The sequence below is a fragment of the Pithys albifrons genome, chromosome 10 (genome assembly GCF_047495875.1).
Source record: "Pithys albifrons albifrons isolate INPA30051 chromosome 10, PitAlb_v1, whole genome shotgun sequence".
Classification (NCBI taxonomy): Eukaryota; Metazoa; Chordata; class Aves; order Passeriformes; family Thamnophilidae; genus Pithys; species Pithys albifrons.
Window position 1 is genome coordinate 29,119,859 of NC_092467.1, and position 244,807 is coordinate 29,364,665.

The window sequence follows — 244,807 nt, forward strand, 5'->3', positions numbered from 1 at the left end:
GGAGCAGTGGGCTGGTCCAAAGCAACAGGAGTCAGCTTTCATTCCAAAGGCCAACCATCTGTCTACACTCCGTTCCTGTGCTGCTGACTGAGTAATTCCAGTTTCAGCTTGAGAGGGCTGGTGTCAGTTGGCCTGACTTTTGCGGGGCAGTGACTGCAGTTTGGTCCCCTCCACCACCAAAATTCTAACTATGGACTTCTAACTAGTAGTAGCCCAAACTATGCTTGGACTTAGTGGTCTTGGAGGTTATTTTTCCAATATAAATGATTCTATGGTTCTGAATGTTGATGGCATAGCATGTATTCCTCTTTATCTTCTGTGTAGGTTGATTAGGAAGCTGCTTATGGTCAATCCCTTTCCCTTCCTCAGATATCTGAAATATATGGTGTTAAAAACCTTATTCACTATGACTTAATATGCTTTTCCCCCTTAGGGCCTCAGGGATTGTTCCACACCAAACTACCTGGCCTTGTTATGATGACAGCAGACAGACATGGCCATTGCTCTTCCTTGCCCAGTGCAGAAATATCTCTTTACCAGAAAGGGTTAAGGATGTTCCATGTGTATTAGGTATACACTGGCAGTGTTAAAATTCACACATCCTCCTGATTCAGTGAGGACAGCTCTGAAGTGATCTCATGGAAACCTCTCAGGAGTTTCTCTATGATTTCACATGGGCATATCTTCATTGTAGACACAGAGGACCAAAAAGCTGCCTTGTAGCCAACCTGCTCGTGCCTTTTATGAGTCCTCAACAGATGAATGAATCTGGTGCTTATGCAAGAGAAGGGATTATTTGTTCTACCCCCACATTTCAGAGATTTGGATCATGCTTCACATAATTTTGATGATGTCTTGTTCCCCATCCAAAGTATTCTGTAAAGCTCAACATTACTCCTCTGGGAGAAGGAAAGAAACCTGACTAAGACTTTTATAGGGCAGGACAGAGTGATGAAAAACTATAATGTGACAATGTTGTATCAGCTCAATTTGAAATGATTCAAAGCTCCTTCTCTCTTTGGGAACTCACAGAGGGCTTGGGCAGGCCACCACCACTACACAGCAGTTCCTAAATCCTAGCTGTGCACCCAGGAGGCCTCTGGATGTTGCCAGCCAATTTATGGGCATGTCTCTGAATCCCAAAGTGGTGACCTGTCCATTCAAAGCAGCAAGAGCAGAAAGCCCCTCTATTTGTCCTGCTCATGGGATTTATCTATAATCCCCTTGAAATCCATGGGCATATGGCCTATACATCAGAGTGATAGTAAAGCCATTTGTGACTGAAACAAAAAATTGTTTTGAAATTTTTATGCTAATTTAAGGCCAAATGTTGCAATACTCTCAACCATTTGCATTGTGCAGACTCACTCAGTGAGAAAAGTGAACAAGTTAGAAGGCAGAAAAAACCTGAATGCATTTTAGGAGCTGAATGTTCTTACCCTGCACCCAGTAAATTAAATAAGAAATCTCTTCCCTCCGTGTATTTCTTTACTAGAAGAGAGTTTCCCAATCACAGTAACTTATCTTCCAAGCTGCAAATATTGCAAGTTTCACTCATCAAGAGTTGAGAAAAATTCAGCTGTGCAGTCTCTTCAGTGGCAAATGTGAACATCACTGCTCATCCTTTTCAGCTGTGGCACCATATGAATGGTACAAATATTGTAAAATTGCCCCTCCACCTCCTTCCTGCTCTCCCTCACCCACCACAGCTTGGCATGTGCAAAGTTTGCTTTGCACACACATAGCCAGGCAGTTGGTAACAACCCTCCAAAATCAAAGATTCTTGGGCATTGTGCAGGCAACTGAAAAGAGCAGTTATCTTCAATCTGCCTGAAAAAGCCCAGGGTGTAGTAGGAGTAGTGTGAATTGGCCTTTATTGTTGACAAAAGTAATGAGTCTTCATTTTGCTTTGGTAGAGAAGGCAGGGAGTGCAGCAGCATTTCTTCTACTTGTGACAAGAAGTGAAAATACAAATGTGATGGGGAAGCAAATTAATTGTGAGGGTCCTAATTAAAATCACTGGGAGAGGTATAGCATTTCAGTGCAGAGAAGCAGATGAATATGACCTTTCTGTGAACTTCTCAACCCTACTAGAAGCATAAATTTGAAGTCTCCTGGCGGAAAAGTGTTCTGGCACTGAACTGGTGTCTACAATCAGGATTTTGTCTGCAGGTATCAATGCACAAAATCTCTGCCTCGTGGAGCTCTGAGTCCCCTGAGGCTTCTTATGTTTTGCCTTCGTTTGTTATAGTCCATGTCAGAGGGTTTCAGTGGCCTGGCCTGGCTCTGGCTGCTCCCCTCTCCTTCCAGCCTCCAGCATTTCCTTGATACACAAGGAAAAACTCTGCAACAAGAAGGTGGTGAGAAAGACCACAGTAACTGGAGCAGAACAGAAAGCTGTGTACTGCAGAAATGTTTGCCAGAGATATATAACTTGTCTGCTACCAATTGTCACAAACACTTAAGGCAAGCAATTTATGGCTGTGTGGCTCACACTTACCCTGCTAGGTTTCCATCTCTGACTCCTAGCTGGCATGTTCCATTGATTCCTCCGGAGTTTTAGGGCAGGGCAAAATGAGCATTGTGAAACAGATATACTCCTTTTCTGTAAAGAAGTGGGGGGAATTTTTGGCTCCCTCATCATTAGGCAAACGTTTTTACTGAGTGACAGCTGTTTCTGCTCAGAAACGGGACACAAAGTTTGGCTTTGTTTTAATCCTGGGATGTTTATCACAGCACTTTGAAGCATACACCCTTCATTTTCCCCTTCTCTATCTCTCCAAAGCTTTGGGGTTGAGAAGGAGCAGGAAGAGGAAGGGTTTTCAAAGGGATGTTTCACTGTTAAAAGTTCAGCATGGCTCTTATATGTGATTTTCCTGGTTGGCAGCTTTATGGCTAAAACCTCTGTTTTAAAATTGGTGCACACTGGTGATATCATGAACATGCCACATGGTGTCTGATGGCCTTCAGTGACAGCAGATTTATAGCATTTTCCCTCATAAAAATCCTCTGCCTTGCCATAATAGGTCCAGCTGGAGTTATGAAATCACCAAATGGACGCTGCTACAGTGAGGAAGTTTGGCCTTTCCAGTCTCCTTAATCTGTTGCTCACAGCGCACATCATAGCCTGGTACACTGGAAATCACAGTGCCCATGTAGTGCCCTTGGAATGGCTCCCTTATTCCCATGGAGCCATGGGGTCTGATAGCATTTGAGGTCCTTATGTGCTGCTTTGCAATTAGTAGGGAGTTCATCTTACTCAATTGTTATCAAGTTTTATTAAAGTCTGTGCATAAAATGTAAATAGAAGAGCCAAAAATCCCCCCCTAACTGTGAATATTGCATCCTTGAAGTTCCAGTGCCTCCAAACAGACATAATCCCTTTTGAGTACTTGGGAAGCAGTAACTGGAGCTTGGGTGTCACCATGGAGAGATCTTAGTTAATAGTTCTTTTATTAGGAAATGTGTTCTGAATCTGTGACACTCTGACCACTAATGGCTTTCATGTTGCTCACTGTGAAATTCATAGGCAATTAGGGGAATGGAGACAGATCTGATAGCTAATTTCTGCAAAAATCATCCTCCAAATGGTTGAAAACCAGAATTCCTCAGCTGAAATCCACAAATGTCTTCATGCAAACTAGAGAGGTCTCTCAGTGGCGCCTGTCTGGTGAGGATTTGGGGATATTAGAGCAGTGTGGCAGGACTAGCAGAGACAACATGGTTTGCCCATTTACTCCAGAGACCCTCAGCCACCTCTCCAAAGGCCCAATTGGCTCTTCTGGCCATGGGGCATTTGCAGAGTTTGTTGGAGGGCTGCCCTCAGCCCTACTGTCTTTGGTGGTCAACTGTGCCATAAACAAAGAGTAAGAGCCACGTTTGCACAGGACTAGAGAATAACTTCAGCTTGAACTCCCCTTCCCATTTGGAAATACCATTCTGTGTACCAGTTTTCCAGCCTAGACTCAGGTGTGAGCCATCTTTCACATGTCTTGGATGGCTTGGAATCAATCCTAGGAGTGTGTCGCTCCCCTGCTTACACCGCACTGGTGATGTGTGACACTGCAGGGCAATGAGGGGATGGCTGAGGCCGTGGCTGCCAGACCTGTGTGGCAAATCCTCACCTGAGACAACTGAGTACAGAGTCTGGACATTCCAGGAACAGCTTGGTCCAAATTCCTGTTGAAAAACATCTTGAAGCTCTGCTGGTCTCCAGTGAAAAAGGAGGCCTGAACTAAGGATGTCTTCAGATTTAGATCTGGATATGATGCCAAGAGATCAGAGAGGAGTTTCATGTGGCCTAGTTCCTCACTTGTTTTAGTTTTTGGGAGTTCTTTTTGAAAGGCATTACATATTGATCTTTATATATTCATGTTATATACATTACATTTAAATTTAAAAAAAACCCAAAATTTGTAGCTGACACCTTGGCTTGGACTCAAAGGAATGAAAAGAATAATGGAAAAGCAAATGAGAAAAGAACAGTGAAGAAATAAATGTCTCTGTGAATATGGGATAAGAAACCCAGAGAAATCACTGTGTGTCTTAGTCTGGAAAAAAAATCAGGGTGGAGAGTCAGCATTTTTCTTTATGATGTTACCAACACTTTGGACTATTGAAACAAGAGGACTGTCATAGTTGGCTTCTCTTCTGCAGAAATGCATCACACCTGGATCTGCAGTATTTGTGCTGACCTCTGTCAGCCATGTAAAGTGAGAATTGAGGGACCAGATCTGAGAAGAAGGGGATAAAAGAGCACATTGGTGTTTTGGCTTTGATTGCAGTGGCCTAACTTGGACCTGAGACGAGGCTTCTGCACTGAGACCCCTCCAGAGGGAGGACACAGAGAGGGCTGTGTTTGGTTCCACACAGCTTAACATTTATATTTATTTATGCATTGCATTTAATTCTTTATTTATTCTTCATGGATTTAATGCTTGGCTCCAAGCAGTCTTGCGTTTATCCACAGGGCTGCAAACGTTCAGACTGACAATAGGTTTTAACCCCAAGTGACAAGTCCACCCCTAATTCTGCTGCCATAGTGCCTGTCTACCTGTTTGGACACTGAGGAGCTGCTGGTGGCTTGACTGACGGGATATTTACTCCCAGAAGCAATGCTGAGGTGACCAAGTCCATGTCCAAGATCATTCTCTGGTCAGTTGTGGCTCCTGGAGAATGAAATGCAGAGACTGAGATGCTGCAGGAGTGGCACTGAACTGCTGTTTGTCAGCAGAAGGGAGTTGGTCATGTGGGAGGGAGTTAATGAGACATGTGCACATCCCTCTCTTCCTTGGTCTCTGTTTAATGCTCCATCTATTCTCAGTGACAAAACAGCCCCTAAGGGGCAGATGCAACCAAGTGTAGCAAGGGAATACCCCTGTGGATGCTCTGGCTTCTGCTCTGTGCTGGACAAAAAAGGCAGGAAACCAAAATACCCTGTCCCAGAGCCTTGTCCATGCCCTTGGCCCCATTCACACACCACATGGAGCACAAAAGCAACGGGGAGCCAGTGTGTCACCATTGTTCATTGTTTGCAGCTTCAGATCTGAAGCAGTGAATGGGGAGCCAACATCCCACTCCAGCTTGCAGGAGCCATCCAGTTCCCTCTTTGTTTGTCGGCAAACAGGGGGATAACAAAGGGCGCTGCTGAAATCCAGCAGTGTTGCAAAATCTGCGCATAATAGTTGTAGAGCCAGTTGAAAAGGAGGAACACAGGGTTTTATGATGAAAAATTGCAGATCTTCAACTTGCTTCTGTTTCCCAGGGTGGTACCACAGCCGAAGGTGGGTCCTGGAGGGGTTCTCACGGCTGCTCTGCATATTGCAGAAGTGGAAGAAATACTGTGAAGATGTCAAAGGAAAAGGAAAAAGACAATCCCACCAGACAAACAGCTTGTCAGTGTGTTCACTGGTGAAAGGAAGGTGGGACAGGGATGAAAGAGGAGCAGCCATCAATTGAAGAAATGGGAAAAAGCTTGTAACACTTCCATTTTCCAATAACCGAAGCTTATGCAGAGTCTGGTTTGTTTTTGCTTTAAAATCCTTTTCTGTGAAAGAAAAGATCTAATGATTGAAAATGATGGTTTTGGACTGAATCATTTGGTTTTGGGAGAACTGCTTTTTCAGTAACAAAATCTTTTACATAAAATATTCCAAAAGGCTGGAGGTGTTTGTGTGCAGAGCTGTAACTAGTGAAGGTGATTCTCACATTAGGCAGATGTTTCTCCATGCTTTCACCTGCTCTGGGGACAGGCTGATGCCTCCTTTCCTTACGAGCTCATTCACAGCTGGCATATTTTGCTGTGTTGGCCACCAAATCCAAGCCCTCTCACACTAAGAAGGTGGTCAGCAGTAGAGGACAGCTGAAATAACTTCTGTTCATACACTACCACATCATTCAGTGTTAGGAGCCAGGAACTCTAGAGGTGACTGGAGGACACACCACACACATGGCAGTGCCCATCCCCTCTCCATAGAGAGCCACAACCAAATGTGAGACCCTGAATGTCACATTTCCATCTGCAGGATTGATTGACAGGACACAAACACTACCTGTGGGGTGAGGACATCCACCAAGACATGCAGAAATATCCAATTGCCTCCATTTCAACCCACTCCTGTCCCCCCTCATCCTTTCAGTCCAGATGCTACTCTTCATGCTGCTGTGAGAGGTTCATATTGCTGACAGGAATCAATAATGTTGGATGTGGAGCTCATTTCTTGGCAAATCAGTGCAAAGAAAGTAAACAGTGCCTGTTTGTTTTGACTTTCTTCCCTCGTTAAATCTGGCTTATTTTAGTAGATGGTCTTTTGATTTCATTAATTAAAATATGGCTGGATAGGGAATGAGAAGGAATACAAGGACTTACAATGGATAAATACAAAAAGGGAGGAACAGCCTTTGGATTCACTAAGGAAGTTGTGAGAGGTAACGTAGATCATCTCTTGGCTCTGTAGCTGAAGGGAGGGGAGGTTGGTAAGTTTAGCTCTCTGTGGTGCTTTGCTAGAATTCAGGGCTGAGATTCAAGGTCTTTGACAAAGCTGGGTTAATTAATGATAAATAAAACATGGTGAAGATAAGATACCGCAGAATAAAGCAAACTAAAGCAAAAATATGTATTCCCAAACAATTACAAAAGCACCCAATGTTTTAGTGTGTCTCCTTTTTCTTTAGCAAAACATTTGGGAATAGGGGGGTTTGTCTGTTTATGTTTCAGCAAATGTTAATAAGCAACTGGACAATCAAAATGTGGACTCTTTTCAAATTGGTTGGACAGATTTTTCTAACTGCTTTCACTAAAATTTCTCCACTGTGCTCTTCAAGACAATTTGCTCAGCTCATGTACCACTTGTTATGCTGAAATGAGAAAGAAGGAGCTGTGACCCTTGCAGTCTGAATAGTAAATATAATAAAAATTATGACTTCAGAAAGTCAAATTCTACTTCAAAATCAAGTTTTGGACCTCAAAAAGATGGATGGTGGCCATTGGAGGGAATGCAAAAGGCAAGATACAATATTTCAGAATTTTGGAAAATGGAACACTGGAAGTGTTGAAGTGTTTATTCAGAATTTTGCATAGGAATTATTTTAACTTTCATTATTTTTTTTAGTCTCACAATTTACATCTATTTTAAAATAGATGCTAAATAACACTATCTTTTTAAGTTTGGTGATTTTTTTACTGAAAAATGTATCTCATTCAATCTAAATCTGTTCCCTTTTGGGCCAAATGCTTTTAGTTGACTCAGAATTATTATTGGGCTGATGATGATGGGCCTGGAAGGCTGCAGATGCTCATGGAAAAAGCAAAGTGGTCTTCATTTTGGTTTGACTTGATCCAATCTTTTTCTTAAGATTATTTCTCGTGTTGCTGATGACAGGAAAACATGATATGATTCACCCTGGGCTGAGGGCAGTGATCAAAGCAGCAGTTCAGCCATTTACAGTCATTGGATTATGAAGGAATTGGGCTGGTGGCTGCCAGGACACTGTGTTTCCCTCCTGAGCCTCAGCACTGGCAGCCCAGGGAGGGGACAGCACTCCCAAATCAGGGATTTCCCCAGGTATTGTTGGTTGAAGACCAAACCCATTGGTTCTGGCTTCAACGTTGGAAACATTCAATTTTCTCCCCATATTCTCTGTTTTGCAAAATCTGTAGGAAAGTTTTACTTTTGGAAAGGACACTGTTTCCTACCCAAAATAGTAATTTGGCTTTTTCCTGGCTTTCCTCAAGCACTGTTGTGAACAGGACTGGTCTTGGGCTTTCCTGAACTTGAGAAGAAACATTGTCAAGGGCTTATGTGCACCATGCAGCTCCCAACAGCCAGCTCACCACGAGCTTCCACGGCAAGAAAGGGGTTTTATGACCTCCACTAACTTGGGAGCCATCTGAATTTGCAAATCTCATTTTTTTCCCCCTACATGAAGAGCCTACTAGGCAATTTGGAGTATTTTTCCAACTCAAGGTTGCCTACTGGGTACCAGTAAGTGGCAGGTGAAATGTGATGATGGTTGGACGATGCATAGCGTGATGTTTTGTTTGCTGCCTCACTGAGATAATTTATGCTTTGCTGGGACGTTCTGTGTAACTGAAGGTCTTAAACATGTGTTATAAATTGCTGGAAAATGAGAGGAAACTTAACTTTCCTTATAAAAAGACTAAAGACTGTAATTTATTACTGTAAACAAGAATGAGAAGACAAAAAATCAATTAAAAAAAGAAAATGTCAAGCTCTTTTTATTCAAAATTTGAAAGGACCTGAAGTTGATTGTTTCCTCCCGTGGAAGGTCTGGTTTCTATCAGCCAGGCAGAAAGGCTTTTGTTTCTAGCAGTCAAATCAACAGGCCAGCAAGAGTAGCTTTGAACTGCAATTTGTCTTTACGTATTTTGAAAATGTTCTTTCGATGTGTTTACATGTTGGCTGGGGCACTTTTGCTGCAGTCAGCTCCTTCTGGGACGATTAATCAAACGATCAAGTCTCTGATTAATCAAAGTCCCTCCTGACAACTCTTTTCTTTCAATCACCTGCTGAGTTTCTACTAAACCCAAACAAGCAAATGATTAAACTCTTTTTTTCTTTTCTTTTCTTTTTTTTTTTTTTTTAATGGGAAGGAATGAAAGAAAGAAATCACACACGCACAAAAAAAAAAAAAAGGCGGCGTGTCTTGCAGATTTGGCACTTTCTGAGGTACATACCTCAAGGAGAGAGAGATCTTGGACTATATTTGTGATGCAAACTGGAACCTTTGGCTACCAAATGCAGGATGTGGTGTATCCTGTTCAAAGAGGCACATATTTTGCATGTTTGTGTTGGCTCCTCTCAATCAAAGCATGCTGTGATTCAGCTACACTAAAAATTAACAATCTATGTTATAGCCATGTATTACATTACGCCCCATTTTTTAAAAAAATCTTTTCCAGAAAGACATCTTCTAAAGAGAGGGGGAGGCAGGTAACAAAACCCTTGCAAATGTTTTCATAATAATTATTCAACGGCAATCAAATCATGCCACTTTAAAAGATCAGCTGAACTATCTGTAAATATTTTCTCATCTCTGCAGAGCAGTACAAACTCCTAATAAAATGCATCTGTCTCCATTTATGCAGTAAATTGGAGGTGGATTTTATGCCAGTGGCTCTTCTATGTCATTGTGAGTAGCACAGAAGGGGGAAGACACTGCATTATATAAGTTGCTTGTGAATAGTGATGTCAAAAATCAAAAACTGAAGTCTCCTGAGTGATGGGCAACATCCTCTGAGTCTGCTGGCAGCCTTATTAAGGCTCTGAATACTGTCTTCTTTCTGTCTTCCAGGGTTTTACACTCTTTGTTAGTAGCCATCCTTCACATCTATTCTTCAGAGGTATTTTATAAACCAATGAGGTGCAACAGACACATAAATACAATTCACTTCCTTTACAGATAAAACCAAACTGAGCTATTAAGGAACTAAATAACTCTACCATGTCCAAGATCCAAGGAAGAAGAGCCTGAGCTCTGCCAAGATGGGTCACACCCCCTCTGACCAGGGAATCGACTTGTTTCCTTCAAGCTGATCCCACCTGCCTCTGAAAATTGGATTAGAGGTCTGCCTGCTGTGAGTACACTTAAAACACCTCTGGGGTTAAATGACAGAGTAGGAACACAACTATTTTTGCAAATTCTGTTTCAAAATAATTGGTAAACCTCCAGATTTCCTCAAAGTTATCTATATTCCTGATGTACAAATCCTTCTGTCAGCCCCACTGTTCTGTTCCCCTGACACACCTACTTCTGACTCACTAATTACTCTTATTACTTGCTGATGAGACAAATACGTCTTTTCCTTTCCCCAGGATGGCAATTAAAATCCATGGTTGCCTTTATTGGCTGAAATGGCCTTAGGAAAAGACCTTGACCAATACATCTAATGACATCCTCTTAACATTTAATTTTCAGGAGGCAGTTCCAAAGAAACCTCACTTTGTTTCATGCAGAACTTTTTATTTCAGATAATGTGGCTTGCAGGCTTCATAAAAAACCAGCATCGTGTTTCTTTCTTTGTAGCCTTTAGAACAAAGTCAGCCAATGTTCATTCTTTCATTTGAAGGACCCCCCTCAAAAACAACCCCAAGCAAACATATTTTTCTCCCTGCTTGTATTTATCTTGTTCTGTTTTCAATAACCTGTGTCTGGCATCTTGGGTATTTATCACCCTAGAGAGGACTGGACATGAAAAAATCAACACAGCAAAAAAAAAAAAAGAATAATTTCTTAGAGAAATTATATTCCAAGGGGTGAAATTGCATAAAGGATTCTCTTGGTTGAACTGATGAAAGAAGCAATTGCCTGTTGAGTTGTGGATGACAAAAGTGTACAATACCTCATGTCTTAAAAATAACAAATCTCTTCTGAACTTGATCATGGAGAGGAGTTCTGATGGTTGAGAGAGTCATGAAAACAGTTCAAATTGTCTTCTACGTGAATGTTTCTGGCTGCACACCTAAACATTGATTTTAGCAGGAGATGAAATCTCAGCTACTCTGAACTCAGAGAGAAAAAATGTGGAGAAAGAGATAGACACATATAAACGAACACCACTAGCAACCAGTCACATTTAAAAATATTGAGCAGCCCTTTCTCATTTGTACAGTTTAAATATTTAAACAAATGGTGAAAATTCATCTTATTCTTGGCACAAGTCTTATCCATTTATTACTCAGTATCTCCAAATATGCTGAGATGCCAAGTAATTTCCAGTTTTTATCAAATTTTAACTTTGGAGCATGACTTTGGGATATTATGTTCAGAAGTGCATGGACCTTTTGAAGCAGAATTTCCTTGAATTTAATATATCCCTTTCAGAACTTTGCCTTTAGATGGAAATTCATTCTGAGCCAGTAATATTATATGTTATTTCTAAAACTCTGAAGTTTATAAAGCACATAGTGAAATTTAAGTCTTCAGCCCAGGTGGAATCATGAATTAGCACTGAGTTCTCTGTGAGCAGCAGGGCTGGTTGCCTTTTTTGTGCCTTTGCATCGTTCTGGATAGACCATGGAGCGTGACATAAAACATCTGTGGAGTCATGATGGTCATGAGGTAGTCACCCTCTTCCTGGGAAATCAGTCCTTCCTTGGCAGGGAGAAGATGCTTGTGCTGGAACTATGGGAGAAAACTGACTGTGACTCAAAGATGTTTTCTCAGAAGGTTCATTGGTCATGTCTATCTGTAAATGAATAAAGGGTTTCCTTCTGATGTGGTTATTATCTGGACCACAGCAACGGCACAACATTAATCACAGCAATAAGTGAAAAAGAGAAAATATAAAAGTACATTGGGGTTTTTAATGAACTATTAAGATCACCATTCTTTATTTAGGAAATTTGCCATCTCAGATCCTAAGGCCAGTTCCACACTCACCCAAACTTATCTGATTCCGAAGAACCAAATAGTTTAAATTAAACTCCACATGTTAAGACTGCATTGCTCCTGTTATTTTCCTGGACTCAGGACACCATGACGTCTCCTATAGTTTCTTTTGCAACATTTATTCTTCAGAGTAACTTTCTTGCCAGCTCTGAGCTTAAAAAAGCTGTTGAACATAAAAAGCTGAATTGAGTTTACTCCATCCTGGGTACTAAGGGCAATGAGAGAAAAAAAGTGGGAAGAATTAAACTGTTAATACTTTCTTGTTGTAGCCATATTTTACTAAAGAAGCAGTGCTGAGGAACAGCATCTGAATGCTCTCAAATTAGAGCAGATGCATGTTCACAGCTTGGGCCAATCTGCCTGTCTGCATGGACTTTTCTAGTTGTTAAAGCAGATGAGGGAGTCATTGGAGTGCAGGCATTGCCTACTGGGCAGCCCTCAGTAGCTCCATCACACTTCTTAAGTGTGTTTGCTCAGTGCTGCTCCTCTGTATTTCAGGTGGGTCTTCCTTGCCAGAAGGAAAATTGTTTATGTAGCATGTTATGGAGGTGACACACTCTTTGCCTCAGTTAGGAAAAGTTTGCTTTTCCCCCTGAATCTAAACCAAAAGTCACACTGGTTGAAAGAGTATAAATGCTCTTTTTATATGGGAAAATACATAACAGGAGTCATTCCTTTACCCGGGCCAGTTGCAGGTAAAACTGAGTTCCAAACTGGCACAGCAGGCAGGCAAGCAGGAATTTCAGCTGAACTGTGACCAATGGATGCTGTGCCTTGGGACGTCTCGGCTGCTGAGCCCTGGAGTGTATTTTGATCAAGGAGATGAATTTCAGCAAAGCAAGGGTTCAGGTGTGACTGCTCAGGAGCAGAGGGCTTTTCAATAGTCAGTGCTTTATATGACTTAGCTGACAGGCAGACATTTGGCCTTGGTGCTTATTGGTACAAGAAAAGTGTGTTTCATACCTATTAGCCACTTTTCCTTCCAGGAATTGACTTGTCCTGGAAGCTCTGCCAAGTGGTTTATATGCAAGCCCATCACTGATGGGCAGCTCACGCCGCCTGTTAAGCCACAGCTGAGTCCAACCTGCTTTATAGTCAGTTTTCACACTCAAGAGAGGGAGCACCAGGATTTTGTGAGCCCAGAGCAAAAAAATTTAAACAATGGAACTGTTCAGTGCTGTTTCCTTTGGAGATGTTCAGCTCTGATTAGAACTCTCTGCACAGCAGGTAACCACCTAGCAGAGTGCTTAGCAAGAGCTGCCTCGTAGCACCAGGGCGTCCGTGCAACGTGAAAGGATTTTTAATTCCATCTGTCACACACAACTTTCTGCAAGGCTTCCAAAAATCACATAACCCCGTGCCCAGTCCCAGCTCTGTGAGTGAAGTCCTTTTGTTTATTGTCTTTGGGCCTGGTGTGCCTGCAGCTGTGCTGGTGGCAGCATCAGCCCCTCCAACAGACCCCCTTGGTGGGGTGAGTGGAGACTGGGATCTTCCCAGTGGTGATGGTCACCCCTTGTTAAATGATCCCCTGGATGTAGGGTGTGATGGGTTTTCCCCACACTGCCATCACCAAAGGGACCACTTGCCCTTCATTCCTGGACTGTCAATTGTGATGACATTTCTCATGGTCAAGGTCTTTCCTGAGTCCCACAGACTGGTGGTTTCTGGGCATCAGAGAAGATTCCATTTCAGTCATGAGAGGTTTAATGTCTCAGACTGGTACCATCTTTTTATTTGCAGCTGCACATCTGCTGCTTCTCATGCCATAACATCTGCATTGCAGCAATGTGAGGGCTTTTGGATGTCGGGGGGAAAAGAGGGAGATAGGAAGGTGTGCATGATACCTGTGGACCTCTGGTCAGCCCCTTATTCAAGTGGCCGGGCAAATTAAACATACATTACAAAAAGTCATAGGATAAATCCATGGGGGATCACATCTTTCCTTCAGTTATGGTGGAAAATCTGGAGCTGAGAGTACCCCTGAAGTCCGTAAGTGCTATTAAATATGTGAAAACAGCCAAGGGGAAAAGATTATCCTTCCTCCTGATGCACCAGGCTCAGTTTGCTGGTCCTGCAGCACACGCACCCACAGCGAGCAGCTGGTGAGCGGCAGTGGTACACACACAGTGGAATGTCTCTGGCACAGGAGCCTTTTTCAGCTTATATTTTCCAAGAAGGCCATGCCAGGAGACATATTTGTGTTTATTGCCGGAGCTGGGAGTTGCCTACAGGTGCTAATTATTGACCGTTCCTCCTCCACAAGGGAGCCAGTGTGTGAGCCACCCTCCACCCTGCCTGGGAGTCACTATCACGTTCTCAGCCCTTCCCTGCAGCTGGGAATGAGCTGTTTGGATTGGACTTGGTGGCACAGATGGTGCCACCTGTGGTGTGCTCTGCCAGCAGGAGCGGATCCCGGGCAGCTGCCGCCTCTCAGGAGGTCATTCATGGCAGGGAGAAACCAAAGCGCATTTACATTTCGCACCAGACTCCCCAGGCCAACAAATACCTTTGGCTGCTCCAACACCCTCAGGTGTCCTCAGGGCTGATAGACTTGTAGACCACCGAGGAGGCCTGCTCGACCCTGAACATGGCCCAGTCTTTCAAATTTGGGAGAAAAAATCATTTAGCATCCTCCCAAAGAACAGGGCAGCCTGATTTTCAAGGTTTCACAGTGCCTGCAAGCAGCTTGCCTTATGTATAACAGTATCTCCTGTCCCATAAGAGGGTCAGCAGAGAGGCTGAGCCCTCCCCAGATGAACATTTGTTTTCTGCAGGGCATTTGTCTGCCAGCCTCAGTGATGGCAGGTTGGTTGTACACAGAAGTGATGAAATCCAGAATATCAACTGGGATTTTTCAGTTCTGATGGCTATCAGGTAAAGAAAAACAACTTCTGGCTTTCTTTTGCCCTCTCTATTCCCAACCATGAAGTATTTATTATACAATTTTAATTAAGATTTAGGCTGATAAAGCAAAATTGCTGCCTCTCCCTCTACGGCCTTTGTTAAAAAGACAGCTGAACACAATTACTAAAGGAAAACCCTTGCCTTGATGATCTGCTCTTCCTTTTTAAACCATGGTTTTTCCTGATGTCCAATAAAATATTAGAATGTAAATCACAGCAGCCTAAAGGCTCAGGGTGAGATTCTCTGAGAGGTTGCCTTGGAGCAGGCAGAGATTTGAGAAGATTCCTGCAGTGTGACTGAAATTGTCACATCCTAACTTTGTCAAATTTATGTGAAAAAAAGTCATGGAGTCTTTGCACCTGAAGCTATAAAGTAGCTTGTGCTCCCTTGAAGCACAGCCAGGACTTGTTTGAAATTTGGTCCACCTCAGGGACCATCATTTGAACTGAATAATAAAAGCCAAATTGAGGCAAATTCACCACGTGTCAGGGGTAGATGGGAGAGATTCGTGTTGAGTCTTTTCATACATATGGTGTGGTTTTTTCTACCCTTTGGAAGGGCTGTATTGGTATGACCCTGACCCCTGCCAGGAGATCCACAGTCGTGTGTTTGTGTTTTAAAAAAGGCAAACCCAAGCATTTTCCAAGAAAATTCTCAAATTTGCAGGATTTTTTTCTGGGTAGGTTCCTTTGGGAAGAGTAGTTGAGTTTAGTAGGAAATCTAAATTTGAAAGTTTGTTTAAAAATATCTAAGTGCTTTTTATTTTTAAACAATAATGTTCCCAAGAAATATTAAAAAGAAATACATATCTTTCTTTTTTGTTTATTGTTCATAATTTTTAGATCAACAGCAGTCATTTTCATTAGTGCTCTATGACCCAGTTCATCACTAACATGCTGAAAATTAAACATACACTGAAGCACTTCACTAAATCAGGGACTGGAGCTCCTTAATGACATGTACATGCATAATCTACCCGCCAGCCATAAGAACTTTTTGCATCTATTTATGTCCTTTTTCCCCCAATGCAGAAAACGATGCCAAGATGCATTTTGCACTGCTCTACCGCACACTGAGACTTCCCCTGCTTGCAGCCTCCTGACAGAGAGCACTTTTACTTTCATTTATTACTTTAATGTAACTTTTTCCTTCGGTCTTTCACAACGTTGAGCAACTTTCCCCTGGCTGTGATTGCCAGGGCCTGTTCGGCATCACGGCGGAGGAATCCCAGGCATGTTCCACCAGCACACAGCCCCCTCCTGACCCATGGGCAGTCTTCAGGCAGCCAGTCTCACCTCTACCCTGAATTTTTTTGGAGCAGAGCTGGGTAAACCCCAGTTTTTCCATCTCACAAGAGCACTTTGTGATTGCAGGGTTGTTTTTCCCTCTTGATCTTGTTGTGAACCAATAGGTCTCATTCGAAATGAATGAGTGAGAGAGAGAAAGGAGGAGAACAAATACCTTACAGTCCCCTGGTGAGGGAAATACTCAGGCTGCCAGCTCTCTAGGCTCAATTCCCAGCTCTAAAGTCTGTGCCTTTCACATCCCAGGCAGCCTCCCCACCCCAGGCTGCAGGATGCTCTGGCCTGGGGTGAGCACATACACCCTTTCTGTACACAACCAAAATTTGCTCTTTGCAAAAGAAGTGGGAGCAAACCCACCATGTTCCTCCAGTTTCCATCACAATTCATTGCTATTTTTCCACCTCCAAAAACATTTCATAAGAACTTTCCAGCCCATTCCCTTCTGTGGCCTTTAAAAGTGTCTCAGTCACCGTAGTTGTTTCAGTAGCTGGTCCCATTGGAGAGGGTTCAACTCTATTGATTCCAATGGCACCTAATTTGTATGAATGAGTGTTTTCATGTGTACAGATATGTGTAATGGTTTGGAAGACATTTATGTGCCTGATATAATTAAATCCAGTGGTCTTGTATTCCCTTAGATTTGGATAGTGGAGATATTATGAGTATACCAGCTCTTTCCTTATGGAAAAGTCTTACAGAATTTAATAAGAAAACAATAGCCATTCTTAGGCTTTGGAGCTTTTTAAATAGGATTTAAAATGAAATGACATCACTGCAATGCTATAGAATGTCTTAAAAAGTCTTTGCAAGAAGGGATCATTCTCTATCAAATTTTAAAGATTACATAGCCATTTCCATAGATTATTTCATTTCTCTCTAATTTTACTGGTTGCACTCCTATTAATTTCTGTGGGGTTTTCCCATATGGCATGTATTATTTTGACCATAAAACTACTCCCTGAGGCAAAACAGGCTATGAAAGACCCACGGCCTCAGTTCAGCCCAATGAAATGGTAGTAGCTTCCATCAAGGCTGTGAGTCAGGTTTACACAACTGTTTGTGTCCCTGTTCCATACATGTACTTGAGAGCTCCTTGCAGACTGTGCAGCGATGGAAGGGTAGTTCCCTGCCCTGTGGGGAACGGTCTTCAGTTCCATATGTGAGATGTTTGAGTTCCTGTGTGTGGTTTATCATGCGTGCTGGAGCCCATCACACCTATTTGCATATTGAAGAGATTAATGGTGTGAGCCATTAAAGCATTTTAAATTTTAATCAGCTTTTTCTTCCAAGCTTCCTCTCCTTTGTATCGTTTCCCTGTCCTGTTCCTCCCTTTGAGCTTCAGCCAGCAACGTTTATGGTGTGTTATAAACCACCACGTGCTCCTCTTCTTTTGCCACCACATCTGGCCAGGGTTGGCCACACTGCCATTTCACCTCCTTGGGCCTTCACCCATGTTCCTATTGCTGTGCTCACCCTTGCTCAGTGACCCTCAGTGGCAGCCTTCCATCCTCTCCAGTGCCCTGTGGAAGCACATGAAGTTAAATAACATCCCTTGACCATTAGCCTGGCCAGGAGCAGCCTGACCTATTCACTTATCAGAAGTTGATCTCCAAAGACCTGTAATCAGCACTAATCAGGACTAAATCTTATAGGCTCATATGTCTTCCCTGTCCTTCAGGATACCAGGAATGCACTTTCTTGCTCGCTGCTGATGACTGTGGTGGGTGGGTGGGATGCCTTTCAGCTTTCACCTTACCATTGACCTTATGATTTATTTTGATTAACCCAAGCCTACTGAATTCCAACGCAGTGCAACCTGCACTGTAACCTCATGCCTAATTCGGCAAGCACACCGTAAGGCTTCACTTACGTTCATTTTGCAGTGATTTATTTTTCTACTCATACCCTTATGAAAGTGGACACCACCCGTGGATGGTGGGGTCAGACTTCACCTTCTCTTGCATGAGCTTAAGTAAGCAAATGTCTTTGAGGGAACTTCAAAGCAGGGGATAGGGAGAGGGGCAGCTTTTTAGGCCTGTAATGAACAGCTTGGCATGTTGAGATCGAACCTCAGCATGATGCTGAATGTGTGGGCTTGTTGGATATACCAATGTGTAATATAAGCTCAGAAGAAAGCGTGATTGGGGTGTAGACTGGTACAGCTGCACTTTTGCCAGTGGACTGATCTTGATTTCCAGAGAGGGAGATCTAGTCTGTAATTTGTCATTTGAGATTACCTTAAGTTATCCAGTGTGGAGAGTAGTATGTCTCACCCTGACTACCCTGCACACAGAGTGACCAGGCCCTTGATTTTGAGCAAACTATACCATTTCTCCCAGAAGAGCATCTGGTCCCTAGTACAGAACTTTTGAAGCCTGGCTAGAAATCACTTAACAGTGGGAACTTAGTTCTATAACAGCACAAATAATTTACAGCAAGGCTATTGCCATTATTATTTTGCTGCATTTCTTCGAGATATCAAATTATTTTATATTGCATATTTTCCCATGCCCTTTCCCTGCTTACACTGTCTGCCTCAGCTCGTTGCTAATGACTCAATGCTTTTGCTAATGCAAAAGCTCAGTGCATTTTGATAAGTCTTCTGCCAAAGTGTCTCTAACAAAAATAAGAAGAATGACAAGTGGAACAGCACAGAAAGGATTCCAACAGCAACAACTGAAGGTTAAAGCAGCATAAAACAGGGGGAAAACATAACAAAACCAGAACACAGTGAACCCAGATTGCCTTTGTTAAAAATATTTAATGGTTAATTTTTTTATAGCCCTGTCTCTCAAGCTATCCATGAGATTTAGATTCTTTTATTTTGCAGTTGTAGAAATCTACCTTCAATTCCTGCTGGAGCAGGGGGAACTCTGTGTATGTATTTTGCACCTTCAGTCTTTGGCCTCATTGGGTTTTGGTCTTCTAAGAGTTGTAGCAAGGACATGTCTTATATCCATGGAAATGTGATAGGAAAAGGCTAATGGTTCACAGTCCATCAGCACAACTTGTTTCTCTGCTGCCAAAGGGCAAAGATGCCACAGTGGTGAGGTGAGACAAATATAATGCAGAGTGTGTAGCCAAGCATTTGGGACATTTCCTGGTTTGGCACATGTAGCCCTGCACCAGCTGGGGGTCTTATGTGGACCTCTGCACAGCTGGGGAGAGGGAGTGAGAAGCTGATCCAACAGTGAAATTCCCAAGCATGGCACCAGCTGCTCCCAGCATGGTGCTGAAGCAGGGAGGGGGAAAACACTCGGACCTTACTCCTCAGTCCATGTACCCCTTCTCTGCCTCCTCCACCATCACTGCTTGTTTTTGGAAGACATTGTGGTTTCTCAGCTCTGTGCCTCTCCCTCTGCCAAATGAAAGAAGAGTCAGTCCTGAGTGAGTGGTTTTGCCTCTGTTTAGGATACACCAAATGATGATGTCACAGCTGTTAAAGGATGAACTCATGAGGCACCTGGGCAGTCAGGATGGCTGTCTGGGGTTTGTGTCTTAGGGCTGCAGTCAAGGGGGAATAGATGTACCACTGAACTGGCAACAGATGTCCCAAAGGATGATTTCAGTGGAACCAGGAAATGCATCTCCTCATGTTAGACCTTGGTGGTGTCAGCTGGGATTAAGTGCAGGGGAAATCAGTGACAGAACCATTTCATACACATAAAACAGCCTGTTTGAAATTCTGGAGCTTTCTGCAGAATTTAATAAATCTTTTCAGCTGTTTTACAGAACGCCTTGACAACCTTTTCAAAGATGCAGGAAGGCCAAAGTATCTAAACAGCTTTAAAGCTCTTGGCCCAAGATCCGGTCTGAGCACAGCTGTGTCTAACCCCACCGTGAGAACCAGAAAGTTGCTGAATTCTTCATTTGTTAGAGCTGTGAAGGTCTTGGTTTGGCACTTCTCCACTGTGAAAAGTCCCTTTTTGAAGCAAGCCCCATTTCATCATTGAGGGCTGAAGTTACAGGTGTCCTGAGAGCAGAGAGCAGGTGGCCCAGATCAGGGGACAGCAGCAGCTGCAGGGAGGGGTGGCCCCACTGTTATGTCCCTGATGTTATCTATGGACCCTCAGTAATGCTGTTATCCAAGAAAATTTTAGAACCTCAAAGGTTCTAAAACCTCAAAGCATTTGGAAACATAAAGTAATGCCTTTTAGTCAGGAGTGAAGAATTTCAGGACAATCATATCTGGATTCCTCTCCTCATGCCACAAAAAGACATTTTTAGTGCCCTTGAAGTCAGTTGAGGTCTTTGCAGGGGGAGGACTCTGCCCTCTCCTGTAGGGTTTTTCCAGCACTACCCATATCAGTGCTGTAAAGAACTCCTGCTTGTACAACAGTGATCCAATGGGACTTTTTGAAGAAAATTCCGTTTTTGAGGGAATTTAGGTACCATTTTCCTTTGAATTAAGCTCTTAAACTCTTTAGCTGTCTGACACCAAGTTACCAGCTCCCATAGGGTCTGTGTATGAAGGTCCCTCAGGTCACAGGGAGTCTTAGCCCAACAATAAGGTACAGGTGAGTGGGTCTGAGGCACGTGGGTGTCATCTTGGAGGATGTTGGGAAAGACCTCCAGAGTGAAATATTGTGGGGATGATGAACCCTTTGCTGTGCTTCCAGCCTTTCTGTGGGAATATGGGAGTATGGATGAGTGCTAAGCTGAGCTCCCAAGGGGCAAGGCCATCAAGGACTCAGACTGTGAGTCCTTCTTGGCTGGGTCCTACGCTCACTAGTTGTTTACAACTAGTCTAGATTAAACACTGAAAACTAAATGCTAAATGTCAATTTTGGGAAGCCTCCTGTTGACACAGACCCATCAGCTCAACAGTCCCAATCTACTGATACCTTGGAGAAAATTATGTCTTTTGGATACCTGTCCCCACAATGGGATAATCCTGTCCTATAGGAAAGATGCAGCACATCCCAAACTCTTTTGAGTAATACCCTTGGAGCCTGGATGGTCTGGAAGGGCTTAATAGTCTAAATATGCCTGGGCCCCCAAAACAAGAGTGCAGGCATCCATCAGCTTGGCACGTAACAAACCTCCATGCTTCAGGAGGTTGATGTAGTCATTGCTTGGCTTCATGGCACCAGCACCTGTCTTGCTGGAATGGGTTTATATCTGCTTTCTTCTCCTGGTCCTTTGGAGGAACCCAGTGATGGATCTCACTCAGGTCTCATCCCCACCCTGCAAATCCTACATTGTTATCACCTGCAGCACTCCATGAATGTTTGCTTTCTTCTGCCTTGGGCCAGTGGCATTGTGTTCCTGCTGACACAGAATCTCCATGGACCTCAGATCCCACATTTGCAGTTGGAAGGTCTCTGTGCCTTGGGGCTGATCCCAGCTCCAAGAAAGATCTGCCCTGGGCTGAGTGTGGCAGTGGGGCTCTGCTGTGGTGTGCTGGGGCTCAGACTCCTCCAGCACCTCGAGTGACGTGATGTTTTCTCCTTTCTTCTCTTCAAGAGAGGTTAATTTGGTTGTTTTGCAAACCTATGTCAACTGCCTTCTTTTTAACCTGTGAAAATAGAATTGCCAAAAAGCCCCAAACAAACCAGCTGAATTTCAACATGTTTGAATCAGAAAGCTTTCTCTTTTTGCATTTTATTTGAAGCAGCTTTTTAAAAAGTCCTCTGAAAAATTCTGCTTTTCAATCCAAAGTTGTTTGAGCTTTTTTCCTGGAATATCCTTCAATTTTCCTGATACAACCAAGCGTATCTCTCCTCCCTCCCCTCTGAAAACAGTCTGTAAAGAAAATAATCTGATTTTGGGCTGAGCAGAGCCATCAATTAATCTCAACAGAATATGCTGCACACTTCTCAGTTCTCAAAAGAAAATCTGCCCCCTCCCCCCCTTTTCTTTTTGTCCCACGGTTTTCTCCTTTGTTTCATGAGGTCGACTTGGGACAATTCCTCCCCTCCCCAGTTTTCAGTATTACACAAGTGGACCAGAATAAACAGCCATTCAGCTGCTCCAACCACAATCTAAATGAGAATGAGAAGATATTTCAGCTGTTTCTCTGGGTTTCCATTTTTCTCAGTTTCTGGCTCAGTGGCTCCCAAACTCTATTACACTAATTGTTCTTTTCCAAAATCCAACTGTCAACAAAAGGCAGGGAACCAGTCTAACATTTTCAACTGGAATTTCCACTGCTTTGGTTCATTTCTGGCTCTGACTTTCCCAAACTTGTTTGCCCTCTGAGAAATTTGACATTTTGAGATATTTCCCAAACTTAAATTTGGTCACATAAACCTTTAATCTGACAAACATGAAATTCATTATCATAAGGACATTTCATGGTGGGCCAGATACAAATGTCTCCCTTGTTATACAGTTTCCAGTCCATGATGAGACAATTAAAGTGTTTCTGTGGAACTATATGGAACCAGTACAAGGTCAAGCCAATGGTGTGAGCTCCTCAGTGCAAACCCAACCCCATGGGTTTCCACAGGAACTTTTCTTTCACAAATATATTTAATTCCTGGCCAAAATGCCCCTTTTTCAGCCAAAATTTATCTTACAAATGCAGTGCACATTGTCAAAGGGAATGCTTGGGCTTTGTTCAAGACAATTGTTTGTCAATATGTTTTTCCAGTGTTCTCCTAATGGGAAAGGCCTATCCCAGCAGCACTTAAACTGCTTGGTTGTGCCCAGGATGCAGAAACATGTGGTAGAAACAATAAAGTAGTACAATGACATCTTTATATTGTGGGCACTGAATTGTTTGAGAGTTACTGAGTAAAGTCAAGTCTGTATTTATCTACATTTTGCATCACCCGCTGCCAGACTCGCTTGTAGTGAATAGAATAAATCAGGTGCTTAAAATTAGGCACTTGCTTAAGGGCTCTGTTAAAATACAGCCTAAATGCTACTGCACATTGAGGAAGGACTTAAATTTTCCCTAGCAGAGAAATGTGAGAGTGGGGTATGGAAACCCCTTCTTGGATTTAACCCAATGAGACCAAACTAAACCCAAGCGAAGCCTTTCTCAACAATTTTATTCCTTTTTCCCTTTAAATTTCTCTTTTCCTCTCTTTTCTCTTCTCCAGCCTAGAGGCTTTGATAAAATGGAACAAATAAGAAGGCAGGGTAATTGTTTGCAGTGCTGGGGAACTTTGTGTGACGTGTCCCAGAGTCTCTGTGCGGGGCGGGGGGAGCAGGCGCTGGCAGCTGCTTTCACTTTGGAGCCATGTTCGGGGCTCGCAGCTAATGCAGTTGTTACACATTTACAAACCTCTATCACTCTGAGGCTCTGTCTTGACACCCACCCGATTTTGCTTCCAGTTTGTTGAGTTCTGCCTTGGTTTTCTTTTTTTTTTCTCTTTTTTTTTTTTCTTTTTCCCTGCTATTTTTTTGTTGTTGTTTGCAGAATGAATAACAATCTTTTCAAAAGCAAGAATAAGACCCTGGCCACTCTTGGCTGCTGCTCTCCCTGTGCTACCACTCCTTCATGTGTATAAATTTAGCAGGGGGTCCAGGAGCTAAAATGGGAAGCACATGGGTTTGTGACTTTGCAATTGAAATAAAAAAATCTAATATGACAGAAGAAACATGTTGTTTACGGAACTACCATTTTCTATGAAGGACATCCCTACCAAATAGTAATTAAAACTACCATGATGACCTCAAAGTTTCATTTGTTGGGCTGGGAGGAAGGAAAATACTGATATTTTCAGTGGGTTCTGCTGAAACAATTTATTGAGACCCACAGCTGGTTTTAATGTGCTGATGAGCTGGGAAAACAGTCAAAATTGTACTCCAGTCAAGTGACTATGTAATATCTGAGGGCAGAACCAGACCAAAATCTCTGTCATTTTATTTATTCTAATGAACAGTGTTTTGTAACTGAAAAACATAATTGCTCTGCATATGTGTTACAGGCACACTTCACTAATAACATCCATAGTGCCACCAGTGGAACAAATGAAAATACTTTGATTTATTTGACTCTTTTGGAATAAACCAAATATTTGGTATGAAAATCTTCAGCAACAGTTATTCAGGCTGTAGGAAGGAAACTTGTGTTCCTTAAAATAAAAATAATGGATTTTTTTGCAAGAAAAGACATTTTTAAAAAAAATTATTTTCTACCTTTTAAAGTATATTTCAGTTTTTTCACTGGAGTTACCTTTGAAGTCAAAGATACAAAAACAATCAGCTTTAAAATTAGCACATAAAATTAATGATTGCTGGAGTTGGCAGGCTGACTGGAAAACCAGGACTCTTCTGGCATTTTCATTTGGAAAAGCTTCAAAGCTACTGCCTGTGTTTGACATTAGAAGTAAGGGCTGAAGAGTGAGGGAGAAAAAAGAAAAATGTCTCCCAAATATCAGGTGCAAAACAAATTTCAGGACACAGAAAACCCCAAACTGTGTTTGCAGTCTCAGAGTTGGGGACATCATTTAAAGCAAATCTTTTTGCAAAACTCTGAGTCTGAGATTTGGTTGGTTGTTCATTTGTTGGGGTTTGTTTAGTTGTTGTTGAAATTGTTGTGGGTTTTTTTCTTTAGCACTTACATGTGAAAGGAAACAAGGGAATGGTTGGGGGGAAGCAGTAGAAGAAGCCATATAACAATTCATAATAAATAGTAGCTGTACCTACCCTAGAAGAACAACATATCTGTAGGAACAACCAACTTGTGTTACGAAGACACTGTGGGATTTGGCTAAACTTTCTTAAAAATCTGAAATCTTCTCATTCCTTGAAGAGTCTCACATATGATTACCCACCTTATGACCAAAACTAGCAGCCCATGCATTTCACTGCATTTTTTTATTGTCTGAGTAAAATAAAGCAAAATTTGCTGGGGACCAAAGGACAAAAAAATTACCTGCTTTATACCTTCATTAGCAGAAAATTAAGTTTTCCCTCTGCTATGAGAAGCCAGCTGGGTGTGGGGCTGGTGATGGAAGACAGCTGCAAACAAATGTGTTGAGTGAATTAATGTTCTGTGTGATGGTGGAAAAAGAGTTCAGCACTGCAGGATGGGTTTGGTGATCACGTGGGTTGAGCGAGGTTGAGAGGGGGACAGGAGAAACTGCCTGAAAATTCAGCAGCAAACTCTGCATTACAATTTAAAAAAGGAAGGAAAGGATGTCACGAGAGGAAAAATGGAAGAAAATATGCATTTGGAGCAGCAAAACTGGCAAAATGTGAGTTGCTGTAAGTTGGATTCTTGTTTTCTCGAGTGGATTTGGCTTCAAAAGTAATTAGCTTCTTGTCACATGCTTTGGCAGTCACGCCAAACAGTTCAACAACACATTATTTTTGTCATTGCACAAAAGGTGATATTGAGCCCAGAATAACTGTTTCCATTTATGACTTTGGCTTTTGGCCTAGGCTCAAAGGAAGTGGGGGGGGAAAAAATATCCTTTTCTGAAGGTCTTGGGGCACTTGAGTCTCAGATGTTGGTGTACAAGAAAGTTTACCAGGGTCCCTGTGTCAATAGTAAAGCCAGATCTCTGACAGCTTTTTTTGGGTAGTTTGTCTGTTTACTGGGGAGAAAACCCAGCAGAGAAGCCATGTGGGACCAGGAACTGAGGCCACAGTGATTCCTTAGTCCTACCAAAGCCATTTCTAAGGTGTCAACAACTTCAGGAGGAAGAGCAAGACTCAGTAGCCAAGATCTGTGCATGCTCCCACCCCTCCAGCTCTAAGCACTATTCCAGTACCCACTGAGGCACACACTCAGGAATGTTCCTTTAACATCCCAGGAAAATATTTGGGTCTGAGAAGGGTGACGGAGTTCCCTCTTGCTAAAGAAATTAGTATTAAACCTGAATATTGATTAAGTCAACAAATCATGCTGACCAGGGCATAATAATCAAAGAGGTACCCACAGGGATAGATTCCAGGCAAAGAAGGTTTTTGCTTTCAGGGGAATGGAGAGCACACTGTGGCTGGATGTATATGTGGAAATGGATTTAATAAGCACCTGCTGAGTCTCCCTCCTACTTCCCTGCCTGTAAATACCCATTGTGGTATTTTAATCTTGATGTTTCTAATAAGACAAGAAAATCTTATTAATAAGTCCATTTTGGAATGTTTCTGCTTAGTCAGTTCCAGGGCAACAGTTAAGCTTGACACAACCGTGTTTGCTTTAAATTGTGTGGACCCTGCCAGTCCATGGGAGTGATTCATTTGCTGGCTAATTAACAAATGTCTAATGTAAATTTAACATTCACTTTGACTTACATTCCTGCAGCCCAAACTTCTTTTTGATTGGGGTAGCTGCAAGTGGAAGCCAAATATTTTCCTTGGTGGAGCCAAGGGGATGGCATATGCTACTCGTTTAGATTTCCATTTCCTTTGCATCTTTTCAGGAGCTTAAAGTCAGGCGTTGACATTTCCAAACACAAAGTCATTTTTGTATGAAAATTTGCAAGTAAACCTCTAAGATTTTGTTGTACTACTAAACCCCAAGTTCTTTCATTTGCTAAAGGGATGTGCCCTGTGAGGTTCCCCCTGTTCCTCCTTTCCAAATTCCTGGTAAATACATAACTACCCAATTTGGCTTTAAGAGGCTGTTGTGTCTTTCCTGTGCTGAGCGTCCCTCAGCTGACTGTGAGCTGGAGAACCAAGGCAAGCCATTAATCAACAGAGAGGGACTTTGCCTCTTAGTCACCCCTCTGCTTCAGCAAATGTCCCCATCCTCCCAGATGGTGCTCCACTATATTTCAGGCATTTATCTTTCTGGAACACGGCAACACTGTGACATAAACAGGATCACAGCTTTCCTGAAGGCCCACGTAAGAAGATAAACAACTTAATCCTGGAAAGCAAGTTCCTGCAGCTGACCAGGAATACACTCACCAATTGCTGGGAAATGTTGGGTAAATGACATTAAATGGAAAGTGAGATACTTTGAAGTGTTTCAAGGACTGAGGCCGAGGTTTGGGGCTCACATGACACAATGCAGAAGTAGTTTGGGTTTGGATGACTCCAGTCACTGGGATGTGCACCATGAACCCTGTCTACTGCTCAGGGAGCAGCTTCTGGCTGTTTGCCTTCACTTTTGGAAGGTTCCCTGTGTGGGCAGAACAGCACAACTCTGTAGGAAAGGAACATGTCCATGTTTACCAGCATTTCCTTGCAAGCCCTGGCACAGGTTTGAATGGCCACAGAAGGTGCCAGAGGTGACAAACCCAGCCACATCCAGAGCCCATGTGAGGAAACATGTGAGAAACATGCACCTCTCCAAGAGTCTTCCATCTTCTAATACCTCCCCCATATCATTAGATTGGATTCCCAGGGCTGAATGAGATGAATTTCTGGCCTGGACACCCACCCCATATGTTGCAGCAGGAGCTTCTTAAGGTTTAATGATGGGAAAGCCCATGGTGAGCATTCATCATTTTATTTTTTAATTTGTTAGGCTTTTTTTTAAGGGAAGAATTGCAATTTTATGGAACATTTTGACATTAATGTCCCATTCCAACTGGCTAGCTTCTTCTGTCTCCCTTGTGGGGAAATACTTTCTTAATGGAGCTTTATTTTGGGAAGCCTATCCCAGGAAGCATGAGACAAGGAACTCAGATCTTTCAATGGTAATTCTGCCATTTCTGCTGTTTCTCATTGCAAGTTTGGAAAGGTGACATTGACTTTTCCTCAGTTTCCAGCTCAGCAAGGCAGACCAAAGGGTGCTGAAGCCCACTGAGGCTGCTGTGAAGTGCAATTAAGTCGTGTTCCTCAACAGAAATCACCTGATGAAAGCCATATGTGGATATTGGGCTCATCTAACACAGGTTTGTTTTCAGGATGATTTGGAAATGACCCAGTGGAGAGAGAGTCTTGTGAGGACTCTTGAGAAATGCCTGCACAGGATCAACCATCATCCTTTTTCTCCAGGAGAGAGATCCAGGCACATCTGAGAGGATTTATTTCAGAAATTGCTCTGTAATGTCTCGATAACATCATTCCAGTGTGATTTCGCACACCTCCTTGTTACAGCTCTGTTTCAATGAAATGCAGAGATCCTCTGAAAATGTTGGAGGTTTTACTGTAGTTTGAAATCTCTTGGTGATGTAAGTGCACTTTTGACTTAGCTTTGTTGAAGGCTTGGACCAGCTCTGTGAGCTGAGCTTGGTAAATCCAGGTTTTGCCCTGAATTTGAAGCTCAATTGTGTTGTTGGAACGCCCTGGAAGAAGGGCACAAAATATTTGCAGGGCTCTCTTGTAGGGGATGCAGAGCCATGAAACAGCACCTTGTTTTGTCAGCCAGCAAGGGAGCTGCGCTCTACCTGTGTGTATTTTTTTTGGGCTGGATGTATACATGAAATATTTCTGCCCCTGTTGCTCGTCCATCCACCTTGGTGAGTCTGGAGCTGAGCAAACACAAGCAATGATTTCATTTTGCAGCTTCCGAAAACAGAGTGCCCTTTTCAGATGAAAAATTCATGCCATCGTTAGTGCTGAATGGTGTCTCCTTGACTCCTGTGCTTCCTTATGGCACAGGAAAATCTATATAAAGAAATTTGGCTGGCTCTTGAAAAGCATAAATGAGAGGAACTGGCTGTGGGGAGAAGTTTCTGAGTCCTGATAGGGTTTGAGAAGGAGTTCAAACACTTCGTTCTTCAGCTGCTGGAGATAAAAGTCCTGGTACATTCAATTCCCACTTTCTGCTGCTGCCAATAAGCAGGGGGGCTTCTTCCTCAGCCTCTTACCACCACAGAAATAACACAGATAAAGCAAGCAAAATAAATAAATGCTTTGTGGCTAGAATAGATAATAATTTCACCAGCTGAATATTAAAATATCAAAGCTCAAGGAAAGGATATATAATTATGGGCCTTTGAAGTTCAATAAAGGCCTGTTTCACCAACACAGTAACTTGTATTTCAAATGCAAAGACAGAATGATAATACTGCACTGGCATTCCTGACCCACTGAGGATACATTCAGAGGACAAGGAAGTCCTGTAAGACAGAATCCATTTAGACTGTGGCTCATTAATTATCCTACCCCAAAATGATCTGTCCCTGATAGAAGTGTTGCTCAGCATAATTTCTTGCCATTTCACTCCTGCCATATTTCTGACTTCTTTTAAAAAGTATTTATTGGCCCAGTAAGAACAGGTGATGTGAAACACTGAAATGAAGGGACTCATGTACTTAGTTATACTGGAAATATCCCCAGATAAAACAAAAGATTTAAATTCTCTGGTGCAATAAACCGTGGCTGAAATTCTTCTGTTTGATGCCAATTTTTAAAACAGGGTTAAAAAGCTCAGCTACATTTCTGGGTGGTGCCAATTTTTGACTCCACCTTATTGCAGGTAGAGAAAAGTTGGTCTTGAGACACCTTACACAGGTCATAAGGTCCAGAAATGGCTTAGGTGCAGACAAATCACCTTTTCCTTAGGCCCACTCTAGAGGCACTCCCTGCTGCCTGCCAGGCTTGTGGGAGCTGCAGGGGTGATGGCTTCAGCTGTTTCACACACTGCATTTCCCAGAATGCAGGACAGTACCTGGCACATCACAGGAGATGAGCTCTGGCTCATACAAAGCCTGGAGGGGAAGATTTTGGGCTCCCAAAGGCACCATGTCAGCTTGTGCAAGGAGAGTTTTTGAGGGAATGTTTTAAGATATACATCAAGGTATGCTTTTTAATTTTTTTTTATTTTTATTTTCTGTAACTGTTAAAGAAAAATGTTTCACTGTGATCACAATGAACTAAAAAAAAGTCCTTTGCTGAGGATGTACTAGGCTGAAAGAAAAGCTGCTAAAACCCACTGAAGGTTTATGAGTGCCCACAGTGTTTACATCATGCGGTTCTTGTACTCAGAAAGAGTTTACTACATTAAGGTTATTTTATTTTTTAATAGACTGTCGTCACATTTGGGTACATTTTCCATTTCAAATTAACGTCCAGGCCAGTTTTGTGGTTGGGAAAGACAAGCAAGAACCCTCAGCTACATGTCAGTGGAAGAGGAGCTTTTATTTGAGGGTAGGGATGTTGAATGACCCCACAGCTTCCTGTTAGTGTTTTAATAGCAGGACTTTCCCACCTGGTCTTGGCTAGAAAGTTAAACTTGTATGTTCGTGTGGAGACCTAGTAAAAGTGTGAGAAGAGTGTCCATATCCGATTTCCTAAGGTAAAGTGTGTTACAGGGCTTTTGGTTCAAAGTGGGAATCGGCCTGTGGGGAAGAAATGGTCTTTTTCAGCATAATTCACACTCGTGGGAGGTCTTGCTTGCACGTGATGTTTCAAACTTCACGGTGTAATATAAAAGAAAGGAAAGTTTCTGAATGAGGCAGTTTATTTTGCTTTTCAGCCTGCACGGTCACTGGTGTGCAGGAGTTCTAAGGGTTATGTGGTGATTGGAAGAGGTCAATTAAGCAGTCGTTTCTTGATTGGCTACATAGAGTAAGAGAGCTTTCCAGCATGTCCCACACCTGCTGGTTTTTCTGAGCTCAGCTTGAACACGAGTACAGGAGGGTGAAGGTGTCCACCTGGACCATGGCCAAGCTTCTCAGCATCGTGGGTCTTGGAGTAGATGGGCACTGAGAGCAGCCTTTTTGCCAAGTGTTTTACAGTGGCAAAACATAATCCTGCAGATTAGTTCCAGTTCTTATTTGGCCTGGTTTTGTATCAGTGCTCTGGGCACAGAGTGAAAGTGTTGTCTCAGCAAAAAGAGAGAGCTTTGGAAAAGGCATAGATAGGTTTTGCACAGAACAGTGTCCATGAGAATATGTCCCCTGTTTGTCTGATGCTGATCCAGGTGTGTTTGTACCTCACAGCGTGGATATCCTTTCTGTCCTGCTCAAATGTTTTGAAACTGGTGTCTCCCATTATGTTGTTCAGTGCAGCTCGTTGATGTGATTGAGCCTCTGGTGCTACACTGAAGTATGTGCAAAATAAGTGTCTGAATTCACTGCAACTGAAAGGACTGCATCAAAAAGGCAGGTTGAATGGGACTGTGAGTGTCCTGGTCTAGTAGAAGGTGTTCCTGGCCATGGCAGGAGGGTTGGAACAAGATGGTCTTTAGGATCCCTTCCGACCCAAACAATTATGGGACTTTTATGACTTTTGCAAAACCCTTGCTGTCCCCCAAATTCACTGATTTTAAAAAAATTATGAATGTCATGTTATATGTCAGACTGAACTTCACAGGGTTCAGAATTAAACTTTAACTAAAATGGGTCTGAGGTTGGGTTTCTTTTGCATGTTGGTTCTTCTGTGTGCAAGAGTGTTGGGAATGTGTGAATGAGCATCATTCTTGCTTGGAGGCTCCTGTTCTGCAAGGCTGGAGGTTTGCTCATTGCTGGACTAGATTTCTCTTGGGACATGTTGCTCTGGTTCTGTTCCTGCTACTAATGCTGCTGAATTTGAGGAGTCCTCTGGAGTGGCCTTTGATGGGGATAACAAATGGGGTCACCTCAATGTTGAGGCTGGCATGGGCTGACCCTGGCAGCCCCCTCTCTGTGCATCCCCCTGCACAAGTCATGTTCATCCAGTAAGGATGCAGCATGCATGGGGATGTGGGTCCCATGGGAGAGCCTCTTTATCCCCACATTCTGGGCTTGTCAGCCCTGACCATCCTCTGGGGGTTTTCACAGAAGAGGAATAATTCATTCAGGAAATACTGGAAATCAAAACACAAATTATTGTAATGAAATCTAAATGAAACCATAGTATAAGAGAAATAGCAAACAAGGATTTCCTCTCTTCTGTGGTACAACTGGCAGTTTAAATTTAAAAATCAAAATCAGTGAGTGATACAGAGTTCAAAAGAGAGTCAGAGTGTTCTGATTCTTCCAGAGAGGCATTCAGCTGCAGATTAAGCCCCATAGGCTTTTCTCTGCACATAGTCCTTTTTTATATTATCTGTCAGCTGCTTCTACTAAACCGCTTTAAATTAAGTCTTGGTCAATGTCAGAGTTGAGATCTGTTTTATAGGGATGTGTTTGTGGAAGAGCATCCAAATACCTGCCTCTGAACTTGTCAGTTATAACTATATTCTCAGCAGACGTTGAAAGCCATAAACCTCATGCTGAGGGCTTTGAATATCACTTAAGAGCTTAAGCCATGTTCTTGGAATGAGTTTATGAGAAAAACCCGGAGGGACTCAGCAGCAGGCAGGGGGAACTGGAGCTTTCCTTCCTTTCTTCTAGCTGGGGGGAAGGAATCCCCATGGATATCAATGGCAAAACCTTTTCCAAACAGGATAGCACTTACCTTGCAGAAAAACTCCAGAAAATACTGGAAAGCCAAATGTTGTCTCATGCTGAGATCAGTGTGATGGAGTGAGAGGTGGGATGGGTTGGTCAGAATGATGGGGGAAGCACTTTCTGCATGTTAAAGCAGCTCATTAAAACCAATCTAATTGCTTGGTCCTTAAATTTTCGATAGCTGGTTGTCCCTCAGCTGGCTCCAATCCCTTTCTGACACCACAGACAAGAGCAAGCATGCAGCTCTGATTTAGAAATGTCAACGTGGTTTAGGTTAGGGAGTGTTTGTAATAATTATGAATTGCCTTCATGGTTTGTTTGCTTTCTATAGCAATTGCAAGAAGACAGCAGCTGACAGCTGTGGAAATTTCTGGTGTTGTTCCCCTCATATAGAACAACATGGATCTAATTAGCATGTGCCAGCAGCACCGTATAATTAAATTAATAATAATTACAAAGCTATTTGCACCTGTGCTAATGTAACACTATTTATCCCAAAGTGTGTTAAAACATTAAGAGTTTCAAGTCTCTAATAACACAAGCTTTACAAATGGGGAAACTGCAGTGAGAAGCAGAGGCTTTCCCGGATGCGCAAAAATACTCAAGATCACTATATTAAATAATTTAAGGGAAAAAAAAAGGATGCATGAGGAGGGAATCAGAGTTATTGAAAATAAAGCAGGAACTGTCTGGGCTATGAAAAAATTCTGCTAATGCTGTGCAAGACAAACACTGGGATTTTTAAAAGATCAGCCAAGAGATTTGCTCTCAAAAAATCCTTTACAGACGTACTAGGATTCCTTTTGCCCCTTAAGCAAAAGTGGAATAGAGATGTTTATTGAATTGCTATGCTATGTTAGGCTTGGCTGTTGTGGACTGATTATGGTTGATATTTTTTGAGGAAGTAGATAGACCAAAAAGAAACACGTTGGAGTCTAAACTATACCGCATCCACACAAAATATTTGCTGTGGTTGAATTTATACAGCTTGAAACGTGACTCTTTAACTTAATTTCTGTTTATTTTTGGCGTTGTTGATGGTAGGAGACAGTAACATCCCTCCTTGAAGATTGTGTACTGTTCCTGGAAACACAAAGGAAATAAACTTTTACCAGGGTGACACCGTTTATTATTATTACTCCTAGTTATTTATTTTTATTTTAGTGGGATGGAGAAGGCCAACTGGGGTCAAACTCTCTGTGTGAGGCACCTTATAGGAAAAGATGGTCCCTACCTCAGAAACAATAGCAGTTCAATGAATGCTTGGATTCAGCAAAGTGTTTAAGCATGGATTTAATTGTAACCACATGCATGAATCCCTTTGATGCTGCATCATATCGGAAGCTGTGATACAGGACAACAATTGGACATATTGAGCAATTATATGGACCATGGATAGAAAGCGGAGCAAGGAGCTGAGAGGTCAGGCCAAATAAATAAAAGATGATGCCCTTTTTCCTTGTTGCTATACACAGATCTCTGCTTTGTCTGTGAGGAAGCAGGAGGTCGTTAGAACGAAAGTAGACCATGTCATCCCATATGACCTCTTGCTCCACCTGTGAGCATCTTAAATACTATCCCACACTATTCCAAAAAGGAACCTGACAAGCAGGTATGGATGGCTATGTGATCAGGGTTGCAGCATAACAGCACTTTGGCCATGTGTAAGTGTTGGTTTAGCTGGTCTTGTCTTTCTTAACTCCAAAGTGAAGGTAATGGTTGAGTGTCTCACACTGAAGTGATATTTAGTTCTCCAGCAGTGGTGCAATTGCTCCACAGCTCAGCATCTCCAGCCAGCCTGAGTCTGTGACAGCGACAGCCTCTGAGAGCATCTGCCCATCACTACTGAATCACATTTTCAATCCCTTTTTCCTTTTCTGCCTTTCCCATTGTAGGAAGGACAGAGGAAATGGTGATTTTTGCAGAAGTTATTTGTCCTTTGGTAACCATCTTTGAAAGAACTAATGTGCTTTACTGTATTGTCAATGAAAGATCAACACAGTTCCATCAAAGGGACAAGTTCTGCCCTCAAATGAGTGAGTGGGCAAGAAAGTATGAGCTCTGCACATGTGTCTGATAGCCTTATGTGTCTCATCTGCACAGCATTGAACTTGGAGGCGTAAATCTACAGGCTCAGTGCTGAGAATCTGTCCTGCAGTATTTATGGCTGTTGTTTAACTTTAATCTCAGCCGTTCATTTGCTTCCTGGTTCTCATATAATTAGAACATATTAAACAGGAGCCAACCACAAGAAATATAAAAGGTTAACGCAGTTAGGAAATGTCAGTGGAATGAATACAGCTCACTAATTCATGGGTTCTTTCCATAAATATTTCCACCAGCCAAAATATTGACTTTAACCTTTTCCATCTCCTGCATGTAAAGCTTTGTATTCCCTTGTCACAGCAACAAATACCTCAGAGTGTGGGGATGGTGCTCGGCAGAGGGCAAGTGGTTACAGTGTGCAGTTATGGTATTAATTAAGTGGCAGAGTCAGATTTCACGATGGTAAGGCACACCCAGGAATGGAAAACCAGGATGTAATGAAAAAGAGCAACATGTTATGGAGGGGATCACAGAAAATTGTTTAGGATGACAGTTTGGAGCTGGTCCAGCAAATATCTAAGCCCAAAATGTTTTGCTGTGAGTAGCACAAATATTTGGATGTTTGGATTGAGAGAAGTCCTGGGTCAGTGTCCTCTGCTGCTGGAGAAGTTCGTATCTTGGATCTTGTTTCATAAATTGGTCAAGACCCGTTTTAAAAGCTATTTATGTTCTCTGAACTCCAATTCCCAGAATGGAAGGTGGTTCCATCATCTCCTGACTCTAGTGACGCAAAATCCTTTTGGATCTGGTGTCTCGGGTTCCTGAGCACTCTGGTTAAGCTGGTTTGAACATGTCATGGAGGGGGTGACAGGCACTGATTTACTACTGACCTCCCATGGTCTGAGCTTCATTCAAAAAATTTGCAGCTCCTACCTGTGTCTGTTTCATGCTGAAATTTCCACTCTGCCCAGACTTGCTCAGGATGCTAAATGAAAGGGGATCCACTACTGTTTTCCTTGAATCCCTACCAAACTCCTGCCTGTTTGAGAATTAGAGATAAATCTTTCTGTGGGTCTATAGTACTAAACCCGAGCAGCTGCACTCAGGGTTAACCCTCCCCTGGGCTTTTCATGTGTGCATGGGGCATGGCTGCCTATGCAAAACATGTTATTCCATTAATCTGCTTCCCTATGTGCTACCTGTGGTTTCAGCTGATAACTGTTCTGGATGTTTTCCTCTGGACCATCTCATAAAACCAGCATGTGCTGTTAAGAAAGCAGTGGGCTGCATCTCAGAAATTAAATCAGTCCTTTAAACCACTAAGGGCTGGAATGCAATTTTCTCCTCACAGTGTTCTTTGATAGATTTTTTTGTGTCTCACAGCCTGCTGGGATGCCTGCACATCCTGGGAGCAAATACAAGGGGTATTTGTGTCAGAAGACACAAACAATAAATGGCACCATCCCAGGTTTGGGTTGGGAAAGTCCTTAAAGATCATCTTGTTCCAACAACTTGCCATGGGCTGGGGCATCTTCCACAACATCATGTTGCTCCAAGGCCCATCCAAACTGGCCTTGAACACTTCCAGGGATGGGGCAGCCACAGCCTCTCTGGGCAACTTGTGCCAGGGCCTCATCACCTTCACAGGGAAGAATTACTTCCTAATATCCCATCTAACCCTGTCCCATGTCAGTTTGAAGATGTTCCCTTTGTCCTGATGCTCCATGCCCTTGTCCAAAGTCCCTCTCCAACTCTCTTGGAGTCTCTTTATGCACAGGAAGGGGCTCTAAGGTCTTCCTGGAGCCTTCTTTTCTTCAGGCTGAACAGCCCCAGCTCTCTCAGCCTGTCTCCACAGCAGAGGCACTCCAGCCCTCTGGACATATTAAATTGACATTACACTACATGTGTTCTCATGAAACTCAAAAGTACCTTCCAGAATTCCCTGTGCTAAGGAGGTGGGTAGTGCCTGTAAGGATGCACACACCCTGCTTGTCCCGGCTGCAACAGGTCATACTGGGGTGGGAGTCTGACATATACTGACAACTTGAAATGTGAGATAGATTTATATTTGTCTCTAGCTCAAATACAATACCAGGCTGTTGTGCCTCTGTGTGTCCTGTTAATCACCTTGGAGCAGGCTGGGGGACCTGTGCAGTGTTCTATGAGGCTGTGCAGGATTTGGAGAAACACTAAGTTGAACAGAATATATAACTGGAGAATGCAAAGTGAAGGAAGCCAGAATGAGCTCTGCACTGGGAATCACCAGGCTGTGGGTGGAACAGCCATCATGAGGGCTTGGAAAAAAGTTTCTACCAAAACTCTGCATCGCCACAATGACAAAGCATTAAGTCCAGATCTGAAGGTGAAATTTGACCCCAACACTGCTGAAAGGCAGGAGTCCTGTAATAATCCCAATTTTAGACACCACTGGGAAAGAGGAAGAAAGGAAAAGGCTGCCTTTAGCCCCAGCAGCAGTGGCTCTGAGCAGAAATACTGCAGTGCAGCCAGCACCTTGCTTTTCAGCTCCCTGCAGTTCATGCTGCTGATGCATTGAATTCAATATTTAGTAAATATAGAGAGTGCTTAGTTTTATGCAGCAATGACTGTGTAAATCTGGGTCCAATATACTTGTGGGTGTGTGTAGACTTACTCTAACAGCAATACAAGACACTGGTGTAATAACAGGCTTATGACAGAAATCAAGATTTGCCTTTAAATGAATCTATCTTTTATAAAAGGAACCACAGTGAAGCAGTCCAACAAGACATAAAATCAGTTTTTTATAAGGTTTTGTACTGCTTTCATCCTCCTGGGATGTGTGTGCTTCCCATTAATGCATTCCCTACCACCCTTGCCATCTGTCACAAGTGATTTGCTCTTTCTCATCTTCTCTCTCCCAGAGGAGAACTGATTCTGAACAGAATTCAGTTCCGTTTGGCTGTTTTGGTTTTTTTGGGTTGTTTTTTTTTCTAGTGGGTTTTTTGTTTTCTGAATTGCCTTGCAAGTACACCCTGCTCACTGCTTGTGCTGGGAAATCAGGGTTAAGATGCATCCCTTGCTCTGACTGTGGGTGCAGGTGGCATCTGTGGTTGGTGGCATGGCTACCTAGGGCTTTTTGCACATTAAAAAAAAGCATTCCCAGGTCTTTCCAGTATCTTTTACATTTTCTGGCCCTGCTGTTCATTACTAGTTTAATGGGTTAGAGGTGATCAAATCATCCAAGTCGAAATGAATCCTTTCCCTGCCCCATACTTCAGGGCATGGCTGGAAAGGATTGGTGCAGAAGGATCTTGGATTTCCAGCTTCAAACCCTTTAAGCAACAGCAGCAGTGAGGTTTTGAGTCTGAGGTGGTTCTGTTTTGGTGTAATCCTTTCCCCAGTATTGCTTGGCAGCAGTCTGGTTGAAACCCTCACCTGTCATCTTGTGGGTGCCAGTGACAAAACTCCAGTCAATCTCTCTGAATTATCCATATGGAAAATGTTATTTCTTTTCCCTTAAAAAGAGCCAGTTCAGCCTGGACATGAGGGTAGGTGCACGGAAAGTCACCTGGGAGCTAAACCTGCATCTGCCTGGAGTTTTACTACCACATTTATTCACTGTCACATTTATTATGATTTTTTTTTCCCCTCAAAATCTTCTTGTAAAGTCAGTTCCACTAAAAGCCACAAGGGCTGAGTCACTGCACAAAGTCTTGTAGCACATAATCACCTGGGGGATTATTTCCTCAGTGAAATAGCTAGAAAATCAAGTGTCTGGCCACTGGAAAGAAGAAGAAATTCCTGCCTGCATCCAAAGCCATGGGGAGGTGAGCCATGGCTGGTGGCCAGATGCAATGATGAGCCAGGAAGGCCAGGTGTTTTGTTTCTTTGAACACCACTGGTGTGGTGCAATGCACCACTCAAGACTTTGTCATCATCTGCTCCTTCGAAGAAGTTTTCTTCTGAGACAGCTTGGGCTTTGGCTTTGAGCTAAATTGTCAGAAAGGTGTTTCTTATTGTGCTAATTATCATCAAGGAGTGGGGATTAGCTTCCTTGCTTGTATTGCATGGGGATAATTTGGCATTGGCATGACTTCTGAGTTGTTCTGATTGAAGTGATTTAAAAGCTGAGGTCATGGCAGGGTTCCTTGCAAATATCCCCTTCAGCAGCACTTGCTATACTGTATTTCCAAGGCATCTCAGAGAGTTTTGACTTCTCTCAGGCAAAAAAAAAAAAAAAAAAAAGAAAGGAAGAGGCCCCAGCTGAGCTTGGAAATGCTCATGCTTCTTGGTTGAGAGCAGGTTATTTCGTGTTGTTCTTGGCATGGGAGCAGTTCCAAGGCCATGAGACTGGGTTTGGCTGCATTCACGTGACTCCTCAGCACCACGGAGACTCCTGCTACACTGGAGGGGACAGAACCCCCAGCCTCACATCCACTGAAGACACCAAGACGTGTTGGAGAGGTGATTTAATCATCTGTGGTAAGTGGGGAATCAAGCAGATAGATGCCCCTGATATGTAAGGAATAAAATCATCCTCTATGTTCTCAGAAAGACTCACATGTCTACTAAAGTCAAGACTAAAGATGCTAAACTGTGTGCCAGCCCTATTTCTAGCTGAGCTACCAGCATGGGAATGGTTGCTTTGATCTGTAAAGTAGGGAATGGCTCCTTATATAGAGATTTTAGACTCTATGTGGGTGGGAAATCTGGGAAATGTCCCAGTGGAAGAATGCTAGTCTTGGTATCTTTCATAATAATATCAAATAACTTAAATATGAAAACTTCTACTTTTGCTACAACTAGCATAATGTTTCCTGAAATTATGATCCTCTGGATCTGTTTTTTACAAGCCTTTTCAACTTCAAATATATTTCCAAATTTTATCTGACTGAATTGCCTTAGAAACATAATAAAATTGAGGGCAAAATATTACCTTTCTTTGTTTCCTCTTAGGTAATAAGTTACTCTTTCATCCTCATTTTGGATGAATGACTCTAGTTCTTCATAAAATTTCTTCTAGCATCCTGGTAAAGAATTCTCTCTGGAATAGTTTATCATGTGCTGCAACATGAATATGAGGATAAGTTTGTCTGCCTTTCAAATTTTAACCTCAAAGTTTTTGTCTGTCTTGGAGCCTTCCCTTGGCAGTCATCTTGAAAGACCCTGTTAGTGCCTCTGTCAAACTGTAGGCAAGGGTTTTGTTACAACAGGAGGGGCCTGGGAGCCGATGCTAATCCTTCAGCTTCCCTTTAAAGCAGGATCTGAATGTGTGCTAGTGTTGTGCAGTCTAACCTGTGTAACAGACTGTGGATCCTGGTCTATTCTCTAGCGAGAATATTGTCTGTTTCCAAGGAATGCAGAGCCTTTGCTTCCCTCCAAGACAGGACAGCTTTTAAAAATACTGCTGGCACTTAGTTGGTTTCCTCATTTATCAGGGCAAAAAGGCAACAAGAGGGACTGCAGCTCCCTTCTGCTCTTTGCTTTACCCAGAGGACTATAGGAACTGTAAGGTACATAATGTAGTAGCTGTAGCACGTCAAGAATGCATCTGGTGTTGGTTCAAGTAGAAGTCACAGGGCTTGATACTGAAATCATCGGCTTAGACTGTTTGGGTTGTGTTTTATAGGAGGCTGGATGGGACTATAATAACAGTCCTCTCTGGTTCTAAAAGTCTATCAAAGGTATAAATATGCAATCTAGGCCAAACAACTCCAGTGTTTCTGGGCAGCTCTTGTGTATGTGTGTAAAGTGTGGCTGCGTAGAAGTCTGATGGATGAACAGAAATGCACTGGAGATGTTTTGCCTGAAGCATCATGCATAAATCCTGGTCTGTATTCTTTTCTTTCACAGCAAGAACTGGCAAAGTATTGATTTGGCTGAGATTGCCATGGAACAAGGAGGCTGTTTTGTACTGGGAGACGTTTCTCCTCTCTGGGAGTTCTTGAACGCTGGCACAATGTGTGGCATGCAGGTGCTCTGTGCTGCAAGTCATGAGCAGAGGAAGGGAATTGTGGGCCAGCACCGCAGGCTGGAATGTGATACAATTTAATTTAACAGTGATGTTTGAGGAGATTGAGTTGCCCAGGATTTTGTACCTGTTGCATCTGCTGTCATTGTAAATAAAATTCTCACACTGCTCTTGGATCAATTGGAAGGCCAAAGTCTGGAGCCATTGGAAACAGGGCTCTCAGCATCTTTTGGAAGATGCAGGATGCAGTCCAGTGTCAACACGGAATGAATGTGAATCTTCTGGTGCAGGAAAAAGGTAATGTGGGCTGAAATGGTGGAGCTGCATGAGTCACCCAGAAGTGAGTCTGGTGTGTTATGTGTGAGGTTTGTGTGGTTGTGCAAATATGAGCCTGTGGGAGGGATGATTCTACACCACTGGACAGCCCAGATGTCCATGGGCAGAGTGTGCACATGTGAACTGTGTGGGTGTTACGTACAACATCACAGTTGAGTGAGCAAATTTGTAACCCAACCTTGTCACTGGCTGGGGCCAAGCTATGAGAAAATGGTTAAAGCCATGGAGAAAGAGGATACACAGTCTGCCTTAGAGGTAAAGTTTTTCCATCTGACTTCAACTGAAGTTTGAACTGTGTCCTAAGCTAATAACGTTTACACCATCGAAGGGAGGAGGCCTTGGGTTCTGTAATGAGTCTGCAGTTTGTTCTGCGATACCTTTTTACTTTCTGCCATGTGAGTTGCTCATGCTCTGGACAACCTTGGATGGGTATTTACAGAGTGAGAATGTGTGAAACCTTCACCTTTCAAACATGTGTTCAGCCTTAGGAACTGTAATGATTCATGTCCTCGTCTAATGACCATTGATTAAATGCGAAAAACTTGGATAAATCTTCTGAGAGGCTTAAAACACGATGTATATCTTGATTCCAAAACAGCCATATGGGTTGTGTGACTCATTTCTTCAGATGCTGTTCATAAAAATCAATTATATGGTCACTTTGGCTACCAGAAGGGATCTTTTCTGTTGCCCATTTGTTTCCTAATACTGTATTTTATGACTCTTAGAAAATCATAAAATGCTTACAAATTAGATAATACTTCTGGCAAGAAACATCTTCCATGAGACAGATTTGTGGTAGTTTAGTTAAAGCAGGCTGGGATCTTAGGACATGCTGAAATTTTTAGCATTGATGTGCTAAAAACACCTGGGAGAGGAAAGGGGGAAATGCAAAGCATCTGGGAAAAGAAGTGAAGCTGTAGAGAGAGAGGTGATTGTTTGGTGGTTGGAATGTGGTGACTTGCTTGACTCTCTTGTTCCTTGCCCAAGTCATGTAGACTGATGTTTTCACATCTGATGGCTAAAATTAGGAAGCTCAAGTCATTGTACTGTGATTACCTCAAACCTTGTACTCTCTGTGCATGATTTGAACACCAGGTAAAGGGATCAGGTGGCTTTGCTACCAGTGTGAAGGTGTAGGTTGCTGTGGCAGAAAAGTTCTGTTGACTTCTGTAGATCAAGCCTTAGCCAAAGAGATTAACAGATGCTGGGACCTTGTTTATGATACACAATGCAATTGAGATGTACAAAGTCTTGATAAATAACATGTAGTGCTTTTTCCAGTTATGTGATGCAGCAGTGTGGTCATCCCTGGGAAATGGGAGGGGATTTATGGAAAGCTAAAAGTTGCTATTCCTTCTCTGGGATAAACCATTTGAGAGACTGGCCCTGTTTGCTTCCTATCTATAAAATATGCAGACTTTTTTCTGCCTTCTCTGGCCATAAATTCTGCTTTTGTGTCTCAGCATCGCAGGTCAGCATTAGCATCGTTTGTCTGCTGAGGGAGGCAGAGTGGTACAGCAGCTCTCTGAACCTCCAGATCAGGATGGTTTTTGGTGGTGTCCACAGAGATGTGACCCTGGGCTATAAGAATTAATGAAAAATATTAATTTAAAAGGAGCAAAGCTGGAATGTATCCTTGTCAGAGAGCATTGCAGCTACTTTAGATAACACACTTTGTCTCCTGAATAAAGAAAGATTGATTATCTTAGATTATCTCATTATCTCATGCTCACTGTGTGTTTGTTCTGAATGAAATACAACTTAGCAACCAGCTGCCTATGCCTGTGTATGTCAATCTGACAGATCCACCACCCTTTCCCAAAAGGCTTTTGATGTCCTGTGGCTGGTGAATGGCTTGATTAGGAGTCCCTCAGGAGTTTCAAGACTAATCTTCAGATAAATCTCTTTTCATGCCCTGCCCTCGTATTTCCACTGCCTGTTCCATGTGTGGGACATCCATTGACAGAAACCCACTCCAGTGCAAATGTTACCCTAACATAAACACATTGCTGCATTTCCTAATTTTATTTTTCTGGAGCAGTACATATAAATTGTTGTTTGCCCTTGCTCAGCTCTTTGAAATATTGCTCGGCCACTCACCGATCTTATCTTACACAAATATTTACACACGTTTGTACTTTGTAAAGCATGATTTAAATTGCCTTTGTTGGACAAAGGAGACAGTGCCTCTGTGATCCAATGCTCTGTTCCTGGGGTTGTGAGGCGGCCAGCCTGTGATACTTGTCCCATGGAGAATTCTTGCTAACTCAGCTAGAAGGCTGCCAGCATCTCCCAGAAATAACCCATATTGCCATCGAAGCTTCTGGCCATCCTCTGCCACCTTCCTGAGTAGCTTGATCTGCCATGGACTGAATGAGCACAGAACTGTAGTGACAAAACAAGAGGGAATGACTTCAAACTGACAGAGAATAAATCATATATTAAGAAGAAATTCTTCCCTGTGAGGGTGGTGAGGGCCCGGCACAGGTTGCCCAGAGCAGCTGTGGCTGCCCCATCCCTGGATATTCAAGGTCAGCTTGGGTGGAGCTCTGAGCAACCTGGTCTAGTGGAAGGTGTCCATGCCAACGGCAGGGGAGTGGAACTGGATAATCTTTGAGTTCCCTTCCAAACCAAACCATTCTATGATTCAGTTTTTACAACATCCCATCCCTCTGACAAATCTTAGGAGAAAGTATTTTAAACATTCCACCGTGATACTTGGATGCCTTCGCTCCAACAGAAGTCGCACAATTCAGGCAGAAGTTTCTGGGTGAGGCTGCAGCCTCCAGAGAGTCAGAGGGAACACTTGTGACGGTTCCTCTGGCCTGAAAACATACGAATTTGTGCATTTCCATATTAATACATTTTTCTGTGCATAAATCACTAGGCACTATTTAAAATGAGTCATCTGAAAGGAAAGATGCATCACTGCTGTGAGCTTGCTGGAGGCTCAGAGCTCACACTTGCTTAAAAATGGTGAGGAGTCACTGGGTTTGACTTTCTGCTGTTTAATTCTCTCTAAGGTGGCCCAACAGTACCATGTCAGTTGTGCTGCTCCAGTAAAGTAATCAGCAATTATCTGGCCTGAGTCATGATTCAGCTTGTGCTGCCTTTTTAGAATCCTGAAATAGAGAAAGAGATAGGTGGAAGCAGAAGGAACAAACTGGATCAAATGATGGTAAAAACAGCTCAAAGTCAATCCAGTGATGGGTGATTCTGTTTTTATAGAGGCCAGCAAAGTTCAGCAAAGCCCATTAAGACTTCTGAGCCAGGTCAATGCTTCATCAGGATGGCTGCGTGGTGAATTGTGCACCTAATGCACTTTTAATGAAAATGTTATCCTCTGGAGCAAGGCCAGGTACGACTAGAGCAGGAGCAAAGACCCTCCGTTCCCTAGAAATCGTGGGAAAAGATAATACAGCTATTTCATAAGCCTGTATGTTTTAAAAGTCTAAGAAATCCAGCCCACATCAACAGCAGAACGAACAGGCTTCTACATGGACACGTCATTTAATCACAATTTAATAAGGCTCCTGTATCAGACTTTCGTAATGAAACCTTTGGGCAGATCCAAACAAAGGGGTCACTGTGGGAGAGAAGAATGCAGCCTTTGATTCACGGTTTCTTTTTAGGGTTCACCATGTTTCATTTTCAGTAAGCTGCTGGTGAAATAAAATGCTTTCCACATGCCAACTGTTACCTCATAAATGGTCCTTATGAAAAGTAATTTGTGATCACAAGATGATTATCAGCCTTCTCAGCCCAGCTCCTGTGAGAAGGGTGAGTTCTTCTTCCCCTAAAGAAGTCCTTGGGTATTGAGGCCTTTCACAAGTGCTCCAGAGAGGTGTTTAGGGCCTGGATGACAAAAGGGTGTTATTTCAATAATGCAGCAAGCATTGTTTTTAACCAGCACATGATATAGAGTGTGTGCTGAACACTGCACTGATACTGAGGAGGTGCAGTCTGGTCTTCAGTATTTGGATATGGAGAAGTTCCTTGTTTTTTCACTAGCAGAACTATCCTGGTGTGTCATGTGTGGCAGAATGTTGTTCCCAAGGATTCCATCAGCCCATCCCTGGGACTGCTCAGTATTAATTTTGTTCTTCATTTGTTTTGTTCATCTAAGTTTTACACAGGCATTGGGCTGGACAGTTGCATTTTGTGTATTGGAAAAAATAACTAAACTCTCCAGTGAGTCTCACCACAAGGAAAATTTTACTGGAGGAAAGAAGAGTTTAAAGTTGTTTTCACTTGTGAGACTCTTTAGAGGCTGAGCTTCATATTGTTGTCTTCTCTGATGTGGTGCTGGGAAGGCAAGAGGAGCCTCTCCTGTGCAAGGGTGTGGATCTCCAGGTTACCTGCCAAGCTGCTTTTGGCAGCTGCCACCCCAAAAACTTGGTCAGTGTGCACAAGTCCTATCTTGCCCCTCTACAAATCCCTCCTTAAAACTCTTTGCTCATGTGATAAAGGCACAAAATTGTCAGAACTGATGTGCGCTGAGCAAGGTTCATCCAGTGCTCCTGTTCATCTTGAGCTCTCTGTCTAGCCATGGGCTGTGTTTCTGGCTGGGCTTGCTGTAGGCACCCATTGAGACAGGACATCCCTTTGCTGCATGCTCTTGTCAGACTTCTGAGTTTGGGACCTGCAGCTGCACATTTTTTGCCTGCAGTGCTTTCCCTTTGGTGGATTGCCTCTGTATATCCTTGTGTGTGCCTATATATTAAAATATATGTGTGAGCACATGGGCTATATCCATAGTGGCACAGAAATCTATTTACAACACAGTATTGTTAATACACAAATTATTACAATATATAAAACCTGTTAAATCCTTCCTGTGTCTCATGGTGACTGGATAGGTGACAGTTGATTTGCAACACCACGGCAAGCCAAACAAATGCTATGTGTTGGTTTTTCCTGCTGTGAGGAGCATGGTGCCCCTGGTGAGGATGGAGTCAGTGTTCCTTCAGCTCAGTCTTTCTCAGCTTCAAATGTGATGTTTTAAAGGGGAGTCATCACCTGCATGCAGCTATGGCTCTTCCAAGGAAGGCTCTTTGCATGCTTGGCAGTCTTAAGCAGTATACACTGAAATTCCATGATGGGACACTTGGCAGGCAGGTGTTCTGGCTTCTAAATGTCTCCATAACTGTTATCTCTTCAGTTTTAAACAAGGACAACTTGGATTTGCTTTGTCATGCTCTAATGCTGCAGAACTAATAGAACTATGAAATCAGCCCCTTTGCTATTTCTTTTTTCTGTTCACCAAACAGTTTTTCATGGTGGTGCAAGGTGAATTAAAATCCTGCTTGAACAGAATGCTGTGAAAAGGTACTGGGTTTTCGTTCTTTACCTTTAAGAAAAAAAGCAACAAGGTAAACCACAACTGGAAAGGCCAATAATTTTTTTTTACATCCTGGGGATTTCATGGCTTTAAACTCTTCTCAACAGTGTGCCTTATCTGCAATAATAACTGCAGGGGTGCTGAATCTAAAGCCATCAGGCTTTCCTTGCCAGTTTTCCTGTGTTACGTGAACAGTCAGAGAAGCTGCTGCTTTCCTGATTACAAAACAGAAATGGCGAACAAGCAAAGAATGCTCTTGGCTTCTACCCAAAGTTTGTTAAAAGAAACAATGCTACATGCAGTCAAATGATATCTGAACATGAGAGTTAGGGATTGCAGGGTGGCAAAAATGCTTGAAGGGAGAGACTGTGGGTGACAGGTGTTGGGACAAGGATTTTATGCCTGCCTGCTGCTAGTTAAATGCAGGATGCTGCATCCTCCCCATGGCTCGCTCATCTTTTCCAGTCATCCTTTCTAGCAAAGCTTTGCATGTTATCTTTGGCCAATCTGAGGTAGAGTAGTATATCCCTGGCTGCATCTGATACTAACAAAATGTGGCTGAAACAAAATATAATAGTTCTCAGACTAATCCTCACTTTCTTATTTTTACATCAGAAGCAGGGCATTTGTCCATCAGTGGCTCCACTACAATCGTGGTAAGTAAAGACAGCCCATTTGCAGCTCTCCATAAATAAGCCTTGCTGCTCCTCATCCTAGTTTTCCTGGCAAATTCCTTTGCTTTCTTTTCAGAATACCTTCCCAAAGCTGCTGCTGAAGTGCCAAATGCCTCTGTAAAGACTTTTGCAGAAGCTGAGGTTACAAGGCCTCTCCTTAAATCAGAGCTGAATTGTTTGGAGCATGTCAGACTTCTACGTGATGATGTTTCCAAACCTGAGACCCTTTCTGCATGCTGCAGATCCTACAACCAGGGCACCAAAGCACCCACATACTGGGTCTTTATGTACCACCTTAGCTCTGGTGTTAGGCTGACTTCCAGCATGGTTGAACACTGCTCTTCCAGCTCCAGTCTGTACCCATGACCCCAACAAAATGGGGCCTGGGTCTTTGTGAGTGAGGAGGCTGAGGGGCACAGGAAGCTGGGAGGTGACACAGCCAGGACAGTTGACTCCAGCTCAGCACAGGGATATCATATTAGCAAAAATTTCTTCACCAAAAGGGTTGTCAAACACTGCTGTCCAGGGCAGTGGTGGAGTCACCATCCCTGGAGGGATTTAAAAGCCATGCAGATGTGGCAGTTGGAGACATGGTTTAGTGGTGGACTCGGCAATGATGGGTTAATGGTTGGACTCAATGATCTCAGAGGGCTTTTCCAATGTAAACGATTCCATGATTCCATGTTATATGAGCTGCCTACAGTGAAGGACATGCCCTTTTTCTTTGCTTACTCATAGTTGGAGTTCTGGGGAGTTCATGTGTTAATGAGTGTCAAAATAAAAAGTTGGAAAAAAGAATAATATGACAGGGCATGGTTAGTGTCCATCAGTGGCTAAAGCTCTCCAGAGGAGGAAGAGACAGCACACATGTTGCACCTTACCTGGATGGCAGCAGTGTGTCTCCCGAGGCAGCATCTCCCTGTCCTTCAGCACTGGCTCTCCAGGAAACATTCCTGCTAGGAAGCCTTGTTGAAGGCTGCTGAAGCAACACAAACATCTCTTGCCTTCAGCTGGCCTTGGCTTGAGCTCTGGGAATTCCTCAGTGGAAGAGGAGGTGATCCAAAGACAGTGACATGTGGCTTGGAGGGAATGCTCCTCACGGAGACCAAAGTGGCTGTAACCGTCCACCTTCTAGCAGGGGTCAGTCCCATTCCTCATGCATCTCCACTGATGTGAGTCTGGAAGGACCCTCATAGCACAGGAGCAACCCCCAGCACCTCATCAGTTCCGCCTGAACGTGATGCTCCTTCCAGTCTTGATTTGGGTGGAAAGTCCTTCCACTACCATTGCCACCTCTGGCAAAGCAGCTGTTCTCTAACCCAGGCACAAAGTGACCTGCGCTCACCACTTAGGGGAGAGGAATAAAAATGCTGAGAGCATGTCAGTACCCGGCACAGGAAAGGTTGTTTTTCATTTATTGTTGAGATATCAAAGATGGGGGAAGCATAGAAGCAGCTCTGGAGGAGCAGAGCGGAAGGACTCATAGCGTAGGAAGCGTTGGTCAAATAAAAGCAGAGGATGTTTATGGTGTGAAATCGGGAAGTGTTTTCCGGAAGCTTGTAGGAAAATTCAGCTGAGATAGGAGAAGGTACAGCAGGAATGCAGAGACAGAGGGGAGGGACACTCTGCCTTTTTTAGCTGTATTTATAGGAAATTGGACCATCCTCAACTTCGATGTTCAGTCATGAGCTGCCCCAGATTTCCCTGCCAGCCCCATTCCTGCAATTCTCACTCAGGAAATGGTGCTGGTGTGTGTGCAGGGCTATTTCGGGGCTGGAGGCTATTTCAAGAAGCATCAGCAAGGCCAAGCTCATCAGTGCTGTCACAGATGGACCTTAAGGGGGTGAACTTGGCTCATTGAATTAACATGTTTGGGCTGTCTAAAAGAAAGAGCAGTGGAGGAAAACAGACTTTTTTTTTTTCCTTTTTTCTTTTTTTTTTTTTTAATTTTCTTTGTTTGGTTGGGTTTTTTTTGTTGTTGTTGTTTGTTTGTCTTCACAACTGCCACTGAAGGTTTCAATGTGTTACAGGAAGCATCTTTGTTTTATATGACTTAAATGAAAGATCTATTTTTCTCTTCTTTTAACTGAGGATAAAACAGACTTGGAAGACCTCCCAAAATGGCAAAAGGTATCATTTAAGCCTGAAGGAAGAGCACTGGACAACACCCTCAGACATATGGTCAGGTTCTTGGGGTTGTCCTGTGCTGGGTCAGGAACTGGACTCCACGACCCTTGTGGGTCCTTTCCAGCTCAGGATATCCAATGATTCACTGACTTGCAAGCTCTCTTGCATAGAGGCACTAAAACTTCTTAGTTTTATTTCTCTAGCTCTGCCCAAACTTATGGTGTGGCACAGATTAGTGAAAATAATCTTGTTAAACAACAACAAATTCTTGGAATGTGATCTCAAGGCCGAGCTTAAAAGCTATGAATGATTAAATACCTGGCACAAATGAAAGGTAATAATCCTTATAATTCTTCACATCCAATCCATCCAATCCTTCCAATCCATCATTAATCATGCGTGCTGTGGTCACTCTAAAATTCACTGCTGTGGGAAATCATCCCAGTTAAATGTCCTGGCTGCTATAACTTTTTTTTCTTTTTGAGGAATGTTTTAATTTTACACTCATCAATGGCATATCTAGGTTATCCAGACAGCTCAAGAAGTGTCTTTATTCACCTTTCAGGGCAATGTGGTGAGGAATTATTTCTTGTTTGTGAGCGATAGTGACTGAACATGGGCATTACTGGAGGGGAAGGAACCACTTTCTCCTACATTCCACTTCACTCACAATGAGGACAAGAGACTTAGCAGGAGAGATGTAAGATCTGGTGGTAAGCAAGGCTGATATTTCCATGTATTTGATTTAAATTTTAATCAAAGTGAATTGTTTTTCAAACACAGATAACACGGCAGTGGCTCCAAAAATAAAACACGAACAAGCAATCTATCAGGCATGTCTGTCAGCAAAACAGACGCCCTCTCATAAACCTGCCAAAGCAGCCCTTTGCTTCAAACAATAAAAACTGGGAGGAATGGAAAACCTCAGCTTTAAAAAGCTTTGGAAGTTAAAAAAATAAAATAAAATAAAAAAATCCTAGCTCTCAATCAGTGTAATTTGGACTAGGCTAATGTAAAAATGAAAGCCATTCAATAAATCTTTTAGTGGAGATCAAAAGCAATGAGTGCAGGAAACCAGAAAATTGATGATACGACATTTTCCGACACTCTATAACATTCATATTATTCAGAGAACTGCCAACCGCAATTGTTCGAATACTCTTTTAACCGATGTTGTTACTTGAACTCACGAGCCAGCCACTGGTCTCCCCAAGGAAAACCATATGGGAAGACAGTAGCTCAATTAAAAGTAATGTGGTGTGTGGCTCTTAATCCTTGGTTGAGCCCTTGTGCCAGCAAGCTCTTAAGTATGTGCTTAAATTTAAGCCTGTGCTCAATTTTTATCTGTTTTATGTGCATTTCCCAAGTGAAATACCCAAAATACTGTTGAATCCCCTCTTGCAAAGGGTCTGCTCTGCACCTGGACGTGCTCAGAAGTGGCATCTATGTTCTCCTGGGTGCACTGGACTCTGTGAGCATTTCTGGGCGGTTTCTGTCATGGATAGGTACTGATTTCTGATTGCAAAACCTGATCTGAATCCTGTCTCCCTCTAGTGTTTTGAAAACACTTTGAGTAAGAGGTAAAGGAAGTGTCAGAGATTTAATGTCCAAGGCACTCTCCTAGTTAAGTGAGCAGAGAACAGATGCCAACAAGCCCTCCTCAGAGCTGCACACCTCGTGGATGGCCAGGGGAGAGGGCTTGGAGGAATTTTGGATGGGGGGCACCGTGCTGTGAGCAGAGCTGCCACTGGCTGATTTGGCTGATAAGTCAGTGTGTTTTGGCTGGGTTGTGCTGTATCTTCTGCTCTGCTGCAGGAATAGTTTCTCTGTTGCGTGCTGGCGTCTGTGCTGACTGTGAGTCTGGCATCCTCTCGCCTGTCCTGAAAATTAGTGACATCTGAAGAGAGTGAATGATGAAAACAAGATTATGAAAAGCCCACTTGTCTGCAAAGAAAAGTACTGGAGCCTTCCTGTGGAACATGCAGGTTGGGTTGTGCCCCTCTCACCAGGCATTGTCTGCCATCCTGTGTCCACAGTGCCTGAGACCTGCCCAGCAGAGAGGTGGTGTCATGACATTGCTCTCCCCTGGTCAGGCTCCTAGAGCTGATCCCAGCAGATGGGAACAGCATGTGGAGTGGAGATGAAAACGTGCTTATTTTACTCGTATTTTCCTTTCCCTCTCCTTTGATGGGGGCAAAGCTGCCTGCACCTTGGCTACAGGCTCACAATGGACAATGTCCCATGGAAGATGTGCCAGCCTCATTTCTTTTCCCATGGCATTTTACCAGTCATTAATCCTTTTGATTTTAGCCTCTTTGAAGTCCAGGGTTTGGATGTTTTTCAGCTCCCACTGAAATCGGACATGAACACACTTCAACCAGTGCAAAAGTTTAAACCTCTTATTCATACACCCTGGAAAGGCTTTCACTTGATATGCTGACAATGACTGACTTTATTATGGTTATCTTTTGGCAATATCTCCTTTTGCAATTGATAGTGTCTTGTATTTTCCTGGTGCCAGGTTTAATTTCCAACCTTAGTGAATGAGCTGGGCTGTCGTGTTCCTCTGCCAGGCTTAGGCATTTGTTGGGCAGCCCATGATTTCAGTGGTAAATACACAGAGGAGTAAAATAAACATGTAACCCAACAGCATACACAGACACACACATATGATAAAAAGTCTGGTCTTTCACCTAATTTAGACCAGAAAATTGGCATAAGATTTTATTGTTCAGACTGACTCCAAGAGCACAAACATTTTTTCCTTCAAAATGAGAACTGCCAAAATATAAAGAATGATATCTGCTGGTTTGAACTAATTGGAATTAACTGTTTCCTGGCTGCTTTTTGTGCAACAAGTGCTATTTGAGTCAGTGGATAACAGCAAGATTTCTAGTGTTGGCTTAGGAAAATGGGTGGTATGGGGTTCCTCACAGCCTGTGGCTGTACCCCAGCAATCAGATCCATGCTGGAGGCACTTCATGTCCTGCATCTTTGAGTGTTTGAAACAGGAAAATACTCTGTTCCCAAAGTCTCAGCCCTACGATGCTGCTTGCCCAGTTCCCTGTGCAGCGTGGAAAGGCTAGTTTGGAACAGCCAAGCCAGACAGGGAAGCATGGCATGGAAAATGCTGAGCTTTTGTCAACTTGGTTCCATTTTAATTAGCATTTTCCACACACTTATGATTTCCGATTTTCAGGTCCAACTGTTGAGAGTATTCATATTTCTGGAAGTGTTTCCAAAAAGCAGGAAAAAAAGCACAATCCTATTGACAACCTAAGTGCTTAATTAAAATAGTTAGAATTAGAATAACATTGCAATTAGAGTTGTGTCTTTTTGCCTTCCGGGGTTTAGGATCTGTGCTTTCAAGCCCTTTGCTGTAAACATGGGCCTGGAAATTTATCTTGGGGTTTCAAAATAGCCAAACGTTGCAAAACCCATCAGAAGGAGTGAGGGAGCTGGGAACACTGGCCTTGAAAGAGAATAGGGAAGGACCCACCCGTTGCCTGAGGCTCTGTTTGGGATGTTGAAATAGGTGCAGGAAAAAACCCAAAACCAACATGTTCTGTAAGGGCTGGTTTGAAGAATCCCACTGAAAAAGCTGTGTGGAAGGCATGGCATGTTCTACGGAACAACCATGCAGTGTATTTTTAGCACCATTTCCTGGCACCTTGTGTATTAACTACTTCCAGACCAAGAGCATTGCACAGGGATGGTCTGAGTCCCTGGAATTCGTGTGCTGATTGTGCACAGCATGTGTGTGACAGGGTGGCTGATACAACTGTGGAGCAGCAGTTGAGAAGGAAGAGGAAGATTTTTTGATGCAGCTCCCAGGGGACCTCTCAAGGCATAGATGCTTGAGCTCTGCGGTTATGCCACTCACCCAGATGTTCATTCCATGGTGTGAACAGAGCAAACCTGGAAACAAGCTGTTCCTGGGAGTAGCCCACATGGACAGGCACGTTAGAGCATCCCCAGGGATGCAATGTGGGGCCACCAGCTCCATCAACCTTCTCTCATCTGTCCCCAGGGACACATGGTGGAAAGGTGCTTTGTGCTCAGGGGATCACAGCAGTGGGTAATATTGTCTGTATGAACAATTAATCTCTTTGGCAAGATGTTCCTGGGATGCCACTCAACCTAAATATAAGTCCTCAGGAAAATAGAATCCCAAAGATCTAAACTGGCTCCCAAGAAAATAAAATCCCAAAGATCTGAGCTGGTCCCCAAGAAAATAGCTAAGACAGATGCCATCAGAAGTGGGGATCTGCTGGCTTTGCTTATTCTACTTAGATTTCAGTAATGCCTTATGGGGCTGATCATCTTGCTCCTTCCCACTGCCTCTGACTGTGTTGCCATCCAGCACAGCCACCCCACAAATGGCAACACGTGCACAAGGGCCTCAGACCATTGTTTCCTCATAAATTGGTTAGGTTTTATTTATTCAATATTATGCTAAGCTGGGTAAAGTGTGTGAGAGGAGATGTAAAGCCCTGGGGGAGGAAGAACTTTCTAGGAATAATGTCTCCTTGAATGACCTGTAGGAGTACATTGAAGGAGATACAGGAGCAGCAGAGAGAAGGATAAAGGAAACCTGTTTCCCCAGGAAAAGGGATGTTTTCCTGGGTCTGTGGGTGTTTATCCTTCCCAACAGAGCCCACTTTGGTGGGTGTAATGGGGAGATCTCCCTACCCCTGCCAGTCTGCTTTTGCTGCTGGGTCATTGAGGAAACCACTAAACCAGCTAAGAGAATATTGATTTTGGGTTGCTGCTTTGTTTATTTAGTGTTGGACTCTGCCATGAAAATCTGAGGCAAATTAAGGAAAAAAGGGCAAAGATTTTTCTTGGGAAGAAAGAATAAGAAAATCAACCTCAGAAAGCCACATTGTGTTTCATAACTCGGTGGAGAAGAACAAAGCACATGGAGAGCCCTCATCACCACCTGCATGAGACTCTAATGCTGAGTCTAGAAAATAAGTGATCCTACAAAAAGACCCCTGGCAAGGCAACAGGAGCTCCCAGGCCATGAAAAAGTTATGCATTTCCCCCCTCTTTTCTATTTTTGCCTCCCACCAGATTCTCCTTTCCTCTCTACTTGTGGAGAAGATGGGAGAGAAGCCTGGACCAGCATCCTCACACCTGGCTCTGATTCCCCACTTGCTCTCTAGAATTGATGATGTGCCAAGTGACAACGGTCTGACTTTAGTTTGGGTGTCAAACGGGGAGAGGTGACTCATGAAAGTCAGTTCTGGGGCAGGGCTCGGTTGCCAGTTTGCAGCAGTTAAAGCCTCTGCAGGTTGGGGAACTGCAGCATGGACTGTGGGCGAGCAGAAAGGTTGGGCTTGCAGGTGATACCCAGGCTGAAGATACTGAGCCAGATTCCTGCAGTGAGGGAGAGACAGGGAAGCCTCACTGCATGGCTGTCATAGCTTTTGTGGCTGTAGCATATTATCTCCAAAAAGAAATATAAAGATTTTTGTATCTTGCATCGATCCTGGGAGCCATGCACGTGCTTCAGGAGCAGCAGCTTTCCATCTCATTTCTATCCCTGCTTCTGATTTACTCTGTCACCTCAGGCAAATCATTTAACCCCGGCTTCAACCTATTTTACGGGGATATTGCAAGGCTTAATTAAGGCTTGTAAAAGGTCTTGAGTTCCTGAAAGGTGCCTGCTGGATTAGGGTGATTAATCACATGTTGATGGGAGAGAGACTGTGGAGGTAAATTCGAGCAGTCAACAATAGGGCAGATGATATTTTTCCCTGGGGGAATAAGACAAGGGGGTTGTGAAAGCATGTACATATCAGATTTATTAATTCTGGATATCAGGCTGTTGAAACTGTAGGGAGGCTCTGTGGCCAAAACCACAGAAATCTGACTGTACAGCTGAGATAAAGATGTTCTAAATATCCATAAAAATCAATTAAAGATACATAAATTAGGGTGTTTCCCCCCAGACTTCAGAGCCATGGAGCCGAACAATTTGCAAAACTTCAAGTTTTGGAAATAAATGTTCGGCACTTGCTCTGAACATCCTCTGGAAATGCACTGGAATTACCTTGTGAGTATTCACTGCTGTAGAGTGAAAGGGAAGATTATGCAGAGGAGAAGGAGGGGAAGGGAACAAAATAACACCCTCATTTTGCTGAACTTTGTGCAGTTTTCCGCATGATTGCCCAGTTGCCCTTCCATATGGGAGAGCAGGGGGGGAAATGCTGAGTTTTGTACAGTTATTTTCACGATGACCCAGTTCTTCTTTGCGGAAGAAACAGAGAAAGAACAGTCGCCTGTTGAACTCTGCGCAGTGGGTTTTGAATTATTTTTTTGGCCCAGTTCTTTTCTGCTACGACTTCATCTCCTTCAATAGACAAGCTCCTAATTTACACCAGCATGATGAAAAGGAGCTGAGGCTTGGGAAGCAAACCAGGCAAAGGCTGAGCAGCCTTTGATGGGCTTTAGAATTCGACAGGCTTTGCCCCAGAAGTTGATGGTGACAAAGGGAGGGACCCTGCGCCGGGCTGGGTGTGCAGTGATTTGCCTTTGAATAGCGAGGAGGGCTCTCCAGGGCCGGGGTGACTGGGAGGAATGCAGCGAGCCCTGGCGCATGCAAACCAGGGTGATTTCATCTGCTTTTCAGAGACAGAGCATAAATCAATATTGTTTTGTAGATCGCTTGGCTTGCCACAGTTTTTATCTTGGGGAACATCCAGTATCCATGTACTATGGGGAAGGAAGCTGCAGGGGAGAGGGGATGGCTGTGCCCTTTCTTGTCACCTCAATATGCAGCTCAGTGAAAACTGGATTTTTATTCTTCCAGTGACCAAACAGAGCCAGCCAAAACCAGAGATTATCATTACTAAGGAATCCTGCCTAGGGAGCTTTGACCAACCAGGAGAGCAGTTAGTTTGGGATTTTTTTAAGCGTTTTTTTATGGCACGGCAGTTTTAGTTGAGCTAAATGGAGCTTATTGCAGTGGGGAATTCAGCGTGCACATGTTTAAAAATCTTTAAAGATTGGATATTTAGCTCCAGCAAATAATCAAGTCCCAGGAACAATTTAGATGAGTAATATATTAAAAACAGGCTTATACAGATCCAAGAAAAACGTTGGGGGATCCATAGGGGTCATTGTTATGCACCGCAGGCTTAAATATATTGACTTTTACAACTGCAAATGGATGGTTGCAGAGTGGTTTCCACTGAAGAGCAGTTTCAGTTGTGATAACTCATACAAAGTGAAATTCAGTCTTGTGCTCGGAGCCGGCATGAGGTCTAGGAATTGAATGAACTTAATCTTTATCTCTCTCCAAACATTACATCTCTTTAATCCTTGAGGCATGCCATTCCTGGGAGGATCCTGAATAAAGGATGCAATAGTGCAGGGCAGGAATTGGAATTGTTATTTGTGGAAAAAATCTGAAATTAGAGAAAACATGTTCTGAAATTACAGGAAAGAAAACATTTTTTCCAAAGGGGAAGTAAATCTCAAACCCAAAAATAAATGGGTTTTTTCACTAATAAAAGTGGGGTTTTTTCTTCTCTAAAATTACGTCATTATATTGCAAAGGGAAGAGAAGGACAAAATGTGCCAGTCAGTGTAATGTCAACCCTTCCATGGCAGGAAAATCAGAATGGTTTTTGTGGAGATTTCTTTTTTATATAAAATTTATGAAGCTTATAGATTTGAATAGAATATTGTTTCATTTCCTACTTGGAAAAAAACCCCAGCAAAACAACAGCCAAACAACTTTCTTCTGGAGAACATGCCAACCACTCTGTTAAACCCAAAATGCCTGTGAAAGTTTGAGATTTAAAAGTGCGTAAATAGGAAATATTCAATGGGTATGGATAGGTAGGATGCAGCCATAAATCCACGGGCTCCTCCATGGCACTGTGATCTCTTCTTCTAGACTATTAGCAGAGATGCAGCATTGAAATGAAATCATCTGCCATGGGCAATGCCTTGGAGTCACTGGGATTTCTCCTGGCTGGGTTTGCTGCCTGTACCAGGAGATGCTGTTTGCATGCACCCCATCTCCAGAGACGTGTTGGTTTGCAATTGTCAGAGTTTTAAAAAAACCTCTTGAATGTTACTGTGGTGATTTGAATTAATTTTTAATCAAATTTATATTGTCATGCCAGAAAAAACTGTCGATGAAACTGGGTTTCCATTGGCACCAAGACCTAAACACTCAGCAAATAAACCAGCATGGGAGCCGTAATCAGCCTGCAAAGAACATTCCCTGGCACAGCCAGATCCCCCAAAGATTGCTGAATAGCTACATTTCTGTAATGCTTCCTCCTATGACGTGGTGTGACAGCACATATTTCCACCCTGAAGATGAATTTCTCATTAACAAAACCAGGAGAGGTGACAGTGGCAGAAGTAGGTCTTGTAGCAAGATATTTTGCAGCTTCAGTAGCCAGATATTTTGCAGGAACCCAAACATCTGAAGAGAAACATTTTGCTTTATTTCAAAACACTCATTTCTGGTCCATTCTAGGAACTCTGTTGTTTTCTAATTAGGGAATTGCAAACTGGGGGTTCACAAGTTGTAATCCTTGGCTGAGTGAAGCAATGTGTTCATTACAGCTGTCACTCATCTCCCTCCTCTCTCATTTTCCTGATCTGTAAATTGAGGTTAATCCCCTCTGTACACCGAGGGTGCAAGGAGGATTAATCAGATGGCATCTGTAGTACTGCAGCCTTCTCTTTGGGTGATGGCTGGAGCTCCTGGAGAAACTGAAATGTCCCACTGGGAAATGTTGTTTTCCATTGAGAACCTGAATATGGATGTTTCAGTTCTGAATTCCTGAGATATTAATGTTTTCATGACTAAATTTCTAACATATGAGGCAAATGCTTCTGACACAAAGGGGATGGGAAGGAAAACTGACCTTTGAAAAGTGTTTAACAGGTTTACCTGTGAAGGGGCGTAGGGGGATTCTTCTTGTTGAAAAAATCCCAAGTCTAACATTCTGAATACTTGGCAACTGCATAATAATGACTTTAATAGAGCCCTCAGTTTTCCTTTTACAATAAATGAGGTCTGCTCTACATTAAAAACAAAGCAAAGGGGAAGCAAACAAACCAAAACCCCAACCCCCATCACAGTCCAGGGAAATGGGTTCACTATTGGGCATATCTCAAAACCTATCCAGGAACTGCGTGTTCTCAAACCGATTACATTTACCCACCAGCCGCTTGTTGGGCTACATTAGCAAACAAAACAAACTGCCTGACAGCTTGTGCTGTACTGAAAGCACCACTCCCAATGGCTTTTCCAATTCCAGGGATGGAGCAGGCAGACTTAACTACTTATTTACTCGGCTCTGCTCACCCAGAAAGGACCCAACCTGATGGATGGCCCCTGGCCTCCCCACTCCTCATGGCCACCAGCCAGACTGTCACTTGGGTGTCTCCAGTGTGGGGAGATGCAAACCTCCCATCTGGCAAGAGTCCAGACTATTTTTGTTCTATACCATGCTAAGAAATACTACACCTCCCTGAATGGATGACCTCGAAGTCACACGTGGGTTAAATAGAAGCATAAGTTATCTGGACTTGCAGCCATGAAACCATTCTCTGAGAGGAAAGGGTAAATAAACAAATCATTTATTAGCAAGTAAAATTGTTTTTCCTTTGAAATGCAAAAATGTGCTCTCTTGTGAATGATGTTTTTAGCTTCATCCTTCGATCTCACCAGGCAAAGTCCAGGCATGTCATGAGAAGAACTCCTTTCAAGTCACCCATCCAGCTGGTCTGCCCTAGGGTGGTGTTTGTCTGGTTAATCACTTAGGGCAGCACTCAAATAGGGGCAATTCAGCCACTGACATTGGATATGACTGAGGATATGGACGAGCAGTGGCTTAGACACTGCAGTGTCCTGCAGCTGAGTCTCTGGGAAGGGAAGATGCATTTGGGTACCACCAAGTTGGGCAGGGAGGGTGTCCTCACTGAGCTAATGGTGGAGCAAGGGAACAGGTCTGTGGCATTTGGTGGACATAAGATATATCTAGAGAACATGCTGTTTTTCCTGTGAAGCCCTGATCTGCTGGGAATGGGAGTCTGTCCCTGGCATCAACAGCCTCTGCTCCCACTCTGTTTTTACAGATGGTGTGGGAGACTCTGGAGAGGGGAAGGTGACAGGGCCATGTTGTGATGCTGTTCCTGCGCAGACCACCTGTGAGGGGGATGTCTCCCAACACCCAGACTTGTTCAGTTGTTGTCTCTATTGGTGCCATTTCATCTTGGCAGATGGAGACCACTAGCCCAGCCTGTGTAACCTGCTGCTTCATGGCCAGCACATCCCCTCCTCTGGGAAGGAGATGGGGCTTCAAAAGTCACCTCCCCTCACACTGGCATGCCAGTGCAGCCACCATCCAAATTTACTTTATATCTTTTCTTTCCCTGGTCTGATCTTTCACCTCCTGAAGCTGTCAAAATTTTTCACCAAAAAACTTCTATTGCAGGATGTTAAATAAGCTCAAAGACTCCCTGCCTGCCCTTCAAGCCTCCATGCTTTAAGCCAGCTCCTTCCACCCAGCTCCCCAGTGACAGTCAGTGTGTTAATTAGTCCATTTATCCTCAGGGAACTTCTGTGTTACATCTCTGCTCTGTGTCACAGGTACATAATGAACAGAGGTTCACATCCAGTAGGTCTTGGATTCACTTTGGATATCTCTTTTCATACCTTGCTGGCATGGGGAGTCTAGAGATGCAGCTGAACCCAGGACTGGAAGGGTTCACAGGAGCAGTAATTGCCTTTACATCTCTTCATCTTGGTGCTGCCAGTTAGAAAGTTCCATGGGGGAAATTGGGCTCAATTCCTGCATTTTCTGTCCTCTGCTGGTTGTCAGTGATGCTGGTGAAGGTGGAACTGTGCTTGCTGCCTCCCCATGGGACTGTGGTGATGAGTCAGTGAGGAAAAGCAGCTATTCTGTGTGCTGAGGAGGAAAATGAAGTGGGGAGATAAAACTATGGAGGAAGGCTGGGGGAGAAATCATTACTGGGTCATGTCAGTGTAGCAGATGAGAGCTGCTAATTCTCTTAGGAGAGCACAGGTCAGGGGCAAACCTCCCACTTTCTCCACCTTCAGAAATGGCTTCAAACCCATAAAGCTTTTCAGAAATGCTGATTCAGAACAGGTTCAAACTGCTGCTGAGGACTATGGCAAGTCACAAGTCACTTGTACCACCACTGGTGTCCTACATCACCATGCATGGTTCGTATGTGCTGGCCATACCCTCAGGGAGGAGAAGTAAACATTCTTCACATTGGTGTAAATAAGGCAGAGTTAGTACCACAAAAATGTTATTTTTGCTCTCATTGCTGACATGCTGGACAAATGAACCCACAGACACAAGAGCTCAGCACAAAAACCTTCCTCCAGCCTGTTGATTGGAAGAGCTGAGATACTCAAAAATCACTTGAGAATTGGAATAAACTGTCCTGCAAGAGACACAGACACAGAGTAATAGATAAGTGCACATCCCGTGCCATGGTTGTGGAGCTCCAAAGTAGCTGTTTGCTCTGCTGAGTCAGCTGTGATTTATATAACTGGTGTCAGGATTTTATCATCAAGTATGTCTTAAAAACTGTCTTTTCCCCAAAGACTAGACTCTAGAAATCAGATTCCTGACATTCCTCATATTGTCCAGATGAGAGCTGTGGTACAAAGAGCATTTTTATAAGGCTGTTTTGAAAAGTGATCTGTGGTTGTTATTGAACTCTCTCTCCATCTTATTTAGACCTTTCTTCTTTCTCTACTGTTGTTATTTATGAGCATGAAACTGGGACTTCTGTTCAGAGAGGGATTGCTTCATGAGTAAAATTGTGGGTTTCAGTGGTCTGCAGCTTCTGAGTGAATACTTTGAGTCAATAAATCTGCTACCACAATTCCATAACTTATCCACATGAGGATTAAAATAAGCTGAGAAAAACAACAAAACAAATCTGTTATTTTCGCTGCAACTACCCAAACCTGCAGGATGAGACAAAAAGCACATCTTGCTTTCTGATTTAAACACCATTAATTTATTTTTAGCCCAGTGGCCAGAGTGGGAGCCTGTGGTTGAAGAAGAGACAGGGATGCCATGGCTGGACAAGGTCTCCTAGGCTGTTAAATCCTCTCTCTGGCAGTTGTAATACCTGTATCAGGCAACAGCTTAGAGCTCCAGCATGGGATAGTGGGGAAAAATGGGAAAAGCGGGATTGGGATCAACAGCCTCATATGTAAACCCTAAACTTGAGAATCATGAAATGGAAGCAGCTGAAAGCTTTTGTAAAAAGTTTTGTGGGAAATTGGAAGGGAATCTTTCACTTAGTGCCATCATCTTCCTGTATTTCCGTGTTGACTCCATTGCTCTTGGACCTGACCCATGTGAGGGCACATTTCACCTGGCAGTGTCTTCCCTTTCCTGTTACCTGACTAGGGCAAAAGAAGCTCCAGCAAACACAGCACTTGCACCTAAGAAAAAATGTGTGTGTTCAGACCCGATACTGAACACGAGGAGTAACTGTCCTGTTTGGGAACCTCAGTGATTCCAGAGTAGACCAAAAGAGCACCAGTTCCACAGAGGTCACCACTTTGGGGAGGGTTTTCTCATGTGTTGCCAAGCTTAAAGACAAGTCCTGCCATGGGTTCTGAGGGCATCTGCCCTTGTCTCTGCATAGGGTCCTGTTTTGGAAAGGCATTGAGGCCCCAAAAGATGCAGAAGCAACTGAGATTTTTAACAGGAACTCATAAATGGGAAGGCTGTTGTAAGCTGCAAATCCAGGGAAAAGAAGGGATTGCTTCAGTTGAACACAGTCATCTAATATTGTTCAAAGCCTCCAGTGGTACCCAAGCCATCCCCATGGGACTGAAAGGTGGGCATAGAAAGGAGGGAAGAACTGCATTGCACACAGCAAGCGGCCCCTTACATGGTGTAGCACACTCGCAAGCCAGGATGGCCTTTTCTCTTTAATACTTGTCTCCAGACTCTGTTGTTTCTTGGAAATTATGCTTTATATCCTCTAGGGAGAAGTGAGGGCAGCTGCCCCACTGAAAACATGGTCCTGAGTCCTGAGCTTGCCTGGGGCTTGGCTGGAGCCTGCAGCGCATGGCAGTGTTACTGCATTCCCAGCTGGAATGATGCAGAAGCCAAAATATCAGCTCTGGTGTTCCAAATGAACTTCTGAGGAAGTTTCTGGATTTCAAGCAGTCTAATCCATGGAGCTCTACTCGAACCTCCCAGCTACCCTTAGCATGGGACTCTGAACCTCTCCAAAAGAGGCAACTCTGCAGCCAGAGCAGTCTGGGCTGCATCTTTATACTCCATTTCTCAATGTCAACTGAAATGAAAAGGCTACAAAGACATTACCTCTGTTTACAAAAAGTTAGAAACAAACACTTGCATTTGGGAAAGCAAATGTCACACCATTGATCTAGAGCTGAGTTGTTTATGGTGAAGAGAGGTTGATATTTAAAGGAAGGTTAACCCTTTTTTTTTCTTTTATTTTTTTAAGGTGCCTAAAATTACCAGACTTTGCAAAAAATATGCTTTTGATTAAGAAACATCTGACTTAACAAAAGCAAAGTCAAAGTTAATATGTGCACAGTTTTGTATTAGCCTGCCTTTAATTTTGAAGTAAAACTCTAATGACTACAGTAAATTTGTTCATTTATGAAACAGAGAGGAAATGCGATACACAGAAGAGATTAGAGGCCAGAAAAACAACCCTTTTACTGAAATTGAGACGAGCTGTGTTGCTGCCCTATCCCCCAAAATGCTTCCTCTAGGCTCTCTCTGAAAGAGAGACGTGGATTTTTCAAGGATATGTAAACTTCCACATCACAGGGGGAAAAAAAGTCAGGATGGAAAGAGAGATTTGGGGGCTTTTCTTGGGCAGAGGAATGTTTCGGTTCAGTCTGAAGGAGTGAAATTGGGCCTTCCTGCTGGTCTGAAGGTATTAAAGGGAGAAGGCAAGGGGAAAAAAGGAAAGGAAATAGAAACTGTGCAGCTTTTTGGAGGCAGTGTGAGCCACATCCAGCCTGCAGCCCAGTGTGGGCAGGACAGGGTCTGTGAGTCCTTTCTTGTACATCCAGGAATGAACCACAGAGCAAGATCTCATTCTACAGCTGCACGAGCAGCAGCCAGAGCACCCCAAATGAAGGGTTAAGGGTGGTGGGTGGGAAAAGCTCTGCTGGAGGAATGATTAGGAAGAGAAAAGGGTGACATGGTCAGCCTGGGTCTCAGTGCCAGGAAACAGAACAGGGTCCTTTCTCCAGTTCCTTCAGCACCATCTTCCCTCACAACCACAACATCTGCTGCCAAACATGTTGCACCCCAGGCTCAATCCAGCCATAATTTAAAATAAGAAAGGCTTTTTCAAGACATAAATTATACAAATATCCTTCTTTTTCTGACAGGACACTGATATTAACCATTCTGTCACTTCAAAATGAGCATCCTGATGGGATTGTCCCACGCTGGGGTGGCCCTGTGGCTCGATAGGACCTGTGCTGGGCACTGCTCAGCACCAGGTGGGAGCAGCAGCATCACCATCTGCCTGCACTTGATGTCCCTCAGGACTCAAGGCAGGGGACCGCCACTTTGTTTTCCAGCCAGGTTTTTGTTTGCAGGCAGGAGGGACTGTTTGATCTCAGTGATGGGAAAAGCTGCTGCCTTGGATGCCTTCGGAAAGTGCTGCTTTGGTGGTGGCCCTGATAAGGCATGCGGTGGCTTTGAAGGCAAAAGGGAGGGTCCAAGGGGACCCCATGGTGTTTGGAGGAGGGGACACCCCTTGGCAGACAACAGCCTGGGCACGGAGCTTGGAACTTGCTCTCCTCAGGTTATCTAAATAGTGTATAAATCACTGTCGGGGCTGCCATTTCCTCCGACAGGGACCCGCGTAAATGATTAATAACACACAAACAGTGGTACTTTGTGGACCTGCAGTAAATTTTATTATAACTTCCTTCCACTTGATAAGCACTTCCATGGAGACAGAGGTGGGCAGAGCCAGACAACCGCTCCCCTCCCATCCGCCGCCCGCAGAAGACCCTGGCAGCCCCGAGGTTAGGGAGGGCTCCAGCACTTCGGCCTTTTCATGGCCAGCTGCAAGCCATGAAAAGGAGTGTTTTTGTTTTGTTTTGTTTCCTTTGACTGGATGGAGCCTCTCATCCCCACTGACTGACCCGAGGTTGCATCTTGCACACCTGCTGTTTAAAAGTCCTATAAAGTGTCAAGCAGAGCTCAACATGTCCTGCACAGAGTGTCAAGCATCCCCACACCACGGTGATGGGATGCACAGGGACAAGAATAAACCCTCCTTACATGAAAGAGATGGAGAAAGACTATGACTGTTAGTGTTTGGGGTTTGGAAAGCAATGAGAACAATTGCTGACGCTCTCACTGCTTTGCCCCATCCTCTTGAGGATTCGCATGTTCTCTAAATATTTACAGAGAAACATGTGTTTGTGTATGTGGAATGCTATTTTTTTCCTAATGTTGTGCTGGTTTTTTCAAGTGGGAGTGGAGGTTGCTGGAAGATGAACGACAGTGTGTAGCAGCTGTAAGTCTAGAGCAGGAATGGGATAAATGGTCATGGGTCTGCAATGCTGTGTTTAATTTTTCTTACAGTGAGGATGTAATTTGGTATTGCTTTATATCAATAATCAAGAAGTTTATGTGTTAACTGAAGGAGGCTGGATATTCCTGTCCTGCTCCTCAGTTTATCCCCAGTGCTGGGCTGCACAGGCAACTTCATATGTGGGAAGATACACAAGAGTGATTTAAGGTCTAAATCAAAGAATTCTAGAGTAGTTTAGATCAGAAGGGACTTAAAGACCATCTAGTTCCAAGTCCCCTCCCTTCATCAGAAACACCTAAAGATGCAAAGTGCTGCCAAAATGATTGGACAAGCCATGGATGGGATGTGTCATCAAGATCTCTGCCTGGGTTGAGTTGTCGGGGTTTTTCCCCACATCATTTATGAAACTGTGGTAGTTCTGTTTTCTAGATTTTCATGCACCACACGAGGGATGGGAGCAAGGTACAAGAGGAGAAGGAAGCTGCTGGGAAAGGCAGAGGCAGGTTTGGTTTCTCTGTGGAGACCCAAGCCCAGAAATTTGGGTTTGCCACTGGAAAAGGCACTTGTGTGCATAGGGGGGGTTGTTTTTGCTTTTGGGACAGGTTAGGGAAACTGGAGCAGCACACAGGAAAGATTTGAGCTAAGTCAGATGATCCAGTTGTTGAGGTTTGGAGGTGACCCTGAGTCAGCATCCAGGACAGATACAGCCCTCATACCTTCACTTAACACCGTGCAGTCCAGGAATGAACTTTTTTCCCCTTTTTTTGGATAAGCACAAGTGAGTTTCTCGCTGTGGTGTGTGCAGATGGCTGATGGTGGCTGGCACAGGGCCATGGGGATGCATTGCAATAACCTGTATTTTATATGAAAGAAAAAGCCTCTGGAGAAACAAAGCTTTGAACCATTCAGTTTGTAATGCTGCAACGCTGGCAGTGAAAGCTGTGAATGAAAACTTGTGGGACACGGGGTGAGCCAGTTAATCTAGATGGGTTTCCTTATTTTTCTTTCCTCGTAGGCATTGAGTGTAGGTTGAATTTTATTCTGACAGCCAAATGCTGAGCTGACTGTGAGCAGCGCCTGCATGCCCACACTCCTGAGCTTTGGGAAATCTGAGCTGTGAATGAATAAAATGCAAAGGCAAGGCATTTTTGTTATTACTAAAGCAAATTCAAGTGGTTTAGATGAGATACCATGGCAAAGCAAACAGTGTCTTTGCTTGGATCCCAGTCTAAGGGAAGCTCCTGGATACAACGGGAATACATCTCCTGCAGGTTGTGCTTGGGCATCCCTGTCTTGAAAGAAGCCAGATCTGTTTGAAGAGCATTGAAATAAGCTCTATCCCTGCTGTCACTGGGGGGCCACACATGGAACAGGAGCTGTGACCAGCTGTGAACTGGTGGTGTTGTTCACTGTCATAGTTATCAGTGAGAAGGAGGATTTCAGGATGTTGTGACTGATGTTTTCCAAACTGAGCTTTCTGAGAGTCCTGCTTTTTTTTTTCTTTTCTTTTTCTCTTTTTATTTTCTTTTCTTCCTGAGGCTGATTAAATGTGGAAGAAATTTGGAATAAAAATCTTTCTATCCAAGCCTCAGAGATTTTATATATCAAAGAAACACAGGTGAAATAGGAATAGAGGGCTTTGGGGAAATGCTGAAATGGTCAGAGAAATGGCTTGTAGGATGTGTGGGATGCACACCTTGGACAAGGTGACTTGAAATAAAAAGTAGGGAAGAGGTAGGACTTATCTGGAGGTTCAAAGGGAAGGTGGAAGCCCAAAGTTTCCAACAGCAATCAGCAATCGTAGGGGATGATCATAGAACTGTAGAATAGTTTGGGTTGGAAGGGAACTAAAAATCATGTAGTTCCAACCCCCTTGCCATGCAATGCCTTCCACTAGACCAGGCTGTGTGGGATTTCTTCCTTTTGTGTCCATATAAACGGGGTTATGGATGCTCAGACTAACAAAATTTTGGCAAGGGAGATTTCTATCACAGTCCAAGCCACAAATACATTTCAGGGAAAAGGTAGAACACTGCTGTTTGGTTTTTTTAAAAATAATAATTTCCCAGAAAATACAGGGAATTTTCAGTAACTTTTCTAAATGCTTTTGTGAAAGTTTCAAAATTTTTGTGGTTTTTGTCCTCCCATCTTAATTTTCACCCAGCTTAAGAGACACAAGCATTTTTGATGGAGCTCTCAAGTATGTCTGCAGGAAGTCAACCCATGAAGAACTATTGCAAAGTAAAATTCTTTGGATAATTTCATGCGTGGTATTAGTCAAAACCCCACCACAAAATATTGAAAAATCTGCTGAAATTTGGGAAAATAGGAGTCTGAACAATCATGAAGAAATGAGTATCCACTGTCCCACAAAAAAAGGCTTTATGTCTGAGAGCCACAAAGGTTTGTATCATAATATATTCTGGTACAGAACAAAGAAAATAAATTATAAGGATCACCAGATCCATCTTCTGCACATCCATATGGAAATTCTGCCCTTCTTTTGGGTTTTGTTTTTGTTCCCCATTTTCTCAGAGATTTTGGTCAACATAACCAGGGGACAACTTCTCCGAGGGCACTGAGATGGGATGTGACACTTCCACTGAAGTTCATACCTGGCTATGGGGATGGAGGGAGGAAAAGTCTGGGGTGTTTTCCAGACAGGGATGGGATTGGAAAGCATCTGTGTGTGAGGAATGTGTGACCCTCCCCTTCTCTTACTTAATATATCCACCCCACTTTGGGGTTAAAATGAAACCTCTTCACATTTTCGCTGTTATCGTGGGCTTTCTATAGATGCTCTTTTATATTGCATTGCATCACTTATATCAAAACCAGATCAGAAAAAATTCTCTTTGGCCTATTTTTTTTTTTATGACTCTTTGTGAATTTCAAAGCACTTCAGGATTATGCAGGGGAGAAAGAAAAAATGTACTTACAGCCTTCATCTCAAACAGATAAATTTCTGTCACCAAAATGCACTAAAATAAAATTAAAAAAAATAAATAAAGCACAATCTAAATCCAGGCAAGACATATGGATGTGATGGTGCTGGCCATGCTGAGCCCTTGTGATGTATTCTGAGCGTATAAAATGCTCATGATGCTGAACAAAATGTAATTTTCACACAAATGCCATGTTCATGTGTTCACATAGAACTCATAAAACATTTAAGGGTATCTTCTAAGACAAAATGCTCAACGTACCAAGTCATGTCTTCATAAAGGCCTGTATTGACTGGACATGCTGTTTATTTGCTCTGCAAAGTTCTCTTGTGAAGGAGAAACAGGGGAAGACAAAAAATGGAAACCATTCCAGGGGCTGAGCCATCTCTATTTCTTTGGATTTGCATTCCTACCTTGAAGAATCAGAGCTTTGTGTGTCTTTAGCTGAACCAGGGGCTTTGGAATCATAGAATATCTCAAATTGGATGGGACCCATAAGGATCATGAAGTCCAACTCCATCAAGCCCCAGCAGGAGAAACCATTGTCCTTAGGCCAGTGGAAAACAACAAGGAAAACTGCTTTTAGTCCTTGTCACAGCCTGTCTGAGTTTCAGCCATCAGTGTTTGCATCAGAAAAGTGTGCAAAGCAATTCCCAATAGAAACTCTACCACTGAAATGCCAAAAAGATGTGGAAAAATCAACAGAAAAAAATGCATTTTTCTTGAATTGAATTTTATTTTACTCAAATCCCTGAAATCTGAGTAGTGTTTCATATCCCCAGCTGGTGTAAATCATCAATTAGCAGTGAGGACAATGTTAATTACCGTGCTAATTAACCATGCTAATCTATGATCTGTGTCTCTGCCAACACAGGTACCTTTTTGGTGCAGCAGTGCCAGAACCACCAGCAACTCCAGCTCATGTGCTTTCCTGGAAGAAAGCCACCAAGGATGGGTCTGCTTGGGACACAGCAGGGAATTCCAGGTAAGGCAGCTGCCCCACCTGTTTTTTTGACCCAGAAGTAGCTCATGTCTCTTTACAATATTCAGTAGAATATTTTGCTGGTTTGTGCCTTTCCAAGTTGTTGGGTGTTATCTGTTGTCCACATGAAAGCTCTGTAGTAATTAAGTTTTTTATGAGCATGGCAGCAGCACATTCTTTGTGACTGTAAAGCATTATGGAGCATTTACTCCTGATTTCTTTTGTCCCTTTGGAGGGGTGTCTGGCGGTGGTACCACAGTAATAAGCAACATGAGGCTCAGGTGCGAGGAGGGAATCTTGGTTTTGAAAAGCCCTGGCATAGGCTGGTCTGTTTGAAGAGACCCGGCGGCTTGGACAGTCCAATGACATCCATATGCAATGATTTTGCTTGATTCACAATGCTGAAACTAAAAACCACTTGGCTTTAAACTTTAAGCCTCGGCATACATTCCCCTGAGAATGAGCGTTTCTGGCAAACTATAAGTTCTTAAATATCACTTCTCCAATTACATTCTCACAGGTTAGTATTTATGCAGGCCTGGCTTTTCCAATCCACGGAGCTGGTACTGGACTGAGGCTTAATGCATTACAGGTGGCTGGTGGTGCTTTGGGCTCTCTGACCAAACTGGTTCCAGATGGCCACACAGTATGAGTAATAACATCAGCTCATTAAGTTGCAAGGTTTCGACTACAATCACAGAATTATCAATGAAATAAAAGCTAACGGCGTATCAGCTGTGCCCTAAGCCATAAATAGGATTTACAGTAAAACAAAAACCTCGTTTTGAACCCAGATCTCTCAACGTTTTAATGTCGGGTGTCCACATAATGGGTTTATTCACCAGCAAAAAAATCAATAGGTCTGCCCCGCTCTCTCCAAAACATACTCCTGAAGGCTACTAAGCTGTCCTGAGAGCTTCTGATTTTGCAAGAGCTTTGGATTAGGGTCACTGTGGATGCAAAGCAGCATTTATCTGTGATGACTTAGAAAACAACTGAAATGAGCCTAGTTCTCAGATCAGAGATAAGCATCAAGAAGCCTCATTGCCTCGAATTTCATCATGGTTGCAAATGTTGTTCTTCATGCAAATTGTTGTCTGTCTGTGGTCTGTACAAAGCACAGCTCCTGCAGTGTGCACAGGTGGCTTCTGCTAATTTATAGCCTGTATCAGCAGTGGTTTGTTGGTCTAGATGTCTTTTCTGTTCAGAATCTCCATGGGGAAACGTTTCCCCAAGCTCCCAGGGTAGCTGGGGTGCTTGTGATCCCTGATCTTGGCTATCAAGGGGTGGATTTTGCATTTTAAAAAAAGCAAAAATAATAGAAAAACATACGTAAATTAAGTAATGCCTCTTTAAAATTTCATAGATCTGGAGTCAAGTAGGAGGTGTTAGTACACAAATACAGCAGCTGAAGTAATCCTTTTCTAAATTCTCCTGGACTCTCTGACTTTTGTTTGACTTGATAAAACTCTTGTCACCAATTCCAGACACTTCAGTGCAGCAAAGAGAGCATGAGGAGCCTGATCAGCCCCACTGGTTTCACTGGGGGTTCTCTCACATGTGAAGTGTGTATGTCTGCAAAAATCAGGCCAGATGCAGTGTGGGCTGTGATGTGGAGCAACACCCCTCTGCCATAGCACAGGCTGGGCGATGCTGCTGCAGTGCTGGAGGAATCACACAGTGGGCTCACAGTCCCTCTTGCCTTCTCTTTCATTCTGCTAAATATGACCCTGCTGCCAGGAAATCAGGACTTCATTAGTAGTAAAAACATAAATATCTTAAAGGAAAAAAAAAGCTCAGAAAAGATACCTTTCTCTAAACCCCGTGACACTGTATCCTGCATGTTGTGGTATAAATTGTGCCAGAAGTCTAAATAGGAAATGTTTGTAATAAAACCCACAAGTTATTCTTCTGTGCTCTTCCATACCAGGCACCCAGAAAAAACAATATGCTGGAGAATGAGGGTATGTTGCTGGGTATAGCAGAAAAGCCATGTCTTGTGAAGTCTGAGGAGGAAAATCAGTTTCACAAGTTTGTGAAAAGTCTGGAGAAGCTTGGCAAGACCCTGGTTTGGTCCAAGAGGTCCTGGTTGTGGTTAAAACCTGGATCTAGTCCCCTGAGTCATGCTGATAATCAGTGCAAAGATCTGCTTTGTTACTACTCCTTGTGTAAAAGAGACTCAAAAATCACTCCCTTGATAATTAGAGATGTTTTCTTTAGATTTATCCTACCTGCTCAGCGTCCCCAGCTGCACTTCTGTTACAAGTGCAAGCAAAATTTTCATCTACTTCTACCCCAAGGGTTGTTTACAGCAGGAGCAGCAGCATCATGTGCGGGTCATGCACGAGTTCAAGCATTATGGTGTTAGGGAAGGTGAGTACATGTAGTGCCCTCCTATTTGGGATTTAATTATCAACATAACTAATCCTATAGGTAGTACTCCCTCCATCCTGTAATTCTGAGGGTCTCACAGATGTGCAGTGTCACTGCTTCCAGATGTTGCCGGCCTTTTCAGAGTACTGGGCACCAGCCCAAGGAGGGATTTGGTACTGGGGAATTCTGGCACTGGCTGTGTTTCCAGCAACGTGTACACTGAGGAAATTATTGTGTGTGAGTGTAATGCAGAGACAACTTTGCAGGCTGGGCTTTAGTCCCTGGGCAGGCACAGTATTGATCAAAAGTCAGGACTGTGGACAAAAGTAACGTGGTGATAGGATGGGGTGGGTTTTTTTCTCTCTCAAACCACTGTTATCCTTTGTGTTTTTTGAGTTATAGGCCTCCAACATAATTTTTCCATGAGGAGCAGGTTTTCTGCAAGGTGCTTGGTGTTCTGAGGGTTGTATTCCTGCATTCTGCTTTAGACACATATTTTGGGTGATTGGTGTGCCAGTCACAGGGTGATCCTGCCTGTGTTAAGACCTGTTTCCTGTGCACACACAGCACTGATGGAAAGAGCAGAGGCAACCCAGGAGCCCCAGACCAGAGCAACCCTCTTGGGTACTTCCATGGGGGTTTGGGTGATCGGTTATGTATGGGATGGGTGTGCTGAGCTGGGAGCTGCCTTGCACCAGTCAGTGAGAAACTGGGCACAAGGCAATACCCAGGCAGGGCTTCATAGCAGGAACCTTCATCCTGGTTTTTGGATGGGCTTTGGGCAGTTTTGAGGGTAGAATATATACCCCAGAAGAGGAAGAAGAACCTCTGAATACAGCTCGCTTCCTGACCCAAGGATCTGCTGGCCCCATCTCTGGGAGAGCATCAAATCCTCCAGCTTTTTGGGGCAGGGATTGCTACTCACCTCTCCTACTGCTGTGCACCACAAGGTCCTGCAAGGAAGCCTTAGATGATGTGACTGCCTCTCCTGCAGGGTCAGCATCCCAGTTTGGGTCTTTGCTCTGCATAACCAAGGGTTTGGGTCCAAATGAGTGGTCTCCAGCACATTCCTCTCATAGTTCCTTTCTATAAGGGGTGGGTACATGAGCTTGGGTCTCAGCACTGGCTGCTGGTGCTGAGACCCAGCTCATGTGCCAAGCAGAGTGATGCTAAAGAAAGCCTGTGTGCAACATGAGGAATGCCAGACCTACCCACTGTCTCCAGATCCGTCTCCCCAGCCAGGCTCTGGATCTTATTTGGATGTGGAGAAATTTATAAGGCATTCTCTTAATTAGGGGCCCCTGTTTTGACTGAGAAAGGATGGGGAATGAGGAGACCTAACAGAGGCAGGGGTAAACAGTGGACTGAAAGGGAAGGCTGGGGAGACCAGTGGCGTGTGCTGTAAAGAAGTAGGGGCAATAAAATACACCAATAAAAATGATGTGTATGTCTGTAGCCTCATCTAAGAAGGGGGAGCAACAGCTTGTCCCTTCTAAGGGCAAACAAAAGAAACCCCTCCATATGTAAGCAATTATTGGAAACACATGGGAGAGGTGGACAGGGCAGACAAATCCAAAAGCCATGTAATATTGCAAAGAAGAGTGAGGCTCATGTAAAGTCTGGGAGTTCATATATTTCACAGCTCACAATGTACAGAGACTTTAGCCTCCTCCAAAAGCTGTGACTGGAAAGGCTCCTCATTTTGGCCATGAGGCCTGCACACAGATTGCTAAAGCTTGCAAGGCAGTGCTGGATTGAAGCAGTTGATGGGCTGCTGTGGAAAGCTGGAGCCTCGCTTGGCTTTTCTCTGCCCTTTCCTTTACAAAACACTTGCAGCTGGTCTGTGCCACTGCAGCACTTAGCTGGGGGTGCTGGGAGCAATACAGCTGTGTGCTGCTGAGCTAACAGTGGGGAATCTGTGCTCTTGGTTCATTTGAAGTGTGGACTTGTCATTATTGCCTTTAAATTTTCTGTCAGTGTAGTGGCAGGATGACATTCACTGCTGGGGTGGGGGTCCCAGAAGCACTGTAACCAGCCTCCTACCCCTGCATGAACAGCAAACAGCATCTAGGTTAATGGTTGGACTTGATCTTCTAGGTCTTTTCTAACCTGCATGATTTTATGATTCTGTCTTGGTGCCTTCCCATCACCTCAAGGACTGTGAGACAGTTGAGATGTCCCTGAGCTGCTTTTATGCTACCTTGCCATGCACTGCTGCTCTGAAGGCCACAGTAGGCTGGAACTCAAGGTGTTATCCAGCTCCTGTGCAGAGCTGGTATGTCTTGAACCACTCAATGCTCTGAAGAAGGGAGAGATCCTCTGCTGAGACTCAGCCCTGTGCTGTACCAGATCATCTCAGCTGAGAACATTTGATATTGGCAACTGATCTGAGACAGTTTTATGAACTGCTTCATGTCCACTTGCAAAGAACATGCTGTGAACTCCATGCATGTCATCAGTTCACGGATTTGGGTGTACTGAACTTGTCTCCAGTGCACTCCAGTAAGTCAGGTCAACCACCTCTTTCTCAAGTGCTGAAGCTCCAGTCTGCCTAACAATGCCCTAAATCAGGCTAATAGGTGGGTTGCTGCTTCCAAATGTCTCATATCAGAAATTCAGGGACATTACCCTCAGGTTATGTGGAGAACTGCCACCTGATTTTCCTATCAGAGACCAGGCTGTGGTGCCTAGAGATCACAGCACTGACTTGGTTTCCCCAGCAGTAACCAGAAGACATTCTGCTCTCTAGCAGGGGCAAATATTTGGAGAAATTGACTTTTAAAATTACAAATACCCTCCCTATGCCTGTTTCCTGTAAAGTGTTGAACATCACTGCTCCGGGCTGCTATAGAGTCTCTTGTTTTGTATCCACTGAAATACAAGTGCTCTGCTTGTCTGTGGCCTTGCTGTCTGAGATGGATGGCAGGGCTGGGAAAGAGAACAGCTTCAAAATGGGGTTTTAAGTCTTGTGTGAAGGCTACCTAGTTCTCTAATGGACAACTTCAGGTTTCTCCTCCTTGAACTGTAAAAGGAGCTGGTGTATGACTGTGAAATGCATCATTCCTTTGTGGACTATCAGCTATAAAAAGTGATGCTGCCTTGCAAGAAACAACAGAGAGGAAAGGACCTTTAACTCCTGAATATGCCACGCTCATGAATGTTAACATGATTGTGGGGTTGTTTTTTCACTGAGCAAGCAGATGTTTTAGTGCTCTGAGGATCACCTTTGCTGCAAAGGGTGGTGCTTACACCTCTGAGGGCAATGGTATGTTCAGGCTCAGTAAACAGGTTCTACTCCATCTCACTGAGCAGAGAAAGCAAGAACTGCTCTTGGGTTTCATCACAGAAGGGGCAGCTTTGCCAGTATAAAGAAGAACTTGTTCAGGGTCTGCTTTCATCTCTGTGCATTATCAGAACTCCTAAAATGAGGAAAGCGCTCGTTAAGCCTCACTGGACAGTGACACTAAAAATACCCCACCAGCTCACTCAATCCCAACCCCCAAACAACTGAAAAACAAAAGCCAGCCCCAAACCCTAAGCCCCGGAAAACTCTGTGGTATCCATCACTGCCATGTATAATCACAGTTAGAAATCCAAATGAAGTCTGCAGCCTGTCAGCTCTGCAGACAGATTTGGTGGTGATATGAGCAAAGCCAACATTTAAAAATGACTGAATTCTCATTATAAAGATACATGATCCTCCTTCTCATTGAGAACACTTGGGCTTTGCTTCCAGTGGAGAGCCAGGCCATTTATTTTATAGCTCCATTGTATGCTGCGCTGGGAATTGTTCCCGCAGATAGAGGTTTCTAGCATGTTTTTCCTATGTACTTTGTTCTACATGCACTGTGCTCTTTGCACATGCTGAGGGCTCTCATATGAATTACTCTTTGCCTGATTTGGTTGGATGGGTTTCCTACATTTGTGTCCTATAAATTGGCATGGCAATGTATTTATTTTGGTAATCAACCAGTTCTTTGTAAATCTGTGAGCTTAATCCTCCAAGAGAGGGAAATAAAAGGCTCAGTCTTTGCTTCTAACAATGAAGATAAATACTTTTATTTTCATAACTTTTGGACATCTTTTTTTTCATGGCATCCAGCCAAATCATGAGGTCCTTGCTCAGGCAAGAACACGCAAATGTCATTAAGTTCTTCACCAGGCTTGTTAGGGCATGGAAAAACTCTTAAAAGGAAGGATGGTCTCATGGTTTTGCCATTGAGTAAGAATGTAGTTCAACTGGGCTAAGCTCTTGCTTTTGCTGTATATTTCCAATGTGACCTTGCATGACCCTCTCTCTACATCTGCTCCCCAAAAATCTCCTGCTGTTGAGCATATAAATCTCTCTGGTGCAGAGGCCCTCTCACTGTGGGTCGGTTCGTGCAGGAATTTTGGCCATGAGGCATCACAGAGGCAATGCAGACACTAGAACAGCAGTGAGCTTTTGGCTCTGCCAACAGATCAGGATTGGTTCCACCTTGGTCCAAGAGGATGGGATGTAAGCCAGAAGTCACCTCAGCATGTTAGTGCACAGCTGTGCCCATTGTTAGTCACATTCTACATTATTATATCACCTTATTAGTGCAGGCACTGTAGCAATCAAATTAGGATGCGTTGGTTGTCCTGCTACTTGTGCTGAAGGTGGCTCAAAGCTGGGTGCATCTGGCTGTGGAGCTTGAGCTGAAGGAACAAGGATGACTTTTGTGGAATTTGCCATCCTCTTCTGGCAGTTCATCCCTTTCCAGGGACTCCAGCATCATCCTTCAACTGCTGATCATTAGTACTGTGGTCACCTCTTGGTGAGATTGGTTGTGCAAGCATCCAGGCTTCACTCCTATCTGGAGATGCTGGGAAGATGTCCCTGACCTCCCTGCAGCATTTTAAACAGTGCTGGGAATAAAAGTATTAAGGCTGAGTGAGCAAGGTAGTGGCAGAGCAGGAAGGAGCAAGGTGGGGGTGTGAGGAGCCGGCCCCTGCATGGAGTGACACTATGGGAGGAGCTGGCAAAGGCTGTCCAGGGAATATTGGCTTGGATTGGTTGGCTCATCTCAGAAGAGTGGTCTGATACTTCAGGCACGAGGCTTGAGGTGGTGCTATTGGTTGCAGCCTGGTAAAGATCTCCACATGCTTCTGCCTGCCCTCTATTTTCCCCTCAGCTGGAGGGAAAACTTCACCTCAGTGTCCAGCAGGAGGGTGGGGGACAGTGCAGCCCCACTCCACTGCCTTCCAAGGCCAGAGCCTGCTGCAAAGAGAAATGTACAGGACTGCTCTTTGGCAGAGCTCCCCTCCATGCACACAACCACGCTTGTTATTCTAACATGCCTGCAACTGAGAAACTTTTACTTGGCGAGAGAGAATCCTCATGCATATAAAGGGTTTGCTTAATGAAGTATTAGGATCTGTGCTGATTAAGCTTTCCAGAACAGGACCAATGCAATCCAGAGTCTGGGTGCACAAGATATTCTCAAGCACTTGGCAGGACTCTTTGGGATGGTCCTGTGTAGGGCTGAGTGAGACTCAATGACCCTTGAGGGTCCCTTCTTACTCAACATATTCTGTGAAGAGTTCTTCCTTGGCATTCAGTGGTTCTGCTAAGAGCATGGTGGGATTAGGCTATGACAAGTAGACTACAGCCTTTTTGATCCTTTCTTCTCCCTGGTCTGGCTGAAGGTGTTCATCAGGCCCAAACGCCTCCCTAACCTCTTCAGGTTTCATCAGATGACTTATGGCCACCATCATCATGGCTGTAGCACATGTGCTCGTTCTTTCTTTGGGAGCAAAGTTCACACATCACTAAACCCCATCCATTTCTCTATACCTCTTTACAATACCTACTTCTCCTAAAACACCCTTTTGTGAGTAAGTTTAAAATTAGAGTAAAATTATGGGGGATATTTACAGAAAAGCAAAAGCTCTCTAAATTACTGTTTCTGTAAGTCAATAAGTAATGTTCCTTTTCCCAGTAAAAAATGATAATACTTCATTTTTTCATACCAGCTTTTACAGTGAAAGCAATATGTTGACCATAAATATTCAAGCTGGTTAATTCCTATAAAATTCTGCCAGCAGAATCAAATTATTTTACTACCTCATGTTAAGTTAATGACTGGGTGTCAACTTGTGTCACTTCCTGCTTGAAAAGTAACTATGACATTAAGAGGATTTTATTTATACTTTCCTGCCCGATGATCAAAAATATTAAAATTGAACAGCAAGGGTGGGGAAAAGTCAGTCTCATAAATAGCATCACCATCACATCTCTTTGGAATAAGCCAATGGTGATGCCCACAGAGTGGGACTTGAATATGTTTCCTGGATGCATGTTTGACTCTGTTTTGCCTTTTATGACTGGTTGCCATGGAAAGGGAATTAGGATATATGGCCTTAAAATCAGCTCTGGTCCTTAGTTGGTAGCCTGATTTGATGAGATGAGGCATACTGTGGGGCATGCCCCAAAACACAGTGCCCCTTCTGTAAAAAGTTGTCTGAAATTCCTCATCCTAACCCATATTTAGATATGGCAAAGGCCAATAGGAAAAGAGGAGCTGGTCTTCTGGCTGCTGCATGGATTAAATTCCCATAAATTGAAGGAATAACTGCTGCAGTCTCATGATACTGGCCTTAGATGTGCTGATGTTGATCTGAGGAAGTGCTTTGTCTTGGTGCCCAGGGAGCACCTTGATGGGATGCCAGTTGTAATCTTTTAGGTTAACTGATTATTAGTTGCTAATAACTTGATAATTGGTGGCTAATTGTTTTATGGTGACACCTGAAACATATAGAGACATACAGGGGTATATGGTCAACTGCAGGCCAGTCTGGAAGCAGTTCACTGTCTTCAGTCCATACTTTTGAATAAAACCCTAATGAAATCTGTGTGATGGTTTGGGTGGAGTAAGCAAACAAGGAAAAAGAAACTGCTCTGTCCTATGACTCTTGGTGCTGTAATGTCCTTGTGAGAAATACTCCATCAATAAATGATGACCTCTTGTGCAAAGGGACAAAGAACCAAGGAAGACTGTCCCACTGAGAGGTTTATTTAGAAGGCAGCCGGAGACAGTGGCCTGGATGAATTTGCCTCTCTGCTTTCCCCCATCCAGCCCATGCAAGCCGATGGAAACAGCAGCTGCCAAGCACACCACACCTCTCAGCCTGCAATAACAATCAGGGACCAGCTCACCTCTGGCCCACAGTGAGTGTCTGGAGAAATCCTTCTGTTGCCAGTTGCCCCACATTCAAGCCTCTTCTCTTTGGCTTGACCTACAGCTGGGGTTTGGCTTTCAGTGCACTAGTGAAACGCAGTACCAAAGGCCAGGCGAGGACGTTGCGATCGGCAGCATGAAAGATAATCCTCTTTCTGAGTCAGCTCTCAACCTCTCCAGCACTGCCAACACTAGGACTGTTTCTCTTGCTGCCCTGGCTGTAGTCATTCTCTCTGAGCCCAAATATTTCCACTGTATATTTTGGGAAGAACTGGAACGTTCCACTCAGTCTTCCAAAATCTGAGTATCGTTCCTTATAGCCCTCCATAAGAGTCAGCCATGGACATGCTGCAGATTATTTTTATCCATCCTAAGCTGTCATAACATGTCCAGTTTCGCAGTGTTGTGTCCACCCTCTGTGAGGTGTCCCAGAGCAGTAATAGGGATGGTCCTTACCCCTGTGATCCTTCCTGTCTCAGGATTGGTAGGGACTGAATCAAAATGGAAACAGCCAATGAACAGCACATCACCCAGAAGTTGGGGCATAATGGACCCTCTCGCAGCTCTTCTTTGATCACCTTCCTGAATCTCTTTCCAAAGGAAAACAAACTCTATGGAGGAATAGCATGGAGTCAGCACATAGATGAGGTTTTATGTGGGAAGCAGAGCTGGGATATGTCCTCTGTCCCCCCAGTCAGACCCGTTTAGTCTCTTCCTTATTTGGGCAGGACAGCACAATCTTTCTGTCCTTTTCTCCACTGCATCCTTTGGTTCCCAGGTCAACATCATGGCCCACATAACCCCTGAGAATTCAAGATTTGATTTCATGACAAGTGTAGACTATGAGTCTTGAGAGGAAAATGTGGTCTGCTTGCATATCTGGTCCACAGAGCCAGAAATAAAGAGAATGACAAATAAATAGGGAGAATGGGGTGTCCTTATGGTGCAGAATGCTCTAATCCATACTCCATGCATTCTCTATGCTCCTTTATTAAAGCCCTGGGCTCATAACTGAAGATATTTTGACGTGCAGGACCTTTGCTGTGGTTTAACCCCAGCTGGTAACTAAGCCCCACCCACCTTCTCACCCACTCCCCATGGTGGGATGGAGGAGAGAATTGGAAAGGTGAGAACTCATGGGCTAAAATAGAGATGATTTAATAGGTAAACCACAGCCATGTGTGCAAACAGAGCAAACCAAGGAATTCATTCCCATGGGCAGGAAGGTGTTCAGCCATCTCCAGGAAAACAGGGCTCCATCATGTGTAGAAGTGACTTGGGAAGACAAACACCATCTCTCTGAACATTCCATCTGCTTTTTCAGCACAAATCCAAAGCACACCCCCATACCTGCTACCATAAAGAAAATTAACTCTACTCCAGCCAAAACCAGCACAACACTTCTTGCAATCTGTAAATCAATCCTTCAACCTAAGAATCTTTTCCATGTCTAGAATTTCCTGTGACTTGTTTTGATTTATTTCATGAACCTCTTCAGCCCAGATGTTCAAACATGCACAAGCCTTTGAGCCAAAGAATAACCAATTTCCAACAAGTGGCCGTGAGGTGCTCATATCCCTTTGCCACAGGACTGGCAGCGTGGACCAAGATTACATGGGAACTACAGCTGCAGGACATTTGAAAACACTGATAGAACATAAGAAAAAGAAAACTGTTCAGGCACATGACCTCAGGGACAATATTTTGTTAAAGATTTTATATATCTATAAATGCTGTTCCCTCTGGAAAAAACTTATTTAGGCTTTGCTTAAACTGAAACTCCTCACCTACTGCTTTGAACTACTTACCTTCCTACACAGGGGTTTATTTTGTTACCAGGTTAAATAAAGTCATGCAGTTGACACCTGCTTGCACGTTTGCATCTGGGAAGAAAATATTTCTGACGACTCTCCTCTCTCTTTCCCTGTATGCAGGGAGTTTGTAGAGCCAAAGCTACCCCTAGGGCTCACTTCTCATACTTGCTCCTGGAGCAATCTATTTCCAAGCCACCAAGTGTCGGACAGTTGGAGAGAGTAGAGGCCAACCAACCATTCCTGGCCATAGTCTGCAAAAATCAAAGCGCGACAAAGTGTTCAGGAGGACTCTTAATTATGTTACAAGGTGTGAGGAACTTGGAACCATAATATTGAGACTGCTATAGAGAAGATTGTTGTGCCTCAAATTTTCCAGTGTGGCGAGCTTATAAAAAGTAAGCTTTTTATTTTATAATGTTTTTATATTATAATTATATTTTAACTCTCACTTTTAAATACATAAAAGGCTGTAATGTTCTCTAACCTTGCTGAACTGGAAAATCTGAGGCATGCACATTTGGGGATGATGACAGTTTGATGCATGGATTTTTTTGGGTTGGTCAAATGCCCTTGTCAAAATTCCATAATTGCATCTTACCCAGATGTAGATTTTTATAGTCAGTCCCATCAAAGTCTTATTCAAGACCTTAAAATAGAGTTTAACTGATTCACAGAGGCTGTGTTGGTCTTACTGAGTTGATTCACCCAAGCTAACAGTAATAATAATAATAGTAATAATAAATGATTCTTAACAACATCATTGTGTTATTTCTGATTGCTCCCCCTGGGATTCCTGCATGTTGCAAAGGAAGCTGGCGTCACTCTGTTTTAAAGATAAAACACACCCAGCTTACCAGCAGGGATGTTAATTAGACTTTGGACATCCATGTTTAATCTTCTTGCTTTTATCATTTTCCTGCATGTGAAATGTTTAAAAAAATGTGGAAGCAAATGAGATAAACATCTGCTCCAAGCTGGACTCATCCATCCAACCCATAATTCAGCATGTGGGAGGGTTTCAGTGGTGAATCTGGCTATGGAAAGGGTAGACAGAAATAGCATCATCTTCTAGAGAGTCAGGCCAGGCTGCTGGTGGGTGTTAATCAACGTGTCTCCTCCCCTGCTCTGCTTGCTTAAGGTGTGGTTCATTTTCTCCACTTGCTTTGAGATGTTCCAAGATGATTTTCCAGATTGTTTACCCCATCCAAGTAGGTTTCATTCTGAGGTTTGCCCTGGATGAGCCAGACAATGAATGAAGTCAGCTTGTTGTCTCTGATCCAAGCTCAGTGATGCATCAAGTGCACGTGGGCATGTGCAAGCCATCAAAATGGTATGCTGAGCTGCAACAAGCTCAGAGTGCAACCCTGAGTGGTGCTAGTGGAGGAGTTAATGTTTCCTTGCTTTGCTTTGCTCCTGGATGGTAAACCCAAGTGTTTTCTGTGCAACCCTTTTCTGTAATTAGCTGAAGAGGTACCACTGAGCACAAGGTTTCCCAGGCATGCTCCAGTGTCCCCAGTTCATAGTACAGAAATGCTGTGCAGGTGACTTGTGAGCAGGAGTGGTTCTGTGGTGATATTTAACTTTGAAATGCAATGGCCTTTCCTGTTCAGGAAGCTCCCAGTGGTCTCCTCTGGATCTGAAATCTGAGAGGTACCTACATTTGGCAAGTGCTTGCAGGGATGGAAAAACAGCCCCCTCTGCCTGGACCAGACTTCTGAAGCTCTAGCACTGGCTGGAGAATCAGTCGAGGTGGGATTTACCCCTGGCTCTTGCCAATGTGTAACCTGGCAGGACTAATCTGCTTGGATACAAATTCCTCCTCCTCTGGTGAAAGCAGGGAGCCAAGAGAGCTGCAGCTCTCCCAGCAGCTCTCAATGGCATGTGTTACCCCAGGGCGACTTGCATTCCCTGCCGTTAAAAGCTATAAATCACACACCAATAACTGCATGGAAATGGCTGGGCAAATATTTTGAAAGACGGAGAAACTTTGTAGAAACCACTGTTTTGTGAATCACTTGTGGATGGAAAAAGGTGAACCCAAAAGATCTTCCTGGAAAATTATTTGCTGGACATTATTCATCCTAACAGAACAGCTCCCTTTCTTCTTTCTTGCCTTTCTTATCTCCTTTCCTTTTTACACTTGCTGTTCAAAGTCTGATGAAACCATAGTTTCCAAATTGGTATTTTTTCCTTTCCAAATTTCTACTGTCAATAAATACTTCAAAGGTAGAGAGAAGTCACATGCCAACTTCTAGCCTAGAGCTTAGTTTTACAGCTCTGTAAAAAAACCCTTTAAAAAAATTGTTTATAATGGCCATGACTGTGGTACTTGACTATTGCAATGCTTTCTGTCACCCCTGTAATGTTACGTGCCAATAAATCACCTGCACTGTTGTGGTGCCCTGTATTTATTTACAAAGCTTTTAGAGGAGTATTTTTTGATTTTGTTGACCAAGAGGAAAAAATCCTGGGGCTTTGCTTTTTGTTCTGTGGATTTCTTGGGTTTTTGGGGTTTTTTTTTGAGTTTTCTTTGCATGGGTGAGTAGATAAATGCCACCTAAACCTCCAGCTGGCCTCTTGTACCTGAGGTATGTAATGCTGCTATTTTTGGAGGTGCTTCACAGGAGCTCAAGCCCAGTTCAGAGCTGAGGCAGTGCAGCAGTTGCTTGGCTGATAGAGCCACGTGCATCTCCTAACCTGTGCTCGGGGCTGAGCCTGCAGCCAAAAATAGGTTAGGGGGGAGACACCAGCCTGTGCTGAGATATGGACCATGAAGCAAAAGGGTCTTTTCTGTTTGTAGGTGCTGCTCTGAAGCCCCCCAGACCCTGTTTATACCAGAAGGGGATTTTTTTGGCTCTGATTTTCTGGCCTATGTTAGGCTGGGCAGGGCACAGTGCTCACTTATTTCTCTTACCACCCAGTTCTGATCCTGCTCAGTGGCTCAAGGTGTTGTACTGGGGCTTAGAGGTTCAACCACCCTGGTTCTACAAAGAGGATTTTTTTGCCCTTTAGTTTATTCAGTATTCCCAAAATTTCACCCACTGATAAGTATTAAAACCATAAAATCATAAAATAAATCTTATTTTTCATCCTTGTTTCCTGCAGTCATCTCTGCACTAGATGTTTCTGCAGACAAGTCCCTTCAAAGGATATGGATGAAGGACAGAATTTGAGCTTGTAGAATGAGCATAGACAGTCTTGGTTTGAAATTAATGCATGAAAACTAAACTGTTTTCTCAAAAAGAGTAAACACAGTAAATTTCCCAACTGTGTCAATAACCCCAGGACAAAATGGATTTTGAGGCAGCAGTGGATCATATAGGAAAACATGGTTTAGCTGTTGGTAATTAAAAGTCAATATTAGAAGTAAAAGGCCAATTGGCCCTGAAAGCCACCTACGTCCTCTTAGAGTGTGTTTTGAAGATCCTTCCCACAAACTGTGTTAGAAGCTGCTGCCTCTGAGTGTATCACCTGGTTGGAATTTTTCACGGAGCTTGAATTTATTAGAAAACAGCCCCAGTCAAGCAGAACTGTGCAAATTAAATTGGATTTACATGACAAGGTGGAGCCCAAGCACAGCAGCTAGGAAATGCCTGAGTAGCAAAAGACAAACCAGAGGGGATCAGGGAGGAAGGCTGCTCTGGGTAAACAGTGTTTAAAGAAAAAGAAAAGTAAAAAAAAAAGTTTGACAAATAGTGCAATAAAATTAAAATTCCCGCTTCGGCTGCCCTGGGGGTTTCAAAAGGAGACACTGAGAGTGTTTTGGATATTAGAGGAAATAAACAGAATTCAGCATATAATAAGTGGGAGGCTGCAATATTATTGTAGGATAAAGTGTTCCAGGATGGAGTGAGCTGACCCAGAACATGTTCCTGTTGTGAGGAGGGTGAAGACTTGATCTTCAACCCCAGCAAAGCCTGGAGGACTCAGACCATTGGCCTCAGTAAGCTCTGGGAGAAGCCTGTCTTCCTAGTAGATGTTTGGAGCTTCTTATTTTCTTCCCTATAAGAAATATCTGTTGGCTTGCCCCACTGCCTATCATCTTATCAAAACATGGTTTCTTCATCAGTAATATGTAGGTTTCATCTGAATCTGTAAATAGTGAATTGTTTCCATATGCTAGATATTCCACTGGAGAAACCCTCCACTTTGGGAATGTCATTACTGCCCAAAATAATCTTCTGCAAGTCATAATGTAAACTCAAAGTTATTGCAATTTATTAGCCATCACAATTTGCCAGGAAAATAGAATCAAGAGCGTACCAGGGAAAGTAACTCAATTGCAAAATGAACATGCCCTCTACTGCAGTCTGAACCCATTAACATCGACTTTCCAAATCCAAAGAGCGATTTCCTCTTGTGTCTGTACAATAACGCTGTGCAGCTTGTTTTCTCCTGAAGGGAGCAACAGGATTTTGTTGAATATATGGAAGGGAATTGGTTTTCTGGTTTGTTACTTAAAGCTTATCCTTACTGTCAACATTTGTGATGAGTAAACCTCATGAAATAACACGGCCAAAGGCTTAATCTGGTGCCACTGTGATTTGTAGGGCTAAGTTGGACAGACAAGGCTGCAGCCACACAGCCAGGGACCATCTTGGTTGCTTTGGCAGGAGTGTACATTGCTGCTCTTCAAAATGAAGGGAAGAGATAGTGTACTGCCATTGACAGAGCTTGGGAGAGGGCATGGAGGAAATGTGATGGAAAGAAAGCCATGAAAGAAGTGCTAAACGTGCCATTTCCTGCTGAAGTCGTTATTAGAACATCCCCCCTCTTGCATCCTACTGTTTGGAGTGTGGATTTGGGAGGGTGAGAAATGGCTCTTTATTAGTAACACTTTGATTCCCCTGATCCCGGTGGGCTCGTGACTGGAATTTCCTCCAGCTAAATGCTGGTGGAAGCAGCTTCCAAGTCTATTTGTATGGAAATATCAATGCGTAGCAGATCCAACAACTGGCTGTGCAGGGACAACATCTCAGAGCGCTGACCCTGATGTGACTCCTCACACAGATGGTAATGCTGTATCCCTTCAGATGGAGGTAGTCTTTGAAGATGCTGAGGTCCTTCAGCATTGGCCAGATGTGTCCCCAGGATTGTCTCCATGTAATGCACAGGGTGGCTTGGCCTTGCTCTGGTGCACAGTAATGCTGAGCAACCCCATGAGCTTTAGATATTAGTCAGTCCCAGATGACACCACGGGAAACTTTACAGGCTCCAGTACATGGGATCATGTCAGATGTCTGCAATTGCTTCTGTAGCTGAGCTGAGAGGTGTCAGCAGAGCTGTTAGGCTGGCTTTGTCTAAAATTCATCTATCCATCAAGGGGCAAAGAACAACCCCTTTGGCTGATGTAAACATATCTCGCTCTGAGGAGAGCCACGAAGCACTTGTCCCATCATGGCACTCATTTACCTGGCAAGGACACACCTTCTCATGTTGTATTGGCATTTCTGAGTCACTTTCTGGGTGCAAAGCTGCAGTTACGCGTGAGAGGATCAGAGAGGGAGGACACACAACAGGTCTCAAATCGGGTTGCTTTTTGAGAAGCACAAGAGTCATCATTCCCTGAGAGCCTGGACTCTCCTCTGGACTGGTGCTAATGGATGCAAACTGGGTGTAGAACAGTGTGTTCCCCAATCACCCTCATGCCAGATGGAAACATAGCACAGCCTCACCCTATAAAGCCCACTCTGAGATGTCAGTGGCTGAACTATTTTGATAGGAGAATAAAAGCCTAAAATCCCTCCACCCCTTTAGAATTTGTTTGGTAGATGTTGTGCCCACCTGCCCTGTATTTGCTTTAGCATTGCAAGTGGTATCCTGGTGTCCAGACCACCTTGGACACAGGAGGAGCAGGTCAGAGGCTTAGCCTAGAGCAGACTGCATCCTTACAGCTCCTACACTGTGGTGGAGCAGCAACTCACTTCTGTAGGACTTACATGTCATCCATAGGGGATAGGAGAGCCATCAAGCTTTGCTTCAGTGAGGACTAAAGTTGGGTTTCGATAGATCTTTTCCTTCCTTTTTTTTTAATTTTGTTTTCTTCCTGGAAAAAAATGAGTGTAAAATTTTGTTCCACTCTCCTTGAATTTAATGGCAGGGTTATTTTCCCCAGTAATTTCTGTGAATTTGCAGGTATTTGTGTGTGTTTCCACCAGCTAGTGCCCAAGGGTAACAGCTGAGCTAGTTTGGAAAAAAAAAGTTTTAAAAAAAAGGTTTCTTGCAGAGAAAAAGAAAAATGGAGTTCTGGTGGAAAAGCTTTTGTTTAGCAGTGGCTGGAAAAGGTTGTTCTGGGACTGATTTAAAGAGCACTGGGTAATCTTATGCATGTACCCTCAGGGCAGCCATAAGTTTAGTGATGAAAACGTCTGCATGTTTTACACGGCTCTGCTCAGGGACTGGGGGAGCGGCAGCAGTGCTGGAACAACACACAGAGTCCCGTGGGGATGGTGCCATTGCCGAGGGGACAGGATACTCTCCAGTGGGAGCAAAGACAAGCTGTGTGGGTGCTTGAGGCAGAGAGGAGGAACCATCAGTGCAAAGTGCAGCGCTAATTCCAACCCAGTGCTCCAGAGATCTTCCTAATGGGACAAGTCGTCCCTCTCCAGCAAGTGCCAAGGAGAACAACTTCCCTTCTGCACGTGCTTCTAATTTACATAATTTGCACACTAATTTATAGCACAGAAGGAATGAGGGCTTGGAGAAATGGTGGCTGCTTTTTGTGATGTTGGTGCTTGATGTGGCTGCCTTCTCGTGCTGGAGTTTTGCGTGTGTGTGTGACATAAGTAGCCTTAAAACTATAAGGGATTGGGTGGGAGGAAAAAAAGAATGGAAACTGTAAGTCTTTTACTAAGCTAGATACCATAATAATCCTGGCAGCTAACTATGGGAGAGCTCCAGAGATGGGGTTTTTTTCTGCTATACATTTGTTTTCAGTATAACTGAGAGAGGAGAGACCTTCCCACTTGCTGTGCAGCAGCCATGCCCAAGGGGACTTGGTTATAACTAATTCCAGAACAGGGTGTCCCTTCTGGGGTCTCTGTGGCTTTGCCCATAAAACTTGCACCCCCTGCTTCCAAGACTGACATTAAAAAACGGAAAACGAACTCCAAAGGCCTGTCTGGTGAATGGGGCTCTTTGTCCTGGAACACTGTCACCCAAGAGTGAGCCCTATGGGGAGATTTATAGCAAGATTCCAAACTGCTAATGAAGGAAGGCTTCTTTGACTAGTCAGGTGGCAAAGCACTACAGCACAGCAGCCCAAGTTCAAGGAAAAGGAAGCTAAGGATGGCTGTACAAGTGAGCCCATGGATACACGCATGAGAATTTGGGTATTGCTGTGTTGTTTGTGCTGCTTAGAGCTGCTGCAGCTGAGGGAAGATGCTTTGCCAAAACTACAGGGTTTGGCCATCAACTCCTGGGGTTCGGCCATTTCTGAAACAACCCCTGATTTTCTGGAGGTGGCTCTAGTTTGCACTGACTTGTTGAGGTCCCTGAAGAGCCCCTGTGTCATTGAGAGCTGTTGGACTGCAACACCATATAGCTCTGCTCTCTTTGCTCTCATGATCACAAGGTACACAATTTCTGCTTCTTTCATTCCTAAACTGTCTGGATGTTTTGCTATGTCCAAAACTGCCTGAATCAAAGCAGGTGCATCCCATGGGGCCAGGTTTGGTGTGAAGAGGGACCATTAATTCTGCAGTCTCTCCTGGATAGAGTCAAAACCTTGAAGATGTGAAAGCAGTAAAGGAGAGTGTTGGAAAGGAGATAGAGACACACCACAGGCAGGTGAGATAAAACCTAAAGATTTGGTCTGGGTTCTCTGTATAGTGCAACCAATCTAGTTATTCTTTGCATGTAGGTCAGGCTGGGGTCTCTGCTTGCTCTTTTGCTCTGCCTGTAAACAGCCACATTGGAGTAAGAATGGTTGTTATCTTTGTTGTAGAAATTGGGAGTTGAGGCAAAGACATACTGGCTGATTTCTCAATGGAGAGAAAGCAGGAAGGCTATAAAGCTGCTGGGATATGAGACTACATTCTTGTTTCAGTCTAGTTCCAAACAGGCTTCACCCTCTGGAAGAGTTTTCTTACATTTTGTTAATTCTCTATCACGCAGGAAGGCAGGTTTATGGCATGTGTTCACCCTACAGTGCTTACAGTGCTAATGAATTTGAGTAGTTAATCAATTTAGTGTGAGTTCTTCTAACTTAAAAAAAAAAACAACAAAAACATCAAACCATCCAATTTCTGCTTACTCCTTGCAGAATGTTTTCTATCCTGTCAGTCTAAACACTGGGAAGTATTTTAAACAGATGTAGGCCATCAGTTTCTATAAACATCGTAATTGCTTGGCACCACTGATGCTTACATTGAACGATGCAGATTTCCAGGATCTGCACAGACACCAGCCACACTTTCTGAAACACAATTTACATCCCGTTAGAGGCCTGTAACATCCCTCCTGTAAAACTTGCTATAGCTTGGAGCCTGGCACCAAACAAGGGCTGTTATCCCTGCAGCTTTATATAGCTTTGTGCTGCAGGCTCAGCTGTTTTAGCATCCTGGCTCGGCAGGGTTTGATAGGAGGATGTGGTTTGGATTCCACCCCAAAAACTCTTTGTTCTCATTTACCCTGCTGCAAACTAGATGCAACATTAATGGCACCTCGAGCTGCTCAGGGGTTTTCAGGAGAAAATAATGCAATGGGCCTCCCTGTGCTTGGTTCAGTCATTTACCTACAACTTGCTATGAACTCATCCTCTTCGATCTGTGGGCGATGGTGGAGATGATGGTCCACAGTGCTGTCCCTGGGAAGCAGAGGAGGTGTGGTCCTCAACTTGCCCTCTCATAAAAGTGATGAATTGAGCTGAAGAGGGGAGAGGAGGGTGAAAGGAAAGGATGGATAATATTCACGCTAATAAATCTAGTGCAGCAATTAGCATTGCCTTTAAAAATGTGTATTATCAGCACAAATGGAAGCGCAGACAAGAGCGGCAGCCAAGTGCTGCACTGTGTTTATAACCAAACAGGATGGACTCGGCATTAGCTGAGGATTGGTGGCCAAGCCCATGGCTCTCCTGGACTGGGGTGAACAGCTCTCCTCAATCCATCTTTCATCTTGAGGTCATCTGCAGCTTAGTTGTTCTTATTCTGTATTTGCCTGCAACATGGTGGTGGGTGACTGCCAATAACTTGGGTCTTCTTGATGTGGTTTTGTTGCTGATGTGTCCTTCTATTAGCCCTACCTTGGAAGCTTAAAATTGGGCACCTTTGCACTGCAGACTAGTGGCAGTGAGTGGCCTGAAGCTGTAAAGCAATTCAGGGCTTTCCCCTGCATCATTCCTGTCTCGAGACAGCCCCATGTGCAGCCTCCTCCTGTTAAGAAATAGTAAGTGGCAACAAAAAAATGAGACTTTGCTGATAGCATATGTTCAACTCACAGGCTCATTTCTTAATATACTTTGGCTCCAGCCTCTAGCTGAGAAGCCAGATTGCTAAAGCACCAGAAGTGTGGATAAATGTACAGTCAGGGCATTGCATAATTTTTGCCTCAGTGTGACAGAGAGAGAAAGCTGTGAATATCACCACAGTCCAGAGAAAGCAACTGCTGCTCTTCTCTCTGACCTCTTGAAGCAAGAATTTCAGGTCCCACTTCTATCCAGTATCAATTCTTGGTCTGTTTGGTGTTGGGAAAGGTGTTGTCCAGATTTTGAAGCATAAATAAAGCATTTCCTACTCAATGGAGGCATGGACAGTAGAGTATCAGATAAGTATTCATCTCCAGAAGGTGATGAAGGTTATAACACATCCAGGTGTCTACTTAAGGTGTCTAAGTTGGCTGCCTGGCTTAAACTGCTCCCCAGATCCTCTATAGAGGGGAGAGAAAGGTTACTCTGTAAGGCTCTTCCTTGCACACGAGGTTAATTCCAGCTCCAAGATGTTCACAGAAAAAAGATCTCTACAGAGATTATAAAGAGATCGAAGGCAGATCAGCCACCTAATTTAGCTGCTTATATGATTAAACTCGTCTGGGACAAATGTTCATTTTCCTTTGCTCCCTGTGATGAATGTTCCTAAGCATCTGGTGAGCACCTCCATGGTACAAGGAACAGGTCTCTCCAACAATAAAAAGGGGCCCCTTTTCCCCTAGAGCACTGAACTTTGCCCAGAAGGCTTCCAAGACAATAAAAGAAGCCTAAAGCTGGAGCTAAAGGTTGGAGTTTATGGAAGTGGTTTGTGGTTGTGGTCAAAAGAGTTTGCTCTTCCATCTGTGTGCAAGGGTCTTATTCTAGGAATTTTTGCTCATGTCACTAGGAATTCAGCCCAAAATAGTCTCCCTGGGTCAGAGAGAAGAAAGAGCATAGCTCAGGAATCAGAAATGCACAAAACTTGGCCTGAGACAGAGTTTTGCACTCTCTGAGTGGGGCATAATCTGATGTCAAACTTTCCCCAAGAGTCATACTCCTAAGTGGGAAGGAGACTAAAATGATCACATGTTGAGTGCCTGTTCAAAGACAACTGGCTCTTACTGCCAAACTAACTGCTTGGGGAGGTCTGCTCTTGAAAAATTCACTGCTGCCCACATGCTGACCTTCCTCCAGAGAACAGGCATTTCTCAATTGTGGTTGGGCCAATAGCTCTTTACAAACTCAGTGTTTGAGGAGTCATCATCTCTACCTTTATCTCCATCTGCACCAGAGTCAGGACCTCAGAAGCTGGTGCTCTGCCACACTCCTGTCCCTTTCCTATCATCCAAGGTGGGTGTCAGTAAACCTTACTGAAGGTGTGGGAATTTCCTCATGGTGCCTTCTGGCAGGAGGTCAACAGAGAAAAAGAAATCTGCCTTGAGTAGGCAGGTCTGCTTTGACTGTGACCTCAGCACATTTCTGGGTTTGGGGTAACAGAACAGACATGAACATGGGAAAAATAGTATGTCCCTCCTGTTCTTTTAGTGCATTTGATGGGTTTTTAAATATATAGAATTTTCTCTCTCCAGATGAAGCATACCAGCAAATTTCTTACTCCAGAAGCTAAACTGAATTCTTGGTCAAACAAGTCCTCTAAAGAAAATGTTGTAGAGTTTCAGGCTTCTGCATGCTTAATATTATTTCAGTTTTTCTTAACTATATCTTGCCTCAGTGATGTTCACATTTCTAAAGATAAGCAGGCTTTGTTCTTTAGGTAGCAGACAAGGGTAAATTGTGGAAGTTGTAATTATTGGGTTCAGACAACCACCTCAACAGGCAGTGACTCCCTCAGAGTAGATCTGAATTTCTTGGATTATCCAGACTTAGCTATGAAACTCTTCAGTGGTCCAGCACAAGTCAGTGATCAGATCTTCTACTGGTGTGAGAACCATCTGACCCAGTATCTCAACAGTTACATAAACATTTTAAAATTAAGAAAACAAGTTAATTCATCCATTTTAGTCTCTTTAGAACGTTGGGTTCATGGCTTCATGAGCATGATTTGCCTATTTATCCCAGTGAGAGTGCCCCACCAACAAGAGCAGCAGAGATCCCTCGTTCTGGCATTGCCAGAATATGAGACAGTCCACATCAAGGTCTGAATACCAAGACTGGTCTTTGCCAAACTGTAGGCTGGGTAGAATTATTTAGGAAAGGCTTATTCCAAGATATGGTTTAGAAATGCTTGCAGTGTTTCCATTCTGGTAGACAAGGACCAGCGCACACTCCCAGCTGCTGCTCTTCAGCACATTCCCAGGTCCTTGGAAACCAACTGCTGTGCTCTTTGCAGCCTGCCTGGTTGGCAGCTTGCTGGGTTGGGTTTGAAGTGTTTCTTGAATCATCTGCAGATCCCACTTGCCACCTTTGTACAGCAAAACAATGCCTTGTCCCTACTGCCAAAATTTTTCCAATGGCGATGCAGAAATCAAGTTCGGGCAACAATCCCCTCTGGACCTCAATATTTCCACCTGCAAAAAGAAAAAGAAAACACAGCAGCAGAAGTCACTATTTATGGGGTTTTCAGGTTGCAAAGTCACTTTCCTGATGCTGCAAGGTCCATGTCCTGGGAAGAATAGCCTCTTTTGAGCCACTGGCATTTTGTTGCAAGTGGATAGAGCAGTGGCAAAGCCCTTCAGGTCGGTGCAGGCTCTTGATCCATGACTCTTTCACCATTCCCAGTAACCCAAGATCCAACAAGGGTTCCTTTGACATCATTTGAGACTGAGCTGGAGCAGGGCTGGGCAAAGTCTCTCTGCTCAAATGGTAGAAGAAAGGTGTTTATGGGAATGCCTGGGTGCTGGTGGGCATCTCCTGTCTGCGGGGAAGTCACTGAGCAGTCAAATCAATTATTTTTAATGAACTGGGCCAAAGATGATTGTGTTATTTTGTAACATATTAGTTTGGAAAGCAGTGAAGCTATTTGGCATCCTTCCCTGGCCATCACAGGGACCCCTTTGTGCTTTCCTCTTCCCCACTTTTCTCTCGTGTGTATAGCTGGCTCCCACATCTCCACTTGCTGACGCTGATTGATTGCATTAATATCACTGTAAATATTACATAATCTCCACTTACAATGCTAAAAGAAACTGATGAGCTTTGTTTTGCCAAAAGTTTTCAGGCTAGAAAATAATAATTAAAAAAATAATTTCAAAAAATAAAATCCCCATATATTTTGCCACATGCATTTGCCATTTGCCCTTTTGACTGCAGACCAAGGCTGTATCCACAATGCTGTATCCACTATTTGTGGCCATTGCTTCAATGAGACAGTGAAAAAGATGTGGGAAAATGTGGTTGCAGCATTGCAGCAAATTGTGCCTGGCCTCAGGAGAGGTGATGGAAAGAGAGGTATTGAAGCATGTTGGATATGGAGATATTGACGGATGTGCTACTCTTCTTATGCAGAAAAGGAGGTTTCAGAAAACAGGGTTCAAGTGAGCTAAGGAGGATGTGGATGTGCAGGGAGGTCTATACCCCATTCTAACACTGTGGGCCAGTGGAAATGTGGTTATTGGGGTGTGGTACCCTCTTCTCTCCACTAAGGGCTGATTTTAAGTCAATGTACCGGCTATTTGAGCTCACCCCATTTAGAATTTAAAGACTGTGGTTTCACTTTACTGCAGAAGTGACAGGTCTCCCAGTGTCTTTCTGAAACATGGGCTGAGGCTGCACTGCTGTGGGGAGGGAAAGAGGGTCCGCTCCCCTGCCCTCTGAGGAGCCCGGTAGGATGGTCCTTCTCACCCTGCTTAGGGAAGGTGGGAGGGGAGATGTGACTCTCCTCTCTCCAGCACCAGTCCAGGGTCATTTGACCTCATACATGTAACACATCCTCCATCCCGACCCTCCTTCAGGCCAGTTCTGTTTCTTTTCTCTGTCTCCCTGCTGGAGACAAATCCATATCAGGTTGCATTTTGAAGCAGGCGCACTCTTCTCAGACTCTGCAGAAAATCCATTTATCATATCAGCCTTACATTAGCCAAAGTATCAGAGATAAAAATTATCTTGGAAATCTAAACATAGATTCTAATCTAAGGTACAGCAGCATCTGTTTCCCATTACGTTTTATTACTTGCAAGACTCGAGCGGCATTACTCCTGCGGTGAGATATTTCTGAGAGCGGAGGGCTGCGCTTCCCAGAAGTGCGAGTCCCAGCGCTGGTCGCTGCTCATCTCCCGGGGCTCATCTGCATGGCAATAGCTGATTACTCAGCGTGCAGCACCGGGAAGCGTGTCCTGCGCACGGGCAGGCTCCCCGGGCAGCGGACTTGACTGAGATCAGGGGAATGCTGACTTCAGCAGTATCAGTGTCGTGCTTGGACTTCTGTCAGAGAGCTGCTCAGGGACAGTTTGCAGAGGTATTTGCAATACCAGTCTGCCAAACTTCACTGGTCTAGGCTGGCTGGGGAGAAGAAGTGATGGGGATACATGGATGCAAATCATGACTTCAGGCTCCTTTTCTAGCAGAGCTCTTTGTAAGCTGTGCTTTGGGGATGATGAACCCCATACATGGCCTTGCCTGAAGTGACTCAAACCCACCACTACTCCTCATCTCATGAGGCCAAATCCTGCAGAGTGTGATGTGTGGTGCAGCTTTTGGCTTAGCCATGGGGCCAGCCACTTGAACAGCATAATGCAGCCAGCCTTGTCTGTACCCCAGGGAATGGCTTCAGGAAAGCCACATCTCAGGAACATCCATGAACAATCTGGGGGCCCTGGGGGCACTAACAGGCTTTGATCTTGCCAATGTCTATCAGTATCTCAAGGGAGGGTGCCAAGACGATGGAGCCAGGCTCTTCTTGGTGGTACCAGGCAATAGGACAAGAGGCAACGGCCAGAACCTGATACACAGGGAGTTCCACCTGAACCTGAGGAAGAACTTCTTTACTGTGCAGGTGACAGAGCACTGGAACAGATTGCCCAGAGATGATGTGGAGTCACTCTCACTGAAGATACTTCAGAACCATCTGGATTGAATTCGATGCATACTCTAGAACGACAATGCTTGAGCAGGAAGGTTGGACCAGATGACCCACTGTGGGTCCAATCTGGTCCATTCTGACCCATTCTGTGATTTTCTTGACCTGCCTCACTCAGGACTTTCAATGAGCTCAAGCTCAGTCCAGCCTGAACTGCATCACAGGATTGCCTAAATTGCATTGCAAGATTGCCTGCCCTTTGCCCTGTTCCTGAGCTGCTGCTTGGTTTTCCTGGATTTTCCTTTAGGGAGCAGCCCTGCTCTTGTGCTTCTCCCTGACACCAGCAATGTTGCCGTTGTGTGCAGTGCCTTGGGCACAGTGGAGGGGGTGTGCTGTGAACTCAGCCTTGCCCCGCTGCTCAGAGACAAGTATGCAGCTCTGCAAACTACTGTTTGCCTCTTGAGACAAATTATGGCATACTGCAATAGTTGAGGAATAGCATGAGAGGAGTATGCAATGAATCATGATGCATATGCACACGAGGGGAAAAGTTCAACCTTCTGTTTGCCATTATCTGACTCTTGAAAGCTGAACTGCTCAATTCTTGCATTTTCTTAGCAGAGTTTATTTCTGTGGCATTTCCCAAGTCTTTCTGTCTGTCTCAAGGCAGGGGAAAAAGAGTGTGTTCCATCCTCAGAATTTTGCATTTGTGCTGGCTTGCAAATAAAAATCAAATCAAAATAAAATAGGATAAGAAACATGTACTGTGTAACTCTAGATCTCCATATTTGCAGAGCTGAACTCCTTTCCTTAGCTTACCCAGCTGGGGCAGCTGTGGTGTGCCCAAAGCCTCACATTCTGGCTGGGGTGGAGGTGGGTACAGGCATGGGGACTTTGGTAACTGTCGTGGCTGTAAGAGGACATGTATCTTGCTGTGCCAGTGCAGTCCTGTTAAGAAAAAAAATCATGGGTTTTGATTAGAGACAGAGATGTCAAATAATATTTTCTCACTGCATCAACTGTAATGGGTTTTCCCTGATAGGGGCAGACAAAGTGAAGAGAGGAGATAATGCCTCCCCACCAACTAACTCAAAGCTGACTTCACCTCTCAAGGCACCTGTTTTTCCCCAATAATCATAATGAGAGCATGTACTGAACAATCCCTTAAAATTAGCTCCCTTGAGGTGTATGACACTGAGCTTTCCAGAGTAGTCTGAAACCCCCAAATACTACTATTGCCACACAGGAAAATTATTCTATAATCCAGTTCATGGTCACTATGCATAAGTAGTCCCAAAGAACTGTGGTACCCAGGGCAAGAGACAAATCAGGGATTTGTTAGTCTCTGCTCAAAGCCTCAGGTTTTGTCAAACTTCCAGACTGTATAGTGGGTGTTTGTCCTTCCTCAGGCAAATGTTTAACATGCAAAGAGCAGGCCAAGAGGTTTCCAATTATCTCTTAATCATCTATGAACGCCCACATGGGAGAGGGGTTTTTTTTGTGGGGGGGAGAAACAAAAGTATCTCCTTAATCTAGCGGAAAAATGAGATCCCAAAATAATGAGGAAACAGAAGCTAAACACATTTAGAGTGGTGACAAGACATGGGTTTTCAAGAATGACACTAATTACACATTGAAACCCATTAACTTGGTGACTGGAGGAGTCTACATTTCTTCCTTCCTCCCCTTTGCTGCCAAAACTAAACTACTCTGGAGAGCCCAGGCTGAGCCATGCGGGAGGTCAGCGCTGGGAGTGCTGTGCCTCCTCCTCTCTCTGAACTGGGAGGAGGAACTGTGGTTATGCCAAACACCACTGCACCAGCTCGTGATTATAAACTCTCTCCAGCTCAACACTTTGGATTGCTAACCCCGAAACCTAAGGATACCCATTTCTAATTGAGAAGTACTTCAGGCCAATTCCTCAGGCAGCAACGTGTCCTTTTGCCGAGATTAGGATCAGTATAAGAAAAGTCACCTCAGTTTATCCCAGATCCCCTTCCTCTGCTCCACGCAGGTTGTGTGAGTTGCTTTTGTCACAGTTCTGTAGAGAAGCACATGTGTGTGGTTCATGTATCTAAAACTACAACTTGGATTACATAGCAATGAAAGTAACTAAATGAACCGTTTCAGTTGAACCTGATCTGCCAAATTAATCTGAACAAAATAAAATGACATTTGCAGTGTTTGGTCCAGTCTGATTTTTCTGGATATTCTCCCAGGAAAAAAAGTTCCCTCCCCCCTTAATTTCACAGTGATATTTGCCTTCTTATTGTGTGCTCGGGCTGACAGTGCAGTTTCCAAACTTACAGAACTGTGCCACATCTTATCTTTTTATTTAAAACAACAACTTTGACTTTCTGAACTGGCTGCATGCAGCAGGGCAAGGTCATTCTGGAGAATGGGGACTGAGGCTGAGCACTGTTTGGATACTGACGGACCACAGGCAGTTTGGGATCAGAGGTGCTGGATGGGATTTTGCCCAGTGTCTGATACAACAGAGCCTAGACCTCAAAATGCTTCCAAAACACAGGGATGAGGATTGTCTGTATGGGTTAATCCTGCCTGTCTGTGCACTGGAGGAAATGCTGTGGAGTTCCCCCTGTGTCCACCCCTCGGGAGCCGGAGGAGAATTTAGGTCAAAGTACAGAGCACTGTATTACCGGTATTAGCACTTATTAACCAGTTTGATTCTATTAAGGGAAACCTGCAGCGAAGAATGAGAATGGAGTTGGCCCTTTCCACAAGTGCTTTAACAGCTGGTGGCCTGAGAGCTGTTTTGATGAAATAAATCACCCGCATGGAAAAATCTCAAAAGCCGCAGACTGTGGAAAGTTGACCAGATCTTTACTGGCAATATTTAGGGATGCTCTAAACAATGAGACAGTTGTTTTCGTATTACTTTCAATATTGTGCCTGGAAAAACATGATATCCCTGAAGCTTGCCTGCCCTGAAAGGTTTGGGATGCGTGGCACTACTAAACCTGACTGCAGGATTCCTGGAGGGGCTTCTGCGCTTTTAGACTTTAGAGTATCCAGTAATTAGCAGGGTTGCCTTGACCTCAGTTGGAGATGGCAAGACAGGAGAGGGTGGAGGGTTTTTTCCCTGGAGTCTGGCTTTTTCCAGCAAGCATCCTCCACAATCCTGCACCTGCTGTGAATTCCTGGGGAAGGGGGAAAAGAAAAAAGGAGTTGTTGAAATGCACAGCCTCTGCCATAAAACCTGTGAAAAGTAAATACAGAGGCAGAGCTGAATGAGCCCCTCAGATCCCAGTGAAGTAGCTGCAAGGCATCAGCTCTCTTTGTGCCTATGGCAGGATCTCCCCTTGGAGCTCTCTGGCCTCTGGATGGTATCACAGGGAGGCAATTCCAGTGTTTCCATCTGCTAAATCTATTTTGGATTATATCTTGAAGGAGATGCACAGGGAAAAAACATCTCTTGAGGCAGACAGAGGCTGTGTCTGCACAGGCTGAGGAGAAGAGCTGGACAGAGGCATCACACACACAGTTCAGCAGCCACCCCCATGACTGCCTTGGATCTCCCTTGACCTCTCTGCTCCACAAATGCAGCAAGTGAGGGTGTTCTTCAAGCCCCTGGGCCATGGAGGCAGGAGGAAGGCATTGGAACTATTACTTCTAGTGAAGCTGAGCTGGCTGAGAGGGCTTGGTTCAGTTTGTTTCTCTTGTTTTGTTTCTCCTGGAGCAAAGTGCTATGGGGACTTTGCTGGGATTTATAGCTGAAAGTAAAAACTGAGGTGACTGGCTTGAGTACAAGCCACTGCAGATAATTTAGCAGATAGCAGGAGTTTCTTCTCACATCTTCACCTTGACCTCCTCCTTTTCGCCTCTAACTTAAACTGATTCCTCTGCAGTCTGTCTTTGGAAAAACAAAACATAGGGAAAAGAAACTAGGAGATAAGTGTAAATCAAAGTTTGTCTTGACAAGAAGACATCTAATTTTCATGTACTGTTCTTGGGAAGGTCTTCAGTCCAGCCTACAGGACTAGTTGTACTTTTGGAGGCTGGGAGTAGGGACAGGCAAAAAAAGTAATCTGGTCTAAACTGCTGAGCTTGGAAATCCTTCTGCAGCTGGGGAAGGAGGTTAAGGGCATACAAGAAAGGAGACCCTTCCTGTCTGATTGGTGGTGGTGGCCACTTCTGAGCTAGGCTTGACCTTTTCACAGAGGAGCTTAATGCTGGCAATAAGTGGTGAGGAAGTAAAATAGAAGTAATCTGCCAAATTCTGCCTAATAAGGTCTTTCTCTTTAATTGGGTGTTTGTGGAGGTGGAAATGGTAGTTTAAATACTGCAGAAGATATCAAAACCAAGGAGAAGGTGCATGGATGGCTGGTTGGGGTCCTCTTTTCCAGGCAGGCTCTCACAGAGCTTTTTGGGTTCTCCTGGATGAAACACCCTCTGTGACACCTTATTGCTGATGTTCCTATCAGTGCTTTTCCTAAAGCTCTGATGAGTGAGAGCCACCAGTCTCCTTGCTCAACTACTTGCTTGTTCTCCTAAGAGGAAAGCCTAATGACCTCACTGTCACCTTTTTATAATCAGCAGAACACCGAATTTTGCATACATTTTTTCCCCTACTCTATTGTTTCTCCTATTTACGCTACTGTCCCATTTTACACCTTTTAATGACACAAAGGATCAATCGATCATGTTTAAACAACAGCTCTTGGCCGTGGCCTCTTTGTTATGGGCAAAGCAAAGAGCCTTTACTGAGGTTCATTCCACCTTATGGAGCAGAAGGATGAAAATAAGTTATGACAGTTAGAAAGTCCTGTTTACAGGGGGGAAAAAATAGATCAAGCCCAGCATGTAATGCAATAACTGTGGGCTGTGAGAGAAAAGATGCAATTGTTGTTTGTGCTAAACACAAATCTAAACAGGATCACAAGTAATTAGCTATTTAATAGGTGACTAAAGTAAATACTGCAATTAAAAGGCCTATTAAAAATAATATTAAAAAAGAAGCCTTCCAAGAAATGCAGCTTTGTCCTGGACTGCCAGTCAACAAAATCAACAAACCATTAAGAAAAAAATGTCGGTGCATGCCCAAATCAGTAAAACACATAGTAATTACTTGGCACATATTATCTTCAAAGTCCTCTGCGTGTGCTGAGTAATTAATCCTCCCAACACCTCGGTGCGGTATGTGCAGCAGGCACTGGTGAAAAACAAGTTTGTATTGCAGCCAGGTACAAATACCTTGTTGTGGGGCTCATTCTTCGTAGAGGAAATGCCACTCTAAAGTCAATAACAGGGAGTGGGGGTGGTTATCTCTTCAATGGCACTCATTGTAACCCATGGCTGCTTTTGTTTGTGGTGTGGGGGGGAGCTGAGTCACGACGGAGTTAGTCGGGGCTGCAGGAATCTGCCCTTGCCTTCCCCACCACATTCTGTGACGACCAGAGTGGCTTCAGAGAAACTCGTGAGCCTCTTGTCTTCATACCTCTGTCTGAACACCAGGTGTAACCCTGGATCAGGTTAATCTGCCAGACCTGAAAACACTTTCCAGTACAAGCTTTGAGTCAACCAAGTTGAAGTTAATGACTTTCAGTTTAATTAGTTGTTTCAGGGCAGAGGGGAAAAGGGAGCTCCCCCTTCCCTTCTGTGGTCTACATGCTCCACTAGCAGCTGGGGTAGAACTGATAGGACAGAGATTATGTGATTTCATGTGCCTGTGATGTTTTGAGCCCACTTTTGTGGTCTCTGCCAAACAGAAGACAGTTTTCTTCTCTGATCCTTCTGTCTGTTGCTCTGTGTGATGACTTTTTGCCATAAAACCAAAAGGTGGGGAAAATAGAAATACAAGTACTAGATCAGAGTGGAGTAACCCATGGGGGAAGGAGAAGTGAGTATGCAATGGTGGAGCACAGAAAACTCACATAAACATCAAGCCGTGTCATAAACACATCCAAGCCTGAGCTCTGGAAGTGCCAGCAGAAATAAAATACCTTACAGAGAAAAATCAAAGATGGTACCATCAGATCCATCCATTTCCTGTTAAGGGCAGCAAAGGGCTGTGTGGAGCTTGGCAGGTGCCATGTGGAGCAAACTTTCCCACCTGGGAATGACTAATCCCACCCTGGCTCCTGTTAAGAGTACCTTTTGCAGCAGTGGCTAATTGGGCTGAGCAAAATAAACTTTCCCACAAAGAAGGCTGAGCTGCAAGTGGAAAACTACCTGTGCTAAGATTAATTGTGGTGTGGAAAGGAAGGTGCTTCTGCCAAATGAAAGGGAGTATTGAATGAAGGACTTGCTTCCCTTTGATCAGAGGGGCACCTGTGCAGCAAGTTGTAAAATGGGAGGTTATGGATGGAGGAAAACAGAGGTTTATGGATGGGCAGCTGGCAAAGAGGAGCATTTTCACCAAAACTGAGCTTTTTGTAGTTCTAGTTGCAGAAGTGCTGGTGTGCATGTGGAAGGTGAATGTTGCTGTACATCAGGTACAGGTCAGCAGGGCTGGAACATCACCAAAATGTAGCTCCCCTCGTTGGGAAGATGTTGAACTTCACGAGCTGGACCCCAGTGCTGCAGCAAGGTGCTGCTGAGTGAGAGGCCCTGGGTCACCCCTCTGCTACCCCGGGGACAGCCTGTGAGTTGCCCCCTTCTACAGCCACAAATGCCCACAAAATAACTGCCTAAAACAGCTTTGGAACTTCCTTGCCTTAGACCCCTTCATAATCCTAATTCCTCAGTGTGAGATTTGGGACCGTGTTGTTTATGTTCATTTTGTTTTGGTTCTCAAGTGACATCTTGTACGGACCATGTTGTTTCTCTCTTTTCACCTCCTCCCTACAGTATTCAAAGAAGGTGCTTTTTTCCTTTTTTCTTTCCTTTTTATTTTCTTTTTTTCCCTTTTCCCTGTTTATCCTTTTTTCCATCTTTTATTCTTTTTATCAGTTTTATCTTCCTTGTCCCCTTTTTCCTTGTCCCCTTTTTTCCTTGTCCCCTTTTTCTTTTTTCTGTTTTTTCTTTTTTCATTTTTTCATTTTCTTTCTTTTTTTCCTTCTTTCCCCCTTCCCCTCCCTCCCCTTTCCCCTTTTTCTATATCCTTTTTCCTTTCCTTTAGATTTCCTGACTTCTCAGCTCATCTGAGCCCCATGCCTGTCCCAGTCCTCCAGCCTGCTTTTGCTCAGGGAAAATGATGTTCTTTAGGATGAATCCCCATGAATAGGAACTCATCAGTGTTATTAGCCTGATCATTTCTCCATGGATTTTCCTTTTTTCCAGGAATTAAAATGAAAACAAAGAGAGCAGAATTTAGAATCTCAAATGGGCTTAATAATATGTGAAACATTCCCCAAACCATCACGTCTTGCAGGCATAAGTCATGGAGTGTTTTTTCATGTGCGCACAAGTCCTGTCCTAAATCCCGAGTAAACTGCCAAGTTATTTCCCCATAGGACACGCTCCATGACGTACATCAGCTGGGTCATCAGGATGGTTCATCCCTGCAAAACTGCCCCTAAACACATGCTGTGGCTTAAACGAGGGACTTAGGCATGTGTTTTGAGCTTATGTGCTATCCTGATTTATAAATAATTCCCACAACTCTGATTAGAAGCGTGGAATGAGGCTGGTCTCCATCCTAAGATATACTGACCTGTCTGTTTGGAGGTTTCCAGGGAATGCCACCTTCCCAATACTCTCCTTTGTGCAATTAGCATTTCAGACTTGGATCCAAGGTGGTATATGCGTTTTTGCCATAGGTGACTCTTCTTTGAAGGTTTATCTAACAGCACAATGTGGACACTTCTATTAACACTGAACAATGCCTAAAATGTTACTCCAGCAAATATTTAATTAACATAAAATACCTGTTTATTTCTGTTCTTCCCAAGTAATTCAGTTTGGAGGGGATTTCATTATGCTATTTTTCAATGTCTCTTTTCCATGACAATATGTGCTTTGCCACACCAGTTACTTCTGAAAGGATACAGAGAACAAAACCTGCAGAAAATAGGGGCATTTGGGATCCATCCTTCCCGGAAGGTGATGGATTGCTCATCATTCATCCAGGAGCTGCTGGATACCTGCTGGCAGCCCAGACTCCAGGATGGCATTGAGAAAAGGGCACCCAAAATCAATCATGGACATCAGCAGCATTTTCCAGAGCAAATGTCCTGAGCACAGGACTTTCTCTTCTGCCTTGAAGGCAGTGGGAAGGAGCATTCCCAGCCTCCACATGTGACTTTCCCCTGTTTATCCCACAGTGTCCCTTGGATTAGACCCTCTGCCATCCATCATCCATTCAGAGATACAGATTTCACTAATGGCCACAGTGTAAATATTTACAGTAAACAGTTTTAACAGCTGACTTTTAGTAGCCACTGTGCATATGGAATTGCATAAACAGGAAAGACAATTATAGAGATGGAAAAACTGGCACAGGAAAGAAGAAAAAGTAAGAAACTAAAATGCTGAATTCCTACAGTATTAATTAACATAATTTATTAGCAATGATCCCTCTCTTCTGAAGAGCCACAATACAGGCAAACACATAGAATTGTTGGGCCCTACAAAATAATATATAGTGCTGAAATTCACATGATTTACCTTTGTGACCCAAATGATTAGTCAGGACGTGGGGTCTCATGGGTTGTTTCCACTAGAAATAGAAATTAATGATGGTCTCAGGTCTTTCTTTAACACAATCCTGTTTATTTCAAAGCCTAGGCAAAATCCTTGTTCCCTGAACTCATTAGGAATTAAATAGCAGGAGGCAGTTTCCTTGGGCAGTGGTCCAAGCCCCCCTTTCCAGCCAGCACTCAACCCAAAAAAGCTCACTTCATCAGTCTCATTTCAAGGTCATGCTTCATGTGCTTCTTCAGTTATCCTTGACTTTTTCAGCTGCCTTCTCTCCTCGCTACTGTGATATTTCTCATGATGTTTTTATTACCTATTTCTCCACTTTTCCTCTACTTCCTTTCCTCTCCAACCTTACTCCCCCACCCTGAAAAAAGCCTGCATGACTTCCTTTGCCCCTCTAAAAGAAATTCAAATCTCTAGTTAGCCCTTTGCACCTGGCTAAGTAATGCTACGTGCTTTGGGCAGTGGATTCTACAGGTTTAGATACTAATTCTCCCACTACCACCCCAAAATAATTATTTCTTCCATTTATTATTATTAATAAGTGACTATTTAACTCCCCCTCCCACCTGACAGTGACTTTGTATCTTCAGCTGTTGTCTCTTGACCCTGCCATATGCCTGTGATTTTATTACTTTTTTTTATTTGTTTTATTTTATTCTTGTATCCTCAAGAATCTTCCCGAGGGAAAGCCAGAATTTGTTCTGGTCTTTTAGCCAGGCTTTGCCCCTGAATGGGGTTTTGTTTTTACTTTCCACTCGAGCTGGTAAATCCCTGTCACCGTGTAACACACAAAACGATGACAAATTCCTGTGTGCTCTTTGTACATACAAAGGCACACACTTTGGACTTTGGCAAGAAGATATATTGGCTCCCATTCCCCTCCTCTGCCAGACTAACTCTTCCTTTCCATGTGTTTGTTTAACTAATCGGCACTAAGGCCACCTGCTCTTCGAAAGGCAGCAGCATAAGGCAATAACAAAATAATTCAATATTTCAGTGGAAAGCTACGTTCTGCAGGGGTTTTTTTGGGCACAGAAGCAGAGTATTTGCAAGGCTAATTTCAGCTATTCAAAGCATTTCAACAGGTTTTTGAAGGGGTGACCTACAAACTAGAACCAAGCGAGGCTTGAGCTTGGGTTTATCCATCCCAAGTGCCAAGAGTGCTCTGATACACACTCTGTGTTCCCTTGCTTGGGTGTGTTTTATCCTGCAGAAGTAGGAAGGTTATTTGCCTTGGAGCTGGACAGATGTCTGACAAAATAATGTGAGCAAATGAAGACAGATGAAAAGTGGGGACACAGGGGGAGAGAAAAGTGAATTTCTTTTCCTCCTGTGGAAAATCCACAGTCCAATACCTGCTGCAGCCCAGGTGGCATTCATTTCCCTCGTTTAACTAATTGGAGAGACTGGGCTTTTTATTTTATTTCATTTATTTTCTTTTTTACGATTTTCTTGAAGCTTTTCTTTTCATCTGTATTTTGGTTTTCTTTGGAACTACATGTCTTCCTGCTATATGGAAAAGAATCAGTAAGCCATCACCTCCACTTCCTAAAACACTTTCACTACTGATTTTTTTTAATATTAAATAGATTTTTGAAAACCTGCTATTGCCTTAAAAATATACAAAACAAAAAAAAAGGAGTAAAAGAATTAGGAATTCTTCTAATAACTCTGTGGGGAAAGACATAGCCTGTGGTGACTGACTGGGGAAAAGTCCTGCTGGATCTCTTCTGGGCTTTCTTGGAGGACCATCACAGGTGAATCATGGCAGCAGAGGGAAATAAGTATGTCCTTCTTCAGGGCCATGTTTTGCTGAGAATGCAGGCAGTCAGTCCCACAGCCCAGTTTGAGGGTTACAGGGCAAACCAACATCATCTGCCTCATGGGCAACCTCAGGTGATGTGACTTTGGGCTATTTTATCAGTTCTCTGCATCAGCCTTGAGTATGTGCACGTAAGGAGAGGGCAGCAGGACCAAATTTCTCTGATTTCCTTGGAAAAATGGTTATACAATAGATGCCAGGTGAAATCTGTACAAAGCAGCACCTCAGTAAGTCCAGCCTGATGGACTCCACTATTTTCTAGTGATTTGACTCTTTATCCTCCTAGGAAAGGATGGATGTCTTCAGTTCTCTTGGGTTCACACTCAATGGAAGACCCAACCACATGCAAACACAGACCTCAATCTTCAATTAATGATCAGATCATTAAATAATTTCAGTCCACTTTGCCAAGGAAAACACCACAGAGATTGATCATAAACTGATTGACAAACTGTCAAAGAGAGATTTTTCCTGACACAGAGGAAAGATGTGAATGTCTGAAGAGTGCAGGAGGGGAAATGGAATTATGAAGGATTTGAAGCCACAACATAAATACAGGAATATACTCTCTGAACCAGCAGTGCTCTTAAATATGTATAATTTTAAACTCACAAAATGCACCCATTAAATCACACATGCTAATTGTATACTTAAAATTAGGCCTATGTGAGAGTGCCTTGCTGAGTTGAAGGCCAGGTGAGGCACAGTTGTAAATGCTGTTGACGTTTTATTCTCAACAAATTAGGTTCCAAATTGTTTGAACAAGTCTAACAAATATTAGGTTTTTCTTGTCATTGTTATTGGTGTTTTTCCTTCTCTGTTATTATTATTCACAATAATAATAATGCAATTCCTGGTCACATCTTGAAGCTTTAAGAAAGACAAAAAGTGCTGGTAAAGACTGGTAGATCTCTCGTGTTGTCATTACCTACATTTGATATTAAAATATACCCTTGATAGAAAGGAATGGCCAAACCCCAAGGTTCACATGAACCTTCACACCTCCCCAAAGAACACATAGTTTTCCAGAGATCCCTGGCACGTGCTTATTCACATGTATGTGAACTTCCTGGTGTGCATCCAAAGAGAGAAATTTAGCAAGGTACTCATTTGCTTTACAGCTGGTTAATGATGGTAGTTGTGTTGCACCTGCTCACTCAGAGGGTTTATTTAAATCAATTGACCAAATCAGTGCAAAGAAGTGGAGGGGCTGGGTCTGCAGCTGAAGTTAGTCCATTGATGCTGGCTGAGTATCTTCTGGAGAGCCTCTGTCCTCCCAGGGAGCAACATCCTGCACTTAAAATCATAGAATGGATTGGGTTGGAAAAGACCTCCGAGATCATCAAGTCCAACCCTTGGTCCAGCTCCAGTCCCTTTACCAGATCATGGCACTCAGTGCCACGGCCAATCTCAGTTTAAAAACCTCCAGGGATGGGGAATCCACCCCCTCTCTGGGCAGCCCATTCCAATGCCTGAGCACTCTCTCTGCAAAGAAGTTTTTTCTGATCTCCAACTTAAATTTCCTCTGGCAGAGCTTGAGCCCGTGCCCCCTTGTCCTATTGTGCCTGGGAGAAGAGACCAAGCCCCACCTGTCCAGAACTTCCTTTCAGGTAGTTCTAGACAGTGCTGAGGCCTCCTCTTCTCCAGGCTAAACACCCCCAGCTCCCTCAGCCTCTCCCTGTAGGACTTGTGCTCCAGTCCCTTCTCCAGCCTCGTTGCTCTTCTCTTCTGCACTGACATTCCATAAATTGAGGATTTGGGGAAAACAACTTGAAGAAAAGGTACTGTTATACCTTATAGGTATTAAAAGCAAAAGTGAGTGCTCTCCCAGCACTCTGTGCTTCTCTGACAGGCAACCCCCATCCATTCTTCACACTCCATTGGCTCTGGAAGCAATGCTGCTACATCCTGGACTGGGACTGGCTGCTCCCAGCAGCTCCCCAGGGCACTGCTGGCTTAAATATCCTCCTCCCCATGGTGCTACTCATCTTGTCCCTGACATTAGCCCTTGAAATGTCTGAAAGGGGGGTCGGGCATTGGAATAAGCTGCCCTGGGAAGTGGTGGAATCACCATCCTTGGAAGTGTTCAAAAAGCATTTAGATGTGGCACCTGGGGACATGGTTAGTGATGAGGTTAATGGTTGGGCTCAATGATCTTAGAAAATATTTCCAACCTTAATGATTCTAAGATTCTTTAGCGTGGGAAAGAATATAAAAAAAAAAGTGGTAAAATGTGTATCATGGAAACAAATTCCTGCCTTGACAACTAATATACAAGGATGATGCTGGAAATATCACAACAGAAGATGGAAGAGCGATACCCTCAGCACAGAATTGAACCAGATAACCTGTTATTGTCTCTGTGAAAGGAAACTTGCTATTCCCAAAAGGCACAGTTTGGTTTGAGACAGTCCTTTTCCTTTCCATGGCAGAGTTCCCGTTATTTCTTCATTTCCTAAAAAAAAAAAGGATATCTTCTACCTTTTCTTAGGAGCATTTCCTGGTGTCCCAGCACTGCTGCTCTGTTGCAATGCTCACCTCAAGTGGCAGCTTCAAGGTCTCTAGGTGGTAACCAGAATGTATCATATCATGGGGTTGGAAAACCACTACCCATTTAATAAATACTTTGCCTTCTTGTGATCTCAATAATTTTGTTCACGAAGACCAATTGGCAATAGAAAAATACTTTTCTGGTTCTGATCCAAAGTTCAGATAAAGTCAATGACAATATTCCTGTTTATTTTAATGGAGATTGGCTCAGACATGGCCCATGTGGATATTTTATCCTGTCTTTTTAAAGTTTGCAGGAAAAGAAAACTGTTCAGTTGGTCTAGTTGCTCTTTAACAAATGGTTTAAGTGTTTTTAAAATTCTGCCTTTGGGATGTTCATGCATAACTGAATACCATTAAAATAGAGTTTGACATTGGTATTCACAGCAATGCTAAGAAAACTGTCATTCTTTATAGGAAGGAAAAAACCTAACCCTAAAAGGAACATTAAAGACATAAATAACATGAAACATGCCTGTTTCCACAATAATTTCAATGACTCATTTATTTTAGTCAAGGACTTTTGAGATAAAGATTCATCATCTGAATTATTTTTTTAGGTAATGCATACTATAAACATTTTATTTTCCCCCTCCCTCAAGATCTGATCCCTTTTTTTTTTGTCTTCCCTGTGGAAAGCAAGATTTTTCCAAATTTTTTGTGAATAAGCGATGACGACAGGAAGTTCTCTAATCTCTTGCCATTTACAAGTGAGTCCACGTGGAGCTTTTGGATGGAAAGTTGCAGCAGAAGGTTCCAAGAGCTGTAGGGCTCTCTAGCTCCGAGCTGGGCTGAGTGTATGGAGATGGATCCCAGGCAGCAAAATCCAGCTTTCCAGAGTAAGCTCATTTTAAAGACGTGTAGATGTGGCACTTGGGGAGATGGTTTAGTGGTGGACTTGGCAGTGCTGAGGTAACAGTTGGACTCAATGATCTCAGAGGTCTTTTCCAAACTAAATGATGCTCTGGTTCTATGATTCTATTTTTTTCACTCTCATCCTCACCCTCTAATGAGCCATGGCAGCCTTTTCTTGCCTGCACATTCCTGACTGCCTACGTAGCCAGATCCCTCTGGGGTAAGTAGAGGAGGATTTGGCTGCTGTAGGACTGCCACAGGATCAGGGTGGCTCATTCTGGTCTGACGTTGGGGACCATGTTCTGATTTTTCCTTTTCCCACATTCAGAGGTGTTTGTTTGGAGGGAGTGTGAAATTTGCATTTCAGCAGCCCGGACTTTAGGCCCTGGATTAACTCCTTTTGCTCCTCCCTTAAAGAGAAGCTGTATCATCTGGACAGGGGCTTAAGGGTGAGGAATGAGTCTATCCGTGGCTTCTGATGATTTAACAGGGCAGTTTATTCCATTAATACATTATATTTTGAGGCATGGCCCTTGGGAGTCAATGGGAATCTTTCCAGTTTGTTTCCATTAATTAAATATAAAATGGAGTTGTATCTTCAGAGGCATTTAACTGTGGGGGAAACCTCAGTGCACAAGACCCTACAGATCATGGCCCTGGGTGGTGGGTGACTATGAGCTGCTTTGACTGTAAATCTCAGCTTCACGTCATGCAGGAGTCCTGGGTGGATTGTGAGCTCCAGGCTCTGGAATGATGTTAGAGAATCCTTGTGTGCCTTCTTGTGGTGCCTTACACATGTCTTAGGTACTAAAACAGGACCACTGCACCAGGGTGTGAAGGTAGATTTGGAAAAAAGCTTGTGTTGCATCCTTATTTCAGACATATTTGTGGCATATTGTGGTTTGCCACTTGTGGAACAGGCAGTCTCCTCTCTCAGGGTTAAGACCAAGCCTTGGAGGGATAAACTCTATCAGTTACTCTGTTTAACAGTAGAGGGACAAAAACAAACCCTTTCCCTCACCAAAACTACCATGAAACATGGCATTTCTTGCAAAGTTAATACGCTGCTCTCTAAATACATACATAAAATGTGAGGTACATCAGGCTGTGCTCATGATGGTCTTCATCTCCCATCTTCATCTTCCATATGCTTCCTGCGAAGGGAAGTTGTTTCAGGTCTCATCTCCAAGTTTCCAGCACTGTTGTGGTCACAGCTCTCCCTCACTGCTTCTCCTGGTTTTGGTTGTTGTTGGGGTTTTTTTGTTTTGTTTTTTATTTTGTAAACTTTTCAAGACTGAAGCTCCTTTATCAATATGGGAAGTGGATGTTTTTATAGTCCATATGCCATTGAAGAGATACAGAAAAGGTCACCTGTATTCAGGTCTCAGATTTGCTGTAATGAAAATGATGCAGAGGCAAAAGTGATTAATGACCATTGAATATCAAATATGGATTCACTTCTAGAACATTTTGAGCATTTTTGCTTTGGTTCAAATGTTCCAAATGTGAAAGGTTTGCAGGATCTTTTTTTTTCCACTGAGAGAGTTGCTGCTGTGTGGAAATACTGTCTATTATGCCACATAGTAAAGCACATTTTTTTCCTCTTTTGCAAAAGAGTGGTCAGAAGCCAGCTTTCTTATTTACCCAAGTTATGTTGTTCCCAAGGGAAAATACTGCAGATTTATATCTTAAAAAAAAGATTGCTAATACAAATGCAATTGTTTCTGGCAAAGGCACATTAAGGAGACAACATTCAGTACTTCCAAAAAGGCAAAAAAAAAGCTGGATGTAAAATAATTTTGAGAGGAATTTGTGGTATGTAACAAGGAATGAGTTTATGCCTGGTGAAAGGACAGATCATTTAAGTTCAATGAGACTTATTTCTCTAAAACTTGGATGTTCTGTGTCACACAGCTCAGGATGCCCCATGGGAGCAGCTGCAGGTGGGGAATGGCCTCTTGGGTGATGTGTTTATGCACAGGCTCAACGGGAATCAAAGCTTTTCCAAATGGAGAGTTGTTTGCGTGCTTAAGACATCATCTAGAGTTGCCCAGCTGGGCTGGTGGGATACTCTCTGTACAGCCAAGAAAACATGGATTGAATACTGGGACACTAACCCGTAAACAAAAGAGGGATCCAGGAGTCCTGTGCATAGGACGTGTTAGCTTCAGCTCTTTGATGATAACAGAAGAGGAGCAACTCAGATCCTAGCTCAGTTACAGATTTAACCACACCTCCACATTCCCAACCCTGCAAAGTTCTGGCTAAATGGTATTAATTTTAGTATAAACAGGACGTGTTTCATACTTATGCATGACTCTGGCTGGGGTTGCTGTCCTGAACCTGAGCCATGACAGATGAACATCTCTGCTTTAGCCTTGTTTTTGTTTTGCTGGTTCTGCTTACAGCAAACAACCGTGTCTGAGAAGCCTGGGGTCCGTGGGATCAACTGTTTAATCAGCTGTAGCAAGAATGTAATTGTCTTTGTTGTTAACCACTCAGCTATGAAAAGCGTGAATAGTATATGTACATTTGGAAGCACTACACGAGTGGTTTTGTCCCTGCTTTGCTCCCTCCTACTGGTCAAATGCTCAAAATAAGTTAAATATTTTGGAAGTCAAGCATTTTGCTGTTTTTTCTCCAAAGTCTGTGTTTTCAGTTCAAACAGATAATTGCATCTGTAATGGAAAAATATTTTCCTCACTTGGCTCTGTTAACATCATAAAACACCTGCTAGGGTTGAGCTGCTTTTACCTCGAAAATGTTTGTTTCTCACCACTCTTTCTGTAATACAAATGTACCACCATAACTACAAAAGTTTTGCTTTCAGTTTTTTGAAAAACTACCCCTCCTTGGCAGTAAAAAGCCGATATTCACTTTTGCTAGGTTTTGTTGGATTTTTTTTTAATCTTTTCCTTAGACTATAAACATTTTTTTCAGGCTTGCAAGAAAAAAAACTCCAACCAAATCTAACATAACTGTAAAGGTGCCAGAAATGCAAATCTCCTGTTGTTGTTTTGGTGTACATGGGATGTAGGATAAGGAGTTGTTTCCTCCTCCTAAGGCAACAGTTTTGCATCCCTGCAAAGAGGACATTTGACTGCCTCTCTCTGTCAAAACAGCCAGAGAGGGCCCTTTCAGCACTTTAGGGATGCCCAGCACACAGCCCACTACCCACACGGAGAACCTGGAGTGAGAAAGGACACTGGTGCCCACCCAGGGCCATGTTACCCTGGGCAACGTTACCCTGTGCATATTCCATAAACCATGGAGGAGCAAACTCTTGTCCTGGATACTCCTGGGCACTGCAGTTTGGCTTAAGTGAGCTGAAAACCAGCTCATGTGAGTGATTGCTTCACTCTGTTGAGTGGCTGGATGTTGCAAGGTTTGGGTTGTTTTCCTGGATGCTGGAATGTGTCTCTGGTCTGGGTGTTGACTCATTTCTCCCAGGAATGAGTGGCTTCTGGCTCTGGATATCCAGAGCAGCTCCTGCACACCCAGGTGCAGGGGCAGCCTGTGGGTACACACCCTCTCTGGCACACAGATATCAGGTGTTGCAATGCTCACATGCCCATTGCCAGGCTTTTAATGGAAAGTTAATGGATGACTGACCTCAAAACGCTGGGAGCTACCTTAAGGGTTACATCACTCTACCACCCACAGGCATTTCTTGTGAACTTTTCCCAACTTCCACTTCACCCAAACCTCTCAGCTGTCATCTCCTCGAGATTTGGACAGGCAGCAGCATTTGGGTTTGGTTTTAATCCCTTAGGAAAGGCATTTTTAAGTTGCTCCTGAATGTGGAGACAGGAGAGAGGTATCTGAGGATGCCAAGTGTGGCAGAGACACACTTGAGCAGCCTGCTCCCAGACTGGGCCCTGGCTATGTTAGTGTTGATGTCAAGGAGCTGTTGATACTGGGGACCTTTTGGGTGGGAAAGGTTCTATCTCCTTTTCCCTTGCCATTATCTCACCTTACTCTTCCTTGAAAGTAGTCAGAGAGGAGTGAACCAGAGGATCCGTTAAAATTGTTTCAAGTATTGTCATCCCTGTTGTCACACTTTTGAAATGTCAACCCAAGAAGAGAAAAGTCCCTCTTTTCTGTCTCATCCCCAGCTTTCCAACTCTTAGATCCAATTTCAGGGGGGGAAAAAGTGAAAAAACCAGAGCTGATAAACATCTGCCATGTTGCATAACTCCTCCCCTCAGCACATTTTCCATGCTCCCAAGCCGGACAGTTTCTTCATTTTGACTTTATAGTTACGTCTCATTCTTTGGAGTGACAGCTCTATCACAAAACTCTCTATCTCCTGTTTTCTAAAGCTGCAGCTGTTTATGTTTCTCTAGATTTCAAGTTGCTCTTGGTCCCTTGCCACGCAGGGGCATCCCAAAGACACCAGCAGGAGAACAAGCGCTGGCTGTGAGGAGGTGGTGGGTGGTGTGCAGGTCTGCTGTGCCTTAGCTCCTCACCTATGCTTGGGCAGCAAACATCCTGAAAACTCCAAAAATGTGTTTTTCTTTTGTATGCAATCTCCAGGTAAAATTTGAGATCACAGATTGGAGGCTTTGCCAAGGCAGGCAGGCTGCTCCTTGCATGCCTGCGCTGGTGTGCCCAGCACAAACACTTGGCTGTTTCCAACAGCCCAGGATTGACAGGGAAAGCTTGGATATTTTGACTTCTTCTCCTTCATTTTAGTGTACAGCAGACCTGAAAAGACCCATTTGCCTGACTTTTCCATGTGGTGGCACAGAGGTAGTGAGGAAGGAACCATCCCTGTGTAGCTCTGAGGCTGCTGCTGTTGTTGCCTCTCCCTACCCGCAAAATGTAACTTGAGCCTTCTCCATGAAACTTGCTCAATTTAAAGTTTACACAAATCATCTCATTACTTCCAGTTTTCCTTGGCTCTCACATGGTTTTATTTGTTTTTTAGCCCTTTTCTCAGAGGTGGTTTCTCAGCACCAAGCTGCCCCCTAATTCCAGAGCGGAGAGAGCCCCCAGGGGTTGGATTTCCCACCTGGAATATGCTCAGCAGCCTACAGAGCCCCAGTGAAAGGAAAGGCCATGTGAGGTGGAGAAACTGGGAGGGGCTGGCTTGGTTATCCAAGCAAAAGGGAGGTGGTGAGGGCATTACAGTTCTGCAGCATCCTCAGAAGGGACAGTGCCGGGACGTCACCAAATGTCCAGGTATAGCTTTACAATAAGGAAACTGAGGAGAAAAAGGGCAGATTTCTGACAACCAGCACTATGTGATTCTGAGCATTTAAGGAGGCATAAAAGTCCTTAGTTTTATAGGGATGTTAGGTGGATTTATGAAACGTGTTGTGTGATGAGGATAAGACTTGAGGACGTACAGGTCTGATCCTAAATGTCCCTCTGCCTGGAGACCACCTTTTCTGAGTTGTCTGCACTTCCAGGACCCCTTTGAGCTCTAAGCCTCCCCCAGGGTGCCTGACTTTATGTAGGTGCTCACTATAAGATAATCCTTGCCCTGCTTTTGTGGAGTTACTTTTCCTGCTACTCCACTCACACTCTATAATTTAAACCAATTTCTATTGACTTAATATGTACTGAAGATGACTTAATTTTATTTCTTTTTTTTTTCCTCAACCCCCTGCTAATTCCTCCCCTCAATTTTCATCTCCCAGGGCTATAGCTAGAGCAGTTTTTGTCATGATTATTACTCATCATAACTGAGTCAGCCTAACACATGATGTCATGATAAGAAATCAACTCTCTTAAGCTATTTTGTAGACAACTCATCTCAATAATTCCCCTGCCCTCAGCCTAACAATAACCTTATATCTTTTTGGCCTGATTTTTTTTTACTAGCATAATTGGTTTTGTCATGATGGTAGCAGTGCCTTGTGTGCCAGAAACATATTCCCAGAGGCAGCTGTGATGAAAAACATAGTAGTGAATTTTGCAAGTCGTTATTAGTCATTTGCCAAAAATGAATGGCAGCTCAGCCTCGAAGTCTGTTACCCAGATGATGCCCAGGAAAGAAACATCCATGGTGTGTGCCAGGGGCTTTCTTCTTTGCACACAGACACCACTGGCTTTCACTGAGGGAGGTCAGAATGACTCATGTCCTGCCAGAAAAAATCTGGGACCTATTTCTTTGAAGAAACAGGAAAGGAGGCAAAGCCTGGTTTACAAAGTCTAATTTTTCTCAAAAAAGTGCTTTTGAAAGCTTTCCTTGTTGTCAATACAGATTCAGCCACCTGCCAGTGCCTAAACTGTTCTTTCTCCTTGCTCCTTTCCCTAAATGCAGTTATTGCACATTTAGGGGTTATAGATGCACACTCCTAATTTGAAGTTCCTCAAGTTCTTTCCACAACCAAGGATGGAGATTTCTCCATCCCTGTAGATTTCCCCATGTGATGCTCTGGCCTATGACTCTCTCAGCTCCATCCTTTCCACATCCTTTTCTCCCTTGCCACCCCCCACTCTTTGCTGAGCACCACTGGAGGGGAGATAGGCTGGTTGGAGCAACAAGCTCTCCTATTACTGCTCCATTTCAAGCATGTCACAACACTTTTTCCCTCTCCATGTTTGTGGCTGGAAAACATCTGAGGCTGTTTTCCTCATCAAAATGTCTAGCTGGTTCGATTTTGACTATTCTCATTTTACCCCTCCTCTCCCCTGCCTCTAAGATCATCCTTTGTTGCTTTTGCTTCCCTTCTTGCACACTTGGTAAGACTCCAACTGTTTTGCCACTTTAAGATATCTGTGTGGGTCAGAGAGGAGACAATTTCTCTTTTAGCAAGGAGATGTATTGGATGGCATTTTTTGGTGTTTCCTAACAGAAATTCCAACCTTCTTCATCATAGCAGTCACTGAGCCCTTCAGCCTCTCTGCCTCCTCCAGCTCTACATCCTTTTTGATACTAAAAGCCATAGTTTTACTTCAAGTGAGTCAGTTGTGATCACTCAGTTTAAGGCTGTTTGCTATGAGTTAAAAGTCACTTGTTCATTCCTTACCAAAAGCAGGTCAGATACAGCCACTCCAGGGGAAGCTCATCCAGGAATAACTGGGCTCCACCAAGATAGTAGAGTGATTTCTCCAATTTCCCCCCAGGAAATCTCCATCACAAGCACAATTCCTGGTATCTTCCTGCTCTCCAGCATCATGCAGAGGTCATTGCAAAGGTCAAGTCTTGGTCAGACAGTCGATGTCACAGTGTCACATCTCAGCACAATTCTGTCCTGGACAGATGCTGAGTGGTTCTGATGGATCTTGTTTCTTTGCATCAGCAACACAGCAGTGGCTTGTTATTTATCAGAGACCTCCACACCACGGCTCCTGCTGCTCTGCAGAAATCCTGCCAGAGTCTGAACCAACTTGTCTGATAATTTTAAGGGCTTTTGGGGTCTTGACTGGGGAATGTGTCTCTTTAAATGTAATAATTCTTCCATTCCTGAAGGCCCTGTGTGAATTTCATGGACCTATTTGGCTCTTTAAATCCTCCCTTGCTGGGAGAATGTTGTGTGAGCTCATGGATGGCTGTACTCTGTCTGGCCTTCCATAAGAGCCTGCCTTCTTGTTCAGACCTCTCCAAAATCCACCTTTTATCCTCTGCCACTTTTGATTTGTTGGTGTTTCTTCTCCCACTAGTACTTTTTTTGAGTCTGGTTTTAAGTAGAAGTGAAGTTTACATAATTACATTGTTTATAGCAGACATTTCTCCTTTAGTTTAGCTGAAAATGCTGCATCAGGGGTGGTCCTTCCTTCACTTCATATCACCTTTTAATCTCCCACTGACCAGGAATCATTGCCATTTTTCCACTGAGTCCTATGTAGGCAGCTTGAGCTTGGTTTTGCTTGATGGCCAAAGGCTCAGGTAACCTGCCCTTCTGCAAGTTCTCCTTCCAAAGAAATAAAACTCTACAACCTGGGGGGAAAAAAAAATCACAGCATCCAAAGTATCCCCCCCAAAAAATCCCCAAAAGCACCAAAAAACCCCGTGATCTCAGCAGGTATGAGGAATTCCTCTGGGACACATATTTGGCACTTTTCTGTCAGCCAAATGAGTGAACAGCCTATTTCAGTGAGCCCCAGGGAGACCTTAGATTTGGGCAATCTCCAGTAGATGACAAGCTGCTCACCAGAGCCCTTTCAAAGCAGCTCAGCTCGAAAAAGTTGTTTCTCTTCCATCAGACATGTCCATACTCCCTCCCTTTCTGTGGGGGATTTCTTCCTGTTAATGTTCTTTTTTACAGTGGACAGGGAACTTAGAAAGGATGGGAAAAATTGTCTTCCTGTGTTGCTGTCATTAAATGTATACTCTGGGAACTGCCTTTTTGGCAGAAGTGTGGGCAAGTCATATATTTCCGTTTGTTTTGTCTTGGAAAGATATTTTAAAAAATTATAGCAATCACAAAGCTGTATTGTTATCAGTGAATGCTGTTTGGGGAAACCTTGTTTTACTGTTTCTTTTCCATACATTTATTTGTGGTTTGCTTTTTTTTTCTCTTGCATAGGCAGTAAAGTTCAAATCCTTGTAGGATTTGGAGCTTCACTTAGACAAGGAGTCAGAACTTGACAAAATGCCCACTAATGGAGGTGGAAAGGCTCTCACTGACTTTGAGAAAACGTTGCTTGTGTCAGAGAACTTCCAAGAAATGTTTTATTTTATGATGCTTTCAGAGTTCAGGAAATGGTGATTCTTTGAATCAGAAGAGTAGATGGACGCTGGCTCACGTTTGTACAATTCTTGTGCTGCTTCAGCATCACTATTTGACTTTGGAATTGACATTGCTGAGGACAAAGAAGTAGTATGGAAATGTGTTTTTTCCCCCCCCGTGTCCTTATAAACTGCCCAATGTTCTTAAATTTTATTTTAAAACAGTATTTGGCCAATCAACTTGAAATCTGGGGAAAGCTGATTTGGGAATGGGATCTCCTTTGCATATCAAAAGGAGATATAACAAGATACGATGTTGTAAGAAACATCCAGACAAATGTGGACTAGAAACGCAGTTGAAAATTTTAATGGTGGAAGTAGATAACCATAAAAGAGCTTATGAAGATTTAATTTATGGATGGGACATGTAGGATTTTCCATCAATAGAAGCCAAAGTTGGGTTGTTTTCTTCGAGCTGCTCAGCATGACTCAGAGGCACCACAAGGTAGGGAAATATTCAGGACAAAGGTCATCCTAAATTGTGCAGGAGGTGACAACAGGACAAGGCTCATGCTTGGGTTAGACAGGAGATGGAAAAGACAGTCATTACAGTCCAGGTACCTCATCCTTATGATCACAAAATTGCATTAAGTAGGTAATTATCAACCATATGCACTTCAAATCTCAGTTCTCATGTAGGTGGCAGAAAGGTTCATCTGCAGAGATATTTCACCCCCCCATAGACTTTTGCAGTTTTGGTCTGTAAAAACTCTTGCAGTTGTTGTAGAAGGAGCCAACCAGGCTCATAAACATCTCTATACACCTGAAAGGAATGTTGTAGTCCAGGGAAATTCTGCTGCAGCCTCTGGACTGCATGGTGTGGCAGGTGGAAAGGGGTTATGGGAAGTGGAAATGTAGATGAGATGTTTGGTGCAGGTTAAAACAGGGAACCTGCTTGTTCAGTGGTGCTGTGGTGGCCATCAAACTGTCAGGATGCAAGAGTTATCCCAGGGGCTGCTTGATGGCTCCAATCCCTGAAGAAAGGGTGCCCCAACATGCTGATGAGGACATTTTTGGTTCTTAGGCTCCAGTAACATCAAATTATTTCAAAGGAAGAAAAACTGTGAAGTTGATACTGAAAAAAAGGAAAAATAATAAAGAAAAGTGGCCTGTGTTTTGTGGTTAACAATCACATCTCTTTCTAGAGCAGAAATCTCTTGATTTTTGCTTCTGTCTCATTCAATTATGCTCAAAGGGTCACACTTGAAAACTTCAGGAAAAGGAGTCAAACCTTTACAATAAAAGACATGAGGCTGTGTTTGCCAGTGCCAGCCTTTGCTTCCTGTGGTTCAGATGTTGGAGAGTAGTTGAAATGTGATGTCAGGGCTGGCAAGTAACCTCTGAGCCACCATGTCCACCTGGGCATGTCCTGGTTTGGTATCTGTGTACCAACCTATGTTCACTTCCAGACTCTTTCAGAGTATCTTAATAAAGCCATTTCTGATGGCAGATTAATCAGTTTGCCCATTTTGTTTGTGCTGGACAAAATTTTGAAGAAATGCTCCAAAACCATGAACCCTTTTCTTAACCAAGACACAAATTTCCAGTGTTTATGTCTTATGCCCTTAAAACTCTGAGGCCAGGCACGGTGGGCTCACATGTCTTGTTCTGGATCAGTGTGAATCTCCCTTCCTGAAGGTTTAAGACCCCCCAAATAACTGATGCACAATTCACACCCTTCCTAGTATTGCATGCGGAATTCTGGACTCTTCTCTCTCAAGTTTATAAGCTGATGTCCGTTAGACTAATTTTTTAATATTTCTGTACTCTGACTTGAGTTTCTTGTTGTTACTCTTGGGTTGGAGCTCTTTGATCTGCTTTTGGGAATCTTTAGGGCACAAGGCACAGGCTCAATGCTGCACAAGGTTTCATACACACTCCTTTGCCTCCTGCATGGCAGGAATGTCTCTAAGTCTACTCCCATTCTCTTATTTTTTACCAGGATGAAAGGAAATCATACAGATGGATCTGTTCCCGCTTTTATTCCAGCAATATAAAATGCTGAGAAGCCTCCTTCAATTTTGTTGATTTTTTCCAAAATTTATTGGAAGCTAAGCAGAGGCAAATGGGATATGACAGGGATGGTGATGAGCCCAGACTGGGATACTGAACTGTAAAAGTTCTTGGATAGGGAGATAGGTAAGGAAATATGTTAGAGCATTAATACAAAATAAATCTTCCTCTATTGTTTTTCTTTTCCAAGTAAAATTCTAACAGATACTCATTTACAGTTTGGATATTTGCCGTGAAACATTTCACATACAGTGAACTTCATGCTCTTAATTACTCGAGGCTTTCTGGAAGTCTCATGTGGTGTTTGGTGTGGAGCTGTGTCACTCAGCAGATCCCATGGAGCAGGGATGGCATCTTTTCCTGCCACATCTTTGTTGTGATGGTTGCTCACAGGCTGTGTCATCTCACCAGCTGGGATGTCAGCACCGACTTGGAAAATTCATTCCCATTCATAATTTAGGCCTGTGCAGTAGGCACAGGATGTGCATATTTTGGAAGAAGGATTGCATCAGGGAGAAGGGTCAGCAGAAGGGGCTGTGCTGCGCAGATCCCCAGGTGGTTTAACTCACAGCCTGTGAGAACTGGCGCAAAGCAGCCGCGATCCTCCTTTCCCATGAGCAGGACGTAGTGAGGAGACCCTCAAGCCTTGGTCCTGACATCCAGGGGGTCCAATGTTGAGTGCCAGCATGGTCCAGTGGTCTGGAGAGCCTTTCTTTCACCAGGCTCAAGTCTGGAGTAAGCCACAGACTGCTTTGTGAATACCCAAGTCCTGGGGCTCGGGCTAAGCAGCCAGGTGAGCACAGCCAGTGGGAGCAACAAAGCTTACAACTTCAAGCTCTGCTTTGTTCCCCTGAAGCCAGCAAATGTTAGATTCTCCTGCTTACTGGGGAGGCAGGAAAGACAGGAATTTCAAAACTTCATTCCTTCAATTCGCCTTTCCCTCAAAAATGCTGCTCTTCCTTCAATTTCTTCTCTGGTCTCCCGTCTAAGCCAAGTTTTCATAACTCCTTTTTCTCCCACCCTCTGGTTTGAATTACTGCAGTGTCTATCTCTTTTAGCTGACGTTGTGAATAAACTCTTATAACTCAGAGAACATCTTGCTTTCTAAATCACTTAAGTGATAATCAAATTCAGCAGGATGATTTAGAGCCCAGGAAGTTTGGAGGGTGTGTTTATTTTAGTAGAATTTTTTGTACACAGAAGTGACCATCCTGCTGACTATCCATATGAAGAACCTCATGTAGGAAATACTGTGAATTTTGCTTCACTACCCCATTTCCACTTTTACTGTAATCCAGTGTTTTGGAGGATGCTAAAAATCACATCTTTTGTTGCCAGAGATGGACTCATGCTGAAAATTCCCCAGAGAGAAATGAGCTTTTATCTAAGTGGAGGGGCCAGATGGCTAATTATTTTTCCTTAATTAGAACAACAACCGCTTGATGCTGCATCATAATTGAAACTAATAATGAGTTAAATAATAACAACAGCTGGTGGAAAGTGAAAGAATAGCAGGAAATAACTCCTCAGGCATCCTATAGTTAGTTTGTGGACTTCATTGGCACAGGAGATCGTGGTGATGACTATTATTGTACTATTTCCATGGCTCTTACTCAAGAAAAACTAATGCTTATCTGCCTAAAAACTCTCTGAAGGAGTTTCCTGGAAAAGTGTGTTGCAGTGCTGAGGTGGGACAAGAATGACTCCATGCTTTGCTGTTCAGGCAAAGTGACTGCTCATCAGGGCTAGGAAGATCTGTCAGGGCTTCCTGGAAAGCCCAGACAGCCTAAAATAGATGACATGGGAATTGCTATTCCTGGAATCATAATGCTTAATCTACCATAGATTTATAGAACCATAGAACAGTTTGGGTTAGAAGGAGCCTTAAAGATCCTCCAACCCCTTGCCATGGGTAGGGACACCTTCCACGAGATAAGGCTGCCCAAAGCCCTGTCTACCCTGGCCCTGGACACTTCCAGGGATAGGGCATCCACAGCCTCTTTGGGCAACCTGTGCCAGGGCCTCACCAGCCTCACAGTAAGGAATTTCTTCCTAACATCTTATTTAAATCTATTCTCTTTAGTTTAAATCCGTGCTTCCTCACTTTGCCTGAGCCCCCATAATTCCATAAAATCAGTGGTCACCTGAACAGGAGAGGGTTTCTGTGTACAGCACTTGTCAGGTTTCCCTTGCAAAGTCACTCATCAGCTCTACCTGTCTCCAATCTGATTCTGCAGCATTCTGTTTTCCAGCCTTATTTTGGATCTTAATTAAGGCCTGTGAATTAAACACCCCAGTGCCATGGGAAAGCAGTGCACAAGCTCCCAGGCAGTGTGAGGATCAGCAGCCTGTCCCCAGTCTGAGATTTCCATCTCTACACTGACAGATTCTGCCTCAGGCAGCTCTAATTAGAAGTAAGATTTTGTGAGGATCTGAGCAAATTTATTCAGTTATTCTGCATATCTTGACACCAGCAAGGTTTTCTCCAGAGTCTGCACATTAATTTTGACAGTAAATTTCCTTTATAAGTTTATAAGTTCATACTTCTAAAAAACTTGGCCTGTACTTCCTCCACTGATGCCCATAGTATGCTTCATTTTAAGACCAACTGATCAATCTGGGATTTTCTAGTTGTTTTATTTCCAGAATACAGGCTGGAAATTACACAAGGATCTAAAACATACACAAACCTCTTATCATCATAATCAGATATATATTATAGTGTTCCATAGGAAGGGCTGTCTGTAAAACTAGGAAAAGGTGTGAGTCATCTCTTCTTACTCCATATCCGTTAGTGGGACATCACACCACAGCTCATAAGATGTGATTACACGTGAAAGAGAAGATTTCAGTGATCAGGGGTTATCGCTGAGATTTTGCAATAGAAATGACCTGAGGTTCACTTCTGATTTCTGAAGGTTTGGCAGCTTTTTATTTTTATTTTTTTGAGCAAACCAAGAGCAGTGAGGATTGCTTCCTGTAAGATCCAGAGCCCTTCGCTGCACAAAGGCATCCACACACCATTTGGACACATAAAGGGCAAAGGACTTGCCAAACAATTGTGTCCTGACACTTCACTATTGGCTGGAAATCGACATCCACACATGACTCGGTATCAGCTCAGCTGTCTCTTGTACTTGTTAGGTTGGCTCAGGAGCTGCTTTTTCTGTAGCCATGAATGCACATGTGATTCTTGTGTGTCATTCAAGCTGTCTTGCTGGTGGAGATCTGCCATCAGCCAGAGAGGTCATATACATCTGATGGCCAGAAGGGCAAACGAGTGTGAGAAAAATCAATAAAATCTCTACAGAGCAGCCCAGAAGTCCTTCGAAATGATGGGAATCTGTGGCAAACCCCACCTTTTCAAGCATCTGGTGCTATTTCACAAAGCTCAGCCTCAGTAAAAACAACTGCTTTACTAAGTAAACAGAAGTATTTTGTAACTCTGCTCACTGGGCTGTTTCCTTCTGACTGGACAAACGTTTGGACTTTTTGGACGGTACTCTTGTGCTGTCTCATTCCAATTAAATTAACAGCCAAACTGTGGCTATTGTGTGTGATGGGAACATGAGCAGGAAGGGATACGTAGAGGCAAGAACAACCCAGGACTACACAATATCTTGATAGTTAACTTGATTAGAGTGATTAATACTAACAACCTAGAAGAAAAATGCAAAGTTTGGGGAGGTTTTGGGTGAAAGCAAACATTGCTGTTTCCCACGAACTGTTTTGCTCCGGCTGAGTTTTGCTCATATGCCAAATGTTCACTTTGTTTACTCTTTTCAAGACCTGGATAGTCACATTGACCAAATATTGGGTTTATAGTTATGGCTAATCTTTTGTTCTTCATGCCAAGGACAAACAAAGAGCAATGACGGAGGAAGAAGTCTGGCTGAATCTTTAGGCACTTTGAATCAAGGACAGATGTTGGTCTAGAGGACTGATGTTTGCCTAGAGGACAGTGACTCAGCCATGCACATCTGTATTACCTTAGGAAATATCGCAGTGAGGTTTTTTGCAGGAGGGTGGCTGGGTAGCTATAACAGTGATTTCTGGCTTTCAGATCCATGACTCTACGCATCCTCTCATTAAAAGGAAGCCTTTTCCTAAGTATTTTAAGAAGCTGAACATCAGCTGCTGATCCCAAGGTGGCATAACTACCTCCAGCCATCATGAGCTATGAAATGCCTCTTTTACAAACATCATTACAGCTCTTATCAAAGTCCACTGAACTCTGCAGCTCTTCGCTGACTCTTTCTGGCCTTGGGCTGATGTATTTATACACAGAAAAAGCTGTCTTGAAATTTTTTGAGGTTGGGTTTTGCTGCCACTTTACATATTGAACATGACTGAGGTTTCAGTAATTGTTCCAATGGTGAAAAGCAGCAGAAATTTAGCTCGCCCGAACAATCGCTCTTGTCTGATGATCTGGGATTGATTATGGGCCTTAGTAGATGTCTGAAAATCAGTTCATATCCTTTGCTTCACAGGCAAACTGTATAAAATGCATTTAGTGTCCCACTGAGTATTGCTCACATCTAATTCCGTGTTTATTTTTGGTCACAAGCTCAGTGGGAAAGTGTGTAAACAAAGCTGCTATAAGCACACACACACACAAAAAGGTTGTCAAGCAAATGGTGCCAATCTGGGTAAGCCTAATGTAAACACTGAGTCTAGACAAAATGATCTAGAGACAGAAGCCAGCTCTGATGTCAAAGGAGATCAAATGTAGATAAAATTGCTAGAACCAGGGAGCCAAAAGGGCTTTGTGTTAAACTTGGATAGTGGCTAATGGTGATGTTTTTATTTAGATTGAGTTAATGGAGTTTTTGACTTAACATATTACTTCAGACTTCCTAACTCTGCATCCAGAATCTGAGTTAACAGGTCTAAAAAGCTTTTGTTTTCCTTAGTCTTTGGATGTCTTTCTGGACTGCAGGGTACAGAGCCCATCTCCCATTTCTGGTGAAGCCTCAGTGTGCTGTACCCTAATGTGTCCTCCCTGTGCCTCTGGGATGCTGCTTGATGTGAACAGGTGTTCCAGGGAGAGATCAACTCACCTGGTCCCCAAATCCCTTTCTCCATGCCTGTAAACATAGTGGATCCTGCAGTGCAGCAGCAATTCACAGACAAATGCCATCACCTTCTGTTCTGCGAATAATCTGGACTGTGTGTGTGGAGCTGGTGTGGGCAATGCAGCTGAGAGCTGCTGCTGCTGCTGCTGCTGCTGCTGCTGCTGCTGCAAAGATGGCTTAGAAACTTCTACACATTTATTTGCATTTCCAAGAAGGGCCTCGAGGTAAGGAATAGCTGAAGCCCAGCAGCTGAGCAACACTTACCATCTGGAAACACACTCCCAGCAGAACTGCAATGATGAAATAAAGCACAAACTCCATCTGATCTGTGCCACACTTAGTTTTGCCATTAAAGCTGTGGTATGGCTTCTTGCAGCTCTGGTAACACAGCTTATCATGTAACTCACAAAGAACCTGCACCCCCTTCCCAGAGCATTCAAGAATGCCCCTTTTTATGCCTTACTGCTCTTCTTATATCTTGCATGCCCTATCTGAGATCTGTATCACATATTCTGCTCATCTGCTGTATTGATTGTGCTGATTGCAAGAGTTGTTGATCAGATTCTGATTTGTCTTGAGGTTGTCCTGCCAACATCTGCACACACTCTGTTCTCAAAGGCAAACTTTTAGCCTGATTTTTGAAACACAGCAACAAAGTTTCCCCAAACCAAAATAATAAACAAACTAACAAAGGAAGTTATTCATGGGAAGTGATTTAAAGTGCAGAACAATATGTCACTCACTAATCAGGTTAGGGTCAGTGGCATAATAAGCACCATGAAAGGGAAAATCTGATGTGTGGTTCCTGTGGTGGGACAGATCTGCCACAGTCTGTGTGCTTGGCTGTCTCTGTTCCCAAAGCAGTGTCCTGCTCCTCTATTTCAGGACTAACTGCAAGCCTCTCTCAGAAGATGAGCTTTGCTTCCAGGTAGGCAGATATTTAACCTTCTGGGCTTCTCCTCTGGCCCCTTGGCCAGTGACATGTTAATGAACATGTGGAACCAAACCATGGCATGGATGCTCTTGGAGAGCTGCTCTGAGGAACCCACAGGAACATCACAGACCTGACCTTACCAGTGCAAGGGCCACCACCAGCTTTGGGCCCTTTGCTGCCATTGCCCCTCCTGGGAATGAGATGCGCAGACCTAAGATGTGCCTGTGGTGGCTGTGGACCCCTCTCCTCACTAGGGAAAGCTCTAGGGAAGATGCTCTTTCATACTTCCTCCAGCTGTCCCTCAAGGCACAGAAAAACCCTGAAGTGAGGGAAGTCATATAATTTGAGTTTTGGATTTGGCTTAAAAGCATGTTAACCCCCCTCCCTTTTTTCTTTCGTGGGATTTCCTTTGTTTTACTGAGCAGCTGCAGGCTACAAGGTCCCAGAATTGTAATTTGGGCCTGCAATAGCACCATATACTGTCACAGTATGTATTACATATCCAATAAAGCCTGACTATTGCCTCCTCTGGGCCCACTTTAAAATAATTGCTTATAAAAGCACATACTCATCTCAGCTGCACTCTTTTGAGGGACCAGTGACACAAAAAGGCTCCCTGACTTCCCAGAACACAAGTTCTCCTTATTGTCCTTATACCTTTTATTGTCCCCAACCTCAAAAATAAGTTTTCCCAAGGGAATCATACAATGTTTGTCTCTACTACTTCAGGCTTGCTCAAGGCTGCATGAAAGTGGCCCAACATGTAGTAAAGTGCCTTAGGGTCAAAGGAGTGGAAGAGGAGAGGGAGTGGGATTGTCCTGTCTGTCCTGTAGAGGAGATGGAGGGATGCCTTTTCCACCTCCTCCTCCACAAATGTCCCCTTCTCTGTGCACAGGGGAGAAGCAGCACTACAGCATGGCAGTGGCTGCTATCACTCTGGCTTTGGGCACAGGGATTTTGTTCAAACATCAGAACTCCTGCATAACACCAAGGAAAAACAATTTCTCCAACCAACATGGCTTATGAACCCTAGAGAATTCTTCATCTCTCAATTCCTCTGTGCATGCAGAGGAGTCCATATCCCTTTCTTGGCTGTTTCACTTTGTCTCAGAGTGACTATTAGAAATTAGTGATGACTGAACATCCAGTGCTTTGCAGTTTGGGATCACTTCATTTTAAATAAGCATCCAAACATTCACAGCTTAACCAGCCAAAGCTCATTTGTCTTGAAATTTTCTCACGGAATTTCAGGCACAATTTCTTCTGACCACAGCTGGGAGTATTAAGAGAATAGTCCTCTTCTCTGAGTTTTGGCATGTTTGGCTCTAGTGCTGGCCAAAACTGGAAGCTTGAAGAAAAAAAATCTATCATTTACCTATCTATCTATCTATCTATCTATCTATCTATCTATCTATCTATCTATCTATCTAATGTACTTCATGTATGTGTCTAAAAACTTTAAACCCTCAGAACCCTAATTAGGCTTCACTCAAAATTGGTCTGAGTTGAACAGAATATTTTGGAAAATGGTTCATCATTTCTAACCTAGCATACACGTTAGCAATTAGCATTCCAGTCTAATTTAAAGAAAAGAAGTCATGACATCTGACTCTGTGTGTGTGTTCTCAACATTATCCATTTATGGAAAATAGCAGGCGAAAGTTTATCTGCTGGCAGCTCATTGTGAGAATTCCAGGTAGGAACTTGCAATATTTACACAAGGTGTTTCATTGTGAACTTTCAGAATGTGAAAGTATTAAAACTCAAGAAATGCACAGAGCGAGTTGCAGAAAATTAATTCTCTTCCTTTCATTTTGGTACTTGCAAGCAATCTTTGCCAGTCCTCTTTCCATTCCAGAGCACAGTAACACCCATAAAAGACCAGAAGAGTGTCTGCTCTGTGCAAGGTTTCTGCTTGTTTATAACAGGAGTGGGAGGGAGGAAAAGGGTTGAATTTATTACATCTGGTGGGGAATCTGGTTTTGTCCCTTTTGCCTGATTGTCACCAAAACCATCTGTACAGTTAAGTGTAAAGGAGCATACCTGTAAAGAATTCCTGCTCTTGAGCTTTCTGCAGGGTTTTCCTGAAGCTTGACCTTCAGCAATCCTGGTTTTGCCTTGTTTTACAGAGATCTAATTGTTCCTAATTTCCTGTCGATAAATGGTACAAGGTGTGGAGTTGCACTTTTAATGTTAAATTTCAATCATTTGTCTGACTTAATAGACATGAATGGCTCTTTCAAACCTAAGTGCTTTTGGTTCATATAGGAGATACTTATACTGAAAATCTATTTTGAGAGGGTAAAGCCATTATCCAGGATGTAGGAAAATATTTCTTACTTCAGCTGCCGAGGTCTGGGGGAGCTGTGGGCACAGGGCTTGGATCTTCTGATCTCAAGAAATCAGCTTTATAGGATGATTTTTTTATTCTTCCCAGTGCAAATCACAGCAGGTCACAATCACATATAGCTCAGCAGCTTGCAGATGTCTTCCCACCTTCTGGGTAATCCTGGTGGCACAAGGACAATGCTTCCTCTTGGAATATTGTTGGTCCTTTGGCATCCTTCTCCTCTTACCTGTGATTTTTAAGAAAGACAGTTGTTTTTAAGGGCTGGGTTTCTGTGTAAATCATAATTGTCTCTTGCAATAATCTGCTTTTTGGAATCAATTTCTCTTGCTGTCACTGATAAGGGCTTCCTTAGGCTGGGATAGGCTGTAAGGAAATCCAGTTTCTGGATTAAATCTTCAAGGATTAGCTCTTCTGCCTTCCCCTCTTGTCCAAAGAGGCAGATGGGGAAACTCTGTCTATCACTGTGCCCGTGGTGTGAAGGAGCTGCAGTGTGGGCTGCCCTGAGCCTCAGAGGGAGCAGCCAAGAACACATTTAGCTCTGGGAGAGAAGTGCTGCTTGCCTGGCTTGAAGCCTCTCTCAGAGCCCCCATCTGAATGTCTTCATCTCAAATACACGACAATATTTCTGCTGAACCTTGATCTTGCAAGGTGTGATGCAGAGAGTTGTGTTTTGACCACTTCATACTTCAAAGAGGCAATAAAACCCCAGGGAAAATTGCATTTGAACTGTGATGATGCTATTAAGGATTTGCCAAACTGTTTTAACAGGATGCAGAACTTAGAAGAGAGCTATTAATGATTTCTGATTAAGCAGCTCAGGCAAAGAAATTTGTGAATACTCGACAGTGAATACTTGACTTTATTGTAGACATGAGTAACATTTCAGTAAATTACAATTTACTGAAATTTTTAAGTCAGCAGTCATTAGTCTTGTAGTGATTAATCCACAGATGAATTTAGGCCTATGTTGCTAAATACTATTTAGGAACAGATTAAAAAAATAAAATATGACTCACCACACAGTTTTCCAAGCCAATACGGATGCAGAGTAATTATCCCATTTATAATGTCCTTGTGTTAGATACTTTTCATTCCATTTTACACATTATTTTGAAAGGCTATTAAATTTTGTCCATTTCTTCCTTTCTAAAGCATTCAATTACAATGAAAAAATCTATTCTCAATATATGGAGCTATTCCTTAATTTGTTGTGTATGATACTGCTTTTTGAGTACTAAATCTATGAGGAGTGACTTCTTTTGCTATAAAATAAAAGATATGTATCAGAACTTTTCCTTAGCATAGAGTGTGCTTTAATATAATTCAGTTCCTAGCTAATCCCCTCCTGCACAGATAACATTTCATGCTCAAATTTTGCTCTTTGAGCTTTTCAGCCTTTCAATTCCAGCACTCGATCCATATCAGATTTCCTCACTTAAATAACTCTCCTGTCTGTTTTCTATAACTCCCAATGGTTTGCAGGGTATCTTTGTTTCAAAATCTGTTTCTCTGCTCTGCTGGGACTACATATGTCTCTGTTGTGTTTAACTATCCCCTGCAACCTGTTAATAAAGCGTAATGGGCTTGCAAACATATAAACCCTACCAACAAAATAATACCTCTTTCTTTACAAAATGGATGCTGAGGGGGAAAAAAAAAGAAAAAAAAAAAGGAGATGCTTGAAATGAAAAATATTTCAAGAGAAGAAATATCTAGGTCACAGCTTTTCTCAATTTTTGTAATTTAATGCAGCCTGGAATAATTGCTGCATGCATTCTCTTGAAATCAAGTCCTATAATGCTCTTATTGCTCAATCTCTGTTTTCAGATGTTGCTGGTAACACACATTGTTCTGTTTTCCAAATCACTGCATTGTAAAGAAAGCTAAAAAAGTAAATTGAATGAGAGTTTATCCAAATATTGGAAAGAAATGTAGCCATCCACATCATCCTGATAGTTGTTGGGTTCTTTGTGGGAACTTCTTTGACTCCACTTCTGAAGATCTCCCTGCCACAAAGCCCCAAACTTTGGACAATCACATACCTTGGTGAAGGAGAAGTAGAAGGGGGGAAGTAAAAGTCTCAGGTAATCTTAGGGAAACCTGAGGAAATTAAGTAGGGCCTAAATGATGCATCAGTTTTCTGTATCAGTTCCCTTTGGAAAACAGTGGGATCATGCACAAATTCTGCTTCAGGATTGTGCCCTTTTCCTCTTATATGCACAAGACATTTTAAGATGATTCTAAAGCAGTTTAAGAGCATCTGGTGGAGGTAAAAAGGTTAAAGGCTTTGTGTACAGTCCCTAGGAATTACCTGGCAGTCCCAGCTTTACATCACAAAAAAATGACTAGAAAACTGGTTTAATGAGATTTATATTGCCCAGGCTTGCAGAGGGGGAGATTCTGGACAGACAATAGCAGAAAAACCACTGCACCTTCAATTGTCAGTCTCAGAAAATAAAAGGTGGGCATATAATACTTTTAGTTTGTCACAAAAGTAGTGTCTAATTTCCCTCTAGTTTCACATTTTTCTGCACACCACTTCATATGCCACCAGGTCAGGGGAAAGATATGAAGGATAAATACTGAAGAAAAGCATCTACTTATCTGCTAAGAGAGAAAATACTGGCAGGTTTTCAGATCAGGCCTAAGTGTTTGAAAAGCCAGCCTATTAAGCTGAAAGATTATTTTCCACTAACAAAAAATGAAGCACTTGAAAAGTCTCAACATGTTTCATGAAAAATGGTTGACTCTAAGAAGTGGAGCTCACAGGGTAGTGTTACACGTTCCTTGGAATCTCTGGACACATGCCCTTGGAAATTAGTAGGCCTAACCTCTCTTCACTTTTGTTATGTCTGAGGAGAGGCAGTTTTCAAATAAGAAAAGGAGAAAAGCTTAAATTGCCCGAGTGAATAGTTCCTTACCCTCCCTCTCAACCACTGCACTTCATCACCAGCTGTGTTGGGCAGGATTTGTAACTTAGATCTGGACCATTTCTGTTGCTGAGCAGCCTGATGAGCTACTCACAGAGGAGTTCAGTGGTATCTGAAAACAAGGCAGGAACATCCATTCCCCTGTTGCTTATTGCCAGATTTTTCACCCTATCACTGGTGATCAAACAGTTTTTCCTATGGATAATTTCCATCTGCCCAGCTAAGTTGCTATGGCATTTTGAACAGCAGAAAGTACTGGCCTTTTTTTGTTTTCTCTTTCCCATTTCCTCTCTTTGATTTAATGCAGAGATCTGATTAGCCCTGCATAAGAAAAGTTAAGTCAGAAAACCTTTAATTGAGGTGTTTCCTATCAAAACAAATAGGTACCTCTCTTTTTACTCTTGCAGTTCTAGGGATTAACCAGTTGTGTTCAATAATTTCTGATACAACAACTATGCAGATTTCAGTGGTGATTTTGCCAATTTTTTATTATAGTGCAGAGATGGGGCAGATTTTAAAATACTTTAGCCCTGTTCAAATTTAATTATAGAGTTTAGATTTTGTTTCAGCTTTGGGTTTGGGTTTTTTTTTGAGAAGTCATCACTGTGTCCATATTAATAAAATTGTCTGGTTTGCCCTTAGGAATATTTCTAAGGTGTTAAGTCTTAGTTTTTATTCTTTATGCTGATGACGATAATTGGGTTATTTTGTTAGTTCAGTGGGATCTTTTTTTCCCTATTCACATGATTTGTTGTAATTACCATAAACAGCCCCATTTCCATCTGAATCCATGGAGACACACTGACTAATGCAGGAGTCCTTACACAGCAGAAGCCAAGCCCTCCTTATGTGTCTGATGCTGAATAACCAGCGTTCAGCAGGGGTTCATCTCCCATCCCTTTGTATTCCCCATCACTACACACTGTTGCCTGAGTTGTCAGTTGTGGTGGGGTCACAGATATGCTCAACACACACTGGTCCTGCCCCAGGAAGTCTCTTCATCACACACAAGTAGCACCAATCAAATAATTCATCCATTGAAATTTATCTTTTTTTTCCTTATCTGGAATAATCACGGAAAAACATAGCTGTTAAGCCATTAATTTTTTCTTATCAATATTCAAATACCATCTTTTTGTTTTGTTTTGTTTTTATTAGCCATTAGATTTACAGGGGAGTGTAATATGCTTTCATTCCATGATCAAAGGAACACGCCACTTAGTGCCAAGTTTCCAATAGAAATACTTGTGTTATAAAATATCTTTCCATTAATTTGTTGCTTCTGTAATTGTTCTTGTCAGTAAATGTGTTTATTACTGGAAAGAGAGACTTAAAAAGAACATAAGACCAGTTACAGTGCATTCAATAAGGCATTAAAATGAGTATTCCTGGGAACCTTTTTTGTAGTATTTTCCCAGCACTGTGTCTTCCAATGGACAGCTCTACAGTAAGCTCAGGGAGAGAAGAAAACTAGGTCATTTTCCATGGAAATCCTTGTTCATTTAGCCCAGAGGTTGCAAGACTGGACACTGTTTGGCAAGACATAATTCAGTAACAACATCTTCCCTGCTTGGGAATATAACTCAGCTGCTCGGTTTATCTGAGAAACCTGGCCTGAGTTTTTAAGCATGGAAATAAAAGTGAAGTGATTTTGTTGAAGTGATTTTGTTTGAAAATGTGGTCCTTTTCAAACAGCAATGCTCAACTATCTGTATTCTTGTCGAAACCTGAGATTATTTGAGAGAGCCTGAATGTAGATCCATTCTTGGTGGTAAGCCTTGTATTTTCATATCCATTCATCCCATGAAAAAGAAACAGGAGACAAATTGTAAAGAAGGGCTCTTTCCCACTCTGTTTGCAGAGGAAAGCCAACAGGACAAGAGAGCTCAGACATTTTCCTAGAGGGATCACAGCTGCTAGACTGTGGTACCCCTTCAAGTTCCTGAGACAGAAAAGTCCCTCCTCCTCTCATCATCACCTGATGCCCTGGTGTCACCTTCAGAAACTTTTCTGATAGGAAATGCAATTTTAGCTTTGTTTCATGCTGAAACAAATTCAAGAAATAATCACCAGTTGGACCTCCAAGAAGCAATTAATAGAACTTTACAATTAGATTGGAAAGCCATGATTCCACCTTAAATTTCCTTGTTGAATACCCTTTTGGATTGATAGGTATTGAAAAACTGCAGGAGTAGAACAAAGGAACTTACTTACAGCAGATAAAATGACATCTGAGACATCTGAGAGGCTTCATCCTACTCTGGGGTCATAAATTTCAACTGTGTTGTTACATATTCATGCATTACATCAGTTTAGCAGTCACAGCCCAATATATCTTCTGTCACCTGTATAATCACACACACAAGTTATAGCTGCACACAAAGAAGAGCAGGACTTATTGCTTCATTATATTTTGTTCCTACTAAGTCTCAGACTTTGTTCTTTTTGCTTTCACTTCAGTCATCACAAAGAGATGCCACTGTGTCCTTGTGTCATTTTCTGTGGTTTAGAAAAGTTGATTCAATTTCTTCCAGCACAATTTGGACTGATGAGGCACAAAGCTTTCTCCAGCACTCAGCCTGCCCCTTGACCCCAAACTGTGTGTTTCACCTCATCCAGCGTTTGCTGGTGTCAAAATCCGAGCTGGCAATCCTTAGCACGAGTAAAGAGAAACAGGAAACTAAAGGACCTCAACTAGACCCTACAGTAGCCATCACACCTTAAATATTCCTATTCCTCTGCATTGATTCATGAGGGACCCCATGAATCTCTCCACCATGTGCAAGTCTCCCTTGTGTATAGTTAAAGAGCAGGGAAGTGAAGCCATTGACAAAGACCTGGCTCATTCATCACATCAGCCAGTTATACCTGTGTTTCCTTTACATATTTATTTTTCTGGCTACTAGTGGGTTAAAGGGAAAGCCACACACTCCTAAAGGTGCAGGTTAGTGCTCTGAGATTTGGAAGGATTTTGGTTTTTCATTGGGTTATTCTGTAGAAATCACATCATTGCTGGGGAAAAAAAAAACCCACAACAAAGCAAAACATCTGTTCTGCTCCTCACGTCAGTAACTACGCTTGTCAAACCCTGCTAAGGCTACTGAAGCAGGAGAGCATCAAAACATGAGAACCACTGTGATGTCTGAGGGGAATTCACAACTTCACTGTACCTGGGAAGGACATGAGTCACAGCATATTTGGCAAGTACAGAGATATTGGGGAATGAGTCTTGCAAAAAGGCAGGAAAGCAATGTCAAAGGGAGCAAAGGGATTGTGTTGAGCTTTGCAGACTGGAAGATGTTCTGTTGCCTCCCAGAGCAAAGCAGTTGCTCTGGAACATGTCTCGTAGCACACTTGCTGTGATGTAGTGGTCATTGTGCAGGAAGCAGCTGAACCCTTTCCAGCTTTTCCAGCAGCCAAGTTTGAGCTTCCTGATTGTGTCATCCTTAGAGACGATGTGTCTGAGGACAGGCAATGACAAGGTGCTTCACAACCCTGTGCCTCCAAGTGCACAAGAAAGTGTTAGATGAACAGTAGCCATGAGGGGGCAATTAGGGGACAGAGATCCTATGGAGGCCTAGAAGCTCCATAAATATTTTTTTTAGTGAGGGATTTATTATTTTTTATTGCAACACTTCTGGGAGAGAGGGAACAGGGGCTGTGCTGGGTGGAATCCTTTGTGAAGTAGATGCCAACTGCTCTGTGAGGAGTAGCAAAGCAGGCTGGATGTGCTTCACTTGAAACTTGGATGCAGCTGAAGGACCTGGTGACTCTTTGCCATTGATGCCAAGGCAGATGGGCTCAGGTCCTCCTCATCATGGTGCTGCTGGGAGCATTAGGTCATCACTCCACTGCACACACAAAGAGGTTTAGATGTTCATGACCTGCCAGAAAAATTTCTCCTCATCCCCTTGCTTAGGAATGAAATGTTGTGCCCCCCAAACCATGTGGAAAGATCACAACCAGATTTTCATGTGGCAACATGTTCTGTTTACAAATTGAGACCAAACTATGCAACCAAATCACAACCCCTTATTAGAGGGGAAAGGCTGAGACGATGAAGTGCTGTGTGCAGTGTGGATGAGCTGGAACCACTCTGCTGTGCCTCAGCTAATTGGCACAGGACTCACTGACATGGGTATTCAACTGGTCATTTCATACATAAAGGCTTGTAATTGTGTGAGTATTTCCACTCACTCTTAATTCGGCTGATGAAAACACACAGATGTGAGGGTAAAAGGTTGTGTGAGACTCAGGATGTTGCCAGCTCCTCTTAAATAGCCTCCCTGGGCTGCTCAAACGTCATTTTAATAATAGTAGTAGCAACATTAATTTATTGTAGATTGAAAAGGAGAGTTAAAGCAAAGGGAAACTGTGCCAGAGTAGCCCAGGAAGACACAAAAAAAAAAAAAATCAAAGGGAGTCTCTTCTCTTTTTTCCAAACTGGAAAGTCACTCTGGGGGAGGTGAGGGCTGTGCATTTCTGCCACCTACCCTGTCCCCTCCATACCAATTTGCACAGCCCATGGCCAAAGCAGGGTGGTCAGCTGGGGGTGCCTGGAGCACCTTGCCCCACCAGCATCATTCATGAGACTCTGCTGCAGCCACTGCTGGCTGGCTGGTCCAGCCAGAAGGCATGGGTGCTGTTTGTCAGGTGCTCCACTGAACCTCCCCAAAAAATGCTGCTGGGAGAAGTGCCAAGCTTGCCCTCAGGGAGACTTTCCTCGAGCAGCTGGGCTTGCTCTTCCCACACACCATCCTCCCTTGGATGCATTGCATGGGCATTTGAACAACTCCCCAACCATAAAATGAGCATAAATGTTTTCTTGGGGAGAAGATGAGGACTCTGTTTTCAATACATTCCAAGACTTCCCTAAAATAAAGACTCTGTGTGCATGAACAATAATTGTATTAGCACAGCAGGAAGTTAAATTAAAAAATGGAACTAAAAAGGGCTGTGTTGGTCACATACTGCTGGATTTGTCCCTTTCCGGACACACTTGATTGGACTTTTTACTGGTTTGTGAGCAACCTAAATCTAACTGAGAAGGACTGAAGTACTGACATATGGTTAAGATAGTAAAACATCCAAAAACATTTCCAAGCTCTAGCTGAATTTAATCCAAAATTCCGTTAAAATACTCACTGAAATAATGTGGAAAAAGAGTTTTATTATTTTAGCCACTTATGTGTTTTTTGGTGTCTTGGTGTCTTCATGATTCCTAGTTCAAATTCCTCGACTTCACTCACCTCACAGAAAGTGCTGCGTTGATTTGGTGCTGCAACTGAGGTGCATTTAGGGGAGTTTAATCTCATGGACCCTAAAATCTAACACTTCCAAATTAACACCAATTGTGGTTCTCTTCTTCATATGGGCTCTCCAGATATTCATTTCTGGCTGTGTGCAACTGCCAACAGGAAGAACGTGTTGGAAAGATTTAACTCCAACCTCACGCAGCGAATGATGTTCCAGAACATTGATACTTTGACAGGGGTTTGGATGCTGGAGTAGAGATAATTTGGAGAAAAGTTTCTGGCATTTTCACTCCTCAAAGGCACTCCCCTGGTGACTGGGGCCGGGTTTCATCAAAAACCTGCCTTGCTTCACCAAATCCTATTCTAGCCTCTTAAAAATGTCAAGAGGACTCATTCTTTCTCCTAAGTACCCTGATGGGAAGGATACAGAACAGCCCACTTTGGGCTGTGATGTGTTGAGGGAAAATTAAGAGGCATCTGGGACATGGCTTGTGTCAGGGATCTCCAAGAAATCCTTTGGCAAGTTGGTGGCAGTTCAGTGCACATCGTTATTTGATTTCAAGAATGTTAGGAGGGTCTATATCAGTTTCCCCTCATTTTTTTTCCAAAGTGCATTGCTTGGACAACAAGCAGGAATAATGTCAAGAGAGACAAATGATTATACTGAGCCTCAAGTGTTGGACTTCTTTGCAGTCAAGGTGGGCTATGAATATCCAAATCAGTCACAGCTCCACACCTGAAAGATGAGGAGATGTTGCTGCATCTGTAACTGATTTGTGTGTGCCCTAAAAAGGAAATTGAATTGCAGAAAGGTTTTGCACTCAGGCCATGTTTTTGTTTCAAGCTGGTGAGATCTTGCTGGAGGTTCACTACCCAGCCCTGAATGTGTGGTTTCAATATTTTGACATCACTAGTTAAGGAAATACTAAAAAGTTGTTTTGTGTTATTTTATTAATTCTAAAGTGGTGCATTTATCTTGAAAACAATGCCACATTCATCTCCTCATTATTGGAAATCTACTGGAGTTTTGTTGGAAAATAATATTTCATAAAATGTTCTTTTGAGATAATAAATTAGTCAGGCAACTTCCATATAGTTTCACCTGCAAACCAGTGAGAAAGTCAAATAACTTTCATATATTTCATTTGTCTTATTTCAACAGATTTTTCCCTCTTCTATTAGAAATTTTTTTCCCCTGAACAAACAACCCCAACTCTTTTCTAAAGGCTAAGAAAATAACAATCCAAATGTGAAAATGAAACAGAATCATTCATTTGCAGTCATAAAAAATAGATTAGTCAATCTGAAATGAACGTTTTTTCCTGATTTGTCTCATTTGGCAGACAAATTAAAAGGAAAAAAAAAACCCGAACAAAACAAAAAACCCCCAGTCCATTCTTTGCACAGCTCTAAATATTGTGTTTCAAAAATAGTCCAAAGGGATACATTCACACAGAAACAGATTCTCTTTCATTTTTCAAGTCATCCAATAGAGAGGAAAAAAAAGAGAGAACAGAAGCTCCTCCAAGTTTCCTTCTGCTGCTCCTCTTAAAACAGGGAAAACACATTTCTGACCACATTACATGTTTTAGTTGGACACCACTAAATTCAAGGATTCTGCTGAAATGCAGAGCACCACCCGACCAAAGTTCAAAGTTGGGCAACCAGCCATGATTATTTGCAAAATAAAATTAATCTGAAAGTTGTTATAGACAAAAATGTAATGGTAAATAGGAGCATCCTCCTGGTTGTAAACACTCTCCCATGGTGGTCCCTGAGTCATTTATCCTAAGGTTTACCCTCCCTTAGTGGCACAGAGAATTTAGGTGCGTGAGGACCTTGGCTTGGGTTGCTGGATTGTCCTGCCTTTCCTTCCTTCATTTTCCCTGCTGTGTTTTGGTTTGGGCAGCACTTGAAGGCAAGCTCATGGTTTTCGTGGAGCACGCTGGGATGTATATGATCCATGTCCACGTAGAAGGAGAACGAATGAAGAACCTGCTATTGGAAAGGAACAGTGCATTCCTCTGAGGGGATTTGGTGCAGCTCCTTCATGTTCCCCTCTTTGGGACGGTTGGTCCATCTCACCTCTGATGGCCCTTCCCAGTGTGGCATGTCATGTCAGCAAACCCACTCTCCTTCCTCTACACATCCTGTTAAAAATAAAGCTGTGGGGCAGAACGTGGCCCTGATGGCTCTTAATGTACAGACCTTCTACTAATTGCTGTTGTGTTTTAATTCTTTAGTTTCTACTTTCTGGCATTGTGTTCCAGTTCATTTAGATGAATTCAGGATTTTACATTTTCCTGACTCTTTTGACTCATGGGGAGGTTTCTGCCCAACCCTCCATAGATTCTGTGTGTTGTGAAGTAGCTAATTGCTTTCACATTCTGGTTAAAGCATGTGGCTGTTGGTTAACTTGTCAAAATCCCATATCTACCAACAACCTGACTAGCAGAAAACCTGGGAGTGCACAAGGAGTGCAGCAGCAGAGATTTTCTGCATCTCCAACCCCAGATCTCCATCTGCTATGAGATCTGTGGAGCACGTCCATGTGTCTGGGCAGGAAAAAAATCCATTAAAAAAATAGGCAGCAAATATTTGTCCTTCTTTCCATGCCTAGAGCTGGTCATCCCTGAACCTTAACCCCTCAAGAATGGTTTTGATAACAGAAAGCTCTTTGGGTCACCCAAAGTCCCTGAGTCATGAGCTTCAGGCAAACCAGCTTCTAAGATTGAGTGGATCTTAGAGAGTGATGCAGCATCACACACAGGTTCCCTACATGTCTCCATGCCAGCTGGTGTGACTAACACTGGACCAGCTCCTGCCAACCCTGATGAGGTGTGTGAACTGCACCACCCCAAATCCCCTCACAATTGGTCTTACAAAAACCTTCCCGGGTTTGAACTCACCCGCAGTTCCAACAGTGGTTTTCACTGCAACCAGAGAGGCTTTCAACCTTTTTTTGGCTGAAGCAGCTCGCCAAAATTCAGGGCTTAGCACTGGTTTTTTTCCCCTCCCCACTCTTTTCTTTCTGTGTTTGGCTGGTGGGAAAAGGAATGCCTGGCTGGAATCAGAGCTGGTGGTGATGTGGGACGTTTCTTCCATGTGAAGCTATGAAGTCCCATTTCCCCCAACACACCAGGAATCAAAGAGCTGGAAAGGCTCCTCTAGCTTGGAGAGCCAAATACTGTTCCCAACCAGCTCTTGGCCTCAAGAACTTCCCTTCGGAGTTTCTCAGTTCCTGTGCTTATTCTGGCCTCGTTCTTTGCTTCTCTTCGCTGCTGCCAAGCTGTGGGCATGCTCCAGGCACTCTTCCCAGTGCCACGTCCACCAGACCCTTATTATCACCTCCACAACAGGATGGAGTTCACGGTCCTGCCAAAGGAGGTCACCTCAGACCAACCCTTCCTCGGTGTTGAGGTAACAATTTTTCACCACGAGGACATTTACCCGTTGGCAATGGATGTCAACAAGGAAAACTGACTTTGCAGCACTGTTTGTGGTCTGCAGGTTTCCAAGATGAGCAGGACCTGCTGTGTCTCCCCTCCTGGTGTCAGCTGCAGAGTGGAGCAGCTCGTGCAGCAGCAGCAAGGATGGAGGATTTAAGGGTCAGCCATGGTATATAATGCAGTGAAGCTGTCACAGCACTGAGCTTTAAGACTCGTTTTGTTGTGATGGGTGAACCATGTGAGTTTCACTTGGAGCTTCCTCTCTGAAGCAAATAGTTCCAACATAATTCCATGTATATATGGCTGCTTTAATAAATATACTTATGTGTGCTGTAAAAATAGCACATTTTCCTGGCCTTAAGGGATTGGATTTGTCTGCAAGCATTGCTGCAACATGCAATTTCAGAATCCTTTTCTGCAGCAGAAAAGGTTCTGAGTAAGCATTTGATTTAAAAAAAAAACAACAACAAACACTGGAGTTGTCTGCAGTAGAAAACTTTGCAACTGTTATTATTCACATCATCCACAAACAGTCTAAAAGAAGTGGTGTGCAGGGGTGTGGGAAAAGAGCTTTGTGGTTTTCAGTTTCAGCTCTGCCTGTGAATCACTTTGCAGTCTTGGGCAAGTGGCTTAACCTCTCAGGGACTCAATCTGTTTAGCTCTGCAGTGGGCTGAACAGTATCCAGTGGACCTCATTTAAGAGGGTGTTTGAAATAGCCACAAGGCATGAGAAGATGCAGATCCTCTGAAGAAAGATGACATGTAAATGTAATATAGTATTATCATGGCTTTATACTTCCAGAAATCCAGATGTCTGAGATGAAAAGGGTGTTATTGCTACACACGTATGGATTTTAGTTCCTTAGAGGCAAACAAAGCAGCATCTTCCAGACAGGGACCAAGATCCTGACATCCTCATCAGGCAGACTCCCACCCAAGCCAATACTGTTTTGCCTGAGCTAGAATGTAGCTCTTTGTGAATTATCCAACACAATCCATTGACTCTTTAACCCATAAATTGTCAAACTCAATTATTTCCAGCCCCGCAGATGGCCAAAAACAAATAACCTGTAAGATAAGGTGCTCTGGCTTTAGTTTTAAGTAAAATTCAGATTTGCTCAACATGAACATTTTAGTTACATAAATAACAAGAGAAAAAGTCACCCCCAAATCAAAAAATCGTTTTTCTGCAAAACATAGAGGATCAATTTCTCTAGTTTTGTATTACCAAACTTGGCAGTATTTCATATTTGAAGTATAATGATGTCATCTGGTTGGCCTTTTCCCATCGCAAACAGTAAATCTTAAAATCTGGAGAGATCTTTTATTTGGTTATTCATATTGTACTGCATCAAGGGGTTACAACACATGTGCCTGGGCTTATTAAAATCATCTGGAAGAGAAGAACTTATTATTTAAAGGCACAGTACTTGAGCCTGTGCTGTTTTTCTTGGAAAATGGTTTTTTTCTGATGTCAGCTGCACGTAGAGTTGTGTGTTCACTGCCACTTGTGTCACGTTGAGAGGTGCCTTTGTTTGGAGTGTCTTTTCATGGTGTCTGGAAATAGGTATTCTAACCCATGGACTTGCATCCATTGTCCAAAGGACTGGGAATGCACAACGCCTTGTTTCTTCAGGAAGGACTTACACCATCATGGTCAATCTCCTCATTTGCTTTTGAATGGAAAATTACTGCTGTCTGGTGATGAAGTCCACATGAAACCTTCCATTTTGGCAAACAGGAACATTGTTGTGCTAGCCAAATATCTTTCTCCTAGGGATAGTTTCATTGCATTTACCATGAACAAACAGCAGACTGGACTTCTTCAAGTCCTGTGGTGCCTTCCGCTGGGCTGCTCCTTTCCCTGCCTTCCCAAATTTCCGAAGGCTTCTTTCTCCTGCTTGTTTTTATTTATGTTTCTGAGGTCTGCGTTGTTTGGGGTTTGGTTTGGGCTGCTGGCTGCTTTTCTTGGAAAAAAATGCGGTGGAGCCAACGCAGGATGTCCTCACAACGCTGTTTTGTGGAAATTTTCCTCGTTGGAGATCACTCTGTGTTTCTCCAAGGCCTGGAGCCAGCCCAGCAGTACCAAGCAACCTGGGTTTTTTTACAGTCAGTGGAGCTCTCATCCCAGATCCACCAGGATCTAACCATGCCTCTGCAGTTTTTTCCCTGTTTACTGAATATCCCTGCATGTGTGTTTGTGCCCTTGTATTCTGCCCTAGCTACTCCTTAAGTACCTCTCTGTTGGCTCCTTCCTCCAACTTGTATGGTGAAAGGTTTCATTGGTTTATTAAATCTCCTCATAGTGTAGGGAAAAGGCCCTTTTTGTAACTTAGCCAGGTAAAAAGTTTTGTGCTGGATTGACTACCTGAGTGAAACTTTGCTGAACTCTTCTGCAAGAGCATGATTGAAATGCCTCCAGCCAATTGTGAACACACTCAACAGCAACTTATTAGATTGCAAAGCAACAATTGCCAGGTACACAAAATCAGCCCATGGCTGGAATTAGAAGTAAGAAACAAAATTAAGATAAATCTGTTTGAGAACACCCTTTTACTTTTTTTTTTCACAAGTATTTGGCAAGATGTGGCAATAGGAAAAACCCAGCTGTGGCTTTGAAATGAGCAGATGATTCCCCGCATTGAATTCCACCACAAAAAACACATTTCTCTGACATGGATGGGTAACTTCAATGCACATAAACAGCTTGGAGTGTCAGGGATGTGATTGTAAGGTCTGCCACCAAAAGTCTTATTCTGGTCATTTCCTCACTTTTGTCATAGCAACCTGATTTTCAGTGCAGCTGTTGCTGCCTGCAGTAATGCTTATTGAGTAATTCTCTGAACCCATTTCCACCATGGAAAAGACTCCTGCATCCTCCACACTCATGTGTGTCTTTTCTATCCATTTATCTATATAAACAGCAGAGCAATAAAAGGCAAAACCCTCTGCCACAAAAAAAAAAAAAAAAAAAAAAAAATCTAGATTCTCAGGACTTTAAAATTTCAAGGGCTGAGTATACTTTTAGCACAGTGCTGTCACTACCCTTATTGTGCCATCTCAAGGGCTGTCCTTGTGTGTCACTTTCTGCCCATAAATTTTAGTTATTTTTCTGCATTGTGACTGTCACCACAGACCTGATATGGATAACATTAAATCCTGTCCCAAGAGATGGAATTATCTCCTCACATGTCTTTATGCTGCACCATCTCAGCCTTTCTTGTGTGACCATGCAGGGTAATGTAATGCAAATGATGATGGTGAGAACAGTGTTGTCAGGCTTTCAGCTGCTCCGGCTTTGGAGCAGCAGCTGCCGGAACCTCCTTCCTTCCCCATTTCTGCATCTTTGAATGGGATACAGTTCTCTCCTTCCATCTCACATGTTTGCCTTTGGGTCCCAGCACGAGTTAATATCTGTAAATGCAACACCAGAGAGCACAGAAAGAACACATGTAAAAACTAGTCTCTTATAAGAGTTATAAGTTTAAAAAAAAAAAGAAAAAAATACCTGCTTTCTGTGAGGGGAAAAAACCTGACATTTCCTGAAGTCACTAGAAGTTTTCATCTGGCAATGAAAAATTTACTAGTCCCAGCTGAAAGCTTTTTAATTTTTTTATTTTATTTTATTTATTTTTTAATGAAAACATAACAGTCCGAGAATAGAAAATCTCCTTGGCTGATCCTGGTTAATTGTTGCTTTACTCTGTATCATACCTGATCACTGCTGCATTGACTTTTCTAGCTTAGAAAAAGTGCTTTGATTAATATCATTGCAGAAGCCTGTTAAATGACAGTGAATATTTCAGAGTTCTTGTACCTGCTTCGTCAAACAGAACGTGCTTCCAATTAGTGTTGGTCTGCGCTGTTTCAAAATAAATGTGTAACTCATTATCAACTGGTATCACAGATTTCGAACCAAAAATACATCCCAAAGGAAATGTAGAACAAATATTTCATATCAGGCGCATCAATCATGAGAAAATATGCTTTATTTTTTTTCCATTTCTCCTTCTTGGGGTGCTGTTGCCCTACCAACACTGACACCCATGTGTGGCTGTTGCTGTATAATGCAAGGCTCAGTCACCTCCACTCCTCTGCCTGACATCCTGGAGAAGGCAGTGGGCAAGTTCATACAATCACACAATTATTAAGGTTGCAGAAGACCTCCAAGATCATCAGATCTAACCTTTGACCAAATACAAGTTACAACTTCATAGTGAATTAGGGTCAGATGGTATCAGCTACAAATAACCCTGAATAATCCCTGTCTGCTCTGGGGGCTGTGGGAGGCTGCAGAGCTGGATGGTGATGGATATTCTATGGGAGGAGAGTGGTGGAGGATGTGAGAGCTATAAAAAATGAGTTTGAGAGGCAGAAGAGGCTTTCAAAAAAAAAAAAGACTGCTTATAAAAGACTGTTTATATATTTGATGTGGCTACACAGGAACTAGTTGGAGCAATGCAACACAGACACGTTGTCCAAATTGGAGGGTGTTAAATGCTTGGACGATGTTCAAACATGCATATTCGCCATGTCACACATTGGCTTCCAGCAGCAGCCCAAATCCCTAAGGATCCCTATTATTAATTTATCCTTGATTGTTAGATAAGCACAGACTATTTTGATAAAGGGAGGAGAGCTATTGTGATTTTCCTTCCTTGATTGCTCCACCCAAGATAAACCAAACAGGATATTTTACGACGTTGTGCAGTCAATATATTGTCTAGCAAAAGGTGATAGACTCAGAGACCAGGCTCCTTTCTCTGCTAGCCTGTGTAGTTCATATATAAAACTGGAGAAGTTTGATTTTTCAGGATTTTCTCTTTCCTTCTAGACTGCTCAGCCCAAACTTTTTTGTTTCAGATCATGTTATAGAAGTCATGAGACACGTGCCTGGTCTTTACTTATTTTTAAACATAACACAAAGGATAAAGCCCCTGTTTGGATGAACATTATGCTTTTTTTTTTTGTCCTCCTGTTTTGCAGGAAGAGGCTCCAGGCCAGACCATTGATTCTGGGGCCATACCAAAGAAACACAGAACAGAAGCCTCCAGTCAAAATTCAGTAAAAATTCAGCCTTGCCCCTTCAAAAGCTGTGTTCCAGAAAGTGTGTGTAAATGTTGTTGTGGAATCATTTTGACCCACACCTTTGGTAACACAGCCTTTGCATCACCCTTTCTTCTGTTTTATCACTGTTGTGTCTCTGCACAGGCCTTTGAGCTGGCTTTGCAAACACCCTGTGAGCTGTGCAGGGCTTTTGCTGCCCACTAAATCTCTCAGTTCCCTGGTTGGAAGGGTTGCACCAGGTAGGAAGAAGAATGGACTTCCACTGAGGAGAATTGCTGTGGGGAAAAATCATGATGACCTCAATAAACCCACTTTATTAAACATTTTCTTTCTACAAGATTACTTCTTGTGCCTTCGTAGGTAGCTACTTTTCCAATAAAGGAAGGAGAAAGGTCTCTGTAGACCTGAATTACCTTTAAACTGCCCTACGTGTGGGAAAGGATTGAACTAGTGGTGAGCCACAGCACAAGTTGCCCAGAGAAGTTGTGGATGCCCCATCCCTGGAAGTGTTCAGGTCAGGTTGGATGGGGCTCTGAGCAACCTGGTCTAGTGGAAGGTGTCCCTGCCCATGTCAGAGGTTGGAATAAGGTGATCTTTAAGGTCCTTTCCAACCCAAGACACTCTAGGATTCTGTTACACTATGATTGACATTATTATTTCTGGTACTGGTCACAAAATATCACTGTTGCACAGATGGGATATGGGCTGGCACCTGTGCCAGGTGCAGCCACCTATTGCACTGTGCAGTGGTCAGGTCCATGCCCGGAACCTGATAACATAAGCCTGTGTTTATCCTTTTGGTGACCTTTCAGTCCCACCAACATCAAAACGTTGAGCTTCGTCTGGGGAAAAAACAATGCAGGGATGTGTGTGGTAAAAGAGCTCCCGGGACAGTCCCTGTGCCGACTCAGAGCTGAGCCCAGTAACACGCCGTGGAAGTGACGTGTTTCACATCTTTTCCAGTAAGAGACTGGTATCAGAGGGATACAGGACTGACACCATGTTTATCCAGCCACTTTGAATAAACCCACTTCAATCCAAACTGCTCAGATGAAATGGGTTGATGTCTCATAAAAGGGGGCATCTACTCTAGTAAACTTTAAAAGAAAAACAGTCTTAAAAACAAATTCGTAAGTCACATTGCTTTAATGAGATGTGGAAATTAGCTATCACTGCCAAAACATAACTTCTCTGATTATAAGAATGGTAATTTGCCAGCTCCTGACTTCCTGTTATTAAGGCAATTGTTAAATTTTCAGAAATCTTTTGAGATAGACATCTAAACCCATGGGGTTGACATTCACCCAGAATGGATGATTGCCACCTCCTCCTCTCCTGGGATAGAGAGCAAAGACCTTTGTGTCTCTGAGCACTGGAGAAAGCCCTCTACAAGGCCCAAGGAGGTGATGTCCACATGCAATGGGGAGCTGCAGGAGACACAAGGCCCCCGGCACTAAAGTCAATCAGAAGAATGAATCAGCCCCAAAATTCCTGAAGGGCTTGCTGCCACAGCATGACTCTTGTTTTTTCCTTAGGAAAAAAAGCAGTCTTTCTCTGAAAGAGCAGTCTTTTACAAGAAAAAAACCTTGTTTTCTTTGCAAAAACAATCTACCTAGCATAATAAGATTACTGCATGTTATGAAAGCTATTTAAAGATAAAATGTCTACAATAAGAAAGGACTTTGCTTGTCTGGATTCTGCTACAGCAGTGTGAAAACTCACCCTTGCAAGGAGAAATGCAGGGGTTTTTAATGGTAATACCATTTGTTCTTTAACACAAGAAGAATGCTAAACTTTGAAGTTCAGGGTAAGTTTGTTGGGCTCACCAAACAACGAGGGGACTCCTCTGCAGCCCTGACCACAGGTAAGGTCAATTTAATTAAAGGAATGCTGGCCTACATGTAAATGCTTATTTTTTTCATATTCAAATGACAGAGTTCCCTATCCTTGGACAGCATTAGATTAAAACAGGTTTCACCTTCACCTGTTTTCCGTTGGTTTCTTTAAACCCCATCAATGTTCTGTCTAAATATTACAGGAGAGGTTTTCAAAGACACAAATAGCAGTTCAGTTTCCAACTCCCACCAGTCCTTCAAGGGAGATGACCATAAAATTCTCCTTTGTACAGTGAAAATCATTCCTGCCCATGCTGTGTTATCAGGTTACTCATATGGGCTTCTTCTGTAGACCTCAAACCCCCATGGAGCTCAGGTTCCCAGCTGCTGGCAGAGCTGGCACTTGCATAAGAGATAATATCACCAGCACCTTTGCACCCTGAGTATTTCACTGTTTCTTTTGTATGACACACATTTTTTCAGTGTTAAATGTCTGTGTTTCTGTAGATATAAAGATATCTATATCTATATAGATATATATTTGTGCAATGTTCTTGCAATAACAAACTGAAAATTTGTGGCAGGCAGGATCTACATTTTAAACTTTCTATTTTGTGACTGGTAGCAAAGCTGAAAACTTTTTTTTTAATTTTTAAATGTATTCCATTAAGTTATCCACATGACTCCTCCTTTGATTTCTCTTCCTTTCCTACCACAGCTTATATTCTGCTTCTTCATTCCAGGGAAACGTGGATTATATGAAATGTATTGTGCAAATGGAGTCTACTGAATATTTTCTTCCAAGTGAGAAAAATTCCCTATTGATTTGTTTCTATGAGCAGGGTACACTCGAATACAGACAGAGGATTCTTGGTACACAGAGTTCCTTTCACAGCTATAAAATGCTGTTTACAGAGGTATACTTTCCCAGATCTCTGCTGTATTAGTGATTGCTCCTGAGCCAGAATGTTTATTCTGAAAAACAACCACCACCAACCTCATCACCCCTCTGGGATGCAATATTAAAGTATGAATGCAATGGAGAGAGCCAGATTGAGGAGGCTCTGCACTCTCCTCATCCTTTTAGTTGCCTTATAAGTCCCACTTTAGGAGCCATCTTGCTCCTTCAGAGTGTCATTGAAGTCCATCGATCACCTCCTTCCCAAAATTTGTGGCTCAGCTATAACCTACGTGGCAAAGCTGTTTGTTTATTCTTCCGACCAGATGTTTGAGCAGTCTCCCTAACCTCCAATAAAATATTGCAGACAACTGTGAAGTTTATTAACCTCTCGTTAAAGCAATCTCCTTGAAGTCTTTAACTCACCAGAAGATAAACTGCACCAACATGGTGTGCTCCCACTCTCAAGTACAGAGAGCCATTTCCACCAGCAAACACAGATTATGCCCGTAAACTTTTGCACTGAAAATCATTGTGTCTCTGGCTTAGATCAATGCCATTAACACAAAGGCAGATGGAATATTTTACTCTTATCTGAGGCTATGGTTAATTGCCTCTCTTTGCTTCCTGCTCTTGGTGCTGGGCTCAGTGCCCCATGGACTGGCTGTCACAGAGTGATGGCAAGAGGTCCTGGAGCACTCATCCTTATGTCCACAGCCTGGGATTAACCCTATGAATGGCTACCCATCAACACTTCAGGAATAGCACTCTTAGCATGACTTGCAGAAGTGGTTTTCCTTCTAAGAGTAGCAAATTGATGCAGGAACAATATTCTCATTCCCACCATGCCACATTTGCCAGCATTTCCAGTTCTTGATCTCCTTGTATTCTATGCCCACTGAAGGATGGTTATGGTCAACCTCAACCCATCCAACAGGAGAGGGCAGCAGCATGACAGACAGGTCTGAGACCCAGGAGCACAGAGCTGGGACATAACAGAGGACAAGAAGCAAAGAAGAGAATGGGTTGACTATGTCAGCAGCATCTGTGGGGATCAGTACATAGGACATTAGCTGAGGATGGATTAATCCAATTGCAGACACTCCTAGTAGTGGCTGACCAGTGCTTCTTTTCACCAAGACACATTGCTTCTCTAAATCTGAATAGTGCAATATACAGCTTACATTTTATTTGTGACACTGTTCCCCCAGGTTTTTATCTCACAGACCTTTCTCACTCCTGCCTCGCCCTTCCAGGAATTCACATTGCACACATTTCTGCAAAGGGAATTAATGGCTTCTCTTTAGAGTTATGGGTGAGGAATGTCCTTTCTATTAATGCTTATCGTTGTGTACTGCTTCAATAAAGATTCCTTGTAAACCAAAAAGAATGTCCTGAGCAGTGCTGGGGGTTGAATTGCATAAGTTGTTCAGTGTCCAGGGCCAGACGCCTGAACATGCACAATTCTAAACACAAAAAGAACACTAAATAACAGCTCAAATATTCAGTTGGCTCAGGGCAGTGTATTTTCCATGCTACCCATTGTGCAGCATTGGATTTGTGATTTCTTTTTGTTTTCTTTGTAGATAAATCCTTATAACGACTTTCCCTTATCTGATTCCAGCAGAACTGACGATGCATAGACGACAGCAATGATTCAGCGTGGTGAGGGTCCTACCCCATGTCTGAAACCTGTCTATGCCAAGGGATCTCAGTAAATGACCTGTGGTCCTCTCCTTTCCAAAGGAAATGGGGAAGATAGACCACACTCCGGTCAGTTCTGAGCAAGGAGCCAGGACAGGACCGAGCTGAGCACTCAGAGACAAGGAGGGAGACCACACATAGCCAGGGCTCTTCTCTTCCGTCACAACCACTTGTCAGAAAACCATCCCTTTCCCAAAGATGTCACCACAATGGCAGGCAGCACCACAACAGTGTATGGCATCAATGGAGCCCATGCAGATGTGGGATCTGTGTGACCAAAAGTTGTAAGCTGTTGTCACCTGAGCTATGGTGGCAGCTCGTTCAGCTGCTGTCAGTTGTAGCTTCCTGTCCTCCACTTGCAAGAGGCACTTGAGACAGATACAAAGCAGATTATGAGCACAGTGCAGATGCTTAATAGTGTCTGGTTTGACTGGTGGAAGGTTTTTCTCAGTTGCAAAGTCAGTCTTCCATGCTTTGGACCCTGTTAATAATATTTGATAATATGTAGTGTAGGAAAGATGGAGCTTCTATATCCCAGACAACAGACTCCATAAATGCATTTCTAAAATAATTCAGTGAGAGATCATCTGTTACACTTGTGCATGATGAGAGGGAAATTGTCCAAAATTTGTATTCTAATGGGGAAAAAATAATCCTTGGAAGCAGAGAGAGGGAATCTGCTGGCCAAGAGACCTCAGAAAGCTTTGAGTGTTTCACAGGCTGGAAGTGATACTTAGACTTTTGGGCAAATGGATAAAGGGATTCCTGAAGGCAGACCTCTCTCAAGCCCTCAGAAGTACATTTTTTTTTATTTTGTGAAGAGAAATATCTAATGTTTTGGTGGAGGAGGTTGCTAGCCTGTCAGGGCTTCAGGAGGTTATTTAACTTCTTCCATTCACAGTCCTGTACTTCATGGTCATCTGTCTTTATTTCTAATGAATTTATGTCTCGGCTCTGAAATGTCTGGTTCCCATTCCAAAGATGTAATTTGACTTCTCCTTTAAGAAGTTTGACTACATACATGATTTTTCTGCAGCCAGAACTTACAGGCACTTCAACTTCTATTCAAAGCAAGCCTGGGGCTAAATATACATATTGGAGCCAAACTCCACCAAAGCCAAATGCCCTCAAGCCTTCACAAGGTCAGGCCCTTCCTAACTTTGATAGTTATAAACCGTAGAAAATAAAGTGTTCTGCCTCATAAAATGAGAGCAAAATGAGAGAAAGCTCTTACTGCTCAGAAGATCCTAAAACTATATATAAACTTAAGTGTGCTTGTGCTCTCATGTTTAGAGATTGAAACCCCTGGGCTGGCTGGGGATAAGGACTGTCAAGGGATGCAGTTCATTGGGATGGACGATAAGGTCCAGGGTTGGTTTGCAACCTCCTCTTCTTAACTGGGTTCTTGTGTGCCTGAGAGCTGCTATAATATAGACATGACACCCAACTCTGCCTGGAGGTAGAAAGAATGGTGAAAATTGGTGGTTCACAAGGAAACACTATTCATATCCCTTTCCTCCCCTTGCTCTCCTAACAGGTGTGAAGAGAACCATTTGCACCAGTTCTTTATCCCAGAAAGCTTCTCCCACAATGCTTTCCTCCTACACCTCCACACCCCGACACTATGACTGTGTCTCACTAGTGAAACATTATGATGAATTCCAGTCTCTAAATCTCCTTAGCTCTTGGAGCCACTCAAGGCTTTCAAACAACTGCATCCTACTGGATGAAGGTCTGAGCACTGCAAATCCTCATTTCTCTTAGTAGTCAGAGTTCATTCTTGTCAGCGGAACTCGTTCCATGCACAAGCCTTATTAGACCAAAACTGTGTGCTTCTCAAGAAAAAAGGAGAGCAAGAAGGGACAGGGCTACATTCATGTACTTAAGCAGCAGAGCTGGGCTGAGAGCTAAATAAACTATTAAATCTCGGTGCTGCGCTGTTGCCAGGATGATGTATCTCTCCTTTGAAAATAGTGTCTGCAAGGAAATGACAAACAATTTTCCATACGCAGACCTTACAGGCACACCGAAGTGAGTAACTTGGAGGGCGTTAGTACTTTCGGTATTCCCGTCCTTCCGGAAAGCCGTGGCCAAATCCCCTCTGAGCACAACCAAAGCCTCTCGCTCCTGGAAACCAAACTGACAACTCAGAGAGCACCGTCTAGTAAATGATGAGTAAAGACCCCGAAATGATGTGCAGGATTCCAGCGGTACGTGGGCTCACGCCTGGACCGCAGCCACGTGGAGGTCACAGAGGGAAATAAATCAGTGGCTAGTGAGCTGTTCTGGTGAGTTTGGCTGTGATTCCTGCCCTGTGCTCATTGTAGTGACTCCAGGACCTGGGACTCCATTCGTCAGCACGACGGCGGAAATGCAAAATCCAGATCATTATAACGGAGACCATTGAAGGAAGGCTCTCAAGAGAAAGTTCTGCTCAGCAAAGGGAGCCATCAAACCTTCACAGCTGCATGTGTGTTGTCTAGGATGAGAAAACACAGGGAAAAATAAATAAATACAACCAAATCCTGCATTTAATGTCTCAGACCAAATGAAGTCACTTCCAGAAAAACATTGTGAAGCACTTTACTCATGTAATGCACAGGTCAGTGTGTGTGTGCTGGGATTACAGACTGCAGTAGACTCTGAGGAGTCAGGAGATCCTGATGCCCTGGATGGGGTGCAATGGGGTGGCAGGCACAGTAGTTCAGATGTCCCCAGGTTGATCAAGGCTTGTGGTGCTCAGTGAGGGCAGGATCCTACTACCTTACCCTATCCAGGAAACCTTCCCAACATAAGCCAAGAGGTCTCTGGCTCTTGAAGGAGCCTCCATGATGCTTCTTACCTGTTGTACCAACTTGATCAATAGTCACATTTTGTTCCCACTTAGCTTTTGGTAACCTCAGCTCTCTCAAATGTATTTAACTCTCCTTTTACACCTTGGCTTTTTAAGGCAAATTTCTTTTCACTCCTGCCATCACCCCAGTGGCTGCTGCCTTTGAAGCACTGCATCTGTAAGAGCTCATTGGTGAAACAGTCCTCAAGGTATGGAAGGTTTGTAGCAGCATCTTGCAAAATAAGTATCACCTTGCAAAATAAGAAGCCTCTCCATGACATGCTTGACATTTCAAAAAACTCCAACAGGAGTGACAGGTTGGGAGGTTTTGTTGTATAATTATTGCTGAATGACAAACCTAAACTGTACTATGGGGTTTTATGCTAATGCCAAACAGTAAAACAGGGCCTGGGCTTGTACCTGAAGACCTAGCTGCAAATTCAGATTTTAAGATGCTATAAATAGAATAACCCAGGCTGCTGTGTTATTTTTTTTTTAAAAGGCAGGAGAGACGAGATCTGGCTTTGGCTCTGTCAGCCCCTTGGTGCCTGTGGGGTTGTTTAACCTGGAGAAAAAAGGAGGTTCAGGGCAGACCTTATCACTCTCTACAACTACCTGAAAGGAGGTTGGAGCAAGGTAGGGGTCTGTCTCTTCTCCCAGGCAACTAGAGACAGGAGGAGAGACAATGGCCTCAAGCTGCACCAGAGGAGGCTCAGGTTGGACATCAGGAAGAATTTCTTCACTGAACTGTTGGGCAGGCATTGGAACAGGCTGCCCAGGAAGGTGGTGGAATCACCACCCCTGGAAGTGTTAAAAAAGACTGGATGTGGCACTCAGTGCCATGGTCTGGTTGACAAGGTGGAGATCAGCCAAAGGTTGGACTTGATGATCTTGGAGGTATTTTCCAACCTAAATGATTCTGTGACCAAGAGAGCTGGCAAGAGCTGTCATTGCTTGCAATCAGCTGCAGTGTGGGAAGGTGCTGTGCTCCCAGCACTGGCCCAGGATGGGGAACAAAAGAACCACTTTTGTCAGGAGTATTTTACAGGAAGGAGAGATGTTGGCTCAAAATCTATTATTTTCTTTTATGAGAACTGTTGTAAATTTCTGCAGAGACTATCGACATTGAGAATCCAATTTCCCTGAGATAAACCCATTTTGGCAGGGATCTTTGTCTCTCTATTTTTAGTAGCATCAACAGTCATTATTCAGATTTTTGAAAGACTCTTTCTGACCATTTTCATCCCAGCTTCAGATCCACTTTTGCAGCTACACTTCCCTCTTCCCACATCAAGTGAAATTCATGGGTGGGCTGAGAAGAACCACGTAGTTTATTGAGTTACATCTTCTTTAAGACCTATTTTCTGAAACTTCAGTGAACCATTAGCAGGTACCCAGCACAGAACTGAACTTGGTCCTTTGCAGAAAGCAAATGAGAGCCAGGCAGGAGGAGGGAGGTTATCCCAGGGAGTCAGTCCTACCAAAGCCTGCTCTGGCTTGGCAAGGAGCACATTCTTATTAATGCTGGTTGCAATAACACCCTTCAGCTGGTTCATGCCTGCAGCAGGTGAAGTCTGCTGAATGAAGGCTCTTTGCCTTGGAAAGCTTCCTCTGTTTTTCTTTTATTTCAATTCCCATTTTCAGGAAGGATTCAAACTCTGCCCAGTGTTGCACACTCTCCTTCGGTGTTTCTGCTTCCTTCCCATAGCTTGCCTTGGGCTCCTGCTAGATAGCAAGATGTTAAGAATCATAATCAATAGAAAAACAGTGTGCTCTTTTATTTTATTTACACAGCTGCCATGAATTTTGTTATGCCTAAATCCTCAGTCTCTTCCTCTCTCAGTGGGCTGGAGAGAGAAGAATGGGCTTTTTAGCATTTGTGTTTACTTTTATTGCTCCTTAAAATATTTTATGGCCTTTTAACAGAGTGGCACAATAATATTAAAATAACTTTTAAAAAAAGAGAAATGTACAGAAAATGCATTAAAGCATCATAGAAATGGATTTAGCACTTCAAATACCCCTGCAAAGGGGCACCATGTCCTTGCTTTGAAGCAAAGCAATAAATTCACTTTGTAATTCTTTATTGGAGGTTTTATTGGAAATTAGAGTGCATGCACTAAACAAAATGTCAGCTTATCTATATATACAAATATTTCCCTCCAAGTTGAATGTAAGACAACATATTGTACATTGCAATGCAATTTAGATTTCAGTAGCCAGCAGATTCAGCTACAGTCCAGCCCTGTGCTTAGGGCTAATGGTGTCAAATGGGAAAATGGTGATTTTCTTCCAATTGCACAGCAAGGCCATGGCTGATGAGCATCCCTTTGGTCCACCCAGCACTGCCCCCATGGTGTGGCAGAGAATTCCTTTCACAAGAGTCCCAGCAGATTATCCTGAGCAAGAGTCGTGATATGCTGATAGCCTTATCTGGCTGGTGGCTGGAATTAAAACAATGCCGTGTGCTAATACAGGCTATTATCAGAGAGCAGACAAAACAGGAGGGGTAGAGGAGCAAGCTGCAGGCCAGGGGCTTGCATGGGGAAGTGTCCATCTCAGGGCGAGAGGGCAAGCAAGCAGCACAGGAAAGCAGAAAGTGGATGCTTTGTTATAAAAATAGCCACATATGCACTTTTTTCACTGGTTCTGTGCTGAATGATGTCCTGAGGAGCACTGGGAGCCACCAGCACCCTAAGGGACTAGGCCAGGCCAGTGTTTCCCAAGCAGCACCCAAGCAGCACACAGAGGCTCTCACTCTTCCTCATTGAGGAGATCTCAGACAAACCCCTGAGCTTGCTCACCTCTGATCCTTTTCCTTCCTGTTCCCTTTGCTTTAGCAAAGCTCATTGAGACACTGGTAAATGAAAAAGTGGGGAAAGATGATGATTATGCCAACATATGTTGTTTATATGACATAAATAGTCACCATCAGGGTTGTCACAAAGGATACTGACACTTCAGAGTCACGGATGGGGCTGACACTTTGGAGTCACGGATGGGGGGAGAACAAATGGTAATTATGGCACTTGACAAGCTCCCAGTAGCCCAGAGAGATAAATCTGCTGCCTGCTCCTACTTGAACTTACGGCATCCTGGATTTCAGGAGCTTCCACTCTTCTGCGTGATCCAACAAACATCCTCTCAGGATCTCCGGTGAATAAATAACTCTTTGAAACGCGTCTTCCCTGTTGTGGCACTCGTCCCAAGGAGCTCTTCCTCGTCTCTTTGGCATTGTGTAAACATGCACAGCACAATCTGGAACTATTTTTTTCTTGACTAGCAGCATAATTACTTCTTCAAAGGGCCAACTCCCCATGCCTGAGTTCATCAAGCTGTCATTCAAGACAGTCAAATCTCTGGATGGGCACTACAGCCCTCTCATGGGCTCTCCAGTTTCCCGCAGTTCCTGGGCTCTGACAGAAGCTGTTTGGCTCAGCTGGCTGCTGGGCTGGAGGAGGGCACCGTTTCATGCCGATAAACAAACCTCTTTGCAAGGTCAGCTCCTTCACAGGCACCCCTTGCCTTCCTTTGAAGCCTGGGGTGTCAGCAAGCTCGGCATCGCTGTCACCATGTGCGAGGGAAAGGGGGTTGTTTTGTTACAGGGCGTTTCTCCTGGCCCTTTTTCTTGTTCACTGCAAACCTGTGATCCCAGATCTTGCCTCTCAGGACAGAATAGGGCTGCTTTTAACTGGAACCAGTGTGTACAGGGGCAGTTTTTGCTTTGAAGGTGCCCTTTCCAGTACAGATTAGAGCCAGGCTCCCCAGTGGTGTAAATCAATTGTGCTTCTACAAAGTCATCTGTTACCAGTCAAACTGTGTCTGATTTACCTCCTTGAGCATCTGTCCCTCTGGCCAGAATCAGAAACAGTCCAAAACCACTGGCTTTGTGCTACCATACCAGCAATATCCAGATTAAGTTATAAATTTGCTCCTAAAAACCCATTGTCATGTTCAAGCTCTGAAGGGTGAGCACAATCTCACACTACAAGGTAGCAGAAGGAGATTAAATATTACAGCCAAATCAGTTACAGATTTATTCCATAAACTTCTCATGATTTCATTGTATTTTTCCCTCTTTTGATGAATGGATTTTCCTAAGTATGACAGATTTATTTTTTGTGGCAGGTACTTTTTTTCTCTTGCCACACTTTATGCCAGTTTTCCATTAAGTCCTAAGGAACCAGATGAGGTGAGAAATAAGTTTGCTTGTAGCTGCAATTTGATTTAGGTGCATGTAGTTCATATTTGAGAACTTCTCTTAAACAACACAAGGACTCTGTTTCAAAAGTCTGTGTATGACTGTTTGGAAACACTGGTGTTTTTAGCAAAGGGAAGAAATTCGAGAGAAATTATAGGATCTGCAAATGGCATTTTTAAAATTACTATTTAAAAAAAGAGCCTGTTTTAAGCATCACCTTTAAACTGGAGATTTTCTGAAAGATTGTGGAATATTTACATATAGTTCAAAGAGTGTTCTTGTAAAGACCTGTGGAGTATTTATTCATTACCAAGAAGACTTTCACTCAATGTACTCAGGCAAGCTTTACATTTCCTCAGATTTCTTTGGAGATTTCTAAACCTATAAATGCTGTAAATATGATCAGACATTGCTCTGTCTGAATTCTGTTAAACTGACACTTTTTTTTCCTTAAAAAAATACAATCCGTGATTTATATTACTTGACCCATATTTGATATTTAAGGAAATTAAATAAATCTCACATTTAGCCTCCCAAAATAATACAGGGTGTCCATTAACACGTGTTAAAATTAATGAAAGCTTGGTGGTGAACATATAAATAGCACAGCTGCCAGGCTGTTTTGTAAAACTGGAGTTGAGCTCTCCCTGCTGTAAAGTGTGCAGAGCAGATTCACAGAGATAACACACGTTGCTGTCTGTAGTCTCTCTTTTGTTGTTTCTGCTTTATGGGCTCTTTGGTTACACACCAGAGTGGTGCTCCATCATTATCCTACAGCTCTGCCAAGATTCTTGTAGTTTGCTCAGTGTTTCCACTTCATACATACCAGGAAACAAGAAGTTGTTGTGTCTGTGCACTTGCACAACAGTATGTTGGGGATTCTTTGACCTGATGATCCTTGTGGGTCCCCTCCAGCTCAGGGTGTTCTATGATTCTATTAATATATATCTTGGTATAATTGCATCATTCACCAAGCTGAACAGGGAAACTTCCAGTGAACAGTCCTCCTGGCAAGTGTAGAAAGTGAATTATGTATTGAGTTAAGGGGAAAAAATATTAATCTAATACCTCTGAATGTCCCCAACCAGGGACTTGGATTCTTGCTCATTAGCCATTTTCCCCCCCTACTATTAGAGTTCCTAATCTCTTTTCCCCTAAGATAGCAGCTCTCTTCCATTCCCACCTCCACCAATTTTTATAGGGCTGGCCATAATTACATGGCACAGCACTGTGGGTCTCCAGAGGCAGGTTTATTACCCAGTGACTTATGCCTGGTTTTAATAGCAAAAACGACATGAGAATCTGGCCCTCTGATTTTGTTTTGATCTGTTCTCAAATAAAAACATGGCAGTGCCAACATGAGCTTAACATGACAATTCTCCCAAAACCATCATAAGGTGTCCTTACCTCAAATTGCCACTCGTGCTCTGACTCCAGACAAAGCCACTTCAAAGCAAAGTTTGATTGACTGCAGTCGTGATGTTGTGGACTCTGAATTCTCTCATCAGCCAATATACATATCCTCTGGGAGGGTCCAAAATGACCCAGGAGTGACTTTGTGTCACTTTGGATTGCTCTCCCCATCCCCCTGAGAAATCTACCATGGAGCCAGGATGCATTTATTGTTCAATACATCACAGCATCATCACCAATCCCAGTGCTTGCAGACAGGCATGTTCATGGGAGACAGGCAGTGGCAGGGCAGGGAAAGCCAAAGTTTTGATTCAATATCCAGATAAACGTATTGGAATAGATCCTTCTTCCTATTAGGAAGTCACTGAGAAGATTAAAATATTAAATGTGCTCTTACATGATCTCAGAAAGTTAATCTGCTCCCCCCAACTAAAAAAATTTACACCCTATAAACAAAGAGGCGACATCAAGAATTGTGGAAATTTTCTGCAGAAAGTACCAACGGAGCTCAAGCAAGCACTTGCATCCTCCACAATGGTGGAGTTCATCTAAAAACATTTTCCTAACCAATTCCCCCCCACCCCCCCCAATTAAGCTTGGAGGGTTTTTTCCATCTACCCTTACCAGAAAGCATCAAAAGCTTATTCCAAAATCCACTGACATCATAGGGAGCCTTTCCAAAGGCTAATGGGCTTTGGGTTCAGGCCCTTGGCTTTTATTCCAAGCGCTCACAACAGTGAGCTTGAATCGGTCCGTGCCTTGTGCGTGCCCAAGAAGATTTTCCAACATTACGTTCGTTTGGGACAAAGTTCCCCCCATGTGGTGGACTTGATGTGAAGCCCATGTAAATCCCATCAGTCACTTCAAAAGGGGCAGGAGGAGGGCCAGGCCAGCTGAGCAGAGGTGGAGTTCACCTTACACAGGCTCTTATCACCATGGCTGAGGGGAGGGGCATCCATGTCCAGCAGCTGCCAAAGAAGGGGTGCCAGTGGCACCACACTGAGGTGACAATAGTGGTGAGGCTGAGAAGTTTGCAGGGGAGAGAGTGGGAAAACCGTAGAGGAAAGCTCACACAGGGTTTCTGCTCTGCACTGCAGCTTTGCCACTGTTCAAGTTGTGCAAGAGCTGTGTATCTGAATATTTCTGTGCCTGCTTTTTGGTGGTATTCATCTAACCAGTGTTACACATCAATCTTCACTTAATTGACCATAAGGCCACAGATCCATAGTACGTGAATGTGATCCTAATTAGCTCACTTCAGGTTACACATTGATTTTCTGCATGTTGCCTTTTGGAGCTGTGGAGCAGCTTGTTTTTTGAGGTGAACATAAAAGAGAGAGGGGCAGGGGGAGTGTTAGTTACAGCTATAAATTTTACAGTTCACTGGAAACCACATTAAATGGCAACATCAGTTTATAGATCAACTCTGCAACTGCTTGGTCGTTAAAGTGGTGGTGGTAGATTATTGTGTTGTAGCCTTGTAAAATATGGACACCGTATTTGCTGGGAGACAACTTAAAAAGAACAATAAAAGTCTCCAGTGTCTTTGATTTCTCATTTCTCTTGCATTGCAGTAAGGAATATGATACAATCTGTGTGTGTGCATTTCAGGGGGGTGAGAATTTGCAAGGCTTTTCTCTTACACTCCAGAGGGCAAAGCCAATGAGTCTTCCTGATTTAGGGTTCTAGTGACTCTGTGTCACTCTTGGACTGGCTCAGACATGGAGGATACGGCCACAGCATTCCCAAGTTGCTTCCAGGGTCAGCAATTTCCATTGCCACTGAAGCAGTGCATGCAGCTGCACAGCCAGCCCATGCATCAGCAGTGCCCACACTTGGCTGACCCTTCTGAGACACAGAGCACCAACTGCCTCTTCCAGTTCACCCAGAGCCGAGGACAAAATTCATGTGCAAAAATAAAACTTGGAAATGATAAAAAATGGAATCTTTTCCCAGACAGTGCCTAATCTCTGCCTGTCTTCTGAAAATGTAGACATTTATTTTGGACTATGAAGAGCTGCTTTGAAATGTTTGGCCACTGCTAAAGACACTGAGCTCGTTGGAAAATTCCAGCCACAATATGCTGCCTGATGACCAATAAATTTTGCATTGATATTTTCCTGCCTTGTCAGAACAGGAGTGCCATTTGCAGGGCTGGTGAGATGACCACTGGAGGAATTAGTGTTCATAATCACAGTTTTATCTGCTCATGGCACAAATTCTCTTCCAACCAAGGAACAATAAGCACTGCCTCACCATGGACCTGGCTGATCAGCAAGCTTTCCCTTAAAAAAGGGATATTTCCAGCTTCAAAATGCAATATTGCCAGGGGAAATTAATTAGCTCTACTGCACAGTAGACAAACAGGTATTCTCTCATATACACACTAAGGAGTTAATTGTGTGAAGTGAAACATTTTACAGAATTTGTCTGGATAAAATCCCACTCGCTTTGTGAAGGGTAATCCAGAGATGAGATGAAGTGCATGGCTGCCATGAGCCTCTGTGGTGGGTCCAGTTGCAGATAGGAAACCAAATACAATCCCCCCCCGTTTGTTGCTGATACATGGTGTGAGCTGGATGGCTGTAAGGCTTCTGGTGGCCTTTTTTCCCCTATAAAGACTGGACCAGTAAAACCACTGTTTAAATTCCCACTGCAGAAGAACAAGTGTTACTCTGAATTGAGTTCAGGTTGGGGATGATGACAGTCACCACCACAAGACTGTCAGCCTTCATTTGTGGAATGAGTCAATGGGATTGACCTTCCCAGACACTCTCCCAGGGACAGAAAACAGCCAATAGTCCAGGCATTTTGGTACTTTCTGCAGAACTCACATGGCTGCATATGAGACCAGGATGAACTTCTGGCTCAAGAGAAGAAGAGCAGCAGAGAGCTTTCAAGGATGTGTGAAAGATCTCCTCTGTCCCTTTCCTGTGCTTTTGTTGCCTTCATTTCAAAAAGTGATACAGCCTTGTGAATGCTAAATCCACTTTAAAAATAACATGAGCGGAATTTGGTAAAAGTGATCCAATACATGACTTGTTTGGTTGCTTCCTAATGGAAAGGATTGTGAAGCCTGTTTGGTAACTCATCCTCTGAGTAACACAGCAAGCTTCACAGCTATGATTTCCATAAGAAAGAAGGGGGAAAGGGAAGCTACTGTTTTATCTAATGCAGAGGGAAAGAGCAATGCATCTCTGTATGAGACTTGTGTATTAACGTTACATGATCTGACTGCTCTGCAGTGAGGGACAAGGAGGTTTTCATGATTTTTTTTTAATTTTTTTTTTTTAATGTGGGGGAGCTTTGCTCGGCCAAGGGGAGCATAAAGACTGAAGACCCCCTCTTCCATCAGGCTACCTCCTGGCACTCTGGCATACAGGACTGCTCTAACCCAGTCACAGATCAACCCTGTTGATGCAGGAGCAAATGCTGGTTTCTTTAAGATGTCACAATCATGTCCCTGGGGAAGCTCATGGTGGGAGAATGAATGTGGCAAGTCATTAGTGCTTTGATATTTCAACAGGAGGATCACCAGGGACCTTCTGTCCATGGGACAAGGATGAAAGCTCTGGCAAGGGCTTATCTCAGCCAGGGTAGTGGCACAGGCCAAGGCATGCTATGCTGTCCCACTGCAGGAAAGTCATGAATTGGCCTTTGGAGACAAGCAGTTCAGTATCTCTTTGATGAAAGTGCTTGAGATCATGTGTATAGTTCAATCTTGTCATCATTTGGGTGTTGTTCTGTTTACTGCCCTGTTTTTAAAAATAAGGACCATGTCAGGAAGAGATTGCAACACGCCCCTAGAAAGACATTATTTTCAGTTTAAAATTTCCTATGTCCCCAGCTAAAAATGTAAATCAGAGATAAAGTCTGACATGTTCTCACCATTTGTCTCTTTGGCAAAAGGAAAAGAGGGGTCATTCAGTTCTGGGTCTGACGTACAGGATGCCACTCAAGTCGTCCTACTCGATAACTTGAACTTGAACTTGTCCACTTGTGCAAATGGGGCTGATTTATAACCTTCCCACACATCATAAGACATCATAAAAAAATTTATTTTAAAAAAATAAAACTTTCTGTGGTGGGTGGCATCCCTGCCCATGGCAGGGGGGCTGGAATTAAATGACATTTAAGGTTCCTTTCAACCCAAACCATTAGAAAAAAAGTATAATAAAATTCAACCACAGTTGCTACTACAATCTAAAGAAATGCTGTCTAAACTCCAGTTTCTTTGGAATCTTCGTGTGGTTCCTCTGACAGATTCAGCTATAGTCCAACTATTTACATCTCTGTGCAGCTTTGTGAGAGCAAAAATTAACATAGAACTCCAGGTAATGGTACCAAATGCCTGTTTTGGAGCCCAGCCTGGATCTGGATTCCAAGAGCAAGGCTATGCCATGTAGAACAGGGCTGTGTCCATGGACAGGTGTACTGTGATAACTCTCTGTGATCTGAGAGAGAAATTTCCTCCAAACCTTCAGCCACGTCTCATGGCATAGGAGATGCTGCCCAAGGTCTGAAACTCATCTGTGTTTTAGAAATACACAGCAGGAGGATTTCAAAGGTTGAGGACATTTACAGATGCTGGTTCTGGGCCTGCTCTGACAATGCCTTTTTTAATCGAGTCAGAGGAGAAATGCATTATTCCCCCAAACTGCTCCAATTTTTGTTTGTTTTTGACTTCATATATTACATATAATTTCATGTTACATGGCTACAAAACAAAGCTCTTCCAAGCTCTATTTACTTAAAACGTGATTGGCTGGATTTGAGAGACTTCAGATGGCACAAGGGAAAACAGATGAGATGATTAGAAAAAGCAGAAATTAGCTCTCATTCTTAGGATGATCCTTCTGTACGATGAATCCAGCAAAAATAACACACCCCTATATGGATTCCTGATATGTTTAAAGACTCAAAGTGAACTCATGTCTTCACTGCCATACAGAGACCATCCCAAAACATTCTTTCTATATGGTTGGGGCAGGGCAAGACTGGCTTTGAGGAACAGCAACATGAGCTGGACAGTGAGGAGAAAGCAGTGAGTAATGCTGTAGGCTGTGCCCTTATGGACTGTAGTGTCCTGTGGCTGGATGTGCCACAGGTCAATTCATTGTGCTACTGAAAAAAAAATAACAGGGCATAGAGAAACATCCACTGAAATAAAGAGCAGCCACCAAACTTGCTGCCTCACTCAAGTTGCTTGACCATCTCACTCTGATATCAGAGTTCTGCTGCAGCTGCTAAAACTAACAAGTATGCATGTGTTTAGAATTGTTTGGGCTTCTTAAAAGCGAAACAGGTGACTGGCTGCACCAGGTTACACACACAGCTGGTTCTGGGCAGCCTGACAGGTCCCACACCTTCTACTGCTGCAGTGCCAAGAGCTTGGCACTTCCTTTTTGGGACCATGCTCACTGGTTTAGAGCAGATGATGTTGTCCAGCATCCCATTTTTACACCCCGTTGTTGCACATGCAGCTGAGATACTGCCGAGATACACTTGGACATCCTCCCTATTTACTTTATAAGGAAAATATGTTCTGAATTGTATGAGTAAGGAGGGAGGAAAAAAAACCCCAACTTAGCTATCCTTTCCTGGCTGGATTCTGTATCTTCTCTCCTCTCCTTATTTTGACTCCATTTCCCCCCCCCCATCTTTCTTTTGCCCCTTTCAACTAAGAACACATGCAGAGGTTATTTGGAATTGTTATGTGTGTCTTATATCAGAATGATTAATTATTCAGAAATGTTCTGTTTAGAATAAAACTCCATTACAATGCTTGGACTGTATCAAGACAGCTTAGAGCTGGCACAAATGAGAGTTATTCCCACTTCTAAAAGCTATTAATAGTGCCAAAGAAATACAAAGGAGACCCGTAGCACCTATGTACTTATTATTCATCACATCCATGCTTATTATATAGGTATGTGCGAGATAAATAGAGAGATTTGCACAGCACAAGGCTTAAGCTGTGCCAAAGAAATAAAATCCTCTCCCTGGAGAGTCTAACTGCGAAGGCAAATAGGGGCTAGCAATGAAATCACAGATTACAATCACAGCTAAATGGCTTCTTTGAGCAAGAAGATGAGTTGGCGTGTTTTCCCTGCAAGGCTGCTCCTGATATGCATGACATTATAAATAAAGAGGAATGAACCAGATGCCAAGGATGTGAGCCAAAGCTGATAAAAGTCAGTGGGAGTTCTTCAGTGTCAATAGGCTTTCAGAGCAGGTCCAGGATGCCACAAGCTGTCTGAAAGGAGCTGCTGCAGCCTGGCACTCCCAATCTCGCCTGGACACTGCTGTGAACTCATCACCAAAGGGTTTGGACACTTCATGTGTTGCCCTTAGTATCCTTCACCATCCCTCTAAGGAATAATGTCATGTCTGCATTATCAACAGGTTTAGCAGGTTGGCTTCTTACAACATCTTGGGTGAAAAAGTATTTGGATTAGCAAAGAACTGTGAGTGCCTGATTTTAGCTTGCTTTGGCCTGAGGACTCCAGAAGGAACTGTTGTGTTAAAATAATCTCTGTGCAGTATGGCTGGAAGAAAGTCATGCAGTGATTTCATTTCATATTTGTGTTGTAACCTTTAATTGTACAACATGAATATCTGAGGATCTGTTCTTCTCCTAAGTGTAACCCAGACCACGCCTGGAGAAGGCAAAAATAGTCTTTAGCATTCACCAGGTGGCAGTTTATATTAACCAGATCCACCCTGAAATTCAATTGCCTCCACCTAATCACTTCCCAGAAAGCTGGTGAGGTATTAGACAAAGAGCTCATTTCAGAGATATATTAATTTTCATCAGGGATTTTCTAATAAATTCCTTCCATAAGAAAGGTATACTTTATTAAAGACTGGAGTTCAAACTGCCTCTTTACTTGTGGTAATAGGTAGCATTTGTTTCCTACTCATCCATGGAGATTTCCAACCAAAAACAGGGACACAACTAGCCAAAGAAAGGAGCCCACCCAAATAAAGTAATGTCATGTCACTGGAAAACAGTGGAAAATGTTCTGCAAATGCTCTAGTTGTGTGTTCTCCAGCAGTGGTGTTTTTTTACAAAGGATGTTCCTACTAACAAAGAGTCTATGAATAAGTCCTCTCTTCTGGTTCCACATTTTCCCTTTCTGCTGTATTCCTCAACCACTCATTTCTGGGGGAAAAAAAGTAATTATGGTCATTGCAAGAAGATTTTGCCACCTTCAGCATGCTGGGATAAAACCATGACCCTAAAACTGGCTGATTGTTCTTTCCTCCAGTCAGTGGAACTCTTTGTATGTTTATGCAATTATGGGCAGAGATTATATTCCATCCCTCTTATGTCACATTTGGTCTTTAAATTAAAGCATTTTTTTTCCCTTTCTGCTGCTCCTGTCCAATCTATTTTTATGTGGGTATTGTGTGCATCTTAGATGTCACTTAGTAGGCCAGAAGTACCACAGGGTTTGAGTTTCATTTTCAAAAAAAAGGTTAGATATTCTCTGGTGTTCCTAGTTGTCCTTTTCCTGCATTTCTTCTGGCTGGGATTTGCCTTACCTGGAAGGTGCCCAGCAAGGCTCAGTGGGTCCCCCAAAGGCTCCAATCAATGCTTCTTGCAAAGCTTCCCTGCTCCCTCATGTCTGCTCTTGTCAGGATCAGATCTGCTTTTCTCAAGAAAAGCTGGTGCTATCAAGACACCCTGTGATTAATTAGCACAGCTGGGTCTTTCCTCCTTTGTAATTTCCTTCTGGTGACCAAACTCTACCAGGCTGCCTGGCTCTCTGCTGTGGAAGGATGTGCAGCACAGCTCCAGCTTGGGCTCAGTTCTTGCCATCCTAGAGCCTCTGGGAAGCTGCAATAAACCTTGGCTGCTGCACAGCCCAGGCAGCAGCAAAATTTGGGTTCACACAGGACTGGTAGTAAAGCAGGGGCTTGTCCTGCATTTTCCCAAAGCTCCCTGAAACAGATGCAGTTCTGGAAAACAGTCGAGTCTGACAGATCTCCAGTCTGAGACAAAAAGCCATTTGGTCAGAGTATGATCATCCAGCTGTATTCAGGACACAGCTTGCTGATTTTATGGATACACATATATCTTTTAGGACTTGAAATCAGCCTTGTTTTTCTCTTCATGTGTAATGTTTGACATATGATGTAAATTTACTTTTACAACATACAGACATAAAAGCTACTGTGGCTTGGACGTAGAATTTATTGATTGTAGAAAACTGACTACCAGGTTTGTTGATTAACATTTTTTTATACAATGGAAAAGACAAAAAGAATCAAAGTGCATGAGGGCAATTTTTGCACTAGGTAAAAATTGTTTAGTCTCTTAAAATTTTGCTGCTGTAGCTAAACAATGAATTTGGTTTAGCACAGATCTCTCCTCTAATTTTTGAGGTGTCCTCAGCCATCATTGCCTATCCATAGCCTCAGTTCAATTAACAAAATTTCTTAAATAGGTTTATATATACTCACATGTTAAGCTATGAATTTGATATTTACAAGCAAGGTTTGTCTCTTCTCTAATAAAAAAGGCCACAATTTTTTTCACAAGAGCCTACACGAGCATGCAACAGCAAACTCTTAAGTCAGTGGGAGAACAGCCTGATCAGGAGCTACACCCTGAGAGTTTAGCTGTGGAAAGATGGGTTTGTGCTCTCATAAACTGTGTGTTTCTTTGCTGTGTGCCATCACTTGTGCAGGTAATAGCACCCATTTTGTTTTCAGTAGAGTCTGGGAGGACACAGAATCCTCTGTGCTTTCTTTGTCCTTTTGTTGGTGCTCATCTTTGGCTCAGACGTATTGATGTTTTCAGGCAAAACTTTATAGCTGTTGTTTATGTGTAAGATGTGTAATGGACACAGCCTGGCCTCTAGTTGTTATCATGGCCTGGTTCATATAAAATTTTCTAGCCTGGCTTTATAATTGAAACCATTTTCATACTGCAAACACACAAATAAGTGAGCTGAAGCTATCGAGCAAGCCATGCACACAGCTGAGAGAGTGTGTTTTGCTCAAAAGTATCATTAAAGCAATTTCCCATAATGTCTGGCAGGGACTAGGTTTCTTTTAATGATTTTATTAAAAAGTGAATTAAAGGCCAAAGGTTGCTTTCCTACAGCCCTTAATTTCCTGTTTCAGTGCCAAATGCTGTGTGCAGAAATTGCTTGGGGCAGAAGACAAGGGAGAGCTCCTGCAGGATCAGCCCCCAGAGAGGCTGTCGGAGCTTCAGCTCTGCGACCGCACGCGTGTGCAAGTCTGTTCTCACACTGCCACTGAACATCAGAAAGCCATGACTTGGTTATCAATTACAGACACAAGCCTGTGGAAGTGAGTCAACAGGCTATGGACCCCAAGCAAGGCTGAAGTGTTCCATTTAATATCTGGAATATGAATTTTCCTTTTCTTGATGTCAATGTGACATCACCATAATTCCTAGGAGGGTAACTCAGAGGAGAAGTGGGTCCTGGAGGCACGTGGGCCCTTTGGCATGACTGGACTAGTGGCATGAGTTTGCATTTTCAATGCATATTTAGGCAGCCTGGATATTACCAATCCTTTTTTTTTACAATTTTTGTTTGGGTAAGCATGTGGAGCTCTTCAAGCTGAGGAGCTCCTGGTGGGCCAGCAGCTGTGGAGAAACAGGATCATCTGCGAAGAAGCAAATTAATGCAATAATAAACAGAACACTAACAGGCTTCAGCCTGTTCCTCCTTGGGTCTTAACCACCTCTCAGTGCCTGCGAGAGAGAATATGCAACACCCCAACACAGACAATGGGTGTTAAACACCAGAGGTTTGGAGTCAGATGGAACTTGCTTTCTGTGGTATCCCATTATTTGGAAAATCAAACATAAATCCCTTCCTGGCATCCAGAAGGACTCTGTGAGATGCAACTTGCACCCTTGCAGCATTCACAGGCTTGGCCAACTATTGGAGCAAGATGTTGGTAAAACTCCAGTCTTTAAAATAGTTTAATAAAACAACTATAATTTACCCCACTGCAAGGGCTATAAACTGTAATTTAATAATGTGCTTGTCAGGGGACAGCTTTTTAAATAATAAAAAAAGGTTTACTATTATTAAAGAAATGTAGTATATAAAAATATTTAATTGCTGAGGAAACAGCATGATTATGATTTTCAGATATTTAGAATGGGCAGCTCATTCTAAGGAAGGGAGCTGTGTTTTTATGGTGCACTCTTGCAGTACAAGCCTTATTAAGTTTTTGAGGAATATTGTTCCAAATCTTTACCATGCTTGCAAATTATGTTAAAGGTGTAAGCTTTCATCCTGCTCCAACAGTGGGTTCTCAAACACAGATGATGTTTCTTGCATGGGATAAAAGCATCTTTCAAGCAAAACCAGCCTGTTTCTTACAGCACAAAGCTTCATCCTTTGGGCTTTCGGATTTTTAGGTTCAATTCCTATAAGTATCCCCAAAACATCAGTTTTAAGATTAGTACCTGGAGGGGCTTGAACTCTCCAAAAGCTCAGCAAAGGGCAAGTTTAGCCAGGCAAAAACGTGTAATTTCTGCTCCATCTTGGTTGCAAGTCATCTGCTTTGACACAAAATAGGATTAAGAATCATATAACTGCTTCCAGTTAATAGATTTAGGCTGTGGTTCCAGGATTATTAATACCAGATCTGTGCACTACCAGCTCACCCAGGACTGTAAATCTAATGTGGATCAGGCATGGACACATGATTATGTTTTGTCAAATTAGCCAAGGGACATGATATGGAATTTATACCAGCTTTATACTTCTGTGTTAGCTGCACTCCTGCTGCGGAAAGGCAGGAGATAGCTGGTCCAACATGAAGCTAAAAAATACTGATACACTAAAAAGCCTGCTGTTATAAGAGGGTTTGTTGTCGTTGTTGTTGTTTTTTGACAAATGTGAGCCATTGACTGGATTTTGCTTATGCTTTAGCAGCGTGTTGCTTATCTGGCACATGGCACTGGTGGTGTCATACCACAAATCTTCCAGCTGGGTGCAAACCACAGCCTTAACAAGACTTAGCACTGAGCTCCTGTCACGTAGCTACCCTTGAAAATCTCTTTCTGGGGCAGTAACTATTGTTTCCTTATCACATCCTATGGCAGCGAGGGGTTTTTATGATATGTATGCCTGTGACAGGTCTTTTCTCTTGAAAAATCAGTGAGTTATAGAGGACTCTCACACATGTTTGCTGCAACGTAGAGAATGTTGTTTTCAATAGTTAGCTTTAAAATCTTAGAAGGAGGAGGCCACATTTCCTTGTTACTCTGGACATAGGTTAAATATTAATTCTTGGTGCAGTTCAAGGGCTGGGATTGGAAACTTACCTTGCCAAAATCAAAAAGTGAAGGTCTTCTTAGCACCAAGGTAGGGGACTACAAACAACACAGCATGGCTGTAGCATAAGTTTCTTGGCTGAGAATGAGACACCATGAACAAATAATCCTATTTTTTCCTTTTATCTGGTTGTTTTTTGTTTGGTTGGTTTTTTTTAGTGGTGGGAGATGAAACTCCCATGTAATGGCTCAGATGGGGAAAGGAGATTAGGTAAAGTGAAGAGGTGTAAGGGCAGGGGTGACCATGAATCTCATCCACATGGACTGAGCTGATGGGGGAACATAGTCCATAAAATATCAATGAGAAAGGGGCAAAAGAGTCTTCACTCTTCATTTCCTGGGTAAATCTCTGCTTGTAAAATGGATCCTGCTGAAGGGACCAACTCATTCTGAGGGCTGAGTAATGAAGATGAGAGATCAGCAGTGATGTGTTTTGAAGTGGAGCATAATAAATGAACATGTCCAGCCTGGGATTTTTCAAAAGGATGGAGGCCCACTCTACAAAACATCTTTTTCAGGACAAACCTCTACAAGAAGATGCAAAGCAGGGGAAGATCTGCTTCCTGGAAGCCACAGCAATGTGCTGGAGCACCTCCATCACTCCTAAGAAATGTTGATGAGCCTCTCACACTAAACAACAACTCACATCCCTTCAAGTCCCTTCTGTGCTCAGGCTCCCTGCTCCCTTTCATGAAAATGATTGGTCCCAAGGACTTCTACATTGTCACACATGAAACGTATCAGCAGCACTTCTGAGCACTGCTTTGGATATTTGGTCATGTTGAAAACCAGAAAACAGTGAAATCTGGAGGGTCCTACACGCCGTATATGCCTGCAGGTCAGGATTGACACTGGAGTGTAACTGAAGTCAGGCTTTGACCCTTAACTTGGAAATACAAAGCTATATTTTCCCCTTATTTTCCCCCTCCTGAATCCTTGCTGGTTCCCTACATGGCTGTTCTGTATTATGATACCTTTAAATAAGCAGCCTGTCATTAGCTTTTATCCCAGTGCTTGCTCAGCCGGACTAAAATCTAGGTCTCTTTGTTTTTAAGACTTGCATGGTGTGTAAGTGCCAGATGTTTCCCATCTCTTGGCTCTTGGTGAAATAAACACGAACTGCCATAACCTTCACCTTTCAACTCTTACATTACCTATTCCTAAAGCAGAAAAAATGGATGTGTGTTTATGCAGCAAAGCTTTGAACTACCTTCCAGGTTTATGTCAAAAGTCCGATTCTCTCGGCAAAGATAACATATGAGAACGGATTTTGGTGCTGCTATAAAATTCACCTCCTGCACCAATGAAGCAGTAGTCTTCATGGAGGGAAGTAATCTGAGGGGATTAGAGACCACATAAAACTGATCTGACTTTCAGACCAAATCACTCAGCTTTGGATTTGGCACTCCTGGAAAGCGGAGCTCTCTGTGGGTGACAGTCCAGTTATTTCATAGAAAAGCAGAATAAATGTGCAGAGAGTCCACAGGGATTTGTATGATGTGTCATGGCTTTTAGCACAAACTCTGGAGTCTACCCCTTTAATATATTTCAGTTATAAAGTCATAGAATGATTTGAGTTGGAAGGGACATTAAAGATCATCTACTTCCAATCTCCCTGCCATGGGCAGGAACACCTTCCACTATCTTTACAACCTTCCCTTCCCTGTCCTGGCAACAGTAAAGCTGGAAGGGTAAATAAAGGAATTTTCATTATAAAGATAAGCTCATCTAAATTCATCCTGGAGTTATTTTTCTTCCTCCCTTTCTTTTGCTTCTTGTTTTGTAAGGTCTTCCTTGAAGGCACCTGGATGGTTTGACTTCTGGTGGGGCATAGAGGGCTTCTTCAAGTTAAAACTCATGTCCTAAGGGGGAACAGTGAATATATGACCCCAGGAAGCTGGGACTTGCTTCCTGATGACACACACTCCAAACTTCCCAGGAACAGCTACCCAGGCTTAGGTGTCTTATAGGAAAGTCATACAGCAGCTTTTCCTTTTTAATGTGATTCAGTAACATTAAGCAATAAAGGGACAACAAATGATGTAATTAAGATTGCAAAAGAATTTCAACTAGAATTCCAAGTGAATTATGCAAATAGAATTTTAATTGGTGCTAATTCCTGTCTTGCCAGAAAAATGAAGTCTTCCTCTGGGGATGGCAATTTTTTTTTGTCATAGAGTCCCCTGAAAGGTGAATTAGCATGAAAACACAGTGAAATATTTTAGCCACTATTCACTTGTGCATACTCAAAAGAATGCATTTTTCCCACTGTAAACACACTGGTTGCTACATCTTTTCCCCATAGAAAGCTAAAAAGCAGCTTCCCTGCAGACCTGGGAAATTCTTGCAGAGAGTAATCATCATTAAACTTCCTTTTTGTGTTTTGAGATCATCAGAATATTCTCCCCGAGTTTTGTTTTAGTCTTCAAGCCAAACTTTTGGAGACCATCTACTTTAAAGAGCGGTGCCCACTTTGCAGGGTGGCTGTACTATCCATGGAGGTAAGAAAGGGTAGGAAACCAGAGCCTGTAGGGTGGCTTTTCACAGGCACTAAGGAGTCTCCACAGAGTTATAGAGGGCCTGGCCTCTTTTATGACCTCTCAGTGCATATTTCCTTAACCAAGCTGACTTGGGATGCTGGGGTCACTGAAACACCAGTCATTTCAAAGGCTGGACTGAAGTGTACATGCCATGATCTTCCATAAATCCATGCTGAAACACAGCCCTCAGCTCAGGAGCAGTTACTGTGGTCTCTGAGGGGTAATAAGAAAATGGCACATGGTGACACTAATGGATTTTGGGGCCTTGCCATGACATTTGCAGCACTGTTGTTAAGCTCAGATTTGTGCATTCTCTAACCCCCACTGCCTGTGCTCAGGCCATTCATCACTTCAAGCCCTTATTGACGCTGCACTGAGGTAAACTCAGAGGTTTCATCTATGGCACACACCCAGGTGCCTTCATCCTTCCCTTATCCTTCATAAGCACCTGGTGCCTTTCTGTCTAAGCTCCAACCTAGCAACCTATATGGAGGTTTAGAAATTGAGGGGGTTTTCTACAAATTAACCTTGACCAAATGCCAGCACATTTTAGTGACATCTTAAAAATGTAAGGAAAAAAACCCCCACGTTTAATTGAATTGAACACCAAACTGCTCATTGTAGAGCGTGACCCTTACTAGAAGTAACTGTAATTTAGGAAATAGGTCTCTGTTATGTATACATATAGACACACACACACATACACACACATATATATTTGTTTAAGATACATATATCAGACTGAAAGAATTTATATATATCCTTAGATTTGACAACCTCACTTCTGTGCCTTACTTTATATGTGGTTTCTACTGAAACTAAATATTCCTTAGGTCCTCTCAATATTTCTGAATATCCTGCTATGTGTGTGTCTAAATATATTTTTTTGAGTTTAAATAGACATTTAGGCAGTTTGGTAAACAGATAGAGGGGAGACACCAGGTTGCCTCTGGGCAACCTGGTCCAGTGTTCAACCACCATCCCTTTATAAAAAGCTTTTTTTTTACATTTAAATGGAATTTTCTGTATTTCAAGTTGTGTTCATTGCCTCTTGCTTTGTCACTGTGTGCCACTGACAAGAGTCTGGCTCAGTCGACTTTTGGCTGCCTCATCAAGTGTTTATACACATTGATAAGGTAAAGTGGTATTCAAATTCATTCTTGGCATCTTCATAGCATACTTCAAGAGCAATGTACACTAAAACACATTCTAGGCTGGTTTTTTTGTTACCTGAAGGCAGTAAATCTCAGAGTTACAGAGGTTACCACAGTTAGGAATAAAGCCATCACCTTTAGCATTTGTTTCAGTGAAAACACAAACACTTCTGCAGACAAATGACAAAGTTTTATGGCTGTGGTTCTTTGAAACAACTAATAAATATTTGTTTGCCATTTCTCTCTGGGGCAACTGTCCACTTGCTAATTTACGCATCACCAAGAGGCCATTTAACTCTTGCCTGTAGTTATTAACCCTATCCATTACTGTGTCAATGAAAATATAAACTGTGTGGAGGACGAGAGATGTTTGGAACAAGAGAAGCTCAGCCCCCAGCAGATCATCCTGAAACGGAGCTTGAGATCCCTCAAGACTCTTGTAGTTTCTGATATGATTTAATGGCAGTGTTTCTACGTTAAAAATTGTGTGTAGTCCTGTGGAACACATTTCCACAGGTATCACTGTCCTTCAGAGAGGATGGAGCTGCCTAACAATTGGCCTTCACATTTCTAGTTTTTCTTCAGTTTTCTTCACTCTCCTTCTCTGCTGTCACACCCACACCAGCAGCAGTGACTCTCTCTATATCATCAGGCTTCTCCAAGATTTGCACACACACAAATTACCTCTCCAGGCATTTCCATATTTTAATTGTGTGTACCAAATCTTCAGACTCTTCTTCCAGCTCATAATCCTCAGCCTGGGAATTGAGTGTCCAGCTCTTCACTCAGCTTATTTATAAATGTAAGCACATCTCAGGGTTTTATGTGTTTGTGTTCTTTGAAAACCTCATCTGTTTCCCTGGAGATTTCTGCTTCATCAGTTCCTGTCTGTGGGTCCCTGGTTGATAACCTGACTTCTAAAAGCCTGTGAATTTGCTGGCTACAGTTGTTTATTTGTTTTTCTTCCTGTTTGGCTTGAAAAACCTGCTCTCTTGTAATGTTTGCTATTAAAAACTTTTGAGAGAAACGCTCTTGCGTAATTTATTTTTGTTGTTGTTAATTACAATTCTCCAGGTCTTGCCTCTCTGTGTTGACTCTCTCTGCTTATGCCCAGCCCTTGAAACCAAGAATTCCCTTTAGATTTAGCAGCAAAGCTAAACAGAGTAGAGATGTAAGTAACACGGACTTTCTGCACATGAATGTGCACCCAGGAGGGTGCACAGAAAAGGCAGATGTGGGGAGCACCCACTGCCATCTGCCTTGGGCCAGCTCTGCATGGCTTCTGTGGGTGGTCTCAGGCCACTCCAAGCTGGATGTCTTGCTGGTGCTGGATGTCTCCTGCACCTGCATTAACACAGCACTGCATTGGAGTTAACAGATATTTCTGCTCCTGCAGATGGGGACAGAACACGTGCCATACTCACCACAGGGCTACTGGGCAGCTTGGACCAGGCTACAAATGGCCCAGAGATATTTTGCTCTTCTTCATGCCATGGATTTCCCAAGCCTGTGTCTACTGTGTACAGATTGGAGGGTGCATCCTGGAGCGTTACACAGCTTAGAGTTGATAATTCAGCTGTTGTTTGTTATTTTATTCTTTATGTAAAGGCAACAAAACACAAAGAACAGGCAGCATTTGGAAGATTCCATCATGGAATCATAGAATGATTGGGTTGGAAAGGACCTTAAAATCCCTCTAATTCCAGCCCCTTGCCATGGGCAGGGACACCTTCCACTAGACCAGGTTGCTCTGAGTCCGGTCCAACCTGGCCTTAAACATTTCCAGGGATAGGGTATCCACAACTTCTCTTGGAAACTTATGCCAGTGCCTTACCACCCTCAGAGTAAAGAATTTCTTCCTAATACCTAATCTAAACCTATCTCTATTTAAAGTTCTTTCCTTTTGTCTTACCACTTTATGCCCTTGCAGAGTTCCTCTCCAGATTTTTTAACATCACTATTTAGGCAGCACTATCTAAAAAACAAACAACCAAAAACCCACAAACAAACCAAACAACCAACAAAAACCCCCTAAAATCATGTGTGTAGTTTTTAGCATAGTTGAAAGGCTTCACAAGTTCCCTTGAAAGTGAATAAAAATGCAAGGAAGCAGCAAATGTGAAACACCTGTTTGACCCGCATGGGCTTGCTCTTGATGATGGGGATGATTCTGTGGGAGGTGCATGTTAGAAAGGTGTCACCAGGTCCCTTCACATGAGGGTCACCCTGCAGTCTCCTCCAGCTTTGCCAGCAACACCAGTAGTGCCCAGGGCAATGATCAACATGTGCAGTGGATTCCTGTCCCTGGGAATGAGTGTTTGGCCACAAGCAGAGCTGGGATAAGCCTAGTTTAACAAAGTCACAGCCCAACAGGTATTCTTCCCAGCTGTCTCATGGACTGCTGGACTCTGGGCTCTTGTTCCTGCTTAGATATTGCAGAACACTCACATGTGAGTGCTGCAAAACACTTGAAAGGTGCCATTATCTACAGCTTCTCAGACAGCCTGTCTTGTGCCACTGACTTATGAATGCACCCAGAAACACACCGAATGTATTTTTCCCAAAGGACTAAGCCTATTCGCAGAGGAGGATCCATCTCCCAAGAAACAGCACTTTGCAAGTGAACCATCTTCATCCCACTGCTGCCCAGCAACAGTCTGTGAGCTGCAGATTCAGCTTTTGTTGAAAACACCAACACAAAATTGACCATAAATTAAAAAAACCTTCGTTATGATATTTTTCTTTTATAGCTCCCAAGTACTGTAAACTGTGGAGGAGCAGAGCTGCAAAGCTGGCCATTAAACTGTCTGCTCTTTCCTGTTTGAACAGGACCTCTCCAGGGTTTTAGCTGCCTCAGCCACTGTGGGTCAACATCCAGGAAGGAAGACGTTTCTAAGGAAACCACAGAGGCTTTCCACCGAGGTGGTTGCATGAAAGCACTGAAACTGGTGAGAGTGACAAAAAGCAGTTCATTGGATAATGTAGAAAAAGGTAAAAAGTTATTGCGTGCAGGCTGTTTTTATAATGAGGCTATTCAGGCATAAAATTGCTTTAAATAGGTAGTTTGTTTCCACATTGCAGAATTATTTTTGTCCTACTCTTTCAAGGAGGAGTTTATCTAGGCACAGTGGTGTATAAATAATAAATAGCCCCGGGGGCAAGGCATTTTTACTTTTTTCCCCCTGCTTCGTATCCTGTTGCAGTTGGTCTCAGACTGCAAAATGAATTTTGTTTTCTGAAATAATATTATTTACTTTAAGCACAGTCTTCTGCAAGAGGCCATGCATTCTCTTCTGCAGTTGCAATGTCTCAAACCAGACAGGAGCTTTACAGTCCAGCATTTTTGTGAAATGACTTTTCTGTGGATTGCAGAGCAGTTTACTCTGAGGACAGGTACAGTCCCATTAGCTCAGGGACCTCCAAGAAAGCTCTGTGTGTGCATCCAGTGTTGGGACTGTGCACAGGCCTTGGAACATGAATGATCCAGGGATAACCCATTGACACCAGAGATGCAGGATCACACCGAGGGTGGTATATTAGAGAAGGAGGTGACAGCCACCATGCTGGAGATACACCACTGTGAGACTCTCTGGACAGACACAGCAGGTTCATTTCTTCTGTTTTCTGCAATGCTGAGTATCTCTGAATGTACTTTGAACAGTAATCATGTCCAATATCCCAGCCAGCAAGACCAGGAGACCACACCAGCACCTGCTTTTCCTCTCACCAGGTCTCATCTGTCCACTGGGAGCCTGTGAGCTCTGCCCTTCATTTGCGGCATCTCAAGGGCTGGAATGAGCCTGTCATGAACACCTGCTTGGAGAACCAGTTTAGGGGCTGACCCCCCAGTCTGGTCCTCCCAATGGATGGAGGTGGTGACCAGCAGAGACCCTACAGCTGATTTAGACCTAATGGGAGGGTAGAGAGGCTGGAGCAGCTATGAAGCTTGCCCTGTTCATCACTGCTCTCATGTAAGTTTGGAGGGCACTGCCGACAATTTAATCACAAGGGTTCTTGATTTGAATCTCAGCCCCTCAGTTAGGGGCTTTGTCATTCTCTCCTAACACTGGCTTGTGTATTGTTGCCCTGCACTGCAGTCCCTGCAAGGAGCCCTTGGTCAGTAGATCAGGACTGGACCGAATAAACAACTAATATTTAGGAGCCTCAGGGCATGAAAAAATTGACGTTTCCCTTCTCTAATTGATTTGTAGCCTCAGGCTTTCCCTATAAACTTGATAGGAGAGAAAGTAAACAGAGGAGCTGCTGCTGCTTCTCACCTCCTCCTTGGATTGCAACCTGTGCATCATCAAGGATAGCGGTAAAACAGGCAAAAAGACAGGATTTTGGGGTGAGAAATGCAGGATTCAGTGGCGAGATCCCAGAAGGATGAAACACATGGTGGGTGGCTCATGGAGGGGGATAAGAGGGACCTGCAGCAGGGAAAGGGTTGGGTTCAATGGGCTCAAGTGAAGAGCCTCCATCGTGTGTGTTAGAGAGGTCCAGAAGTTTGAACCTGGGGGAAATAAATGGAAAATGTTAAGGAAGGATCAGCCTGAAATGATCCAGACACACAATAAAGTCCCAGGTTGCTGGAGGGGGAGGGAGCGAAATTCCTGCTCTCCTTAAAGAGCATGAGTGATTAGTTCTAAAAGCCCTGTGCCAACGCTCCTCAGCGGCTGCTGCCACTGCTCAAGATAAAATAACAGGTCATCTGTTGGAGCAGAGGTCCTTCCAGACTGAAGCCTAATTTCTGTGCTCCAGGGGCTTAAGTGCTGGTTCAAAGGTCACCTCACAACACCCGCCACTGAGCAAGGACGAAGCTCATTTTCACTGAAAACAGAGACTGCAGAGCAGGACCCTGCACTCAGTCCATCACACCCCCTGGGTGTCTGCACAGTCTCAGTGCGGATGGAGAGGTTTGGAGATCAATAGCCTGGAATGGTGGCGGCAGAGCAGATGCTGATTGTGTCACCACACTGAGATGGGGATGTACCTTCACTCATGTAGCCAAAAGGTTTGAAGCACAGGCCTGCAAAATAAACCTCAGCAGCCAAAGTTAAGCCTGAGGGAAGCCCCCATGGCTCAGTTTCCTTGCACCAAAACACTCTACATTTCATGCAGGAACCATGTTATTGCTGCCTAAACTGTGCCCTCACCTGCATGGTGGATGATCTTTGTCCCAGCTAAAGATGCAAAATGCTTGCAAACAAGTGTAGCTCTCAGTAAACTCTGTGGTTTGAAGGGACCTTTCATTTCAGTTTCTTGCCTCTGGTTTCTTATTACTGGAATGGCAATAGTTAATGGGGTTTCAAAGGTAAAGCACAGTTGGTACAGCAGTACCTGAAGCACAGCAGACACCCACAGAGTGCTGGGTACAGTGATGTCCCTGCCCTTCCTGGAAGGAGGAGGACCGATGTCCTGGAGCTGGGGTGCTATAGAGCTAGAGCCAAGAAAAGGTCATATACTGCTAGCCTAGAAAACAGATTTACCTGGTTTTTCCCCCTTTTTTCCATCCCCAGGCAGTATGGAAAAACACAGTGCAAAATGCATGTGAAATAAAATGAGAATCCCTTTATTGGCCAGGTAAAGAGATAGGAAGAATCTCTCATCAATGCAACATGGTGCTTGTGTTAGAGGCCATTAGATAAAATAGCACTAGAAACTTGGGAAAATAAACTAAGCAAGATGCTTAAGAACCTGATTTAGACTAGAAGTTAGTCCACATTTCACCCGGGCCATGAATTTCCGTCCTATCCTCTTCATTTATACACCACTCTTTGTTTTTTCCTGTAACAAATCCCGTACTTGCAGTCCTTGATTGCCCTTGGAAAAACTACTGCTCTTGCTCAGAAAGAAAGAACCCACAAAATCCAAGAGTCAACTACATCACAACGGCAACACAAAAGCTCTCAGGGGCTGGTTGAGGTGCCCTGCAAACCATTCTAGGTTTTAATGTTTATTCATTATAAGCAGGAGCAGCTTTTTTCCATTACAAAGTGATCTATTTCACAGCTTTCAGCTCAAAGTGTCAAGCAATCAAGCAGCAGTTATGCCTTAACAATTGCTAATATATTTCAGCACCTAATGAATCTATGCAAAAAAGGCAGGTGAAGGCTACAAACAGCCTATAGTTAACTCCTGCCCTCGCCTTGCAAGGATTTTTATCCCCTGCCTCCCAGCCTTATGTTTTTACTGTGTGGCAATTAATTAAACAGATCAAGATAGAAGAAAGATGGAAACCTTATTACTGGTGTTATATTTCCATACTAGTTTTGCCCAGGGAAAAGGTTTCCCAGGAGATTAGCTAATAGTTAAGCTATTAAAGTCTTCTAAACTGGAAAGGTTATTTGCAAGGTCAGGCAACTTTACTAAGCTGGTAGTTTCAAAATTATCCTGGGTTCCTTTACTAATTCATCGATCAAAACGACACGTTTTAAATTACAGATGAAAATGGAACAGATTTAAGTTCCTGTCATGTAACCCCTGCATGAAAACTACACATTACAAGCCTCTGACCGTAGTAATTTTTAAGTGAGAATGAAACATTTGTTCTTATTATGAAGTGCTGATTTACAACAAATTCACAAAGAGCTGAACCAGCCTTCACACTGAAAACAGGTCATCTAACCAGCTTCTCCCAGGGGCTTTCAGCAGTTAATGTGACATTATTCCCCCAGTAGCATTAGCTACCCTTACCATTCCCAGTTAAAGACAGGGATGCAGTTCACGGGAAGGAGAGATATAAAGGAGGGTTCTTCTCATGGATTCACTAACTTAACCCAAAATTTCTATATGGGAATCCAAGAGACCTGCAGGGGACAGCTGAGCTCCTGTGTCCTGTCTCAGGGCAACACTAAATCCCACCTGTACTCAAGGCAGGTCATGAGATGTTTGTGTATGAGAGCTGTGTCCATCAGTGTCCCTGGAGAAATGCTCTGGATCCGTGACTAGGTAGAGAGTCTATTGTTTTCTTTCTGCTTTGGATTTTGAAGTCCTTCATCTACATCAATATCTGGATCACTCAGATGCCACTCTACCAGGGTGGGAGTATGGAGTTTCCAGGCTAACTCTGTCAATTGGTTGTTGATCATCTTTGCAGCTATTCCTAACACTAGGACCCCCATTTGGGGATAATTCCAGTTTGGGCTCTGCAGAAGTAGCATTTGAAATATCTTGCTTTGCAGAGATTGAGCTCTTGTTTTATTTGAAGTCAGGTACAGAGATCAACATTTGCTGCTTTTTACAGAAATAAAGTGGAGAAGGAGGTTGGGAGGGGTTAAACAAACCTGTAAAGCAGTAATGGTCAGACAGGTCCAACCAGGACTGGGTCACACAGCAGAAATCTGTGCTATATTTGAGGTGAGGCCACAAACTGTTAGCTGAGGATGTCACCAGGGTTTCAGCTCTGTACTGCAGCAAGAGGAGTCAGAGCCTTTGTGAGCAGGGCAGAGCTGCTGAGCCTGATGCTGCTGCTCCAGGTTGTTCTCTGTGCCACACAGGTTCTCCCACAACTCTGAAGTGTGGCAGATGCACCCAAGGCGTTATTCTGCCATGGACCAGTCTAGGAATGGCATCAGAGATACAGCCTCAGTTATAGTCCATGATGCTGTTGACAGTGGGTACAAGGCTCCAGGCAGGGGGTTGCAGAGGTGTCTGCCTTTAGCATCCCCAGAAAGCAGGTCCCTCTGGGGAGTATCAGAACAGTTGCCAAAACTCCAGGGCATTATTTTGGAGAAAAAAAATAATCATGAGCATCAAAGTCAGCACAGAGGATTGAGATGTCCCAGCCATCAACAAAACAGCTTCCAACTTTGTAGGGAGTGCTGGGGAGGCCCAGACTGACAGATCTTGAGGCCTTTGCATCCTGTGCATCACACCTGGGGTTCACAAGAGCTGTGTCACCCCTGAGCCATGCTCACATGGCCAATTATGTGCTGTCAGAAGCTTGTGTGCTGTTCCATTACTGGCTGCCTCAAACTGTCCGGTTTTGTGGGCAGCAGTGGCAGCATTGCTTTTCTTTCCATCTGGCCCCTCTGTCCTCCAGCAAAGGAGTCAGCACTTGTGGCTACAGCTGTAGCAAAACCCATATGTTGAAGCTTGGATCATTTTCTTTCCCAGCCAAGGCATCTGGATCTGTGGCTTGTTCAGCTAATAGCCTTGCTGGCAGTGCTGCAAGCAGCTCTGGAGCTAAATAGTCATGGAGAGGCTTGGGGAGGAGCTCACCTGTCCTACAGGGCACTTTGCTTTCTTTATTTTGAAAGGATGTGACTCACTGACATAAATTTCATAGACATATGGAGAAAAATGCTACTGGATAATAACGACCTCCTTTCAAAGTTCTCTGCTATCGTATCTCCTGTTACTTCAAGAATTGTTCCTGTCAAGGTAACGTGTTCATAAGTTTTTTTCATTGTGAATCAGTTGCAAAATATTCAGGCAGCAGGACATATGGAAATCATATGAGGTTTTACTGCATTACACTTGAAAGTGATCTCTTCAGGAACGCGGGGGCTCGCAAGTCGCAGGACGCTGTTTAATGCCTGACTGCTGAGACATCACCCAGAGGTGATGCATGGGAGGAGGGGAACCTGAAACATCTTGGTCTTTCATCTTTGGGGGTTGCTAAGCATTCTTGGTTGAAACTGTATTTGGTGCTGGTCAAAAATCTCCCCCTAAACTTTTTTCCAGGGAGAACATGGGGTTTGGTTACGTCAACGCCATCTGTGTTCTCAAAACATTTGTTTTTTCTATTGGAAACTGAACCCCCCACTGGTGAGCAGCCTGGTTCTCTGGATCCAACACCTGACAGGGGGATTTATAACTGATGAGCCCAGTATCACCCACTGTGGCAGTGTTTCCTGAGCTGGCACCTCCCTGCTGCCACAGAGCTGAAAATGAGACTTGAATGTAATGACAGGACAAGGGGAAATGGCTTTAAACTGGAAGAGAGTAGATTTGGGATGGATAATGGAAGAAATTCTTCACTGTGAGGATGGTGAGGCTCTGGCACAGGTTGTCCAGAGAAGCTGTGACTGCCTCATCCCTGGAAGTGTTCAAGGCCAGGTTGGATGGATCTTCCAGCAACCAGATCTAGTGGAAGGTGTCCCTTCCTATGACAGAGGGTTTGGGATTGGATGAGCTTCAAGGTCCATTCCAACCCGACTCATTCTGTGTTTCTATGATTCTATGAATGGTGACATGAGCAAGAGATTTCAGGAGTGGGACTTTCTGACTGGCTGTTCCCACCTCTTGTTTCTTGCCTGGCACTTCCCTGACTGCACAGATTACGTCTTATCATCTCCAACCATGCTCACTGCCACTTTTTTTTCTGAATGGACTCCACCCTCAGCATCCTTATAGGGTAACAGACAAAAATTTCTTTTTGTTTTCATGGCAACTTCAAAGCAGTGTACAGTGGCATTGCACAAGGCCAGCTCACACTTCTTATTTTGATTCTGCCTGTGCTGTTTTGAAGATGAACCAAACCTTGCACACCCACAGGATTCCAGAGGTAAGGAAATACATCAGCTGAGCTGATAGAAAAGTGTCCAAATATATGTGGGCAGGAAAGTAATTTGCTTTGCAGAAGGCCTGAAGCAGAGAGGATAGAAGAAAGGAAGAGAGCAAGAAGGAAAGACAGACATCTGCCATGCAGCTCCAGCACTGGTAACACAGATGCTGTGTTTGTTCAGACCAGAGCACACCCTTGTCCCTGGCAGTTCTCTGTCACATGCTGCACACCAGACGCAGCCATACATCAAAGATACTGAGCACTTGCTAAGCAGCCAGTGGGACCATTTATCATGTAACATATATGATATTCCATCATGGAATGAAGTGTGTTGTGCTAGAACACAGTGTCAACCACCTCCAAACATGCTGAATGATAGATTAGTGATTATGGTGTGACCGTCAGGCTTGCTTTGCTTCTTATTTAGGTCACTCTATCATTAAAACCCATTTCCAATCTCTGGTGGGTAAATTGTATTTTCGATATTCTAATGTGCATTTTATACTGGCACCTCTCTTAATTTCATCTCTGAGACTGACTGGTTCAGCTTCTGGAACAAAAAAATGGCTGAGCAGACCTATGTATTCTATTTGAACATCATGAAGTCTGTAGTTTTCTTCAGAGGACAGCATATGGGTTATTATTAAACCAGAGAACACATGTGAATATTTGAGGGAAGCAATCCAGCATTTAGGTTAGAAAATGTAAAGTCAGCTTGCTGTGAATTACATATCTCTGCATTTTGACCTGTTGCTGACAACAAATATATTTCACTATCACCTGAATAGAAATGATTGGGGATTTTTTTCTCCTCTAAATGAAAGCCAGTTGAGAGAAGCTGGCAACAGACAAATGATGCTCATTCCACCCCTGCTTTTATTTAATGGCTGATATCAAGATCCTCAGCATTCATTGGTGACACTACTATTAAAAACATATTTCTTATCTGGCTCTTTTATTCCTACAAATCGAGCAAGGAAATAAATCTGTGCTGATGGAGTGGTGAGCATGCAGTCATGGGAAGGAGAAGAGCTGGCCTTGAGCTCAAGGCCACCAAGCTGTTCACCTGCCTGGGCTGAGCTAGCCATGCATCATTTTCACACAGGGAACCACAAAACACCAGTCCTCAAGGAGCCAAAAATATGCTGGACACAAGAGAGGGAATGTAAAAGCCAAAGGAGACATGTGAGACCTCACTGCAGCCACTCAGCCCAGCACTGGTGCTTTATGGGAAGGGCTGGAACACCAGTACCTGTGTCCAGTTCTTCTTGTAGCAATCCCAAGTGGAGGGACAGAGCAGAGGTGCTTGGAGAGCAGCAGAGTGTGCAGTGCACTCTGCTCTGGGCAGGAGTTCATCCTATTAATTCTAAATATAATTATATTAATATGCCAATATACGGATGGAACACATTGCCAAATGCAAAATAATCCCAGTCAAGTGATGTGTGTGTATGTGTGTTCTGAGCAGCATTTTTTGTGTGACACATGATATACAAACACCACTACTCAGGTTTCCAGGATTAAAAATATATGATGAATTAAAATTTCATATGGAATTCTAGCTGTGGTGAGTACTGGAAAACATTATTTTCCCCTTCATGCCCAGAAAGGCTTTTATTGGGGAAGGTGAGTACATGTTTCACAGTCTTTTCCACAATGAAGGAGATTTTTTTTATATCACCAGTGTTGCTGAGAAGAAATTAAATTACCTTACCAGATTGGTTTAAGGTCCTGAAAAGCCCTGTAATGGTTCTTAATGCCATGCGGGTAAGGTGGGACAACACAGTGACTCAACTGAAATTTAATGATGAGTGAAAAGTCATCTTTGCTTACACTAACCAAACATGAGTTTGAGGTTATGTTTTGCCTCCAGTTTATCTGAATTTCTCTGTTTATTTTATTATCTGTCCTTGGGGCATGGACAAAGCTTTATGTGATTATCTAAAGTCAGCAAAGAAAGACATAACTTCAGGCTTCTTTAGATCTACAGATGGGCGTCTTTGCAGTGCTGGCACTGTGTGCAGACATGATCAGGTAACTGTCCTGAGGGATTAGGGTATCTGGTGACCAGTTCTAACATTAACAGGGAATATCTCAATCTTTCCTTATGATGGCATCATCTAAGGACCAAATGGGAAAAAGATAGAAGGCTGGGAAAAGGATTAAAACATTCGGTGCTTCCATATTTTTGGCTGCTCATTTATGGGCAGGTCCTGTTAATTTTCTGACTGTAAAGTCCTTGGGTAGGAACCCAGCCCTTATGTGGCCACAAGAGGAGATATTTTCTATCTAAAGAGGAATCCACTACTCCTTCTTACGGGGGGCCAAAACCCAGCAATGTCTCCTGGGGAGGTACTGGGCTCTATTTCTCTTTCTTGTATTTAAATGCAAAAAGGACATTTTGAGGTCTCAAGAGCTGACCGTTGTGTGTCTCCTGACTGTGCAAGAGCCACACTCACTGCAGAGACTTCAAAGGCAAATCCTGAGATATTCCAGTCTGCATCCTGCAAGCAGCCCGGATCAACAGGGAATAACGTCCCTTCTCTCCTCCTGTGGGACTCCCTCAGAAATAACATGTTATCATCCTCTGTTGCTCCATTTTTGAATCAGCTCTACAAGGACAACATAAGATGAATCCATCACACAACACTGATGAGGTCACAAGGCAAAGTTTGGGTGCAAATCACTTCCAGATTTAACACCAGCTTTGCCTTTATGCTTTCACTGAAATCACAACTTTACTGCATGAGCACAAGTAACTCAGGAAGGAGCCATTCACTTTGGAGTCAGGCTCTTGAGTCACTTTTGTGACAAAGTAAATCCAAGACTGATAATTTTTATGATTGTTTTACTGAGCACAGACATTAAGATATTGGCTTTGGCTGCACTCACTACCCTGCAGAACTTACTTATCCAAGCACAGCAGCAAAATGGGTCAGGGGAGAAAAAAACCCCAAAAAACAACAAACCTAAACCAAAAAACACCTGCCCACATAATTCTTTAATCCCTTGCAAAAATTGGATTAAGACCCAAGACATTGGGCAAAGAAATGCTTGTCCTGTTCTCCATTTCAAAGGAAAGGTGTCAGCTCAGACAGCAATGTGAACAAGCTGCAGTTTGAGCTGCAAGGTCCCTCTCCCATGGTTTGTAGGGCCAACCACAAACCAGGCAACTGAGAAAAGCCAACTCTCAAAGCTGCTCTGTGTTTACCTTAAAGGCATGTAAATCCCCAAGAGGCAGTTGCTTCCTTGACTCCATGAAAATAAAGCAGAGAAAGCGCTTGGGAAAATGTGGGTGAGCAGCAGCACCCACAGGGTCGATGGGAGGAGGAGGAGCAGGGGAAGAGAAAGCTTTTTTCCTGCAGTTTCTACCACAAACTGCTTTTTTTAGGTTTAATAGGAGAGTAGCATCTTTTCCCAGCTCTGAAGTGAGGGAGGCTTTGCTCAGCCCTAGGAGTGAACTGGGATATACAGAGGTAATATCAGTGACTGTAGGCCCTGTGCAAAGAAAATAAAGAGCTCAAGTTGCAGAAAAGAGTGATCTAGGAGTGAATCATAACAGAAATGTGTAGTCTGACTGCGAGCTCCCTGTAGCTCCAAGTTCACCATTTTGTCTGCAACAAAACCTTGGACTGACTTCATCCTCCAGAAAAAGTCACTTTGGTGCAGCTGGGAGGACTGGAAAACATCCTGGTATAAAATGATATTCACAGAGTAACCAGAGAAAGAAGAGGTCACACCATTTGTGAAAGCAATCTGAGCAGGGAAGCACAAGCACTGCTGGCAGCTCAGCTCATCAAGGAGCATTTAACACTAATAAACCAGAAGTGGAGGAAAGGAGATAAGCTCTGGCACAGCTGTTGGCAGGAGGGGGTTTTCTTGGGGTCATCCCCCAAACCCCAATATCTCTCCTAACTTTAGCCACTTAAATTCCCAGTCTTAGCTCTGACAAACTTCAGGTGATGCACTGTTTTTAATTTGTGCCTCCTGATGATGATGATGACAAATCCTACAGGAACACAAGCAGGCAACAAGGCAATTCCAACCTTGGTGCAGGCAAAGGAAGTGATATCATCCTGGGGGAACCCATGGGCCAAGAAGGTGAGACAAATGGGATTTTCAGAATCACTCTGAGCTGAACAAGGTCTGATCTCACTGGGGTTAATTGGAGGAACATAATTACTGGGGTAGTCCCAGCCAGGGCAGAGATGGGGGCTGTGCAGCATCAGGCAGTATTTGCCAAATGGATGAGACTGGAAGCATTGTCTTCTGGATCACAGCCCTCCCAGGGAATCCAGCCTTGATTAAGCTGGAAAACATGTTCTTGAGAGTGACCTTGCTGGTGACCTCCACAGGCTACATGAGGCCTCAGAGCCAGACCTGTGAGCAACAGTGCACCTCTGCTCACCCTCTGGGAAATGTCTCAGAAGACAAAACTCACAAGTGCAAAAGTTGGAAAGTGCCTGAAATAGTAGGAACAGACCTCTGGACAGGAAAGTAGGTGACTTCTGGGATAAGAAAACTGGTATTTGCACAATAAAATTCCACAATGACTCCAGATTCCCCTGGTGGAGGCCAGGTTTGATCTTTCACTTCCACTTGAAGTTAACTCTTCACTTCCTTCTTTTCCTTGAGTGTTTCCATGACTACTTAATGAAGCCTTCCCACTAAATCCTCTCTTGAAAAGCAGGAATTTAGAAAAGCTTGAAGAGTCCTTGGGGAAAAAAAAAGATAGCTGATTGGATCTGGCTTCTCCTCTGATCAGACACCATAGACATGTTGTTGGCTTCCATGAGGTGATTAGAACCAGAGGTGAGACCCGTGTGTTAACTGGAAAATATCATTATGCTCATCCCACGTGATCTTTCCCCACCAAAATGTTAGGAAACCAAGCTGTGCAGTATGGAGCAGCCTCAGATTGCTGGCAGATGTCAGGATGAAGAGGAGAAGTTCATTTCCACCTGTGAAGGAAAGGTCACAAGGAGCACAGCTCATGGCAACCTCCACCAGTGCATATCTGCCCACTGAACAGGGCAACAGGCTGATATCAGGGACATCCTCCATGCAGGCAGCACATCCCACAACTCTGACTTAAGTTAAGGTGAGATTAGGTATAAACCTCACAACTTCAGACACCCACTGCTGTCCAAACCATTTTTAAGGTCATTTTCCCCCAGATATTTTCAAAGAGCAGCTCCTCAAGGTGGGTGATTTCCAAAGAGGCTGATTGTGCAAACAAGCGGTGGCAGATGGTTGGAGTGGGAAAATGCACAGCTGGAGGAGTGGTGGGTTTATGTATTTTGCAGTGTTTGGACTGTTTGTGAGCGTAGCCTGACTCAGCAGTCTGCCTTTTCTCCCAGGCAAGAACAGATATTTCATACAAACTTTGCCATCCTGTTCTTGTTTCCTGTGTATAAGAAATGACCCGAAGGCGGAGAATGAGACAATGCAGAAAATTATGATGCATGAAGGGTACTAATAACCCAGAAGCATTTTGAAAGGAAACTTTTCAGCATCTGAATTGTTTAGCAGCAGAAGACTTGGAGAAGAGGAGGGAGTTACTGGCTGATTGTGGAAACAGGTGGCTGCACCATGGGAGCCAAAAATGAGATGTAGTTGTCACTTAAACCCTGTGAGGAAGAGGAAGACAAAGATTTTCTGTCCAAGGTGTTGGTGTGAACCACCCTAGGGTTGGGCTGTGCTCTGGAGGATGGGGAATAGCTGGGGAACAGCCCAACTTGGGCCTGCAGGATTAGATATGTGAGTAGATATTTCTGTGCCCAATGAAGTCAGAGGTCCCATTGCCTCAGTCCACATGGGTGCTGGTCACCTCCCCAGGTAGGACAACCCATCCCTGGAAGTGTTCAAGGCCAGTCTGGATGGATCTCTTAGCAACCTGGTCTAGTGGAAGGTATCCATGCCCTGGCCAAGGAGGCTGCAACTGGATGATCTTTAAGGTTCCTTCAAACCAAAACCATTGTATGATTCCACGATTCTGTGATCTCCATTTGCAGTGCTTCTCTGTAGGTCTGGACTGGGCTTGACTGGGCAGCCCCCATGTAAGGGTTTATGGATTTGCTCCTGACGTCAAGAGTTTTAAAGACTTCAGAGTAGTGATCAGCAAAGTAGTACATCACCAGACCTTGCTGTGGATGTCCCCTGTCCATACTGCTACTTCTGATATTTATCCCTGATCTTTTTACCCCTTCTCTTTCCACTGCATGGATGAATTCTTTAAGAATCCATCAGTTTCAAACAAATATAAATTCTATTTTTCTAAAACAAAAGCCCTTTAAAAAGCCTGTGTACAACGTACAATACTGAATTAATTTCCTTTGCTAGAAGTTCCTGTCTGAAAATCAGTTTGGCTTTGTGGGGTCTGGTTATCCACAAGGGGGAAAGCACAGCCTGAACCCGAGCCAGCCAAAGCTCAACACCTCTGAAAAGTCAGTCTGGGCTCCCCTGGGATCCTGGAGCTGGGCAGGCCACATGAGTTACCAGAGTCCTCCTCTGGAGGAGAAGCTGAGCTGGTATCTGGCTCACACATGGTCTGGACCATCTTGATGGAGACTTGCAAAGCTTGGTAGTCTGGACTGAGTTTCACACAGGGATTCATGTTAATGGGGTCTGGAGCCAATCTCTTCTGCTGGCTCAATTCTCCCCATCAGTGAGTCCTTCAGTACTTTTCCCCTTCCTGGTGTATGTGCCTCTTTTGAGACTGCCATAGATCACGAATTCATCTTCAGACAAACTGCTGCTTGCCCAGAGTTTGTCACTTCTTTCGGATCATCAGTAGAAAACGTGCCTGAAAACATTAATCATCGTTATCATCATTATTACTGTGATTGCTGCTCATTCCCAGGAAAACTATAGAATTTTCTCACATGAGAAATCCTAATAAACCATTAGAAAATGTTTTTTATTTTATATAAGCTATTTCTAAGAGGAAGAACACTCACTTCTTGCTCTTTTGGCTCAAAGCTGTGTGTGCAGGCACCAGCACCAGGCTCTGTATAACCCGAGTGAAAACAACGAAAGGTAACTGGGAAATAGATGTCAGCAGTGCCTCTAATCATCACAGGCTCCTTTGACACATGTTTTTAATTGCTTGAAGAAAAAACAAAAAGGGAAGAAAAGAAATAAAACCAGTTATGAATAATCTAATAAGCTCCCCAACCACCTGTGAAACGTGGCTCTCCAGCTGCAGAGAATCAAACATGAGAATAGAAAACAGAGCATTCTCCGGGGCAACACACATTCACATTAGATGCACATCATTCCAAAGCCACAGAAGAAAAATGCATTAATGCCATTTTTTGGCTCACAGCGAACATGCCACTCGGTAAAAAAGAATCTTGGAGGAGTGTTTATTTAAGGAACACCAAGAATCTGCTTTAAAGTAAAGAGGTAGAGGGGGAAGATGGAAGAGGGAAACCTGCTCCTTGGCATAATTTCAAATTAAAAGAACAACATCATCAAGAAAACCCCACATAGCATTTACTTGAGAAATTGCAGTCCAGCAGGCAAAATTACTCAGGAATAATTAAGCATGTTTCCCTGATATAAAGATATTTGAGAGTAAGTGTTCAAACAAAGTTAAAATGCAGAGCTGTATAGGCACAGCTTTATTCAAGAAGTAATTTGTTTACCTGGTATGAAAAGAGTGTTATGTTTGCTGCATTTTAGAGCCACCCAGCAAATGTCCTCATGAAGCTGTTTTTCATGGGAAAGAGCTTTTACACGGAGGGAAAAAGGTAACATCCTGACATGGAGGGTGGGGGAAAGTGAACTGGACTTTCAAGGCTGTTTTGACATGTTTTTCTTCTACGCTGAACCAGACTTCAAATACAGCTTCTTAACCATGACAGCTAAATGACCCACCCAGAGAACTCTTTTTCCACAAACAATATAGCATCGGGAGAAGGAGCCTGAGAGGAAAAGCAAACACTCCTTAAAGCAACTGCTTTATTTGGATAGTTCTGAACCACTGACTCTGGGGGCAGGTTTTAAGTCGGTGGGTGTGAGGAGAGGAAAGCTCATGGTTTTGATTTGAAGTAGCCACATCAAAACCTGTTTAAGAGAAGGGAATGGCAGTATTTTGAAAAATACATCCTTCTTAAGGGGATGTTAGGGAAAACAATTCCATGGCCTGTTGAATGATAAAAGCCAACACGCTGGCTGAGTAGAAAAAAAATATGCCTTTAAGTGCTTTGAATAAATCCAAGATATACCTTCCCTGGCTGCAGCAGTAGCTTTAGGTGAAGAAAGTTGTCATGCACACATGTTGCTTGTGGGGAGAGAAGGGTCAACCAGCAGAACTGGGGTCAAAATGTTGCTCTTTCTTTCCCATCAACCCGCAATCATGCATACAGTGTCAGCAAAAAACTAAAAGCTATCCACCCTAAAGGGACCTGGAGCACTATCCCACCTGGATGCATCCACCCACCCTGTCCAGATATCTCCTACCAATCAAGAGTCCCCAAGTCAATGCTGGTGCAGCAATGATGGATGAGACACAAATCTGCACGCTGGCAGCCATGGGATGGTGTTGGATAACAACACTGAGGGGGCTTCTGGGAAATGAGGACATCTCTTGTAGACTTGTCCAGGCTTTGACTTTGCCTTTCACATGTACTCCTCATGACTGTATTTTAAACCTACTCTGTGGCTTTATTTGACAATAGTATTTCCTATTCCACGCAACCACAGTGTTGCATCTCCCTCAGATCACTGTTCCTACATCCAAAGAAGCTCTTCCTACTTTTTGTGAACCACGTTGCACATTTCAGCAGGTGAAGAAAAGGAAGGCATGACATAGGCAGTCCTTCTGCATTGCCAGAGGCTTCTGGGTAGATGGGGAGCAGCACAGACAGCAACAGCAGATGGGTGATATCCCCACCCAAGTCCAAGTGTGGGGTGGGTGGCCGTGGCATGTCTGGACTAACAAAGGACTTATGTGCAAGCTCCTTCTCTGAGGGCCGTGAAGTTTCTGGCTGAGGCAGCCAGAGATCAGCAATGCATTTCCACAAAGGTTTTTGAGGTCCTGAAATGTGTTTTCATACCGGTGTGAAACAAGAACTAAACTTTTCAAAAACTTCTCTGAAATGTTTTTTGTTGTTGTTCTTGTTGTTGCCATTGAGACATCTGGTTTCAGATTGAGAAGATCAGGGTTTTCATTTAGATCCTTCTCTGCTTATAAATTGACCCCAGAAATACTGAAAACTTTCCCATGGAAATGTTATTAATGGGACTATTTCACTGCAAGACATTTTGCTTTGGGTGAAGCAGCATTTTCCAACAATGACAACAAATCTCATTAAATTGTTTGAGTAGCTCCAGTCTCTGAAAGCACCAAGTGGCTTTCTGAGCATCTTCAGATCCTGCAGCATAAAACATGCAGCAACAAAGTAACATTCTTGTCACCCATCAGATAGGCAATAATTCGGTATTCACTTTGCATATCTGTAATGGACCTACATCAATGGAGCTTTGTTTGCAACAAATCTCTTACAAAAATGGGGAAAGGAAAATGCCATGAAATACCTCCAGCCTCTCAATGCCATTCAGCAAGGATGCATTTTGGTCATTAATCATCCACATTTAGGCAAGTACTTAGAAAAGCCCAGCTGTTCCAGGCCACAATGCTTTCCTTTATTGCATTAACGTCTCCTTACTAACAAGACAACTTCAACACATGGTCTCCAAGAAGGACCATAATGCCTTATTCCCAGTGTGGTCATTGTGGCATTGTTTTATATTGAAAAGTTCACAGGCTTAATGCCTTTAAAAAATCCCAGTTCAGCCTAATTATGTTCTGAAGAGTTTTGTACAGGCGATATCTGGTTTCAAACCAGTGCTGTGCTTTCCTGACAGCTCCCAGGACAGCGTGGGGGTCTCTGGGGACTGTGAAAGTGAGCTCTTGTTTTCCCCTAAAATCCTTCACAGAAAGCACATGCTGGGAGTGGCTATGGATACCACCTCTCCAGAGATGCACGTTTGGCATGGAGCTGGATACGAAACAAGCTCTGAGCTTCAAACAGGTGGGAACTGCCTGATGCATTTAACCTGTGAAACAAGCTCTGAACTTCAAACAGGTGGGAACTGCCTGATGCATTTAACCTGTGAAACAAGCTCTGAGCTTCAAACAGGTGGGAACTGCCTGATGCATTTAACCTGTGCTTAGAGCCACATCCTGCTAAAGCACTGACGGAGTGACACCTTATTCCTTTCCCTCCCAGTAATGTGTACTGCAGAGCTGCTGCATTTCCTCTGCTCATCTCTAATTCAGGAGCTTTTTTCACCATGAATCAGACATCCTGCTTCCAGCCTTTTTTTTTTCCCTGATACTCACACCCACTTTTCCAGCAATGTGGTCCTTTTGCTTCCCACCGCTTGCCCTCCTACTCACCGATGTCCACCCATAACCGTAGCTCCCAAGCCTAGGCTTTCCCAGGGGAGTCAGTGCTGAGAGGGATTCAGGCACTGCTGAGCCACACCAGACTGCTGAGCACTTCCAGGTAAAGCTCAGTGGATGTTTTGCTGGATCTGGATGATCAGTATCCTCCCTTGTAGGACCTCGCTTCCTCATCCTCTCCCCAGGACCAGGACTGCACGTCTGGAGCTGCTCCCAGCCACCCCCTCTTTTGGCAATACCTTTCTCCATCGATGCCTTCCAGGGACTAAATCCACCACTGTTCAAACCCACAGCTTTGGAGTGGGTTTAAAATTTCCCAGGGCACATTCCTACAGCCTCTAGTTTCCAAACTCTCAGGAATTTGCCACACAAACATATTCCTTCCTTTTATTTGGTTCTTCCAAGTAATTAGAGGAGGGATTGTTTGCTACCTGTCATACCTTGGTTTAAGCCATTTGGGAACAAAGTGAGAAAAGAGAAAAAAAAAACAAAAAAGGAAGGGTTGCAGTGGATTAAGACTGCTGATTGTGGCAACAAGAGGAGGTATTTTAATGACAGGTTTAAGACTTGCTAAGTAACTGCCATGAGGATTATGAATACATTTTGAAACAGGGTAAGATTAAGAGATAATCCTCAAAAAAAAATACAGCAAATGGATATTTTTGATGAAAAATAAACTACAAAAAGAAAAAAAAGCCTTTGGAAATTCTGCATAAGAAAAGTTTTCCCTAGAATTGCTGACTGTGTTATACATTTTCAGGTCAGTGTCCTCAGCAGGATTAAATTGGTGTGTCTTAATGTGAGTGGAACGGCGTTGATTTATACCTCGTTTAAGTTGGGTATTTTTTAAATGAACTAACAAGCTCCTTGCCAAGGAGCAGCCTGGCATCCTCAGCTACAGGGAGCGTGGTCTGCAAGGAGCAAGCTGCCTTTCTTAGAAAATGAGCTCTTGCTCCCGAACAATGCCGTTATTGATACCTAAATGTCATATGGAAATTTTGAGGACACTTGGGGCCTTTCTCTTTCCTGACTCCACATGACTTGATCTTAACCCTCACCCAACTGAATCTCTGACCAGCTATTAGCTTTTGGATTTGACCCTTTCATTCTGTATTCATCACAAGTAACACAGAAAAAGCTCTATTTTCACTCAGTATTAGCAGTGGGAATGTACTGGCTGTACACGTGGTTTTGTATCCACAAATCGATGCAGGCAGATCTCTGCTGACAGTGAATCAGTTTCTGAACAGTTTTGGAGTCCTGCAAGACCAGCTGAAGACTCAAATTCTTGTGCTTGGTGAGGGATGTGGCCACTCCAACATCTGCCAGCTGTAACACAAACCCAGCATCCACACGAAGGATTGTGTCTACCCAGTGGACAGCAGAAACTGGGAATGTTTTCCTTAGTATCTTGTTAAAATGACACTTATTCCAGTTCAAAGAGGACTATAAATTTAGACATCAGTTAAAAGTGTTTTCAGGAGATGTTACAAGTTCTTTGAGTTAACTTGAAGCTGAGCTTCACTAAGTCTGTCTTCCAAATGAAAAATCAGGGAGTCACTGCATGCAGCAGGACTAGGAGTCTATAGTGGGAATCTCTGGTCTAAAACATATGTGAGCTTTGTCTTTTTTCCAAGAAGAATGTATTGATATTACCATACCTTGTAAGGTGCCTATGAATGAGACACTTCAGAAGCCTTTCATCTAAAAGCAGGAGAGAAAAAAGCACTCCATGGGAATAAAAATAAGAATTAATAGATCATTTTTGGTTGGTAGCATCCTATTAGCCTTTTACAGACAGTTAGCAGTAAGGAATGAAGGTCCCTGCTTGTCACACTGTTGGATACATTCTAACTGTCAAAGGCTGCACTCATGGATGGATCTTCTCATCATTTTGGACCAAGAGGCAAGATTCAAGTGATGTTGCTTCTGTGATATTAACTTGCATTTTGTGGCTGCAGAAGAACTCTCTCAGATTACAGAGAGACAGCAAACTGATTTAGATGAAGGGTAACATGGCTGAAAAGGACACAGTATTCAGGACAAAACCTTCCTCAAGACCCACTGGAATCAGTGCAGGCCACTTATCGCAACAGGTTTTGCAGCAAGCTTGTGGTTAAGCGTCCAGTTGTGGTCTTTGTTTGGTCCATGGCCAGAGAGAAGCAAAACTGCTTTTTCTCCCAGAGAGGCAGTTTCTTGCCAAGTATCCCCACACAAAGAAAACAAACACACAAGAAGGCACCATCACAGATACCTAGGGAGATAAGCTGCAAAAACATGTGCTCTGGGCAAAAGTGCAAGGTGCAAAATGTGAGTTCATGATCTACATGTGTTCTTCACTCTGCTTTGTTTATTTTTGCTCGGTTTTGATGTGTTAAATTAAGGGATAGTTCATGGCTGTAAGTCATCTTCTTGCTGTTGGAAGCCAAATAGTGGGAAGCAGGTATCTAGAACATCAGAGGCCAGCTGTTTCACACGGAGACTTCAAATGCTGGAGAGAGAACGTGAGTGTTTGTTCCATGGCTTACAATGCTGAAGTAACTCCAAAGTTTTAGTAACAAAAATTGCCCCCAGGCAAATTAGAAATGGATGAAAATATCTGCTCCTCAAAGTGTTTCAGGTATTGAGATCATTAGACTACCAGGGATGAGACCAAGTTTCCATGATTCTTTGTGGTACAGTTGCTGCTCCAAAGGCTTTGTCTTGAGCAGGACCAGCCTGTCCAGCACACAAGGTGGCAGGACTGAAAGGGTGACTCTGGCATCATGGTTCAGGAGGAGGGAGGGGAAAGATGGCACTCTACCTGCCTCTTTCACATGGGGAGCAGAGACACTCCCTAGCCCAGCTGTGTCCTCACAGATAGCTGGATGGCTTGCTAGTCCTTTCTACCCCTTCCATTGAAAGGGAAAAGTGTCCTTCCACCATGGCTCCTCTCTCTAAGTCACTATTATTTCTCCCCTATCCCGTGCTCCCATCTGCAACAGCCCACATTTGGCCCTACTCTGCTTTCATGATCAGCTGCTCTTTCATCAGCTATTTTGGTTGGCCCATCAGGCCAGGTTGGATGGGGCCCTGAGCAAGCTGTTCTAGTTGAAGGTGTCCCTGCCCATGGTGATGGGTTTTGAAATATGTGATCTTCAAAGTCTCTACCAATCCAAACCATCTGTAATTCTGTAATTTTTATTCAAAGTGGAGCCAGATATTTCAGGGAGTCAGACTGGCTGCTGAAGCCTGTCTTGTCTACATAGAAGTGGCAAGTCTTATAAAGGCACAAGCAAAGAAATTGTATAATTTAGAGAAGAGACGGATGTTCTCAACAGGTACAAATAGACAGTTAAATATTTATCTTTCCCTTTTCCAAGACACAAAACTAGAGAATCACAGAATAGTTTGGTTTGGGGGACACCTTTATGAGTCATCTAGTCTGAACTATCTGCATAGAACAGGAACATCTTTAACTACATCAGGTTGCTCAGAGCCCCATCCAAACTGGCCTTGAATGTTTCCAGGGATGGGCCATCCACCAGCTCCCTGCCCAACATGTGCAAGTGTTTCACCACCCTCACTGTAAAAACTTTCTTCCTTATATCCAGTCAGAATTGACCCTCTTTTAGTTGAAACCCATCACTCCTTGTCCTGTTGCAACAGGCCTGCTAAAAAATTTGTCCCCATCTTTCTCATAAGTCTCCTTTAAGCACTCAAAGGTTGCAGGAACACTTACCTAGAGCCTTTTCTTCTCCAGGCTGAACCACCCCAACCCTCTCAGCCTGTCTCAACAGAAGAGGTGCTCCACACCCCTCTGATCTTACTGGCATGGGGAACTTGGGCAGCAACAGCAAGCCAAAAAAAAAATTTTGTTTTTCAAACTTTCTACTGAATTTTCCCTTGCCACAGCAAAAAACCTGACTTGCTGCTGTTAACATTTAAAGAATATCATCCTTCAAGTCTAGTGGAGCAGTAAAATCTCAGAGTTGTCACAACCTGGCTACTAGTGCCTCTGGCAAGTGTGCTGTCAAGCACCAGGGTAAAAGCAGCAGCAATCAAAGCTAGAGGATGATCGAATATTTCTGTTTTGTGTTTCATTGTGATCACTGTTTTTATCTTTGGTTTCATAACAGGCCACTTAAGGAGGCAGTGGGGAAACTGCTAGAAGAAAAAATCATGTCACAGGCAGTGGCTGAGAACCCAAATATCATCCAGTGTTTGTGTGTGTGAGACAGGGAGGGCTGGATTAAGTAATAAAAAGAAATATTATTATTGTTTTCCTCACAAATAAACAGTGAACTTCTCAATTTGTTGTTTATGGGTTTCAAGGCTTCAGCTGTTCTCTGGAAGCATTTCCAAGTGCCAAGGTCCACCAAAGTTTACCATAAAGATAACTTTTCTCCTAAAATTCCAGAAGTGAGATATTCATTCCCAGTTATTCAGTTCCCCAAGCAGGAAACAGAGGGTTTAAATCATCAGTGGCACTCTGGGACTTCAGAGGAATTAAGCCAAGCACTTTTTTAACACGCCCCAGTCGCCAAAAGAGTTTGCATAAAATGCATACCAATAATGAAGGCTTTCATATACTCATCCATCATTGTACACAGGGATTGAATACATCTGTTAATTTATTTCCAATAGATAATCCAATCTGTTCAGAACAAAAGGAAGGTCTCACTACCCTGCTTTTTTCCAGTCACTATTTCCCTTTTACGTCCATCACAACTCATTGATACCTGTGAGGCCAACAAAACCACAACAGCCACCTTGCTTATGCACAGCCTGGCATTAAGGCTGTAGCTCTCCTGTATGTTTTCCCAAATCCAGTTTAAACTCACAATGTACTTTATTAGCTGCAGACAGAATATTTAAATTAAAAATATTTTTTTAAAAAAAGTTTCACCTTTTGAAATTGCAATTGGTGATATTCAAGCCAAATGTTAGCCACTTGTTTTTAGGACAGAGGGTGCACCTAAGCACAAACCTTTCTCTGTTTCTTGAAAAAACAACAATAAAACACCCTTTGCCTTTTATCCACATCTGGCTGCAGCAAAAACAGTGACCCATGGAATTCAAAATTTCATACTTGACTGCTGCAGGCGAAGTCCAGAGGTTACTCTTGCTGTGTTTGTGAAAGTTGTACCTCTGTCAGAAGGAGAAGTGCTTACTGAAAAAACACATGGGGGTTCTGTTTCCAAAAATTATGGAATTAGTTGGTGCTGAGACAGTTTTTAATGCCCTCATGGCACTTAATAGGGAATGGCTCTGTTAATTGCAGGACAAGAGTAAAGAGTCCATGTCAGATCTTATGCATGGAGAGTGTCACCCCCACAGCTCAGACAATCTGTGTTGCAGAAGAAATGTCTCTCCAAGGGTCTGCAAAGGCAAGGAGACTGCTAGACATAAATAATAAAATAGTAGCAAACTTGAATTCAACCTTGACGCTAAAGATGTCACGATATCACGATGATTTAAGCTTCCCAAAAATTCAAGGAGGGGAGGAGTTATCAGGAGAAGAGAGATGAATTTAAGTCACTTTCCCATTGCTGCCATCCATAATCACCCTTCTGCATTCCCAAGGACCATCAAATAGAATTTGGTCTCAATTGAGAAACTGGGAGTCATACTCAAATCCATCTTTGTCTGACAAAGCAAGCTGCCAGCAACGCTGCAAACCTATTTGTGAGAGGTATGAGCCCAAAGACCACCACTATTATTTTATTATCCTTTAGCTTATTGATGGAGGTTTCAAACTCTTTCCTTATGTTCCTGTTCTCTGGTGAAAGGGGTTCCCCTCTTGTTGGGCATTTTTAGGGATGAGAAAGTACAGCTGGGTGAACACAACTCTGTGGGAATAGAGATGTGAAAAACCTCTGTCCCCATGAAGGATATAGATGTATGATGGAGCTGTCAAGTAGGCAGCTGTCCTTTGCTGCAGTGGGATCCAGGATCATGTCCTTTGGGAGAGGTTGTGCCCTGGGAGGGAGCAGTGCTAGCACAGAATAATCCTTCCACCTTTATCACCAGGGAGTCAACTCTGCTCAGGTACTTTGGAGCCTCCCAAAGAAAGGCTATGCGACGTTACTGATACAGGAATTCTGCGCTGTATTGAGTCCTCTGCACAGGAGGGACAGGTCAGAAAATGTACTTCTACACAGTAAATGAAGGTCTTTGGAGACATTGCACCCAGACCCCTCATCTCTTCTATCCATTTCCCACCAATTGTGTGGGAAGAGGCAGCAAAGCAGCATCCTCAGCCATGAGCAATGACCCGTGTCCCAGGGCAGCCCTGTCTCTGTGCACAGAGATGCCAGAGCGTGTTGGGGCACAGCAGCACAACAGCAGAGGATGAGGGGCTGGCCAATATGGCCAGGTCCTTGCTGTGCTTTCTCCCAGCATATTCACTGCAAGATCCATGTGCTGCTCCTCAGAAGGGAAGTGTCCAATCCCCAGATCTGTTTTTGGCTGAGTTGCAAATCCCATCATCTTTCATGTGTGTGTGGGGAGGGGGTGGTGGGTGACTCTACAACTTTAATGATTGCAGAAGGATATTCATCTGCCGGTAGGACCTTTAGGAAGCACATTTCCTTCTGCTTTGCATGTGATTCTGAAAAACATTTGGTTGACATCTTTCTTTGAAGCTCCTCAAACACCCTACATAACTACAGAACCCAAGCAGAACACCATTGGCAGAACCACAGTTTCACAATATTTTGATTAAGAAACAACTCATCCTTTCTGCTTTGATGCTTCCTGGTCTGTGTTTCCTGGAGTGAAGATCTCAACACTGAGAAGCCACTGGACCTCATCCATTTAAAGGGAGGATGGTTCCTCTTCATGGCCTGAGCTCAGGAAAAGACTCTGAAAGCAAGGTATGAAGCAGATATTTAAACACTTTTTTTTCATGGTATAGAATTAAAGATGTTTAAGTCCTTTCCTGACTTATCAGCATGAAGTTTCAGCACATGCCATGGCAACTATACTGAACATGCTTGAAATAGATGCAGGATGAGGACAGCTGCATGCTTATACCAGCACGTATGTGCTTACAAATCATTATGTACTACAATAACCTTTGTAATTCAGACACTGACAAATGAAAAAAAAACCCAAAACATAAAAAAGGCATGACAAAATAAAAAGGCATAACAAGAAAATCATAACACGAGAGAGCATAAAGACAAAGAGCATAACAAGTCAAAAAACACTCTCTATATATTGTGTCATTGGCCTTTCCTCTTAGGAAGATCTGTGTAAGAAACTTCCTATTATTTCTTTTAAACCCCAAGATAAATAAGACACTACATCATAATAGCCATATAGGATCTATAGTAGAAATATTTCTTTCCATTTGGATCACCTAAGAGTTAACCTAAGAGAAAAACAGAGCATGATAATGACACCAAGCCTATACAGATAAATATCATATGCTTTCCAACTTCATCACATTTGGTTTATATCAGCAGTGCTAAATTCCTCTGTAATTCCCAAAATTGCATTCCAACTGGTTGACATCCACATTAGCTGGATGTTAATCCAGTTAAAAATAAATGCAAATTTCGAAAAGAAAATGAACTCATATGTGCTTGGAAAACAAACTATTCCCAGTTTGCTGTCTTTTGGGAAACATCACCAGTGTTTCTTTCCCATTCCTTTCAAGACCATTTGAGAGGTTTGCTTGATTAAGGTGTCTTAAAACAAAAGACCAAAGGAAAAGGCAAGAGTGGAGACGACTCCCCAGCTTCTCCGAAGGTGACTTTTATCCCCACCTCCAAACCAGATCCTGTGGTGGCCTTGCCACCCATCCAGGTCTCTGTCACGCGTTACGTGGATTTCCAGCTGCGCCACTTCTCCTATGGTGTTGTTCCAGTTGCAGGGAAATGTGATTAATGCACCAGTTTTTCTGGTGCATTACCACTGTTTTTAAAGAGAAGTGTATTCACATTGGTATTCTTGCTTTCCTTTTTTCCCCAAGGTCCTGCTTGCCCCTCCCTCCATCCATCCTGTTCCAGGGCTATCCATTCTAGCACCATCTGGTGAGCCCCAGTGATATTACAAGCTCCTTAAGAAAGCCTTAAGCAGGGAGGAATCCCCAAAGGTGTGAGGGATATTCACTCTTACATGGAAGAGCTCCTGGTGATGACATCTGAGCCTGGTCCATGCAGCTTTTGCCGTCCAGCCTCATTTACCTGCCCAGTTTGCTCCCCAAAGCTCCCAGGTTTCCCATGCAATAACGCACAGCGGCATTTCCATAAGTCTGCAAGGAGGCTGGCCCATGCTGGGATGGAGTCTGTGTCCCTGATTACAAGTGCTTTAATGTCCATTTCCCCACTCCTTTGATCCTGCCCATGGCATGCAGTAGAAAGGAAAATCTGGCTTTTGTCTGAAGCACATTTAACCCCGCTGCCCAGAAATGGGACCTTGTCAGTCAGTGGATTTCATGGGTGGATGAATGAGATCACAGCAGTCTTCAGTTCATTAAGAATAAAAGGCCGTCCTAGCTCTTGCTTTAGATCTATTAGGAAATTAATGCATTTAATGTCAGACCTTAATGGCAACAGGACACAGTATTATTACTTTTATAAGACAAATACAAGCAGTAGCTAAATAGCTCATCAGCTCCTGAGCTGGAGTGGATTTCAGACAAGCTCCTGCTGCCCAGCTGGTACAAAATCCCCAGTAACAGACCACAGATGGTACCACTGCAACCAGGGGTCGAGCAGGCATGCTGCTAAATTGGTCTGCAAACAGCAACCTGGACCTTGGGATTGCATGTCCCTGTCTCCAGCCAGGATTTTCAGAGGAGTTTGATATCAGGAGCCAAGCCTGGCCATTTCTGGGGGAGGTTTTTAGTTGGTTTTTTTTTGTTTTTGTTTTTGTTTTTGGTTTTGTTTGGTTTTTTTTTCGCTTTAGGGACTCCCAGAATCCACCCTGATATCAAACCTCCTGTAGGCACTTCTTTGAAGAAATTAAGCATTTGTCAGAGATATGCCTGTGTGTCTGCAACTCTGTTTACATCAGATGCTGATCAAAGTTTGAGCTATGCTGAGATAGTTTCCCTGTAAAGCAGTGGCGGTGTTGAACTTCAGGTCTGTGTGTTCAAATACAGTCCTCCAAAAACCTGCTCTGGGACATGTTACAGAGTGGGTCTGCAGCATGGTGTCCTCTCCTGAGAAGGAGTTGTGCTAGAAGTGGGAGGGAAGGGATAAATGAGTCCTCTGGACTTACAGTGCTGAGATTCAGGAGCAGAAAGGCTGATTGCCCAGTGTGGTGGTATCTGCTGATGTTCCAGGACCTATATGCACATTGGCTGGAGGAATGGATAGGGCAAGCTGCCTTTAAAATACATTCATGACATGGTGTTGGTCTTCACTTCTCCTGAGTCTGTATTGCTGCATGACCTCACTTGTCCACTGCCACAAAGAAGGGTCATGCTGATTTCAAAACAGGGGCAAAACAACAACAGTGACATTTCTGGAGCTTAACCAATTTTCCATTCAGGTTCCACTAAAGTCACTACCCCACATGTCTGAGGAGCACCAGCAGCTCTCCTTGTTTTTGGCTGTTCACTGCCATTTCACATTCAAATGATCACAAAAATAAAATAAGCCTTCAACAGCAGCTAGAACCAAAGATTATTACTTTGCTTGTGCCAGGACTACTGCATGGCAAGGATGGAGTTTCCCTGATCTAAACTCATTACCAATGTCAAGGTGTATGAGCAAACAGTTTGCTACCAGGAGAAAAATGGAGAAAACTGGAAAAACCTTCATGGTTTGTCTGTAATAAACAGGCTGGGATAATCTCTAGATTATTATTATATGACAGGTCTGCCTGTGTGAAATTTCCTGGTTTGATCATTGTTTGCTGTGTGTACCCACGAGGAGTAAGCAGTTTCCTCCTCATCTGTTCACTCATACAGTCATCTATCAGATAAACAGAAACACAGGTATATCCAGCAGAGAGGGTTAAAACACTTCCAGCCATAAAATAGACATGTTTTGAGCTGTAATTATCCACTGGGGCTGTCCCAGGGGATGTGGTTGAGTCTTCATTGAAGATTTCCAGCCAAGGTTGGGTGTCAGTCCCAGGGCATCGTTCCACTCCTGCATGTGGGCTTGACACAGCACTGCAGGAGATGTAGGCAGTCAAGAGCAATCCCCTGTGATCTTAAAATAGTCAGCTCTAGGAGGGATCTGATCTGAGAGTTCATGTGTTGATATGTCAGCATTGAACTTAGCTGGAGTTCAAATCTTCACAGTAAATTCAGCAAGTGTTAACGTTTGTTGATGTTAATTAAGACACTGAATATATGACTGCAGAAAGGCTATACATACAAGCAAGGCTTGGCCTGGCACTATCCAACAGGATTAAAAGGCATGATGCCTAATCCTTTGTGTAGTCCTACCTGCCTTGTCTGGACTGGGGTGAGAGGAAGGTGTCTGTCAGCACTTGCTTTCTGCGATTGCTGAGAGAGAGACAGAATCACATCTCTCCTGGGTGCTTTAATTGCAAATAGCTAAAACATCTGATTCATACTTAGCCTAATTATGTTAATCTTAAAACAAATAATCCCAGCTCTTATGTTGTCAGGGCATAATTTTGCTGTTATTTCAAAATCATAGAAAATGGAGCTGGAAGGGAGTTCACAAGGTGATGTGGTGCCAAAAACTTATATGGATGCCAAAAACACTCCAAGTCATCCCCAGGAGGTGGAGGTGCCCCGTGTGGATTTGCAGCAGTGGCAAATCCACAGTCTGCCCCAAAAATCTGTGCCAGAACATCCCTAAGTCTCTTTTACAGATTTTAACCGAAGTCTCTTCTGCTACAGATTAAGGCTGTGATTTCTTTCCTAGTTGCTCAATGGACACAAAGCCAGTTTATTAATTTCCTTTCTATCTAAATATTTGAGTTACAATCTCATGACTTCACCCTCCAACCACCCTTCTCAGGACAGCATGAACTTGGTTCTTGTTATTTTCCTGCAGAAATCACATTTTCTAAATCTCTCATCATTCAAGCTCCCATTTCCTTGCCTGTTCTCCCCAGCTGTCCTACAGAAGTGCCAGGTTTTGTCTTTTTCCATAAAAAAAAATCACATCCTCTTAATTTCAGAGGGAACCTTATTTTGTCCAGATTGGGGGTCTAATTTTGTCCATGAAAGGGCTTACAACACCTCCTGCCTTGTCACCACCTAAGCATTGCTGTTTGAAATTAGATACAAGGAAAAATTATTTTTTTTGTTATTGTTAGATTTTATTAATAATCCAACAAAGACAAAACCCAAACAATCCCCTTCTGTGTTTCCAAAGCAGTGGAAACTTGACAGTGACAAGGGTAGATTTTCTCAAAACTTATCCAGCACCTCCAGACTTTGGCTTCCTCTGATCATTCTCTGAATGATTAGTCCTGATGATAGGAAAATGTGCCTTATTTCAAGTCAGGGCTCACCCTGAGCACTTAAGGCTGTTACATTCTCCCTCAGTGAGTATCAGGATGAAGGAGGACTTCCCACCACTGGGACAAATGAGTCCCATGTGCACACAGAAAGACAATAGTCCTTGGCTAACACAGCAAAACCCACCCAAACCCCTGAGAGTTCCCAAGCCCTGATCAAACACCTTGTGCCCACTCCCAAACCATTTGGGGCTCTGAATAAATTTCCTTTAGGTCTTCTGCAACCATGAGGGCACTAAGGTCAAGAAGAACCTCACAGCAAGGAGAATCATTTCTGAACCTGCTTTAAAAACAAAATTAGGTTTGTTTGTGAAAGGGTTTATGTGAAGTACCAACAGGCAATGGGCATTTCAGCCCTGTGAGGCATCCACCAGGCACAAGCAACACTAAAGCAGCAGCTGGTAAAGGAAAAAATAAGGAAAAAATAAATAATATAATACTACTCTTGTGAATCACTGCTGCACTGTGGGAGTAAATGCATAGAGGAGTAAATGTTACACAGTATTACACAATTTGGAAGAAACCTTTCCAAAACAAAAAGCCTAGTGTGCCACTGGAGCTTGAGGGTTGCAGCTGAGCTTTGCAGAGGTGGGTCCTCTGTGTCCACAGCACTGAGCTGGGGCACACACATCTCAGCATCTGTCATGTGGATTATTAACCCAAACCAGAGCAGATCCCAGCCAAACTCTCTTGATTTCCTGGCTATGTATGAGAACCAGCCAAAGCCCAGCAAACACTAAGCATGGTTTTGATGCACAGCCATAACCCAGGTTTGCCTGGTTGGCAAATCAGAGTGAACTCCAGGCTGTACTGGGATGTCTCATGTTTCCCACCACCCAACAATAACACTCATCCATTTTAAAAGCTTCAGTCTTTACCACCCAAAAATCAGCCTTGTGATTTTGTTTTTCTCCCTTTGTGCAATAGTAGTATGTTCCAGAGCTAAAAGCCATGTTTGCTTCCAGGAAACAACAGCAACAAAAAGTCTTAATTGAATTATTTCTTAATTGAATTACTTAATTCCATGTGTGTATTTGAAAGGACATTCATCTCAGCAGCTGATTGGTTTGCTACTCAGTGAAACCTACTTCCATCACAGCTCTCTGGGCTAGGGGTTCTCCTGGATGCTCCCTGTGCCTGAGACACCACAAATGCTGCTGGGGCACAACACAGCTGAAGGGAAGAAGATTCTGAGTCCTGGAAACATGTACTTGGGAGGGAAATCCTTGCAGAAGCATTTGAGTCCTGGATCATCTGCTCCCTCAGCCCTGCCTGGGCTTCTCTGCATGGCAGAGCAGACAGATGAAGTAAATGCCTGTGCTTAAGAGTGAAGCTGTGTTTTGGGATTCATCAAGGTGAGATGCTTTTAGGGTTATGTGAAAAGCTGATATGCTCATGGAAGCATGAATAAGAATAAAGATTATACCTGCAATTATATCAGGTGGAATAAAAATGCAAGGCAAAGAGCCAAGATCAAGGAAAAAAAGCCTCCCTGTGGTATATTATTGTGAAATTAGGTATGTGTGAAAGGTAGCAGATGAGGATCTATCTTGCTATGAAATGCTGTAGCAAAGAAATCCTATAAAAGCCCAGTAAACTGTTCCCCATATGACAGTCCTTAAATTCCAAGACATAACCAACATTCTGTCTTCAAAGATACATCTGTGAAGTGCACAAATCTTTTTTTCCCCTGTCACCATCCTCAAAAAATCCCCATTCGTGCTGCTGTGTTAAACCAGCCACGATGCATTTGTCAGGAATGTGTTTGTGTGCCGTCCTCTTACACAGGAGAAAAGCATTTTGGGGAGGCCAGAACAGAACATGGGATGAGAGCAGTCCAAGAACAGAAGTCACGAACCCACATTGCTCCACCACTAAATAATCTCTACCACTGGGGGTTCACTGTTCTGCTCACCACCCCCTAATTAATGCAGTTGGGCTCTGCTGTAATTCCAGGCTGGCCTCACAGCCTAAACCTAAGCCTGGTCTCACTGGCAAACCTGCCATTTGTTTCAATAGCAGCAGGATTGGACCACAAATACCTGCCTTCACCTGATCTTCAACACGTGAGGGAGTTAAAGCTGCTCTGTCTCTGGTTTTTTTCTTCTCACTCCACTGCCAGAAGCTGTAGGGGGCCAAAAAATTTGCACCTGAAATGCCACAAAGAGCTGCTCCATATGCCATGCATAGCCCTCAGCATGATAAATGCATAAAGGGCATTTTAAGGGAGGTATCATATAATGAGATTATAATAAGGAGTTTCCAAAATTAATGACAGAGGAAAGGTTTTCCATGGAACCAGAAGCGTGCTGCATTTTCCAGTGATGTGCCAGCCATGATCTATGGAAAACCAGCCTGAGCCCAAACTTTGCTGCCTCTGCTTTGATGTGGATGATTGATGTGCCCACAATTTCTCCTCCTGCCCAGGCACTGCTGCATGTCTACCACAGCCATGCAGCACTAGTAGCAGCAGAATTTACCAATCTCCCCTTTACTTCTTCCAATTCCATATTTTGAGGAATCTCGCTGACTTCAAGTGACAACAAGTGCCTGGGTGTCAACAAGGGATGGAAGTCAAAGCCCTGACTGTGGTCTTCAGGAACCCACGTCTCAGTCTCAATGCAAACCTCTTTGCTGATCCCTGATGTCCTGTGATATCCGTGTACAGTCTTCTCTTAGTCTCTTTTCAAAATTGAGAAATATTTGTATAATTTGATTTAATCAGCAAAATCATTAATTTTTCTAATTCCAACCTTCCACCGGAGGAGGGAGAGGGGACATCTGCATGACTGCAGCAAGATCTGAATTGTTTTTCATTTCAAACACCATCATGAAATAATAAAATGGATTTGTAGAAAGAGTCCTACAAACTCCATGAAGGCCAACTTGCCTTTCCCACCATCAATGACACAGAGCAGCTTGAGTGAAGTCAAATTGTGGTGAACTGATGTTAATTCTGCATTGCCACTGAAAAAATTGACTCAAAATGTGTGGGGGTTTTTCTGCCTGCAAAAGGCATTTTTCCTTCTCTAAAATCACTTTCGTTACAACCTCCAACTGGAAATGTGCTTGCTGTTTGAGCATATATATAGTGAATATTTGAAAGCAACTGACTTAGTTAAATTAATTCTACTGAGATTTAGCAAATTTATAACAAACATCTCAGTACTTTCTTGTTGAATTTAAATTAAACCAATTGTGTTGTGTTCTCTGCCCTGTTATGGTGGCAAAAAAAGATAATAAACTCACTCAGAATCAGGCCCAAATGTTTCTGATACATTTATCATTACATTTTTGTTTCATTTCACCTGGTTTGGCATCCCAGAAGCCAGAAAAGAACCATCTCTATAAGAGAGAGGAGATCAAGCCTAGGTTAAAGAACCAGATGCCATTTATTCCCAGTCTGGCAAATGACCCCCAGAGTATATGGTAAAAAGTGTGAATAAAACGACACAGACCTCCCCACCAGAGACCAGTGATTCTGTTTATTTATTCAGCTTACACAGTCCTTGTTTTATACTTGGATGCGTATGAATAACAACACAATTTTAAGCCTGTGCCAGCTGGTTTGTTTAAGGCTCTAACTACTTTTACACCCAGGGCATGTTGAAAGGAGTAGAAACGCCTTCCCACGATGAAACCAACCCACCCACCAGTCCCCATCAGAGAGCCTTGGCCCCTCTTACCCTTACTTCATTCTTAATGAACTCTCTCCTCCCTTTCACGCAATTTACAGATGATGTTAAGGTACTTAAAGAGCTTCACACAAACTACCAAATATATTTTAATAATTTCCTTGTGTTTTTTACATGATAATTCCAATAGATCTACTGTGATATGAGCTGGACTGTTTCTTCCCATGGTCTTCCTTGAGCACCTTTCCCCCTGCAGCACGCATTCAACTGGACCCACCTCCTTCTCCTCTTCCTCCTTTGCTCTGCATCTTTCCCAATATAGAACCCCCCTATCACCTGTGGTCCCCAGATCTTTGTTTTCCAATGCCAGGCCCTGGATTCTAGCAGAGATGCTATGATGAAAAGATAATAAGTTTTTATATTTAGCCTTTAAGAAGATGTATGAGCTTTGCAGGTAAAGGAAGGGTGCAATTATCAACAGATTTTGCTTTTGTCAGCCTCTTTATGCAGCTACAATTTACTGCTTTGTATTCTTTCTATCCATGGAAGGACAGATTCTATTTCTTCTCAGCCTTTCATGCCTCTTAACAAGGGAAGAGTCTTGATGTCATATTATTTTTTCAATCTCCTATCTAGACAACTTTGCCTTCACAACTTACAGCAGTTTGGGGATACAGGGATTTGACTTGGACCAACTATTTCATTGCACAGGATGTGTTTTTCAGACAATTTTTCTTGGCAATCCCAGCAGTAGCCCAAAGTCCCAGGCCTGTCTGTAGACATTATCTTTCCTCTTGGTCCTTGGTGGGACAGGCATCATCTGCCTTCTCAGAACATCCCATTGTGGCTTTCCTGCATCCCATGATTTGGAGCAATGGGGAGGAGATGAAAGCTGCTGGGCATGACCCACCATGGTGTCTCCCATCCACACCACAAGGGAGTGTCCTGGCAAGCTCCTCTTGCTGAACTTGCAAGTAAAACAATTTGATTGCAATTATTCAGTGAAGCAACACAAATAAAAATGTCATTTTTCAGGAGGCTGCACACAACATGGTCAGGGTGAATCCAGGAAAAACACCCCAGTTAAGCATTAGAGGAATTTGTATTCACCAATGCTCATAGAATAATGCTCAGAAAATAGACTGGATCTGAACTTTCTTGTTTCCTCTTCTCCCTCACTTACTAATCCAGAGTTTCTAACATTTGTAATATTCTGCTGTATTATTAGGCATTAGGCTAAGCTTGTAATGAAGGTGGTATGAGATGCACACGGTGCAGCATATTAGGAAGGGCTCTGATTGACGGTGCCGTGCAGTGATGACAGCACCGTGTTTTGCTTTCATTTTTGGAGACTAAGTGGCTTACATGTGGTCCCATTTAAAGGATGTCTGGGTGGCAGCTGCATTCTCCTATGTGCATATGAGAGGAAAATGAGGTTTTCAGTCCTGAAATACTGCAAAAAGGGGTTATGTAAAAGGGCTGCATGGAGCTATTGAGAGAAAAATATCCTCTTCAGACAATGTGGCTTCCTGTTTACAAAATACAAATGTTTTGGACACGGCTCTGAAATGTCATGCAAAATTTTTGATGCTTTCCAGACCAGTGTCCACCTTGGGATCAGAACAATTTTTTGAGAGAACTGTCCTTGAAGAGGGAGACTACTTTATGGGTGTATGTTAAAGGATAGGTATTGTGACAGGTACATCTGAAATTGCCGCTATGTCTTCCAAATTTCAACCTTTCTTCTTAAACACCTCATGTTCAGGGATGCTGTGCCCACACCAGCACCCTTCTGGTGCCCATTGTCCTTGTCTGAGAGGCAGCCATATGTGACTTCTTTCTTTTCCATTTCCAGACACTTTGCACTTGAGAAACAATGCAGCACTGAAAAAAAAATCAAGCCCATATATTGGATTTAGAGTTAGGACTGGGAAAAGTAATTCCAATTTTAATTGCAGAAAAAGGGATGAGATCATTCAGTTTCTCAACAAAAAGAGAGGAATGACACTAATCTGGGAACTGGTGCGAGTAGTTATGGCTCAAGGTGTGCCAGAGAAGGTTTAGAGTGAACATTTGGAAAAATTTATTCACTGTAAGGGTGGTCAGGCACGGGAATAGGATGTCCTTGGAAGTGTTCAAAAGAGTGTAGATGTGGCACTTGGGGACACGGTTTAGTGGTGGACATTGCAGTATTGGTGGATCTTGAGGTCTTTTCCAACTGCAAGGATTTGATGTCCCATGAAATGTCTCTCTGCATCAGGATCAAGAGATACTTATCTCTATTAGTGTGTAAGAGCATCTGAAAACCCATGTGGAAGCCAAGGGTTGGAGCTATAAACACCTCCTGTAGTTCTTCCTATGGACCATGGCTGAATAGAACCTGGCAGCATATATCTCCTTCCTATTCTGGGATGCTGGCAAGAAGTATTTTTATGTCTTTTCCTTTTTTATGGCATAGACTGACCCCACAACTCAGCATTCATTTGTAGAGGGGAAGCCAAGGGTAATTGAGGAACTCTTGTTGTGCTTTGGCACCAAAGAGCAGAGCTGAGGAGTGAGTGAATAAGCAAACGAGTCCTGCCAAGACAAGATGGTCACTGTAAGATAGTTGTGGTCTCCAGTGACAAAGTGCAAGGAGTTTGCCAACAGAGGGCTGACCCAGCAAAATGTTGGTTTATTTATACATTTCAGTGTATGCCTAAAGCGTGCACTGTGCTATATTTCCTGAGGGGAAAGAAGGGTGGAAGGAACTAAGGGGGACAATGTGATGAAAAGTATACTCTGTAAAACACATGCTAGAGCTGCACATTTGAGACCTGGACACTGAATTCCAGGAGGAAAATCTTCCACAGGATGCTCAGAGGTCTCTACCTCTGGCTTATAAATCAGAGTCTGACTATACTGAGAGGTGGTGCAGGTAGTATTTATTACATCTGGTACCCAAGAGGAAAATGGGCTCTTTACTCCTTCCTCCTTACATGGTCTTCCCATCCGTGGTGCTGCATGTGGATGTTAAATGCCACACTCCCTCCTGCACCATTCAGGACAGCCACAGGTGGACTGCACAAGGCTCTCCCTGCAACCCCAAAGCTGAGCAGCTCTGCTGAGTCTGTACAATTGAAGAGCCCTCATATTTGGGATAAATTTCCTTTCCCTTTCAGCCACCTCTCTCATACAAAAGGAAGGAGATAGGGAATGAGATTTGGTGTCTGGGGTACAAAACCCACACCAGTTTGGATCCTGCCTCTCACAGATCTATAAGGATAAACCAGACATAACTCATTTTATTTAGTTTCTTTGGGATTTTTGTTTGCATTGTTGTTTTGCTTGTTATTGGACTGATTACTCTGACAAGCTGTGTTGCTGAAGCAGTTAAACACGAGTGTCTGTTTTCAGCAGGCACAAGTTACTGTTTGGGTAGTTCCCATCCCACACGTGATGTACCTCAAATGTTCCTTAGTTAGAAAACACACAGTGTCCACATAAGCTAAATTTGCTTACTTCTTTTTGGTTTGTGGGGAGGTTTTTTTGCAGCACTAGAAGGCAGGAATAGAGAAAAAGAGTTCTCTCTCAGGCTCTTTGCTTCTGTCTGCTCCCTAAATAACACATTAATCACCCAGACAATGTAAGTGAACTGCAGGCTGCTGCCTTCTGCATTGAAAAATGTACTTTCCTCTCTAAAATATCAGTATCTGGGAAGTGAGGCCGTTGTTGTTGTGTTTTTCTGAAATTTGACATAGTCCTGGGAATGTCTCCTCTTGGGAGCACTGATTGGATCCAAGGGCTTGTCTGAGGAATGAATAAAATTTTCACTGCTGATAAGCTGAGGAAGAGTGCAGTGCTCTGTCCTCCACCCCACCTAACCTGGATGAACCTTGTGTTATGGTATAGACAGGTTCTGCTTTGGTTCAAAGCAACTGTTTTAATTGTTTAAATTGACTTTTGGCATTTTTCACCCTGACCCCATTGCATTGCTGCCCATACCCCCATTAAAGGGCTATCTAATTCCACTGGAGGCCATGTGGGTTTCACAAAGTGCATAAAATGTCAGGCAGAGATGAATCACAAATGGTCCAAACCGAGTATTAAGCTGTGTATGAGGAAAACATCCTTCTCCTGACAAATCCCAGATCCAGCCTAGCAAGGTTATTGACAGAGAAGTCAAGCCAAAGCATCAACAGTGTTGCCTGGTGGGGTCTCAGACATAGTACAACATCACGGGGCTCAGTGAGAAGAGACATGGCCTCGGGGTGTCCTAAAGGATTGTGGTAGCCATTAGGGTTAGGGAGTAGACTGGTCCAGTGAAGGATAATCAGGAAACCTGTCCTTCTTGCAGAAGAACCAATAACAGCAAAACTGAAAATGATTTTTAAAACATGAGGTTTTATCCAGCTCTCATAAAAAGATTTGCCTGCAAAAGCATTGCCTTGCTAAAGGTCTGCTGGGGTCAAGGAAAGCACGTCTGAGTGGTGTTAGGGTGTAATATCTGGTGAGAAAGGGAGATAAGGGGGGAAAGGGATCTCCCAGGGCTGCAAGTCTTAATTTAAGACGGCAGCTAAAATTGCTTCCTCTGGACAGACAAACCCACCAGGCCAGAGACTGAGATATTTTGCAGTGAATATCACTTACTGTGAGTGAAAGGCTGTTGGAGAAATAGATGGCTGATTTAGCCTGTCGACCTTTTGCAGAAGGAAAAAGGTGGCCAAGAAAGAAAATATATTAATAACAACATGGTGTCAGTAATAAAAGGGGGCAAAGGGAGGCAAATGGAAATGTTAAGTGTAAGCTACTGAGAAGGCTTTGTCTTTTTTGGAGTATTGCTCCCCCATGGATGCTCGTGCAGCAAATCATCTTGCCACAGTGCCAGGCAGACTTGGATGAACTGAGTCCTTGCATTCTTTAGAAGTGGTATGGAATGTAATGCAGGATTCCTTAAACCCTGAGTGACTCCTAACACCTTCCTGGGCATACTGAGGAGACAGCAAGGCGTGGTGCAAGGAAAGCTCATCTTTCAGATTCACAAACATGAGCTTGTCTGTCAAGAGGAGTCTACTGCACGACCCCCTTGACGCCTTCCTCGATCAATCTTCATTTGGCTTGGCATAGAGATAGATGGCTCAGCAGTTTTCATTATGGCAATGCCACCAGCCCACCAGAGATGAGCTGTGGAAAATTCCCCCTTCACCCTTATCTTTATGCTTGAATGGCTGGCTGGGCATTGCTGATTTTCACACTGCCAGGGGAAGGATCAGGCTGGGAAGGCTGGCCAGAGATCAGCACACTTGGCAAGAGCAGGGTACACATTTTCCTCACCATTTCTTGCTTTTAACATTAACAACCTGGTAATGCCTCCAAGCTCTCTGCTTCCTGCAGCCAGGCCCGTCTTTGTGGTTAGTGCTGAAGTGCATCCTGAAGAGCAACTCCAGTTTGTTGTTATAAAATTATAATTAAAAAAAAAAAGAAAAAACAAGAAAAGATAATAGATATTAGTATTTAGAGCAGGAAAAAGGCCAGTCTTTTCCACATCTGATGAAAAAGAGTCCCTTGCTCTACCGGAAGTTATGGGTGACGTGTTGACACTGCTGGGTGAAGCTGGATAGTCCATGTAATGTGGGTGGCTGTGCTGGAGGGTTCTTCTGCCCCAGGAATTGATTGATAACATTTTAAAAATAATTATTTTTTCCTGTATATTAGAGGAAGCTGAAATGAACTCAAATGAGCTCAGGGAGCACCCAGAGAGTATTCACATCCCTATGGGGATGTGCTGCCAGCTTGTCTAACTGCTGGTATTAAACTGGCAGCACTTACTGGTTTACAGCAATGTCTGTGGACCTCCTGGTGCTGATGTGCCACTTGCTGCCTTGCTGCCCACAACTTCCCTGCTGTTTTCCCATCTGCTGCACACAGCAGTCAGACAAACAGAAATTTCTCACTCCCAGCTTACTCACCAGCAAGGATCAATGGATGTATGACATTCTCCTAGTCCAGAGGGGCTGCAGAGCCACTCAAAACCACCTCTGCTCTGTTTTAGCTGGGGGACCCTCCATTTGTGCAGCACCAGCAGTGCAGAGGGCCCAAGTGCTTCCCTGCCAGCCCAGTTTTTGCTTAGGATATGCTCAGGCTGTCAAAAAACCCCCACTAAAATGCTGTGTCACCTAACATCAGGCTGTGATGCACTTGTTCAGAGCAGTGCTGACAAGACACTGCTCCAGCTTCTAGGGAAGGGCACTGCCAGCATATTCACTCAGCTGTGCTACTGAGTGGGACCATGTGTTGGGCTCGCCAGCAGCAGAGAAAGGGGAAGGATGGCATTTGCTGCTGTTTAAAGAACTGGCACTGCTTTGTTGATTTGTGTCAGCATCTTTTGGTCCTTGATCCAAGTTTCAGCAAAAAGAAACACCTCACATACCAGTTATTGTCATCCTTATCATTTTCTTTTACAGAGTCAAAAGAAACACCAGCTCTTCCCTCAGCTGAGCCACGAGATCCTGGAAGTGCAACCTTTTTAATAGGCAAATATGTAAAAATTAACAGTCTTGTCTTAGACATTCTAATTTTTTATGAGGTTGGTGTGGCTCAAGCCAGATATGCTGGGGGAAATAATGTACAGCTCCCACGGGCTGGAATGGCAATGTTTTGCTGAGCTCTGAGTCAGAGCCCTTGATAACAGGGAACCAATGATACGTTTGGAGCTGCACAATCCAGAGGCTAAACAGCAGCTGCAGACCAAAGGGCAGTTCAGTGCTGCTGGCCAGACCACAAGTTCATTGCAGAGCAAGCCTCATCATGTTGTTCAAGGGCAGTTCAAATGAAAGCAAAAAGTTTGCAGGGCCCCACTCTAGAGAGGATGGAGGGATGCTCACAGAAAGCTGCCTTTTCCGTGTCTTTGTCTTCCCTGTGAGAGTCGTGAGACACTGACATGAGTTGCCCAGAGAAGCTGTGGTTGCCTCAGCCCTGTAAGTGTCCAAGTCCAGGTTGGACAGGGCTTGGAGAAACCTGGGCTAGTGGAAGTTGTTCTTAACCATGACATGAGGGTTGAGATGATCTTTAAGGTCCACTCCAATCAAAACCATTCTTTGATTCCATGATTATCATCTCCAGGACACCTCAGCTGCATCCATGCTAATAAATGAAACAGGACCAGAGCCAAGCATTCCACAGGTGCCTGTGCTAGTCTGTACTTTTATATTGCTCACATCCTGCTGTCCTGCCACCACATGAGCTGTCCAGTGCTTCTACTGGGAGTTCAGCACAGGCAGAAGAAAACATAAATCATAGAGACAGTGGATATTATCTATCTAGACTTCAGTAATGCCTTTGACAGTTTCCCACAGCATTCTCCCAGAGATGCTGGCTGCTCTTGGTTAGGATGGGTGTACTCTTTGCTGGATAAAAACTGACTGGATAGCTGGGCCCGGAGAATGGTGGTGAATGGAGATACATCCAGCTGGAGGCCAGTCACCAGTGGTGTCCCCCAGAGATCAGCTTTGGGGCCAGTCCTGTTTAGTGTCTTTATCCATGATCTGGATGAGGGGATCAAGTGCATCCTTGGTACACTTGCAGATAACCCCAGGCTGAGTGGGAGTGTTGATCTGCTGGAAGACAGGAAGGTTCTGCAGAGGGATCTGGATGGGCTGGATCAACGGGCTGAGGACAACGGTGTGAGATTTAACAAGGTCAAGTGCTGAGTCCTGCACTTGGGTCACAACAAACCCATGCAATGCACTTCTTCACTTTTCACTCACACTACATAGTGACATCTTCTTACACCCAGTGTGCACTGATATTCAGGGGAATCTATTAAACTCCAAACTCCAAAAGGATACCAGTTAATACACTGCTAACTCTGCTTAAGCAGTCTGCTGCGAAGGGGTTGTTGGATCTGCTCTTTCCACCTCCTCTGGAGTGGATTTAATTCTTCCCTGCAAATATCCACAGCCTAGACCAGCCAGAGAAGAGGAAAGCTCATTCCTCTGAGGCTGTTTCACTGGAGGTTATGACAAATGCCTGTGATGGTAAGGAAATGTAAACCAGTCCCAGGTGGTACCAGGGCTTTGCCACGGCTCATCTATTCCCCTCCATGAATTCTGCCACCGTGGTGCTCAGGGCCCACCAGGAGCAGATCAAAGGGGCACCCTCACAGTCTGTCTGCCAGCCTGGGTAACTGAGCACCTTCCCCTGCAAACCACAAATGGCAAGGGTGCGACAGGCCTTTCCTGTCCTTCTTTTATTTCCCTTTTTCTCCTGTTTCACTGTGGATGACAAATAATGTTTCAAGCTCATCGAGGAAATGACCTCAGATTTTAAGTTCTTTCCTGGGGCAGCTTTTAATATTTAAATGTATGTGTGTGCTTTTCTGCTTCTTTCTTCTCTCCTACACATCCGATAAACAGCTTCCCCTCCAGAAAGGAGCAGAGGATGATATCATAGCTCAGTGAAATGCACTTGTTGCTTTAGCCCTCCTTGTGTTTCTAAGGGCTCACTCAAATTTCACTGAAGTTGGCTTTATTTCAAAGCCCTGGATGATGGATCACTGGGCCAGATTTCTCCTCTTGCTTTTGCCATTCCAGAGGTATATAAGGCAGGAAAATTAATAATACTGTGATTTTACTAGGGAATGTTAAACATTACCAATCATGCACTCTTGAATGTCAGTATTTACCATGACCACCTTGCTGGCTCATTTAAGCACTTCTCTCTCTATAAGATTTGGGTTCTTACAGCATCTCTGTCAGGTGGAGATGGATTCATTTCTATTTTATGGAAGGAAGGAAAAAAGCAGAATTTTTCATAGGGATAAGAGTCACCTTATCTACCCATAGCTACCCATGTTAGCTAGTTCTCATATTAGTTAATGGTGATTCACTGGCATCTCCATGTTGCAAATCATAGATGTCTACAACACACTCTGGAGACTTAGAACCATCATAGAATCACAGAAAAATAGAGTGGCCGGAGTAGGAAGGGACCTTAAAGACCACTTAGTTCCAACCCCTCTGTCATGGGCAGGTAAAGACCACTTAGTTCCAACCCCTCTGTCATGGGCAGGGACACCTTGCACCAGATCAGGAGCTCAGAGCTCTCCCCAGCCTGGCCTTGAACAGACGTGGGACATCCACAGCTCCTCTGGGCAACCTTTGCCAGGGCCTCATCACCTTTACAGTAAAGAATTTTTTCCTAATATCTAATCTAAACCTGCTTTCTTTCAGTTTGAATCCATTCCTCTATGTTCTGTCTCTACATGCTCTTGTAAATAGTCTCTCCTCTTCACTGAGTATAGATGTAGTCGGAGTGTGGTGAGATGAAATCTGCCTTAGGTGAGGGCCCATATGAATAATTTATGGGATAAAAAGGAATTAAATCATCCTCTCCCACACCTCTGAGCTGCATGGTCACTTCTTTAGAGTCCCAGCTCTTGTTTGTGAGCTCAGCCCTTTCCAAAACTCAGTTCTCTGGGCCACCTACAGAGAAGCATTTGCAGAACAGAGACTGAGGTGTTTTACATCATGGGAATAGTGGTACTTGAGATTTCAATGGGGAGATAAAGAGCTATCCAAGAAAAGATAATTTCAAGCAGAACATATTTCAGAGTCAATTGCTATTATGGCTACTGCTATACTAAGTCTCTTGTGTTGCATAAAGCAGGAAATATTATTCAGCTTCGCAGCCTTTCATTAGCAATATTCCTCCCAGGCCAGCAAGCCAATGTTTTATGAAAAGACACATGGCACTCTTTAAAGATGTGTTATCACAAACCACTAGATTTCTTCTGATCCTACCCAAAGTCCTTCTATAAAACTGAAGATTATTAAAAACCTCATTTAAAAAAGCCTGACACTTAGAGCTTTGCTTTTTTGAGGGGAGAGGGAGGAATATTTACAGTCCATTATAGCTTTCCTAATATCCCATCCCTGGAAGTGTTCAAGGCCAGGTTGGATGGTCTCTAAGGTCCCTTCCAACCCAAACCATTCTAGAATTCTGTGATCTGCAACTCCATTATTCAATCATCAAAGTAGTAAGAGGGAGACACGAGGTGCGTTGTCTGCTTTGTCTCAGGGATGTTGATTTAATCTGCATCTTATAAATGAACTTCATTTCTGTAAAGTTTCAGAGCTCCTGACAGAGAAAAGATCAGAATAATTCTGTTTAAGGGTGATTCTGAAGTAGACAAATCCACAGGAACTCTAAGGAGAGTTAGGTATCAGGTTTGCATCCAAACCTCAGTCAGTGGAAAAAGGATGACATCTCTGTGACTACATTTCTCCAGCCACTTTATTAATTCCTTTGCCACCTGGATGTAAAGTGCTACTTCCTCCTTCCTCCAGAGAATTCAGTCATCTGGTTTGTGCACCAATGGTGATAAAAAATCTACCATTCAAGTGAGGCTCGGGATGAAGACATTTAAAGACAGGCAGACAAGCTCAAGCAAAGGTAGTTGGTTCTGGGAGACTGCTAAAGACCCACAGATGACACAGGCTGATTGCCTTGAGATGTGGTGTGAATAATGTTTCAGGGTTTGTTTGCCTTTGATGATTTCTGGAATGGCTCAAATGCAGTTTTTTGTATGTACAGGCACTGTTGAGTGCATAGACTGTGCTCCACGCACTGCACCCACAAGACAGCACTTTGAGGCTACTGGGACCTAGGAACTAATTTCTTATCCAAATCACTGCAGCTGACTCAATTAAACTGTTGAGAACAGGATGAATAGCAGTCCAGGTTGGTGGGAATGGAAAATGGTGAGATTGATAAACTAAGAAAAGCTGTGCTTAAAAGCACACCATGCTGTGTCAAGTCTCACTAAGCACACACTTTCATTAATAGAGAAAAGGAAATATTATACCTGAAATCTTAAATAAAGCAAAGAGTTCCCAGCTTGCATCTGGAGATGCTGGTTATTTCTGTGTCATTTGAAATATTTATATGGGAGAAGTCCTACATCTGAAGGCACATAACTGAGAATTTCTTTTAGCACATTTTAATGAAGTGCTCATGTCATCAAGGAAGAAACAAATCAAGCAGAAAGGCCAGCAAATGAAATCTCAGTCAGTGAAAAGCAGCAAAGTCATAACTGAAAAAAAGAGCAGTAGACGTCAAAGTAGGGGTGATGTGATTTTCGACACACCTGGATGTCACTTCTTCCCCCTCCTCATCATCAGTGTTCTGTGTCAGCAGAAATACATTGTACCCCTCAAGTGCAATAGTAAGGACTTGGGAACAGATCCAGAGTGCAGTGCAAGCTTTCAATAACCTCAGTGATCATGATCTCAGGCCTAGAGTGATTGAGTATTGGTTTGCTCATTTGGGTTTTGTTTCTCAGGTAAAACTTTTCACCTCCTCGTTCGGTGAGAACAAGTCATTAGACATTTTTAGGATCTTGACTTGCTTGCGTGAGTTGACAGCCCAGGAGTATTTGCCAAAAGTTGGTAAAATGCCAGGTTTTCATTAAACCTCTTGTAAACCCCAAACTGCCGTCCTGCGAGGCTGCATCTGGCAAGGAAGCCATCTGTGATTCGTATAGTCTTGCTCCAACAAAACGACAACAGTGTGAAAAACTCTTTTCTCTGGTCGGCAGTGAACTGTAAAAGTAACATTAGTAATAGCTTCTGCAGGCTCAGTAATGACATAATTGACATTGGCTGAAAGCAAAAGCCCCAACAGCGAGGTCTTGCCAAGGCTCTGGATTGATTCATATCATCCTTCAAAAATACAGGTCATAGTCAATAGACCTCTTGGATGCTGCTTCTCATGTCAGTGGTGAGACTGCTCTCCTCCTGAGCAGTGACTGCAGCACAATCTCACAGAGTTTTGAACCTCCTGACCCCAAGCCTAGCAAAAAAACAATAAAAAACCAACAAAAAAAGGACTGCTCTGCTTGACTGAAGCCATTTGCTTGATCCATAAACAAGATCTGTATTTCCAATTGTTTAAAAACCTGCAGTTTCACAGCGAAGTGCACATTGCACCTAGTAATCTCTTATATCTATAGCAACATGACCCGGTGCATTTTATTTAATGCAGAGCCCTAGTAAGGAGACTGGGCTCAAAGCCATCTGCACATATGTTTCTTGGATGCCTGATATTTTCATTTTGCTTCAGATGAGCTGCACTGTTAGGGGGCTCCCATTTATAGCATCCGGGATTTTTTCCAGTGTATGTTGTGCTCACCCTGTCTGCAAACCTCTCTTTCCCTCTCAATCCCCTTCACCCCCATGACTCAAAAAATACAAACCCAGCAGATGTCCATAAAAAAAAAAAAGGAGAGAGAGAGACAAAAAGCACTGATTGCTCAAATCTCTTGCTAAAGAAACCATTCCCCGGCTCCCTTTGTATTTAAAAGCTTGAGGCCCCTGTTTTTGAGAAATCCTAGAAATACAATTTAAAGACCTCAGTGGGACTGTGCAGTGCTGGGAGCCTGTGTGCTTACTGATGGGGAATGTTTAGAAAAACAACCTCTAATGCCAGCAAGGTTTCCATTCGCACCTCTCCTGTTCTACACCTTTCATGGAGTGCCTGGCTTTCAATGCAGGAGCTTTTCCTGCATTATTTAGACAAGTAAGTGACAAAAAAACACTGGACCATTGCCTGAATTCGCTACTAAATCTTTAGACCTTCCTGATTCAGGCAGCAAAAAAGTGAGGGTTTAACCACTCAAGGGAAGAGCAAAAGAAGATGAAAAGAGAGGAAAGATATCACAGGACTATCAGGTAGCACAAACCTGAGTGCCTGATTCTGACCCTCCCCTGCAGCAGGAGCCAATCCACATTTGTGAAGATCAGAGGTGGCTCTTTGCTGAGTGATGGGCTCCAGGATACAGGAGGGGGATGAAAGACCACTGATAATGTGATTTTTGTTTGAAAACATGTCAGGGCCAAGTGGCCAAATCCAGAGCTGGTGTCATGGGGTGTACCTCTTTTGAACTCCCTGCTGCTCAGAGTGCCTAGGAGTTTGATGTGGGAAAAGATGAAAAAGTCAGTACACCTGAGCTGAGGTGTGAAGGGCCAGCTGTTGTTCTTATAGGTGATATTAATGAGGTCTAGGTTGGCAGGTTAAGCACCTCACTGTGATGCTCAACATCCTCATGAGATCACCTCTGGTCCCTCTCTGCAGCCCAGGTCTTTGTCCCTGTGTTTGCAAGACTCCCCAGGGCCAGATTAGCAATGGGATTTATTTCTCTGAGCTCCATTTCTCCCGCACTTCCCTCCTGCTGCCAACCCCGATGCCAGAGGCAGAGCCCACACAGACTGCCAGACTGACTGCATTTCCAAAGCCAGCACTTGGAACCAAGGTCGGGATGCTGGGAACGGACCCTGAATATGCCCTTCTATGGCTATAGCATCCAATGGCTCTTCCCTTTGGCACGGCTTGAAGTTCCCAGGGGCCATAATCTGTGGTCTCTTTTTTGTTTCACACTGACTCCTCAACACAAGCCTTCAGGGCATGTTCATGGTCAGCTTGTTGGGTGGGAGACAGGGAGTTCATAAACTTGCCAGTGTTTGTCTGCCAGAGCTCCCAGCTGGCAATGTAACACTGGTCCACAAAGGGAAGGTCATGGCCCCTTTTCAACACCAGTGCTGTTGGAGGGTTATGCAAGCCCACCATGGGGCAGGGATGGGTCCCCACCATGGTTTTGTAACATGAAATACACAAGGACAATAGAGCTCTACTGATGCTTTCCAAAAATAAATCCATCCTCTCCCCAGCATGGCCCAAAGGATGCAAGGCTTGAAAGACTCCAGAGTCTCCTGCACTGCTGGCTCTGTTCAACATTTCTGTGCTGCTGAGGAGGGACCAGAGGCACCAGGAATGCCAGACATTCTCCATATCACAGGGGCAGCCCAAGGACAGCATATCTTGGTGTGCCCAGTAAAGTCCAGTGTTCTGGGACATCACTGCTCAGATTTCCTTAGGCAATGGAGATTTGAGGCTGGACAACCCAGAGCTGCCTTCCTGGTACACACAGAAGACCTTTCTGCTCTGAGGATTTCAGCTTGATGATACCTTGCAAACCACTCCCCAGGGAGCCCCCCAGCCCCTCCAGACAGCCATTCTCATGGGCTGACTGAGCATTAATTCATTGGCCTTGCTAAAGTGGGGTCGGAGCTGATTGCAAAAGGGAAAATGTGTAATGCAGACAGGGAAACAGGCAACATGAGCAGAAATCTGGTCAAGGGTGGTCACTTCCTCCGTTTGTATGAGGATTCAGGAAGTCCATTACAAAGTACTCCATCACTGTCACTTTATTCCAGCAAGATTACAGAAGATTAATAGTTCGGCTCCTTCTACCCCCTGCCTGCATGTTCAAAGGGTGGTGTTATCAGCCCCTCAGTGCATGCCAGGTAGAGTTTCCCAGGACTTTGAGGAGGTCTCTTTTGCTCTCTGATTCTGTAAAAATCTCAGGCAAATAATCATGGGACCCATTAGTGTCCTAGAACATGTTGATGGAGGAAACATACACTGGAAACAGCAGGTGACCAGTGACATGTCTTTGGGCAGCAGGAGTGAGGCTGTGATGCCTACAAGTGACATGACTGTGCTGCCTGGAGCAGGGACCCTCTTTTATTTTGTTGTGCCTCAAGCTGGTGTTACTGGTACTGCACAGCAGAGACCATCAAGAACTCTGGGATACAGCACTAGAGGGATAAACAAGGCCATTACACGCTGCATTCCTGTCTTTGGCCCCAACCCTGTGATCTTGAGGAATTCAATCTGATCTCCAGATGATTTATAGCTTCTTCTTTCGTTTTTTAAAAATCTTTTCACAGGTAACCTGACTTTGATGTGAATTAGCTCTGAGAAGGGAAGTTATATGGACAATCATAAGCAAAAGTGGGTATTTGCCAGTGTCCTCACACTTCCTCTGCCTATTTACACACCTTGGACTCAAGCATCAGGTAGCCTGGTATTATTAGCTGAGCATCTTTTTACTATTCATATGACCTCTATAATTTCAGCAGCTCCTGTACTTTCCCCAGGACCATAATACACAGCACATGGCTACTTAACACACAAAATTCAGGGGTGGTCTCTGTGGAGTGCTGGTCCATAGAAGGAAGTAGGGCTGACCCAGGTGCCTCAGTCACATCCATGCCTTGTCTGGGGCAGATACAACTGCAGAGATTGGCGGGGACGTTCTACAATAAGTTCATCTCTCCAAATGGGGCTTTGGGAAGAGAAAGACTGTGAATGGGTTCAAATCTGGCAAACAATTTCCATGAAAAGAGAGAATCCTAGCCCTGGCAAACATTTCTACTTCTCTATCAGTGTTTCTAAAATGCAAATATTGGCCATGGAAATACCAAAATATTTCATTTTCTGAATGTTCACCTGTTTCAGATCTGCTTTTCCTAGTGGTTTGGTTTTGAAAATGAACTTGAATCAAAGGAAAAGGTTATCCAAAAAGCTATATACCCCCCAAATGAAATAAAAAAACCCCAACCCTCGCATTTAGCCAAGTTTCATTTTGATCCACTAATGAAAGTTTCTAGGATTGTTTATTCCATTTCAGTGCTAAAATAAATGAGATATGATCATTGGACGAGACACAAACTCATATTCCCTCCCCACTACAAGTGTAAGAACTAAGGGAAAGAAACACAAGCTTAGAAAATGAACTGTTAGTATAATTATCAATATTCCTGTTGTAGTAACTACTGGTCCTTGAGTAAAGGTAAAGGTGTGTGACCTCTCTGGCCTAGGACCGAGTGGCATGGACCTATTTTTATCTTTTCCTTCAGAGCTGATCTGACTAGGGATGCCAAAATACCTGTTGGCCCATCTCCTCCATCTGCTTGGCTCCCACACAGGACAGCCAGCAGACAGATAATGAAAAAAAGGGTCAGATAGCTGGGAGAACAAAATGTCAGACCAAGTATCTTGGACAGAAATGTGCAGGTTGTTCTGATCAACCCCTCTGAGAAATTGTCTGCTGAAAGACTTGGGCGCTTCTGTGCCTCATAGTTCACACATAATAATTTATGTGCATTGTCCAGCATTTTTCCTTGTCATAATCATATAAAGGATCTTAGTTCACTGAAGAATCTGGATTTTGTGGTCATAAAAAATCCAAGGATAAGCCTTGTGCTTTAACAGAAGAAAAGCATGGTCCTAGCCATTTTTCCCATATGCTTCTTCAGAGCTGGCCCTTAGTTCACTGCTGGCCAAAAAAGCCCCAGAAAGACTTTATTTCTTTCTTCTTCCAGAGTTTCTTATTCCACTAAGGACGTATTATTATTTTAAACTTAACGGGAATTTAATCAGAAAGGAGTGACGCAGTGACTAGTCACCAGCTGAGCTCTGCAGAGTTCTGATGGATGGGGCCAAGCCCCAGTCCAGCCTGCCAGGGCTCTCTTTTTGCTTTGGAAATCATTACTGCTGCCTCCTGTGGATGGCTCCGTGGCCATGGCAGCTGATTGCAGTAACAGGGGAATTAAACCCCTTCACCTGCTGTGGCTCTCGCTCAGCTTCCCTCCCTGCCAAGTCCTATCTTTGCTAGTAATAGCCTGAAAAAGCCCAAAGCATCTCAAAACTGTGGCAGATGTTTTGTTTTAATAGGGAGGGGAGGAGAGGGGGAGGGAAGGGAATCGGTGACAGGCAGTGAAGAAGAAAGGTGGGAGGAAAAACAACAAAATGGAACCATCTCATCTGCCTTTATCCCTCCATTAGCTGACACAGTAAATAAAGGTGATTCAAACTAGTTTATGTGGGAGGGATGATACGCTGCTGAGTGAAAAACAAGCTGGAGGTGTCCACTGAGTACTTCTCACTGAATCAGAGCACTTAAAAAAAATCCAGAAAAGCCAGGAAGGTCCCAAAATTTGACCTCAATCTAAACTCTGACCCATTTTGTGCCTCATTAATATCACCTAATTTTCTATCCCGTTGTCATGCCTCTGAGTTCAGTCTGAGATTTTGTTTTAAATGCCTCTGAAATATGCAGTTGTTCAGGTCAAGGGTTTTCCTTTGGCACTCGCTTAACTATTCCTGGCTGTTCCTGTGCTACGGGAGGTCTGAGAGTATTTCCAGGTTTATCAGCAACTTTTATTCTGAAAGTTGCTACTCTAACCCTGCATTTTTGTGTGCTTTGCTGATAACCCATGTCTGAAATAATGGTGTCACTGTGTGCCTCGTTGGGATCCACCTGGGTGTGAAAAAAGCACTTGCCAGAGTGGTCCAGTTCTGCTGGCTCTATTTCTACAGAGGAGGCTTCTGAGCTAATGAAGATATTTAGATGTAATGAAGCAAATACTCAGTGAAATACCAGTGAGCTTTAGACTCCAAGTCCTGCAGGAGGGATTATTTTGTTGAGGATTTTCCCTCTCCTCTTATATTCTGCATTTCTCAGGTGTCTTATAAGCAAAGAACAAACTGCTTCTTCTCTCTCACCCCCATCAACATCTCTGAAGATGTCCTCTGTTTTCTTCTTCAGCTGTGACACTCCCAAGTCAACAACAACATCAAAGAAATCTGCAGAACTTCCCAAGTTAGTAGCAATGGAAAGGAAAGGTGGAATGCCAAGGTTGCTGTGGTATGGTAAGAAAGCAGGAAAGTTTTGTTCAATCTGGTTAGAAGAAACTGTAGACACGTGCAGCTACTACAGACACCAAACACTTCCAACAGAGCTCCAGCTCACAGGACTCTTGTATGATTATGGCTTTTTTTTAAACAGAAAACAAGAATGTAGCCTATCTGTTCTTGTGCAGAAGAAGAAACTTACTGTGGAGAAACCCCACCTGCTTTCCATTTTTAGGGCATTTTTCCATTCTTGGGAAAGACTGGACAATTGTCTGACTATATAAAAGATGTTTTATTTCCCTTCATTTAGAAAAAAAATCATATGTAGGATTTGCAACTGTTCTGAGGACAAAATGTGTGACAAGAATGAATGGCTCTTTTTTTCATTAATATGTATGTCTTTGAGCTAAGCTTTTAGTGGAAAATCTGCTCTAAAGAAGCCTAAATGTGACTTGAAGTCTGATCCTCTGCTAACTTGGCAAATACCTGAGGATGAAGTATGGAGAAGAGCTAGCCTATAAAGTATCCTGTATTTTAACAGCCTGTTTCTCCATTAAGAATTTTTAGACATCAATAGAACGAATTGTCCTGTATTGTATGTTACAAGTCTGTGTGCTGTAAAAACATTAAGGTTTTTGTCAGCTTGCTACTTTAACCCTTAAAGATGTTCCTGATGGCTGGTACTCCAACAAAGTCATTGTCCTCTGGCTTGTTGGAAAGCTGCTGTTGATTTTACAGCTGCACATCCACATCCTTTGTTTTCACCCTCAAGAAGATCCAGCTGCTGGTGGTGATTTCATTAGAGTTGCTGTTGGTTTTTTCATGTGAGCTCCTGGACCACGGTGCTCTCAGGTGAAGGAATACATAAATATCAAGCAAAAAGACACCAAAGGAATTTTTAATTCCAGCCTCAGCAGGGAAAGTTCTACAAGGCAGGGACATCCTGCAACAGCAAGTTCCAGATGGGCATTGCTGCAGCCCGTGTCTCTCTGGTGACAAGGGTGAGTTGAGCTGGCCAGACTTTGAACCTTCTCTCCAGGATTTTTGACGCCATCTTCACTTCTTCCTGCTTTGTTTTGGGGTGGGGTGATTCCCTGTGTGTCCTGCCTGACCTGGGAAGCTCCGATAGCCCCACCAGCAGCTCCCATTCACACAATTTTCACGTTGTGCTGGTTGTTTCCTGCACCCATGACCTTGAGATAACCACCGTCCACTCTTTCCATGGGTATGGCCTCTTGAGCAGGTTCCCACCAGGCAGAGACAACAATGTCTGAGTAGTGGCTCCTCTTCAGTAATTGTCCATGTCCTCTCCTTAATCCACAATAAATGCAAGGTAACCTATCCAGTTTCATTGAGTCATGAGAACCCCCAGGTCCCCAGGACCACATTGAGGCAGGGCTGCCACATGGGAGAGCACCTCAAGCTCAATCCTGCAACAGTGTTAACTTCACAACGTGTCTCTGAAATACCTGGTTTTGAGTATGGGTTCATGGTAATAGCCCTGTTTGCAAATAGAAACAAAGAAACTCCTTTCTGACATTTCCTGGTGCCCAGGGCTTGCTAGTTCTTCACAACTGCCTGTTGGGCTGTGGAGAAATTAACCCCACTGAAATGAATTCTTTCTCCTCCCAAAATATTGTTTATAGCCCAGATTACCTCCAAAATCTGACTCACACCTTGGGCTGTGTAATTTGGGCAAGGGGGATGGTGGAGCAACACCATTGTGATGATGCAGAAGGTGTTTAAGCCGTTCTTGTATTACAGCAAATTACTCACTTTAATGATTCCATCATTCACGACAACCTGCTGAGAAGAGCACAAGAGCCCTTGGCTGGTCACAGTAACCACCAACCTGATGGTCCTCACGCTTCAGCTGTGGACCACCAGGGCTGTAAGGCATGGAGAGAAGGGCTGTGAAATAATTGATGACTTTCCTCCCCATGGTGGACAACTGAACACAAAATCCTAACCATATATTTGCTCTCAAGAGTTCAAGGGAAAAACCCAGCCAACCAGCATTTTTGGAAAACAGTACAGTAAGTGAACAAGCACCTTAGCTGCATTTTTACTAGTTTTATTTTTAAAAAGGGAAATGTGATGGCATGTGCATGGTTGGACTCTGGGTGCTCCTCAAAAAGGCTCTGTGAACTTTAGTTTAAAAAAATATTGAGTCAAACTGAATTAATCCAATATTTATGCCAAGTTTTTAATAACTGAGGGTTAGCAGCTGCAACACTAACCAGGAAATAACCGAGTACTCTGTGCTTGACCAGCTTGTGGAAGGTGTTTGTGAGGAGCTGGTGACTGAGCCCCGTGACGTAGGTGGTCCCTTCCAGCTCTCAATGCCTGGGAATGGCCATGGCTCTCTACCAACCACCATTGGCACTGATCCTTGACATGGTATGTGAAGCAGGTTCACTGGAGCCAACAGGTTTTATACCTGGAAGTTCCATGAGCAACTCCCACACAAATCTGAAGAATTCACTGAGGTTGTGATAGAGGCAGCAAGGTCTGCAAACACCGCCACCATGTTGCTTGGTGAAGAGGAATTCAGCACCACAGCACCCCAAGACCTTAATATTGCCCTCTCCCTCACCCCCTTTTTTAGTATTTTACTGCTGAACACATGGAAACCTCTCTGTCTACTGGGGAGCATTTAGCAGGAGAGTAAACAGGTCCCCTTTCTCTCTCTTTGTGTTCAAACATGGGAGTTCACATCCTCTGCCTCTTCCTCTCCTCCCCTGGCCCTCTGGAAGAGCAGAAGCACACCCCAGGGACTGCACAACAAACAACGCCGACGGGCAGCCCAGGAGAACAAAGAGCCCTTCAGCCCTGTGAAAAGCTTGTCATGGAAAAGGAGTCGATCCCAAGGCAGTGCCGGTGCAGGGATTAAAAAAGCACCAGGAAAGCAGAACAAAAGCAAAGATAATGAGGCTTCAATGGGCTTCTCATGCATGTCTTAGACTTCATGCGTACGTGGGTTTCCATACATATATTGCCAGAAGGGAAATACGAGCCTTGTTTATAAAAATTACAGGCTTGCATCTGAGTTTAACCTCTACCCTTTAAACAGCAGCCTAAGCCTAGGAATTGCTTTGTGCAGGGCAAGCTGTTCCTCCGGGTTTGAAAGGAGTAAGCAATTCAAGATTTTCTCACTTAGCTGTTATCTGCTTTTGTCTCCCTGGATTCCAGTGAAAGGTGAGAGCTTTGCAAAGAGCTGCGGGACTTGCTGTGATTGCATCATTCCCATCCTGGCATCCACACACCAGCCCTTCTTCCTGTGTCCTTCAAGCTCCCAGGGCCAAGGGCCTTGTACCTGCTTCTGGTACTTACCCTTATAGCTTCCTCTTGTAGTTTCCCTTGTAATTACTTCTTGTAGCTATTTCTTGTAGTTACATTTGGTTGTCCTTGTACCCACAGCTCCTTCTGGTTGTAGACAGACTATGTGAGGCCTATGATAAATATGTCTAAATGCCTAAACCATGCACTATAAATATATCTATATATGTTAGATACATATGTAGATATGGATTTTAATGGTTCTGTTCCTCTGTCAGCCTGTGATAGGCCTTAATACACATATTCTATATTATATATTGTGTGTATATATTAGATATTGTGTATATAATATTTCCACTCATTTACACTGAGTGGTTTGGGCATGTAGACAATACCTAGTGGTAGACAGAAATTCAATCCTGAAAGAATTGCTTTTGCAATGCCATTGAATTTCACAGGAAAAGCACAAGTTGGAGGAGATGTGAAAGTGCTGCCCATAGGGATGTCCTTGTCATGTCATAGGCAAATACAACTGCTCAAGTCAGAAGAGAAGGTGAAGGACCATGTTGGCCTCTTGTCCTGAGGAAAAACAATGCCTAAATGGGTTATTTTTTAATAGTTGAGATGTTGAGTACATCAAGGTGTGAGGATTCAAATTCCTAATTTGTATGTAATATTTGGATATCACAAGGGAACATAAATTAACACTATCATGCCTAGGATAGCAGCCATCACCAGGAATTTTGCTTTTGCACCCACTCATGACAGGTCACCCCAGACTTAAGGAGGGACAACATCATTAAACCCCCATTAAAAATCCTAACTGAAAGAAATTGGGTGTTGTAATATCGATGATTACCCTTCTCTCAGGCAAAACTCCTGCTGGGAGCACCCAAAGGTTTGCCCAATCTTGAATTGCTGCATCAGTGTACCTGGTAACAGAGGAATCAAACCAGACAGTTGCATAAATGTGAATTTTCTTGCCCTAAATCTGTTGCTACATTTCACATGATTCACTGACCGATTCCATTGGAGCCTGTAAATAACATCCCCCCCACCCTGCCATTATTATCATAATAATTCTCCTGAGATTGAAAATGTGTTTATTTTGACTCAGAGATTGTAAAACCACAGGAATAAAACAAGTTTAGGCTGCCAGCACTTTATTTAATTTCTCGTTCTTTTGCCGAAGCTCTGAGAATAACTTCTGTTTCCTGCCGAAGAAGGAAACAGTGTTTTCCTTGACTTATGTAAATATGACTTCCCTGCTCGTACATTTTCCCACTGCTGGAAATAGTCAGGAGTCTTCTCAGTGCCTGAAGTTTGCAGCTCGTGTGTAAGACTTTGCTCTCCACCCAGTTCACCTTGGGCTTGCTTAGGGGGGTTGGAGTTTTTCCAAATGGAGGTTAAGTCCTGATGGTCATGCAAAGGTTTGGCACTTCATTTTGACCTCAAGGCAACGCTCCTGTGTGTTCATTTTTTTTCTGTGATTTAAGTCACTTGGCCATAACATATAATCAAGACTTCCCTTACCAACAAGGGCTGAAGCAAGAACAGAGGGAGTAAAATATAGGCTAGCCATGTAATGGGAGCGTGTGAATGTGGGATGGGAAGCACAAGGGGAAGGACAGGGAGGCACAGATGCAGTGTAGAAGCTGCACGGACATCAGGGACTATTCCTCTGACATGCATATAATCATACCATAATATCCAGTTGGGAGAACGTGGTACAGCATTTCAAACAAAGGAAACAGTGCCCGGAGCAACTCTGCATATTTATTACATCAACATAATGATATAGAGAAATAATAGAAAGGCAGAGGTTGGTGTTATAAGTGGGTGAGTGTTGCTGCTACTGTGTGTAGCACTGCTGGGAATGTGCCTGGCTCAGGCTTGGTGTGGAGGCCAGACTTTGGACAGGACGCCAGTGAAGTACTGAGGGTTTAGGAAAGCAGGCCTGGCTGGGATGAGCATCTCAGAAGTTCAATCCACTGAGGTCCCCAAGCAGGAGGGCAAGAGTTGGCTCCATCACAGCTGGGTGGTGTCCACAGCAGGAATATGGTTGCTGATGGCAAAGGTTTGCTAATGGCAAATCAGCCTTTCACTGAGCCATCAGAAATGATGCCAGGGCTGGAAGCTCAACCCAGACAAGATCAGTGCAAGTGGGAGGTGGAATTGTTAAACTATTTCTAGTCACGACCTTTTCTACTGGGGGACTGTAAAGACTGCTCAGGGAGGCAAGATGCTTCTGGGAGCATTTAGATTGGGGCCTTTTTTAAAGACATACTCTAACGCAATCAGGGAATTACAGGCTTGATCTAAAGATTATACAATTTAATTATCCAGCCTCTGTTACGCAAGAGGCCAGGAAAGATAATATTTCTGCCAGTCCTTTAATCAATGATGTGCCCATTGCAAAAGCACTGAATGATTTGGGGCTCTCTCAGATTCCAGGGGTCCTGCTGCAAGAAGTGTGATTTTCCCAGGGGAAGTAACAGCTTCTCCTGGGAAATCCAGCTTCTTCCAAGGTTTCTCCCTCTATCTACTCAGAAGTTAAGCCACTGAAAATTGCTGTTCACTTCTGAAATGGTGTTCACATCATTGCACCAAAATATGAACTCCAGATATAGAAAATTTAAGACCCTAGAAACCCCTAAATCCCCACTTTTTTCAAAAAGACAATGACTTTCCTATAGTTTGGCTCTTTCATCCAAAAATGTCCCGCAGTGCTCTGTCCATAAATGAATCTTTTCACCTGAGGAAGACATCTATCTGCTTCCCCACCAGGACCATTTCTCTTCTCACTGCACTCCCAGCTATCTTGCTGTTCTTTATCTTTTTTTCTTTTTTCCTTTCCTTTCTATTACTGCTGAGGTGATGGCAATTCCCTGTAACAATATAATCCCAAGTAATTTATCATGATAAGTCTGTTCCGCTAGTGCAGTGAAGTCCCTGTTAGCTCAAAAGAAAAATTTACAGGCAGGAAAAATCAGGGTAAGCCATATAGAACTTATACACTACTGCAGCTGAAGAGCTGCTGGGGAAAAGCTCGCCTGCTGCTGATAATCAGTGCAATGTATCGCTCCTGTGGTCTCCTCATAACCCCAGAAATGAGGTTTTAATTCCTGAAGTCTTGCACAAACAAAAGAGTTGCAGAAAGAGAGAGAGAGACTGGGGTGGGGGGAGAGGAGCAGTGACCTTTGCAAGTGAACTCGTAAGGAAACAACAACGTGCCTCAGTCTTAGCCTGACATTTTTTATATTTTTTTTCCCTCAGAATTAAGTTGGCTGTTGGAAACCCAGAAGCACTGGCTGTCAGACACCAGCCAGATCCTGCGTGCTTTGTTATTCCGCTGTTTAATCCCAGATGAGGCCAAGTCACACTCAGATTTTACATATGACAGTTGGGTCTGGGCTCTCACTGCTCTGAGTCTTCATTGCTCTGGCTGTATTTCTGGCTGGTATCTCAGAAAAATGTAAGGAGGAGGCCAAGGTGATGGGTGGGTTTTATCACTGGAGTAAATCTCACCCACACTGAGCCTGGCATCCCTGTGCAATACACCACTTTCCCAGCAGCATCAACTCTGTCCAGAAGACTACAGAAGAAATCACCCAGAAGGAATAACAATGAGAAATGAGGCCTGTTATCCCATATATTATGTACATGATATATCATATATCATGCATTCAGTATCATGATGACCACTTTTCTTTTTGATGGTGATTATTCACAGTAAATAAGTCAACAGCCCCAATGGTTTCCCAACTTCTCTGCATCTTATTCAGCTTCTTCCTCTGTCTCTTGCTCAGGAAAAAGTACAAAACTGTGGTGGGCTGAGGCTCCAACTCAGGGGTTGATTTTGCTTTTGCTGTCTTCTAAAAAGCCATTTATTTCCTCCTTGCTCCCTTTTGTCAGGGCTGCTTGTCATGAGTGCTCTTACCCAACATCCCCCCACCTCCACAACAGAAACCACCGTTTGCCACTATCATTATTGTGTGAGATCCTGCACTTCTGGGAGCAAACAAAAAACACCCAAGTTGCTGCCTCTGGCTCCAAACTTTTCCCCCGTCAGCTCCCCGACTCCACAGAGAGCACTCCCATTTCAGCCCTCGCTGGAGCTCCTCGGGGTAAGATTGCAAGCGCCAGGGAAGACACATGTTTCCCATTACATGCCTAAGTCTTCGCAGAGTCCTGGTGACAAGAGATCTTACAAAATAGCGCTCGGTGGAAAGGGGCCACAGGTGGGGGAGGGACTCGCTGGTTGGAGGGACTGATTCACAGGAGGGAACCCCATTATTGATAAAATAGGGGGGACGGAGAGAGGATAATAGAAAAAACTGGCAGGGGATTATTTTAGCAGAAACAAAAATAATTGTCTTAATAAAATGCTCTCCCAAGTTGCATGAATCTTTATTCAAATGGATGTTATATCATGCAAGAAAAGAAAACACCTAACTCCTCTGTTTATATAAATTACTTGATGTAACCCCAAAGTTATTCTCAGTGCTGCTTTCATACACTGCTGTCCTGCTCCTGAGCCCTCTTGGAAGCACTCCCTTGTTTCCAGGGTTGTGTTACAATCCCATTTGTTTCTCACTATAAAACCGGCTCATTACGTGGCTCTTCCCATCCCTGCTGTTCCGATACAGTATCCAATCTTGCATTTGCTTGTGGCACACCATGATCCGAGCAATATAAATATCATGGCTGATCTGGTGTTAATCATCTCAGTCCCATCTGATGGGAGAGCAATTGAAACTGCACTATAGCTCTGCAGGTTATTCATAGCATCAGCTTCACTAATTTTTACTGAAATACATTCACATTTGAATGACATGTTTATTGGAACTTCTTTTGCAGTCAAAGAGAGTTATTGTGGGCATAGGCAAAATACATTCAGCCATTATATTCTGCAAGCCGCAGTTAAATGCCAGACTAGGGTAGAGCTGGGTTTGAGCAGCCTATCTATAAAATCTCCTTCATGTGTCACCAGAATAGGCTGGCTAAAGAGTCTACCAGCTTAATAAATTAGCCTAATACATTAGCTCTTAGCCTAATATTAAAATAACAATAACTGCCAGAGGTACAAATGTTGCGGCCAAGCAGAGAGCGCTTGGAAAACACAGCCCTCGAAGGGAGCAGGTCATCAGCCAAGAGAAATAAATTACCTTCAGCTCCCAGCACACCAGCTGTATCTAAATCAGCTTAAACTTACTCTGTCCGCAGACGGGTTTTATCTCCTTGGAAGAGGAGGAGGGTTTGGGGTGGTGCTTGGCTGTTGGGGGCTTCTCTTTGCAGCATCCTCTGGGGATGGCAAACACCTGCCAGGTCAGAGGGCCTTGTCTCCCAGGTCTGCCAGCCCTATCTCCCAAGGAAATCTGGCTCCATATCAGATTCTGAAGTACTTGGTGGTTGCTTGGCATGACACTGTGCCCTCCTCCAGCTCTGGCACTGGCTCCCTGGGCAGCTGCTGATGTTCCCAGTGGCTCCTGAGCCACCCTCCGGGTCGGATATGGAGAATACTTGTTTGGGAAGTGAAGTCAATGCAAAGATCCTTTTCTCTACTACTTTATATAGTCTAAGCATGGGTTGTCATGGAGGACTGGTATTGAGATGGGCTCCATCAGAAAAGAGGCTCCCCAAGGCTTTCCCACCGTGATGGTTTTATTAGGCACATTAGCACCTCCATGCCAGATCGTCCTTCACTGGGGGCAAGGGCCCCACTCAGGATGGGGTTTGATTCCTCCCTCTGCCCTTGGGAGCCGTGTAAAACAGAAAATAACCCACATTTCAGGTTCGCTGGGGGCATGAATCTTGGCAAGCCTTGCACAAAACACGGTGGAGACACAAATCTGTCCTGGGAGCTGCCAGCAAGCACAGCCCTGGCCCCCAAAAAATCACTGCTCCGTCTCGCAATAAAACGCTCCGTTGCTTCTGCAGGACACGAGGGGTTTTCGCCTCCAAGTCAGGGTTTTGCTTGGAGTTTGTGAGTCTGCAACCGTGTGCCTTGCAGCAGGCCAGCTGAATTTGGAGGGGAAAGAAAAGAAAATCAAACCAGTGCAAAGCACAGACCACAACTGAGCTAATTTGGCTTTTGTTGTGATCCCGCTCCTCTGCAAATGCAAAACTGAATGACTAGAAACCAAAACAGAAAAATTAAAGTTGCAAAGTGCACCTTTGTGTATAAAAGAACCTGGGATGCAAGTCTTTCTTTTGTCCCTAATTTGCAAATTCCTCGTTTCTCAGGGGATACGCCTGTTCCACTGAAGGATGCCAGGACAATAATAGCAATAATAACTTTCATGGAGTTGATTCAGACAACAATTAAATGATGTGTAGACTTCCAAAATTATAAGAAATAACTTCTTTCTATCTTTGAGCTCCCAGTTCCTTGCTAACACCAAAATGCAAAATGCTGCTTTATTTTTGCCAAAACTTTGCAAAACTGCAGGCAAAAGCCCAAAGATTGCTGAATGCAAAACACAAATGACTTTATGCATTATAAACCTCTCCAACTCAAGTATTGAAGAACTGCTCATAAAGAATCACGGTGAGGTATTTTTTGGAGATTGGGTGGTTTTGGTTTTTTGGGCTTTTTTCACAAGAACATAACATTTTTTATTTTTAAAAATTGCTATTTTTCCTAGACCTCAAATTTGGAACAAAATTGGAGTTCTGATTAAAAGTGATGTGAAAGGAAAATGTTCAATTGGATAATGCAATATTAATGTTTTTCTTAGGAGTATAATGAAGAGGACATTTTTACAGGCTTGTCTTTTTTGGTTTTACTCCTTTTTTTGCAACTCTCTTGTTAGAGGGAGTGACAGCAGAAAAAGCCTGTGCAAGGCTTAAATATGGACAGGAAATTTCCCACATGAGGACAGGCAGAAAAATTTGCTGAGGCATCAAAACTTAGCCCTGCTCTCCAGGAAGTGGATGTGAGACCAACACCTTTAAAAGCTTTCAAATAGGAAGACAGCTTATGTCTTGTCCCACAACTGGTCACAGTCCAAACACTGGGGGATAAAATAATTTTAAATACTTTTTTGAGAAACAGTTAAAGCAGAAAAGCTGTTATTTTGGCTGGATGAACTGTACATTTCTGAGAAGCCCAGAGCAGCTGCACCATTCTGGTGAGACCACAACCAGAAGTTTCATCAGGGATGGAGTGATTTGGCCATGAAGTCTGACACAGGTCTGGGGTTCCCACATCTCCATTAAGGGTCTTTGTGGCTAAAACCACACATTTTTGGAACACAAAGCACCTTAAGATGTCCAGAAGCCTTCCTTCAGGAAAGCTTTGTTAGAAAGACCTGGTTCCTATGAAAAGTTTCTTTTGGAAGAAAACCAGAAAAAGTAAAAGATAAAGCAGAAGTTCATCCGAAACTTCCCAGGTGTCTCCTCACCATTATGTTCTGGGAAACCTCATGCTAATCCATTTGAGAGAGCAGGTCAGCAGCTATGGATTCTTCTTTGAATAAGGTTCTATGGGACTCATAATTCCTGCCACCCCCCTCATCTGACCCCTAGTGTGGGACAAACGTGGTGTTTACCTCCCCTGCACCTCATTTTCTCTGCTGATAACAATGGGAAGCGGTGACTGCTGCGTGTTTTGATGAATTCTCCTGTGACTACAAATGAAAAATACAGTGCAAATGCAAGGAATGTAATTATTATTATGATCACCAAAGAAGCTGCCTGCTGACCTCAGAGCTGACTTATAGATTCATAATTGGTTTAGATCAAAATGGTGATGAGGTAACAAGTTTAAACATGCCATTGCATTCTTGCTATGCTCAATCCAGTCTTGGGGGACAGTAAATACTGCAAGCATAGTAAACCCATGTTTTAGGACACTGCAATACCTTCACCTTTGATAATCCTCAGAGCTCCTGCTGCCCCAGTGATGCTGGGATTTGGAAATTCTCAATCGATACTCATTGTGACATACAAGCCAGGTTAGTTTGCAGCTTATGTTTTGCCACAACGAATTGTGTTCAGACCTCAGGAATGAGAACCCAATGCTATTTGACCTTTACAGCGAGTATTTCATTTCAGAAAGAGATTTTGTGTATAACAGCAATGAAGAGCCCCCTTGCAGCCTGAAAACCAGCTGCTATTTACTATTGTATAATCCCTTTATGCTGCCCTTGAAAACAGAGGGTGAAGATTCAAATGTTGCATCCTGTTAAAATTACAGGAGAAGCCCCTATAGACCAAAAGCCATTTTCCAAATGGGAGTGTAGCTGTAATTATGGGTCAAACAACTCCTCTCAAGTAAAAAGTGTCCTTATTTAATGATGTGACACAGCATCGCTGCAGGGGTTTTGCTTTTCAGCAGTTTTTTTCCTACCTCTCATTTATTAAGCTAATCTAGCCAGAAGAGGAAAACAACATAACCATGGAGAGGGCTGTAAATCTTCCTGCTTTTGAGCAGAACTCAAGCCCTAAGTAAAGAGAGGTTGGGAAGCCACTTCCTCCATCAACAGGTTGTTCCATAATTATCCTCTCTTGGGCTTTCTCCACCTTCCCCTGCAGCCTGTAACCAGAGTCAGAGCCAAGATCCTGGGCAGAGTGGACACACCACCAGGCCCCCTCTTTCTCAACGTTGTGCAATATAGTCTCTGTTATCAGTGTCTTCAGGATCTTCCCACAGCCGAGACAAAAGGTCTGGGGTTGTTTGTAGATGTCTGTAATTTGCAGGGTCCTCCCTTTAGTTTGATTTGCTCTTAAATATAGGACTCGGAACTTCTGTGGAGAGTCGTCCCTCATTGCTTGATGTTTCCTGTGTACTAAGCAATGCTTTCAAAACAAATATTCCCCTGTCCTTATTTACTGCATTCAAGTCTGGCATCTCATATATCAGGCCCGGCTTCCTCCCACCTGCTTATAATCACGATTGCCTGAACTGGAGCTATTAAAGGCTTTTCGCAGTTCATTCCCACCTAAGAAAATTAACCTGATCATTCAGTTTCTTTCTGTGAAAACGGTGGTTAGAAATCCACTTAACTGCTGGGTAAAAGCGGGATCATCTGTCCTTAGCTTTCAGCCCTCCCCCTGTGGTCAACCTGGCTCCTGGCTGGTTTCCTTCGCAGATATTTAAAGACTATTGTAGTATTCATCTCTCTTCCCTTTGCTATTTGTGCTAGATCCCCGGGTTAGTGTTCCATCAGTTTTCATTGTTTTTGCCATGTTTCTGCTTGTTCCCGAGGTTGTGGATAGAGGAGGGCTGTGGATGGCAGGAGTGGCACCGTCACATCCTACAATTGCTCCCCAGGTCCCACATAAGGTGGGGCCGGGGCTTCCCACGGGTCCAGCCCACAGACCTGGCCCATGAGACCGTTGCTCCACACCAGAGCACAATCTCTGTGATAGAAAGTATCGAGCTTAGGCTGAGGGATATTTTTCTCCTTTAGGACCATAGGCTGTTCTGGATTTGTGAGCTGGAAGGGGACAAACCTGATGATTTATCCGCTAAGCCACACAGGCCCCTCAAACAGCTCCTTAATGTGAAACATGTGCTGCCGAGCCCAGCAGTCAGTTCTCACTTCGGCTTAGCCCCCGTTTGCTCGAATGCCGCGCCTTCGGACAACAGATTTTTTTTCGGTAAGGAAAGCAACATTCCTGGAAATCCCGTTGCTGTAAGAACACGCTCCTGCTGGCACTTATTTTGACTCTGGCCTGGGTTATTTACAGAAGGTGAAGGATGTTTCGCTTGACTTTTATCTAATTATGATGGGTTTGTGCAGATTACGCGTTGTATGATTTACGCTACTTACGGCAGCAGACCATGGGTGCAGCGGGCAGGGCTCCTGCCCAGGACTTGGGGACCGTGCATAAAAGGTTGTTTAGACCCGAGTTAGCGCCAGTTCCTGTTAAAATCTGCGGGGGCAGAGCACCTAAATAACCTTCACAGGACACCGAGACTCACGGAGACCTTTAGGTGCTTGGCAGATGCCACTCGGCAAACTGAATGCGAAACCAGAGCTGAGCGACTTGTATTACTGGTGTCACTTTAAGCCGCATCACTTCATTATTGTTAGCACATTAGCTCCCACTTTGCCTCCCTGCTTTGCTCTAGAGAGAGGAAATGGGTCGTTGCAACAAAAATCACCTTCCCCGGAGGCTTTAGCAGAGGGATGGCCTCCTCATTACTAAGTGTCCTCTAAAGCCTTAGGAGCGATTAGCACAGCTCGGGGGGAAGGAGACAGGTCCCAGCAGCTATGCCAGGAGGACCAAGTTTTCCTGAGCTCAGGAGCGAGGCTGCAGGCAATATCTCACAGGATGGTAAGCAAATGCACTTGCACAGCTCCTGTCTCGGTGAACAGGAGCTCACCACACTTCTACCCCAGCCAGTGAGCTGGCAAAAAACAAGCCTTGCCACGACACTTACTTAAAAATAATTAATCTTCTGATCCTCCTTGTACCATGTCTTGAAGCACTAAAGAAAAGAAAAATGTATGCCTTGAATGCTTTGATATTTTAAGTGATGTTGAAGTCAAGGGTGCTTCTTCTATGCTTGGTGCCTGCAGCTATGTGGGGCTGCACTGTAGAGGGGCAAAGAGATTTGCACAAAAATGTTTAACATTTCCTAGTGGGGATTGTTTGGAATTTCCCATTCCATGGAAAGAAAAAAGTTAATATTTTGATTTTCAGACTCAATAAAAAGGAAAACACACAGTAAAATATTGGAATTTCTCGAGGGAAAATCCCAAATTCAAAGCTGCCTTAATAGAGTGAGGAATGGCAAGGATACCAAGCATTTTTGGTAACTAGAAATACCAGAAGATTGGCTTTCACTTCATAAGGTTACCTACCTTGGCTGATAGTGTAGATAGGGGGAAATACCATACGGATCTCTTGAGGATACACTTCCCATCTGACTCCTGCCACCGGCTCCGGTTTCCTGGAGAACCTAAACCCACCCATGAGAAGTTTTCCATGGGTGGAGCAGGGTTACTGCTTTACTGCCAAACCCACCTCCATGCCCCAGCCTCACCCCACTCCTGCTCATCTTGGCACCTTAGTTTTGCCTCTCTTTGTTCTTAAGCTCATTTTCTGTTTAATAAACCCTTTGATTACCTGGCTTTTATCTGCAAAAATGTATATATTTTCCCTCTTAACAAAAAATAAAAGCACAGCAGCTGATGAATGGAAGTGAACCACCGCAAAAGGTCATCCCTTCCCATTGCAGCAGTGGGTGCAGGGGCAAATGGGGCCCTTTCCGTGCCATTTCCCCCCCTCTTCTGTACTTAAGCAAAAATAGCTGCTCGTAAATACAACCAAATTGGGAGAAAAGGTCCTGAGGCAAACTGGGAGCTCATTACAAGTCCAGTGCTGGAAATGTTTGTGTTAGGTTTCCATTAAAGCACAATGTGTATTTTGGGAGGTTGGCTACAGGCAGCTTGTTCTCTCCCAAAGCCTCTGGCTCCTTGCAGAGGTGCCAGCCTGTCGAAGGCTGTACCGCTATGTGCTAATATCTTCTCCCAGTGAGGTCTGACGGGTGGTTCATTAGTTTAAGCACTAATCCATGCTGCCTGTTCTTATTTGTATGGAGACCTGCTCTGCAAGAAAGCTACTTTCCATGCTCTTTCCCCTGAACAGTTAATCCACCTGCTTGGTGCCTAACCTGGCTGCTTCTGCAGAACGGCTCCCTTCATTGCAAGATAAGACATGCATGGCTTAATGCCTCCAGTAAACCTGCCTTCTTTATTCAAATCTTCTTGCAAGAGCAATTGTCTTCCTATTTTCAGTGCCGGTTCAGACAGGGAGCAGTCAAACAGTTATTTGAATATTTTGTCTGTAATAAATAAGACTGAAGATGTAACCCTCTGCTTAGCCTTGCTTATACCTCTGCAGTCTATTAGCACAGGATGGGTGGAAAGTCTTCTGCAGCCTTTTATGCACCTCGGGTTCACTGGTGTCTGTGCAGTTCACCACCAACCCATCCACTATTAGCTCAGGGTGCTGCTCTGTGCTTTCAGCAAAGTTGCACCTGCATTTGGCTTTGCTCTGGCTCTACTGGTACATCAGCTCCAATGCAAGAATTTAGCATAGAGGTAACTTTAGTTCCTTTGTGGCTCCTTTGGAAAGCTGGAGTCATTATAGATTGCTGTGCCATGTGAGTTTTAAGGCACATATCAATCCATGACAAAATCATCTCACAAAGACTTAAATCTCCTTCACATCACCCCAGGAAGCCATCCCCAAACCTCTAAGACTTTTGCCATATGTACCCTGGTTCATGGTGGCCCAGTTCACTTGCTTAACAGTGTCATATCTGATTTATACCAAATATAAAGGGATTATTCCACCCCTCACAAGCTTGGAAGTGATGCTCACCTTCAACATTTCTTGACTAAACACATCTTACACATTGGTTTGGAAGTCATTAATGTTCATTTTGAAAAGGAGTCTTTTCTGCAGCTACAGACAGCCACATGGGAGAGGGTTATCTGCTGTTCAGAAGTACCCTGAGGACTAGCAGATAAAATGCTTGACTGAATAAGGTGTGAAGGGGGGGCAAATGATGTCAAGCCTTATTCTCCCAGGGCCTGGAAGGTGAAGGGGTTAAAACCTGATAAGGAATCTCTCCTCTAGGAGAGCACCAGATTAAATCTGACCTACAAGCGGAAGGTGCTCCTATCTAATTGCTTGTACAGAGGAATATTGGTCCCCAGCTGGTCCCTTCCCCACCGATTTTGTGTGAACTTGCAGCCTTTTTTATGTCTTGTAGGAGAAGAAAAAACCTGAGCAAGTTTTAGACCTAGAAGCATTATTTAATGAGGAAACCCCATGAAAAGTTAATCTAGGGATTCAGTTCTGGGAAAAATGCTCAATTTAATAAGGAAAAGCTTTTTTTGATAAATAAAAGGAAAGGGATATGGGGCATGGGAACACAGAAGCAGTTATTAATGAAAACCAAGGGAAGTATTAACATATTTTTAACAGTGAGGCCAATGAGCCGGTGGGACAGCTGGCCAAGGGATGTGGTAAATCCAATTTAATCCAGCAACTTCACATCAAGGCTGGATGTCTTCCTAAAGGACTTGCAGTACCTTGGCCACAGGCTAAAGCTAAGAGCTGCTGGGTGATTTCTGAGAAAGGGCTGGAGCATCCTGCTGTCCTCAGCATTGATTAATTTGTTGACTCTCAGAGGCGGATGAGTTGGAAGTGCCATGTCTGACAGACCCAGACTTGCACCATATCCATTGAAGGGGACACTTATGCTGGCTCTGCTGAAAAAACTACCTCTCCTGAATTAAGCAGTGTTTTTTCAGCTGCAATCGTCTCATCATTTACAAGCAAAACTTTCATAGACTTTTTTTGGGTTTTATTGTTTTCCCATGGAAAAAAATACCTTGTAAAGAAAAAAAATCCCCTTTTTTGTTTTAAATAAAGGCTTCAGTGGGTTTTTTCCTCCTTCCCCTAAGTCTTGGTAGCTATTCTTCCTTTAATTTAAGCAAGGCTTATATCAGTTGACGTTATACTTGTGCTTACTTGACTTGAGGTAAACACGACTAATCCTGCTTAAAACTGAACTAAGAATATCTGCACAGTTTAATGAAATGGATTAAAATTTTACCTCCTATTAAACATTAACAACTTTTCTTGTTCGGACAAGCCCTGGGAGGCTGGAACAATGTTATTCATTTGCTTCAACATCACTAAAATTTCTTTGAAAATAAGCAAATTATGCACTTGTGCAGAAGGCAGGTCCCTTTGAAATGATGGTGCTCATGGGAGATTTGGCTCCCTTCCTCCTTTGGATAAAAAGAAAGTTTCCTTTCTTTTTAGATTTTATTTTCTTTCTGAGTTCCTTATTAAAACAGCACTGTTCTTTCTCCTCCGTTCATGGTGTTTCTCCAGGGGAAAGATCAGCCTAGCAAGAATTAAATGCTCCTTTATTTAATTTATATCTCAGGCTGACCTCAGCTCACATGCACTCACACCACACACCTGGAAATGGAGATGTCAAAGCACAATGGGAAAGCCAAGATTTTCACACCAGCTCCTGTACAAACCAAGTGATGGCTTTGTTTCAATTCATTCATTTTTCAGGTGGGAAAGAGAAGTCACATTATTTCAAGTTTTGGTATGTTTTGAATCACTTCAAAGATTTCAGGAGCAGGCTGAATTCCCCACAATTCCCATTTCTCCCATCCATAGTTGTGTGTGTCCACATAGTTTGGTGTTTTGGTGGTTCTGTTTCTCAACTTTCTGCTGACACGTGGAAACACTAAAAGGTGTTTTTCTTAAATAGTAACCCATTGTTCCTGCTGGTTATGAACCCTTCACATAAAGTGAGATCAAACCCTGCAGAGTTCATGCCTTTAGACACCACAGATGCTGATGTCTTTGCCACCAGCACTGAATTGTCTGGCAGCCTCGCACTTCACGTGTCCTAAAACACAGCACAGGGAGTCACCTGATGAGAGATAAAAAAAAACAAAACAGAAGCAAAGATGGTTATTTTCTGGGTTAAAGACAAAAATTAAATGCTGCACAGGGCCACACCACTATATATTAAAAGCAGTGTTGCCTGCAAGCTACTGCCGCAGTGACAGTCGGCGGCTCTGGAGCAGGGCAGGAACTCGTAGAACAAGACTTTCTAAGGAAACTGGGAGATGTTCCCAGTGACTTCGTTCCCTTCTAGCTACAGATAGGATGAGGCGGGGACTCATCGCAACCAGTGGGATCATTATTACCCAAACACACACACATAGGTGTAGTCTGTGCCCTGAGGAAATTATAACTCAAGACAAGCTAACGCAGGCACTCCTGCACCGGCTGGTGCCAGTGGGGGTGGTGTGCAAAGGTGATAATTGAAAGTTGTTGGGTTTTGGGGTTTGTTTGTGTGTCTTTTTCCCCTTGCTGAGTCAACAGGAGGTTGTTTTCTACCTTCTCTTCCTTCAGTGAAGGTGACACCTTCTGTTCAGCTATGATGTAGCTTGGTAAAACAAGCATTTGGCCATCAGAGCTGTGCCAGGAGCATCACCTGGTACTCAGAACAAGGGTAGGAAAGTCTGGAAAGAAGTAACAGTAGATCGTATCAGTGGGCTGATACAGGGACCTTGTTTACAGAAGCCAGGAGGGAAGTGATTCACTTCATTCATAAAAATCTGAACCTCCAATCTGGTCTCCAAAGGTAAACACAAGGTAGGAATCTCTTGCCTTTTGAGAGGAGAACAGTGGATGAAGGCAGAGGGTGTTTCAAGGGAAAGGGACAATGAGAGGAGAACTACAGCTGAAGTGGGGTACCTGCTCCAGGGACAGCCATGCTGCACCCCAAGGGTGGATGTGGGCTTGACATCAGCCCTTCAGTGCAGCAAGACCTCAGCCCAACAAGTCCTCTGGGTCCATGGCTGAATGCTGGTTTCAGCTTTACAAACAGCTGGGTGAAACCTTTGGGACACCCAAAACAAGGCAGGCTTTGGAGCATGAGAAAAACAGGTCTCTGCTTGCAGGATGAATCTCCTCCCTCCCCCTCCCTTGATTGAGAACCTCATATCCAAAAATCATTGAGCAGAAGTACAACAACTTCATCCTCTGAAGGCTGCCAAACATTCTTGCTGAGTGAAGCTGTTTAGGTGCACCAAGACATGGCCGAACCTGGGGCTTGCATAAACCTTTCTTACCCTGGAACAAAAGACCTGCTCCCATGGTAGTCAGGTGCATGCATGAATCCCTGCCTTTGAAAACACGTTGAACCGGTCTCTGTGCAAAAAAAGACAGGTTTGACTAGAATGTCCCCTTGTGCAGAAAGGATCTGCCAGCCAGGCCCCAGCATCAAAGGCAGACGGCTGAGTGTTCCCCAACCTCCGATTAGCATCAGCATGAGCAGAGCCCGGGTTTTGCAGCACTAAAGGCCACAACCAGCATCCAGCCTCCGGCTCCAGCAACACGTCTTGTTTGCATGAGCATGTCTGAGTTTGTTCATTTGTCTGCCTCATCAGGATCACTGCAGAGAGCTGAAGCATGCAAAGCCCAAAGTCTCCTGGCTGCTCAGCGTCCCAGCAGGAAGGACCAAACACCACAGCAGTGCAAGCTGCAAGCTCCAAATGCACCTGCAGACACTGCAGAAGTGGTTGCCTCGGGATGCAAGTGCTCATATGGGTTTGGGTTTGTATTCTTTTCCATTTCACCCATTTCTCTTTCACTTCCTTCCTGCCTCTCAGGAAGCGATGGCAATAGATACAGCCCATTACTGTGCTTAGGGCTTGAGGTACCTACACCTCTGCTCCTTTGGCTTTCACTTCTCTGTGGGGTTTCATTGAAATGCTCATTTCAAATCAGTGCTTATTCCTTCTGTAGCATCAAAACATTCCTCTGAGTTTTGCTTGCCCAGAAAGGTTTCTGTGGACCATGCCACCATGCATCACCTTCTCCCACCCATGCCTCCAGTAATTATCACTTCACTTAATTCCCAACCAGTCAGTAGGGGTGAGCCCCACCAAAGCTGTCCCCACCCACCCCACACATGCTGCCGTGCAAATCTGCCCTTACCCTCCCAGGATCAGATGGAATCGGACAGCACAGGAGAGGCAGACAGGAAGCAGAGGAGGAAACAACCATCTCTCAGCCATAAATAGGACTTGGCACTGCTCATGCTCTCCCCCATGCTATAGTGTTCAAGCCTGTTGCCTTCTATACATTTATTCGTGGCCTTTTCTCCCTCTCCCCAAGATGACCCACACATCCTAAGTGAGGTCCCATGACTTGCTGGCCCCACAGCCCTGCCCTGGCTCTTATCGCCTCCTGTGTTGTTTCCCCTCTGACACTTCTCCAAGCCCTCCTCTTTCACCCAGACATCTGTATTCCTGTTTTTTCCCAAGTAGCTGGGGTTAAGTTGCAAGCAAACACTTTTCTCAGCCCAGTGCTTGCTGCACTGGAGCCAGCTCCACACATGAAGGGCTCCACAGGGCCAGGGTCCTGCTAGGCACAGGCAGACATGGCAATGTTTCCTTCTCCCACATGGGTTACTTAGACCCAGGCAGCATATTTTGGAGATAAACTGGGGATTAAGAGTCTGTCCTCACAGTCAGTGCCCTAAAGCTGACATCTCACCTCTACAACCTGCTCAACCTCCAAACACTTTTACACTCAAGTCACACGTGGCCCCACAAAAACTCCCTTTGCATTTAGGACAGGTGAGGGTTGATGAAGTTTTTCCATGCGTAATAAAATACGACTTCTAATTAGGATAATAATAGCAAGTGCTAGCTGAGTTCTGCTGGCTTAATTTCCACCTGCTCTTTATTTGCAGTTTGATGTGGTATTCACTTCCTGTCATGCATTCTTGCATATTATTTCTGTGCCATGTTATCTCGCTGATGCAGTTCACTCAAGGAGTGGTCGAAACGCAGCTCTGACTGTTTGTCACCACCAAGAAGTTCATTTGCTTCTCTACGAGGAGGAAAATAATAATAAAAAACTCCAATAAATCAAGGCTGCCTTTTAACTATATGCTGTGCTCAT

The 244,807-nt window shown here is 43.5% G+C and overlaps 1 long non-coding RNA gene across 4 annotated transcripts; it reads left to right on the forward strand.

Moving 5' to 3' along the window:
* The first annotated feature begins 6,813 nt into the window (after positions 1-6,813).
* LOC139676393 (uncharacterized) lies at positions 6,814-243,448 on the forward strand. Of its 4 annotated transcripts, none has more exons than XR_011698649.1 (4): positions 6,814-6,927; positions 9,922-10,096; positions 68,160-68,270; positions 243,286-243,448. It is a non-coding gene; the product is annotated as an uncharacterized lncRNA (long non-coding RNA). The 4 variants fall into 4 exon arrangements; XR_011698648.1 differs by lacking the exon at positions 243,286-243,448 and adding an exon at positions 174,364-174,420; XR_011698650.1 differs by lacking the exon at positions 243,286-243,448 and adding an exon at positions 168,359-168,429.
* The last annotated feature ends 1,359 nt before the right edge of the window (positions 243,449-244,807 follow it).